Source organism: Triturus cristatus, chromosome 2_2, assembly GCF_964204655.1.
Source record: "Triturus cristatus chromosome 2_2, aTriCri1.1, whole genome shotgun sequence".
Taxonomy (NCBI): domain Eukaryota; kingdom Metazoa; phylum Chordata; class Amphibia; order Caudata; family Salamandridae; genus Triturus; species Triturus cristatus.
Genome location: NC_140582.1, coordinates 315,545,179 through 315,789,112, shown reverse-complemented (window position 1 = coordinate 315,789,112; position 243,934 = coordinate 315,545,179). Strand labels below are relative to the sequence as shown.

The window sequence follows — 243,934 nt, the reverse complement described above, 5'->3', positions numbered from 1 at the left end:
AGCAAACATGGGCCTCAATGGGATGGGCCATCGCAAAACGCAACATTGCTCAGAAATGGGGGGTGGGGACTGCCCCGTGTTTGCGAGATTGGGCTATTGATATGGACAGGGCAATGATTGCCGAAAAGGATGTGTTTAAACGTAGAGGGTGCCCGATGAAATGGGACCATAAGTGGGGAAAGTGAAACAAATATCGGGGTGATATATGTTTATCCCCTTCAATTGAACTGCAACGTGAAAGATGCTTATTGCTGGATGAGCCTGTGAGTGATGCGGTGACCATGTCCTAACACATGTAGTTGTTGGCCCAATTGCAAGAAGCCACCTGATATACGTGCTGTTTGTATGCCTCTGTCCCCTAGTACTTGCCGCCTACTGAACAGGCAAGACACTGTCATCCTGGTCCATCTTTGGGAAGAATATGGTACTTATCTCTGTACTGTAATATTGTCAATGTATTGTGGACCAGACTATTGTTTTATCATTGCCTTGTACTTTTTCTTTCTTTTTCTAATGAAAAGTGTTTAAAAAAATAAAAATTAAAAAAAATTACGCTGACTACACACAAATTGCTTTGTGTCTTGATAATAATGCTACTTTCCATCGATTTATGCAATGCATTTGGTACTGTATGGGAAGCAATTGTCTAAACCTTAATGCAGAAAGAAACTGTCTCCTAATGATTAATGGAAAATATGACCTCTGGAAAGACTCTTACTGGCCACACAAAATGGGTCCTCTCCCTTTCTCCTGTAGTAAAGAGCCTTGAGGGTCAAAACTGACAGCTCCTGGACCTTGTCCACCTAACTCTCTGCTGTGGTCTCAACATGTTTCTCCCATCTTAGAATTTAGAAAAGGATATTTCCTGTTTTAATGGAAGATGGCAGAAAAACAGTGATATGTGCTTTACTTGTGCTTTCCTTTCACTTTGGTAAAAAGACTTCAAATACTCAAAAATGCGTCAGCGACGTTGATCCTTAAGGCCCCCAGATTTTCGTCGGCTCGCCCTCTTCAATGACTGCATTGGCTCCACATCATGCAGAGGATCCATCTCAAATCTATCTGCACTTCATTTAAATCTGTTCAAGTTCCAGCTCTTAAGTCCATCCCTGATCACTTGACTAGACATATCCCAGGCACACTCTGCGCTCTTCATCTGACTTCCATTGATTGTCCCTAAGATCAGGAAAGCCGGGAGTGGAGGTCGCTTCTATTCATATGGTGCCTTGAAGCTCTGTAATCATCTGTCCCACTGCCTCCATATGGAATCTGATCTTCTATCTCTTAGATTCTGTTTTAAAGCTAGGCTCATTTAGCTTTCTGCACTTCACGGTTCAACACATATTGTTTTACTCACCAGTGAGCACCAAGAACCCTGTAGGTGAATGTGCACTCTACAAATACGATTAACATAACATAGCAACATGATGTACAACAGGAGGAGGACACAAGTAGTCTAATTAAGCTTGATTGGGAAGAGATAAAAATCACAATGGGATTGGTTTACTCACTGGATGTCATTTATTTCCTTTTGGTGGGTCAATTTTACAACAATAAGACCCCATTAAAGTGTCACCAAATGTGCTGGGTGTGGGCACTGTTTTGCGGCTGGAAAGGGGGCTCCCCTGCTTTCAGCCCCAGTCACCGATTTTCCACACCAGGTGACCAGCATGATTTGGTCCTTCCTCTCTTTCCTACACCATTAAGGTGCCATTGCAGAGAGGCCAGGTAAGCGTGTAGCACTGCCTTCTCAACAGTATCCCTGGGCTCACCCCCATCTACTCTCCCTCTCACTTTTGAGATGTTTAAAGGCTGGTTGAGATCCAGCCACCCACGTGTGCTGGGTCTCCGCAGACTTTGCTACTGCTGCAGGGTTACAGGAGAGGAGCAGTTAGACCTTACCTGCTGCTGAAAGTGCTTTAAATAAACAGGTACTGTGAGCTTCTGAGTGGCTGCACTTCTGCAATTTGAAGGGGAGAACACAAGCATTTCTCATCAGGGATGCCCAATACTTTTAATAGGAGGGTACCAAGACTTCAATTATATTACATTTCAATCACTCATGAATGAGGTGGCCATGTCTCCTCGCACCCTTTGTCTTAGTCCCACTCTGTAGTGCACAGATTGATATGAATATTTCTGAACACCAGATACCAGATGAGCTCTTGCACAGAACCCTTGAGCACCAAGAAAAGTTTAGTGCGAATAGTTGAAGTGTGAACACACTAACAGTGTGCAAAACTTGTGTAATTTGGTTTTGAGTAATTCAGTTTTATTTCGGGAAAATTAATTGACATTTTGAGTAATCACACAAAATGCCAATAAGGCATTTTAGCACGATGTTTTAGCAAATATCCATTCTCACACCCATTTTGGACTCAAGGATGCAATAAATGCTAAAACATAGCACCAAAAATACAAGTCCTGCGAATGACAGCTCCTCACGTTTGGCTGTTCCTGCTCTGTAATTTTGCTACAAAGTTAAGCGATGAAGCTCAATGGCGTAATTTCAGGAATTTGGCATTACAAACATAATGCAAAATTCCAAAAATGATGCTGGCTTAATTTCAATGTTATCCAAGCCTAGAAAACTCTTGGTTCACCTCTAGGTGCTCTCAGTAAGTAAACCAGGTCAGGGAAAGAAGCTTAGCAGCCACTGACAAAATAATGCCCTGTTCAACATAACATGTGGGGCTAAGAGCACCCCAGTGGACTCCACCAGCTCGACTTCAGGCCCACCTTATGGCAAGCCACAATTAGTGTGCAGGAAAATTCAGCAAATAGCTTTAATCGTAGCTTTTGAGCAAGGTCTAGCTGACTTCCTAAACAATAAAAAAATTAAAGAAGGAAGGAACTGTTTTTTAAAGTGGTTAGTACAGCTTGACTTTTGCAATAAAATTAATGAGGGGCGCTGTCCTGCCCAATTAACAAGGGGCCCCTTTCAAACGTGTGGCCCTAGGCCAAAGCCTACTTTGCACATGATTTAAAAAGGCTCTGGTGGGGTGCCATAGAGTGGAGTGTGATAGAATTGCATAGACGGTCGTAGAGTGCAGTGTCATAGAATGGACGGTCATTGAGTGGACTGTCATAGACTGAACTGGTGTTGAGTGAAGTGTGAACAGTGGAGGGGCTGAGACTGTTGTAGAGTGTTGTAGAGTGGAGTGTCATAGAGTGGAGAAGAGTGCCTAGACTGGAGTGGTATAAAGTGGAGTGGCACAGAGTGGAGTGGAGAGGAGTGCCGGGGAGTGGAGTTTTGTAGAGTGGAGTCTCATAGAGTGGAATGGAGTGCCATTGAATGGAGTGTCGTAGAGTGGCATAGAGTGGAGGGGAGCAGAGAGTCATAGAGTGGAGTGGCAGTTAGTGGAGTATGCATGGTGTGGTAGCGCTGTCAGGTTACGCTCCGCAGGATCCAGTCGCAGCAAGAAAGGGTCCACCTCCTGATATAACCAACACCGCAATTACACATGGTGTTCGAGTGATCAGGCGAGGGAAAGGAGAGGGAAGGTACAGCAGGGGAATAGAACCTGCAACAACAAAGAACAGAGCTGTAAACAGGGAAAATATAACATCTACTCTCAGTAATGTCTCACTAGATTTTTCCTATACCTGGCAATGAATATAGCAGTTTATATGATCCTTAGGAAACCACCAAATGTCACACAGATCAAGCATCAGACCAAGGGACCACAAAACAAACGCAAGTATGAGAAGTCCCGGAGGACACGTTAGTTAACTGAAGTATAGTCCCCACACTGCGCTCTTTAAAATTGGCCTGTACTCCAATGACAGGTCTTTGCCAGAATAGTAGTTCCAAGGAATCCAAAGCAACCTGTATTCCTCCACATACACGGTAATACGCGGTTGCTTCACCGCTGTAATCCGCTATGGGAAATGAGTAGAACACTCAGGTTCCAGCCGTAGCACAATTTCACCCTGCATGGCAATCCGCGGTTACCTCACCGCTGTATCCCACTACGTGATGTATTGAGTTCCGTCTTTTCAAAATAATGCTAAATGCCATCATACACGGCAATACGCGGTTGGCTAACCGTCGAATAAGTTCAGTTTTCCCCTAAATGACAACATGCCACAATACACGGCAATACGCAGTTCTCTCACCGCCGTATTCCACTATGGCAGAATAATCCAGCACTCAAATGAAACAAAGGTTAGCCTTCCCCGGCTCGGTGAACACTCCAAATGCGGTACTCACGCTTCTGCCAAACTTCGACTGCTATCTTCGTGACAAACATAGAGCACTACAGCCGCAGTTCACAGTCAGCGTCTTCCGCCATGACATTCTCTCCCCCAGCCGAGAAAGAGAAAAAGGACCAAATCAAATTACGCACACCTTCCTGTGTGTCCGCCGTAACTTATCCCCTTCCAGTATGCGGGCATCATGGGAATTGTAGTTCGGGGAACGATGTGGCAGGCGCTGCTCCGCTCGTTCCCTGACAAGCGCACTGCCATTAGAAAACAATTTTCCATTGGAATCACCATTACATTTGCACATACCGTTTTACTGATAAAACTATACAGTGCACAAAAGATAATGTGTGGAAATGGCATCCCCTAGTGTATTGATTTGTTTCGATCATATTAAAATATTTGTTTCCACCGACCACCACACTTCAGAATTACAAAACATTTGCTTAATTTGGGCTTTGGTACTTCTGATATTGTCTGAAATATTTGCACAGTTCTTTTACAGGCATTTAAATGTTGTTGTAGCTAGAAAAAAAGCTTTCCTGTCCAACTCTTGGTATTTAGCAAAATTGTCACATAAATCCTCTCACTTTAAAGTCAGTGATAGAAAAGTAAACACCAAACTTCCTTGGAAGACAGAGCCTGACATTTGACCTCTGTCTGAATGCACAGCAAATATGAGACGGTATTTAAAGTCCTGTTTACAGAAAATGAGCACTCATGGAAGAATATAAGGAGCAATTGTAAACAGGCTGTGCTCCACTGGAAAGACAAAGACCTGCTGGACAGCCTAAAACAAATAAAGCCAGCAAATAGACAGCTAGAAAATGTGAGTTTCAAACCTCAAAGCCAATGGTAACCAATAGATGGAATACATTCCCAGGAAAGATTTAGTGGTCTCCAAGAAGTCTTTTTACAACCAGAATGTTGCGCTTTCTGGTAGTCTTTTCAAAATAAAGCTAAATGCCAACATACACAGCAATACGCGGTTGACTCACTGCTGTATTCCGCTATGCGTCAAATAAGTTCAGTTTTCCCCTAAATATCACCAATCCACCATACACGGCAATATGCGGTTCCCTCACCGCCGTATTCCGCTATGGCAGAATAATCCAGCACTCGAATGAAACAAAGGTTAACCTTCCCTGGCTCGATGAACACTCCAAATGCGGTACTCAAGATTCTGCCAAACTTCTGCTGTCTTCGTACCAAACACAGAGCACTACAGCCGAAGTTCACAGTCAGCATCGTCCGCCATGACCTTCTCTCCCCCAGCCGAAAAAGAGAAGAAGGACCAAATCAAATTACGCACACCTACTTGGGTGTCCGCCGTAACTTATCCCCTTCCAGTATGCGGGCATCATGGGAACTGTAGTTCGGGGAACGATGTGGAAGGCTCTGCTACGCTCGTTCCCTGACAGTAGGCCCTCCCAGCTAGCACCTCCTAGGCCCAGGCTTAGATGGAAATCTCCTATGAAATGAGCGAACAGCTGCTGGAGCATGAACATTCTGCCATGGTTCCCAAGAGTCGTCTTCCGCAGCATAACCCTTCCAAGAGAGCAGATACCACAGCACACCTTTCCTTAGCTTGGAATCTCGAATACTCTTGACCTCATATTCAAGCCCACCATCACACAATACCGGCGGCGGAGTGCGCCGGCGTGCCAGCAGGGCAGGTTTCAAGAGATTACAGTGGAACACAGGGTGGATCCGAAGTGTACCAGGCAGTTTCAGCTTGTATGTTACGGGATTGACCTGTCTGATGATGGTGTAAGGGCCGATGTACCTAGGATGAAATATACTATGCAGCTTGAATCGTATATTCTTGGTGGACAGCCACACACGGTCCCCCACTTGGTACTGTGGTCCATCATTCCTGTGACGGTCTTCCAACCTCTTATAGGTCTGCTTGACCTGTACCAGATCTTCTCCGACCTTTTGGTGTACAGCATGTAACTTCCGTACTTGAGACAGCACCGTGGGCTGGTTAGTAACTTCCTCAGGAATGCTGACAGGCAGTATCCTGGCATCCTATCCAAAATTAGCACGAAAAGGTGATATACCGACAGAGCTATGCCAGGCATTGTTGTCAGCTAGTTCCGCCATCCATAACAGCTCCACCCATGATTCTTGGGCCTCCTTCGCATAGCACCTGAGGTACTTCTTTAGGGTCTGATTTAGTCGTTCTGTCTGCCCATCGGTCTGCGGGTGGAAACTCGTAGACAGTGTAGAGTCTATGTGCAAGGCCTTGCACCATATCTTCCAAAATCTAGCTATGAACTGAGGCTCTCTATCGGACACAATCACTTCAGGTACTCCATGTAGTCTGATGACACTACCTAGCAATAACTGTGCTGTCTGACCAGTCGTAGGGAGATTCGCACAAGGAATGAAATGTCCCATTTTTGTGAGGCCATCAACAACTACCAAAATGGCTGTACTCCCTTTCTCAAGAGGTAACCCTGTGACAAAATCCAGACTGATGTTTTGCCACGGAGCTTGCAGAGTGGGCATTGGCATTAGTTTCCCCTTTTTAGGTCTCGCTTGAGACAGCTCTTTAGCGCTGCTCTCGCGAGAGCTTTTGTAAATGGGGGATCTGGAAGTGCAAACGAGTGCTTTCAGGCCTCCAAATACAGTGCATGTGCGCCGGGCGCGCGCACCATTTGGCAGCCTGAAAGCACTCGTTTGCACTTCCAGATCCCCCACCATTTGGCAGCCTGCACACCATTGGATTTCACTTACGCGGCCGCTTTGATGTTTGATCGCGATCGCGATCACTTCCAGTTTTGCGGCCGCTTGTTTTGTCTTCCTTACATTTTCCCCTGCGATCACTTCGCGGTTAACTTCCTTGTTTAGACATGTGTTGTGTCGAAGGCAACTTCCACGCCTCGGCTGCGCTGTACTGTGTGAAACTTCACATCCCTGTGTTGCACGAACAGTAAGGAACAGGAGACAATTCTGAAGCGCCATAAAAGACACGTCACTGATGTTTTCTGCAACACGTGAACAGTGCTCCCTTACTGGTAAGATGGGTCAGCTCTCTACCCCTCCCTGGCCCCACTGCAGCTCTAGTCTAACTTCTTGTTAGCACTAAAGAAACCCAGATTTACCCATAAGGTTTATCGACATGTCTCAAACAATTACGGACAAGGTCCTGTGTTACATGCTGGACAAACTAACTAATTCATGTTTACCACTGGCTCCTCCCACGCAGCTGCCAGGTATACTCGTGCCATGTGTGACACGCTTGTGCAGCCATTCCTGGTTTTAGGCTAGAAGCACTTTGCTTTCTGGGACATGTCGTTTTGTTTTTGCATGTGGAGGTATGGTCATGTAGTTACATGAACGCTGAGAACCATGGTATACCAAGTCCCAGGACTGTCTGGAAGAGACTTGTGTGACATGAGGCCACGTGCAGCTCGGTTTCTACTTCTTGGCATTAGAATATATAAGACTGCAAATATAATAGGGCACAAAAGCGCCTCAGCCTCCGTTTATTTTCCCTACAGACTCCGTTATCTACAAGTTTAGGGCAACCTCGGTCTTTTTGCTCGATTTGACCTTAATTTTTAGTAAATTGTTGTTTTAAAAAATATATATATATTCTCACGCTTTATTCACTGTTGACACGCCCGTGTTCACTTCCATGGAAAAGCTTTTTCTTGCGTCAGTGAGGGGCTGTCCTTAAACAACAGATTCTAAAGTGTCTCCCCCTTTCTGCCTTGCATGACCTCTGGGTGTTGCAATTGTTACTACCCCTCCTGGAAAGACCTCCCTCTAGGCATCACATGTGAAGGATTTTGTTGAGTCTCTAAAATATATCTTGTGGGATTTTTGGCCCAAGAATTGTTAGCTGTGTTGCTCCCACTTCAACATTCATTATCGGGAGAAAGCCCCCCTCTCCCTTCCTTTCTATTACCACCCACCCCTACTTCGTCTTTTAGCCTTGTTGGAACTTGTGACTGGGGGGCGGTGGCAGGGGGCTGTGCATGGGGCTGGTAGCTGTATTTCGGCTACTTAGATCTGTAGCGCGCCTCAGGGAGCTTGGGGCTCGACAGCAATACCAGCTGGCTGTCCATGCCTGCTTCTTCCGTGCCATTTGCCTGCCGGCTTTCACTACCGTAGATCATCTTAGCTGAAAAGTAGTATTTGCATATTTTCTTGTAAAATGTTTGCACACTATGCACGCTTTTGGGGGATCTGTGGTGTACACTAACACAAGCTACGACCTACATACTCGCAGATCCGAAACGCAAAGGGCTTTAGTCTCTGCTGCTTAATATGTTCCGGATCTGCATGCTTTACCACCTGCCCCCTCCCCCCTGGAGCTTAAATGCTGCCAGAGATGTGAATTGCACTGCATCTGTGACTGACCCCCTCCCCGTCCCCCCCCCCGCTCCTGTGATATGCATTTCAAACAGTTTCACAACCATATGTCCCCTCCACTGGTCAGCACTATTGAATATTTGGGTGGCTTAAATAGATGATTCCTTTAGTCTGTATAGCACATTCTGCCAAAAGTGCAACCGCAGTACAGATGGTGGATGTTTACCAATTTGCCCAAGATCAATCTTTGGTCGGGTAGGGCAAGCTAGGATTCGAACTCAAGCTCTGGACATTTAGCTTTAGACCACATCTCTTGATTATCATACCTAGTCCCTTTCTGCCTCCTAAGGGGACTATTTATAAAGCTCTTGCTGAACCAAGGACGCCAACCTTGCATGACGTGTCTCTCCTCACCCTCCACGTGTCTCTCCTCACCCTCCACACGTGTCTCTCCTCACCCTCCACACGTGTCTCTCCTCACCCTCCACACGTGTCTCTCCTCACCCTCCACATGTCTCTCCTCACCCTCCACACGTGTCTCACCTCACCCTACACACGTGTCTCTCCTCACCCTCCACACGTGTCTCTGCTCACCCTCCACACGTGTCTCTGCTCACCCTCCACACGTGTCTCTGCTCACCCTCCACACGTCTCTCCTCACCCTCCACACGTCTCTCCTCACCCTCCACACGTCTCTCCTCACCCTCCACACGTCTCTCCTCACCCTACACACGTCTCTCCTCACCCTCCACACGTCTCTCTCCTCACCCTCCACCTCAACCTCCACATGTGTCTCTCCTCAACCTCCACACGTGTCTCTCCTCACCCTCCACGTGTCTCTCCTCACCCTCCACGTGTCTCTCCTCACCCTCCACGTGTCTCTCCTCACCCTCCACGTGTCTCTCCTCACCCTCCACGTGTCTCTCCTCACCCTCCACGTCTCTCCTCACCCTCCACGTCTCTCCTCACCCTCCACGTCTCTCCTCACCCTCCACGTGTCTCTCCTCACCCTCCACACGTGTCTCTCCTCACGTGTCTCTCCTCACCCTCCACGTCTCTCCTCACCCTCCACGTCTCTCCTCAACCTCCACACGTGTCTCTCCTCACCCTCCACATGTGTCTCCTCCTCACCCTCCACATGTGTCTCCTCCTCACCCTCCACATGTGTCTCCTCCTCACCCTCCACATGTGTCTCCTCCTCACCCTCCACAGGTGTCTCCTCCTCACGCTCCACATGTGTCTCCTCCTCACGCTCCACATGTGTGTCTCCTCACCCTCCACACGTGTCTCTCCTCACCCTCCACGTCTCTCCTCACCCTCCACGTGTCTCTGCTGCACGCCACACACTGCTGCACGCCACACACTGCTGCACGCCTCACATTGCTGCACGCCTCACACTGCTGCATGCCTCACACTGCTGCACGCCTCACACTGCTGCACGTCACACACTGCTGCATGCCGCTGCACGCCACACACTGCTGCACGCCTCACACTGCTGCACACCACACACTGCCACACACTGCTGCACGCCGCACACTGCTGCACGCCGCACACTGCTGCACGCCGCACACTGCTGCACGCCACACACTGCTGCACACCACACACTGCTACACGAAACATTGCTGCACGCCACACACTGCTGCACGGCACACACTGATGCAACCGGCACACTGCTGCACGCAGCACACTGCTGCACGCCGCACACTGCTGCACGCTGCTGCACGTCACAGTGCTGCATGCCTCACACTGCTACACGAAACACTGCTGCACGCCGCACACTGCTGCACGCCGCACACTGCTGCACGCCGCACACTGCTGCATGTCGCACACTGCTGCACACCTCACACTGCTGCACGCCGCTCACTGCTGCACGTCGAACACTGCTGCACTCCACACACTGCTTTTATGCGAGTTTATGCTACTGACATTGTAAATGACAATGCCTTTTATTTGTTTTAAAACCAAAACATAAATAAAAGGCATTGTAATTTTACAATGCCAATAGCTCAAACTCTTATAAATGCGAGACCTATTGCATTGCAAATGCTTGTTCCTGGTGTTTTTGTTTTTGCTCTAGCACATTCTTCACAACGAGCCACTCAAGACGAGACATCCTTACTTAAGGTGCTCCACCAGAAATGGCGTTGTGTCAGCTGAATGGTCTTACGTGATCCCGGATGTCCAGCCAACAGAGACACATGACACCACAGGAAGGCCTTCTTCTGCAGCTCTGGGGGGGGGAGATGCAGTTTATTTTTATAGAAAGGTAGCCCCTGCTTCACTGTGCGCTCAGTCTCATCCTTTGCCCATGCTTCCCACACTGAGCCTGATTTATGTAGTCGTACTTCTTCCAAGAAGTTCTCTACTCTGATAGCACATATGACCTTGGACGGTTCAATGATAGCCTCTGTGTCTTTGTTGTGTGTGGAATCTTCCATCGTTTCTTGTCTAGACAAAGAGTCAGCCTTGCGGTTCTCAACACCCGGCCTGAAGGTAATAACAAAGTCATATTCTGCGAAAAATAGCATCCATCTCATTTGTCGCTGAGAAAGATGTCGAGCAGACTTCATATATTGCAAATTCCCATGGTCCGTGTATACTGTGATAGGGTAACAGGCACCCCACAGATATTGCCTCCATTCCTGAAAAGCCTTTTTGATCGCCAGCAGCTCTTTCTCGGCGATCGTGTAGTTTCTTTCCGCAGGGTTCAACTTTTTAGACAAGTATGCCACTGGATGCAGCTGCCCCGTGCTCTGATTTCTTTGTGATAGTATGGCACCAATGGCCTCATCTGAGGCATCAGCCTCCACCACAAAAGGATTCTCCGGCCTAGGATGTGAGAGTACAGGAGCAGTGGTGAACGCTCTCTTCAAAAATGTAAAAGCTTCATCAGCCTCACTAGACCATTGGAAAGGAACACCTTTTCTCAGCAACCTTGAAATTGGGACTGCCACATGGGAAAAATGGAGGATGAACCTGCGATAATAGTTCGCAAATCCCAGGAAGCACTGCACATCCCTCACGTTTCTAGGTGTTGGCCATTCCTGCAGTGCCTGCACCTTTCTTTCTGCCATGTGTAACCCTTCCGGACAAAGCATAACTCTGAGAAATTCCACTTTTCCCACACCAAACTCGCACTTGCTCAGTTTACAGAATGAGCTATGAGCATGCAACTTGTTCAGCACCACGATGACTTGACTCGCATGCCCCTCAACTTTGTCGGAATAGGTGAGGATGTCGTCAATATACACCACAACACAAAGGTCCACATACTCTTTTAAGACATCGTTAAGGAAATACTGAAATGCCGACGGGGCGTTGCAGAGGCCGAACGGCATGTTCATATACCCAAATAATCCATAACTAGTCTTAAAAGCCGTTTTACACTCATCACCATCCAGGACACGCACCAAATGGTACGCACCCCCCCCCCAAGTCCAACCTAGTGTAGATCTTAGCCTCCCTCACCTGGTCAAGCAACACAGAAATGAGAGGTAAAGGATATCTGTTCCTCACTGTTATTTTTATTCAACACACTGTAATCCACACATGGCCTCAAATCACCATTTGCCTTAGCTATAAAAAAAAAGGTGCAGAGGCTGCCGGCGACCGTGCAGGTCTAATGAATCCGATCTCCAAGTAATGATCTAGATACTCTCGTAAGTGTTTGGTCTCTGGCACAGACACTGCGTACACTCTGCATGCAGGGATAGTTGCCCCCTCTACCAAATCTATTCTGCACTCATACTCCCTATGAGGGGGTAATTGTTCCCCTTGGTTTCACTAAAGACATCCCTGAACTGAGAGTACTCCAAAGGTACGACTGTCTCCTTCTCAGCTGCCATAGCCACAATGAAAGAATGCACCAAAGCCGCTGCTTGCATGCGTTTGATCAGAACTAAATGACTCTGGCATTCCTCTGAAAGGAACTGTATCGTTTTGGTTCTCCAATCTATGGTTGGATTATGGTGGCACAACCAAGGCATTCCCAGAATAACTTCATACTGTGGCGCCTCAATGATATTCAAGGACAATTCATTCCCATGTCTTCCATTCACCACAGTTAAAGTCAACAGGACTATCTCTGTTTGCTCAACAATTAACCCAGATTTCAGGGGTTTGGCATCCACGGCCAATACCTCTTCAGGGGTCTCCCTAGGTATCCTATGCAAATTAAGACTCGTTACTAAACGGCTGTCTATAAAGTTTCCAGTGGCCCCAGAATCTATCATGACCAAAACCTGATGGAACAGTTGGTTACACTCAAGGCTCATAGGGAGCACAATGTGGGACTCGGTGTCTTGCAAGTCCATGGTAGCTAAAGAGGGGAGTTTCCAACCTTTGTCTTCCTCACCTTCGCCATTTATACCCCTGTATGAAATGCAGGAATCGAGGTAGACACCGCCACCTTCTTATTCCGCAACCATGCACCTGAGGATTTGGGTTTAGAAGGACAGTCTCTAACATAGTGCCCCTTTTTTCCGCAGTACATGCATAATCCCTGCACTCTTCTGGTCTATCATTCTTCTCTTGACAATGGGGCTCTAATAGCTCTGATTTCCATGGGTTCTGTTACCATCTTTGTGTTTGTCGCTGTTCTGCGTGGTGTTTTGTCAGGTCTAAAATAACCTCAATCCCATTTTTTCCTCTCACCCCCTCTCTCGGACATTCTACCATCCAATCGCAATGTTAGATATATCATTTCTGTCCAAGTGGTGGGTTGAGGATCTATCTGAGCTATAACGTCTTTCATCTCTTCCCTCAAACCCTGATAAAACAAAGACATCATTTTTTCCTCTGGCCATGCTGTTTCTGCCACTAATCGGTTGAAATTAGTCAACTACGTTACTAAATCATTCCTCCCTTGCTTAAGGTCTAATAGTTCTCTATCAGCACTGAATGTAGTGGCCCTTCGGTCAAACACCCTCTCCAACTCTGCCCTGAACGCTGACCAATTAGATAATACTGCATCGTTATTCCTAACTAAAGGAACAGCCCAATTGGCTGTGTCCCCCACCGGACATGAAATTGCAAAAGCTACCCTAGAATGGTTATTGGGGAAGCAGGCGAGTTTGCATGAGAAATACAGCATTATCTGTGTCAGAAACACCTGTATTTTCATTGGGTCCCCAGCATATCTTTCAGGACTGGCTAACGGGATAGGAGGTGGCACAGTAACTTGTATCTGTGAAGCAAGAGGGGAAGCGTCAAAAGGATTCCTAGACAATTTGTCTACCTTATCTCTCAAAGCGGCTGTTTCCGCTTTAGAGGATGCCAATTTTTGCTGGACCATAACCAACGCCTGAAGGACATGATCCATGGTTGCCATTCCCTACAGCGCCTGGATCGGGCAGAGCAAAATACTTGGGTGCATAATTCTGTCAGGTTACGCTCCGCAGGATCCAGTCGCAGCAAGAAAGGGTCCACCTCCTGATATCACCAACACCCCAATTACACAGAGTGTTCGAGTGATCAGGCGAGGCACAGGAGAGGAAAGGTACAGCAGGGGAATAGAACCTGTAACAACAAAGAACAAAGCTGTAAACAGGGTAAATATAACATCTACTCCCAGTAATGTCTCACTAGATTTTTCCTATACCTGGCAATGAATATAGCAGTTTATATGATCCTTAGGAAACCACCAAACGTCACACAGATCAAGCATCAGACCAAGGTACCACAAAACAAACGCAAGTATGAGAAGCCCCGGAGGACACGTTAGTTACTGAAGTATAGTCCCCACACTACGCTGTTTAAAATTGTCTTGTACTCCAATGACAGGTCTTTGCCAGAATAGTAGTTCCAAGGAATCCAAAGCAAACTGTATTCCTCCACATACACGGTTATACGCGGTTGCACTCAGGTTCCAGTCGTAGCACAATTTCACCCTGCACAGCAATACGCGGTTACCTCACCGTCGTATCCCACTACGTGATGTATTGAGTTCCGTCTTTTCAAAATAAAGCTAAATGCCAACATACACGGGAATACGCGGTTGGCTCACTGCTGTATTCCGCTATGCGTCGAATAAGTTCAGTTTTCCCCTAAATGTCAACATGCCACAATACACGGCAATACGCGGTTCCCTCACCGCCGTATTCCACGATGGCAGAATAATCCAGCACTCGAATGAAACAAAGGTTAGCCTTCCCCGGCTCGGTGAACACTCCAATTGCGGTATTCACGCTTCTGACAAACTTCTACTGCTATCTTTGTGCCAAACATAGAGCACTACAGCCGCAGTTCACAGTCAGCGTCTTCCGCCATGACCTTCTCTCCGCCAGCCGAGAAAAAGGACCAAATCAAATTACGCACACCTTCCTGTGGCCGCCGTAACTTATCCCCTTCCAGTATGCGGGCATCATGGGAATTGTAGTTCGGGGAACGATGTGGCAGGCGCTGCTCCGCTCGTTCCCTGACAAGTGCACTGCCATTAGAAAACAATTTTTCATTGGAATGACCATTACATTTGCACATACCGTTTTACTGATAAAACTATGCAGTGCACAAATGATAATGTGTGGAAATGGCATCACCTAGTGTATTGATTTGTTTCGATCATTTCAAAATATTTGTTTCCACTGACCACCACACTTCAGAATTACAAAACATTTGCTTAATTTGGGCTTTGGTAATTCTGATATTGTCTGAAATATTTGCACAGTTCTTTTACAGGCATTTAAATGTTGTTGTAGCTAGAAAAAAAGCTTTCCTGTCCATCTCTCGGTATTCAGACAAATTGTCACATAAATCCTCTCACTTTAAAGTCAGTGATAGAAAAGTAAACACCAAACTTTCTTGGAAGACAGAGCCTGACATTTGACATCTGTCTGAATGCACAGCAAATATGAGACGGTAAGAAGATAATTTAAAGTCCTGTTTACAGAAAACAAGCACTCATGGAAGAATATAAGGAGCAATGGTAAACAGGCTGTGCTCCACAGGAAAGACAAAGACCTGCTGGACTGCCTAAAACAAATAAAGCCAGCAAATAGACAGCTAGAAAATGTGAGTTTCAAACATCAAAGCCAATGATAACCAATGGATAGAATACATTCCCAGGAAAGATTGTAGTGGTCTCCAAGAAGTCTTTTTGCAACCAAAAAGTTGCGCATTCTGGTAGGCTTAGACCTAAAATGATTAAACAACTATTTTTAATAGTCATTAAAAAGCCAACTTAATGGTGAAGTTGGATTTTAATGAATAGTAAACAAAAGTATATTTTAGAAAGGTACCTTTTCCCTGCTCAAAGCCTCTGCGGGCTAAATTGCATTAGCTCTTCAGCAGTGGCCCAGCCTGGAATTAGCCATGATGAATAGTATGAAAACTGATCCCAGAGCAGGGACAATTGCTTGAGTGTGGCGAGGTGTTTTTCTCTTCCCCTGCAGGAAGACCAGTGGGCTGTGCCCAGTAACTTAATTTACTTCGAAAGAGCAGCCCCTGTAACAGGCAAATGTTTGGAGCTGGAAATGCCCTCTCTGCAGGGTTCCCCCAAAGTTTTTGCCTTCCTCATCCTACTTTTGCTCAATTAATTGTTGTTGTCCTTAGGACTCTGTGCACCTTACCACTACTAGCCAGTGCTAAAGTGCTTGTGCTCTCTCCTTAAAACATGGTAGAATTGGCTTATACCCAATTGGCATATTTAACTTATTTTCAAAGGCTCTGGCCGTTCTGAAGCCCTTTCTCTTGGACAGAGAACAACAGGTTTACCCTGCCCTGTGGGGTGCCACAGGACTCTTCACTGAGCCCAACACTTTTCAACCTGTATGTTACCCCCCCCTCAGCTCACTCATAAGGTTCTTTGGATTCAAAACAGTGTTGTATGCCAACGACACGTAGATCGTGGCGTCCTTTTCTGGAAATCCCATGGACACTGCACTAAGATTCCAAGACTGTCTGCGCAAAGTCAGACACTGGATGTCCCAAAATGGCCTCAAGCTAAACGCAGGGGAAACGGAGGTGCTCCTATTTGGGCGTGACACCTCTTTCTGGCAACCAAGCTGGTGGCCTCAGAAAATGGGCGAAATTCCCACTCCTGTCTCCAAGGTTAAAAACCTCTGAGTTAATCTTGATTCCAAAGTATCCTTCGAGGGGCAAATCAATGCAATCACCTCTTTCTGTTTTTTTACTATCAAAACCATCAGAAAGATCCTTCCTTTCATCCCACTAGAGCTCTAGAAAGCGGTGGTAACAGCGCTCATACTGTCCAGGCTGGATTATTGTAGTGGACTGTTTCTAAACATGCATGCGTGCTTTCTCAATAAAATGCAGGTCCTGCAGAATGCAGCGGCTCGCCTGCAGCTTGACATCCTGAAACATCAATCAGTAGTACATGCCTTACCAACCTTACATTGGCTACCGGTTAAAAGAAGGATCGAATTCAAGGGCCTCTGCTTCACCTTTAAGGCACTTCATGGAATCAACCCTGACTTCCTGGCCAACAAGTTCAAGTGATATCTTCCAGAGAGGGAGCTTCGCTCTGCAACATCTGCAAATCTTGTAGTCCCCAGGACCATAACGGCATCTTGTGGGGGGAGGGGGAAAGCTTTGTTGCAGGCACAGCCAGATTGTGGAATTCACTCCCAATTTGACTGAAGACAGAAAGCAACCGCCTGGCATTCCATAAAACCTTTAAAACTTTGCTGTTGAACAACTAGCTGTCCTGTCTCCTCGCACTCCCTGCGCAGGCTCACACATCAGGATGAGCTGCCACGCCTAGACACCTCAGGGTATTAGCACGTGTTATAAATTTAAATTTCATTTCATTTTAAATCCATAGGAAAGGGGCATTACATGTGCCCAGGGACTTTAAATTAAATGCTACTAGTGAGCCTGCAGCACTGATTGTACCACCCACTTAAGTAGCTTGTTCAACATGTCTCAGGCTTGCCGTTAAAGAGCCTGTGTGTGCATTTTTGAACTGCCATGTCAACCTGGCAAGTTAAACCCCTAATTAGACTCAAACCTTCCTTTTTAATAGATGTACGTCTCCTCTAGGGTAGGCCCTAGACAGCCCAAAAGGCAGGGTGCAATGTATTAAAAAGCAGGACATGTACGTTTAAGTATTACATGTCCTGGTAGTGAAAAACTGTTACATTTGTTCACTATTGCACAGCCTATATATCCCATGTAATAACATTGGAATTATCGTATTACATTTTAAAAGCGTAATTCCCAAATGGGTAGATATAAGTGATTTGGTGTCTCTGGAATTCTAATTTAAAATCCCAATTGATGGTGAAGTTGGATTTTACATTACAGTTCTGAAAAGGCCCCTTTTAGAAAGTTAGTATTTTCTTGCCTTAGCCATTTGGTGCCGGCAGCCTGTTTCTGGCCACATGACTGGGTGTAGTTAGTAGTTGGACTTTGTCTATTCCATCTAGACAGCCACACACAATGGGGGCTTAGGTGTGACTGAGGGGGCTATACTGACAGGATGGGAGGGAGGAGCTGGACCCAGCCTCACTTGCACCTAAATAACCTGTATCCTGCCCCAACACAAAGGACTACCTGCCCCCTGTGGCTAGTCTGGAACCAGGGCAGGTACTCTGTGCACTTCAAAGAACTCGCTCCCCACTTCAAAGGTACAACTGGGTATAAGTACTGCTGCTGAAGGACTGCCACTCTGCTGGACTTCTGCTCTGGAAGAACTGCTATGCTGACCTGCTGTCTGCTGCCCTCCTTGCCTGGGAGAAAAGGAATGGACCCGCATCACTTGAACCCAGAACCCAGAGTGGCTCCAAGGGTTAGTTGGCTGGCCTCCTGATCTGAAGCCTTAAAGATATAATAGGCTTCCACCATCCTTGCATCAGCCCCTGAACTCTGCCAGCTGTGAGTCTACCCTGTCAAGTGATGCCACCCCGGTTCGGGATCCTTGGAAGTGGGCCTAAGGTGCTTGTAAGCAGAACCGACACATCTTCTCTGCTGAGCGATGTATCTCAAGCCAAACTGACACATCTCTTCTGCTAAGCGGCGCATCTTCAAGCAGAATCGAAACATCGCCACTGCTGCATGGATTTGCGTCAACGTAGAAGGTCTGCATTCCCCTCGCAGTCTTCAGAACTGACACACCGCTGCCAGCACCATGCATCTCCGAACCAGGTCCTTGCATCTCATCAACAGCAGCTCGGCGATGACCTTCGCATCGCAGCTCTTCGGAACTGAGGCATCGCCAGCTGCGCACAGCAGGCTCGAAACCCGGACTTTGCATCACAAGCTCCGTCGACAGGATCCTCGGCGACGATACAACAGGACCTCACCTGCAGCTCCCCCCATCTTGGACCAGACACGTTTTCTCAACTGCGTGACAGTTCTTTGCCGCGGATCCCTGCAGCACTCCATAACCAGGTTTTAAGGTACTTTGTTCAGTGGGCCTAACCTGGTCCCTGTAGTCTGCCTACACTCTATTGTGGTTGGTCTGAACGAACTTGTGATTTTGTCCCAGTTCTGCGTGACTAGATATCCCTTGTTGGTGCTTTGTGCTTTTTGGTGCCATTTTACCCTAAAAAAAATGTTATTCAATATCTCTTGTTTCCCTGATTGGATTTGTGCTGTTTTGGTCTTTTTTTTTTTTATTACAGTCTACTCTATTTTTCCAAACCTGGTGTGGGATATTCTTGTGTGGTGTTTTCACTGTTTTACTGTTTGAAGTGTTGTACAAGTACTTTATTCATTGCCTTCAAGTTAAGCATGACTGCTCCTTTCCAAGCTATTAGAGGTTGAGCACATATCATTTGGGGTTTATTTGTGCCTTACCCTGACTAGGATTGTGGTTGATGCTTAACCAGGGCTCACACCCCAATCAACTAGTAACCCAATTTCTAACATTTGGTGACACCTGTTCTACAAATCAGGCTGGCACCAAACCAAGCAATGAGAAAGCTACCCCCAGAACTGGTTTGGAGTGACCAGAGACAAGAAGACTGATCATTACCCTTGCCGTACCTCTGAGGGGGGCACACAGGCTCTGTACAAAGAGAAAAGGGTTTCTCCCATCTTAACCCCTTCCATGCTGCGCAGATTCCGCCGCTGTGCTGGCGGAATCTTGCGCGGGCGGGGTCATGACGGAATGGTTCCGTCATGAGCACAGCTCAACCGTGGGTCATGACGGAACCATTCCGTCATGAGCACCGAAGGGGTTAAATTTTGAGGATAAGGGGGCACTGTGGGGTTATTTACAGGCGGGCAAACGGGAACAGCTGAAATAGTGGGTAGGGTTACCCCTAGGAAATTTTACCATATTTCGTAGGGAGGAGTCAGGAGTCACCCACTAGCTGATGCCAGACATAAATGTGACACCTCCAGGCACCCTTTTTAGAACACCCTATGGATCTCTGGAAGAACAGAAGAAGGGTGAAACTGCTGTCTGTAAGTTGAGAGGAGCACTGATGGATAGGACCTGCTTCCCCTTGTATCCAAGACAAAAATGTGGATTCCAATGGTCTGTTGGATGATGCCTGTGTAGATACAGGGCCACAACAAGCTGCAAGGGGCCTTTTTTCCTGACATGCCCAGCTCACCAGTAACAATAAAACCTGACTTGTGACCTCTGCTTGAGTGAGTCTTGACTCCTGAGTGCTGTACCTCAGGTCTTGGAATCCTGGTCTGTGTCAAACTGGACTTGTCCTGCCACCTCTGGAAAGCTGGGACATAGAAACATTTTGGATTTCCAGACCTCTGGAGGACCGGGACAAACCACCCCAGTCCATTCACGCAAGGCACAGCCTCACTGGGCTGAAGAAAGGTTTCTCCCGCCTAGAGCTTCTCTGCAGTGGCAAATCTAGTTCAGCAGGGCCGCTATAGAAGGTATCTGGCCTCATGGAACCCATTGTCGGATACACCCTACCACCTTTTACCGCTGAAGTATTTTTACTTCAATTTCTCAGATTAGGTCACAAGATAAAACTCTTCTGTGACCATTGACTGTCGTTTGCACTTTGTGCTTTTTGGTACAATTTTCGCTTAAATCTTTAAAAATGCATATCTCTGGTACCCCTTAATGGATTTGTGATGTTTTTGTGTCATTTAATTTATTAAGTGTTACCCTATTTTTCTAATTCAGTTTGGTATTTTTATTGCTTGGTGTTTTATGATACTGCATCGCATAAATATTACACTCACTGCCCTTTAAGTTAAGCCTGTCTGCTCTGTGCCATTGCTACCAGGGTGTGTGGAGCTCAAGTTAATTTAATGATTTTGAGGGTAGACCCTGACTTGAGTTGTGAAACTTCCTTGAGGTGGGCAGTCGTCCACCCCAAATAATAATCAGATTTCTCACAATCATTGGTAAACTAGGCATTTTTAAAGGATTTCGTCTTGTACTTTCTGCTCTAGGTTTAGATGTAAAAAGACAAAAACACAGGATTGCATTGCTTTTTTAATTAGCATGGACACAAAAATATAGGATAGGTTGGTAAAATGCCAGTAAAGTGCATAGCTGCCAAGTTTCCCACATTCATGCTATGATATGCTAAAAGATTTGTAGAGCCCATGGCGCCCCAGAGGCATCCCATCACTAATTGGAGAGGTATGCACAGCAAAACAGCGATCGGGTAGGTTCAGGCAGCTAAAAAGTCACGGCTAGGAGAGCCAAGTTTTAATGGCTTTGCGAAAGCTCTGCTCAGGTTTTAATGGCTTTGCGAAAGCGCTGCTTGGAATCCAGACACCGAATGGCCAAGGGGAGAGAATTTCAGAGCTTTGTGACGTTAAAGCTAAAGGAGTGTCCTCCTTTTCTGTCTGTTCTAACTGTGGGGACAGTGACCAAGTGCAAGTTAGAGGAGCAAGTGCTCTGTTAGGAACATATTAGGTGACAAGCAGCTGATGGATGGGAGGGCCTTTCCCATGAAGAACTCTATGGGCAATGCACAGAGACTTCAATTCGATTCTTTTTGCAATGGGGAGCCAATGCAGCTCCCTCAGCCCCTTTCAGGCTGATTGAGACCTGGGAATGCTTAGGAGCGGCATGCAGCCGCATTTTGTACCACTTGAAGTGGTGGCCTGGGGGGAACCCAGGACTAGAGTTGCATTAGTCCAGGCGGAAAAAGAATTAAAACCTGAACTGCAACTTGCTTGAAGGTCTGGAGGAGGCGCAGCAGAATCTTGTGCAGCATCCGCAGCAGTCCAAAACAGCTAGCTAATATTTTGGTGGCCCGAGCTACCATTGTCAAGGAGTCATTAATCCACATGCCCAGAATTTTTATAATTGACTCATTCGCAATGGAGGACCCATGCGAGAAGGCCAGTCCAGATCGTACTGTGAGGGGGATGTGTTCCCGAGAATCATTAATTCGATTTTAGCTCCATTGAGCTTAAGGCGATATTGATTCATCCAGCTGGCTATCTGCTTCAGCAGAGTCCAAGATTAATTAAGGATGCATCAAAACAAGGCGTAAGTGAGAACACCAGAAGTGTGTCATCCCAACAGGAGCTACAATGTCCGCCAATGGTCGCAGATAGATGGTAAATAATGTGGGGCCGATTGGGGACCTACAGGTGACAAGCAAGGTATTTAATGCGCAGCCCTTGTAAAAAAAAAACTGAAATGTACGCCCCTTTAAAAAAGAGCTGACCCAGTCCAGGGCTCTTCCTGTGACACCAGATTTACCAACCCTACCCAGAAGTATAGAGTGGTCCACAGTGTCAAAGGCCGCACTGAGATCCAGGAGTATGACAGCCACAGTAGCCCGTAGATCTAGTCTCTTTTTTGCTTTTTTCACCATCCCTAGAAGGACGGTCTCGGTGCTCTGCCTAGGACAGAAGCCAGTTTTCCCACCATCCCTAGTTGGTCTCTAGAAAGCCAAAGAGGCATATATTTACATGTTTTCTGCCACTTGTCTTATAACTGGCAGTAGCGAAATAGGGTGGAAATTTCCCAGATAGGCGGGGTCGAGGATGAGTTTCTTCAAAATGGGTTTAACCATCGCATGCTTCCAGGGCCGAGGCACAGTCCCCGTGTCCAAACACAAGCTAATCATTTTGAGCAGAAAGGGGAAGATAATTCCCTGCTCAAGAGCAATAATCCTAAGGGTGCCGGGTCAATGGGGATCATGATTTAATGTTATTAGAAAGAGCAGTAAGCTCCTCCAATGAAAGGGGGGGATTGGACCAGGATAGAAGGACAATTGAGGGGGGTGGAATGATCGCTTCTACTGACTTTTTAAAGGATTTATAAATATCCAAAATGCTTGAGGTAAAGAAGAAGGCCAACAGATTACATCTATCAATTGAGGGTTCAGATAAAGGAGCATTGGAAGAAGAATGTAGGAACAATTTAGTTACTTTGAACATTTCTCTAGGGAGATTACAGGCCTCATTGATCCTGGTTTCAAAGTAGGACACCTGAGCAAGACAGATTTCCGAGTGGTAGAACCTAGCTTTCTCCCGATATATAATTTTCTTAGATTCCACATAATCCTTCCTCCAATCTCTCTCTGCATGGTAAGCTAGTTCAGTCCTGGTTGTTTTTCTTTTAATTCAGGCATTTCAGTCCTGTTTTATAATGGAATAAGCAATACTACAAGTCCCAGAATTGAAAGACGAAAGAAAAACCAGGACTGGGGAAGCACACCATGAATGGACCTGAGAAACTTGATAGGGTTGAAGGTTGTATGCATTTATTCAAACATGCACTGGTATTAAACTTACTGTGCAAGTTATGTGTTTGCCAATAACGCTATGTAAAATATTCATTATATACAAACAAGGACGCTTTATTTTCCTGTTTCTCTCTCTTGCTTTTCCTCATTGCCTTTTCTGTCATTCACTCTCTTATCTTTCTCACGTTTTGATGTTGTTTTTCCTCTTGTAGTTTTCTATTTCAATCCCTGCCATTGTTTCCATTCACTTTCCCTCCTATCTATTTCATTATTTGATTGTATTTCCTCCTGCAAATATTTTCCTTGTTTTCACTTTCTTTACATTAATTTAACTTTCCTTTATTTTAACTTTTATTCTTTGCATTAATCGCGCTTTCCTGCCTGTTTCTACTCGTGCAGGAATGACCAGCTGCAGTATTAGGCATCTGTCAGGTAATTTATAGCCTGAGGTGAGTTTGTTATGCCATTAAATCGTGTATTCCCGAACTCAGCCCGAGCTGACATCTGTCGTGACCGCCTGTGGGTTCTGCCTGATCCTGCCCGAACAGAGTTATTCTCCGAAATCAGGCGAAGAGCAGGGTCCGGGAATAAAGCGTTATCAAATATTACATCCACTACACCGTGACCGGCATAGAGACGGCTCAAGGCGCCGAGGGTCCTTCTCAGAAGCGTATCGGGAGGTGCGGCTGAGGGGAGGGTGGAGTCAGACCAGGAAGTAGTAAACGACTATATCTGCCTGACTGCCTGAGAGCCCAGCTGCTCCAACTGTAGAAGAGGGCTTTGTTTACAGCTTCCCGGAGATCTTCTGGAGAGCGAGTGACCGAACAGCAAACACCATGGCGGAACACCCAAAGAAGCAGCGCGCGGAAGGTAAGGGCGACGCGAATCCTCATAGGCTCTCACGATTTTATCATTGTCCCGCCCCTCCTCCCCCGTTCTTTCGATCATCCTGAGTATAGTACGTCTTGGAACTGCGCTCTCGGTTTAATTCGGTAGGGAAGTGCGTCCATTCTTGCTTTACTTGGAGACCAACAGCCTGGTATTCGTTGGCGCGCTTACTGTGCACTTCACTGCGTTCACGAGCATATCATGTGAAATCAAAAGTACGACATTCCATCTTCCAGACATCAAAGCAGCCAAGAGTATCTGGAAAGGGAGGTGAAGCGTTATACTCACTGGCCAGGGTCACACAATATTGTCAAGAAGTGACGCTGGGATTGCCTTTGCCCCGGTAGGCTACGACAGAGCTTGCAGGCTGCCTTTGGGTGAAGGGCACGTTTGAACATGTTTTTCAAGTTTGTTTTCCCTCCAGTCATACTTTGAGAAAACTTCCTTACTCCAATCGCACTCACTGTACACCAGTCAGATGAGCCAGATACTGCATGCCCATACTGAAATGCACACACCACTGTCTGACATCCACTTACGTTTGAAATTATATCCCACTTGTACTGTTTTCATTACCTGCACTTGATAGATTATAAAATGTAGCAGCATATTTATTTCATTAATATGTTTTATTATACAGTGCTGGCGGCTTAATGGCGCTATAACAACTATTTTCCAGCGAAGTAATTATCATTGTATCAACGTTGGATGAAATCTTATGACCATCTGGAATTTTGTATGCTGTTTTGTCTCTGGCGTGTATAGCACACAGTCTGTCATTATTAACCTGAAGAGGTGGGCGAGCCAACATATTAGAATGCAAAAGAGACACAGATGATGGACGGAATGCAGAGCAAATCTAACATTTACCCTATTCAATAGATCTGGGTTAAATCTATTGTTCTTTTGCTCACCATGCCACCCCAGTTTAGACTCAGTCATATGCAAATCAGTCTTGACTGTGTGGCTCATGGGAATTTTCCAGCCCGAACTGCCAAGCCAGGTCCTCTCTGGACTGGAAACAAGCATTCTGGGAGGGGCATCACCCCTCATCAGCCAGGCTATCTTGAATCCAGTGGCACAGTGAGCCCAGAAACCACATCTTGGGCATACCCGGCGCTCTTAGGTCATCAGCCAGGCTAGCTTGAATCCAGTGGCACAGTGAGCCCGGGACCCACGTCTGGGTAGGCGCACTTAGGGCGAGAAAACAAAAGACGCACAGATGGACGGAATGCAGAGAAAATCAAATATTCACCCCCCCGTCAATAGATCTGGGTTAAATCCAATGTTCTTTCGCTCACCATGCCACCCCAGTTTAGACCTAGCCATATGCAAATCAGCATAGCTGCCAAGGTTTCAGATTGCTATGTGTGACATCTTCATAATTTCTGTATAATTATGTGTGACATTGCAACGACTATGAGTGACACTTTCTTGCGAGCAAAATCAAGCAATGAGGATGAGGGAAACATAAATAGCAGAAATCCCACCCCTTCCCCCTCCTTTGGAATTCATATGGGCTTATTTTAAAACACTGAAAAGTGTGGTGTCATTACACATTCAATTTGGTGTCTTATTAATGTTTAATACAGGCAGAGGAATTTATTTGAATTGCACTGCTATGAGTATGTTTTTTTTGTACGATCAGAGCTGGAGTTAGAGATTTAAAAATACTTCAGTTGCTAAAGCTTGCTTTTATTTCCTCTGCAACTGTTATCAGAGGGTTAGCCTTTCAAAGACCCTCTCAATCACGAACGCCGTTCACCAAAAGGTGGTATCCTCCATTTGTGCCGATTACTGGTAACGTTGTAAATTAACATCATGCCAGAAGTCATAAATTATCAGACCTGAACATCTGGGAGCCCACAGACTTGAATGTAAAAGGGAGGCTCTGGGTTACACTCGGGCAGATGATTGCCAAGCGCAACATAGCACAACTCTGGGGGGCTGCGACACCACCAACAGTGAAGGGATGGAGGGAGGACATGGATTGGTGTATGGCAAGAGAGGAAACAATATACGTTGCCCGTGGATGCCCCAGGAAATGGATAGCAATCTGGACTAAGTGGAAGGTATACCGGGGAGGAGTGTGCAAACCCCCCCATTGTTCCCTCCCTTGACGAACACTTGACGATCTGACACCAATTGTATGTGATATTGTTGCAACTTTTGATAACATGAGATGAAACACCAATGCTTGTAACAACACTGTTCCCCGCAATATGCAATTGATTATCTGTATTACATGACCTTTTTGATGTTTAATAAACAGAATATATAAAAAAAAAAAAATTATCAGACCTGAGCAGCTAACAAGTGGTCTCTTCTTTCAGCACAGCACTAGAGGCAGTCAGATCTTTTGAGATCCTGCCTCAGCAGAGATGACTGTAAGAGCTGGTCTGCTCTCCCAGTGGTCGCCATGAGGACAGGCAGCAAACTGGCCACACACGGGAAGTAGCATTTCACTGCTGTCTGGCCGAGGGGTGAAGTATTATGGTAAAAACTAAGGTGTACTCACGGAGGAGTCACTGCCAGTCAACACTACGTACTCAGTACTCGCGGAGGCGGGATCACTGTCTGCACTCATTCACCTGAAACGCACTGACTTTACATTCTCAAATTTATATGTACTCACAGATAATCTGTGCATCGACCTCTTCACACCTGAGATTATAAGGCAAACGTGCACTCACACTCTTGCCATCGCTGCACATGTGAGATTACAAAGAAACCTGCAGTTAACCCACTCTGTAGCTAGAATGTGCACCCGCACATCTGGCAAAACGTGTACCACAATACACACACAGGATTATCTCTAAATGTGGACTCGCATACCTGTGAGCCTGCACTTTCACAAGTCGTCACCACAGCAGACACTAGCACGCAACCCCAGGGCATTTCATTTGGGCAAGGTTGCCTCAGGCTGAGGTACGCACGTAATGTCACAGGCTGCAGCCTCGACTCGAGCAAGGGCAGAACTTCAGGCCAGGAGTAACTGACCGGCAGGCAGCTGATAGCACGCTGCTGCTAAAAAGCAAATTAGTAGAGGATTAATAATACCCAGCTCACATTGTCTACAAAGTGACACTAGCGAGGCAAACTATTTTGTTAACGGGCCGGCTACTGCCTCCTCTGAATCCTTTCTTCTGCAATGTTGCACTGCACTCCCTAGGCAAACTGCATCATCATGGACCGTGCGCTGCCCCCATCTGGGCACGATCAGCATCAGCGGCCTCCAGCGGCCACCTCAGTCATGTCGGTGTGGGTTGGATCCGGCAGTCTCTGGGTCATCACTGATTTGAATTTACCGCCATGCGGCAGCGCGAACAGCACTGCCATGATTTGCCAGAGCCCTGCCAGCCAGCCTCCCACAATAACTGTAGCTGCCGGCAGCAGGACGTAACGTCCCACTGCACCTATGTCTGACTGTGTCACTCAACATGAGTCCGTAAATGATTGCCTCGCACTCCTGTGCAGGCAGCAGCCAGCGGCACTCAGACTCTCATACTGAGAGGACACCGCGCGAACCGACCGACACAGCAACTCCAGTTGAGTTCGACCCCGGCCCCGCCGCTTCTGACCAACCTCACTTGTGTTCCAGGACGTGAGGTCACATCCCCCCCCAACACAGCGCCACAGAGCCTGTAACGCAAGGACTCTGCTGAAGGCAGGCCCCGCCCGGGTCTCTGGGCAGCAGAGGGTATATTTGTAACATTGAAGCACGGCACTGAGAGATCTTTAACTCTTACTGAGCCAATGCTGGCAAGTGAAGTCTGCTGCGGCCCTGGCTGGGCGCATGGCACATAGGTGTCAGAGGCGCCGGCGCACGTGCTAGCATCTGGTGTAAGCAGCCACTTTCAGCGCTGTCAGCAGAGTGCGGTCAGTGGTAAAAATGCGTGACAATGCATTTCAGTGCGGTGATGTGGGAACACCACACTAAAATGCGTTAGCGTCATGCCTGATGCGTGATACTTGGCAGGCCTGAATCTGTCTTGACCCTGTGCCTCATGGGAACATATTAAAATGCAGCCGAGCCAAGGGGATCTAGGTTGGTTCTAAGAGACCGAGCAGAGTTATGTAAAAGTTTGTCATGCAAAATGATGCAACAAACATCATGTAATAATAATAAGGTAGTATCTTCGAAATTCAAAAAAGTGCATTTCATTAACATGCTAAGCGTTTCACCTTAGTACGTCTGATTGTATCACTTCATTGCAGGCATTCATTAAAATTAAAACTTTTTAAACACCAACGTATAAACATTCTTGACACCCCACCCCGATAATTACATTAGTGAAGTGTAACAGGCAGGTCAGTTGTCATGTGCTTCCTATCTGTGGCCTATATTCTTATTATATATGAAGCAACATCGTTTATTAAATCAAGCACAAGAGTTGTTTTTGTAGATGTCACATACGAATTCATGTATCTCAAGATATCCTCATAGACAGTTATGAAGATAAAGAAGGCATTGTGAAATAAACATTGGCCTAGGATAGCAAGCCAGAATTGATCGATCCCAGGTGATTTCACATTATGAAATTCAGCCACTAGATAGCTATCGCTTCCACTTTTTATTTTACATCAAACGTTAAAGTTTAACTTTCATTCTTGGCACAGAAGGTTAGAGCGTGGGCGGCCGTCAGAAGTCGCGTGAAATCTCTCCTCGTTTTGGGCTCCAGTGTCCAAGAGAACCCAGAGCTGGGTCAAAGCCAGGCACCTACTTTGAGCCTGCAATTTCTAACCCTCCTCTGTTAACTCGCAGACATTACCGACTGGATAACTTATTACCTTAGAACGGTCATTGTGAGGAATCAGTTTCTGCAATTGTATGATTTACCAGGCTTGCCAATATCTTTTTCCTCTTGTATTGGTTGTGTGATGATAATTTATTACAATATACACATACAGCAACCAAAAATGAGTGATCACATTTTAAAACGACAGTAGGTCTAGTTTTTAGGTCTCGACTGGACAGCATGTGTGCTGTCTCTTTGATACTCTTGTGTACAAAAAGGGGCTTGCAGCCCGCCCATTGCATACCGTTGGTTGACTGTATCGCCACTCTTCTTTGCTGCTTCGTCGTTGGCAAGCATGCACCAGTCATCATTTCCTTTTCTTTGCGCCGTGCATGGACCAAGCACAGATTGATCCATTTTAATTAGAGTGCATCCACTTTTCTGTATTGCTTCTCCCTGTCATCCTGCCCCGCCTGCACACATTAACACGCCGCACAATTCCACCCCTCACCATTCCACGCCGCACCTTTCCACACCTCACCAATCCACGCCTCACCAATCCACGCCTCACCAATCCACGCCTCACCATTCCACGCCTCACCATTCCACACGTCACAGTTTCACTCCATAAAATTCCACACCACACAATTCCACACCGCATGCACAGTTCCATTACACACCACAATTCCAAACGACACAATTCCACGTCTCACAATTGCATGCCATGCCACACAATTCCACTTCACGGCACATAATTCCGCCCCATTCCATGGCACATAATTACACTCCATTCAACATTCCGTTCCACTCCACATAATTGTTCTCTGTCACAGATCATTCTTTTACACTCCATGCCACTTAATTCCACTACATATAATTTCACTCCAGTCCATGCCACATTTTTCCACTCAACACAGTTCCATGCCACAGTATTCCATGCCACATCGTTTTACTACAATCCACATAATTTCATGACACACCACATAATTCCATGCCACATAATTTTAAACAATGGCACTCCATTGCTTCAAAAGTAAAGAAATAGACAATTCTTTACTTTTGAAGCAATCTCGGCACCCGACTTTAGCTTAAGATGTTTAAGCTAAAGCACGGGTGCTGCCATTACTACAGAGCAGTAATAAACAGAAACAAGCATTGGCATAGCCAATAGGTCTTGCTTTTGGGAACTTATAAGTATTTAGTTATGCAACTGTTGCATGGCTAAACACTTATAAGGTCCCAAAGGCGAGACCGCTTGTTATAGTCAGTGGAAGTGCTGAGTTCCTTGATTTTCACTGACTCTGCCCTGGAAACCTGCTACCTCATGGGGCATCAGGTCATACTGACAGTCCTCTACTGTAGTGCGGGTGTGGTAGCAGAACCCTGTACCCCAGTATTTAGGACTGTACCCCAATAACCATGTCACCCCAAAATCTTAAAAACATCACCATTTATCTCCGTAGGTTCCACTTCTAAATTGATCTTACGTGAAGAACACCCACCCAATGTCAGTTTAGCCGAGTAAGTCATAAAGACTATTCAATAATTTGAGGTTCTAGATCAGGAAAAAGTTAAAGGGTTTTATTACAAAAATCTAAAACAATTGAGCGATACAGAAAATTATGCCATGAAAGCTCAAAGGCAAAACTAAACAAAGCAGTAAAAAAATTGAAATCAGACAAAGTCTCAAATGGGCAACAAAATCAAACGAAATTGATCAGCATCTCCAGTAGAACGGGAACGTCTGCAAGGAAATTCTGTGTCGCCCCAAAATCTAATTCTTGCGTAGAAAATTAGTTAAAAGCATGGCATGATTCATGTAACATTTATTTTGACAAATACGAATACATCATGTCAATGGCATTATATGTTAGCACTGTCCCATTTTTTAAGACGGCAGGATGCTCACCTGTCATACAGTCTCCCAGAGCTATTTTGAATATAGCGTGCAGCATCTTCCAAAGTTATTCATGAACGGATGAAATTAACCCTCCCACAGAAACGCAGTGGAAGAAACCTTAATAGTTACACATTTTCTAGTGCACTAGGAGCTTCATTTAACTGGTATTTGTATTATTGTTAATCGGGAAAACACGTTACATCAGGTTTTGCAGAGCCCGTGGAGCGAGAGATACACACAGGAATCTGATGGGAGGTGGGGGGTGCATGACGTAAGACAGAGACGGAAACATCCATTTGAAATTATATGACATTTTTCTAAAATGTGGCATAACCAAAAGGTGACTTTATAATGACTTGCTTGTTAGACTCATGTTAGCAATGGCCCCCGGCAACATTCTTGCAGCTTCCTTGCATCTTTTTGTAACATATGCTCTCCCCTTTATGAGTGAGAGCCCAGGCCATACGTAAAGCTCTAGAGATGCGGCACATCACCAACAAGTGGAGTGTGTTGTCCAGTGTTACCAGAATGATAGACTGTGCCCAGGACAATGAAACGAAAAAAAAACAATTTACCAATTTAATCCGTTTCCTACTACAAAAGCATGTTAACTACAGGACAGATTAAGCTACATTATTAAACTTGGGAATACATCAACAACCACTTTGAAGGACTTTCCATTGTTACAGTTGTTGAAAAACTACAACTTAAAACTGGTTCCATCCGCTACAGATCTTTAAAGGGCCAAAGATTTTGCTAAATGAGTACACTAAACCCAAATCCTATGAAATGCTCCACCATTTTCTTTCGGCCAGCACCCTTTCTGAATAAGATACCTCAGAGGACACCGGAAGGCAGACAGTGGATGTCAGTAGGCCTGGGCACAATGGGCCCGTTTCACAAGGGCACTCTGACACAAAAGTCTAACTTTAGAACTTTTGGTATTGACAGAGGTCATTTACGAGTCGTATCTTTACGTCCACAGTCGTGCTGGAATCCCCGCACCCTGGCCGTACTCTCTGCACCCTGGCCGTACTCTCTGAACCCGGGCCATACTCTCCGTCTGGGCCAGTCATACCCTCCGGCACAGGCCGGATGAAGTGCAATCAATGGGCCGGAATACAATTTTTACAAAAAGAAACATTAGGAACGTGTGATAAATGGTAGAGGAGGTCATGAAAATCAGTTTGAGGCAGGGAAAAGGGTGTGGCCGAACACTACATCATATCCCAGAAAAGTTTGCTCCCTTGCATCAAAGTACATGCAGTCCATGATCTGTGCAAAGCCAGTGAGTCTGGTTCTCATGGTGTAAAGTATGCATACACAAGCATGCATAAATGCTGTGGTGGTGGTGGTGGTGATAGTAACAGCCGCGGTGGTAATGGTGGTAGTCAAAATGTAAGTGGCAATGCTGGTAATGGCAGTTGTGGTGTTAATGGTGGTGGACATAAAAAAAGCCTAGTTCAGTAAAAGAAATACAATACAAGGATTGACAAATTCAGTTGCGCTACCCGACCCTTTGGCTTTCCCATTGCTTTTTGATGATGCTGTTACGTAGCGGCAAAAAAAAAACCACTTGTTTGCTCATATGGAGTAGCATCAAACAAAATAAGGCTGCCGCTCTTTGATGACATGCGCATGCATCACCATGCAGTGCCATGTAATGCACAGGATGAGGTTGTCTATTTATTCTTTAACATTTTCTATTTCAATATGATGGGTGTTGGAAAACGAGGCAGCATCTGTGAGGCTTGCACAAATAACATGACTACATTTGTCATTCACTGGGAACCAAACACCCAATTGTAGCGCCTGACTCTCAGAGGATAGCGTTGCAGAGCAGTCTGAGGCTTACTCAAGGGAGGTGATGTGGGCTAGTAATCGCCATATGCAGGTGCACAAAAATGACACTCAATAATTGATTGTCCTGTCTGTACTTTGCTTTATAAAAGTAAGAGTACATTTATTAAACACACACACTACTCAATACCATGCACCAATTTACAAATGTACATAAGCTGTTGGAATTACTTTGTGACATTGCATCACATCTCCACCCCTCCCGCAGGGGGTGGGGGTCTAGTACCACCACTCCCATGTATGCACATCAACTTGCCCCCAATGCAGTTAGTTGAACATAACCTGGAGCGAGGGCCCTGCGCACTGGCACCATCCCAGTGGCGACCCACCCCATTACCTCAACAAGCATTAACAAGCATTTGCAATGCAATAGGTCTTGCATTGATGCGAGTTTGAGCTATTGACATTGTAAATATCAATGCCTTTTATTTAGGTTTTTAAAAAGAAAACAAAAATAAAAGGCATTATTATTTGCAAATGTCAATAGTTCAAACTCGCATCAATGCGAGAACTATGGCATTGCAATTGCTTGTTAACTTCTAGTCTTCAAGCCGGAAGTCAGGCGCTCTTGCCCAGCGCTGATATTTTTGCGGTGCCCAATTAAAGAAAAATTGAAACGGCAGCGACAACGAAGCCTAAATTGAACAGATCAGCACTAGATCAAAGAGCAATTTACCAAGCAGAAAAAAAACATTCAAAGCTGTGAGGCTTACTAGATGACAAAACTGGAATGTTGCAATTGATTTTGTCTAGTACAAATAACAAGAGCTCGACACCGCAGTTTCCAGCTCTGATGTATCCACTCCATTCCCGCTATTTTTGGCCTGGAATATAAGCCTCTTTAATTTTTTTCCCCAACAGCCGATTTTATTTGATGTTCAAACCTCTGTTATTGCTTCATTTGAAATATGGACGTGCACGCCAAGACTAACTGTCAAAACAGGAGCACGTCATACACACATATAATGTGACATCAGCGCATGCCTATGAAAATGAATAATGCAATAGCTGATTCCTTGTAATACAAATTTACATTCTTTATCATACGAATTGTCAAATATAAAACACCTGCACCAGAGGAATAAAACAAGTTATAAAACAATTGCTTGTGTTTTCGCTGAGGCTGCAGCTTAAGAACATATGCATTCTCACGAACATTGCAGTACAAAGTACACTTTCAGAATACATGTAAGAATATTGTGTATACTCTCCCAAATGTAATTCACATACTCACCAGAGAGGGCTGTCACGTTGGATAAACAGGCTCTGGCAGTTACCTCCAATCCTGTTGAACGTGCGCAGAACGGCTATGCATGATTGGGCAATGGACTGGCAGCATGTGCGTGCACTGCAAGCACACATGCTGCTTACGTAACTGCAGTGTACTGGGTCCCCGGCCCGTCAATCGAGTAGCGCGCGAAAGCGCTACCAATGACGGCCCTGGCAATTAAATTGGCCAGCCTCTGCAGTGCTCTTCTTCCAAAGCTGCGAAGACGCAGTCGATCTCTTCAGAGTCCCGTGTCGATGTGCACCGCAGAGATCGTGAAAATAAGTTAATGTGCCCTGCCTACTGTCGGAGTCATCCTGAACGGTGCATGCATGGGGCTTAAAGCGGGTGGTGCTTTTTGGTTAATTAATGAGCCATACATTTTTAAAGCCGCGATTTCAAGTTGGTCGGATGGGCCTTCTCCTTAAAATCCCACACTGTAGATAACGCCCACTCTGTTTTATTGCTTGGCTCGCAACTTGTTGTAAACAAGCTGTCTCCGTGGAGCCGACGGGGGGAAGGGAAAGTGAAAGTGCATGAGGTTGCTGAGAACGGAAGGGGACAGGCGATGTGCACATCGTGTGTGTGCACGTGCGTGTTCACGTGCGCGTACCCCGGCTCAAATCCGCCAAAAGCCTTGCGCATGCCCATCTCCTGTCCTACTTCCGAGGCAAGTCAGCAACAATAGATCTCGCTGGCAGACAGCAGCGCTTCGCGCTGCGTTCGCAGGCGAGACCTAAAAAGGGGTAACCCTGCCTTGGTGACACATGACCCTGACTGAGCATCTCCTACTGACAATAAAGTATGCACCTCTATATCTTAAGGGCTAGCAGTCTGGGGTCTTCACCTAAGCGCAGCAGCAAGAATCCATGTTTACGCACACTTTAGAATGACAGTACTCGTTACCTTAGTTGATCATTTGAATGCATTGCAATTACCGCCCCTAAAGGCATCACAGATGAAATCACGGGATTACGCATATACAGCCAGACACCCTAGCAGGACTGTCTGACAACATAACCCCACTTGGCTTATGACATCACCTTACACCAGCACATCGCATTAAACAAATGAACTTCAGTCCCTCTGAAAAAAATAACCATTAGTAAATGCATTTCGGTGCAGTTACACCACTTCACCTCCAGGGGATGCCCTTCTCCAGAGCAATACCAAAGGAAATGATGGACAGAGTGTTGAACATTGCAAGCACTCACCCCCAGTCAACTGATCTGGGTTTAATCCACCACCGTTCTTTAGCCCACTCTGCCACCCCAGTTCTGACATGGCAATATGCAAATCAGTCTGACCCTGTGCCTCATGGGAACAGTCCAGCCCGAACTGCCAAGCCATGTCTTCCCTGGACCGGAAACAAGCTTCCTAGGACCGGTTTCTGGCATTTCAGCCGTCTTCAGCCAGGCTTGCTTGAATCCAGTGGCAAAGTGAGCAAGGGACTCACATCTGAGCATACCCTGCCAACTTATGGCGAACAAAGCAATACCAAAGGAAATGATGGACGGAGTGTTGAACATTGCAAGCACTCCCCCCCCAGTCAACTGATCTGGGTTTAATCCACCACCGTTCTTTAGCCCACTCTGCCACCCCAGTTCTGACATGGCAATATGCAAATCAGTCTGACCCTGTGCCTCATGGGAACAGTCCAGCCCGAACTGCCAAGCCATGTCTTCCCTGGACCGGAAACAAGCTTCCTAGGACCGGTTTCTGGCATTTCAGCCGTCTTCAGCCAGGCTTGCTTGAATCCAGTGGCAAAGTGAGCAAGGGACTCACGTCTGAGCATACCCTGCCAACTTATGGCGAACAAAGCAATACCAAAGGAAATGATGGACGGAGTGTTGAACATTGCAAGCACTCACCCCCAGTCAACTGATCTGGGTTTAATCCACCACCGTTCTTTAGCCCACTCTGCCAACCCAGTTCTGACATGGCAATATGCAAATCAGTCTGACCCTGTGCCTCATGGGAACAGTCCAGCCCGAACTGCCAAGCCATGTCTTCCCTGGACCGGAAACAAGCTTCCTAGGACCGGTTTCTGGCATTTCAGCCGTCTTCAGCCAGGCTTGCTTGAATGGGGGTGAGTGCTTGCAATGTTCAACACTCCGTCCATCATTTCCTTTGGTTTTTGCGATGCCCTTCTCCAGACATCCCCAACTCAGCCCTTCACTCCATGATGCACTTCGTCGTACACCCTCAGCTGTAGAACATAAGTCCCAGCCCAGAAGGTGATAAATGCTGGCTGAGCCCTTGAGGGGTTATTATTTCAGATGCCCCAGGAAACTTATGGGGGGACTGTTCTCCTTTGTGCTGGGGGAGGCTGCAGTCCTCCTGCAGCCCCCAAGCACCTCGGGGAGTCCACACCCGGCCGCTCCTTTTTGTTTCTGGGGCCCGGTCCCACCCGGGCCCCTCGTGCCTCCTCGTCTTCATGTTCGGGGTCCCGGTCCCATCAAAGGTCGTGTACCTTCAGGGGGGCATATATCAGCCCCCAGGAGTCCGATCTCCTACATTTTCGTGTCCTCTTGCTCCTGGTGGCGCCCCCCAGCCACTGAGAGCACTCTCCTTCGCCCTCTGGGTCTCCAAGAGGGTGCCTTCTGCAGGGAACGGTCTTCACTGGCTCCCTGCGCAGAGGCCACTGCTCCTGCGCACCGGTCCTGGACTCTGCTTCTGGTGCTGTTAGGGTCCTGGGGGCAATCAGGGGGTCTCTCCTTCCAACTGCCCATTGCGCCAGGCTCCAGCACCTTCAGCCTCCGCCGACCACACCCCAGAGAGAGCTTCTCTTCCTGTGCAAGCACTTTTTAAAAGTTGAGTAGGGGGCTGGCAGGAAGTCCCTGTTGGTCCTATCAAACAGCGACACATCACTTTCCTGCCCCTGCTCCCTCCTTCTTGTCCAGCCTCTGGGTTTGTTCAAAATGGCGTTGTCCAGTGTCTCTGGCCACATGGCCTCTGAAACCCAACTCCTTCCCTCCTTGGTCCAGCCTGGTGCCTGGCACCCAGCGACAGCAGTTGATGGATTGGCCTGCAGCCCCACCCATCTTCTCTTCGTGGAGAGGAGGCCCTAGCTTGAGGAAGAAAGGTTATCAATCCATCCAGCTGAGGTCAGCCCTCAGCCTGGGTCTGGTCATGGCTGGCTCAGAGAAATATGACAGTTCTGGATGACCCAAAAGCAGTAGAAATATGACTTTGGACTCCGCAGAATACTTCTTTTCACATTTGCTACATTGGACTTAAGTGCGTGTCTGGAATCTGTAGGCCTAATTGAAGTTAATCTAGCCATGGGCCCCACACCCCCATAGGGGAATAATAAAGTGAAAATACAGTAAAACACACTGACTTTCCCTGGCATGTTTCTTCCATCCTGAGTTCACTGTGGGTGAGTCCCAACCTATGAGGCTCCCCCACAGTAAAAGCTCAACAATTAGGTGCTCAAACAGCGAAAAATCCGGGTGGCCCATAGTGTCAGAACCACCTTCTAACAATGGGCATTAAAAATTCTAAGAAAGAAAGGCTGATGGGGAATGGTGAGAGAAAGAACAGCTGAGTTGAATTGGAGGTGGAGCGGAGCAACATTGAATGTGCGTCTGCAGCGAGATGTAGCACACAGGGGAGACAGCAAGCAAACACATGCACTCCCAAAGAAGGATGAAATAAGAAAAAAGTAGTTCCTTGAATGTACAGTTGCACTCTCCTGACAGTAGGTTTCCTTTGCACATTGTGTTCCACTGAAGAAGTACCTATGGTGATTTTGGGGGAACTGCAGACCATGTACTCACAGTTAGGCAAGAAGTCGAAGTCCACATTGCAAGCACCTCTAGTTTTAAGACAGACCTGAAGAACACAATGTTATCTACCAAAGTCTTACGTGAAATAGCCCATACAATGATTGTTCTTACACGCGAGCTTTGTCTCAATGGAAGGATCATCCAGCAAAAATGCCCACAGTACAGCGGAGGGTTGCACACAAGAAGAGGAAGGACAGCCATTGAAAAAGAAGTATGCAAATGAGATTGGCAAGAAAGCCAACCATTGGTAAACAAATGGCTGACCCAAAGCCAATTGGCAAGTCTTCAACAACAGGCAGCTAAAAGCTATCAGTATGCAAGACCTTAAAAGGATTGTTGCCTGTTTACATTGCATGTATGAAATAAAGTATTAAATGATGTAAAGTTTTCCCTCATGCGTTACAATGCAAATACTCCATTAAAGGTGTATATTTCAAATAATTGGTATATATTTTAAAGAATTGGTAACAATATGGTTTGCAGGCAGCTGTGCTGTCAAGTTAGCACTAAAAATCATACGGGTAAGGTTTCTGCAAAAACAGCAGCTTCAGAAAATGTTGAAGTTGATATTTATTAGTTAAAATAATGAATAACTCAACAGTTAGAGCAACATAAAATAAATTACAGCACAGTTCCACATGTTATATTCTGGAGAGGCTTTTAATTTCATCCCCTTCCGTAATTTTATATCTCATGTATTCGATGATTAATAAACGGCCGCGTCCTGCCTTTAGCCACATGTAGGTTGCTCAGAACGGTTAGTGATGCTTTGGTGAAAACTGGGGCTTTAACCAAAAACTAGAAAAGCCCATCTCCTCAAAGGGGCACTTCATATCTCTTAACTATGGTCATTTTAATAAAAATGTGTATCCCTGTTAGTGCCAACTCTGCATCCTTATATATTGAAATTAAATTCTGGTCCACAATTTAACCCAAATGGCAAGTGACTTGTAGCAGGCATACATTGCCATCCTAATGCCCTTAACTAGAAATGCAGGGTGATGGCTGGTGCTTCGTTAGACAGGTTAAGCAGGCTTTTCAAAAAGCGGTTTTCAAATGTATACAAGGTATGTAGGTTCCTGTAGCCTCCCTTCTCCACTGGATACAAAATGCAGAAATTGTCTGGGCCCGTTATGCTCGCACGCCAGCTAATACAGATTACCAACTAAATCGCTTGCCAACTGCATAAGGACCTGTATGATTCAATTCATCCTGTAACTTCAGTTTCACTCCTTGTGTGTAGAACTATAGTTATGTATTTTCAAACATGGTCAATAATCATAACTTTTTTTTATAAGTTGAATATTAGCGTGTCTCCTGCCATTCTTGGAAAGAGACACTGTGTCATCCACATACAGGATCAGTGATGTTTTGCAGCTAATTTTATTTTTTGGGGGGGGGGGGCATCTAGGCTGAATAGTGGTCGTCAGTTACACTGTTGATAGAGAGACTGAGACTGAACTAGTAAGAGCCACAACACAGCCTTCAGAGAACAGAGAACAGCACTGTGTACAGCCTGTAGACCCAGTTGTGCAGATTCGGTAATCTTCCCCTGGACATAGGCTTGCCTGAAACTTGCACTCTCCAGACAGTAGGTTTCCTTTGCTCATTGTGCGCCACTGAAGAAGTAGCTATGATGATTTTGGGGGAACTGCAGACCATGTTCCCACATTTATGCAAGAAGGTGAAGTCCATATTGCGCACACCTCTAGTTTGAAGACAGACCGTAGAACAGAATGTTATCCAGCAGTCTTATGTGAAAGAGCCCATACAAGGTGTGCCGTAGAATGTGAGCTTTGTCTCATTCTTTACATCAACTAACAGGGCATTCACAGGTATACAGACTTTATCCCAACATGTTTGCCTAAACCTAATTCTTCCTTCAGGGGCCAAAAGAACAACCAACAAATCTAATGGGTGATGGTAAGATAGCTGCTTGAAATGCACTTGCCCATGGTAATGAAAAGGGCTTTGTAGGCAAAAATTCATTTCTTTATCTCTGTGCTAAAGGTGTAATTCATGCAAGTGTCAGCCATTTTGATTAAGGGTGTTGGTTTTGAGATGCAATTTCCCTCTTGGGCAGCAGTGAAATACATTTTATATCACTGTCAACCGGCAGGTGAAGAAATATTTGCAGACAATTGAAAAAAATGCCAATTGCAATCCTTTTTTACAGTAATAACAGTATGTGAGGTTGGTGAGACTAAGTGTATCCCAGTGAATGTTGATCTGACCGTGGGCCTAATGCAATGTTGAGTGGTAATGTAACATGTCTATATTCTGGGGACGAAAAAGCAGCTAGACACTACTCTGCAAAAGATGTAGTATAGCTGTGAAGCTTCTAATTGGTGAATGCTCCGAATTTAGCTCATCTTGAGGAAATCAGAGAATTTTCAATTGGCAGCAACCCTAATCAGACCACAGGAGTTTGTATAAAGCCAACAACTAACTTTGTTTATTGCTTGGAGCAAACTAGCTTCTTGCAATTGGTCCCAATAGTTATGTATAACCACCAGTTAGTGCAGTTCTTCAGAAATTCCTCTGTCACCCACCTGTCAGAAGGAACATGATATTACAATGTTTACAATTTCTCCCATACATTAAAGGCAATGCAAATGCACATTTCTGAAATGTGATGATAACTTTGCTCACAAATCCTTGTCTTCTCCAGCAGCTTGTCAATCTCAGGAATCTGAAGTTTCCATAATCAGTTAGACTGTTGTGTTTAGGTCCCCTTTCATTTATGTGTCTTCTTTTTGATAGAAAAATTGTCCATGTTTTACTTTCTGCAAGATGGAGACAGTGAAATACATTATTTTGCAGATCTACAGGTACAGAAGATATAAACTTGTGCAAAGCTGCTATTACACCCAGGTTTCCTAAGCTCTGTAAGCGCAGAAAATCTCTGCGAAGGAATTTTATGAAAAATTAATTCCCTGATGTGCCCTTACCTATAGTATTCGAAACCACTGTCAGGCAGTCGGTTGGGTTTGATTTCTCTTACTGGGACACCAGAGTAAGAAGGAAGGGGCTCGGCAACCTCTAGTGGTCTTTGTTTGAATGTTCTAGCTAATCTTACCTGACAGCAGTTAGGCCATATGTTGAGCGGGTGCCTTGTGATCCCTTCCTCATTCATGGTAGCGCTATTTGTGTTTTTGATCTTTTGACCATTTTCAGGACACCACTGCCTTTGTTTTTGAACAAACGTTTTACCAGAATTTGCTGTTAACGTAGTTGAGTTGTTTTTAGGAGTATACATTCACACCGAAAGACCAGCCATAAATGTCAGGGATCTGGAGATTAGGCAAAAGGTTTTAGCTTTAGATTGAAAATCTGTATGTTTTTGGTGCATATGAGGATGCATGGTTGCAATGTGCTGATCCCGTTGCATTGGTCATACTTATGTTTGTGCTTTCAGTTGGGTTTGCAGTCATGAGATTGCATATGGAACCGGCAGACTGACATGGGATCTGCTGCACCTTCTTTTCCACTGCCTCATTATTATTTTCATTAGAAGTTTCAGAAAAGATTGCCTGCGCTTTTTTGAAAGATGTAAATCTAAGGTTTTTGTGTCTCTGTCCCTTGGGGTGAAAGCATGGTTAATAGTGACCTGAATAGAATGAGCGGCCTCTAGCTACACTTGTTACTAGTCATTGGTATAAAGACCTGCACAGAAGATTGAAAAGGGGCTACTAGACCATCACAATCATCTGCTTCATTTGAAGGTGGCATATAATGCGACTTGGGTTGTGGAAATGGTTAGCAGTAGAAGGCCATTGATAGGAATTTATAAAGATCCTTACGTGTGAAATCAAATTTCTCATTAGCATGTATGGGTGGAGAGAGTCCCAGTTGTTTGGTTTCTTTGTTAACAAGGCCAAGGAGCCCATGGCAGTGTCCTGTACTATATATGATCGCAGTGCATTTTCCGTAAGATATTCATCACTACTCATGTCAATTTTGTATTTTTCTTTTCATTTCTTCAGCTTGGTGTTTGCAGTGCTTAATTTGAGCTGGTAGTTGAAGGTGGGGCCCACTGAAACTCATGCTTGGGGACCTGCACATATTTTTGTTCAATAGACTTTGATCCAGAGCAAGAGAGAGAAAAACATTAAAAGGAGAAAGTGGAGGAAGACAAAGCCAGAAAAATAGTGACTACGGTAGTAAGCAGGGATGAAGAACCCTTAGGAGCAAGATAAAGAGTCGAAGAGTGTATGGCGGTGAATGAAATTGGCTTGAGGTGGAATCCAGACTATGCAGCCTTAGTATTTAGCATCCTTCGATAGCGCTGGCCGTTGGGTTCTGAGTACAACTTTGGGCCCTGGAACTTATTATTTTACAAATTAAGCACTGACGTGATTGGTCTCTTTGTCTTGGGATGTTAGAGCACGCTACCTCTTATTGAACTCAAGGGGGTTTCTATGCACATTTATTACATGTGTATTGTCGTTTCTGGATAGATGGTCTTCATTTTTTACCTCCTGTGCCGGATGAAGTTGCCCATGAAAGCCTCCATATTTCAAAATTCACTTGGTTAGGCATTGCTGTATTTTTCTGAATGTACCCACCTCTTCTGCAACAAGACTTACAGTGATGCCTCAAATGAGAGGCCTTTTTTTAATACTGAATTCTCCTTGAGTGTTTTTTGTGTTTCTGTACATCCAATACAAACCATTGGAACTAAGTCTGTCAGAGAAAAATTACGTGAAACAGAACAAAAGATAAGGAAAATAGGCAGGTCAGAATATTAGCTACCGGGCTCCTTTTGCTTTCATGAACCTTGAAACCAATAAGGAGTAACCACTGAAAAAACCTTTCCTGGCAGCTGCAGTTTTTTGTGGCAGAAATGCTTTCCAAGCTTCCGCTTTGCAGTTGGTGCTCTTTGGCCTCTATTTGCTGCAGTATATACATATCAAGAGCACAATATACAGAGTAACCATAGTCATTGTATACACGAACTGGAAGTAGTACTTTTATGCAGAGCAATAAAGCTGTGTGCCAATGTAAATCAAAGGATTAGAATCCGGTGGTGGTAAACCCTTTCCAGCGCATATGTTGTGTAACCTTCACACAGAAAATTGACAGTTCCGCATGGAAAATCCAGATCTTGATTCACCGAGTCAAATCAAGATCTGTAGACTTTTACACGCACATATGTCACGATAGTAACCAGGAGGTTTAGATTTTTCCACTTTTGTATAAGACAACAAGGGTAGTGAAGGGGTAGTCCGTACAAGTGTGGGCTGTTCAAAGGGCGTCAACGCCCAGATAGTGTTCACCAACGAAAACAAGGCATCCCTTCTATATCCGCCACATCACGTCGTTTTCAGAATTTTAACAAATGTGCGTGCGGGGGGTGCTATTGAGGAATGAATGAAGTCACTTATAATTTGATGGATATAATCAAAATACAGTATGGTCTAATATGAGTATAGTTAATACATCGGTATAAAGGCAAGCAACTAATAAGTGCTCTCCATAGCAGAAGAGGTGACAGGAGTGCAGCAAAACAGGCAAGGCTATAACATATTCATTAGGCAGGGGAAAGGGGTATAAATGGAGATCCAGGATTATACAGTCATTTCGTTTTGACATAATTAGAGGAAGCTAGATGCTCACAGGTTGCTCTTCTGTAGGTTGGTGTCCCCTAAATTTTGACATAGTGAGTGTTTAAGGGATGTGATATCAGCATAGTGTATGTAACTCACACAGGCCCACTAAATGGGTATATAGGGATTTTAACAGTATTTTGCCAGTTGGGGAAGGATATTTTTTAGGTAGTAAGAGTAGGCTGGTAGGAAGAAGATGGCTGCCCTATCCATTTTTAGTAGACCTTGGATTGCCTAAACTCCCAGATAGATGTGGAGTTCTGGTTAATGGCAACTTGAAATAGCTCCCTAATTACCTGTGCTACTGCAGAGTGTTTCATTTGCTTGCAGTTCATTGTTAAATGTGAGAGGCGCCTTATGATCCTTGACAGTGCATCAGGTGCCTGAGATTAAGAGGCCCTGTTTATGTGGCCTAGGAAGTGTTCAATAAGGTCTAAGAAATGTTAGGAACTTGTCTTGAACTTGCAAGAAAGGAGTTCAATGTCCCGAACTACTGATCCTGAGCAGGCGTCTAGAGCAGCTCATTCTTAATCTTTTGAGTTCTGTGGACCCCTCTTGTTCAATACTGGAACCCGGGGACCCCCACTAAGTTATTGGATGACGGGGGTCCCAGCGAAGCATTTTTGATTATTTGAATTTCAAAACTATTCCGAAAAGCTAGAGAAACACGGATTCGTGAAATTAATACACAAATGATGACATTTTATATTTAATTCACAAAACAAATATGAAAAATGAACTTTTTAATGGGAAGGGTGGAACTTTTTAGGTCTCGCCTGACCCAGCGCATGCGCTGGTCTGGCGAGACTTATTGAGAGGGCTCCAAAAAGTGCTACCAGGCCAGCCTAGAGCTACAGTGCATGGGCGCGCGCGCGCCGCGCTTTACCGTGATTACTTTCACTTTCACAGCCGCTTTGCATAGCAAATAGGTCTCGCTTTTGATAAGTATTTAGTTATGCCACTGTTGCATGGCTAAACACTTATAAGGTCCCAAAGGAGAGATCTATTGGCTATGCCGATGCTTGTTTTAAATGCAATTGAGGCCACTCATGATAGATACTATATTGTGTTAGATGCATTTGCACTGCTCCCACAGTCGATCGGAGGACACTAACTTAATTTTTAGCCTCCAATTTCAAATTCCTACACATTTAAAGAATATTTTCAAAAATTTACATTTTGATTCTTTATATAGACTTTATTAATCTGTTAATATTATTTAATTTTCTAAGTGGTTGCGGACCTCGGAGAAGAGTTTGCGGACCCCCAGGGGTCCCCGGACCACAGGTGAAGAACTGCTGGTCTAGAAATTATCCAAATGAGTTTCATGGTCCAGTCTCCCTGTCCTTCTCTAATTTATTTTCGTTTTTGGCAGAGGGCTATCTTTCAAAGGCAATAAAATGTGTGTCTTTTGCAGCCTCACATCTTTCAAGGAACTGATGTCTGTGAGACAAATTGATTCCACTACAATTGAAATCTGAGCATTCGAAAAGACTTTTCTGTGTTTGGAGATGGGTCCGTAAAAGATGGATCTACCTGTCTGTTACTCATAGAAACTGACTACTTTCCAAAATCCCCTAGCACTTCATGGCTCCTTCATCTTTGTTACCACCATATTGCTTCCATGGGAAGGGTTGTCTGTGCCTCCACATCACCTCAAAAATAAGCATCTCTCCGACACGTAGATTTTGCTTCTTTTTCCTCCCCTAGTGATTTTTCGCAACACGCAGCCCAACTCTTCTTTTCACCCTGTCACACACGTATATTTATTCTTTATTTTTATGGTTATAAAGCTCGTTAAAATTATCCAACTAATTGGCAGTCATTTTGAAGCTTGGAATGGTGAAAGGCATGCAGTGGTTTGTCCTTGTGATCTTTGTTCTTACATATGTTACACTGGCTGGAGAAGGTGCGGCTGGTTGACAGACAAATATGCTGTGTTTGTAATGCAGACTGTAGGAACTGTTTTGTGGACAGGCACAGGGAAGGAATATGGGCGTGGCTTTCTCAGCAAACGACCTGCTGCGGTCTTCGCAGGGATGAGTCAGGCAAAGTTAAATCAAAGACACCTTGACACCGTTTTTTGTAATAACTGTATTTTTAGGTGTGGCATTAGCCATTACTTTTAGTTTAACTAGTGTGTGTGTGTATGCATGTATATATGTATGTATGTGTGTGTGTATATATATGTATATATATATATGTGTGTGTATGTATATATGCATATGTATGGATATGTGTGTGTATATGTATATATATATACACACACACATCTATACATATACATACATATATACATACATACACACACATATGTATATATATGTATATGCATATGTATCTATATATATATATATATATATATATTCACTTAAAAAACCATAGGTTTTACACATGTTATAGTTATGTGGATATTTCACTCGTAAAAAAACCAATGAAATTCTCCCGTTATAGTTAATTCAGATAACTATAACTCGCGCGCCCGCAATCCTCTGCTCATGACGTCACATATTACATCACTCATGACATGGTCAGTTGCATCACTCTTGACATCACTGATGACATCATCCTTGTGATAGAGTGGCGGTCGCGCGAGTTATAGTTATCTGAATTAACTATAACGGGGGAATTTCATTGGTTTTTTACGAGTGAAATATCCACCTAACTATAACATGTGTGAAACCTATGGTTTTTTAAGTGAATTTGCAAGGTTTATTAAATGCTAATTCCTAACTATAACGTGTGTGAAACCTATGGTTTTTTCAGTGAATTTGTACGGTTTTTTAAATGCTAAGTTATGTATGTATTATTATTTTTTTTATATATTTATTTTACAATTTCTTTTTTTTTTTAATGGTTTTTCACCGTGCGCGCACCCCCGCGATTTAAAAAAAAACAAAAATTTAAATGTTTTTTTCTGCCTTCGGGTTCCTTCAGGGACCCCCTGACAAAGGCTAGGGGGTCAGGAACTCTCTACCCTGCCCCCTTTTCACGTTCGCCACCTTCCTTTTCCACTCTCGCACTGAAAACAAACAAAATGGCGGCCGACACTTCCTGATTTCGAACGTTGACTGACATGTAACAATCAGAATTACGCTCGCGCATGTAAGGGTGCGCGCACATAGATATGTATGTGCTTTTAACTGCAATTTTCTCAGGAACTACTGAACAGATTGACTCCATATATGCAAAAGGCACATCCCTGACCTGAGGACTACCTCTCTGCCAAATTTCAAGTAATTCTGTTCAGCCGTTCGGGCTGTACCTTCGACTAAAGATCCTATGGGAAAATGCATTGGGAAAACGCGGTTTGGGACCCCCCTTTTTTCTCGGCCCCCGCTTGACTAATTCCCCGAGATTTTCAGGGTAGGAACTGAGTGAGCGCCCCATTAGTTTTGAAAATTTCGCGAAGATTCGTCAACCGGCGCCAAAGTTATTCAAAATAGAATTTTGAGATTTCCTATGGAAACACGGTCCTAACTATAACTATCATATGCATATGTATGTGCATATATGTATGTATGTATATATATGTGTATATATATATATATATATATATATATATATATATATATATATTTTTTTTTTTTTCAGGGCTTAATAACTTAAACAATTTTTATTTATAAAAAATGTTGGCATCATAACAACAATAATTAGAGTGGAAATTAACATTGTATAAAGTCATGAATGTTTAATGCCCCTCCTTTTCAGTCAAAATACCAATGAATTTATTTTTGGTTAAATGTTACAATGACTTGTAAATAGTATCTTTAAAATGGCCACTGTGTTGCAATATAAGCGCAGAGGCCCTTCTTTTATGTTTATGTATCTAAACATGGAAATCCTCTTTCTATATCCTTTAACATCTGTGTATTTAAGAGATTGATGGTAAATGGACTTTTGACATTGAGAAAGGTCGTCATGACCGAAACCGGTTTGTCAAGAATGGTGGAATAAAGCATTTGAAAAATCTTTTGGCTTGGAGTGCGTTACCGTCTTTGGGAAGCTAAAGAATTTGGTTTTGGATATATATATATATATATATATATATATATATATATATATATATATATATATGCCAAATGTCTTCTCCTGGGGAGAAATCAGGGTCGCACTCCAGTTTGGTCAATTTGTAGAGGTTTTATTTCAGTATACCATCAGCAATCGTGCCAGACACACAGGTCTCCAAACCAACGCGTTTCGGTAGTCTCACAATACCTTGATCACGGTTAATTTTGCACATCACGTGATTGGTTTTAAATAAAGAAAAAAACTTTCAAAGGAAATGCTGATTACCTCATTTCCTGTTCCCATCAGGACTCACTCCATTGACTTATGGGAGTTGTAGTCCGATAATGATTTTATGTCTAAACAAGTAGTTCAATGAAGTTAAAGAAACGTTCAAACAGAGTAGAATCAAACTCTTTCAGCAAGGCGGGATAGTGAAAACAAATCAACATTATCAGGTCGACCTTCACATATTGTCCATTATTATACATTTGATATGGGCTGCATCAGTTCCTGCAAACCTGCAGTGCAGTGGTCAATCCCAACAGGTTATTTTTCTTTATTTCTATTTTCTCCAGTGTTGAGTTTTAAAATGTTTTGGGTCAAACTACATCAGTCTTGTTGTGATCGACCTGTTTATCCCATTCGTGGGAAGTCTGTGATACCCTTTTACTCTCCTCCAGTGGAGTGTCTCACTCAATTTTCCAGGATAAGCAGTAGGTATTCATATTCATTTCAGTTACTGTGTTTTGGTGGTTTACTGATTAAATGTGTATGTAAAGTTCTTCCGACTGATTCAATCCATTAGGTGCCAATGTCCTGAAGTTCAGGATGTGACGTGATTCCCGTTGGCGTAGCATTTTCTCTCTGTTGCCACCGCGTGTCAAGGTGGGGATGGATTCTATCCCATGGAATTTCAATAATTTCCAATTACCATTGTGATGCGTGTCCATGTGTTTTGCCACTGCGTTGTTTTTGTCTCGATTTTTCGTTGCGCGAACATGTTCTAGGATTCTCTTTTTTAGTTCGCATATGGTGCTCCCCACATATTTTAGCTTGCATGGACATTCAATGATATAGATGGTGTATTGGCTTTTACAAGATATTAGATTTCGTATATGCCAAACTTTCCCACTGGCCATTGAGATTTCCGAAGTAGGTTGTGCAATTTGACATACCTTGCAATTGTGGCATTTGATGAATCCTTTAGTTTTCAGCCACGTTTCCTTTGGTTGTTTGGTTTGTAAATGACTATGTATGAGCCGATCCTTCAGGTTGGTCGCTCTTCGAAATGTTATTGTTGCTTGAGATCCCATTTTTTCACCAATTGTACCATCCATTTGTAAAATTTTCCAATTTTTCTGTATAATCTTGGCTACTTCCCTTGATTCCAAAGAGAAATCCATGATTAATCGGATGGGGTCTGTCTCGGATGGTTGTTCCAAATCTTTTTGTTTTAGGCACTCGTTTCTGGGGCTTGCGTTGGCTTTAGACCAGCATCGATTAATAATTTTTGCATTTTATTTCCTGGCTTTGAATCTTTGGATTGTCCCAGCACTGTGTTTTTTCCATTCAGTTTCTTCACTACAAATTCTTCTTAGCCGTAAGAATTCACCATACGGTATGCTTGATATTAGGGCGGGTTGATGGAAGCTTGTTGCTTCCAAAGTCGCATTGGTGGCTGTTGTCTTGCGATGAAGTGTTGTTTCCAGATGATCATTATTCACGTAAATTTCAGTATCCAGGAAAGTCGCCCTTTCTTTGCTGATTACATAGGTGAATTTCAATCCACTTGTGCTATTATTGAGTATGGAGAAATAATCCTCAAATTCAAGCGCCTCTTATCCGGATTTCGAACCACTACAGAGAAAAAATATATATATATATATATATTTATTTTTTTTACATTGAGGAAGGCGTGCAAGCCAAAAATCGTCTGTCCGAGTAGTCGTGTGGTGTAATAAATATTTAAAAAGTAATTTCTCTAGTGTGCGCCTCGATTTGTGACCTAGTGCAGTGGAGGTCACGTTTGTGAAATGTATGTATGTATGTATGTATGTATGTATATATATACATATATATATGTGTGTGATCCAGCGCAGACCCAATAACTTTGGACAGGGACGAACACTTAAATATTTCATTTACTTTGGCCCATACACATACACCCAAGTCCCTGTGGCGCTGGTGTCAAGTTTACACATTTCTTACCATTTCATATTCAATAACTGAAATTTTGGACAGATGATATTCTACACTATAAACCTTATTGCTCAAAGTTCCATCTTCTTGGTCAATGGACCAATTAGTTGAAAAATTCAAGGCAACATTTACTCAAATAATAATTGGACAAAAATAATCACAGACTCATTGTTTGCAATATTGTTAAATTGATCTTACTCAAAATGCATTAATCTTAGAAAAATACCTCATGAGAGAAAATACATTCTAATCTGTCAACAATCAATCTCGAGATAACATAAGTTGCATGGAGGGGATAGATGAAGAGACATCAGACATGAGCATAATCAAATCTCGATTTGAGAAAGATAGATGAAGAGACAAAAGAACATGGATTATAACTTTGAATGATCAAAGAATACCAACCCAAAGAATACGAACGAGGAAAACCACAACCCAGGCCTAGGTAGCAGCAGGGGACCCCCAAACAAAGAGTCAGGGATCAAAGACTCAAAGATCAGGATAAGGCTAGGACTGGAACAGCTAGGCCTCTCTGCTGCCCGATAATCAGCAGCACACCCTTTCTCTCCTTACACCTAATGCAGCAGCCGCATCTGCCGCCCTCGCTTCCAACCCCGCCCCTAAATCACCTATTCGTTATACCCTTACCATACAGAGTCCATCCAACTAAAGTTGCTAAATCACTCTTTCTAGCTACAGGATTGGTCAAAATGTGGGGCGGATGATCACCCTATCATTAAGTCGTGCTCCCTTTGACTACCCCATTATCCGGTTATTCGTAGCTACATATTCAGTTTGCATCCGTATTCTCTCATGAGGTAAATGTATCGAGTTAAGGACAATTTTTAATACAGTTAACAATTTGTGGATCTTCACACAGGGTTCACTGGATTTGGCTGTATGTCAAGCGTCATGTCCTTCACCTTGCCTTGCTCTTTCAGCTATATGTATGTATGTGTGTATATATATTCACAGAAAAAAACATAGTTTCAGGGACGTTATGGTTAGAAATTGGAATTTTAAAAAAATTAGCAAAAATACCCACAGGTTTCAGGGACGTTATAGTTAGTTGGACATTTCATTCGTACAAAACCAGAGAAATTCAGCCGTTATAGTTAGTTGAGCTAACTATAACTCGCGAAAGACACCCAGTAGCTTTCATTTGAATACATGTTGGTAACAGTTGACATTTCTTCCACTCTATCATTATGTAATCCTCACTGAAGTGACCCTAAATTAAATGGGGCTGCCTCTCAAAGAAACCTTTACCCCGTATTGGGTCATATTCATAACTTGAGTTCTGGAACATCCCATGAAACCAAGTACTGTTTGAAAACCTTATGTTTTCCATTCATGTCCCTGTGGGTTTTAATATTCCAGATTCTAAAGCATTCATTAAAAAACAAAAATCCAATAAGAAAAAGACAAAAAATGAACATCAAACTGATGGCAAAGAAACATAGTCACTCATGGTATCAAATTCAGTACATCAATCTACATTGATATCATTACTTCAGCAGAGGATGGAAAGTCTATTTGAAAATTCAATCACCTATATGGACAGCTAACTCATCATTATTAAGCCCCCATGGGAATTTGGTCCCTACTACTATAATGACGTGAGACTCAGTCTTCTTAACAGAGTCACTCTGTCATCTCAACATTAACCTGGCTCAACTCTGCTAATGGCAACAATCAGTAATAAATCAGGTTAACCATTATGTTTCTCATTAAAGTGACCAGCAGCAGGGTATGAACAATTATCATTCTAAGAATATCAGACCAATGCGGGCTAGTAAAAATGATGTTTGAGGATATGTATATCCTCAAACAAAAGCTTGTAAATATTTTAATAAAATGTTTTTTTCCCCTTCAAATGCTAGGTTTTTATTTATTGAATCATGGAGTTTGGTCATGAAATACCAGATTGTCCTTTCTTTCAAGTGATCATATGTTGCTCATTTATCACAGTCCCTGTCGAGATCGGTACTCCTATGCCAGTGGTAGCTATAAAATATCACAGATACCTATCAGATGCCATGGTGGGCCACAATATGCGAGAAATAGCATAATGCTAGTAAAAAGTTGCACACAGCATGGAAGGAGGGCCACCACGCGCCAGGCCTCCCATAATGCCTAGAATGCCCTCAGTTTGACAAGGAGGCCCTCCTTATTCGAAGGTCACTGAAATTAATAGAATGGTGCCAAATATGGGCAGCGAGAGCTGCCTCGTGCCAGAGCTGTCGTAATACATAGGACACCATGACAGAATGGGACCAAGACTAGGCCCCATGGAACCTTGAAAATTGTGGCCAACATCCACAGATCACAACAGTTAGACGATCACAGCCTTTCACAAAGCATTGCATTACCTTGATTCAGAGGGATAACTTTTTTATTTGGACAAACAAAAAATATAGTGTTATAGTAGGAAACAACATATCAGAATATCCTGCAGTAATTGTGTAACTTACCAGTAGCGGCTCCACCGCATTCAGGTTTTCAGAAAACATTTGTGATAACAAGCGCTGAAGAGGGTGCGCCCAGAGAGAATTCCTGAGGATTTAAATGCAATGACGTCACATGGGATGATCATTTCCAAATCAGCACTGGCTGTGCTTTAACTCCTGCATCCCCAATCTTAGCTAGGGGCAAACACATGTTAGCATCTATGAAAAACTGACATCTACTTGACTGTGATATGGACCACCTGCTCTTCCCGGTTACTGTCTATTAAAGGCAATGCAGGGTCTCCAAGTTTACCTTTTCTCCCTCAAAACTACAGTAGCCATGTTCAGTCCCAGGTCCCAACCGACACTTCACCCGGTGGGATGAGAGTACTTTCTGCTCATCCCCAAGTGCAGCCGCGCTTCACCCCGTCTGTTCTGTCTCAAGGGACTGTGGACAGTGAACCAGCTGCTGGCATCTAGCCCTTCTACCTGGCTGCTTACACTAGGATGAATCCAGGACTAATGCTCAAATCAGGGGCCAGTAAGAGCTGCCAAGAGTGAGTCTGGACACCTTCCATTCGGAAGCTTTCTTGGTCCCATTCCATGATCTGAAGCATTTGTCATGGTGCGTGGAACCTGCTGCAGAAACACTCCCTCATCTCAGTATACATACATGCTTTGCTTTAGAGTGCAAAAGTCAACCATGAGTAAACCAGGAGGTGGTTTGGCACAGGTAAATGAAATCATGCACTAGGAAGAGAACTCACTCAGGGATGCAAGTTATTTTTGTACACTGATCGTCCTTTCAAGGTTGTTATAAATAGGTATTTATGACATTCATTTTTGCGTGCATAGAGACATTTTACTTATGTACTTTGTCAGCACAAGCACACTGCAGCGTGCAGAATGCTTTGAGGCAGAAATAAGGGGCTAGATGGGGCCAGCTGATCTCTGCCTTTGGTTCCTATGATTAAAGAGAAGAAAAGGAAGGGTGAATGCTTCCCGTCTCTAGTCTTACCTAGCTGGTATCGAAGGAAGCTGGGCAAGGCAGGCATTGCCAAACACGGGCACCAAGGACGCCTGCAGACACTAGCACAGCAACAAAACAGAAACTGTAGATGGCTGGCAGGCGCAGACTGCAGAATCCAGCAGGTGAGTGAGAGAATGGGTGGGTCAGATCCTGGGCGACAGGCTGTGGGCTGAAGGTGGGCTGATGTCCTGTCCTGGTTTGAACAGCGATAGCCACCCGCTACCCTTAAAAGCATAGAGAGGCCTCTGTACTCCAGTGATGTCACTGCGCCCAGGCAGATTCTGATCTTGACTAGCAGCCCAAAGTGCGTTTTATGGGAAAAAGAGTGGGCTATTAGTGATCCGACCCTGTGAATGGTTATGAGGGTTGGCCAACTAGCCATCTCCATGATGGGAGAGTCTGTATTGGGCCTCACATCTGCCCAGCCAGTGGAAGAATGAATTGAGCTGCTCAGCAGCAGTGGCTCCCTGGCCATGCTGTTAAGACCCATCCTGTAGGAGAGCAGGGCAGGCACACTTCAACCTGAGTCTGCCCAGGCCGGATCATTGTCAATATTTGGTACATGACAGTTGGCCCATCTGACATTCAGTGGTGTCACAAGCATCATAAACTACTTTCCTGTGTGCGAACCCCGTTTTGCTTGACCTGCTCAGCCTTGGCCCTATTAACCCATGCTGATGGGGCTGCACAAAAACTTTAAATGGTGTCCTTTGGCTGGCTCCAGTTAGGTGCATTTCAACCATGGATCGAGTGGCCGTGCGGCCAATTTGACCCTACTAGAATAAACTAATGAGGCCCTCTTGCGTCAGGGTTGTCAGCAGCCCCCAATATACTATAGAAGGCCTCCTTATGCCAGGGCCACTACAATGCATAAATTGTTAATCGAATGCAGATGTAAACCACCTTAATGCCTAGAATTCTCACAAGATGCCAAGAAGGGCCACGTTATTCCAGGGTCTCAAAAATGTCTAGATACCCACATTTGAGAGGCACTTTATGCCATGACAACTATAATTCCTAAAGTAATGACAATGGATCAGGGCGAGCCCCCTCCTGTCAATGAAGCCTAAATCAGGGTGTGCGTTGGCTACCAGATGCCAGGTTGGGTTCCATCATTAAATTGGATTATCACACCTCTTGTTTACAGAATTTAAATATGGTTGAACTGTTGGATGAAGCGCTTTGTCAAAAAACATCTCAAAATGCGAAGGAAGTTGGAACTCCTTGGCTGACTTGCCATCTGATCCAGTTTTATCGGTGTCATATTATTGTTGATTGTTGCCTGCACGTCTCCACTTCCAGCTGTCGACAAATCTAAGGGGGTCCCGAGTGCAGCAGTAAGGTGGACCAGAGAAACAGCAGCACAATACCCTTCTTCATGCAAGCCCCGTGCGCGTACACATCAGTGTGACTGACATTGCTGAGCATGCACTATGTGACCAGTCACCATTCAACTTTTAGTATGCAACGCATTGCAGGCCCCACGCTTTCAGTCACACTGAGTTGGTGAGCATGGAGTCTAACAACCCTTGACTGGGAACTGGCAGCCGTTCATTTACGTATCTGCACATGTGGTGAGGCGAGTTGCCCAATGAGGCTTAGCGCATGTGTAAATAGGTGTATGTGCTGCAGGTCTGTACAGTTTGCCGCACTGCAATACTCCTTCGTCACGGGATGAACCCAAACAGTAAGACTGCCACCTTCACATCGAAGGCCAAGAACCTAATATGGGGAGTCCCCCAAGGATCATCCCTTAACCCTACCCTGTTCAACGTATACATGGCCCGCTCACCAACTTAGGTGCAATTTACAGTGTGAGTGTCTCTATGCTCACAACATTGACCTGTATCATGTTTATTTTTTCTCTGCTTCCCGGTTTACACAAATCTAAGTTCCCTTTAGGAGGCCTAGCAACAGGATGGAGGCTGATAAATTGTATAGTGTTAATTCTCGGACACTGGGTCTGCGGTCAGCCTATCAACTATTCTCGTTACAAAAGCAAAAGTTAAACTATACTTTACTCAGATACAAAAACGCCTACGGGAAAAGCTAAGTTTGATTTCACGGTGTGCAAAGGCAGATGAAGTACCCAAGTTTGTGGTAGTATGTGGTGTCCCTGTCTGGCCTCTGGAAGTGCACACTCCCTTTATCAAGTTGTTAGGGCTCTTGGTGTGTTGATGCACTTGGTGGTCTTCCTGAAGAAATAAGAGATTGTCAAGGTAGGAGCTGCTCCTCAAAGCAGGGTTGGTACCTGGAAAACCAGTGTGAGCCACAGTATGGAGGACTCTGGATCCTCCAGTACGGCGAACTGAGAAGGTGTAAAGCTGGTTAACAGCTAAACAGAGGCCTACAGCAATGATAACCCTTGAAGTGACTGTTATGCAATTTAGACATTTCACCTGGATGCTTGCTGTACAAAGGCAATACATAATTTTGCAAATCTCTGTTTACACAGGAAAACAGTGACTGCTAGGCACCCCCACACTTTTGTGGAGATCATAATGTCTGGGACAGCAGCAGTAGATCAGAGAGGAATACAATTTACATTTAAAAAAGAGCTTTGAGATCCTATGAAGGTGGGGAAGCCCCGCAAGATGCTGCCCTAGTGAAAGCCAGTACGCCTGATAATGAGCAGGAAAATGATCTGGTCGCTGCCTCGACAGCCAACCAGATGAATATATCTTCAGGGACGGTACAAGCAAAGAATCTAGCAGGTCCAGCACACGGACAGATCCAGAACCTTTCGCCCAGTGCACAGGTCTATGTACCAAAAAACATAGCAACAGTACAGGCTCTACCCTGGGAACACGTTCTCTGGGTACGAGGAGGCAAGAGTGCATCTTGGGCTGTGCCTGGATATTCACAAGAACAGAAATATGACTGACACTGGGCGTTTTCAAGAACTAAAGCAATGTAGGGTATGGTAGAAAAGATACCCATAACACAAAATAGGTTCATGGTGGAGAACATTGTAGTGTCTGTTTTATCTGACTCTGCTTTGCGCAAAAAAAAACAATGCAAACTATACTTTCTTTGAATATTTTCGCAGGCCAGCTCCAGTAAAACCTGTATGGAAAATGTTAGTATTTCATTGAAAGATTGAACCTGCTTATTGAAAAATTGACAGATTCATAGTGCTCCTAGCGCCCCCTTGCGTCCTGTTTATTCTTTTCATTTCCTTCTGTCAAGGAAGGATGGGTCATGCATGATCGGTGTCTCTGTAATAACATTGTAGTGTATGCTTGTTCCCAAAGCAATGTAAGGTTAGTTGCAATGCTGGCTTCATATTTAGAAAAATATGACACTTGCAAGAACTAGGAGCTCACTCTATGTACCGTATTGCTTTTTGAAGGCCGTTTTCTAGGTCTCGCCTACGCAGTGCGCAAGCGCTGCTTAGGAGTGACCACTTGGAATCACTCCAGACATTTTCGGAAACTCGTGCATGTACTGCACTGTTTCCAATGAGCACTCGTGCATGTACGGCGTTTAACTTGCGGGAGCGAGCAGCGGCGCCATCTGTTTGCAATTATCGCGCCCGCGCTTTGGAAACAGATGGCGCCGCTGCTTGCTCCCGAAAGGTAAACGCTGTACATGGACTGAGCCTCGAAGCCGCGCCTCTGTTCCCCACCATGAGCTTCAAAACGTAGAAGGCGCCAGCGACACGTCTGTCCACTCTGCCGATTTATTGCCCTCTTATCTCGCGCTAGCGGAGGATGCCTTGAGCTCGGCACTTGTTTTGCTTATTCAGCACTCACCTAGCTCCCCCCCCCACACCTATTCATGAAACCCTATTTATGGTGCTGTGTCACGGCAGGAAGTGTGTTGTCCTGGAGTGCGGCATACCACAGATGAGAGGGTGGCGGCATGCCAGAGGCCTGAGAGCCTTCAAACACCTGGTAAGTGTCAAGCCGTACGACACAAGACAACTGGTACTCTTTACCTCAAAGGGCTTTCTGAAGCATTGTATTTGCACGCTCGGTAACACAGATTTAAAATCTTACTGCCCTCATCTTTTCAACGCTAACAGTTTATAGAAAGCTGCACTCTGTGTGCTCTCCCTAGAGCTATTAGTGGGAGAGCTCAAAAACACGTTGCCAAGCCGATAGGTTGAAAATCAGACAAAGAGCTGTTTCATCTGAAGAAGGGCTTGAATGATGCAGAGTGTTGGGTACTTTCAGGCCAGGTATAGTCAGTTTGGGGAGAGAGGGTGGTATTTTAAAAAGAAAGGGAAACACTGTGCCGAACTGAAAATCAAAATCAGCCATGGGGCTGTATACAAACCAGCCCTACGAAGCAGGAGACTGTGCCTAGCATGGGAACATAGGGTAAGGATGGACCAAAGAGATGACATTGTTTGTGTCCCCAGATGTCCCATGCATCTCGGGGCACACGGTTTTAGAATAGATGTTTAATTGGCATCTCGATGTCACTGCCTATTGATCCTTATGTGAATACAATTCAAATTATATTAGATATGTAATAAGGCGCTCATTCTAAATTGATAAAATTGTACTGTACACGTGGACTCTACATCGACCCGTATTACACTTATGCGATCGCTAACTAATATATATGTTCCATGCACCCTCTTGGAGGTGTGATATAGTCAACCGATCCAGCGCAGTAGCAGCCACTGTGCAATTCGGGATGCGGGTACTGATCTATGTAGTATCATGCGATGCACTAGAAAGCAGTCTAGATACCATTGTGATAGGATTAATACATGCAAATGTTCTGAGTTATGCGAGATTGTTGTCTTCACAGACAATAGGCCTATTCATACCAATTCCACTAATTTATTACTGGAGACCGAGTACCCAGTGACAAGACAGCTGATATTTCCAAGATTTTATGGCGTGATTGTAAGATTCACTTCACATAAATACTAAGAGATTAGTAGTCACCAAAAAATGATCCAAAGGTCCACTTTTCTTTGACTTCAGGTTATCTATCTGACGGATGGCCTATGTCCTCTGAGACCTGTTCATTTTTTGCAGAGGGTTGAGACATCAACATTTCAGGGTTGTCCTTGAAAAACCTTCTGAACAAGGATTCAAGGATTTGAAATGGACCATGTTTCTGGACGACTGTTATGACATACCTGGCTTTACATGTGTATCTATATACACACAAAGCATCTCAACTATGCAAGACCATCGTGACCAGGTTTCCTGGCCAAGCGGGTCTACACATTCAGCTTGGCGACCACTACATAGTCCATAGACGAATGCAGCATCTGTCCCCATATACGTGCCTACATATTGTTTCCCATATCGTGCACCTATACAAACATGATTTAACAATATCTGGCCACCAACCATGGATCTATTCCACTGCAAGAGGAGTCTCCACATTACCTTGTTTTTTTCCTGACAGGCCCTGAAAAATCCGGTCAAAATATGCTGACCCTTTGACAGAGGAGTCTGCTACATAAACAAGCATTGGCATAGCCAATAAGTGTCACCTTTGGGACCTTATAAGTGTTTAGTTATCCAGCACAATATCCTTGGTGCAACAACATCAACTGTTGCATGGCTAAACACTTATAAGGTCCCAAAGGCGAGACCTATTGGCTATGCTAATGCTTGTTTGTATTTGTGCCTTGTCAAATTGGTGTTTTCAGTATAGTGTGCTGTGTGAGTTATGGCACGTGTTGTGTGCATTGGAAATATAACTGGTGAATTTCAGTGCTCTTGTCCTCTTGAGCCAGAACCATAACTCCGTTTCAATTGTGGTTTTCCAGTGAATTTCATTGTTTTTCTTTAATGATGTATGTAGTCTTAAACATCCACTACGCATGTCCTGTGGCTCTGTGCATGAGTGGATAATTTAAGGGCCTAGCTGTGTTTCAGCCCTGCGCCCTACCTGTGGCATGCCCCCAACCCCCACTGCACATGGCCATGTTAGGCCACCTATCCCTGCCGTGCATAGCCAATGCAGGTGAACTATGTCCACTGAATATGTCCTTTGGCTGAACTGTTCCTGTTGGAGAAGGATCAGGGCTGATTTGCTGGGCTGGCTAGATCTAATCTGAGGTGGCACCGTGGGCATTATAATGATGGACTGGGGTGTGGCCAGAGAATGGCTGAGATGAATTCAAGCATTCTGCCTATTACTTTTTTGTTTACTACATTGCAATGCTGTAAGTGTGACAGAGATACCTAGATGTGTTTCCTGTGCTCACTATGCCACTGAAACCAAGCAGCACCTGGCTGAAGTGGCACAAACAGGTCTTAGGTTGCTTGTGTTCTGGTTCAGAAAGGATCTGCCGTGGCAGATAATTGAATGAATGAAATGACACTTCTAAAGTGCACAGCTTGTCCCAAGAGTGTCCCGACGCTGCGCTTTCAGTTGACCGCGAGTGCAACCACATCAACTATACTTGATGAAAGAGCCGTGCCTTCAGTCATTTCTTAAACAGGTCAGAGGATGCTACTGAACGTAGTTCTAAAGGGAGTTTATTCCAGGTCACCGATCCAAGATAGGAGAGTCCTTCCACCCATTCTCGTGTGTGGAACCTTAATTATCCTTGCCAGGTGGCATTGGGCTGACCGTAGATTTGTGGAGGGGGCATAGAAGCTAAATCTAGCTCTAATATACCCTGCCTCAGAAAGGTGCAGTGCCCTATGGACTAGCGTTTTGAAGAGCATTCTCTTCTTTATCCGTAGCCAGTGTTGTGTACACAGGTGTGGCGATGCATGTGTTCTTGGGGGCTGGTTTAGTAGAATACAGGCTGCCTTGGTTTTGGACCACTTGTAGCTTGTTAACCAGATAGTCCGAAAGTCCCCAGTTTTGGGTATTTCCATAGTCCAGTCTCGAAGTTATGAGTGAATGGATCACTACCTTTCTTGCGGGCAGAGAAAGATAGTGTAAGCATTGTTTCAAAGTCCGCAAGAGCCCAAAGCATGTCCCGGCCACTGACATGATCTGTGGCTGGAGAGACAAAGCATAATCAAATGATGCCCAGAGTTTTGGGGGATTGGGACCAAAGAATAAGATCTCTGTTTTTTCTGCATTGCATTTAAATTGATATAAGGACATCCAATGAAAGACCGAGGAAAGACAGCTTAGACTGTTCCTATTGGAGTAGGACCTAGGCTGATTTGCATATGGCTAGGTCTAATCCTCTGAGGCGGCATGGTAGGAAAAATAATAGTGCACCTAATATTTATTACCTGGGAATGAGAATAATTCAAGCACTACACTCTTCAACACTTTTTTCTTTACCTGAATCTGAGTTGACGGTTTTGCCTGGGGTAAGTTTTGTGAGTGAAGCACAACACTTTCAAACATGTTCAAGCGTTACTTTTTTCTACACAACGGCACACAGAAATACATGCTTTGTGTGAAGATTTCATGTTAACCTATCCATGTGGTTGTTGGATAAGCTAACAAGATGGCCCTGTCCATTAAGTGGTTGCTGCTGACATTTTGTGTAAACCACAGTTCACGACTTTGAATCCGCCAAAGCCATTTCAGCCTTTTATCCCTCCAGCTTGATAAATTGAGTGTCATTCAGCTGAAATAGTAAAGCTTGATATTTACAACCTGTAGAAATGCAGAAGACTGAGCTGCCAAGCATTACATCAAAATCCAGTAATTTTGGTAACATGGTATGTATGCACGTGTTCTTTGTCATGTTGGGTGGCGTCATTGGCTCTGTTCTCATTCCTGTTGACTAAGGTTTGCTTTTGCATGGAATTTATTGATGTAACCCATCCTTGCTCTGATGCAGGCGACATAAACACCGATAAGCTTCCAGCTCTTGGAGAGTGTTGCCACGGGCGGGACTACCTAATAGGCTCTGAACACGCGACAGCCACCTGTGCTCAGAGGCTACAGGTGGAAACCAGTCCTTTGGGTCATGCGCTGCTCTTCTTACAAGTAGCTAGGCAGCTCAGAGCAGTGGTGTATGCCTCAGGCATCTCAACCCCAACACAAGCATGAAAAGCCCAAAGGCCTGGTTTCATCCCTTCCCCCGCACCCTCCATCCTCCTCAAAGTTCCTCGTTACTGAGCCCTGCAATACATGCAATCTTGTGTTAATCCATCTCTCCTCTGTCTTCCCTCCTCTGCATCGCTTCATCCCACGACCTCTTCAGTTCCTCGTTTTAGCAATCTTACATCCTCTGAGATTGTGCTCATTATAATGTTCTCAGTATTTGATGTAAGACATTACCTCTTCATTGTTCTTCTTATATTATAAAGCACCCATATACTTCACAGTGCGAGCGTGCTATGTAAATCCATTCAACACATTTAAAAAAAATTGATTAAGGCTTTGACTGAAGCCCTTTGTGTCACTCAGAATGTGCTGGTGAAGCAGAATGTAAGGAGAACCATCCTGCTGCCTGGAATACAGTAACGCCCTCTACCTAGATCTCCACTAGGGGCTGATTCCCAAAACAGAGGCTGATACAAATTTCCGGTGTCCACTTAACTCTCAGTCTCAGCTGGACTATTTTTACTGTGACCTTGTTGTCCTCCATTGACTACTACATGCAAAATTAATATTATTCACAGCTATCTGTCATCAAGCAGTTTATAACTTTGTTCCAGGGTTTCTGTAATTTTTTTTTATTTTTTTTTAAGATCTATCCCTACTAGTCCTCTTCATTAAGCCTTAGCGAGACTATAGAAGGTGCTAGCCATCTGTCCAGAAGCACTATTGAACCTGCCTTTTCTTACCCAGTCTCCAGGATTTGGAATATCTTTTACACTGCTCTTAGATGCCAGTACAATGTGTTGTTTTTACAATGGCCTCAACATTTGGCTGTTCAATTTTCAAATTTATTTTCCTGTCTCCTGGTAGATTCCTTGCTTCTAGAGCCAGGATACACCCCTGGGTCGCTGTTTACATTTTGCAAATCTCTTTTCATTCATGTGTTTACATAGTGCCAGCAGTTGGGTTATACGTTTAAAAAAAGGCACATATAAAAATTTCATTTAATATATTTGTGCTCTTAACAATTATTTTAAGCTGTTTTTGAGATGTTTACACGTAAGTGATCTGATTCTTTTTTTTTTTATCCATACAAGGGACGAAGGAGGGTGCACCAAACGTCCCTCAGATGCTTCGGGCCGTGCTATCCAAAGAGAGGAGGGTTAGGCCTCTCACACATGTTTTATGGCCTCTACCTGGGGCCTGTTCTTGCAAACACTTCTACCACAAGATAATTCTCATTTCACAATCCAACTCCGCCCCTGTGCTTTCCCTGTCTGTGAATTTTGCCCAGTGTTCCCGCTCGCTGCAATCCCCTCCCCCACCCATACAAGATGGAACCCATTCCCAACTCTCTGGAACCTCCACTTACTCTCGCATGATTACGTTTAAACACTCACAATCTAGAAGAGCCTGATAAGACCAGATCAATCCACTTGATCTTTACCTTCTCCATCCCTAGTTTTAGGTTAGGGTTTTAATATGTGAAGCCTCCTTTGGTTATTTTGTGGTTATGGCTCCTTTATGGTTGCTAATGTGCTCTAACAACTATCCACAACATATTCAAGACAAGTGTGATAGTCTGGCCTTGGAAAACTACCCTTATAATGCATACTTTAGTTATACTGTGTTCTTTTGAGTATACCGTGGAATTCCTGTAATATTGTACCACCATTACAGTATGTGATACAAAATGCCAATAAAGTTGTTTTTTTTTTTTAAAGGGAACGAAGGAGGGAGTTACGGGGGTCATTATTTTTTCTAATAATTCTAATACCAACTTTTCATATTATTGATTTCAGTTAATATTTACTTTCATTAACCGTGAGCTGCTTAGCCCAGACAGAAATTTATTTTATGTATAAGGATTATTATCTAAGGTCATGCTATAATTGTCTGTGTTTACATTGTAGGACCGGTTGAAACGGATAGTCAACGCGTTCCAGAATCCAAAGGTGCAGTATACAATTATTTGGGATGGTGGTGGTGGTGGTGGGGTTTGCAGGGGGGATGTGACAGTCCCTAAAGCGTGCATATAATTATTAATCAGAAATTCTAAATCAATTAATTTGACAAAAAGACTACCGGATCAAGTTCAAGCCCAACTGTCCTAAAAAACTTGATTGTATCAAATCACACCAATGTCATGTCTCCAAACAGCAATTCTTTGGCGTTCGTGCTCCCTCAGCCTTATTTCCCAATATTTTTTAAGTACTGGAAGGTGGTCTGTGTCACCACCACGTGACCTTCTTCAGTCAGCCTTTCGGATACCCACTCCCCCAAAAAGAGCTCTAACAAACTCCTCCAGGGGCTGACTCACTGCCAGATCTAAGTTCTTGTACTCTGTCCACGTTTTGCTGCTCCTCTTCAAGGATTTCCACGTAGACATCTTCCTGCTCCTCACATAACGGGAGCACTTCGTTTAAACTCGGTTTGTGCCTCCATTTTGAGCAGACTGGTTTCTTCTGTAGTTGGAGAGCGGGATTCGTGCTCTATTTTACCAACTTAGACATTGGTACATGGATGTGTGTCGTTGGAACTTTAAAGGAATGTGTTAGTTTGGGCCGGAAATGTTACTGCATTTGTTGGCAGGTCTAACGTAAACAACACAACATAAAACAAAAGCATACACAATGCAACACAACAATGGATATAAAACACAACCGTGTACATCACAGCAAACAGTCAAACCAGATCTCTACACAGCTATTGTGGTACAATACAACAACATCACATTGTGGCAATGAAGTACAAAGCCACAGCAGTGTAGTAAAAAAAAATCCAGAACACTTCACTATCGCAACAGAAAACCACACAACATATATGCACAAATGTTTTAGCACACATTTCCACCTCCAGAATCCAGTTTTCATAATACAGTGATAAAAGGTGTTAGAAGCATGCACTGCCTTAACTTACCAACAAAGACATGAAATAGGGCTAGAAATTAAATTTGTTCTTGTAGGATCATCTCCCCAGTGTACAATGATGATAGTACACAGTGCACAACTCCAGTCCTGATCTCTCAAGCTCCGCCAATGACGGATTCACAAACAGCCTCGAGCCATGTTTGGTTGGATAGCACTTCATTGCCTAAAACTGAACTGGTGAAAAACAAACCATTGCCTTGTCTCATGCTCCTCTCCTTCCATCATAATTTCCTGAGATAAAGAGCATTGTCTTACTGGTATTTTATATATTATCATGTAGTGTCGTGTATTGCCCTGATAGTCTTTTATGTATTATGAGTTACTTACCTCTCATTTTCTAAAACTTGATCATTTTTGTAGCTTTTCTCCAATTGATGATATGGTCTTGCTACCAAGTCTTAGGTCTAGTGGCATGTTGACGCTGCTGCATAAATCACTTTATAAGCAACAAAGTTGTATTTCCTACCTGTTCTGAAGGAGAAGTCATGCTTTTGATACAGATCGGACCTTAGAATTATGCTTACTTCCTGTACTTCTGAAAACACCAACATTTTACAACTTCCTTTTCCAGAAATATTGAGGTAAAGGGTTACTGAATACCAAAAACACACATGACCCTTTTTCAACATTTGTGCCATTTCATGCACTATAAAGCAGCTTCCATCTTAATTTTATTCAAAACCTGGGTAATTTGATTGTAGCCCAGCACTTATTCAATAGGTGCCGCTTCATCAAAGGTCTCTCACTGGTGTTTCAATTTATCCTCACATTTTAAATACATTTTAAATTTGTGGGCAGCTCCTTACACTCAACAACACACGCTTACATTTAAGCGTTATACAGTTTAATTATGTCACAAACAAATTGGTTCCTTTTATCATTAGCGCCTTATTTTTCACCCATCAGGCTGAAGCAATATCCATGTATCTGAAGTTAGAAAACAGTTCTTGTCATAAGAATGTTTTGATCTAGAAACAAATATGCGTTCATTCATTTTCAACATATCTCAACAGCTGTTGGTATATGAATAAATGTGGATTGTGGCCTATGTAACGGCTGATGAGATATGAAGAAACATGGTTTGTTTCATGTGATTTGGAGTAAAGCAGACAATAGGATTTAGTTAGAAATAAATAAACACTAACTTGTTTCTGCATCCTGAGAAATAGTCTGTAGAGGTCCAACTCTGACGGAACCTACCTTCAAGCAAACAGGGTAGCCCTGTCTCTGACCTGTCTAGCTGAGCGCCTTCCTGTTTCCTTGATCTCTCAAACCGTGCTCCATGCCTTGCTAAGTCCTTTACTGCACCATGTTACAATGGCCTCTCACATGCACTTGTTGACCACGTGACAGTTCTGCACATCAATGCACCAATGATAGTCTCTTCCTTGTAATTGGTTTTGGGCGTTCCCATCACCTAGAGTTCCCATTGGCTACAGTGCAAAGTAAATCGGTCTCTATGCTGATCTTGATTTTCAGAGATGGCTGTGGGGTGGGGCCCCTCCATTAGCAAAACAAAACCTGCACTCATTCAACCTTTGTTCATGTGCACGAAGAACATTGATCACACTCAGAGTCACTTATGGAGGCAGCCGCTCCCCCGTAGAAGGACTGTAACGTTGGAGTCGACCATCGCACTGCAGAACTCTCTACTCATCTTCAAAAGATGTCTCTTTCCAGTTTCTGTTCTCCATAACATTCCTCTTTCTCTAGCTGTCCAAGTTAGACACTCATTGTGCCCATGTTGTTAAAGTTGTCAGTCTTACTGTTTTTTGGCCTTCTGGTCCAGCGCGTGGTGATGGAGATTCAAGGAGCCCTGCCAGCATAAGGAATATAAAGTAAATACATAAGTGAGTGGCTGTTATGAGTGCATTCAAAAAGGGGGAGAAATCGGAGCCAAAAAACTATAGGCCTATCTCACTCCTGTACACTATGGCCAAACTAATGGGTCGGATCCTACTGAGTAGATTAGAAGAATGGGCTACAAACAACAATGTCCTGATCCCCACCCAGTATGGATTTAAGAAGGGGAACGGGCACCCAGGACCAATGTTTAAAGCTGAGCTTGCTTATTGCTAAGTACTCACAAGCTTTTGACTGTGTGGCTTATCATCATCTGTGGAGAATTATGAAGGACATGGGGTTCGATGAGGCCATTATTCTTTTTATCAGCTAACTATACTCTAGGGCAGCGGCTTGTGTCCACCATGGGAAGAAAGGAGAGTGCACCAGTTGGTTCCCTATTAACAGGGGTGTCCGCTAGGGGTGTGTACTCACCCGTTTCTTTTCTTTTACACACTAACGGGGTAGAGGCCCCCTTGTTAGATTCAACCCTGGACGTCCAAAAGATTAATAAAACCCACATTCCCATCCTGCTGTATGCGGATGATGCGGTTTTAATAGCGCTTCAGAAACTTTATTCATAAACCAGATTTGCATACCAATGATACAAAATCTTTCATGTTGGTGACTGGGCCGAAGGTGAAGGAAGCCCAATCTTTTTACATAGTGGGTCGGAGAGTGGCTCAGACAGACACATTCTCCTACCTAGGGATGACATTCGATAGTGCACTATCATGGTCCCATATGGTGAGAAACAGGGGCCTAATGTTAGAAAAAAGTATTGGCGCTCTACTCTCTTTTATTAAAGAGTTAGGTTTGAAACCCTTAGACATTGTAAAAAAGGTTTACTCAGCTAAGTCAACTGCAATAGCCACTCATGGAGCTGGTGTATGGGGACATACTACGCATGCAATACTGCAAACAGCGTAAGATATTTTCTAGAAGAATCTGGTGGGCCTCCCTAAAAGTAGTTTCAACTACAATTGGCATATCGAGCTGAATGTTCCTTATATGTCGCATCAGATATCCCTGGCCCCAATCCTTCCATGGCACTCCATATGGAGAAGGGATTCTGATCCAACCCAGCATTTCCTTGTGGACTGCCTTGCTCTGGAACATGCAAAAAAGATCTCATGGCTATCGTATGTGAAAAACAATCTGATCGCTCTAGGCCTTAACACCTCTTTTGAAACACCAAGGTCTTGCCAGAATATCTTAAAAAAAAAAAAAAAGTCATCAAGGAGCGTTTTTTAATTTAAACGGCAGAAAAAAGGAATCGACTCAACAGTTCCAAATATATGGTGCGAGCATACCATGAGGGACCGACACCAATTGAGGGGTAATCCGCACCATAGATTTGTACTGCTGAGGTTTAGATTAAACCTAATTCCCTGTATGTTGGGTTACCCATCGAGCATCTTTTCACTACAAGCTTTACGGCCCTGCCCCTGTGATGAGGTGTCCACCCAATCTGACACACACATTTTATTCTTCTGTAAGTTTTATCTGGATCAACATAAAAGATTTATTCTGCCAATTATGCACAACCATAATTTAAGACAATGTCGCCTTGATTTTTTGTTTTTAAAAACACTGCCAGATCACTTTGTTTGCTATTGTGTTGCATCATTTTTATGCCTTTCCTTAAAGACCAGAAGATTGTTTAACCCTCCAGAATGAATCATAGGTTCTCTAATAGTGTTTTTTATACTGTTTTTTATATTTTATCAAATTATTCATGAATGATGTATTTATTATTCAACTTTTATGATCTGTAAACAGTTCAAATAGAGAATTTTTGAGTTCTGACTTCATCATAAATATTGTTGTGGTTCACTGAGAGTGTTTATGAGGACCTTGAATTTGATAGCTGCAATAAAGATATAATTCATTTTACAACACATTAGATTGAATGTTAGGGGCTGTCATTCTGCTGTTTGATGTGCGTCGCCTCATAAATGCTGAATTTTGTAATGAAATGATTTGACGCATCAAAATGCAGCATTGTCATTTTCTCCAACACTTTTCTCTGAGGCAGATGGTGGCATTATTGAAACGGATGCAGTTGATGCTAGGTAAGAGGCACGTTTGATAAACTTTGTTAACAGTTCTTTTCCAAGCGATTTGGTTTTGTTGTAAATTGTGTAACTTCAAAACGAAAATTGGTTCAAAAACTAGAAAGGTCTCATTGTGGATTTATGTTCCACATCTGCGGTTCTCAACCTGGTGTACCTGACGCCTATTCAGTGGGACCGGAAGTGAAAATGAAATAATATTAGATGATTAATAAACTGTGTCTACATAAAAAAACAAAATTTAAAACTTAAAAAAAAGTTAATGTTAGGGGATTTGAAATTGGAGGCCAAAAATAAAGTTGGTAGCCTTATCTTGGAACACGGGAACAGCGCAAACATAGCAAATGTAATATAGTGTGAACAATTGGTGACCTTTTATAGAATCACTTGTATGTGCTGACAATAAGAGGAAATGCCTTTGGAGCAAAAAAGTGATATGCTAGAGTCTAGCATATTGCTTCACCTTTTAGAACTAAAACTACATTTTGAAAAGCTCCAAACTTCCCAATAAAACGCAATATTTCATATCTGTATTTGTTTGAGGTATACATATTTTTGTTTATTGTATTAAGGTTCAAATCTTAGAAATTAGTACAGCTTCCAGTAGTGATTCAAAGAGGGCCACTGAAGCCAAACGGTTAAAACCACTGTTCTACATTATTATCTCGAATCACCTCCTGCCCCCCTAAAAAATATGATTGATGTACGTTTTCATTAGGGCTGTGCTTGTGAAATAAACTGGTACACTCCAGTGGGTTTTCAGAGTGGCCAACAAAATGGATATGCAAATAATCCTCACTGATATACATTGTGTCTAAATCATCCTAAATATTATTATATCTTGAAAACTGGATTTAAGTATTCGGTGATTGGACACGCTCGGCCTGGTGTTGATGCTGTCTGGAATAGAACCAGTATGTACCAGGCAGCTCTGAGTTACACCAACCTGCCAGAGATGACAGTACCACAACAATGCTGACTTGAAAAGGTACCTTCCAAACTCCAGAGTTCCACAATTCATTTGTTCAATTTAATCAAGAGTAGGATGGAAGTATGCCCCCTATTTCAACATGGATTATTAAGAGCATGCTACTTAAATACTTACAGAGTTTTACACCCCCCCCCAACATGAAAAACAAAAGGCGTAAGTTAAGTAGTAAGAATTATAAAAACACCCCATTTCATAAATTGCATGTGGCGGTGTAGCAAGTTGCTGAAACAGAATAGGATTATAGAAGTTAGCCCTGCCTCATTGGTGGCCAATTTTACATCCGCAGTTGCTCCTCTGAACAGACACCACAATGTTTGCGCCACACATTTGAGCGGAGATCCATTGGCTATGCCAGTCCTTGCTGTCCATTTTTAAGTGCTTAGTTATTTAAGTGCCTAGTTTTATGTTTGGTGTTAAACCATCTGGTAAAAGTGGGTTCCTGGCAGGAAACTGAAGATTGTTTCTGCCGTCACTAGTGACACAACAGTGCGGCAATTAGTGCCCCTTGTCTACTGGGTGATAGGGCACCGCCAGCAGTCACGTGCCAAGACTGCCCACAGAGACCTGGAAAGCAGGCCATAGTCTTCGACAAAGCTATGGAAGAACAAACCCATTGTTTCACTTGAATAGTTCACAAAAATATTGATATATTTACATGAGAAGAAACGCATTGGGAAAATTAAGGGCTTTATGAATTGGACGGATGGCAAACTATTTCAAATGTGACAGATATGCTGTCCGCGGCATTAAAAATGCCATAGGATATTAGGATATAATGCTCGTATAATGCAGCGGGTGGGACATATTCCAGTTTTGCAATAGAGTATCCCCTCCACCCAGTCCTAAATAAGGCCCAAAGTACTTACTTGCCAGATTCTGGAGCTGGTAGTGAGTCTGTTTGGCACGGGCAACGATTTAGAACTAGAATGTGGTAATTATTGTATTTAAGTGAACACAAACCATGTCCATATATGCGGTTACATGAAATAGCTTACTGAGGCCTATTCTGGCGACCATAGTGGAAAGAGTACTCTAAATGAAGTCCAACCCTCCTGTGAATAAAATACTTCTCCTTTGCAGCTGGCTTATAATTTGTTCCTCGGGGCGGAAAGTAGAAGCAGGGCGGGATTACAGAAGGCAGCATGGCCACACTTTTAAAGTATGGTTAGTATCATTCTCAAGGAAAGAAATAACTTGTACCGCTCTAGACCTCCCACTTCCCAACACAGTCAACAAATAGACGTGGCATGTCAGGAAGAGGCGCTAGCAACACCGATGCTGATAGTACCATGTCCTGATGCTGGCGGTGCTCCTATAGATGGCCAGGAGGTAACGCCACTCTCATCAGGGTGGGGCATTTACTCATTATACATCAGACCCATATGTCTATGTAAATTGGAATTGAATTAATGTACATATGTTTGCATCTTTCATTTATTTTCCACCGAAGATGTGACCACTTCAATCCTACAGAAGAGTACAGAATGAACAATAAGAGGAGAGGGGTGGCATTGATCTTCAACCACGAGTGGTTCCATTGGTTCCTAACCATGCCGGAGAGACGCGGCACCAATGCTGACAGAGACAACCTCCGACAACGGTAAGGCTGTAAAAAAACAAAACCAAAGACCACAATGAAATCTGTTTGTATAGAGCACTTGCCATCATTGTAATCTGACTTTACATGACTGAAAACAAAAGTTCATATAACTGAACTCAGCCGTACTAATTTTATCACCCTCTTAAGGATGAGAGGCTGAGGTGGCCCACTAGAATTTATACATGTAAACTGGCAAGCACTTTTTTAGCATGCGCATTACCCCACTTAGATTTTTTAGCATCTAAAAGAAGGAGAACCAAAGAAACAATTGTTCGCTGTCTACACAGCATTTCCTTCCTTAATCAAGAATCTAGAAGTCGATTTAGGGCAAAGAATTCAGAAGTCAAGATTCAGAATAAAGCGCTGGTGGTGGGCAAAGTGTGCTGCAAGGCGCAGAGCTTGCTGTGCAGAAGTACACATGACTAGTTGCAGAATTGAAGTGAGGGAACGCGTGCCAAGCTCCTAGTTTATTGACAGGGTCACCTGACTGGTGACGTCTGACTGGGATGAGTGTGGATTTAGAGTCGAGCCATCCCTCTTTGAGAAGGAATGTAATGTTACATGTCCTTGTGGACACTATAGATGACACAGCTGAAAGTGGAGAGTGTGCAAGTTTTGTGAGTCACACACTATTGAATCTGCAAGTGATTTAACCCTGTAGTACTCTGCCGTCAAAGCAGCCCAAAAAGTAGGTCCTACCCTTGTGTTGAGAACGTCCCAGGACCAAGGAGGACAAGACTAGACAAGGGACCTTATCCCAGTAAAAAGTAGTCTCCACAATGGAGTTTCCCCATCCACTTTCGTTGTCAGTCTAGTAAGCTCTTTTTTTTTTTTCCTCTCTAAAATGAGGGAAATCGTCTACAGCCCCCAATATCAATACAGTGAGATGGAAATCAGTGACATAAAAACCCTGTCTCAGTATCCACTTTTGCAGTGGGCTGCTATTGAAGGCATGTGAAACAATCTGCAATATTCGGGTGTCAACTGCATTCTGGCGTAAATACCAACAAAATTAAGATCTAACCCGCATTGAGCGTGGCCTACCTGTTAATGTATTTTCAGCAAGGTTAATTTTGGAATTCCACCTAGTCTTCGTAGGAGTACATTGGCTCCACTGAATGTTTACATTACTGGGATGAGAACGTACTCATACCAGAGTCAGGGCCTATTTTCCAATTATCTGGTTAAGAAAGAGACCACTGCTTTGAAGCCAGGCTCTACCAAGGCAGCTAAATACTGAGGTTTGGGTGTCGGCCAGGTAAGACGGAGAAACGCAACATCCGGCACAAAAAATTACACCCCTCAAGGATGTAAGGCTGAATGTGTCAAGTTCGACCATCATAATTGATGGGGGGTGACAACTGGAGAGGGGTAGTTGACCAGCCCCTGGGTAGAGGGTTCAATTCCATCTTGCAAAACCTGTTGCATAGCTGAATAAAAAAACTACTTCCAACATGGCTGTCATTACCCAGCAGTCAATAGAAAAGGGAGGAAACATCACATCATGTTAATTTTTAGTTCAAGCCTAGACAGCCCTTGCCCTGTCTTGAAGTTCTGTGGTATGTACTTTGTGTGATCTTTGGAGCATTTCCCCAGGACGTCTGCTTCCCCTTTTGCTTAGGAACTACTTTTGTAGGTCTTGCCTACGCAGCGCACATGCGCTGCCTAGGAAAAAAGACCTTTAACAATCGCTTCACTTTTATAGGCAAAAACGTGAACGCGTTGCATTGCTTTCAATGGCAATGCGTGCACGTTTGGCGATTCCCTTGCGGGAGCGAGCAGCGGCGCCATATGTTAGCAATCGTGCCTCGCTGCTCGCTACCGCAAGGGAATCCGGCGCAGGCCCCCTCCTATTTCCCCTCCCCCTGCTGCCACGCGAGGCGTGCGCACTTGTTTTAATATATGGCAGAGGGTTAGCAAGCAACAAGGTATTTGTAGCACTTGTAACAGGGCAGTACCAGCTCTTGTTAGCAAGACTGCAGCACTTTCTGTAGTCGTGCACTTTCAGCAACCAAGAATTGTCACTTCGTCGGTTTGCAGCACTTTCAACAGTACAACAGCAGGACTTGCTTTTTGCATGAGCAGCACTGTTCACGGAGCAGCGCCAGCACTTCTCGGTGAAGCAGTTACTTCTCTTTTCAAGGGCCACTGGGTCCTGCTCTGAGTTTCCTGGGTCCTAAAAAGTCACGAAAACAGCCAGAGTCCTTGAGTCAAAATGTTTTCTTGGTCCAATGCAACATCAGGCAGTCGCACCAAAACACAGTATTTCGCAATTTTTGCTAAGGGCCTAATTCCAGAGGAAAATCTATATATATTTTCGAGGTGAAGTGTTTGCTTTCTGTCGAAGCGGTGTAATATCGTCAAATGTCTTTCTTTAGTGTTTAAATAAAAAATAAGCTTGTGTTGCAAAAATAAAGTCTGAAATGGAAAGTTAGGTAAACACTGTGTGTATTTTTTGGGGTGCGGTGTGATCCGGCTCCTCAGCCCTGGACCCCTCCGTTGGCATGCAGGCTGGCATGAACTCACCGCGAGTGCTGAGGAAAGGTGGTGGCTGCAAGAAACGCACTGCTACGGCTGCCTGAACTTTCCAGCCTCCGACAGAAAACACAGCACTGTCCTTGAGTCCTGGAGCCGCCTCTGCGCCTCACTCTTAACAATGACCACCTCCCTTAAACTTCCTGGGGACCCCTCGGGCTCCGGGTCCTCGTGTGAGCTGGGACAACCCACTACGCCTGCAAACTTACGGTGCTTGCCTCCCAGCTGGGCGGTTGTGGAAGAGACCAAAACAACAACACCAGGTGGATGACACAACACAAATAGCGCCAAACTCCGGAGTGCGCAGTGAGCGGTACTCGGCAGGCAGGTCCTTTTAAAGAGCCATATGGTTTGGTGCACAGTGGTGGCTGGAGAGTGCTGCAGATAGGAACTGTGTGTCTGCCCCTGCTGGCAGGCAGAGCACGCACACACACACACACACACACCACACACACACACCGGTGCCGCCCCGCTAGCACAGCAGCGTGCTCGTGCAGTGGGCGGAGTTGTGCTCGGACTGTCTGCACAAACACAAGACAGATGAAATTTTAAACAGTCATTGGCATAGCCAATAGGTCTCGCTTTTGGGACCTTATAAGTATTTAGTTATGCAGCAGAATATCCTTGGTGTAACAACACCAACTGTTGCATGGATAAACACTTATAAGGTCCCAAATGCGAGACCTATTGGCTATGCCAATGCTTGTTTTGTATAGCAACTAATTCTATTTAACTGTCTTGATAGAAAACGACCATTAAAGGTCAGTAAAATACCAGAATCGGTTTACCTAGGATAATGGGCTTCATAGCTAAAAACATAAAAGGTCCCAAAGGCGAGACTTATTGCATTGCAAATGCTTGCTTTTCTGTGTCCTGGCCCTAGCTGAAGGTAAGTCAAGTTTATATTTGTATTTGTTTTTTTATGAAATTTGGTATTTTAAACATTTATTTCTTGTTGAGGCTTGTTCTAGCAGCCTTTATTGTTGATCGGGGTCCGCGGCGCCCCGCTACAGTGGGCGGGACCGGTTACATCATGTTTTTCCAACAGAGGACTTGCTTCAGCTGTCCGAGGTTAGAATGTGAGGAAAACGCTCCCACAGTTTAACCGCGTTTGGGTGTCTGGCCTATGCAGGATCATCAAACCTTTTTTGGGGGGCATTAGGAATTAAAGTGACGACACCCAGCTAGTTTCTTAATGGAGGAGATTAATGATGACCCTCCAGGGCCTTCTGCTTCTCCTTCCATGGCATCTATACAGCTCATAATTGAGAGAGCTGTAGAGGCTGCTTTTAAGGCTAGGGAGGGAACTCCTTTTTCTAAGGTGCATTATATTCCGGAAATGGCGGGAGGTCTGTATATAGAGGGTGATAACGAGGAGGAGAGGAAAAATCATACCGGGAGCAAAGCTCTCTGATTTGTTTCAGCATTTAAGGGACAGTTATTCGTTAGCCTGTTACTGAATCGGTGGCAGGGGAAGAGGACTTTCACATTATATGCGTCCTTAGCCTGAGTCCTTTCCTATGCATGCTGCCATACGTTGTGTGTTGGAGCACGAATGGAGGGATGTTGATATGTCATCTTTCTCTAGTTTTTCTTGACAGATTTTACCCTGTGTCAAAATTACTTGAGGAATTTCTGGCGGTGGATAACTTAATGGCGGGCCTTTCCTCTCAAGGCAATATTTTGCCTTCTGAGGCACGAGACATTACCTCTCGGTGACTGGGGAGGATTCTGCCAGCTCCCTTGTTAGATTCACACTGTATACCATTGACTGGCCTACATCTTGTCAAGACTGGACTATGCCAATGTACTCTATTTAGGAGTCAACAAGACTGAAGTCCTGAGACTGCAGAGAGTCCAAAAAGCTGCGGCCAGAACTCTTCTGGGCCTCCCTAGAACCTGTTCCACCTCCAGTGCTATTCGTCAGCTACACTGGCTGCCTGTGGCCAACAGTGTGGAATTCATGGCCCACTGTATCACGTTTTAAATTCTGAACTTCTCCTCTCCTCTCATTCTGTCGAACTTGCTCTCATCCTATTTTCCCTCGTATCAACATCTTTCGATGGGACAACACCTGGCGGCTGTGCCCCGGATGAGGAGGGCTCGGGAGGGCGGGCAGGCGGGCGCTCTTTTCGTTTTTTGGCTGCCAAACTTTGGAACACTTTGTCAATATCCATCCGTGCCATGAATAACTACCTGGCTTTCCGTAAGGCTATCAAAACTGACCTTTTCCCTCCGCTTTAGTGTTTTTCTTCTCTCATCAGCCTCTATGTTTCTGCCTTCTCGCTGGGACGCCTCTTTGCTGGGGCAGCTGTGCGCTCTACAAACTGGCTAACTAACTGTGAGACCTCATTGTTGGTGATGTATGCAAGTCCATGTCCGCATAAGGAACTGATGTGACACCTTGATGGCTCACACATTTTGAATTCTGTGGAAGAAACAGCTGTGACACCCTGTGGGTCACACACATTTTTGGATTATGTAAGAATGCGTAAACATTCCTGTCGCAGGGCGAACCTTCACAGGCCCTAGTCCGGCCAAAACCTGGCTAAATTTGTGAACATTCCAGTGTCCAACAGACTAGGGTTACTACACTCCGAATGATCCTAGGCAACATGTTTTAATCCGGAGGAGACCCTATAAATTATTGTGGGTCGAAACGTCAACATCTTCTCCTCGGTTCAATATATCTATTATGATTAAAATACAAATGCAATGCTAGGCTATCTCTGAGTTTATGATTGTTGATTAAACCTTGGTGATACAGTGTCTTATATTTGTTGTATATGGTCATGGACTCACTAGAGGACTGTGTCATTTGCACTTTGTATATACATGTCACTTTTATAATTGCAGAGAATTTGGATAAATGCACATTTTGAATTAAACCCATGTCAGACTATTTTATTGTTTATCTTGAACTGAAAATAATTCTCTCAATAGTGTAAGCAATTACACTGATTGTGGGACTCCCGATTTACTCAACTGATTCCTACCCATTAAATGATGGCCACAGCACTTTGTATACATATCTAAGAGGTTACCCTGGTCACCGTGGGCTTAAAGGGTTGTCCTTGTAATACGGTACATGTTACTGAATCAGTGGCAGGGGAAGAGGACTTTACAGTATATGCGGCCTGAGACTGACTCCTTACCTATGGATGCTGCCATATGTGTTGTGTTGGAGCAAAAATGGAGGGATGTAGATAGGTCATCATTCCCTCGTTTTATTGGCCAGACCTTACTTTGAGGCAACATTTTCTGAGGAATGTCTGCCGGTGGATAACCTAATGGCGGGCCTTTCATCTAAACGCAATGTTGCGGTGGAAGATGCTTCCCCTGCTCAACAGAAGAGGGCTTGTGTAATACAGAATATGGAGAAGGCAACACCAGGGGAAGGAACAACAAAAGAACAAGATAGTCAACTCCACACCAATTGCTTGGGTATAACTTTAAACTATAGCTATGGGGGATAACTATGCTTATTTATTTGGTACAAATAGATTAATGAGTCAGACATTCTCAATAACTCATTTATTTTGAAAATATTAACAATTTTTTGATATTTTTTTATTTCTTTATAGTTTTGTGAAGACTCATCTTATCACAACATGCTTAATAAAAGACATGTCATCTTCCAATTCAATGCGTTAAAGGGAGATGTACAACTGAAAATTATTCAAATGCTAAACAGAAGAAAAAACATAACCCCACCCCCCTCACTCAGGTTAAAAAAGCACATCCATATGGATATCTGCCATACCACAAACTCCCTATCACATTCATACTCAAACATAAAAAACATTACATAATATCCCTCAGACTCGTGATATAAAATGTACATCAAAATGTCCCATGAATAACTCAGAACAATCACATTGCCCAACTCAGCATTACAATAAATATCTATATTCCTGTAAATATACTTATTCATGAGACATTCATGCAATTATAAATTTAACATATTCTCTTACAGTATAGATCCGGGATCAACATCCAGGTGGAAATTTGCATCGACGTACGTTTGAGTGAAGCTCTGATGCGAACCACTTTCTTCAGGGAGCTAGAAGAGGCCCAGAAAAGATGGCAGAAGACACAAAATGCAAGGGGAGGATACCAACCCAACCTTCCACCTGGAGAATCAGATCCCTGGTTTCCACTTTGGATAGAGGAAAGCTGACTTTTCCCCCTCTGTGAATTGTCTGAGGTCCTTAGTCTTCTGGAGGGCTTTGTGCAAAGTGTTGCCCTCATCTGAATTATCATCCACCTTTTGTCACCTCCCTGTATTGGCCCTGGATCCTTATAAGACAGGACTGGATCGCTCCTATGAACTTATTGGCTTCCCCCTAGTAGACGCGTCTTTCGTTGCTGCTCGGATTAGTCCAGCGAGGAGGACCTTTGTTCCCACCGCAGCCTTACCATTCTCCCCCTCTTGGGACAGACCTCACCTTCCCATGACTTTTATGGCTACTGCCATCTCTCCTGTGCATCTTCTAGGGCCCTGAGCTAAGGGTTTCGCAATAGAGCTTCATCGAAACGCACGTTGGGACAAATTTCGACCTGGATGTTCAGCGGCAATGCAAGTTCGGCACTGACATCTCAGAGCAGCAGTGGTGTCACTGCTGCTTCCATGCTAGTGTGCTTTCCCCTAATTATAGGCTATGTCTTATACAGCTCAAATTCCTACATAGGTTATATCTCACACACCTTCAGCTACACCGCATGGGCTTCATAGGGTACACTAGATGCCACAATGTGGGAAGGAGAGGGCTGAATTCCTACACCTGGCCTGGTTACGCCCATGTATAGCCAAATACTTGGTGCTCGGGTGAATGAAGATATAACGGCCACTGCAATACCACGGCTGGCCCTGGTGACTATCCTTGGATATGTAAAAGATTTCCCCGCTGGTGTCCGTAAACTGCATTGTCGCTGATACTGGGGAAGAGCCAGATTGCTATGCACTGGGGTCATTCTGCTGTGCCCACCATCCCGGGTTGGTTAGCTGATGTTGCCTTCTACCAAGAATGGCTGGAGGACTACTGGTCCCTTAAACCAGGGCCCAGCAAACTGAAGGATATATGGGCTTCTTTCGAACTATATGTAGCAACCAGACCTGATGATCAGGAAGTGGGGCAAAATATTGATGCAACGCTGTAATGGTGAACTTCACCTTAGTGCACCACACTGACTGAGAAGTGCGGGCCCACGTTTCCCACTGCGCCCAGATCAAGTACTAACGTGAGCCTCTTTACAAGAGACCTTGTGCTTGAGACTGTCCCCTATCAATGGAGCTTCATGTGTGCGTTCTGCACCTCAACTTAAGCAGGGCTTCTGAATTGTTGTGGTGCAATGGTGCCATGGGGGCATGAATGGGTGAGCACTGAGTGCATGGGAAGAGCTCAAGGTGCAAGGTAGAGTGCAGGATTTGTGGTGCAGCACAGGGTGCAGAGGGGCAGTGTATGGGTCAGTACAGGGTGCATAAGAGGGAATGGAGGGTTTAGAGAGTGGAGTGCAGTATACACACGGGGAGACAGTGCAAAAGGGGGACCTCTAGGTGCAAGGCGGAACGCTGGGTGCATGGGGAGTGGAGGATAGAATTCAAATAATCCTGGTGCAAGGAAAGTGGGGCAAATGTTGGGCAGGATTGTCATGATGAAAAGAAAGCCATTTTTCTGTTATACTTGCAGACCAGGTACAACACAGGCATCAGCAGTGAAAGCACCTAACACACAATGGGTGCCGCATGGTCATCTGCGGCACATGTTACCCTTACTTCACACAAAGAGCACCAAATTGACATCAGTAGTGCAAGCCACACAGAACAGATACAACAGTGCGTGTGAAGTAAGTGTCCCAACTCCACAAAGCAGTATGTAGCCACGCTCAACAAGACAGATCAGCATCCACCGCACTACTCCTATCCGTAGGCTGTAAGAGCAGGAGGACACCTACCGGGGCGGGTGCTGCAGAGGTCTTCCTGAGCCATCTCCACAAGAACCACTGTGGAGGTGACACAGGTAAAGACCAGGGCCTGGGCAGGAAGCGGCAGTGCTTGGGAGCACCGGCAAAGAAGAACCGAGAAACAACAGAAGGTGACACTCTTTTGAAGCAATAAGAAGATTGATGTCACTGAGCCCTCCTTCAATAGAAACTGTTCTCCAGCACTGTTCACATTTCCAATTTCCAATGTCGACCTGGATGTTCTGTTTCCGCAAACCTGCCATTGGCTCACTGGCACGATAGACTGAGGTAGACCCTCAATAATGAGGGAACATCTCTTTTGCATTTTTATTCGCGAGCATGGACACGATGCAGGGACTGGAGGGTTAGAAGGGCAAACAAAACATAGCCCTCTGTGGACGAACTAAACACAGTCATTGGGAGGGAGCTAGGCATAAGGGTTGTGGGGATCCCATCCCAGCATGGCGGTGTGCATTTACACAGAGACATTATAAGTCATGGGCAAAGTGGGCAATTCTCCAGGGCCCTCATCTTCCAAGGGGCACCCTGGTGAAGAGAGCGGGACAGTCAAAATTCCTGCTATAATAATGTTGCAAAGAAACAGCTTATTTTCCAATTTGACAGTCGAGAAAGTTTAACAGAAATGCAGGGCCACATTTCCTAAGGCTTTTGTCTGGGGCAAAAGACAATGCAGTGCAAACTCTTTTAAGGGTATTCACATTCCAGAGCAAAAGTTACTTTTTAGCTGCAAAAGTGCTGTTTTCTGAGCGCAACTTTGGTGAAGGGAGCATTAGTTGGATGTAATGTGGGTGGATTAGTGCAAGCAAACGTAGACTTAGCTAGACTGGGCTTTGCATCAAAATTCTTACGTCTTTGAAGCTTGCACTAACATTGCATGTGTGCTGCACTGTACAGCAAATACACAATGCGTGGAATATTCATGAATTTGTCTAAACATAGGATTTTGTATCTTAAGTGCTTGCTTCCCTCAGAAATCCTATTCTAGACAGCGCACACTCCTCCCTGCCACAGTGGAAAGGATGTGCGTGGTGCTAGGCATTCTATTTGTGTGCCAGTAAAGGGGTAGCGAGAAGCAGCGGGCCATTTCTATATAAATATGGCTCTGCACTACTTTCCCCTTGCACAGCTCAGCACAGCACCTTTGGGTGCGGTGTTGTTTTAGGAAATATTACATTTGATCCTTAGTGTGCATTCCTGACCTTCCCGGGCTTAACTCTCACACTCTTAGGAGGTTGGTCGCAATTAAATTGAAAATTAATCTGTGTTGTTTCTCTATCCTTGCGTCACCTCGTCTCTTCTACCTTAACCTTTTCTCTAGCTCTGCTTCTTTATGTACCTTCATTTTTTCTGTCTCAGCTCTCTCTCTCCCTCACCTTTGTTAATCTCGCCCCTCTCTCTCAATATGCCCAATGTGCCTCACACTACTTTATCTCTGTCTACCTCTCTCATGACCTTGCCACTTTCTCTATCACTCTACATCTGTCTCGATCACTCACGATCCCCTCTCAACCTGCACTTTTTCTCTACCTCATCCCTCTTTCTTTACCTCATTACACTTTTTCCATCTGATCTTCCTATATCTCTCCTTCATCTACTTCGTCTTGCACAACCTCATGTCTATCTTTACAACACATCTCTAGCTCTCTCGCTCAGCCGCGGCCCGTGAAGGTAAGATCGGTTGGGCCGGTTGAGGGGGTATTTCGACAGACAATGACGAGGGGAAATGAATTCTTTATTTAATTTTCGCTCCTCATTGTCCGTCAAGATCCCCCCTCACCTGGCCCCATCACTCTTACCTGCATGGGCTGCGGCTGCTCTCGCTCCATCTCTCTGCTACCTTACCTCTCTCAACGATTATACGATGTTACATTGCGGTGTTCACACCGCAATACCTTTACAGCGCAGGCATTACAACGCAAGTTATTACAATGACTTGCGGCTGGAGGGCGCTGGACTTAGGAATAGTATGTTTTACTATTCCAACTCCAGCCTATGTTACAGTAGGGAAAGTGTTGGAATAGTAAATCATACTATTCCTTAGCTTAGAGCGCCATCCAGCGCAAGTGATTGTAATGACTTGCGTTGTAAAGGTATTGCGGTGTGAAGACCGTGATGTAACCGATGTTTCCCCTCTCAACCCTTTCTCTACCTAACCACTCCTTTACTGCTCTATCACGTTTCTCTCTCTACCTCACATCTCCCACACTACCTCGCCCCTGTACACCCCATCACTTTTCCTCTTTCTACCTAACCTCTCATTTCCACACCTCTTCTTTCTTTCCTGTTACCTCTGTTCCCTTTCCCTCTCTGCTCTAAATATCTTGCTCATTTCTGTTTGCCTCTATTTTTCTACCTCTACCCCTTTTTTACCGAGCCATGGGGCATGGCACTCTGTTCCGCCCATCACTTATTCAGCCCAATCCCTTAGGGATCTTCAATATCCCGCATTTACGGCTCCCCCTACCGCCATCCGACGTACAACTGCCCTTGGCATCTCGCGCCATAACCAACTCTGCTTAGATGGACATCTACCCCCAGGTACGCCTAGCAGGAGCTCCACTTCAATCAGGGTACTCTACCTAAACACCCGCTCGCTAGTGAAACACTCCGAGGAAATTTTTATTCTCCTGTCTAACTCCAACCCCGACCTGCTCTTGCTTACGGAGACCTGGCTAACCTTCGAGGCTCTCCCTGATATCCTGGCAGCCCTCCCCCCTGATTACTACATTCTCCATACCGACCGCCCTGACGACCGGCCAGGGGGAGGGGTGGCAGCCATTATATCTAAACGTCTTACCTCTATCTCCTCTAATTCCCTTGTCTTACCGGGGGTTGAGAATTTACTTTTTAGTGTACAAACCGACACTGGCACCCTCACCTTTCTCCTATTATACCGACCTCCCCACTCTACGCCCTCCTTCCCCTTCATCCTGAGTGAACAACTATCCGCTTTATTAACAGTGCACTCTGACTTCGCCATTTTCGGTGACCTAAATTATTGGTTCAACAACCCCAATGCTGGCCCTCACGCCACTGAGCTCTTTGAGACTCTTGCGAACCTGAACCTCACTCAGCATGTCTCTCATCCTACCCATATCAAGGGCCATATTTTAGACCAGATTTGGTCCTGTAATCTGGCCCTGTCTTCACCAGCTATTCTCCCCTGTACCTGGTCTGACCACCACTTGGTGGATACTACCATCACAGTCACCGGCCAGACTTTCACTCCCCTAATGGCCGGGGGACAGTCACGAAAATGGAACACCTATGATGCCCAGGGCTTTCTTTCCGCCCTTATCGAAACTTGTCCCGATCCTCACCCTTCCAGCGACATCGATCATCTGGAACAGGAAATAGGTTCCTGGCTGGAGTCCGCCAGCGACCAGTTCGCCCCCCTGGTCACTTTCCCTTGTACCAGGCATCGGTACTCTCACAGGTGGTTCTCCGACGACCTTAAGACTCTGAAATTAAAAACTCGCCAGTCAGAACGCACTTGGAGGCGCGACTATTCTGACTCAGCCAGACAGGCCTACCTGGCTACACGTAATAACTATAAATCTGCTATTAGGTCAGCAAAAATGGAACACTTCTCCAATCGGATTGCTTCAGCTACAAATAAATCCAAGGAAGTGTTCAGAGTTCTAAACGAGCTAACCACTGATGAAAGATCTCTTCCAGCTCAGACCCCTACTCAGGCCACCTGTGATACTTTGAACTCCTTTTTTTTGGAAAAAGTCATCAAAATTAAAAAATCTATCCCTCCCCCCGCCCAGCTTCCTCCTCTGGACCCTTCCCTCAATAACACCTTGACCTTCACTTCCTTTCCTGTCTTAGACACGACCTCCTTAGCGGAACTTGCCACCTGTGTGAAATCGGGCTCCCCTAATGATTGCTGCCCTCCCTATGTTCTGCGTAGCATCTGCCTTAATCTGCCAGATAGCATCTTACACTTACTCAATAGATCACTCACCAGTGGCAGTGTCCCCACCTCTTTTAAGGAGGCCATCTTAGTGCCCCTTCTTAAGAAGCCGGGTGCTGACTCTGCCGAGCCATCGAACTATCGTCCCATCTCCCTCCTTCCCTATTTCTCTAAAATCTTGGAGGCCCATGTCACCCGCTGCCTATCAAACTTTGTTGAATCTTCCCAGTACCTCGAGCCTAACCAGGCGGGCTTCCGACCTGCCCACTCGACCGAGGCGGTCATTCTGGCAGTTCTTGATACTCTCAGGAGCAACGCTGACGTCGGGAATCCCCAAGCCCTCGTCCTTCTGGATCTGTCCGCCGCGTTCGACACGGTGGACCATAACATCCTTCTCCACCGTGTCGGGCAGGCTGGCATCCGAGGCCCTGCTCTCGAATGGGTCAGATCCTTCCTTACTGGAAGAACACAGGCAGTTCGCCTGGGCCCTTATACGGCCAAAAAATCTTCTACGCCCTGTGGAGTCCCCCAGGGCTCCTCCCTCTCTCCGCTTCTATTTAATTTGTATCTCCGGCCACTGATTCAATCCCTCCTCAAATGGGACATCACTATCTTCAATTATGCTGATGATTTGCAGCTCGTTTTCTCACTTAATTCCCCACTATCTATCAATACGTTCCACGCAGTAATGATCCATATACAACTCTGGATGGACCAAAATCAATTAAAATTAAACCCAGGAAAAACTGAGCTCCTTCTCCCCGGCCTAAGCCACACCCATTGGGGCCCTCAGTTCTGGCCGCCGGAGCTTGGTTCCCCTCCTACCCCAGCTAAAACAATAAAAAGTCTGGGTGTAATTATCGACGTTGAACTTTCCCTCAAAGCCCAAGTTGGAGCGGTAATTTCATCATGCATGCTCCAACTTCGGAGGATTCGTAAAGTCCGTCACCTTCTCCCCTCTGCGGCACTCACTCAATCTGTCACCTCACTTGTACTCTCTCGTCTTGATTTTTCCAACTCTATTTACCACGGTATCCCACTCTATCTGCTTAACCGCCTTCAGGTCGTACAAAATCAGGCAGCCCGCTTGATCCACGGATTACCTAGATGGCAATCCGCTAAACCCCTGCTTCACAGCCTCCATTGGCTCCCAATGAATCAAAGGGTCGCCTTTAAGGTGGCATGTCTCACCTTTAAATGTCTTCACTGCCCCAGTCCAGGGTTTCTCAACTCCCTCATCCGACCCTACCGCCCTACACGCAATCTTCGTTCTGCCCGCAATGACTTACTAATTATCCCTAAAAACAAAACCAAGAAATTTGGTGGTCGCCGCTTCTCTCATTTGGCCCCCACTTTTTGGAACTCCCTCCCTCTGTCTATCAAATCTTCCCTCTCTCTTCTTTCATTCAGAAAACTCTTAAAGACCCATCTCTTCCCACCCCTATGTTAGGTTGCTCTGTATTCCGTTTTCTCCTACCCTGTCTAGCAGCGCCAGGAAGCTTCGGCGTTAGTGCGCTTTACAAATGGCACCTAACATAACATAACATAACATATGTTAATAACTCCTCTGTTTGTCTCATACACCCAAACACATATATTTGTCTTGTCCTCCTTCTCCATTTCAACTCACTCTCCCACCTCAACTGTCTCTCTCAATATATTTCTTTATAGATCTTTCTCACTCACTTTTCACCTTATTCTACCGCACAACTGTCTAACTTTGTATACATGTCAACTCTTTCTTTGTTTCACCTATTTCTCGCTGTGTCCTCTTTTTCGCTCTACACCCCAATCCTCTTTCTTTCCTTCTGTCTGCTTTTCTCTCTTCCCCAACACTCTCTTTACCTGATCTGTTTTTTAGGTCTCGTCTGGCGTTGGCAGCGCGCATGTGCTGCTTCGCCATGCGAGAGCCTTTTGCGATCAATTCAGCCAAAGCTGAATGCACGCGCGTCCAAATGGACAAAGATGACTGCTCTCGCCATCCGCAAAGCTAAACATGCACGCAAAGGGACAAAAAATTGCACGCGCATGTGGATAGCCCAACGCCATCTTTGTGCACACGTGCGCATTTTTTTGTCCCTACGTGTGCATGGCGGCGTGCTTTCGCTTTCGTCGGCGCTGAGGAATTCCCCTCGGAGCGTGCAGCCACCGCTCGACCCCAGGAGCTGGCGCGAGGCTTACCGCGACCATTGCTTGTTTTTAGTGTAACCTTTGGTGTAATCTTGCATAAATATTCAAAAGAGTTCCTTTGAATGTGGTCTGCCTTTTGTGCATTTAGCCATTATGCTTCTTTATCGTGGAGCGTCCACACAGTGACCCTCGTAGTCTGTAACTGGGGGAAAAGTTCAAATGCAGCAAATGGTCTCCCCCTTTGGTTTATCGCGCCGTGGCACAAGTTTGTCGAGCTCTGCCCAGCCCCTGTACCCGTGCCAGCCCCTCCCTCGTCCCCGTGGTGCGGTGCTTGCTGCACGGCTGTGAGTGAGGTGCATGCCCGGGCTTGTTGTTAGGAGGCGGGGCTTGGAGCACCGTGCGTGCAGGACCAGGCCTCTGGAGGGTGAGAGCGCATGCAGTTTCGAAATTAGGATCTACTTTCCGTTACTTGTGGAGGGTTCAGAGGTGTCGTCACCTGCCTGTCACTGCTGCTGCCTGTGCTGGAGGTGCACGGAGGCAACAAAAACGAGGACTGTCGCTGATTTCTGGTGGAGCTGTAGGCGTCATTGACTGAGGTACGTGCTTGCTGCCTGTGCACAGGCTGTCGTGCATTAGTTGCCTGTCTTGGTTCTGCCTCTGCTGCCCGGTGAAGAGACGAGTGACTGCCTGCTCCCCTCATGTGCATGCTGAAACTGTGTTTGCCGTCTGTGCCGAGGTGCGCATCCTCTGCCTGTTATGGGGCTGTAATTTAAGGCACATGCGTGGTTATGTGCTTCCGTCTTTTATGGATGGTTGGGACTGTGAGGTGTTGGTTGTGCTGGGACTTAATTTCATGCCAGCCGTTAACGGGGATAAAGTCTGTGTTACCCCTCCGATGACGTTTGTGGTTGTCTGTAGTATAGGGTCTGCCTACCACGTCTCCTGCCTGCTTACGGCATGTCTGCCCAGTCCATTTTGCCTGTATCCCTGCCCTCGTCGGCCTCTGTAGATACGGTTTTAAAGAGGCTAAAGGGCGCCTGCTGGCTGCGCAGAGCTCAGAGGTGAGGCATTCATTCTGCTGCCTGCTGTGTTCATGCGAGGTGGCTACTGCTGTGTTTAAACTGCTAGAAAGGTCTTAGTGTGCGGCTTCCAACTGTTACTGACTGCAGTGCCCACGTTGAGATCAGTGTGTGTTTGCTGCTTCTCACTGCTGCTACTTCATGTGGCTGCGATAAGTGCCTGCTGCCTGTGCTCGCTTCGTGGCACTCATGGTGTTGTTGTATCTAGGCCATGTCTAATTCTGCCTCGGCTGCATGGGGCTGACTGCGGTGGGCTGTCTGTGCCTGCAACTGATAATGGCCTGGGAAGCTACTGCATAGGACTGACTTTGTTGTGCGGCTGCAGCCTGCAACTCATGTCGCCCTAGACTGGATTGACTGCGGTGTTTGTTCGCTGCCTGCAATTGATCTTGCCCTAGGAAGGAATGCAGAGGGCTGATGTGGTGCCTCTGCACCTGATGTTATCCTTGACTAAAGTTGACCGAGGTGTGCAACCCCTGCCTGCAACTGATGTCATAGACTGGGACTAACTGCAGTGTTTGCCTGCTGCCTTCAACTAAAGTTGACCTAGGCTGGTCTTCAAGTGACAGACTGCGGTGAGTGTCTGCTGTCTGCAACCTAAGTTGTCCTAGACTGGGACTGACCTCGATGTTGGCCTAGGGCCGGACTGCATGGGACTGACTGCGGTGAGTGCCTACTGCCTGTAACTGATGTTGTTCCAGACTGAGACTGCCTATGGTGTGTGCCTACTGCCTGTAACTGATGTTGTTCCAGACTGAGACTGCCTATGGTGTGTGTCTGCTGCCTGTAACTGATGTTTGGCTACGTTGGAACTGCCTTGGACTGACTGCAGAGTGTGTTTGCTGCTTGTAACTGATGTTGTCCTAGACTGGGTGCCTGGTACTGACTGTGGTGTGTGTCTGGTGCCTGCATCTGATGTTGGCCTAATTTGGTGCTGTCTGGGACTGGCTGCTGTATGTTTGCTGCTTACACCTGATGTTGACCAATATTGGAACTGCTGTGTTGTGTCTGCTGCCTGCAACTGATGTTGCCGTGGTTGGGATCTCGTAAGACTGACTGCGATGTATGTCTGCTGCTGGAACTGCTGGCTGTCTAGGCTGAGACTGCATGTGACTGAGTGCTGTGTGTGTGTCTGCAACGAATGTTGGCCTAGACTAGGACTGCTTAGGTCTGAGTGTGATGTGTATCTGCTACCTGCATTTGATTTTGGCCTAGGCTGGAACTGCACTTGACTGTAGATTGTGTCCCTGCTTGGACTGGGGCAGCATGGTACTTACTGTGGTGTATGGCTGGCTTAAATCAGTGTGCCTTGTTGAGAAGATACAGAATGGAAGTTTGGGTGAGTAGTTTGGCAGTAGTTAGCATACATTTACAAACATATATTCATAACTTAAACAGCAAATCTGAGAACCCAATATACTGACAGTGGCCCCTGGTATATTGACTCTAATAATCTTAAACTGAAAATAATTATTCATGTGCCATTTTTGGGTCAAACTGAAGAAGTAGACAACAAAGGTTTGACTGGTCCTGGCATGGCTGCCCAGCGCACTTGTTTAATCTGAAGGATGTGTACACCACTCTCTTGTGGACAAGTGAAACCAGCATTGGCATAGCCAATAGGTCTCGCCTTTGGGACCTTATAAGTGTTTAGCCATGCAACAGTTGCATAACTAAATACTTATAAGGTACCAAAAGCGAGACCTATTGGCTATGCCAAGCGGCCATGCAGCCGCGAAAGTGATCGCGATTAAACATCAAAGCGGCCGCGAAAGTGAAAGTAATCGTGGTCAAGCGCGGCGCGCGCGACCGCACACTTGTACTGTAGCTCTAGGCTGGCCTGGTAGCTCTTTTTGGAGCCCTCTCAATAAGTCTCGCCAGACCTGCGCATGCGCTGGGTCAGGCGAGACCTAAAAACCAGGTTAATTTATCCGCCTTTAATCTACCATGCTGTATCTCTGAACAATAAGGCAGACTTCAACCCCACTAGGATCAACTACACCGTTCCTTATTTTTAAGATGAAAATGCCCCATTAAAAACAAAAATAAGTAACCAGTTAAACAGCAACTTCATATGTTGCTAAGGATAAACTTTCCTCTATCTGCTGGGCTACCATTATTATCAAAACTGACATTTATAAGCCCTGAAGCGCTTACTATGTTCACCTCCATGGTCTCTCCCCCTTTGAAGCATCCTTATCTGGAGACTGGCGTTTGTTGACAGAATGTGAAAAGAATTCCAGTCCTGTACTTTAACATATATTATGCACATCTCACTGCCATTGAATATGCATTAGTTGTTCAATATGCACAAGCAGGTCAAAGCTTGCCAAACTATTTTGTCGCGGGACAGATAAGAAAAAAGCATTGAAAATGCAATAGGTCTCGTCTTTGACTAAGTTAAAGCCATTTGCTTTGCTAATGGTATTGTATAGCAAAGCAAATGGCTTTAACTTAACAAAAGGCGAGACCTATTGCATTTTTAATGCTTGTCTATACCTCTTGTCATTTTACTCTCTCTCTACCATCCGTTTTTCTTTGTTCATCTGTCTACATCGGCCTCTCACTAACTTTACCTCTTTCTAATTCACCTGTTTCTACATTACCCCTCTCTCTACTTAACCCTTAAGAATAGTTTACTCCTGTGCCTCTTCTTTTTTTCCTACTCTCTGCCTCTTTACAGCTCTCTAAAACCTTACCTATTCCCCTGCCTCTCTTTCTACCCTTATCTTCCTCTTGCTACCGCTCCTTATCTTTTGTTCTGTCTACTTCCCCTTTCTCTGTTTACTTTACTTGTATCCCTATCCCACATATCTTTCTACATCATCTCTATCTCTACCTTCTTCTTCCTCTACTTCATGTCTCTTGCTACTGTTCTCTTCAAGTCACTGTCTGTCCCTTGTATTCTGAGCAGTCTCATATCTTTTAGTAGGGTCCAGGTGACTGTCTAGCCAGAGACGGGCACACACATAAAGAGGAGCAAGGTAGTGGAAGAAAAATTCAGAGATAGTTATTAGATTTTAACTAATGGAAAGGTAAAAATCCTCAGCGCAGTGCTGGAGCAAGAACTCCAGTAGTTAAAGGGGAGATATTTATTGCAAATATTTGATAATTAAACCTACAGTTTCAAGCACTATGTGTACATATATCTTACTTTGTTATTATGCATCTAACAACCCACTCTTAGCATGTTTTACCTACAATGCGAGTTACAAGGTAATTGGACACTGAATTCCACGTAAAATGTTGTTCAAGCTTTCTTGTGGGACGTTTGGCCTGGCAGACACCAGGCAGCTTCAGCTAATGTCTGTCTTTTTTCATGCACCCTTTTTAGAAGGTTTCACATGTATTTAAAATTGTTCGACATCGCGAGGGCTGGAATGAGCCAAAAATGAGTCATAAATTCTAAGTTTCTCTCAACTGGGGACACAAAAATATATCTTACCCAGGACCCCACAAAACCTTAAGATGTCACTGTGTTGACATAAAGCTACATTACCGTACTTGGCAAGAATAGTTTGTAGGGATTGGGAAGGCAAGAGGACAGGAAGTGATTGCGGAAAGATACAATGCTTTGGTTTGCTTCAGTGCCCTCTATCATGGACCACTGCCTTATTTGTCCGTGTTACCACACCCCAACATAGAAGAGTTGGAGCTAAGAGGCCATACATAACCAGTGCTTTTTGCGAGGATATTTGCCTCCATAGCAAAAGGACATTTACCCACCCATCTTCCCCCTGCAGCGAGGAAACATTTGATGCTTGTACAGTCTGTGTGGCATCCAGTTGCTCTGCTAGCAGTCTAGAATCATCTTACCTTAGAACCGACACTGGAAATAAACAAAATGCTCCAGAACTTCACGCTTGCGTTGTGAGAGGATCCACAGGGTGCAAGCCACCACGGTTTGATGGAAAGAATCATTGAGGAGATGTTTTCCTTTTATTCTTCTTCTTCTTCTGTACAGTGGGCTTCTTCTGCAGGAATTACCGTTCGACAGGAAATGTTTGCATACGTTGCTTCTTAATGCCCCCTCCTCCTTCGCCCCTCCCTTGAATCCTTCTCCCGTCCGTCATTCTTAATGTCTCTGTCTTACTGTTAATTTCACCCGAGCGAAATGCAGTGAAGCAGTCAAAACTGAATATGGACGGTTAGAAAAGCAATTACTCACTCACTATAATCAGTCCTTTATCAGGTAGGAGGAAGCTTTTCCTGCTCAAACAGCACGGGTGTACAGAATAAATGCACGTCCTTTAGATGAGGAGAGATTTTTTAGCCTGTCCTTGCTGTGTACATGGTCAAAATAATTTACAATCTCATCAAAAGATGTTGTGTCAATATGTTATAGAAAGTTAGACACAGACAAGAATTTAGTATGAACTGCTGTTTCTAAAACTGGCCCAAAAACAAGATTCTGTGCACGTCTGCTCACATTTTTCTTTTTCTTGTAATTGAAATTCTCACCCAAAATCAATTTACCTTTGGCAGCACCCTCCCAGGATTGCTTTAAAGATTATTTTTTTTTAATTATCTTTTTATGAAGGGTTATACGATGGAGAGTATAATTTTGCTTTGCTAAACCCTAAGACATCTCCCGTTCCTTTTTTGAATTATCAGTACACCATGGTTCCATTTCACAGAAAAAGTGAGATACTTACTTCCTTGACTTTCATGAAATTCACAAATGTTTCCAGGAGAAAATCTGCAAAGTTGTGAAAGTAGCCGGTGCCTTGGAGTATTCCTAGAATCCTTTAGGGAATTTATAGTATGACAATGCCATAACAGTTTGCAAAGTACATGCATCTCTGTAGTCTAGTACTGACATTGCACTTTTTTCTCTTTTGCCCTCCCCCTCCCCCATTCCTACCCCAGGACATGGATTTCTGCTATTTCTATTCTTGACAGGAGTAAATATCTAGTTGAGCCCATGTTACGAATGGGCTGCGGAAAATGTTTGCCAGTATATAAAAACATGAAGTTTGTGCGTGTGCACAAACTTTCCAGGGATTTTGTGCCCTGGAAGTATGACTGTCTGCCCACTGGGCAAAATATACCTGCACATACAAATACATATTTTTATGCATATATAGCCATATTCTGAGGCTACCAATCATGGATTTACAATCGTAAATTCCTCCATTTGAGCACCTGAGTTAAGCACCAGCACGCTTTGTGAATTTTGGCTTTTGATTTCTCTGTCTGAAGCCAAGGTTCCTCCAATCGTTTTTAGGTCTTGTAAATTGGGATCTTACCAAATTGAGATTGCATCCATATACATATCCTAAAAGCATGTAACAGAGACCAGCTGCTGACCAGGCAAGCCCTAAAAATAAAGGGGGCAGAAAGAAAACCCAGTGTGGAAGAACATTTGGCAATTGGGGAGTTCTCATTGCTACCACATTTAAGGAAAGAAAATAGGGAGTTATAAAGAAGTACCCTCAGGAGATACACCCTGGTTAAATTACTTCAGTTGTCTTTTTGCACTGTGTGTTAAAATAGCTAATGGAAGATCAAAATAATTTAATATCGTGAGGAAGGTAGAAAGTTCAAGATAAGCCCACTGAAACATGTCGAACATTTATATTTCACAATCTACCTGCACGGAACAATCTTAGATGAAAAAGTAGCTCATAACTGTACTGTACCATAGTATGTGAGATGATTGTTTTTAAAGACTGATGAATGTGTCTGTTATTAATTCTTCTACGGTTATGTCTTATTGTGATCTGCATTTATGTTTCTTATTGTTAAAGTATATATAAAGAAGAAAAAACATTTTTAAAGCAATTTTATTAAAATATGAACTTTTTGTCACTCCTTGTCACTGTCTTTTTCTGGGAGGTGTTACCTCTTCCACCGTCAGCATTGTTGTAATAAAAGGTGTTGCACCGTACATGATGGAAGGGAGTGGACCTGTTTAGATTGTGGCATGCCCAGTGTACACGAGGCTGCTAAGGGAGGAGAAATCCTGTGGAGTTGTCTCCCAGCTGAGTTTCAGCAGCAGTGGAGCACTCTGCCAGACACCATTGGCTTTAGGTAATGGCTAGCAGCATGTCGTACGGTGGCACCCATAAGTTCATACTGATGGTATTCTGCTGCTTTTAGTACAGTAAGATATCTTGGATGTTACACTGCTGTAAGCTAATTTCCATTCCTTAAAAAGAACATTAAGTTACTGTTTAAAACCTTTCACAATCCTCTTGCCTGTTAAATAATGTTTGCTAGGGACATACAAAGATTGTCTAGTTTTAAATAATTGTAAATTCACATGTCTGTATTTTTCCTCCACAGACTTTCGGAACAGGGCTTCGAAGTGTCATGCTATGACAACCTCAAAGCTGAAGAGATGCATCAGAAAATTAAAGATGGTATGTCCTCTTTCCAACCCATCATACACTTCTGCAGTAAACACTTGGCGTGCTCATTGCACACACTTGCCCTGCTATCTTTGTTTTTATGACTACTTCTCTTCATATGCCACATATACAAACCTAGTTGTACTAATGTTACCTCTCACAGTCCCTCCCAAAAATGTCTGTGGTATGTACATTTAGATTTTAACGATTGCTTTATATACATTTCTCGATAATCTAACACCATATACTCACCTATGCCCATAAACACACACACACTGACTAGTTAAACCGCTGGGGTCAAAGTTTATGTTGTTTCTTATTGCAAGATCAGTTACCTGTCATACCTAACCAGTCCTTCACTGATCAAAAAGTTCTTTCCTCTGGTCAATGGACCATTAGTTGAACTAGTTGATGGTGAAATGACACAAATCAATTTTCTTGGTAATGAAAATAACCACAGACTCGGGGAAAGTTTTAAGGCTTTATCTGAATTAAATTTGTGTGAAACATTTCAAAGTACAGTACAGTCTCCGTTATCCAAAGGAAGGAAGATTCGATTAGTCAATTAATCAGACAATATCATAATTTGTAATGACGGGTCTGGATAGTAGAGGATAGAGAGAAAAGTACATCTGTACTTTCATGAAATTATAATTACCTAGGATGGTGTGAAAACCAACTCTCTGGCCAAGGAGCTGGGAAGGGTCCCCCGGGAAAGATCAGGCGACAAAAGCTTCAGGTTAGGATTCAGGATAGGATAGATGACCTATCTAACAGCGACGCTGGCATTGCACCCCTCTCTGACGGTAAACAGCCATTACAACGCGGTGTTTACCACGCGTTGCCATTACATCGCATGCGTTGCAACGCATGCGATGTTACAACACGTGGTAAAAATCACACATACCATTACATCGCATGCGCTTTTACAACGCATGCGATGTAGTGTGTAATGGCGGCGGCGGCTTTCCAAGTCGTTGTGATAAAACTGAGGCTGTTTCCTCACAACGACGTGCACCAAGCAGGAAGGAGGAAGCAGGAACCGGGAGCAGAGATGGCGACGCTGGAGAGGAGAGAGGTAAGGGGTTTGCGCTTGGGGTGGGGGTTACTTTTGTAGGGTGTAGGGTAGTGTAAAAGTAGTGTTGTAATGTTTGTGTTGTGTGGGTTTTTTATAACGTTTTAGTGTTTCTTTTTCTTTTAGTGTAGTTTTGTAGTGTTTGTTGAGTGTCGTGTATTAGGGTTTAGGGTAGTGTAGTAATGTTTATGTACTGTAGTGTTTTAGGTAGTGTTGTAGTGTTTGAGTAGTGTAGTATTTTAGGGGTTAGTGTAGTGTAGTGTTTTATGGTTTAGGGAAGTGTAGTAGTGTATGGGTAGTGTAGCGATTTAGGGTTTAGGGTAGTGTTGTAGAGTTTGTGTAGTGTAGTGTTTTAGGGGTTAGTGTAGTGTTTTAGGGTTTAGGGTAGTGTTGTAGTTGAGTGTTTTTGAGTTTAGGGTAGTGTAGTGTTTTAGGGTTTAGGGTAGTGTGGGAGTGTTTGTGTAGTGTTTTAGGGTTTAGGGTAGTGTTGCAGTGTTTGTGTAGTGTGTTAGGGTTTAGGGTAGTGTTGCAGTGTTTGTGTAGTGTAGTGTTTTAGGGATTAGGGTAGTGTAGTGTTTTAGGGTAGTGTAGTAGTAGTGTAGTGTTTTAGGGTAGTGTAGTAGGGTTTGTGTAGTGTAGTGTTTTAGGGTTTAGGATACTGTTGTAGAGTTTTAGAAGTGTAGTGTTTTAGGGTTTAGGGTAGTGTTGTAGTGTGTAGTGTTGTGTTTTAGTGTAGTGTTGTGGGGTCGTGCAGGGTAGTGTAGTGTTATTGTAGGGAGAGGACTGGGGGTGGGGGAGGGTTGTGTAGGAGTAGGGTAGGCACCTACCTTGCAAACTTTCACCACGAGTATAGCTTTACCACGCATGCCTTTGCGTTGTAATGGCATGCGTGGTAAAGGCATAGTTGTGGTGAAAATTTGCGTTGTAATGGCATGTCGTTGTCATTGACATTGCGTAGTAATACCCGCGATGTAATGACATACATTCTCTCTGACACTCTCTTCCTCCTCGAGATTCTTCTGCGATATTCTTCTATTTAATTTAGTCTTGGATGATGTTCTGCAATATTCTTCATCAGCCTTCGCTCGTCACCCCGACAGCATCCCGAGCTCAGCAGCGATCAGCAAATCTCCGTCTAACTAACTAAAGCTACCCCAGAATTATACCCTTCTATGCTCATGTACCACCCATTAATGTTTCAATACCATGAAACTTCTGACGCTGATTGGGCAGGCAAGGGGAAATGATCATCACACCATGCTTACTTTCTCAATTATTCTTTGACTTCTTTGTTCAATGATCCCACCCCTTAATTTTTATTCATATTTTTTTATTCCCACCCGCATTCGCATTAATTTAGAAACAATATTATAGACTTCGCAGGTTGACATCCATTTCTCAGGACATTGGGCTGGTTCCCAAGGTATGTATCGGTTTTGTCCTTGGACGGTGTTCAATTGTCGCACCAATTCCTTCAGCTCCCTTTTACTGTGCATGTGTAGCAGTCACATGGGTTATAGACTCCAACATTCCATAAGTGGCCCAAATTCGTACTACTAAGAGAATCAAAAAGAACACATATTAATTTAAAAATAAAATAGTTTCACTGTATACCACCTATCTCTACTCTAATCCCATTTTACTTATAAATGCTTTTCACGCATTAGTATTTAGTAAATAACTTGTTTTAGTTTCAGCAAAGCAGATGTTTAGCATGTGAGCTTTCAAGTGGCCATTTTAAGAGCAATTGCAGAAAGTTCCCTCCAAGCGATAGCTCGTCATACTGCATAGATGCAGTTGACGCATGCGCAATACAGATTCCCGCGTTAGCAGCCCTTTTAGTTTTCACTCGGGTTACTTATTAGTAAGAATCATAGGCAAGCTTCTTCTTTCTATTATATCGTGTGTGGTGCATATTAATTTTCACAATACCAGATTAATTCAAGGTAATGAGTTCTATGAGAGGATTGCTTCTGAACAAGTCTCTTTTCTACGAGTCCTTGCCCCATCAAAAAACACAAATCCCATATATGACGTGCAGATGGGTTCTGAGCATGAACTGAAGCAACAAAACATACCCTCTTTCTCAACTAAAACCAAAGAAACCCTTACTGAACTATTTGGGGACCTTGTGTTGTGAACTGAAATCAGAAATAGTTTATGTACGTTTAAAGGGTTAACATTTTCTCTTCTACATGTTACTTGCACCTTATTGAGCAAGGAGTGTGCCATCCGTGGTTCTGGTATGCCAAACCTTCAATGAAAAAAGACTGAGCTCCTACAAAAAGGACATTCGAGACTCCAAAGCATCATTCTTTCAAAAATCAACTCGAAACGGCAATTAATCGACCTAATAAAACTGTTCGAAATTGTCAAAAACTAAACAAACAAGGAAAGCAATGCCCCATCCTCTGACATCAAAATCATACCTAACTGCAAAACATTTGCCTCGACCTTTGCTGAGAAAACCATGCTTATCAACACTGAGATCCATAACGCTTTGAAACTCTTACTGTGTACAACCATCCTTTCCCCCTCACTCATGTTCAAGTAGAACGCCCGATAACCTCTGCCCCCAAACTTTAAAACTTTAAAAAAATACGTCCGGGTCCAGTTTCAGAGCCTTAAATGAAGGTGACATCCCAAAGCTTCAAACTTCTCCGAAATACTCCAGCCACTTCAACGATCCCCTTACCTCCAAACTCCTCAATGAGCCCAGACACCTCCTATCCCCCATATAGACTAGGATTATCAATGCTTCACTTACACGAAGCTCCATACCTGATTGCCTAAAAGGCAGACAGGCTACTCCTATCCTAAAAAAAACCCAGAGCCAACCAGTCTGACCCCACCATCTAGAGTCCTATCTCTAACATCCAAACTGTGGCCAAACTCCTAGAAAAATGTATGCACATACAGCTTCGCAATCACATGGAGCAGTTCCATCTCCTGGACTAATGCCAATCCGGTTTCAGGACCGGTCATAGCACCGAAACTGCCCTGGTCCACATTGTTGATGATGCTCTATGCTCACTCAGGCAGAATGAATATTGCTTACTAATCCTACTCGACCTATCAGCTGCATTCCACACTTTGAATCATTAAACTCTTTTGAACTTATTAGAACACAAGATGGGTCTCACCGCTATCATATTAAAATGGTTCTCTCTCCTTCACAATAGCTATCAACGTGTCCTAATCCATCACTCTCTTTCCGATCAGTTGCCAGTTACACTAGGTATCCCCAAGGTTTCATTCTCTCCCCAACACTGTTCAACCTATACATGGAGCCTTTGACCAAAATCCTCAAACTCTCTCACATCTTCTATCACATGTATTTAGATCATACTCAACTCTGCATGAAAATGATCTCTCCCGAGGACATCAGCACCCTTAATAACACCTTGACAAAAATGCAACATTGGCTGACCCGTAACCACCTCAAACTTAATGCCCTGAAAACATACCCTCTCTATGCAAAAGCACATCAGTGCTTCCACCAGAGGAGCTAACCTTCAACTAAATGAATTAAGGATACTAAAACATTTCCTTCCCATGGCAGATGTCAAAACAGTAGTTCAATCACTTGTGATATCCAAATTAGAGTATGGTAGTGCCACCATCATAGACTTTCCAAAACGCGAACTTGCTATGCTGAAGGCTACCTTCAACACGGCAGTAAGGCTCATCAATAGCTCCAAAAAAAAGAGATCATATCTCCCGTGTCCTCCATTCTCTGAAAAGGTTACCCTTTGAGGCCAGGATCCTTCTCAAAATTGCCTGCAAGACCCATAAAGCACGGCATCACAACACCCCTTCTTAACTGTCCCAGAAACTGACACTTTCTGGCAGAAACTGAACTTCTAGAAGCACAGAGTCCTTACAACTTAAGCTACAAAATTAAAACAAAATTAAAACCTACAATCAATATTTTTCTGGAATTGACCCTAAAATGTGGAACTCTCTTCCTCCGGAGACCAGATGCAACCACCCCTCCTCCTTCTTCTTCAGAAAAGAAGTAAAACTTCTACCAGCCAACTGATTTCTCTCACATTGAGGCCCTACCTCCCTCTCCTCAAGCGCGATGCCTACCTGCCCATGTGAGGTTCCATTTATCACCCATGCCCACATCTCCGAGATCTGTTCTATCTGTCTGTTGCCCAACCATCAACACACCGGCCAGGCGCCTATCAGAGTCTGCTTTACGGATGACTATATGTGCCTATTTCTGTTCTTCTTAATTTTTTTTACTTTATTATTAGCCACATGACCTACTCCACTTATATGTATATAGCATATCATTTATTGTTTAACATCATTTTGTTATTATTGTAAAGCGCTCTGTCACCCAAAAGGGTCTTGTTCTCGCTGTAAAAAAATCAAAGTGGTCTGCCCTGTAGTAGCAGAAGCCAATTTAAATCTACATATGTGCAGGGTGGGTTAAGTTATCATGTTTGGTCTGGAGGATCCATGCATAGGTAAACATACAGCTGTATGTTCTTAATCCTTAGCTTCAACTGCTGATCATTCTGATGCGGACTGCTTTCTGTGTGTTTTCCTGAGCCACGGTGAGAAGGACCACATCTATTCCTTTGATGCAAAAATCGAAATTCAGACTCTGATCAACATGTTCAAGGGAGACAAATGTCCGAGCCTGGTGGGAAAACCCAAAATATTTATAATACAGGTAAGGAAGTCAAAGTTTCTTAAACATAAGCGTAGCAAATGATTAGAAGCATGCATTTGTAACTAGACATACTGCACTGAACACAGTATAACTGCTGAAGAGCTATTGCTTTTTTTAAATTAAAACGTTATTAGAAAATAATAAAAAGGCAGGAGTCCACAGGAGTAAAAGAGGTGCACAGCTTTATAACAAGTACTTAATCTTTAAATTAAATTAGCACCTTAGTCAAGCAGTTCCCAAACATTTTGCCGAAACACTACAACGTTTCAGTTGAGTAGAGGTATAGTGATACATGACATTTTTTCCTCTTGTAGCCAGTGTGCCACACTTGATTAGCCTTGGCAATAATCCAATCTGTTTGATACCAGATATTATTCAGAAGCCGAAAATAGGCAGTGGCTAAAGGGTGATCATTTTTTTATTTGAATTCCACCCAACGTGTGACATTGAAAGTGACTTCTGACATCCTCACTGTGGCTCGCCGATTCTTTTTTTACCTCACCCATCCTTCTTCATCTTTTCTGACATGCCTTCATCTTTCCTGGGACTCATCTGTTCTTGCTAAAGCCCCCTTAGCCCTGATGAAATACTTTCCATCCTCTCTGAGTCTACTCGCATCCTAGCTGAGATTATACACATTTTTATTGTAACTCGCCCACCCTCGCGGAGACTCCATCAGTCTTACTAACAATCCCCATCCTCCCTGCAAGCTCCGCAATCCATGCTTAGACTCCCTTCATTTTGGCACCCACAGATTTGTGTGACTTGCCAAACCACATGCAGACTCACTTTAGTTCTCTTCATGGACACTCTTATCCTCAATGTAACTTCTCTATTTTTACTAAGACTCCCATTGTATTGAAACAATTGCGTCCATTCTCACTGAGACAACCCATAACCGTTCGGAGATGCCTTTCATTCTCGCTGAGCGGGGCGGGGGGTAGACCTGGAGAGAGAGTGCATACCCTAAAATGATAGTCTGTGGGTCGGCAAAATGTAAAAACGGTCCCCACGCTGTCAAATTTCTGCAATTAGTCTTGTAACTTATAAATGCTTCACTTATAGGTGGCCAGTCTGAACAATTCAATCGTCCATTAGGAGTCGGCAAGGTAGGGGTTTGCCAGTGTCAGAGGATTCATATTTCTGCCACGGCAATGCTATCAACATCCACCTCCTCCAAGGAGAGGTGGCATAGTCTACATCCAGTAGGTCATATAGGAAGGCTAGTTTCACTGATTCTGTTATGGTAAATAGGCTGGTAGGGTGCAACATACATCATAAATCCACTCAGTAGTTGCGGAGTCTAGCGCATGACCATGATATGTGATGGAGATTGCACTCCATTTGGGCGCATCTCCAGGACCTGTTGTTCGGGAGATCCTGGCTAGTTTTAATCAGTAGGATGACCAGTACCAATTATGTAGTATCTTAAAGCATGTACATTTCATTCTGGCATCCCTTAATGCGCAGTCATGCGTCACCATGAGTGCCATCCAGCCCTCATCATTATATTGTACTCAACCGGTCTTGCATGTATGTATAAACAGTTGATAAGAATCTATTAAAAGGTTGTGACCGCCCCCCTTCTCTCTTCCCTAATTCAACAATTAAGTCTGGACTGGGGATTCCCTCGTTGAAACCTGTGTCAGCCCTTTCGTCCCCTTAAGGCAGAGCCTGAGTTGCCAGGACCGTCAGGCTTGCGATGTAGGGTGAGGGTGGGTGAATTTCATACATAGTGCCTGGAAAGTCTTAATAGTCCTGTTGCTGTATATCACCCACTGTTCAGATGTCGCACTCCTCCCTGATTGAGTCTGTTGACTTTCTTCCATGTCGTCCACACCGCCGTCCGCCCAAGGGCTTTGATTTATAGAGAATGTTTATGTTGCGGGGGCACCCCCACCAGCGTACTCTCTATGTGGACCCACTCCGGCTGTTCACCTCCATCCACCATAAAATATTGCAGCTATAAGATCTAGTATGCTATGTAGTACAAGTACATATCTGGCAAGCTCAGTCTCCTGGCCCAAGTGACTGCATATAACCACGCAGGTTTGAGCCTTGACTTTCTCCCTGCCCAAACAAATTATTTAATTCGTTTGGTGACTTTTCGAAGTAGGTCCTTGGAGACCCGGAATGGGAGCATGCTGAACACGTAGTTAAACCGGAGAGCCGTGACCATTTTCACGCAATCTTCTCATACCCAGAGTGAGAACTTTAAGGTCGACCATCGGAGGAAGTCATTGTCAGTCTTCGACAACAATGGCAGTAAATTATCCATAGCCATATTGTCCAGAACATTATTGCCCATGATCCTCCAAGTATTTCACCTTGGTAGTCTTACATTTAAACCCGTATGCAGTGTTTGGTCAGGCAAGGGAGCAATTGGGGTTGGGGACAGCTTCGCTCTACCCCCAGTTAATCTTCTATCAAGAAATAGCAAAGAAGGCCTCTATTAAGGACAGAAGCACTGAGACTGATGTCTGAGGGTTGGAGACAGTGGGAAGAAGATCATCGGCATATAATAAGAGTTACTCTCTCCTGCCATCATGGTAATTCCCCTCATTTGCTCATGTTGTTGGATGGCAGTCGCTAGTGGTTATAACAGCAGGTGACATACAATCGGGGAAAGATGGCATCTCTGGCGTGTTTCAAAGTATATGAAAAAGGCCCAAGACAGGAATCCCCCACAGTGGATTTGCAGCACGGACTTTGGCCAGGAATCCCAGCCCCAGTACAGCATTCCCTAATTACGGAATAAGTATCACCACTCAACGAGGTCAAATACCTTCTCGGCGTCCAAGGAAGCAGTATCCTGTATTCCTCATCGTCCTTCCCCTGCCACAGCACATGTTCCAGTGTGCGCATGTGGTTCCTGGAAGACCGTCCTGGGGCAAAACCCATCTGTGAGTGATGTGTCAGGCTAGGCAGTACTTTTTATGCTTGGTTGCCAGGCCCTTGGTCGTGTAAGGAGTGAGATTCGGCGGTAGCTGGAACATTGGGTGGCATCCTTGTCAGCCTTCAGAAGCAGACCAGTAATGGCCTTATTGTACTTGTCTGGAAACCATTGCCTATACCCCGCCTTCTTAGAGACCGTACACAAGAGCCTCATCGGCAACTGTTTATTCTGTTTATAGAATTCCGTGGGGAATCCATCAGTGCCAGGTGTTTTGTTGTATGGCATGTCAAAGATAGCCGTGGCTATCTCGTCCTCCATAATGTCTCTGTCCAATAGCAGCCTGCCTGTATCAGAAAAGGTCAGCAGGTGCACCCCGTGCAGAAACTGCAATTATCCATCGGGATCATCAAAGACTTCGGCACTGTACAGGGTTTCTAAGAAACAGGCAAATGTGTCTGCTATCTTTGCAGGTTGTGTGACCAATTTGCCCCTCGAGTCACGGATTGCCAGTAAGCCTATATGCGCCTCCTGTTGGCAAAGCTGCACTGCCAGTAACCTGCCCACCTTGCTCTAATTAGCACTGCCGACCTTGTTTGTTTTTGTACCAAAACAACCTGTGGCTATTTTTTGTGGCTTTTGTTGTGCACTGTAAATTGCATTTATATTTCTAAAAAGGTCATGTTATTTTTTTGATAGTGCACTGGTAAGGACTATTGTATTAAACAAGTAACTGGTGTTTGGTGATTATCCCTGGCATTCAAAATTGATGCAATTAGGTCCGGTTGGCCAGGTTGAGGCTTTATGTATGATTGTTGTTTAGTGCGGGTTATAAATGTTTGGTGAATGGAGTATGTGAGCAGAAAGTAGGAACAATGGAATGAGTGTGGTTTTTTTGTATTTAATAATGGTATGGCTGGGTTTATTAAAATGTCTATTTGTGTCTCTTTTTGATAAAGTTTTGTGGCATATCGAATAAAAATAATTTTGAATTGAAAAGTAAAAATTGGTATAATAAATTTAAAATAGGCAAAATATGGCTTGATGGTGCGATAGATTTTTTCTATGCACTAGCGGAGTAAATGTTTCACGTATTATCAGTATTGGCAATTCTCTGTTATTTTGGTAAGCGGGAGAGGGCATAATCTGCTTTATTGGTGAAACGCATGTTCAGGTCCATTCGTGCTCTTTCGAGCCACCAGAGGGATTGAGGGGACAGTAGGTTTACATATTGTTGGATCGAGGGCTGGGCCTCTCGCTCCAGCATCTGTTTGTCAGTTAGTTCCTGTTTCCAGAAGCAACGTGCCTCATCAGGTGCCCTAAAGGGTTTGAACGGAGCATACCGTTTCTTCATTCTCAACTAGATATCGGCATAGGTGGGTGGTCAGCTTCTGCTTCCCCAGATACTGCTTATAAAAAGGCACTTTGAGGTCCCAGCGCTTCACTACTGGTGCAACCAGTGGCGGTTTCTCCCCGAGGGCATCGGGGCTCCGCCCTTGTTCCCAAAGCGCTCAATCATATTTTATTAATTTTTTTAAAAAACGTTGTTTTACTTCTAATTTTGTCTCCGGTGCCATTAATTTGAACACATGCATTGTCTGCCCGCCGCAGCGGCCGGCCACTCATCAATACCGGCGTCGTGACTTGAAGCGAGCAAAAGACACACAATCGATGGACGGAATGCAGAACAAATCAAAACATTCACCCCCAGTCAAGAGATCTGGGTTAAATCCATCATTCTTTTGCTCACCATACCACCCCAGTTTAGACCTGGCCATATGCAAATCAGTCTCGACCCTGTGCCTCATGTTTTTAGGTCTCGCCTGACCCAGCGCATGCGCTGGTCTGGCGAGACTTTTTGAGAGGGCTCCAAAAAGTGTTACCAGGCCAGCCTAGAGCTACAGTGCATGTGTGCGGGCGCGCGCGCCCCGCTTCACCGCAATTGCTTTCACTTTCGCGGCGCTTTGATGTTTGATTGCGATCATTTTTGCGGCCGCTTGTTTAAGAAATGCTAACAGCTCAGCAGCACACGTGCGTTGCTTTGAAATTGTCTTGCAATTTGCTGCTAGTCCAACAGAATCACGAGATTCGTTTGCCTTTTCTCTTCGTACAGTAACTAATCTGCCCTAGTTTTCCAAAAATAAATTCGCTGATACAGCCCAGCACCCGAGCTTGAATAAAAAAAATGGGTGCTCATACCGACAGTCATTCCCTCTCCTACACCCACCTGCGTTTCAGTATGGAGTGAAAATAAAATTGAAAATGAAAATAGCTCAGTGCATTGGGCCTTCCAGGAATATTTGTCTTCGACTGATTAAAAATAAAAATTCGTAAAGCAAGTGAGGCTGGTTAGACTGTTGCTGTACATTAAAAATGATTTAGCTTTTGACATTGTTGACTTTCTGCATTTCAGACTGGTCTGGCATGGTTTCATTGAGCGCTGCGTGTACCCTTGCAGGTAATAATAGTGATACATCCGAATCTGAGGTGGCCCTCAGCCTTTTAAACACCGAGGGTGGGATTGTAAAGCGCCTCGTGCGCATGCATTCAAAACCTTGTTAAAGTGGTTGGCAACTCTGTGCCTGTCTAGACCGTAGTTATTCGGAGCTGCCTACCTACAGCCTGAGTAACTGTGACCTGCTAAGTAAAGGCTTCTTCACAGTATGGAAAACAAGGCATCGACTAAACAGCAGGTCTGAGTGACAGCAGCAGCTTCTTCACCATACTGATGTGTAATATCACTTAAATGGCAGTGGTGTCAGAGCTCGTATATTCATTCGCTTCATATTCTTAACGAGTCAAGCACCCACTCCAGAGATCTGCCTGTAGCCTAGATGTCACTCATGCCTTCACTGTTCATGTGCTTTTAGTGACAAAACCTTGTTCAGATCTCCCTATTCAATCTATTCTGCGACGACCTGGGGATTGCACTTTGCTACCTTACTTGAGAGGGAAGCTTACTTTGCTACTGCTATGTTATGCATGTTTGTACCAAAGCAAGGCTTGCATTGCTGCTGCCCAATGTTTGTGTCCTGGGATCTGGAAAGCTTGTAATGCTGCCGCACCTGTACTGGTCTACTATAGGAGGGAAGGTTACATTTTTTCTACACACGGCAAATCTGTTTTATGAGGAAATGGTGCGTCAACTGCTGTTGCCCCATCATATGAAAAAGCGAAGGATATACGGGATTTACTGGCATAATCTATCCTGTGGGCCAGGGGCTGCCATAATATTTGATGTGAGATACTTAGCTTTCCAGAAATGTGAGCTGCAGCACCTGAAAGGGTTCATTTTTTTTCCTTTGTCGGTGTCTCTTCAATGTGTTGGCACCGTTGTGCCAAGCCCATCCTATGAAATTGGTGTGATTTAGGTGGTGGTGCAGCACCACTGTGATGTGGGCTTCCTTGAGTTACAGCACGGGATGCTGCCCTGCAAACTCCACTAGTGAGCAAATGTACCATTAGCGTGTACCAACACAAATGCTCTGGGTCTCCTGTCCTCTCCATATCCAAGCGTCTCATACTTGCTGTCTCCCCAGTTCACTTACACACTCTATTCCGCTTTCATCTTTCATCTTTCTTCCTCGCCCCACCTGAGTGTCTCTCCGCCTCTTTATAGTGACTCTTGACTCCCTGTCTCCCTCTTATTACAAAGCTGAACATGCGTGTGGCCCAGACGTATGTCTTGCCGGCTGTTAAGAACAAACCGCTTTTGAGAGAGTAGTGGTAGGGTGAGTGAGTAGGAATGTAGAGGGCACAGTGACCACTGGAAGCAAGCAGCTGCACCAGTCGTACATAACCAGTCAGAAGTAATGTTGCTTAAAACAACTCTGAGGTTGATTTTAATTCTCCAAAGGCAGTATAAATGAGCCGTTTTGGATCTTTGGGTTTTTAACTGTTGTGCTTCAGTGGTCCTCTGAACACAGTGTAGATGCATGTGGATTAGGGGTTGGTTTTGGAGGAGGCCACCAAAATGTATTAAGCATCCACACACTATATTTACAAACCTTCTAAATGTTCCCCATCCTGGGCCACAATTGCATAATAAGCTCACTGTCCCTGTCTGCGCCACACACACCTATCATGAATATACTTCCCCAGAGCAACTCTGAACTCTCAACTGCCCCGAGGGCAGCGCATTTAGTAACAGATAATAGGCTGCTTACAAGACTCTCCGTCTTCCACAGTGCAGGCAGCAGTGGCCTGCACTTTTGTCAGGAAATGTAGATTCCCCTGCAGGCGAGTCCAGGGAGTGGCTGCACCCACCTGCAAGGGGTTTTCTGAGGGATCTCTAGCCACCCCTCTCCAGAGGACTGACCTCAGGCAGAGCAGTAACAATTCACCAACGTTTTATGACCAATGGGCCTCATAAGGGCCTGTTTGCCTCTGCTCTGTTGTCTGTAACAGGATGCAAAGGCAAAGTGATTCCCTCATTTGCTTGCGGCCACGCTCCAGTGCAATTGACGGAACTCTCTCGCAAAATAGCTCTGGCACACATGTAGTGCCAGTACCATCAGCATTACAGAACAAGCATTAGCATAGCCAATAGGTCTCGCCTTTGGGACCTTATAAGTATTTAGTTATGCAGCACATATCCTTACACACAACAACATTAACTGTTGCATAGCTAAACATTTATAAGGTCCCAAAGGCGAGACCTATTGGCTATGCCAATGCTTGTTTTTTCTTCACCCAGGATAGCTTGATTCCAGTGACTTGAAGCGAAGCATCTCACGTGACGTGACTGACTCACTCACTTTGTGGGCCCAGAGAAGCCTAAGTGTTTGCCGGGCTGACAACCTCACAGCCCTGAAGGCTGTGATGTCATCAGCTCGGCAAAGACCTAGCTTCAGGGCCCAGTCTCCACCCCCTGATGGCGTGGAGGGAAAGTTAGCCCCGGGCGTTTTCAGTCCAAGTCCGGTATCGCTAACCCTCCACGTCAATCCGAGAGTGGAGACTGTCACCCAGCCCTTTCCCAACTCATTACAGGGTGTGGTGGGACCACCCTGTGACGAGTTGGGAAAGGGGTGTGGCAGGCGGGAAGCCGAGGATTCAGCTCTGCGCAGGCTCGACCTCACTCTGCTTCCCGCGCGTATCTGCACTGGTGGTGGAACTTTCTGGAAACGATTGCATCACATCAACTCTCCAGGCAGCTAGACGTTGGATATGGACTGCAGGGACGACTCTGACTCTAGTCAAGTGCCCCGAGACAGACCATCGACTCGACTGCAGGTTAGTAGGACAATATTATTTCCTCCATTGTCGCTTCCTCCTTGCTATAAGTGTGACCCAGAGAAGTGTGACCCAGATTGTCTTGTATAATTTGCTGCTGGGCTGGGAATGTTCACCCATGGGAGTGGGGATTCAGTACATCATCGCTCTGTTCTTGCTCGTAATTTACACGCACTCCAGCATGAATAGTGCTGCCTGTATGCCTGAAACGCGATGCACTTTTCCTGGTTGTGATCGATGGATTTTCACATAGACTCACTGTTACATCCTGCAAACTCTGCGCTCTCAAGGGTGTGCTAGTATGAGTGTGACGGGAAAGAAAAGTGAAAACCAGAGGGTGTCTGTATGATGCGCTCGGCCTGTGTGTGTACATGGATGTCTGTAGGTGTCCGCATGTGTGAATTTATGTGTGCTGTACTGTACACCTGTATGTGTGCCTGCAAAATGCACGCCAAATTCGGATTTATATGGCGCTGACATATCTGGGGTGCAACACTGATGGGAGAGGGGTAAAAACTGATTTAGGACAATAGTGTAACTGTAAACTGTCTCGGCTGCCTTGTGAAGGGCATGTGCTGGGCCTTTGTTTTTTCAGTGTTTCGGTGCATCGATTTCGGCCAACATGATGCCATCCCATTTTTAGGTCCCTCCGCCAGCCTGCCGGCAGAGGAGCGATGGATGATTTCATGGCTATGTGTTGATTGTAGATCGTTGATTGTAGTACTATGCAAAGCTGGAAACTGCAGTTAAATGCACAGAACAAAAAAATGGCACCTGATTGAAAAGGCGCTACAAGTACATTGAAGGAGTTGCTGCTATCTTGTTTTAAACAGGGCGAGTATGCTCAGGTGTCATACGGAGTGAATCGAGTTGCCGGGATTAAAGTACTTACTAAATAATTAACCCAGGGCTCTGTTCGGGTGCTGGCGATATTAGACACGTTTTTCTTTTTTCAATTAATTTAGTGCTGGATATCTAGACAAGTAAACCAGGCAAAATTTACTGAATAGCAATCTTGTGCCTCATGATTTCGGCCATGCCCCTAATTATGTTGGCCACGCACAATTAACAGGTTTGACACATCCTTTTTAGAGACCCCCCAGTTTTTTCATCCCACTTAAAGCCCTGCCCCTCCTCTGTTCTCTGAGGACATGGTCAAAGGACCCTTCACTCCCCTCACTGCGCCTCCAGTCCGGCTGCCGGCACTCTGCTTCCCTCGATGCACCTCAAATGCTGCGACCTGCATGCGCTCACTAAGGCATGATCACTTAGACTTGCTCTGTAAACAGTGCTCCGCTTTCTTTGATGCAACAAGACTCGCTCGTCATTGCAAATACCCGCTTGCCGTAAACTATATTTGTCAATATACAATAGTTATATTATATTATAATAGACAATAGTTTGAGGGGAAGCAGTGGCCTGTTGTTCGGGCTCGCTCGCTACGCTCGCCGCGGTGCGCTCCATCGCCAATTTTACACCTTACCACTTTCAAATGTCACCAGCCGCCACTGGGTGCAACATTCTCCAGTAGCACCAGAGAGTGGTCAGCTATACCCCCTCCCCCCCACCCCCCAATATTGTACAATCTCTCAAGGTCGACAGGGCAGGGTGATTAAAGAAGAAATAGTTAATTCATGAACAGGAACCTTGTACACCTGATACATAGGAATATTCACACTCCGTTGGATGGGTGAAATGCCACGGGTCAACCCATAGCCCGACGCGACATTCAAGAGTAATGTGTGATCTCCCACATCTGCCCTATAGTATCCTCCTGTTCTATTTATGTATGGGTCTAGGGCTAGCTTCCAGTCATCCCCCGCCACCAAATTAGTACATCTGAATTTGTCAAAGAGCCATGATAGCGAAGAGAAAAAGGTGGCCCTTTCCGCATTCTGGACGTAGACTAAGTCTATTAGTGTGGACCTCATAAAAATGATTTTCGTCCACCCATGTCTTGTGGACCATGTTGTGACCGATTTCTTAAATAGGATTGCGGTCCCCCCTTTTTCTTGGGATGTTTGGCAGACATCTGCGCCTCATCAGGTGTGTCTGCCCTGCCACTATAACTTGCGCCGATCACCCTACCCACCCAGTGCCTCTTTAATTTGTCAGTTTCCAGACATTAAAGGTGGGTTTCCTGCAAAAGGACAATGTCAGGAGATTTAGTCGCGATATAGGCCAGTACCTTCTTCTGTTTGATGAAACGTGTGAGGCCGTTCATATTAAGTGACAGTACTCTGAAACGTTTGGGTTCCTGGTGGGCCATCACTGTACTATAGGGTCTAGAATGAATTGTTCTATGACTGAAATATCTCTTTAGCAAGTGGAAGGGGGAAGAGCAGGGTAGCAGAAAGAAAGGAAGGGGGAGGTTGGGGAGGGAACAAGAGAAACAAGCATTTGCAATGCAATAGATCTCGCATTTACCAGAGTTTTGAGCTATTGGCATTGTAAATGCCAGCAGCTTACACTGTCGCAAATGCGAGACCTATTGCATTTCAAATATGTTTTTGTTGTCAATGCCCCCATGCAGCAATCTCACGTGCATGAAGGCCGTGCTGCTTTCTGTAAAAAAAAAAGCAATATTTAACAAAAAGTTTGCGGTAGCTATTAAAGTGAAACTGTGGCATGTAGGAGTTTGTCAAACAAATGCTTTTTCTTTTGTAAAAGCCCCCATGCCATGTTTCACTTTAATAGTGGCCACTTACCTTTCCTTAAACACTGCTTTTCTAAAGAAAGGGGCGCAGCCTTCATCCACATAAAAGTGCAGCATGGGGGCTTTGACAACAAAACAGATATTTGTTTCCACAACCTCTATGAAGCCGCCGATCTGTGGCAGTAAACGCTTTGAATAACAAATAGGTGCAGAATTTTAAAGCAGCAATACTCCTTGATGTACAGGGGACCCAGCAGCAGAGATGTGTGGGCACAGCCTTCTTTAAACTACTGCAGCATCGCCTTAGAGTCCTGATTCGTTACAGTGCTGCAGCACTTCTGGAAAGCTCCTGTTTCGGCCTCAATATGTCTTAAACAGGTCATGCATAGAGGCTCGGAGTTTTACCAATGTGAAACCCCTTCCTGCTGTACTGGTGAAAGGGTTACACTATGCAAAACCCCTTTCTACTGAATTTGACTTGAGGTCTGCATTAACAATCTCACTATCCGTTATAAGCATAAGAACAATTTGGTCTGCAGACTAGCACACCTATGCTTCAATCAAATGCCTGCAGAGAAGATCAATATGTGGGCTGTGCCACAGTCCCTCTCTCATTACCTCTGTTTACAGCGCATTTTTCTAGTGATTACATAAACCCTTGCACAGAGCTGCTCTACCAATCCAGGTCCTAAAAACCAATGAAATTAGAAAAAAACATTGTTCGTCAGACTGTTGCCTACTAAAATAATCTGTGGAAATCGGTGCTAGGCGATTCCGGACTACAGGCTATAACTCAGTCAAAGGACAATACATCCCAAAAGGCCTACTGGCTTTAACATATGCTTTTCACAATGAATAAATCAGTCTTGATTCATTGGCTTATCACCATAACCGACTGTTGCTTACAAGCAGTCTTTTAGCAGGAAGCACACAAATTCTGCTCAAACAAATACACTAAGAAGGAAGATTAGCATGTCTGCAGAGCCAAAGGCCCTCTGTGCAGTACTTTGTGAAGTTCTTTTTCTGTTGATTAAGTCAAGTAGAGCTACAGCCATACCGGTCAAGCGAGACGTAAAAAACATGTTTGGTGGAACTTTCCCTTTAAAGAATTGCACCACAAAACAGCCTCTGCTGCCCAGTAATGTGGTTGTGTATGAATCAAAGTTGACAAGTGGGTCGCTTTAATGGCTGCCTTAGGTGTTTTCTCATCTTCAGGTTCCTCTTTGCCCAAGGCAGACACTGTAGCTGGTGGTGGACATGAGGTCTAGTCGCTTGTACCTCACTGCTGACCTCTGCCTTTTAATGTTCTGCTGTTCACGCAGCTGGTCCTGCTGGGAAAGCAGCTGAGCAGGCTTTTCTGCATGTGCCACATACCTGTGCACCGTCTGACAAGCCCTGCTCCCAAGACCCATTAGCATTCATTCCATGGCCATATAAACAACTGCAAGTGGCATCTCGTAGGTTATGCAGCAACACTTTAGGAGATAAAGGAGTTGCCACCGCACTCTTTCACTGGACCCCTCCCGCACATAAAGGGACTGCTACTGGTGGGAAGGGGTTTTAAGACATGCTTATTTGTAAAGCGCATGGTCACTCAGACGGTATCTTAGTGCTGAATAACAGTTTTTTTTATGTTTCCCACGTCTGTGGTGCTCCTGGTATTGACCTCAGAAGGATGAAAGACTGAACCTGCCAGGATTTGAACCTGTGACCATGAGGTCAAATACAGGCCCCTACATTGGACGCATTAGTCCACTAAGCCACCAGACCAGGCGCCTTGTCTCAAGGCCACATTTGACAATATTTGTAAATGCAAGCCTTTGCAGTGCTGGGACCCAGGGTGACGCCTCTCAGTCTCGGGCAGAGAGAGTGGCGGCACCTCTGTAAAAGGGGTAGGGGGTGGAGAGGGATTGTGTTCTCCCACGTCCTCACCTGACTTGTGCCCTACCCTTGGCACAGCAGGCCAAAAAACTCCTCTAGTTTACTCCTTGGCCTGCTGCAGCACTGCAATGGTACAAACTGGGCGATTTTGTCAGAATGCAGGAGAGAGAGAAAAAAGATCTCTTTGCAAGAGTTTGAGCTGTTGGCATTGTAAATGAAAATGCTTTTTTTTTTAATCTTGCAAGTGGTGGGTAAACACGCACTTTGTACTAATAGTTGTTGCTTACGAGAACTGAGCCTGTTTTACTGCCAGCCTTGCTTCTTGTAAGCAATGAGTATAAGTACAAAGTCCGTGTTTACGTACCCATTGCAGGTGTTCAAAACAAATAATTAAAAGGCATTTTCATTTACTATGCCAATTGCTCAAACTGTCGCAAATGCGGGACCTATTGCATTGCAAATGCTTGTTCCCTTTTTTTTTTGCAGAGTTTTATATAGCGCGAACTTGACCCGATTCCAATCGGGTATCAGAGAGCTTTACATAGCACCAGCTACGTTACATGAGGACACACATTCATTTTATTTTTTTTGGTAGGCGCAGGAAGATTAAGTGATTTGCCCAGAATCACAGGTTGTTCGGCGTCATTACCGAGACTCGAACCCAGTTCCCCAGGTCCGAAGTTGAGCGCCCTAGCCGTTAGGCTAGGCTCACTGATTTCCTATTTGCCAATCCCTCCTTATTTTACGATTTCTTTTTTTTTTTGTCTCACTCCCGGGTAAATCTGTTTGTGAAATATAAGTCCCGGTTCCCCCCAAAAAGTGCTGGTGCCCACCACCAGTAACCACTGGCACAAATTAAGTGCTGGGTATGTTTGACTTCAGAGGCAAAGCCTGTGTAGTTTGATGAAATGCAGCAGGGAGCTGGCTCTGTTCGATATGTATTTCTTAAGTGCAGATACTCCTGTTTCTGCAGCGTTTCAGGAGTGAGGATGGCTGTTTGTTGGGTCATTCACTGTCTTGCATATTTTCACCAAACCAGCTGTTGTACTGTTTTAACATTTGTTTGTGCGGTATATTACTATGTCATGCAAGTGTAAGGCATTTTGTCCTAGTGTGCAGTGTGGAAGGGGTCATCCTTGTGCATGTTTTTAATTGTTCTGTTTTTTTCAAAGGGTGCAGTGGTTGGCGTGTCTAGCTGCCTGGATTACTTTTGATTCACTGAGTATAAAGATGTGGTTGCCACAAGTGCTGTGACACTGCCCAAACCGAATGCTCAGTATACATCATACTGGCAATTTGTACATGTTATGCTTTTATGGTGCTTTTCAGTGGGTTACTCCCTTGTTATTTAAGGACAACGGTCATGAGCACAATGACACTCATCTCCTTGTTCGAGAACTGATGACTTAATCAGGCGGACTTACCAGCCTCCCTAAACATCTGCCGAGGTCTACAATGCAGAGTTGTACCAGGTTTGGACAGTCACAAGTTCATATTGCTACCATGATAATGAATGACCGACTGACATCTGTGCCTGTGCATTATTTTTATTTCGTTTAGCAGTTAGTAAGTGTATTCTCTAAATCGTGGGCAAAAGAACAACAAAGAACGGCTGAAACACGCCTAAAAAATACCAGCTTGCAGTTAAAATGTCTAATCTGTATATTGCCAGCTGTGCATGGCAATGACGCCCTCGGAACAGACTACCAGCCCCAAATACATCATGGGCATTGTAGGGTAGGTGGAAACCCAGAGTCGTACCAGCTGAAACAACAGAACACGTGGTGAAGGGAGAATAATGACAGTAAGGTCTCTCATTTGTTGGAGTTTGAGTTACTGGCATTGTAAATGTCAATTTATTTTGTTTCAGTGGAGTGATTATTTAAAGAAAAATGCACACTATATATATCATATTATAAGCTTTTATAGCAACTCAACAGTAAAGTTATGGCTATGTTAAAATACAGGGGTGCGAATGGATGAATGGAAATACAAAAACAATCTTAAAATGCAAGATAGAATGTGTAGCAGGTGACAGGGACTACCTATCATTTAATAAAAATCCATGTAGAAAAAGCATCTACATAGAATGTGAAACCTGCGAACTTCAGGAAAGTGGCTGGCACCAACGTGGTGACAGACACATAGGGGTTCATGTTTCAGTATATATACATACAAATACACCATGAGATGGTGTCCCTTATGTTCTAATTTACCATTTTAAGATGGTTAGACACCCAGATTGGAGGGATAAATTAAAACAAAAACTGTAAAGAGCGTACCACTAAACATTTTCTTCTTTTCTGAACAAAGGAGCAGCCCCATATCAAATTTAAAATAAAGCAGGAGAAAGAATGAAGGGGGCAGAGGGAAGAGTAAGGTCACATTGCTGAGCGGCAGGAGTAGCGAAATAGGAGCTGACTTTGCTGCATGTAAAGAAAAAACCTAGTAAGTAGTGCCATTTAAAAACACAAATAAACGATAGAAGCTGTCTATGAGAGATACAAAAACAAAACCAACTTTTGACACAGAAAACAAACAATCTATAGGGAGAGGATGTGGTCTAAGGTTCAGAGCGGCCTTTGGAGCTGGGAACCAGGTCGGAGTCTCGGCATCCCCACAACATCCTGTGATTCTGGGCAAATCACTTAATCTCCCCGTGCCTACCAAAAATAAATGTATCTTTGTGTAACGTAAGTGGTGCTCATGTAAAACCTCTAAAACCTTCGAGTCAGGCGGGCAACTAGAGCCAAATTTCGGGGGGGGCTGAAAAAGATTTCGGGGGGGGCTGAAAAAGATTTCGGGGGGGGGCTAAGTCTTCCAGCCATAGGCAGAGTGGCTGTAAGAAGGGGTGAAAACACAACAAAAGCCTCATTAACGAGTAAATGGCCTTTTAAAGACCCGTGAAGTACTCTGGTACGGCTGCAATTAGACGGACGCCAGCCCGCGAGGCTGTCTCAGCCGGGCTGTCACATACGACGGGGGGGGGGGCTGAAGCCCGGTGAGCCCAATGGGTGTTGCGCGCCTGCTTCGAGTCGAGTTTGCCCTATATAAAACTGCAACAAAAAAATGTCACCTACCTGCAAACATTTCAGAACTGCGGAAATCTCGTTTTCCCCCTTTGCAAAACTCGGCGGGTGAAATCACTGTTTTTCACAACCCTTACTTTATGCAGGTCATGAAGCAAAAATGAGACTGAAAGACCACACACCTCTAGAGACTAATACCGTGCTGCAAGATGTCACTGGGGTCTAAAGGTTTGCTCGTAGCAGTTTCACTGATGCTGGCTTTGCTACAAACCATCTCCCGGAATTTATCTCCGAGTTACGTTAATCTTCACAAGAGCTCTCAGATCTCATCCTGCCTGTTTGTCCTATTTGGTTGCTGTTGCAGTGTTTGTTTCATGTTTCTTTATTTTGTGATTTGACTCCCATCACTAAAAAACTTGAAAATCGAGTTAAACTGTCTGTTACTGGTGAAGGTACTGTTTTAAAAAGATAAAGTTAGACTGGAGCTCTTGTGTAAACGTGCGGACTGATAAAGGGTGTAGACGCATTGATACAATGAAATGAGGTAACAGTAAAAATGGCAGTTTACAGCGCTTAGAAACCGCAAACCCTTAACACTGAGTTATTTTAAAACATGGCTTTTTGTCATTTATTGTGTAAGATATATATTTATCGGTCTGCCGGCGTAACCTCAGAGCACAATTACAGAATATCATGTTTAAACTCTAGGTCATTTAAATCTGATATATTTCTCAATATGGCTAAGTGGAATTACCGTTCACATCAATAGTGATTTGAAGGCCACAAGCATGGTCAACTTGTCCTTTCATCCTTCCGAGGTCGGCAAACAGACCTATTTAATCTGTTCATTGTGCTATACGGTATTTAAAGTGCTCTGAAACGGGTGAAGAGTGGAATGGAGCGCTGTAACAACGTTACTTTTATTGTTAATTAAACCACCGTTGCTTTCTCCAAAATGGCAATGTGTTCCCCAATATTTTGTTTTGCTCTCCCAAACAGGAATACATTTATGGCATAAAAACGAAAGCGACTCAGTAGCACCTTAATGATGGTTCCAAAACACGATTTTGACGCCCTTTCGGGCACCAAAAACTATTGACTTTGAAGAATCGACTATTAATTTCCATTCCCCTAACGGCGGCTGCTTTGAGTACCAGTGACTTTCATGGCTGAAGGGCGAGGACCTGCTGCCACCTCATGATATATTCCTGCACGTGCACTTCTGCACCACCCCTAGCGCTGAGAGGCAGCCTGAGCCCCCTGCTGCACGAGGCACTTCAAATATTATAACAAAACATTTTTTGTTCTCTCATCTAGCTATTATATTTTCGCGGCCTCTGTGTTAACACCAACCACGCCTCATCACCATTTCTTTGTGTATCCCTAAATCCGTATGAATCTGAACTGGCGCTCATGTAAAGCGCTTCAGTTCTCTCGGGCCGAGTTCGTGCTATATAAAACAGCGAAAAACTCCCCCAGCCTCCAACAAACGCATTAGCACTCGTATCCATCGGGCTCGCAATCCACACATACCCCACTCCCAAAAACGTGGGGTCCTCTGCCCTCCCCTCCCTCGAGAAATACCTCACAAAAACGTTGTGGAATATTCCTGCCCCAATTCCACCACCCTACACAGAAAATGGAGCAGTATCCTCTTGCCCTCATCATTTCCCATCTTGCACCCCCAAACTGGTTTAGGGTCCCCTGTCCCAACGCCTCCCATTTCTCTCTTTTACCAAAAGCTGTTGGATTTTCTGCCCATCACTCCTCAGAACAAAAGGTGCGGGGTCTTACTGTCACATTACCTCTACTGCCTCTGCCAAAAGCTGCACAGCCCCCCTGTGCTAACGGTTACACTCACAACTGCCAAACAAGTTTATATCAATAACTGTGATGGGAAAGCATGACAAGAGCATATATACCAAATAAAACCACAACACAAGTCTCCTTCAGCTCGTGTAAAAGCTGTTTCCAAACCAAGCCTGGTCTGCGTTCACTGCTCACAGTATTTCCACATAATCAAAGAATCGATATAATCAAATGATCAGTTATAACCAGAATGAGCTCGGGTAGCTTGCTACAACAGTACATCTTTATTACTAACCAACAGTTCCTGCTCCTCCCCGCCTCGGGTTTTATCACTCACACACGCAGCCTGTTGTCAATCTCTGGGCACACACTTTAAATATGAACAAGTGGCAGTGAAAGCGATCGCGAAAGTGAAAGTGATCGCTTTTGGAAAACATAGAAGCCCGCGGGTGGTGCGCGCGTGCGCCACAGTGAGCCATGTGGTTTCAATTATCGCGCCCGTGTCTGGGCACGATAATTGAAACCACATGGCCTGCGGTGCGCGCAATAGACACCAATAGGCCATGGGCGGAGCAATGTGCCCGCCTTTGGCCAATTGCGTGCTGTCTTTAATAAAAAGACGCACGCACTGGCCAATAGCGTGGTCCAAAAGGAAAAGCAAACGCACAAGCGTGTGCGATTCCTGGCTCGATTTTAAAACCCCGTACAAGAGGTCTCTCGCTGCACGAGCAGTGCTGCGCACTGCGACGCTAGGCGCGAGACCTAAAAAGAAAAGAGTTCTCCAAACAACCAAATAAAGAATGAAACGTGGGGAGACTGTACTTGGCCGGTGCGCATCTGCCTCTAATGGAAGTGAGGTATCGGCTGCCCGGACAATTTAGGAGGCAGCAAATAAGAGAGACACATGAGTGAACCTATAGCAAGCAGCAGGCGGAAATAACGTAGTTTTAGTATTTACAACAGGTCTTACAGACAGCGCGTGCGCACTGGCTAAGCTTGACCTAAAATGGGTTTGAGGGGAGAACAACGAAGTGGACTACTGGTTTTAATGGGATTGTGTACCAGATGTGCACCACTGGCAATAAAAGCACATTAGCCTTGCCAGGTCAGGTCCACAGTATATAGAGAATGAAAAGAAAGGAAGTAAGGATCAGTGTCACAAAAGGGATGGTGCGCGGGAGGGTGCTTTCTGGCTTTAAGGTGGGGTAGCTCAGTGGGATACAGGCGATGCAGTCTAGAATATAGAAAAACAGTAGAACAAGCAGACAAATACAATTAGGGCGGTTTGGACAATAAACCAGTGCAAATATACAAAGTGCAAATGGCAAATTACACCGGGTGATATCCTCCCAATTAACACCCAACAACTAACGACCACCCTCTGCAAACGTTGGTCGGGCGGGTTTGCCCTTGGCTGTGCCCCTTTCAATGCAGCCAGATAAATGTCAATAGTAACAGAGTGTGGCAACTCCTGGCGGCCCCCGCTGTGGCAAAGTGGGTCTCCTCACCGTAGTCCAGTGTTTGTGGGGAGGGGGACTCCACCAGTTTAAAGTGTCCCCGGGTCAAGACTAGAATTGCCAACTCCTACCGAACCACTCCCCCCTTCACAGCGGGAATCTTCAGCCCCTTCTGGCCCCCCAGCTTATCCCTGTTCACCCCCTCATTTCCCATGGATGGGTCTTACTAGCAACAGAGTGGCACTGAGTGCAAAGGGGAACCCATTCTCCCGGACACCTATGACTTTATAGGGGATTGGGATTTGTCTCTGATTTGTCTCTGTCTGGTCAACTGTTGAGGGGAGGTCTTTGCTGCCCCATCTTTCCCATTGCCTCAGTACAGACTCAAACCATTGGCATTCTGTTCCTGAGGGCTCACTGTCCTCCATGTGGATCAGTGGATCCTCTGCTCCTAGTGGGACCATGGAGGGTGGCTTGGCAGTGGGTGGGGGACTATGCCACATCCATGTCTCTGGTGTCCAAAATCTCTGTTCATTTCCACCCTAGTCGGGGTTGTTTCGGTCTCGTTTTCTATCCTTGCGTCCGGCAACTCAAACAATTTTGCCGCTCGATTCGATGTGCTCCTGTCGCAGCCTTTGGGCCTACTCTTTGTTTCATGCAGCTTGGTGCGAGAATGTGCTGCTAATGGAACAAAACAAAATTCCGATTCTGCCCCAGCTGCCACGCGAAGTACTTGAAAACCGACCTCCACCAGGTTTGCAATCTATATCTGTCTGCTGATCATCGTGAGGCCAACTTTGAGACATGTTGATCTTTTCAATCAAAGAGCACATTACTGGACTGTCGGGCAGGTCGCAGAGAAATGCAGCGCAAAGAAATCGAAGAAACACCAGGCCTCTTCGGTCAAGATGTTGAGCAGGAAGAACTTCCTGAGGCCTCTGCTGCTGCGGGGAGGCCTTTTCCATCCATGACTCCGAATCTAGCTCTACTTCCGATTCTGATCTCGACTCTGGACTCCAGATACATGATCTTACTTATGGCCAGTGGACCATGAGTACACCTGCCCCTGTTTCACCTCCCAAAAGATCTCCGGTTCACATAGATACGTCGACTTCTGAGCCACCACTGCCAAAAGACCATGGTAGGCAACAATCACCTGCTTTGGATGCCCTGTTCCCGGGCTCTGCACCGAACGCCAAGCTGAAACAAAGGGCGCCTGCACAGAGCGTAACAGACCCATCAACAAGCCGACCATCTGATTCTTCGGCTCCAAGTGAGTCGCTACCTCTGCCTTCAGTTCTGACCTCTTCGGATCCGAAAAACAAAACCAGCTTTGGCACCAAAAACATCGTCAGCCACTTCAAAGGTGCCTCCAGAACCCATCCTCCAGGTCATGCAAGAGCGGCTCGATGCGAAGCAGAAAAAGCTACGCATACAGCCTAAAACTGCCTGTATTTTTACCCAGCCTCAAGCTCCAACTTTCCTTTGAGGAGTCCATAGATGTCTCAGTGTCTCCTAAAAAGAAGGAGATTGCAACAAGCCCCTTACTTCCTCCTCTTCCACCTTCTCCGCCACCTTTACCACCTCCTCCACCCTCTTCTCCACCAGCACCTTCCCCATGATTCATACGGTGAACCAGATCATTTTACACCACAAGGTTCTCCACAGTCTCCCACTGGGATGATCACTGGGAGGGAAGGGATTAATATCCACAGCCCACAGATCCCTGGGATAATTATGATTGATCTACCAGATGATACTGACCCTGATCTATGCCTAGCTAGACCATCACCCCTGATGATTCTCCATCTTTTCAGGACCACATCACTGGGCCAGCAGATTATCATCAAGTTCCTCTGCATTAAAACTCTATTGAGGATGATTTTCTTTTCAAAAACGTATCTAATACCCATTGAGCATGACAATACCTGCCTATGCCTATGCTTAAAGGCATGCTTAGACATGCTGATGACATTTTAAAGAACCAGTGCATGTACGCATAATTACACCTAGGGTTGACAAAAAGTGTAAGCCTACACCATCAGACCCTATTTTCATCAAAAGTTAACTATCTCCAGACTCTTTAGTCGTACCAAAAACTCATAAAAGAGCTAATTCTCAATCCTCAGCAGAAGCTCCACCTCCTGATAAGGAATCTAAACTTATTGATGCTTCAGGAAGACGGGTAGCAGCTCAGTCCTCAAATCATTGGCGGATCGTGAACACTTAGGCCATATTAGCAATATATGACAGGGCATTCTGGGTTGAAATTGGGGGACTCCTCCAACATCTCCCTGAGGAATTAAAAAAAAAAGGGGTAATGAAATTGTAAATGAGGGAAAATGACTCTCTAATAATCCATTAAATGTGCCTCAGACTCATCCGACACAGCCACCAGAGGAGTCAACACTAGTGTTTTGTTGCGTAGACATACTTGGCTACATATCTTTTGTTTCAAACTAGAAGTGTAACAGACACTATCAAATTTACCTTTTGATAAAGTAAACCTATTTGGTCCCAAGGTGGACCAAGCATTGGAGAAAATGAAAAAGACACTTAGGTAGCTAAATTAGTAGGGTTGTTACAAACTCCTTCTTTTGGCATCCCTCCTACAAGCAAGGCACCAAAAAAACACCTGATGCCTCTACCTCATCGTACAGGCAACAGCAAACCTCCCCCTCTAGAGGCTACTACAGGGGTAATTACAGAAGAAATACTTCAAAAGGAAGTGGTAGGGGTGCCTCAACACACTCTGCCCTGCCACCTCCAAGTAGTGAGTTATTATCCTTCCCCCGACCACTTAACATCTGTCGGGGAATGACTACAATATTTCTTCTCTGCCTGGAAAACCATAACTTCAGATCAATGGGTGTTGGACATTATCCAACATGGTTATCGTCTGGAGCTCACATCCACACCTGTAAACATTCCACGTCGCAGACACAGTCTTTCCATAGAGCACCAAATTCTGCTCAAACAGAAGTGGAGGCTCCTCTACTCAAGGGAGCATTAGAGCATGGCCGTCTTCAATATCAAGGTACAGGAGTTTACTCCTTTTACTTCCTAAGTCCCAAAAAGGATGGATCGCTATGGCCTATATTAGATCTCAGGCCCTTAAATCATTACATCCTATCAGAACACTTCCACATGGTAACTCCTCAAGATATCATCCCACTGCTTCCAATAGGTGACTTTATGTCAGAGCTAGACTTAAAGGATGCATATTTCCACATTCCAATCCACCCAGCTCATTGCAAATACCTCAGATATGTTATAGCTGAAAAAGTTCAAAGTTCTTCCATTCGGAGTCACTACCGCACCAAGTGTGGTCACCACATGTCTAGCAGTGGTAGCAGCACATCTGCACAGACAAAACATTGATATCTTCCTTAGCTAGATGACTGGTTCATCAAAGCCAGTACTCCTCTTCTGTGTCAAAAACACACTCAAACTACTCTCCTTCTCCAACACCAACTGGGATTTACTGTCAGCATACAGAAATCACTACTTCAGTCCTTACAAAGTCAACCGTACCATACTCTGCACACAATTAGGGTTAGAATACCCAAATGTAACCAGAATTCAAAACATTCAAACACTGATTCAGCAGTTTCAACCCAACCAACACAACAGTCAAAACTCTTATCAGACTTTTAGGCATGATGGCATCTTGCATAGCCTTAGTACCACATGCTCGACAAAATATGAGCCCTCTGCAAGAATATCTGGCTTGCCAATGGTCTCAGTCACAGGGTCAGCTACAAGATCTAGTGTTGGTGGACAGCCACACTGATTGCTCTCTGTAGTTGTGGAAAATCTGTCAAAAGGGCGACCATTCCTCGACTCTGTTCCCCAGATCATTCTCACAGTGGATGCATCGCTTACGGGATGGGGTGCTCACCTTCAGGATCTCACAGTTCAGGGTCTCTGGGATACCAATCACCAGGGTCTCCCCATCACCTATCTCGAACTACAAGCTGGTCACCTGGCATTGAAAGCATTTATAATTCACCTCACAGGAAAGGTTGTCTTAGTCTGGATGGGCAACATCACAACCATGTACTATTTACAAAAAAGGGGGGGGGGGAGGGACATTCTCTACAGTTCTGATGCCTATCTCAGACTATTAAGCGTTGGGCAATACAAAACATCTCCCAGGGATGGACAACCACTTAGCCGACCTTTTCAGCAGGATGCAGCACCAAGTCCACGAGTAGGAACTCCACCCAAAAGTCCAGAAGCAGCGTCGCCGGGGCAGCGCTGAGGAGCTGTTGCTGAGACCGGGCCCTGCTGGATCTGGGCTTGGCACTTGGGAAGCCCTTAGAGTCCTGCCCGGGCTGCCACTGGTCCCGAAGACAGGGCGCATCCCCCAATGGCTGCCCACTTGAGTCATGCTCCCAGAAGCCTTGGGAGTGAAAAAACACTGCTGACTGATGTCAGAGAGCCCCTTTTGAGGCTCAGCCTCTTCAGCTGGTAAGGCGGCAGACCCCCAGCTCAATCGGGCATCATCGAATCAGGAGGCGGCAGTGGCCGCGGCCCGAAAGGGCCTGACACCCAGCACTTGGTGTAGAGAGAGCGGCTCAGCGGCCTCAGGGCATTTCTCCAGCACAATCCCTGGATCACGCAGATTGGGCCCAATGAAGAGAGAGGTAGGGGCGTAGACTAGTCGTGGTCCCCAGCGCTCACCAGTGGGAAGTGCCTGTGGCGGGGCGGTCAGCCACATTAGCAGATTGAAATGCTCTGCATGGGAGACCTCCCTGGTCCCTGCCCCCGCATTATGTGGACGCTGAGGATGGAGACAGCTTAGGGGGTCCTGGGTTGCCCTCAGAACCTGAGCAGGGGCCATCGGGAAACTGCTCATACCACCCCGCATCCTCCTGGGGGTGAAATCTGAGGAAGCCGGGGTGGATGGGCCTCCCAGAACACACCACAAACGATGTATACAGCGGGACTCTGCGGTTGCTGGCCCTAAAGTGCAGCACCTTGACTGATCTTGTACCTTCCTTCCCAGTGGCCTGTGTGGCTCATAAGAGAGCACTGAGTCAATGGTCCAGGCCCCTTCTCTTAAAATTGAGGCTGTCTCCATTGACGTCAACCTCCCGAGGACAGCCTTACGGAAGGTGGCTGACAAAGTCAGATCTGGGGAGGGCAACATAACCAGACTGCAGGGTGAAGTCGCCATCCTCAGAAGCCTGATGGCTCAGATCACTACTGTCACAGCAGACCTGGAGCGGCAGGTCAAAGATATAGAGGGACATTCCCGACGGAGTAATGTTTGAATCCTAGGATTTCCATTGAGAGGGGAAGGGTCATCAACAGAGCAATGTCTGGAGAACTGGGTGCGGACTGAACCTTAACTGAAGGGTCTATCTAAACAGTTTGTGGTGGAGACAGCACTTAAAGCTCTAGTGACGCCTCCGAGCGCCTCCTCGGACCATCATCTGTAAGATCTTAAATTACCGCGCTAGTGACTGTATCATCCGGGCAGCACGGGAGGGGGTGGTCCTCCTATTCGGCAATGCCAGGGAACCTTGCTAACCGCTCCTCCCCCACTGACTCTTTGCCAACCATTCCCACTACTCACAGTTTCTCAACCACTTTGGAGCACCTTTGAACCCATCACCCTGGCACTAGCCTTAGAAATGATGAGCAAGGTCAAGTCAGGCTCCCCCTCGGACTTCTCTCCACCACACATCATGGTGACACTTGCTAATACTTTGCTTCCTGGCATCACAGCAATGTTTAAGCTCTCTCTTGATACTACCACTATACCTCGGGTGTGGAAGACAGCGCACGTTATACCCATTTTAAGGAAATCCCTCTGAAACCCGCAAATTTTAGGTCTATATCTCTGCTCATCTCTGCTCCCATACCTCAGTAAAATTTTAGAAATTCTAGTTAGTCAACAACTCACCCGCTATTTGGAATCCAACACTCTTGGGCCCTTTGCAATTTGCTTTCAAAGCCTCACACAGTACCGAAACCGCACTAATGGGGATTCTAGACACCACAAGACTCTCCCTTGATGAGGGCTATCCAGCTATGATGGTGCTACTTGATCTTTCAGCTGCCTTTGACACCATCTCACACTCCTTCATGGTCCAAAGACTTTTTGAGATTGGTGTCGGAGGTAATGTCCTCTGCTAGCTACAGTTTCCTCATTAATCGCACTCAAATGATCAATCTAGGTCCCTTCAAATCTCGTGCTACGTCACTAGACAAAGGAGTCCCTCAGGTCTTTTCATTGAACCATGCGCTCTTTAACATCTATATTACACTACTGGCTCAAGTAGTAAAGTCCTGTGGCTTTGATGTCATCTCATATGCAGATGAATCACAATTGATAATTTCTATGGGCCCAAACCCTGAATCTACTAAACCCAAATTCAAGGAATGTATGAGAAAAATTGCTTCATGCGTTTCACAGAACTGCCTGCAACTCAGCAGTGATAAATTAGAGATTGTGCTATTTGGCAAGGCTCGCGACTACTGGTGGGATGACTGGTGGCCGTCCAAATTAGGCACACTGCCTCAACCCAAAAAGGTGGTAAAAAATCTTGCCATCCTGATTGATGGCAATCTCACAGTGCGGGAGCAGGTATGCGCCACATGCAGCACCTGTTTTGGTATAATACATCTTTTGAGAAGAGCGTTCCAGTAGTTGCTTCTCCACACAAGATAAAAACTCTCATGCAGGCTTTTTGCGGTTAGCCGCTTGGACTGCGGAAACACCCTAATGGTAGCAGCTAAAGAATCTCTCTTATCAAGACTGCAGGTGGCTCAGAAGGTTGTATGATACAACCATGTATGCCTAAACCTTGCATACCTAAACAACGTGGTCTAAACCACGACTGCATCTTTATCCCGCATGCTTTTACCACGCGTGCCTTTACAACTAATTTCATTGTAAAGGCATGATTGCGTGGTAAATTGCACACCCCAGCCCGCCTGCCATGCACCCTAAGACCCGATACCCCAGCCCTGCAATCCGCTCTGCCCCATCCCTTAAAACATCCTGAGCCCTAACACTCGGCCCCTGGCCAAAAAAATCCCCCACTCCAGCAACCCCCCCCCCCCCCCCCCCGACCGGAGCCCTGAAGCTGACCCCAGCTCTGAAAACTGCCACTTTCCCCCCACCCTGAGGCCTTAAACCCTGCGACCTGCCAAAAAACCACCCCGACCCAAGCCCCCTGCCCTAAGTTGTAAAACTGACCCCCACCCCTGAAAACTGCTCCCCGCCGTGAGTCCTAAAACCCTGCCTCCTGCCAAAAATCTACCCTGACCCACTACCCCCTACCCTGAGCCCTATAACCGACTCCCCCCCCCCCCCCCCTAAAAACTACTACCTCCCCCCAACCCAGCCCAAACCCCAGACTTACCAGGCCGTGTCCTGGAGCTTCCTCTCCAGATCATTCCTGCTCCTCTCCCCGCCCATCTGCACATCTAGACCGCTGACTGCCTTAACCATGCATATGTGTGGCAAATGCATAGGTGTGGTTAAGGCAGATGCGTGGTTTAAGCAAGCGTTGTTCCGCTTGCATGGAAACGGCAGGCATGGCGCAGCCCTCGTTGTAAAGACCGTTTCCCGGAATATTGCGGCTCGCCTTGCTCTCAAGCTTCCCCCTCGCACTTCCTCAGAAGCCATTTTCAGGTCCCTGCATTGACTTCCTATTGGGAAACGAGCTATTTTCAAGCTACTGTGCCAGGTTCACAGATCCCTATCGGGTAAAGGGCCGGCATACCTCCAAAACAAACTCTTCCCTTATCTGCCCACTAGAAATCTGAGATCCAAGGGTCAACTCTTGCTCCGCCCATGTAACATCCGCACAGCTAGACGCGGCGGCCGATCCTTTACTTATCTCGGCCCACTTCATTGGAACAAACTTCCCCTTCACATTCCCACGTGCACTGATTTTGTTTATTTAAAAAAAAAAAAACACTCAAAACCTGCCTCTTTAAACTGCTTTTTTCTTTCTTCCTCCTTCCTTTGGGTTTGCACTTTCAGCACTGAGTTACCCCTTTGGGGTGATTTGTCATGCTTTATTATATATTATTATTGTTATTTTATTTATTATATCCCTGTACTTGCCATCCAGGCCTTGCTCCTCTGGTTATGAAGGCAAGAACAGAGGTTCGCTCCCACCGAGCCTTGGCCCCTGTCCTATGGAACAAACTGCCTCTCTCTCTCTCAGAAAAACTCCGAACCATCTATGGTTTAGAAAATTGCTCAAGACTTGGCTCTTTTCCAACTAGCTTTCCGTCTCATCTTTTATTGGTTAGGTGTAAGTTTGTTCTTGTACCATTGGTCCGGGTTTACCACTGGGAGGCCCTGTTGGGATAGCTACGCACTCTACAAGTTCTTTTGACATGATACAACATTACAGCACTTTACATTGTAACAACCTTTACCCTGTAACCTAGGGTTTTTCAGTGACTTTCTGAGGTTTTTGTAATTCTATTTCCAAACTATAACTTCCCTGCAACATTTTTCTTTTTCAGTGAATTTCAGTTTTTTTAATGGTATTTCCTAACTATAATGTTACTGTAGCCTTTGTTTTTGCAGTGAATGTCTAAGTTTTTTTTTTACCTGTAAACTAATATTTAATTACCACACCATACGTTAATCCAACAGCAGCCTCACACAGCCAGCCTGTGTCCAGGCCCTGCAGCCAACGCCCACATGTAGCCAACTCCACACTGCATGGCGAGTGGCCGGGCCCTGCGGTCAACCTCCAGCATGCAGGCAAGCCCTGCAGCCAACCAGGTAGGGGAGCACGTGGCCCCCATTCCCTTGGCTGATTTCGGCCACGGGGACCCCATCCCCTGGGGTACCCTACATTTTTATAGAGGAGGAGGGGTTACGTGTCCCCACTCCCCGGGCCATGTTTGGCCACGGGCCACCATTTCTCGGGCCTGGACATATTATAAAGGGGAGGGAGCACAGAGCTCGGATAATTAAGCAAGGTCGCGTGGTCCCTCTCCCCAAGCTTATTTCAACCCCAGGGACCCCATCCCATGGGGCTCGGCAAATAAAGGGTGGGTGCCCTGGAACCCACCCAGAGCAGCCACTGCATCATTGTTGGAGGCTGCTGGGGCAGCCCCAATGTCCCCATGGCTCCAGCCAGCCCCTGCCTCCAGCGAGAGCCGGCATTGCTCCCGCCCAGACTGAGCAGCTAAAAATACTGCTTCCTGCGGGCGGGAGCAATTATTTCATCTGTTTCCCTGCGCACTTGAGTGCTGGAGGAGAAACATATGAAAAGTCTGCTTCCAGTGGGCAGGAGCATTTTTCATGCGCCCGACGCTTAGTGTTTGCTCTTGCTTGGCGGAAGCTGTAAAATTGCTCCCACCAATCAATAGCAAACATAGGTTTCCCAGCGTGCACCAGTGCGGGCAGGGAAACCGCTATGTCCCCGGGATGTGCACCACAGGACATAGCTGGAGTCTGTCCTGGGGGGATGGGGTCCTCAGGGCGATTAATTGCACCGCGAAGGGGGATCCACAGAGCTGAAATCATCCTAGGGAGGGGGCCACTTACCCCCCTCCCCCTTTTCCAGTTTGGACAGGCCCCAGGGATGGGCTACCCAGGGGCTGAAAGAGGCCCGAGAAGGGGGCCATCCCTCCCCCTCCATTTTCCATTGGCAGGTGGGGTCCCTGGGGCAGATTTTCTTTTTTTTCTTTTTTTTTTTTTCCCTGCAGATCCACTGCAAATTCTTTTTTTAAAATGTTTTGGTTCCCCGGTGGTGTACCTGTGGGACCCCACCAACAGGCCTAGGGGGCCAGGATATGCCTACACTGCCCCTTATCTTTTTTTAAAATATTTTTTCTTGGGAAGCGGGTAACCATGCTTGCTTTTTAAGAAAGATATCCTGGGGATCCACAGTAGTTTCGCAGGAAAATACACAAAAAAGCCTACCTTGCTCCCTTGTCTTTTTTTAAAATGTTTTTGATGATTGCCAACACTCCCTTGTTGAAGTGCTGACAGCCAATCAGATCTAATTTTGAGATCTATCAGATCCGTGGAGGATTCGCGTCTCAAGATATACATAAATCTTTTTTCTTTCATAAATCTCAAAACTACTGAACCGATTTACACCAAATTACAACAAGCATTGGCATAGCCAATAAGTCTCGCCTTTGGGACCTTATAAGTGTTTATCCATGCAACACTTGATGTTTTTGCACCAAGGATATTGTGTTGGATAGCTAAACACTTATAAGGTCCCAAAGGCAAGACCTATTGGCTATGCCAATGCTCGTTTTCAGTGATGTCATCATGGTCCAAGGTCACACAACTTTTTCCTGTCCTGTCCGCAGTTGTATGATGTCACTTCATGTGATATCATCACAGGTCCAAAGCATCATATTACTAACGCTACTCCAGACGTTTTTGTAAATTGACGTCCATCTTGGAATCCATCTTTGTTTCAAATCACATAGCCACAAAGGGCGAGTTATTTTGTAACTCTTCACCCATCACAGTGGTTTAAAGGACTCATGGAGTTTTATGTGCATTTTCCCATCTTACCATTTGATTTTTTTTTTAATTTAATCAAAAAAAAATAAAACAATGTAACTACACGTAACCAAAATACACACAGATAATGACAATGGCACTGAAATGCATTCGCTTTACCACTTAGAACAAACAAAGCAAAAACACAGTGAAAGCGTCATCCCCAATACTTATGAAAGCATTTCATTTGTTAGTTTTAGAAATTTATGTTAACCACTAGATGACACCAAATACCAAAAAACATCGCATTGCGTGCTGCTGTTATTAATTCAATACAGTACCATACTCCCATAATGGCCTGACTAATTGCAGAAGTATTATCAGAGCTTAGTTATTTACACATTTTCTTCACGAGCATCTTATATATATTAACTACTGAGAATGAACAAAACAAACTGGGAATAAGGTGGGTAGTCATCCTATAAGTGCCTGGACGTTTGTGTGTACTATGCTGTTTGTTACAAGCAGTTTTTTCCACCATTCTACTGATTTTGCCTAGCATGATCACATTTTCAGATATAAAAATCAAAGGTGAAGAAAAACAATCATAATGAAAGCACTTTCTGACTGTCGAAGGCGTGGACCCCCTGCCTCCTGAATTCCAATTGACGTGCACCATGGGCGGCATTCTCTCGCGATCACTATTGGGATCGTCCGCAAAATATGGGATAATCATAGTAACGTCAGATGTTTTAATTGCCCTGTCTTGTTCTGTGGGGTTATGTGCTGTGTTGTCGCGCCAGCATATGTTTGTTACTCCATTGCGGACATTTCAACAGGTTTAAAGTTCTTAATACTTTAAATTAACATTGGTGCACCAGAGAGCTAAACCATTTTTTATCACCCCCCCGACTGGAAGATAGAACGTTCCCTATAGACGTCTGATCGGAAATACACTGAACTGGATACAGTTAGATTAGATGACTTCTGGGAGGTCCCAAAAGCCCAGAACGTGGAAGTAAGCTACATCCATATAACTCTGCATATCTAACCTATTACAGAAGGGGGGACTCTTTTCCGTGATTAGCACAATTAGATGTGTCTTCATATTTAGTTTCATGGGACTTTGTAGATGTTTAGTGTTGTAGCATTTTCATAGTTTCCTATCCCTTGGTGCGACGTAGAAGCTTATTATGCGGCGAGTGGCATGCTACACTATAGGCGCGTACATAATTGTCAAAGTGTTGTGGTCCTATTTGTGTGGCTGAGTGGTGTTGTGTTTTAGTGGCCACAGAGGTGTGGCGCAACACCTAGCATTGAGATGGACCTGGAGGCGTGAGCGATAGGGGTGCAAATCGTAATAGGCTGGCGGCCATAACTTACTCTGTAGACACTATGTTCTATTTCATGGTTTCTATTCTGCTTTCAGTTTATATTCCATGGTAACCAATAGTTGGGTCATCCGCTCTATAAAGTCTTGTGAGTGTGGGAGGAGAACAGGGGACAGAGGCATGGGAAATAAGCACAGACGTATTGGGCGGTCTGCATAAAAGTAAAAGTAACGGCCGCAAAAGTGAAAGTGATCGCAATCGCGATCAAGCGCGGCGAGCGATGCGCTTAATGAGCATGATGAGGAAAGCCATATTGCGCCTGTGCTCGTAAGCGCGCGCCCGCGCACATGCACGCAAGCTGTAGGCCGACCATGGTAGCATTTTTTGAAGCCCTTACTAAAAGTCTCGCCAGACCAGCGCATGCGCTGAGTCAGGCGAGACCTAAAAAGGGCTTTTTCAGGACCAAGATCTAGCTTTATAAGAACAACATTTTAAGTGCTCAGTGACAAAGGCCTTCCAGAAATGCTCCACGGACCTCAGTCGCGTCTGGCATGGCGGGCGGGTGGGGTTGACTAAGGCCTGCCAGAAATGCTCCATGGACCTCAGTCGCGGCCGACATGACGGGCGGGTGGGGGTGGAAATGGGGTCGTCGCAGGGGGGATAGGGGGGAGGAAGGAGGAATCTAATAAAAAATAAAATAAAACTCACTGTTCCGCGCCGCCTCAGCTCCTGGCCGGGTCCCGACTCCCGCCGTCCTGCGTTTTACTGCAGCTCTCATCAGGAAAGCCACCCACAGGTAGCCTCTCTTCCCTCCACCAATCACAACGCTGCAATGGCAGCACTGTGATTGGTGCGGTGCAGGCGCACACTCCCCAGCCAGGCGCCTAATGGGAGGCCCTTTTCTCTATGTAGGTTGCATGCAGCCTACATAGAGAAAAGGGAGAGTACGCATGACTGCTTTGGTCGTCCCCAGGGCTGACCAAAGCAGTCAGGGCCCACAACAGTGGGCAAGCCACTCCCCCCCGCCCTCGAGCAGGACCGCCCACCCGCCCACAACCAGGCACTTCTGCTTTCTCACAGTGCGAGAAGCAGAAACATAAAATGGTAGTTTTACCATTTTATATTCCTGGTTCTTGCCTGAGAGAAAGCAGTGGGGCGACGCCACCTTGCTCCAATGGAGGAGCCGCCACTGTTGAACACACTGAGTGAGATCAGGATTCAGGGCAAGGATTTTGCCTGGCTTACTTCTTCTCTGGACAGTCGTTCTTTCCAAGTGATGTCCCCCATCATTCTCCTCCACAAAGCGCCAACTGGAGTTTGGGGTCCCTCAAGGTTTGTCTTTAAGCCCCACATTGTTTAACACATATGTTCGCCCTTTAGCGAACATTGTAGAATCATTTAGATTGTCTTTGGTGTCATATGCTGATGACACTCAATTATTTTTATTGTCGTCTCCTGCAGAGAGGGGCAACTCTCACTTCAGGAGCTGCATGACTGCTGGGGCGCAATGGATAAACTTGAATTGTCTGAGGCTAAATGCAAATAAAGCAGAGGTTTTAACCATGGGTAAATACTCTCTGGAGTGGGGACCTCTCTGGTGGCCTTATGTATTGGGACAACCTCCAGCTCTTGAACCAGCATTTAAGAATTTGGGAGTTTTGGTTGACAACAAGTTGTCCTTTGAACCACAGATCAAAGCAGTGATATTTTGCTGTTTTGGTTTGCTGAGAATCCTGAAGAAAAATTCTAGGCTTTTCCTCTCCATCAGTTCATGGGACGATTGTAAAGGCCTTAATTATTTCACGCCTGGGCTCCACTACTTATGTTAAGACGTGATTGCAGATCATTCAAAAGGTTTCTGCGAGGCTGTTAGGTCATCTGCAAAGAACACACTCAGTATCGACTCCACTTCGAAACCTGCATTGGCTCTGGATGCAGAAGTCAATTCGGTTTAAGGCTTTATGCGTGACTCATCGTATTCTTAATAACTTTGGCGTGCCTATTCTTACTTCGTTGCTCCAGCATTCTCACCCCATGAGATATTTAAAATCATTAGACTGCAATCTGGCTGTGATACTACGTTTTAATCTAGCCAGGCAGGGAAGAAGTTCTTTCCGTGATCCGGGTCCTGGCCTGTGGAATAAATGTCTGACCAGCCTGTGAAGCAATACCAATTATCTTAGTTTCAGGAACCATCTTAAGACCTGTCGGTTCTGAGTTTCTTGACCTTGTCTCTTCTTGCCATTTGCATTAGGTGCGCTGGGAAGCCCAAAAAGAGGGCAGCCATGCGTGATATAAGTCTGTGTAACCACATAACATGTGTACTATGGGCAGGGGTCGTATCCCCAATTGGCTTTGTAGACCGTATCTCATTTGTAGGTACCCCAAAACTGGTTAAAAGATAGCTTGAATTCAGACATAAGATCCGCAAATGATTAGAGGGTGTTTTCCATTATTAAATGGTCCAATGTTTTTTTCATTTAGCATCCCAGTCCTGCCATAGAAAGGGTGAACTGTCTATGGTTATCGCCATAGAAAGGCTTTGGAATGTAAAACGGTTTTCTCCAGGACATTGCGCATCAATAGCCATATATTGTGCATTCCAGCTAAAATCGGGTTGTTAGTCTGATGATGTTTTGTAGCCATCATAAAGAGTTGCGATTCCTTTTACACCATCATTTAGGGGCTGCTCAATTCTGGCCCATGCTGAAGTTTCCTTGGGAGGGTTTATATGATAGTTTACTTTGGAAAGATGATGTGCCTTATAGTATGCATATGTGTTAGCCGTAGGCCTCCAGAGGTAGCAGCAGCATACAAATTTTGTGAGGCAAGCCGAGGTGGTGTCTGATCACAGACAAATTTCCATACAGTGGAGTCAATCATGTTTAGGTTAGCAGCTGGGATTTTAAAGGGCATCTTCCAAAAACCTAGTTAAATCAGGATCCGCCACAATTTTGGTGGTTTGGACTCTACCCCAAAGGGAGAGTTGCAATGACATCCCCTGACTGAACTCTTTTTTTAGGTCTCGCCTGGCGTTGCAGCGCGCATGCGCTGCTCGCTCTGCTAGGGCTTCTTGGAATCAATACAGTTTTTTTGGTTGGTTTGCGTCATAAGTCATGGTAAATGGAGTGTGATGATTGTAAGTGAGGCTTGTAGCCCCTCCTGGTTACCACCCTGTCCACTTTTGGCCCTGCCCACCCAGACTGGATGGGTTACTCGTGGAGTTACACTGTCAGGAACTTAGAGTTAATCAGTTCTCTGAGAAAGAGTCCATGTAGGAAGTGTAGGGTCGTGGTAAAACCTTCTTGTGTAAATCTGTGGTATTGATTTGGAGGGACAAACACATTCCAAGATGGCCGCCAAGTGTCCCGTAGTATCTCTATATTTAGTTGACAGTAGGCACGAAGTCTCTCGAGACTCGAGAATTCAAGGCTCGTGCTTGCGCATTCCACTGCGCACTTCAGTTTGCCTCGGTGATCGGTGAAGAGAAGTTCGTTTTTGAGACACTCTTCAAAATAATTCCATAGGGAAGAGGGTAACCTTAGTTAATCCCCAGTTAGTACCAAGACTTTGGGAATAGCGATTCCCGTTTGCCCTAGTCTGGATTATTCCCCTGTTACACAGAGACTACCGAAGAAGCATTTGTGTGTGAATTCCTACGAAGAACTGAACTCGACGAAGCAGCATCAGTTCAGCGTCGAAGCCTTCTTGCTACCGCCCTCTGTAGAGCTCCGGTAGGCTTACCGTCGAGCGCCGGAGAGCGGGAACTCACATGAGCAAATGTACTGAATCTTCAGACAACAAGCAAGCAGATGCACACTCTTTAAGGCAACTCAGCCTTTTGCACACAAGCTTCATTTTCCCTGCCTTTCTAGCGTTCCTTCCAATTTCTGTCCTCCCTTTTCTTCCTCCCTTGTCCCCTTTGGCGCGTTTCCCCTCCTTGAAGCTGTGCACTGGAAATCGTCTGGAGTGACAAACTTTATCTACAGTGAAGTTTCCTTCAGTGAGAGAAAAGGACTCCTTCAAGAGTAGGAAAAGCTTTCACTCAGAAGAAATCATTACCAAAAACTGTGTAACTGTATAGAGTTAAATGAACTACTAGACAACACATATCAATAGGTAGGAATAAGTTCATGTTTAGTTAATTAGAGCAATAGGGGAGGTGGAAAGGTTAATTTTGGCATTGTCTCTTCTCTGTATATTAGGTTCCCTGAGCCAGAACTCATCTTGCTGACGCAACCATCAAATGAATAGAAGAGGAGCAAGTGCTCATGCTGAATCTGGAACTCAAGAAGTCCAGTTCAGCTTGAGTGTCTCTTTTCTGTTCCAATTCCCCTTTCCCCCTTCTCAGAGCAGTTGCTAAACGCAGTGTGTTCTGGAGAGTGGGCATTGGGAAAAAAGCTACGTTCTGCTCTGTGGAGATTTCGGCACCTTGACAGACACGCTCTCCTTTATAAGTCTGGAAGCACTCTTTCTTTCTCATTTTGAGCGCGGGCCGCCTTGGCCGCGCTTGTTTTAATGTGCCTTGCTTTTTTTTTCTCGTGCTTGTTCATTACTGTTGTCGTCAGTCAGGGCTTCTATTATTTAAACTACCGCCTCGGCAGCATTTGTTTTAATGTGCCTTTCTTTTTTTTCCCGAGTGGTTGTTCATTACTGTTGTCGCCAGTCAGGGCTTCTATTATTTAAACGGTGCGCAGTTCAGTGGTTTGCTTTCGTGCCTGGTGGGTGCCGTTTTATCACCGGCACTGCAAGAAAATCATAGCATCGAAGTCCCACACACTCCCCCTAACCTTCCCGACGGGACGATTCATGCTTGTCTCTCGGAAATGCGGATCAATTATTCATATTTCGGTGTACTAGCGTGTGCACACGCTGATCAGTGCGCGCTCAGCGGGGATTTGAGTAACAACTGTGCATTTGTTTAGTGTACACAGTCAATCAATCGAGTCTCAGAAGCTACAGAGGAGAGGCGGCCAGGCTAAAGATTGAAGTTTAGGATAGAGGGACATTGAGGGAGAGCTGTTGCCCATCAGTGTACGAGACAGCGTTGGGTGCGAGGGCAGCGCTCTCTGTGGTCTGAGTGCTGCAACATGGGAAGTTGCTTCTGAGCATGACTGAGGTTCCATGGCACAGCTGTTTGGGGGTCTCTGTACTTGGAGAGCAAGAGGCGCACACTTCGGGACTAAAGAGCATTATATCTTTACTTTTGTCCAACTTTGCAGGTCAGGATTGTCATGCTTCAAACCTCACACGCGAACCCCTTCCAATCAATGAGGCACATACGATTGTGTAGGTTGAACCAACCTGCTTGAAGAACCAACCCGGAAGTGGGATTTTAATGGTGGCTGCTAACCTTAAATAACAAGCATTTGCAATGCACTAGGTCTCACATTTACGTGAGTTTAAGCTATTGCCATTGTAAATGACAATGTATTTTATTTATGTTTTAAAAACCAATACCAAAATAAAAATCATAGCCATTTACAATGCCAATAGCTCAAACTTGCGTAACTGCGAGACCTATTGCATTGCAAATGCTTGTTTTTATTTTTTCTAATAAATTATTGTATACCCCGAGAAGAGTGAGAATTTATTTATGAGCTGTATCAATGAGGGTATTGGTATGCTCGGGTTTACCAACATCAAAAAGATGTCCTCTGCGTATAACATCAATGTAAATTCTCCAGCTGCCGTGGTCATTCCTGCCACTATTGTTGATGAACAGATGGCTAAGGCCAAGGGTTTTAAAGCCAGGAGAAAAATCAGTGGCGATAACGGACACCCCTGTCTCATGCACCTAGTTATCAGCATGGTTTCTTAGCTAAAGCCATTATAGTTATTATTATCATTAATTTACTTGTAAAGCGCACAATTGCCTAAAAGGGGCCCTGTGCAGAAAGGTTAGTATACAATCATTGGACCACCGTTAAATTTTTTTAATCACAGTCACATCATCATATCTTCATGAATAGATATGGTCACTCAACCCAGTCATACGCTTTTTCGCGCGACAAGAGTTAATACCTTTTCATCTTTTATTTGTATAATTTGACAAAGTAAATGCATTGAAGATTGATAACTGTTCTGGGAGGAGCACTGCTGATGAATCTGCCCTGATTTTGATGAATTAATAAAAAGGGTAACACTTTATTGAGTCTTGTAGCCAATATTTTGATAACTAATTTAAATTCTTGGCGAAGGAAGCACGTCTCTATGCCCACTCAGTAGATTCCTGACAAGAGTGGCATGTATGCATTTGTGTACTTTCATAAAAATTCAAATGGAAAGCTGTCCTCTCCAGGGGGTTACCTGTCGCCATTGCCTTTATCAACTTTTCCTCTTCTTCTTCTGTTAGTTCTAGATCCAGTTTTTCACTAAATTGTCTTTAAAGTGTCGGAATCTCTATTTTATTCATAAAGGTTTCTTCACCAGAGAACGCTTCTGGGCAGTTAGTGGTATACAAATTTGTGTAAAAACATACAAATTTATTTACGGCGGCTATAGAATGTGACAGTGTTGTACTAGCAGCGTTATCAATGTCTGGAATAATCGGGGTGTGTGTGGGTGTGCGCATTTTTTCTTTCTTTTTTTACGGTGATGGCTTTGTGTTTGAGGTGAATGGTGGCACCTTCATAAAATCGATTAATTACCTTTTATTTTTAAGTACAAAGAGCACATTTACTGTCCCATTAACAACATGCTGATGGCTGCTTTTACAAGGCATATGTTCATATCAATCAATTAAGATACTTATAAAGCGCACTACATACCCGTGAGGGTCTCAAGGTGCTCGGGGGGGGGGGGAGGGGGTGCTGCTACTGATTGAAGAGCCAGGTCTTGAGGAGTCTTCTGAAGGCCAGTAGGTCTTGTGTCTGCCGTAGGTTGGTGGGGAGGGTGTTCCAGGTCTTGGCGGCGAGGTGGGAGAAGGATCTGCCACTGGCGGTCGTTCTTCAGATGCGGGGGACTGGCGAGGGCGAGGTCGGCGGAGCAGAGCTGGCGGGCGGGGGTGTAGTAGCTGAGGCATCTGTTGAGGTATGCTGGGCCGGTGTTGTGGAGAGCTTTGTGTGCGTGGATGAGGAGCTTGAAGGTTATCCTCTGGTTGACGGGGAGCCAGTGCAGGTCTCTCAGGTAAGGTGTGATGTGGCTGTGGCGGGGGATGTCGAGGATCAGCATGCTGAGGCGTTCTCGATGCGTTGCAGTCGTCCCAGGAGCTTGGCCGACGTTCCTGCGTAGAGGGCGTTTCCGTAGTCCAGTCTGCTGGTGACGAGGGCCTGGGTGATTGTTCTTCGAGTTTCGGTGGGGATCCACTTAAAGATCCTGCGGAGCATTCGGAGGGTGTTGAAGCAGGATGAGGAGATGGCGTTGACCTGTTTAGTCATGGAGAGGGTGGAGTCGAGGATGACCCCTAGGTTGCGTGCGTGCGTGGTCGGTGGGTGTTGGGGTTGTTCCCAGTGCGGTCGGCCACCAGGAGTCATCCCAGGTCGAAGGGGTGTTTCCGAGGATGAGGACCTCCGTCTTGTCCGAGTTCAGCTTCAGTCGGCTGTTCCTCATCCATTCAGCAACGGCCTTCATGCCTTCATGGAGGTTGGTTTTGGCGGTGTGAGGGTCTTTGGTGAGAGGGAGGATCAGCTGAGTGTCGTCCGCGTAGGAGAAGGTGTTGAGGTTGTGCTGTCGGGCGACGTGGGCGAGGGGTGCCATGTAGATGTTGAACAGCGTCGGGCTGAGGGTGGAGCCCTGGGGTACGTCGCAGATGATCTCGGTGGCCCTGGAGCGGAAGGGGGGGAGGCGGACGCTCTGGGTTCTGCTGGAGAGGAAGGACGTGGTCCAATCCAGGGCCTTCTCTTGGATTCCGGCGGCATGGAGGCGCGTGCATAGTGTGTTGTGGCAGACCGTGTCGAAGGCAGCTGACAGGTCCAGGAGGATGAGGGCCGCTGTTTCTCCGTTGTCAAGCAGGGACCTGATGTCATCAGTGGCGGCAATGAGGGCGGTTTCGGTGCTGTGGTTGCTGCGGAACCCGGACTGGGATGGGTCCAGGATGCTGTTCTCCTCAAGGTAGCGGGTCATTTGTTTGTTGCGATTTTCTTGGTGACCTTCGCCGGGAGCAGGGAGATGGGTCGGAAGTTCTTGAGGTCCTTGGGGTCTGTCTTGGGTTTCTTGAGTAAGACGTTGATCTCGGTGTGCCTCCAGCTTTCCGGGAAGGCTGCTGTCTCGAAGGAGATGTTGATTACTTTCCGGAGATGGGGTGCGATGGCTGTGCATGCCTTGTTCTAGCGGTGATCCGGAGTGGATGGTGTTCATGATCTTGCTGGTGTCTTCGTCGTTGATGCTGGTCCAGGAGAGCAGGCGGTTGGTGTGGGTGGTGGTCGTGGGGGGCGGTGGTTGTCAGGCCGGTCGTGGCGTTGAAGCTGTCGTGGATGTCGGCGATCTTGCGGTGGCTGAAGGTGGCCAGCGAGTCGCAGAGGTCTTGCAAGGGTGGGATGTCGTTGGTGTTGGAGCTGGAGAGTTCTTTCACGATGTTGAAGAGCTCTTTGCTGTTGTGTGCGTTGTTATCTAGGCAGTCTTTGAATGAGGCCCTCTTGGCGGTTCTGATGAGTTGATGGTGCCTGCGTGTGGCGTTCTTGTGGGCTGCGTGGCTGTCCAGTGTTCGTTCATAGAGCCAGTTCTTCTCCAGTTTTCGGCATGTTCGTTTGGAGGCCTGGAGGTCTTCGGTGAACCAGGTGGCTTTCTTGCTGGTGTGGCTGTTGGAGGGTGTCTTGAGTGGAGCGAGGGTGTTGGCGCAGTTGTCGATCCATTGTCTGAGGTTGTGGGCGGCAGTGTTTGGGTCGGTGGAGTCGGCGGGTGGGTTTTGGGCGAGGGTGGTGGTTAGCTGATCTTCGGTGACTTTGCTCCAGCCGCGTCGAGGCATCTGTTGGGTGCGGTGGTGCGTGGTGGGCTTCCTGAAGGTGAAGTGGATGCAGTGGTGGTCGGTCCAGTGGGGTTCGGTGGTGTGGTTGAAGGTGACGTGGGGGCTTGTGGTGAAGATGGGGTCGAGCATGTGGCCGGTGGCGTGGTTGGGTGTTGTCACGAGCTGTCTGAGTCCAAGGTTGGCGAGCTTGTCGATCAGGGTGTTGGTGTTGTTGTTGTTCTCGAGGTGGAAGTTCAGGTCCCCGAGGAGGATGTAGTCCGTGGATACGAGGGCGTGTGTGTTGATGAAGTCGGCGATGGAGTCGCTGAACTGCGGTCGGGGTCCGGGGGGTCTATAGACGAGGGTTCCTCTGAGGGTGGTGTTGGGGTCGATTTGGAAGTGATGTGTTTGGCTGTGCTGAGGGTGTCTTCGGTGTTAGTCGAGACTCTGAGGGTGTTCCTGTGGACGATGGCGATTCCTCCTCCAACGCCGTTGGTACGGTCCCTGCGGGTGATCTTGTAGCCTTCTGGGATGGCTATGGCGATGTCGGGAGCAGAGGTGGGGTTCAGCCAGGTCTCCGTCAGGAAGGCGACGTCTGGGGAGGTAGAGTCGAGAAGGTCCCAGAGTTCGACGGCGTGTTTGCGGGTGGAGCGGGTGTTGAGAAGAATGCATCTGAGGTAGTTGGGTTCTTTGGTTGGTGGTTTGGTGGGCCGGATGCTGGTGAAGCTGCAGTTCCGGCAGGTGAAGGGTCCTTGGGTGCGCTTCGGGGTGGCCTGGTAGCAGGTGTGTTCTCGTCTGGGGTTGAGTGCGTGGAGGGTGCTGGCATCGTAGCGGAGTCGGGCGTTGTAGTGTACGCGGGGGCCAGGGGTTCTGGCGCGGTCCAGGCGCGGACGGGCGCAGACGGGCTTGCCTTAGGCGCGCCAACGGCGCGGCCGCACAGCGGCCGCCATAAGAAGGGGAGGTGGGTGGGAGGAGCAGCTGGGAGGGGGGAAGGACGAATGGGTGAGCGGGGGGGGCGGGGCCGCAGGGGACGCAGCGGCGGGGAAAGTGGCACAGAGTGGCAAGCTGGGAGAAACGGTCACAGAAGCGGAAAATACACTACAATAAGGGCGGTCACAGAAGCAAATGGGGCACAATACAAGATACAATACAGATGTAAGCCTGGAATGACGAGAGGGCGAGCGGGGGGGCGGGCCGCAGGGGAAGCAGCGTCAGGGAGAGTGTTAGTAGTACGCGGGAAGGACGTCACAAAATAAAGGCACAGAATACAATGGAAGACGGTCACAGGCAGACGGGGCACAATGCAAGTACAATACAGAGCAAGTCTAGAGCAGGGGGGGGTGGGGCCGCAGGGGAAGCAGCGGCGGGGAGAGTGGCAGTAGCACGCGGGAAAGACGGTCACAAAATACAGGCACAGAATACAATAGAAGACGGTCACAAGCAGAAGGGGCACAATGTAAGTACAATATAGAGCAAGTCTAGGGCAGGAAAGGAAACCTATGGCCTACCACTGCCCACCATGGATGAGGCGCAGGTGGTAGCCTGCGGGTGGAGGCGGGTCTCGATTTCCCTCAGCGGCAGCGGCAGCTAGGCAGATACACGGGCAGAGACACGGGCACAGTCAGGTGGGGCTGCGCAGCGTGGGGGGCGACCTCCCTGCAGACAGGGTCAAGGGTCACTTTTATGTGTTGTTTGAATGCAACTGAAACATTGTCCTACCTGTATTTTTCCTATGAGACTGATTTTATGAGATTGTTTTCTTTTTCCCTTGAGATTGTGTTTCCTATTAGAATGTTTTAGATTTTATTGTCTGGCCTTGAAATATCGTAACTGTTTCACCAGCCCCATGTTACCAAAAAGCAGCACTATAATAAAAAACATACATAGAAGGGCGTTCAGTCAGCTCCCAGCATCCCTAGGTCTTTTCAAGTATGAGTCACATTTTGCTTCCATCCACAACAATTTACAGCCTGGGACACTGTGTCAGACCTGTTCATCCACAACCTGTTTTGCCCTGTGAGTTTCCTCAGCACCTGCGCACAGCCACCTGAAAAGGAGTGTACTTCAGAGCCAGGGCTTGTGTGCCTGGTCTTCTGGGCCACTCCTTTATTTATACATTTTTTATATGTTTGCAGATTTTTCTCCAAAATTGCAAATGTTTGCAAATACATAAACAAAGAATTTCTGTCTTGCTGAGGCCAGGCCTATAGACTTTACCAGTGCTTGTTTCCAAAACCGATCTGTTGAAACTGTCTTGTTCAGCTACTACAGAGCAAGGGAATGCAACTTTGTGTGCTGACAAAGCCTTTGTTCCCTGCCCTCAGGCTTGCCGCGGGGAGAAGCATGACGAGCCAGTCATTGAGGGCGACGCAGTTGACAGCGGGATAGAGCCGCAGAATGAAATCCAAGTCGACGCAGCTGCCGTGTACACATTGCCAGCTGGAGCAGATTTTCTCATGTGTTACTCTGTGGCTGAAGGTACAAACACAATTTTACATGTATATATTAGCAGTTATATAGCACAAATCTAGCTATGGAGCAGCGGAACTCTGTGTATTACTTGTGAAAATGGGAAATGAGCTACAAGATTATGTACATCTGGTGGGGATTACGCAAATAAAAATCATACATTACATACATATATACACAAATGTAAAAGAACCTCTTAAAGACTTGGGGCCTGATGTTACAAACTTCCATTCACAAAAAGTGGTCCCAAATAGCGCACAAAATATTTGTGAAGGGAAGAGCGTTTTGCAAACTGACGTAAGTACTAATAGGTTGGTTCCAAATAACAGAGGACCTACCTCATCAATATTCAGGAGGTAGGTCGCAAATTGTGACTCACTATGATTTGGATGCAATCACAGAGATTGTCACCTGCTGGGGTCAGCAGATCACCAAGTCTGTGTTTGTATTTCAATAAAGTAAACTTTTTTTTAATGTGGCCTGCATTTAAAAAGAAACATTTTTTTTTTTTATGTGACAGTTTGGGAGTTTATCCCTGGGAATATTTAGATGGGACACCCTAAACATGTACTTCCAAATAGCGATTAGTTATACTTTTCTGAACCCATTTTGTAATTCTGTAACCTGTTACGAAGTGGCGATTTGGGTTTAGTACATTAAAAACAGGCCATTTTGCATAGGTAAACCCAATGATTTTGTGAATCTCAGGCTTTGCAACTAGAACATGGCTTTGTACATGTGGTATTTGATAAATATGCTTTCATTATATCAGCATGCACATGGTGCACAACAAAAGTTTTTAAACACTGCAATGTGCATTTTTCTACACTCGCTTTTCATGAACTAGGAGTGTCATAAAATTCCTGCTGAGATTATTACACCATCATTTAGGAAAAGTATACCTGCCAGGTGAGCAGCTCTTTCCATATAAGCAAGTATATCTTTGTACAGACAACCTGAATTTGGAAAGCAGGATTTACCATAAAGAAGGGGAGAAGCATATTTTAATGCTAATAGGTGAAAAAGTTAACAATTTGGGCCCTTCTTCAGGAAAAAGCTAAAGTGTTACATTTGTAGGTAATTAATTTCAGCAAGAGGGTGGTGGGGGCAGTGTTTAGCTGACCTCTGATAGAGGATGATGTCACAAATCTATTAATGAACTGTTCCTAACGTATTACACAACACTTTATTAGAGTAGGCTGCAGGGCGCAAATGAGGGACTGACCGAGTTTTTGGCTGAGGTACGGTTACCACGTCTTGAGGAAGTTCAGGGGGAGCTACTAGGGCAGGGAATCACGGAGGGAGAAATACGAAGTGCGATAAAACACATGGCGTGTAAAAAAAATGCAGGGGTAGACGGATTGCCTATAGAAGTTTACGCGGCATATGGGGACGTGTTGGTCCCAAAGCTCCGGGTGATCTATCATGAGGCCAGGGAGGTGGGATGTTTGCCGAGCTCTACCCGAGAGGCCATTATTATTCCGCTGTTGAAGCCAGGGAAAGACTCAGAGTCACTGGCGGCTTATCGCCCGTTGTCAATGTTGACGACGGACTATAAGGTTTTAAGTAGGATCCTTACGTCCCGGCTGCTGCCCCACATGACACACTTGGTTCATGGCGACCAGGCGGGCTTTATACCAAAGAGGACCACAGCCACCAATGTGAGGCGTCTTTTGCGTATCCTGGGAGAACGCCACGGTGAAACACCGGATGCAGCGGTTCTCTCGGTGGATATAGAGAAGGCGTTCGATAGTTTAGAATGGCCCTACCTGTCCCGAGCTCTTCAGGCATTTGGGCTTGGGAAATCCTTCATAGAGTGGACGGAGCTACTATATAGATCTGTGACAGCACGAGTACGCACAGGAGGGATGATATCCTCTGTTTGCCCGATTGGTCGGGGCACGCGACAGGGATGTCCGCTCCCGCCCTTGTTTGCCCTGGCCATTGAGCCTTTGGCAGCTCATGCCCGACTGGGGACCTATTATACAGGTTTGTATTTGAGGGGAGATGTTCAGTTTATTTCTTTGTATGCTGATGATTTATTGATGTTCCTAGGGAACATAGCGACAGAGTTAGAAGGTGCGAGACATTTGCTTCGGGTATTTGGAAACTTCTTGGGGTTGAAGGTGAATTGGGCAAAGACATGCCTTTTCCCCGTAGCCCCGGATACGAAGGACCCACCCCAGTCGCTAGGGAACCTAGATGTTTGCCTTATCTTGGCACTAACATTTATCTTACCCCATACGATTTATTGGAGGGCAATCTGGGCAGGGCCGTGCGCGGCCTCTGGGGTATTCTGGAGTGCTCTGCCCCTATCGGTGGCGGGGCGGGTGGCGCTCCTGAAGATGGTAGCGCTGCCACGTTTGCTATACTTTTTTCGGACCTTACCGATTTGGGTCCCGGGATCTGTATTCCGGCAGCTCCGATCCATGACTTGCGGATTCTTGTGGGGGTCTGGCAGGAGGCGAGTAGCACTGTCTACAATGATAAGGCCAAGAGCAGACGGGGGCATGGCAGTCCCAGATTTTGAGTGGTATTATCTAGCGGCGCAGCTGCAGTGGCTCACACAAGCGGTGGCAAGAGAGTTCCGGGGGCCGGATGGCCCAGAGGGCCGCTGGATACCGCGGTATATCCTATCCTTTATAGTTTTGCAAAAGAAGATGCGGCTTGAGCTACTAACGACTGAGGAGCGGACGATGAGGCTGTGCTGGAACCGAAGTCAGCGTAGGGCCGGTTTCACTCGTCCGTATGCCCTGGAGATACCACTGGGGATGTGTACTGCACTCCCTCATGGAGGGGATTGGACAGCGCTGGCAAACTGGGAGGCCCTGGGACTACAGGTGCTGGGGGATTTATATGAGAATGAGACCTTGTTGTCCTTCCAGAGCTTACAACATAGGTATGAGCTTCCAAGGGGGGATTACCTGTTGCATTCAGCGCTTGTTGCCGCAATCCAACGCTATTGGAGGACAGGTTTGTCGGAACCACGAACCTCCATGGCGGGCCAATATGTAGTGATGGCAGCGGGGACTTATAAAGCTATAACTTGTTTATACCGTCGAATGCTAACAGAGAACTTAGAGCCATTGAGTGTACTGCAGGGGAAATGGGAGGCGGAACTGGGTAGGGAGATCCCTGAGAGGACGTGGGCCCAACTGGTTGAGAGAGCATGGAAGTGCACGAGAAATGCCCGGTTTCAATTAATACAAGTTTATGTCCTGCACAGAGCTTATCTAACACCTGAGAAGCTCAATCGATATTATGAGGCGGCAGCCGCTCGGTGCCCGCGCTGTGACCTGGACGGAGCGGACTTCCTTCATATGATGTGGGGGTGCCCAAAGTTAGGGACATATTGGAAGGAAGTGTTAGACAACTTGAATACTATTACTGATAGGAAGGTGGAGCTGGACCCGGGTACTTGCCCGCTTCATTGGTTTCTGCACACTGCCAGAACAAAAGTGACTAGTAAATTTATAGATTTGGGGCTGGAATTGGCTAAATGGGAGCTAACTATGCACTGGAAATCACGCCAGGGTCCTAAGGTGGGGAGATGGAGGGCAGAATTGATTAAATGGGCAAAAAGCGAGGGCATACTTAGATTGAGGCAGGCTGCACGTGTGAATAGCGATAAAGCATACGAGAGCAAGGGCGTGGGAGGCCCTAGTGGAAGCACTTCAGTCACCGGACACAAACTCAGAGGAGGATATCCCTAGGGAGGAGATGGGGAGCCTTGGACTACGTGATTGAATAGATTGACGAACTGGCTCTGGGCTCAGTATGACAGTTATTGTGTAGGCCATTACCTCCCCCGGTGCAATACTACCCCAACTGTAACGAAGATACACAGGAGTTATTTTTGTTCTTTTCCTTTTTTTTTTTTCTTTCTTTCTTGCAACTGATTGTACTGTAAACACCTCACGGCGCACTGGTAGATAAGGAGGGAGGGGGGAGGGTGGGAAAGTTGGGAAGAGTAGCATGCATTATAACCCATTATTTGATTAATTGTATTATTGATGATACATCTGATGCTGCTGATTGTTAGTTTTTGTGTTTGATTTGGAAATATAATAAACGCATTTAAAACATTTTTTTAAAAATGATGTCACAAATCTATTGTACTAATGTACCTAATCACTCACTTTTATGTCACCCAAACTGGGGGTTCCGTAACCCAGTAGGTCGGCAAAATTGACTCTGCCGTTGGACACAAAACTTTTAAAGTAGACCACAACTGACAGACATGCACACAATATGGAGCTGAACGCCAAGTTGTAAAACTGATAACATGCTCATGCTTATACGGAATTCAAAGCCAATACGAAGTTTTCTATTGTCATGTGTTTGTTATTAAGAATCCCTTATACTACTCATTGCAGTGACGATTTAAAGCTTGTAATGCTTATGTGTTTGCTCATAGGTCAGTTGCACATAAAAGTGCTCACTTAAGATGTTGGTCTGGCGCTTGTTGATCTGTGTCTTTGCTGTATTTATGGTTGTGCTTACCTGTTATAAAGGTAAGAGTCAAAAGCAAGAAATTAGTTAACACGAAGATCGAGTGCTCTACAAAAATTGGACATTTACATAAAACAAATATTCAAACTGACACACCTCCCTCATAGTCCCAAGGCTGTGAGGCACGGTAGGATCTGGCCAGGGCCGTTTCTAGGTGTGTTGCCGCCCTAGGCGAGAATTGAAAAATGCTGCCTCCTTCCTTTTTTCTCCTAATTTGCTCAATTTTTTCTCAGTTTGATTTCAAATTACATTTTTTCCCCCCTTTTGCCGCCCTAGGCGGCTGCCTAGTCCTGCCTAATGGTAGAAACGGCCCTGGATCTGGCTAAGTGGTGTAGTCAAAGAGTTCTGGGTGGTTGTGATTTTTCCGGATAAACATTAGGGGGGGGCATTGGCGGGTGCAAAAGTATCCGTGCTGACACTCATTCTGTTCAATACCATCATCAATAACATTGCTGAGGGTTTAGCTGGGAAATCATTTATCTTTGACGTTGACACTATCTGTTTAAAAAGGTAATATTTACAGTGGAAAAATAAAAGATTTAAGAGAACTCTAATTATCAAATAAAGCAAGGGACCACACTAGATGCAACACAGAGAAGAGCTAAAGAGATGGGCTAAGGATTGCACCAGAAATCCTACTGGGGAAAGGCAGGATTTAAATTGTGTCTTCTGAAATAGAGAAAGGGACGGAAAGATAGGATAGAGGTCTCTAAATAGCCCAGGAGCATTAATACAGGACAGGCAATGAGCATATTTGAGCTGAGTATTCATTGCAGTGCGGTGGATCATGAGAGACAGTTTGTGGTGGATGCCTCAGGACTAAGACAGCTTCACAGAAGAAAATGGTAAGTATGACGCCTCCTTCCAGCAGGAGTAGAGCAGGCAACATTACTATCATATTTAGAAAAAGGCCTTGTGGAGCTACGAGGATTTGATAGTAAAGGAGGAAGTCAGTGATTGGAATGAAGTAGAGTTTCAAAGGAAATAGGCAGACTTTCCTATCGAACTGCACAGTGGTTATTTACTGAGGGATGGATAGACGTTTGTGTGGCACTGTGAAATGTTGCACTGCACCCTTGGACTTTTAGAAGCTAGTGCACTGGCCTACCCCCCCACTCCCTCGACTTACCTTTAACCAGTCCTTTGACTGATCACTGTCCTTGAAGGCCTAGCTCTAGCTCCTCTAGGCAACTACCTTGTTTCTTCAGTCTCTCTATTTCACTCACAGTCTTGCCTTGTTTCTCTCTGTACGACCTTTCTCACTCTTTCCTCTGCTGTCTTTTGCTTGCCACCTCTGTTCTTCACACTTCTCAATCACGCAGTGCCTCTATTTTGTCTGCTGTTACCCATTTTTCATTCACTTTTGTGCCTCTGTATTGTTTGCTTTTGTAATTTTCTTCCTGCTTTTGTACCCATGTTTTGTTAACTTTTGCTTGTTTCTCATTCCCTCGTTCCTCTGTTTTGTCTGCTTCTGCCCATTCTTGTGCTTTTGTTCCATCTGCTTTCACCCCTTGTGCCACTGTTTCTGCCCTATCTCGTTCTCCTGCTGTGTTCCTTCCTGTGCTCCCTTCTTGCCCTGTCTGCTGATCCTCCCTGCTCCTTACCTGCTACTTGTGCCCTCACTCTCTTCCTGCTCTCCTGCCAGCTGCCTTCTCCTCAGCCCCACCCCACACACTCCTCCCCACTCCCAGGAACTACTTAATGGTGGCCGCAGTGCGGAACGCTTAAGGAGTGCCAAAGGCAAGCCCATCTGCGCCTGTCCATGACTGGATCGTGCCAAGTGCCAGAAAATCTGATCCTCCCCTGACCCATCACTACCTGCACACCCTCTACCCCTGCTGCCACTCAACACTTCTGCTGCACCACACAACACATAGGAAGCCTTCACCTGCACCTCTTGCCGCTTCCCCTGCCCCACCCCACCCACAGCTCCAGCACCGACTAAGAACACATCAGCAACGTCCAACACCTTACCTACCCGAACACCAGCCCACAAACACTCACCCGTTCCCCACACACCAATATCATGCATGCTCCATAACACCTCACTCAGCAAACACACAACGGAGATCTGGAACCTGCTGGATGCAGCTGCTGTTCCAGACACCCTGTTCCTCATGGAAACAAGGCTGACCGCAGCATTGAGACATTGTCGCAACCATTCCCGCTGGATCATCAGTGAAGACCGCCAACACAGACCCAGAAGAGATGTCATCATCTTCAAGGACACCTTCAGTTGCAACACCTACGCAGAATGTGGAACCTACCGCTCGACACATCCTGGACCCTGTATTCACATTCTTTAACATCCCTGTCAACACGTCCACATTAGTTAACTGGACTGACCATGGCATGGTCAGTTTCACAATCAGCATCCATCATCTCAGAAGAATCTGCACAACAGGCCTACACTACACTGGAGCAAACTAGCTGAGGTTGATTGGACTTCTGCTCTCCACAAGAGCCAACCGGAGCATACGAGCCACCTAGCACATGTCATCGACAAGTTCAACAAATGGATCACCACCTGCGCCAACACCCTGGCCTTCCAGAAATGAAACTACGTAGCAAAAACAAGAACACAGGCCTGCTTGTACACCGATCTCAGAATGACCAAAAGACCCAGCAAACAACAAGAACAGGTGTGGAAAAAACAAGCCAGGGAGAAGTAGAAAAAGACATATTTAAATCCACCCTGAGACGGTTCCACCAGCGAGTCCGTAAAACCAAGAGGAAGACTCTGGCCAGACACATCAATTCCAGCTCCAACAGCAGCAGAGAAATCATCACCTATGTTCAAGGATTTCACTACACCCACAGCAGCTGCTAGCAACATCAACTCATCTCAAGAACTGTACTTTTCTGCAGCAAGATCACACCATATACAGCAACTTTGCCCCACAAGCGGATCCTTGAACCTTGCCGGAAGCCTCCTGGTGACAGACAAAGGCAACAAAATAACCTTAAAGAAAAGTATAAGTACAGAGGAAACAACAGCAGTCTTGAAGACCATACACTCTGAGGCCTCGCTGAATCCTTACCCCCATCACGTCATCAAAAAAGGATAAACCCCCATCAACAAGGCCCTCACACCCATCCTCAACTCCTCCATCAACACAGCCAACTTTCTAGAATCCTGGAAGCATGCTTCCTTCAACACCCTCCTGAGGAAGCCCTCCAGCTACTGACCAATATCCATTATTCTGTACCCAGCCAAGGTCCTGGAGAAAGCCATTATTAGACACCTCTTGGCCCACCTCGCCAACAACCAGCTTCTCAATGCCACCCAGTCAGGTTTCAGATCAAACCACAGCTCTGAGACCACCCTCGTTGCAGCTACATACGACCTCCAGATGATCCTAGTCAGAGGGGAAACTACAGCCCTCATCCTTTTAGACCTTTCTGCAGCATTCAACACCATCTCTCATCCCATTCTGAACAGACAACTCCATGACACGGGCATTCAAAAACACGTCCTCCAGTGGATCTGCACGTTTGTCACTGGAAGAACTCAAACCGTCATCATACTACCATATTCCTCAGAAGCACGGGAACTCATTTGCTGAGACCTACAGGGCTCTGTACTCCGTTCCACCCCCTACAACATATGCATGACACCGCTGGCAAACATCATTCAGGCTCACAATGTCATCATCCTTACCTACGCAGATGACACACAAATGATACTGTCCCTCTCGGACAAAACACCCAGCACCAGGAACAAGTTCACTGCATGCATGACCGAAGAAACCACTTGTATGAAGTCCAACTGTCTTTAGTTGAACACAGGCCAGACCGAAGTGGTGATTTTCAGGAGGGACGTTTTGTTGTGGGACTCCACTTACTAGTCAACTGATTTTGGACATGTTCCCATGCCTAGCACGCAAGTGAGCAACCTCAGCATAATTATTGATAGCAAACTGGACATGTCTGCGCCCATTAACGCAGTTGCACCGTCCTGTTTTCACACCCTGAAGATGCTGAAGAAGATTTTCAAGTGTCTACCGAACAGCTCCAAGGAAATGGTCACTCAAGCCCTCCTCACCAGCAGACTGGACTACAGGAACACCTTATACACAGGAATACCCAAAAAACTCACAAAAAGATTCCAGACCGTCCCAAGTCTATCAGGGTGACTAATCCTCAATGTCCCATGCCAGGCCCACATCACACCTCATCTAAGAGATCTCCACTGGTTCCCGATACAGACTTGCACATTTCAGACTTCTCACCCACATGTACAAAGAACTTCATAACGCAGGCCCTGCCTGCTTGTACAGCCAAGTGCAATTCTACCATCCCTCCTGGTACCGCCATTCTGCTGGATTCTCAGTAGCCCACACCCTATGCATACACAAAAGTAAATCAAGAGGTTGTGCCTCCTGACATATCGCTCCTAAAACCTGAACGGCCTCCCACAACACATCAGAGCCGCCTCCCCCTTCTTGGATTCCGCAAGAGGCTGCTTTTTTAAGTAATTACCCTTCCAAGGCCAACTTCACACACCTGATGCTGTGCCTGAATACTCCCATAGGAGATTGTGCCCTATACAAAAGTAAATTGAATCAATGCTTTGCGCCCCCATACAAGACATTAGTAAATAAACTCCCATTTATTTATTTGGTTATGAAGGTCAGTACACCCAGTAAAAGGATTCCTACAGCATAATCAAGGAATAATGCACATTATTTGCTTTGTAACTGGTACTGATTAAGCATTAGACCGCTTCCTCGCACCTCTTTGTAACCCTCTTATTCTGTGTTTCCCTCCAGGTTACTATTCCCATCGTGAAACCGTGTACGGTTCCTGGTACATTCAAGATCTATGCAGCACAATGAAACAATACGGCTCCTCCCTGGAAATGCTTGAACTACTGACCCTGGTGAACCGGAAGGTGTCTGCACGTCGAGTGGACGCGTGCAAAGACATCAATGCAATCGGAAAGAAGCAGGTGCCCTGCTTTGCGTCCATGCTCACTAAAAAGCTGTACCTGCGTCCAAAATAAAAGTTAGGTTGGGTGGTGCCTTGTTGTTACTTGTTGCCCTGTGTGACTTATGTGAAAAAGGGAAGAAATATTTTGTATGTTTTTATAGTTAACCGTTTTTTTCTGACTGATTTACTCTTACTCGACTGACTGAAAGGCATGATCATGTTATTTGGGACTTCTTGGTGCTAGGAACTGTTAACACGTGCGGGGAGTTAGTTAGGTGGTCAGTTTTGATAATCAGACTTATTTGACGTAATTGCCCTTTCACCAGGGCTGAAAACCTGAGATTTGCATGATATTTTACATTTTATATATAGAATTTTATAATGTTGGTCTTCCACTGAGCAGCTTGCAGTCATGTTTATTACTTCGTTTTTTAAAGCACATTTTCATGAAATGGCTCCTGCGCTTTTGAAATTTGGAATCTCTCAGGGAGCTATAAAACCCAGAATCTGAAAGGTGCATATCCACGTGGCATGAGCCACCGGAAAGGGAATATTTACTCTACTTCATTCCATGCAAACGTCCATGTGTGGAACAAATGTAGAAACTGAGTTTCTGTACTAATGGCAACGCACTGTACAGCCCCTTCAATGTCTGTGCTGACCACCTGGCGACAGGTCATTTTTCTATTGTTCCCTTTCAGGGAGATATGTGTAAATTGTTGTGTTATGGTGAAGTAATTAATTATGTGTCCTATAACTGACTCTATGTTAGCGATAAACTGAGGAGAAAGGGAAAAATTATGACATGTAGACTTTTTCTTGTCAAAAAATATGTTTCTGAAAGAAAAATAAAGTATTTTTAATTTTCCTTCTCAATTTCCATGTGTTTTTAGGACTGGTGCTATTTAAGACCTTTTGATTTTACCTAAATTCTATGTATATTATGCTTACAGTGTTTGTCAGCCAGCCTTCCATTGGTTTGTTATTGTGTTATTCACATTTTTCTTCCGCTCACTACAGCGACAGCCTGGTGCAGTGGTTAAGCCCACTTCCACTGTACTGAGGATGACAGCATTCTGCCCTTTTACAAGGAGCACATCAGCACACAAAATAGTCCCCTTTAGTGCCAGAGGCTACAATGGAAATGGGTGTTTTTTGAGGCAAAATAAGTTTCTTTTGATTTTAGCTACTATTTTTTTCAGATTGGCGCAGGCCAATAGCTTACTCAATATTATGGTTTTGTAAAACACAAGTTAAAACAAACAAACCTTAAAGCCAAAAGGGTGGCATCCAACTCCAGATGTTTTGGCTTTGCCGCTTCTTGTGTTGCATGTTGCAAATGTTTATAAATGTTATGAAAATTAAAACAATGGAGAAAAACCTTCAGTGGAGGTTTGCAAGTGAAGTAACCCCTCCGATTAGGTATACACACACCCTACAGCCCTAGTCGGAAAATCAGCTTTGTAGGAATGTTCACCTGAAATATTTATTTTGACTTTTCTCATGCCTAAATGATCATTTTTTAAAGATACTAACACTATATTTTTGTTTATTTATCACTTTATCGTCTTATTTTTTCAGATTATATATTTCCACTCTTGCCAGTAAAATTTAGCCATCCCAAGGGATTAAATAATGTTCCATGAAAACATACATGGACTCCTTTAGACATTAAACAAAAGCCTGCACCCTTAAAGAATTGAAGTGGACTCTTTTCCTGTCATAAGATGCACCCACAAATTCTAGTTTGGGTATACAGTGTGTTTAAAGATGTGCCTTGTATGCTTGTGTGTGCATCATCATAATGATGTGGTTAATAAGGAACTTACAGTTGAGAGATACAAGGATCATAGCACGGAAAGCCTGGTGCCCATGCTCTCTTAGCATGGCTGTATATTTGTAGTATTAAAGCCCATCAGTCAAAAACAGTCTTTCCTAGTTGTGAGAAACTGGCCTTTTATACCAAGCATTTCTGTGCCAAATGAAGATTCAGCTCCATAAACCCCTCATATGCAGAGTTGTTTAGAATATTCTTTCCTATCCACTAATAGTGATTTATTGCACACACAAGTCAAATTTCTCATATTTGTAATACAATCCTTCTTGCAGTCCCAAATCTGATTTTTTTTTTTGGAACATTCTTTTTATTGGCATTTAATAATTTAAGCGTACATACAACGTGTGTCGCATAGATAAATGTGATTCATAAGTATCAGAGTAGACCTTCATCAAAATAGGGAGTACATCAATATCTTATTCAGTATGGATGTGGTCTGTGTTGTAGTAGAGCGTTGCCAGTAAGAAAAACTGGGGGGAGAACTGAACTGGGATGTGCCATGGGGTTTTTAGTGTTTGGGCCAGGCGTATGCTATGGGTCCGTTATTGCCTACTCGACCGTGCAACTACTGCTCGCCTAGGAGGGAGCGGGTGTATGGATTAATGTGGGGGGCCGTTGAGTGTGATAGACGGACGAAGACGGACCCGGCTGGTCCAGAGGTGGCACAGGGAGTCGTGGAGGAGGATCCCCTGTCTCGGGAGCCTGCACAGCGGAAGGCTGTACCGTGTCGGGGGTCTGGGTGTCAGTGGCCGTGACTTCCGGGGTCTGGGATTGTCTGAATTGGTACAATAAAAGCGCCCATTCTAGGGAAATTGGGACTTTGCGGATACCTTTGGCTTCTTCCGCACAAATTACATCCTCCTCAGCAGCCGCCCATTTAAGAACCGCCCCCACCCATGCCGCCAGTGGGGGACCTGATGGGGCACGCCAGTGCATGGCTATACAGCGTTTGGCCAGCAAGTGGGCTAGGGATACAAAGCGCATTGGTATTTTGTATCGTTTCCTCCGTCCGAGTATGCCCAACGCGCAGCCCTCCCAGGTAGTCAGGTGGGTCAACCCGGTGAGCTCCCTGAGTGTCGAGTGGATAGATGACCAATAGGTCTGAATGCCCAGACAAGTCCAGAACATGTGGTGAAAGCCTGCGTCCCCCGCTGGGCAACGAGGGCAGAGGAAGGTCGTGTCGGGGTAAAAGCGTTGAAGGCGTGCTGGTGTTAGGTAGGCCCTGTGCAGGATGTGAAACTGTATGTTCTTAAACCGGGCGTTCCTGTATACTTTTTTGGGGAATTCTATCGCTCTTTCCCATTCACTATCATGAAATGGTCGTCCTGCTTCCTCCTCCCAGAGGGTCCGTAGGGGTCCCAAGAGCGGGGGTGTCAGTTCCCTAATCGATTTATATAACCATGTGGTATGATAGCGCCCCGGTCCCATTCGTAATATTTTGTGGAGAACTGGGTGTGTGGGGAGTTCCCCCAAGGTGAGGTCGGAGTATGGCCGGTAGTGGCTGAGAAGTTGGCGGTGACGCAAGAACTGGCCTGGGGGTAGGTCATAATCGTCCATAAGTTGCCGGTACGACCGATGCTGTCCTTCTTCGAACAGTATTTCTGCCTCGGTAAGGTCCCTTGACGTCCATTCCCGCAGCATTGCAGATGTAAAGAACCCCCCATGTCTGGGCCAGCCGACCAGCGGTAGCAATGGTGTGTATCGGGAGCATTCTAGTGCCATGCGATGTATACGCTGTACGCACTTCCGGGCTATGTCTAGTAGGTTTGCGTGGGGCGAGACCCCGGTATGAGTAGGCGGCGTAACTCTGGTATGGGTATGCGACCCGTGGCAGTACATGTTTCGAGTGTGCATCTGTCTGCCGTCCAAAAGGAGAGCCACTGGAGCTGAGATGCCAGGAAGTAGGTACGAATGATGGCGCGCCGAGCCCCCCCTGTGTCATGGGTAATTTCAGCTTTGCTAGCGCAATCCTGTGCCGTCCCTTACCCCATATGAGAGAACTGAGGAGTGTGTCTAAGTCCTTGAAGAAGGAACGGGGCGGGATTACTGGGAGGTTGGTGAAGTAATATAAAAGCCGCTGGACCAGTATCATCTTTGCTAGGGCAACCCGGCCTATCGGGGCCAACAGAAGGCTCCGCCAGAACCCAATGGAGGATCGTATCCCAGCGAGTGCCCTACAGTGGTTACCCTCGCAGATGTCGGCTGGGGAATGGTATAACCGAATCCCGAGGTATCAGGGACCCTCTGCCGCCCAGTGTATTTTCCGGCCACCGATCCATACATCCTGGGGAGAGACGCCTGGATGGAGGGGGTACACCATCGATTTGTCCCAGTTCACTTTCAAGCCCGAGGCCTCCGTGAATTCCGTCAGGGCGGTCTCTAGTATGGTGAGATCCGCTGTCACGTCTCGTATGTATATGAGGAGGTCGTCGGCGTACATGGACACGCAGTGCGTGACGTCCGCTAGTTTGCAGTCCCAAATCTGATAACATATAAACCCAGGTGTATATATATTTTTGGGTGTGTGTCTCAGTGTGTGTGTGTCTGTGTCTCAGTGTGTCTGTGTGTCTCAGTGTGTGTGTGTGTGTCTCAGTGTGTCATTCTCCAACGCCCTTGATTTGATCGCCAGCGTTCCTTTTCTGGGGTGGTGCGAGTTTTCTCCGGCAGGGCAGCTGGTCAATTTTACAGCACGTTACCTCTGACCTCAGAGGTTTTTGTAAAACGCACTCTCTCGGAATCTGTAATTTAAGTTGCTTTATTCCGTAGAAGCAGCCATAGCCATGCCCAACGCGTTTCGATTCGCAACTCGAACCTTGATCACGGGTAGTTTACAACAACCGGAAAAACAGGCATCTTTTATTTCTAATACATCAAGTATTTCCTGTGTATAAAGTCGCAAAGCATTCTGGTCTGCGTAGCGCAATATTTTTCTTTTTTTCTTTTCAATAAATATGTGTGACTTTTTAGAAAGAGTGATATAGTGCTCTAGTGCTATTTACAATCAATATTATTGTGTATGCGACGCAGTGCGGTGATGTAACGTTAATACAAAAAACCTTATTTCAGTTTTAATATTTTGGTCTGGCAAAACGAACTTGTTTGTTAGCAGCACTTAATCATCATAGTAACAATTTTTCTTCTAGAGGGCATTTTGACTTAAATAAGTAATTAAGTTACTATTGCGCCCGCTACATTCTTTTTGGTTTAAACCAATGAATACAATCAATCAGTAATAACTGCATTCATTTACCATCCTGTCTAGTTAGGGAGTCTGATTATAATGGCACAGTGCGTTTTTCATCCGGAGGCATCTACCAATGTTATATATACTTCAACATCATAGTCTCAAATTTTTCCCTCTCTAGTGAGCATTTTTACTTAGATCAGCAAAAGAAATGCCTGCTACACACTTGTTGGTTTGAACCAATAAATACAGTTAATCAGTGATAACTACATTAGTTTCCATCCTGTCTAGTAAGGAAATCTGATTTTGGCACAGTAAGGTTTTCATCTTAAAACTTCATCCAATGTTATATACAAGTATATTAGAGATGTACAAACAGTTCTTCGTCCTGATTCAGGCCTAGAGTTGTTAAAGTCCTGAATGAAACAATATGTTTAGATTCTTTCTTTCTGAGATGTTGCTCCCGGTTTCCCCCTCTCTCCAGATATGGCACTTGTTCAATCACATAAAATCTCAAAGATTCCCAATTGCTGTCATGCATCTTTTCTATGTGTTTAGCTATCGCATTCGAACGATCCTTATTCACAGTAGCTATAATGTGTTCCAGAATGCATTTTTTGATCTCGCATATTGTGCTGCCTACGTATTTTAACTTGCATGGCCATTCCACTATATACACAACATACTTTCTCTTGCAAGTAATATGCTGTTTGATTTTCCACTTTACACCTTTTTTGATATCCACTTCCTTTTTAGGTTCTGCGATTCTACAGGCTTTGCAACTTTTACACGGCCAGAATCCTTCAATTTCAGTCCATGGTTTAGTTTGTTTTATTTTGAAATGACAGTTGGTCAATTTGTCACCCAGATTTGGAGCTCTCCTATAGATAGTGTTTGGAAGGTTTCCTATTAAATCTGATATTGTCGGGTCCAATTTTAAAATGCCCAGATGTTTTTTGAGAATTCTGGTTAATTCACTTGTTTCTGCCGTGCAGGTTGTTATTAGTCTTATTTTTGCAGGGTCCTCAGTATTTAGTTGTTTCTGATTTTTGAGAATCTCAGTTCAATTTTTAGATTTTGCCTTTTGCAAGCTTTTTTCGACGACCTTAGTTGGGTAATTTCTCTTTTTGAATCTTGATTGCATTGCTTTGCTATGTTTTTCAAATTCCTTATCTGAGGAGCAATTCCTCCATAACCTTAAAAATTCCCCATAAGGTATATTCCATTTTTGGTTTATAGGGTAACTGTTTGCATGGAGAACTGCATTAGTAGCTGTTGTTTTCCGGTATAATGTGGTTTGTAAGGTGTTTCCTTCGACCTAGATTTCAGTATCCAGGAATGTTATCTTGCTTGAACTAATCTCATATGTAAACTGCAACTTAAATGACAGATTCCGAGAGAGTGCGTTTTTCAAAAAACCTCTGAGGTCAGAGGTAACGTGCTGTGATATCGATCTCTCTCTCTATATATATATATATATATATATATATATATATATATATATATAGTGCTGGATAGGAATTTGAGCATGCAGGAGCACATTAGTGCTTCTATCAAAGGAGCGAACTTCAAACTGAGCATCCTAAGAAAACTAAAACCTTTCCGTACCCCTGATGACCTCAAGTCCACAGTACAAGCTTTAGTCATCTCACATCTGGAATATGGCAGTGCAACACTCTGCGTTCTGCCTAAATACAGACTGGCCCCCCTCAGAGAATTCATTGAATGCAGCCGCCAGGCTCATCACAGGCTCCAAGAAGTACAACCACATCTCCCCGGATCTGAAAACTCAACTGGCTACCTTTTGAAGTAAGGATACACCTAAAACCTGCATGCATGACCCACAAGGCCCTTCACTTCAACACGCTTCTCTACCTCGCAAAAAACGTGAGCTGTCGGGTGGCGCCCGTACCTCCAGGAGCTCCAACACCCTCCTACTTAAACCAAAGAAATAAAAAAATTAAAATCCTACAACCGCTCCTTCTCAGGATATGCCCTAAGAATCTGGAAATCCCTTCCAACGGAAATGAGACTGATTCCATCTACATTGACTTTCAAAAAGGAAATGAAAGCGCTACTGATGAACACTTACCTATCCTGAAGTCCATGTGGGCCTAAGTCACCGCTTCTACCATCACACTGATGACTCACTCGCCTTCGCCTATTGACTATTTCCTTTGCACACATTAAGTTTGTTATGTTTTACTACTTAATTCCACAATGTAACGTGATTCAAGTTTTCTCAAACCTTTCTGTCTGTCTCCACCCCTCACATTGGGTGCAATCGCATCAATGACAAAGTATGTTAAGCCCGCCACATCACTGCCATGGCAGACTGAGAAATGCCGTGCTACCGGGTATGTTTTGTCAACGTGTTTGATGGCCCTTGAATGTTGAAGAATTCTCTTATGTACGGGAAGAATTGTACTGCCCACGTACTGGAGATTACACGGGCAGCTCAGTACGTAAACGGCAAACTCTGTTTTGCAATCAAACTGCCCTCTAATATTTTTCTCTATTCGAGAGCAGCCTGTTGTAAACTTTTTTGTATTTATGCCATGCTGGCAAGCTTTGCACTTCGAACATTTAATGAATCCATCTTGACGTTTTAACCATGATGTTTTAAGGGGCTGCTTCAAAGATTTGGGTGCCATATTGCTAACCAACATTTGCTTAAATGATTTCGCTCGTCTGAAGGTAATCAAAGGTTTCTTTGATACAATTTGACCCAAAATAGGGTCATTCCGTATCAAATGCCAATGTTTCAACAAAATACTGCAGACGTGCCCATGCTGTTTGTTGAATGAAGTTACCATTCTACACTCATTTGTGTCCTGTGGTTTATTCTGTCTACGTTTGCTCACTTCTGATGGTTCAAATAGAATTTCTTCTCTAGTTTTTTTCTTGACCTTATGGATAGCACTCTGAATGCACTCTTCCCCATATTCTCTTGATTTAAAACGGGAACGTAAGGTCTGGAGTTCTATTTCTCTAGTGGCAGCTTCACTACAATTACGTACTGTTCTTAAACATTCCCCATAGGGGATGCTTCTAATCAGGTTGCTAGGGTGAAAGCTTGTGGCATGCAACAACGTGTTTCCTGCTGTCGGTTTACGAAACATTTGAGTATGCAAATGACCATTCTTGACATAAACCGTGAGATCTAAAAAGTTCACTTCATTCTTACTCACAGTACTTGTAAACTTCAGATTGAGATTATTGATCTGGAGTTTTTTAACAAAATCAATGGCTGATGTTTCAGTTCCTCTCCATATAACAAACAAGTCGTCAATGAAGCGTCTCCAATGGAGGATGTTATTTTTCCATTCTTGCTGGTACCTCCGTCGGACCACCTGCTCCTCCCACCAGCCCATATGCAAATTCGCATAGCTGGGGGCGAAGCAGGTGCCCATCGCAGTGCCACAAAGTTGCTGAAACAGTTCCCCATTAAAAAGGAAAAAAATATTTTTCAGACAACATTCTACCATGGAGCATAACATTTGAGTATGAGCCCATAAAGAAATTGGTCTTGTCCCCAAAAAATGTTTAATGGCGTTAAGGCCGTCTTGATGTTTTATGCTTGTATAAAGCGTAGTAACATCAATAGTCATTAACAACATGTCATCTTCCCATGGATTATCGTAAATGTTTTTTAAAAAATCACCTGTATCTTGAATAAATGAAGGTAGCATCTTCACCATCGGGCATAGGAATGAATCAACAAATCTAGAAGTGTTTTCCAAGCCACTGCCAATGGCCAAAATGATTGGCCTCCCTGGAGGGTTAATCAGATCTTTGTGGACTTTTGGTATCAGATAAAAGACCGGAGTTACTGGATTTTTTATCTCTAAGTATCGAAATTCATCATGTGATAGCAAACCTGGATCATACCACTGTTGCAATTTGGTATTAAACATACAATTGCTGCTTAACATCAGGTCAGGTGTTACTCTTATTGTTGAGTTGTTTATAAGCTTCATCGAGATATTTCTGTTTACCCCATAAAACTATGTTCCCACCCTTATCAGCATTCTGAACAATACAGTCATTATTAGAGGACAGTTTCTTAATAAGATCCATACAACTTTTTTGTTGCTGTAACCACTTTTTATGTACAGACCCTGTGCATATCTCCAGATTCTTTAAATCATTGATTACCAGTTCATTAAATATGTCCACTGAATCCTTCGAGGTTGTGGGAATAAATCTTGAGCGAGGCCTAATACTCGTAGACACACTCTCCCCGATCACAACACCCTGTTCTAATGCGGTTTCCTCTACAAGGTGTGATGATATTTCTGCAGCATCTGAATAGTCGGTCTCTTGCTCATTGCCCATTTGTCCCAGTTCCAGTATTAAGTTCATATCGTTGACCTGTAGATTTCGTAGGTCCTTCTGTGTTGTAGTACCTGATTGGGCTACCGGTACTTTGTATTTTCCCTGGTTCATTGCGAAATGCTTCTTTAGTTTTAACATTCTGGTGTATTTGAATGTGTCAATTCTGGTGGACACATAATTGAATTCCGCAGGGGGACAAAATGATAGACCAAGCTGGAGTATTTTTTCTTCTTTGGTTGAAAGCGGAATTGATAAGTTGATGACCGCCATGGGACTTGCAGGCAGAGTTGTATCATTTACTTCTTCTTGTTCTTCCCGCCGCCAGTACCACTGTCTGGCCCTTTTGCGCCTTTGTTGCCTCTGCCTCTTCCCCTTCCGGGTCCTGCATAATTGGTTGCAGTTCTTGGACGGAGGTTGAACCTCCGTTCTTCTTGTAAAAAACCGAATTCATCCAGTACTGAGGGGATTTGATTGCTTGTAGGGCCACTAGGTCCTTCATCTGCCGATGTCTCAATCTCAGAGCTTAACAGACTGCCAAGTTCTGCCTGGGCGGCCCGTGTCGTTCTCATCCTGGGGTTCATTTTTTGTCTTCGGACATTCTCGAATTTCTTGGCAAATGTATAAATCTGTCCTCGTTTGTAATCGCCTTTATCTCGCATGAATTTAATTGCTTTTCTCTCTTTGATTGAGACCTTTAGCTTATGTAGGCGTTCTGTCATATCTTTTTTGAATTTATTTATCAATTCTTGATCCACTTCCTTCTCCAACATCTCCGTTATTTGCCCGATTTCTTCCATTATCTTGGTCCGGCGTATTTAATTAGAATTGGAAGCATTCTCCGTGAGGATTCTTTTTTTTTTTTTTCTTTTTTTTTTGGGGGAAAACTTTATTGTGCAAAAAGGCATCATTACAAATATGGGCCTACAACCACCAGGGCCGGCCGCTAGTATATGCATGTCAATTGCTTGACGTCACGAAGCAGCGACTGATCTCCAGAGGTTCAGCCGGTTTACAGGAGATATTCTCGGCAACTCAGAAGTTAGACAGGATACAAATATTTAAAATTTTGAATGAAAAGAACAAACAAAGAAACAACGAAACAAAACTCAAGGCGAGAAACAGTCTAGACGGTGTCGAGCGCCGATGGGGGGACCCCACCATACCAAGTAGAGAATAGGGAGGACAATAGAGATGGCCGGGGGGGGGGGAGGCAACGGGGAAGTAGAACAATCAGCAAAAAGGGATACAGTATTCCAGGAACCTCAGGATCAGGGGGACAGAGAAATGTCCGGAGTATCTACAAAAGGGGGCGTACAGATGTTACCTCGGTAGGTGTTCCACTGACCCCAAATTCTACCCCACGCCCCGGGCTTGCCCCGAACCAGATATACCGTCTTCTCTCTGAACATGCACCAGTCCATGTTCTCCTTCCACACTGACACGGTGGGAGGCCGTCGGGAACCTCAAAGCTGCGCAATATCCCGCTTTGCAATCATGTTCCCAAGTGCCGCCCACCGGGCCTGGGCGACGTTGTAGTCATTCGGCTCCCATACATTCAACAAACATCGACGAGCCTCAGTCAACAGAGCGACCCCAGTGACACACTCCATTACAGCATGCACACGGTGCCAATATGCCGCAACCTCGCGGCACTCCCAAAGGATATGAAGGAAGGTGGCGCTCATTCCACAGCCGCGCTTACACAACCCATCCGAAGAGAAACCCATCACAACCAAACGAGGACCCGTCACATAAACACGGTGAAGAATTTTGAGCTGGACGAGACGGAGACGGGCAGGAATGGCGACCTCTTTCGGGGACGACAGTGCGGACTGCCAGTCTTCGTCATCCAACTCCAACCCGTCCCCGGTGCAGGCCTCCCGAAGACGCACAAGGAGGTCCGCCCGATTGTTGATTAATTTCTTGTAAATCAAGGAAATCGTACTATCGGGCAGATGACCATCAAGTATACGGTCCTCGAGTGGTGAAGATACAGGGACTGTGGTACCGGCCTCGAAGACCGACAGCAAAGCGTGACGAACCTGTGCATATCTGAAGAATCTGTCCGACGCAAACAAGGGGGTCGCTCGTGTCAGGCGATCATTCCATCCCATAGCCACATTAGCATCCTTCCACACACGTACTGCAATCTTAGTGGGTCCCGTTAGGTTCCTCCCCGCCGTCCGAGAGTAGAGCGCTCTGTTGAAGTTGCCACCAGGCAACTGATATTTATCCATCTCGAAAGCCGGATTTGGACCGGGTGCATACGTAGCATGGTTGACAGCGGACAACTGGGAGGCCCAATAATACCTCCTGATGTCCGGGAGCGCAATGCCCCCGTCATACCAGGGGAGAGTCAGTTTTGCAAGAGCGATGCGTGCGCGACCGTCCCAAACAAGTCTCCTCTGTAAACCCTCCACCCTGGAAGTAGGCCGCCGGAATAATATCAAAGGAGTTCTGGAGTGCGTAGAGAAATCGGGGCAGGGACATCATTTTAAAAAGCGCCGCTCGACCGAGTGGGGACAACGGCAATCTACGCCACCGAGCCACATCCAACTTCAATCGCCGGAGAGGAGGAAGGAGATTATGCTCGTGGCGGACCGCCGGGTCCAACGATACGTAGACCCCCAAGTACTTGAAACCGGATTGCAAAATTTGAATGGGAAACCTATTCGGTAAGGGGGGAAGGCTACCGGAAATAACATACACACACGATTTAGACCAATTAATGATCAAACCGGAGTTTTTACCGAAAGAAGTGAGGACGTCAAATAGGACGTTAAGGGATTCACGCGGGGAGGTGAGGTACAAAAGAATATCGTCGGCGTACAACGAAACCCGGTCTTCAAAGCCAGGGGCCCACTGAATGCCCTTTATCGACGGTTCCCATCGGTTCCAGGCTGCAAGCGGTTCTAGAGCAAGGGCAAAGAGCAGGGGGGACAACGGACACCCCTGCCTAGTACCCCTCCCGAGAGCGAAGGGCTGGGACACCCTCCCATTGACAACAACCTGAGCAAGCGGATCCGTATATAAAAGTCTCACCCAACTAATAAATCCCGCACCGAAACCGAACTTCGCCAGAGTAGCCCAAAGATATGGCCATTCTATCGTATCAAAGGCCATCGTGGCGTCCAAGGAAGCCAAGATGGCCGGCTCGGAAAGAAACTCCGCCCTGGCGAGAACGCCATGTAAGCGCCGCAAGTTGAGAGCAGTGTTCCGGTGCGGAATGAAACCAGATTGATCCGGATGAATCAGGTCACAGATAACAGCGAGTAAGCGGTTAGCAAGGACCTTGGCGAGAATCTTTGGTTCAGCATTCAATAGGGAAATAGGCCTGTATGAGGCACAACGATCACGAGGCTTGCCCTCCTTAGGAATCACAACTATAGTGGCCAGACGCTGGTCACAAGGGAGGGAACCAAGCTCACGCGACTCCAGAAACATATCGCGGAGAAACGGTGCGACTTTATCCGGGCGCAATTTGTACAATTCAATAGGCAAGCCATTGGGGCCCATAGCCTTGCCAGAACGAAGGGAACGAATCGCGGTGGCAATCTCGTCGGCCGACAACGATGCCTCCATGCACTCTCGATCCTCGTCAGACAAGCAGGGCAGCGAAATGTCCCTTAACAAGAGACGAGAGTCATCCTCATCTCTATCGGACACCGGGGAGTAGACCACACGGAAATAGTCAGCAAAACACTCCACAATCTCGCCAGGGTCAGTCACATGCACACCGTCAGAATTCTGAAGCACAGGGACCACACGGTTCGCTCTCTCCTTCTTATCAAGCCATGCAATCAATTTACCCGCCTTATCCCCAACATCATACAGTCTACCTTGCTGTTCCCTATACATTGTCTTGGCAGCATCCGTAACAAGGGATTTATATTCAAACTGTTTCAAGCTAAGGGCGTGGAGCCTATCCTGGGTGACACCTAAGTCTAGATCAGCCTCCAACTCCAGTATTTCGGCCTCCAGCTTCACGACCTCCCCATTCCTGGCTGTCTTGGTCTCGACTATTAAAGATAGGGCCTGTCCACGAATAACAGTTTTGAAGGCTTCCCACAGGGACACTGAGGACACAACAGACCCCTCGTTCTCCAGGAAGTAATGGTTGAGCGACTTAATGAGGCTGTTGCGAGTCTCGGGGTTGCGCAGATTCCAAGGGTTAATAGGGGTGATCCGCCCCGCGGGTTGCGTCCCCGTGTCGAAAAGAAGCCACACAGGGGAGTGATCTGAAATGCTCCGGGCCAAGTGTCTAACCTCCCCAACGTGGGAGGACTGGGCCGCGGGCAGGAGGAAGTAATCAAGCCTGGAGAGACTCCCATGAGCCCCGGAGTGGAAGGTGTATTGACATTGCGTCGGATGCATTAACCTCCAGCAATCCACCAGACCAAAGGCGTCCAAAAACCCACCAAGCCATGATTGGAAAATGGGAAGGGCCCTGGGGGGGGGGTGGCGATCCAGGTAGCCGGATAGCACGGAATTGAAGCCCCCACCCATGAGGAGAAGACTATCGGGGAGTTCCAGCAACATACGACCAACATCAGAGAAAGTGGAGGTCTGGAGGCCTGGGGGAACATATATCGTGACTAAAGAAAGAGTCCTACCCTCCCACCTACCGGTTAGGGCGGCATAACGCCCTCTGTCGTCAAGGATGACATTAATAATCTCTAGTGGGAGGGAAGACCGGACCAGAATACCAACCCCTCTGGAACCAGTGGTGAACCCGGAGTGTGCAACCAATCGGTATCCCCACCTATTCATAGCATGACACACATTGCCTACCAAATGCGTCTCCTGCAGGAGTACCACATCAGGAGTCAAACGACGCAAATATTGCAGTACCACACCCCGTTTGATACGATCCCCCAATCCATTGACGTTCCAAGATATCAACCTCAACCCACTATTCCCCATCCCCACAAAAGTTGCACAGAGAGCAGGACACCTGAAGCAGAAAAAGAACCAATATGCCGCCTTGAGAAAAGAAAACACGAACACAAACACCCCCTCCCACCCCCCAATCAAAACCCGTTACAACTCCCCCCTCCCTGCACCCCTGCAGACTATAAAGCCACCCCAAAATGCAGTGTGCCTGTCGCCCTAACAATCCCATTCTACAAAAAGACCCCGGAGGAGGAGAGTGGCCCGTCTCCACCCGCCACCCGGACGCGAACTACTATAAGACAAAATATACAAAAGAAATAGAACCCAACTGAGCAATGTCCGATTGTCCAGGTTAGGGTCCGAAAGGTCACTTCTGTGTAGGCTCACCACCCTCGGCACCGCCAGGGTGCCCCGTTCGATCGCTCCGACCAGGCAGGGAATCCAACCAGTCACTCACATTGTCCGGTCGCTCGAAAAAGAAGGTCCGTTCCTCATATTCCACTCGAAGCCTGGTAGGGAAAAGCATAGCATACTTCAGTCCCAGGTCCCGGAGATGTCGCTTAACCCCCTGAAAGCCCATCCTCTGTCTCTGGACAAGTTGAGTGAAGTCCGGGAAAAAATTGACAGAGGAGTTTTCAAATTTCACCGGGCCGTGCACTCTCGAAGCCTGCAAAATCGCATCACGGTCCCTGAAATGAAAAAGTTTTGCGATGATAGGCCTCGGAGGAGCGCCAGGCTTGGGCTTACCGCCCGGGACACGATGTGCACGCTCCACAGCGAAAAACGTGCTCAGTCCAGAAGGGGCAAGATGGGTGAGGATTAGATCTTCGACCAGGAGGTCAACCGAACGAGTCTCGGGATTCTCCGGAACACCTATGACGCGAATGTTGTTGCGTCTTGCCCTGTTCTCAAAATCCTCCAGCTGATGGGACATCAGGTCGTTGGCCGATTTCAGAGTACCAAGGTCTGTCTGAAGTTCCGACACATCGGCCGTGAGGCTGGAAGTCTTCAAATCCAATGACTTCACCTTCTCGTTAGTCTTAGACAGGTCGGCCCTGATTAGAGTGACATCAATGGCGACCGTGTCAATTTTACGAGCCAGAGCCTCGTATTGCTGGCCGATGGTCTCCTTCATGCCGGTGATGGCGCCCATAATGTCCTGCAGGGACAAGTCAACAGGGGCAGAAGGGTCTTCTCTGGCTTTCTCCGGGGTACTGCTGGAGAGCCCGGGGGATCCTTTGGCTTGAGTGTAACGATCCATAACATTTGTCTGGAACGGTCCCCCACGAAGAGACGTCTTGGTCTTCCGCTTCTCGGGTTTACCCCTGCCCGTCATGTTGGAAGATGCACCCAGGAGGGGCCCGCAAGACCTGGTGAAAATGGCCGCCGGCAGGTCGGGCACTAACAGGCCAAGAAGTTGGCTCGTACGGTCCGGAGAAAGTCACGACTTGACCCAGTAGGCTACGATGAGGAGGCAGCGATGACACTAAATGTAGGCTGGATTGGTCCCCGGCCGAGCGAAACGGTCTCTCAATCAGACCATGCCAGGATCCGAAAACGAAACCGAAAGTGGGGGTACGGCCACCGATGAGGTCCCACTGCCGTTGTTGTTCAACTACGTCCCGGCTCCACAAATCACCAAGTCCCCGGCACGGCCTCCAGCTGGGCCTCAAAAGTTCAAAGTGCTATAATTCTGGTCGCCCAAGTCCGATTTAAATTCTGGAAAGAGTTATGGACTCAGTCGAGGTTCACCTTCGAGAGTCCGTCCAAGAAATCAGGATATCATCAGGATAAATTGCGAGGAGTGGCGAGGGTCCGGGGAGCCCTGTGCTCACGCGACCATCTTGGATGCGCGCTAAGCTCCTCCTCTCCGTGAGGATTCTTGGTTGTTATCAGCCCACTCTCGTAGCTTGTTGGGGTTAGGATCTTCATATGTGGGAGCTACTAGGATTCTTAAGCCTCTAGGGATTCTTTTAACCTCCAGATATCGTTGTAGGGACTTCGCTTCCCACCATTTTGAAAGTTCACTTCGTTTTAGCTTCTCCAATCGTTTTAGTCTGACTAGCACATCCGTTCGCCCGAACGACGCACCCGCTGTTCTGGAGTCTGCGGTGGCTGTATCCAAGTAACGTGGAGAAGGATATATATATATATATATATACATATATATATATATATATTATCTACTGGCGGTCGCCAGTAGATAGTTATAGTAAGGACCGTGTTTCCATAGGAAATCCGCAACATTCTATTTGGAATAACTTTGGCGCCGGTTGACGAATCCTCGCGAAATTTTCAAAATAGGTGGGGCGCTCCGCTCCTACCCTGAAAGTCTCAGGGGGATTCGTCAAGCGGGGGCTGAGAAAAAAGGGGGGTCCCAAAACGCGTTTTCCCCATGCAATTTTCCATAGGGACCTTTAGTTCAAGGTACAGCCCGAACGGCTGAACAGAATTACATGAAATTTGGTAGAGAGGTAGTCCTCATCTCAGGGATGTGCCTTTTGCATATATGGAGTCAATCTGTTCAGTAGTTCCTGAGAAAATTGCAGTTAAAAGCACATACATATCTATAGCCGCGCACCGTGCGAGCACCCTAACGTGCGCGAGCGTAATTCTGATTGGTGGTTACATGTTAGTCAACGTTCGAATCGGTCGAAATCAGGAAGTGTTGGCCGCCATTTTGTTTGTTTTCAGTGCGAGAGTGAAATAGGAAGGTGGCGAACGTGAAAAGGGGGCAGGGTAGAGAGTTCCTGACCCCCTAGCCTTTGTCAGGGGGTCCCTGAAGGACCCCGAAGGCAGAAATTTGTTTTTTAATGTTTTTTTTAAAAAATCGCGGGGGTGCGCGCACCGTGCGCGCACGGTGAAAAACCAAAAAAAAAATGTTTTTAATTTTTTTAATACGTAGTTTATTGTAAAATAAATATATATAAAAAATAATAATACATACATAACTTAGCATTTAAAAAAACGTACAAATTCACTGAAAAAAACATAGGTTTCACACACGTTATAGTTAGGAATTAGCATTTAAAAAACCTTGCAAATTCACTTAAAAAACCATAGGTTTCACACATGTTATAGTTAGGTGGATATTTCACTCGTAAAAAACCAATGAAATTCCCCCGTTATAGTTAGTTCAGATAACTATAACTCGTGCGGCCGCCACTCTATCACAAGGATGATGTCATCAGTGATGTCATGAGTGATGCCACTGACCATGTCATGAGTGATGTAATATGTGACGTCATCAGGAGTGGATTGCGGGAGCGCGAGTTATAGTTATCTGAACTAACTATAACGGGGGAATTTCATTGGTTTTTTACAAGTGAAATATCCACCTAACTATAACATGTGTGAAACCTATGGTTTTTAAGTGAATTTGCAAGGTTTTTTAAATGCTAATTCCTAACTATAACGTGTGTGAAACCTGTGGTTTTTTCAGTGAATATATATATATATATATATATATATTCGAAAACTCTCCAAATGTGCAATCACGCACACAAATAGGAACAGACAACTTGAATCGCCAATGCTCAAATTTCGTATTTATTTAATCGACGATATGTGCACAGCTCATGACGCGTTTCGGGCCACTCGGCCCTTGCTCACATGACCGCGTTACGTGCATAACGGTGAATTTAAAGGGAAACACCAACAATCACCGGACTGGAGAGATACGGCACTACTATAAAAACTGAAGAAATACTCACATGTGCTATTTTGTGTCGTTAATACAATTACATTTTAGAACCAGCCTAAGACATCATAAACAGCATAGTGCTAATTCATGCACTTAAAGTTACAAAAACATATGGACCGGAATAAAGTCTCATCAATTGAAAAAATACACAAATCATAGAGTTAGCATCGTAGTTGGTGACATGTAACTCTCTACATATAGGCAACTGGATTGTGGTTCAGAATAACAATAATAATAATAACCATAACTTATCATTAGTTGATTGGGCCACATTTTCAGCGCTAATTAAAGGTTACTCCCTATTGGGCCGGCCACAATTTGTCATGATATCCTGATATATATATATATATATATATATATATATATATATATATATATATAAAATATGTGTGTGTGTGTGTGTGTGTGTATATATATATATATATATGTGTGTGTGTAAATAAATGTCTGTGTATATATGTGTATATATATATGTGTGTATATATATGTTTTAATATATATGTTTGTGTTTATATATATATATATATGTCTGGATATGTGTGTGTGTGTATATATATATGTGTATGTATATATATGTGTGTGTGTGTATATATATATTCTGTAATGAAGCTTACTGAAACAATGTGATTTGCCGATAATCTTCTTTATTGTAGATCCTCATGTAATAACGTCCTATCCACAAGGCAAGCAAGGCTCCCAACGCTTGGCAAAAGAGCCTTTTGTCATAAACATTCCAGGGCACCTAAGAATTTTATAATGACAAGTCCGCTTACATGCAGCAGCATGTCAGACAAATACCACACACCTTCCCCGGAAACCTACAACAAGAACATATGAAAAGACAGTTCACATAGAAATATAACAATGTAAAAGAGCTAAAAGCATAAGGTTTATCTAAGATACAACAAAATCATGCAGGGCACCGGTAGCTTTACATATGTGGGAGCTTTTGCGTAAGGGAGGCTCAACCTTGGAGGGAACATCAAGAGCATCATGTTTAATGCAGTTACCAGAACGTATGGGGGCAATTCTACCCAAATTCCATATGCGCCCTTCATCAAGTTTCACTGCATTACGAAATAACTTCATCACCTTAAAAGGCGGGGAGAATTTTGCACCAACAGACTTCTGGGGAAAACATACTTTCACTCTATCTCCCACACATACCTTCGCGTCAGAGACAGCATGTCTAGTGTCAAAGTTGGCTTTTCTCTTGGCTGACTTAGGTTCCGGATTAACCTTCCATTCAGCGTCCCTGACACCTTCATTCACAGTACCTTTCTCCCTCATCCAAGATTGAAACATTTGAGTGTTAGGAGTGCGGCCCCTAAATAACTCGAAAGGGATCTTCCCTGTGGTCGAGTGAGGGGTCAAGCGATAAAACATCACTCTTTCCATTATACAAGACCTCCAGTCCTTACCCTGATCTTTAGCAAGTTGAATAGACTCTGTTAGCACCCGGTTGAACCTCTCTACCATTCCATTACACTCTGGATGATAGAGAGAACAACGTTTGTACTTGATCCCTTTTTGTTTTAAAAATTCTTCCATTTCTTTTGACACAAGTTGAACTTCGTTGTCTGTCAAAATGGATTCTGGGAGACCCTCTCTACAAAAACTTCCTCCAAGAACTTGGTATCGTCTCTAGTTTCAATGCTATGTGTCACTTTAACTTCAGGCCACCTTGAGTACATGTCGACCAACACTAAGACGTAAAACTGGCCCGCCTTATTAGTGATTGGCACCAAAAGATCTAAGGCCACATGCTGTCAAAACAAGGAATACGTGACTCAGACGCTGCCAGAACCAGCTGCTGGAACCAAAATGCAAGTCCCATACCGGTTTAAGCGGCACTACAATAAAAGACGAAGCTACCACAAGCTCTATTAGAGCGAACAATGAGTGATCCAACAGATATGTGACTGCCCTGTCAGCGCAACAGAACACCCGCTCGGTAATAGCGTCCTAGCCTTTTAAATCCCCAGCCCTGAGGAAGAGCTTCCTTGAAACCTCACGGACCCCGCACGAAGGTCGAAACGTGTCGGCACACCCACTATCCCCCCACTGAGGCCAAGAGCATTCTTGTCTAATTTTCGAAACCGGACTGAAAACTAGGTTATACAAACTGAGGTCAAAACCAAAGAAAGATGATTGCCCTCCCACACATAAAGAATATTTTGAGACTTGTTCTGACCTCCTAACTACCTGGACTGACAATTGATTAGTACTAAGGATAGCTAGGTTCCAATCATCGTGGTACATGTATCCAAAGTAGTAGGACACAACAAATTTGTATCATTGTCGCACATGTAAATATTGGTCACAATTTCTGGACTCTATAATTTGGTATTTCTTTGATCTCTGGTACTTTTTGCACTGTATATAAATGTTTGCATGTATTATACCCAAGTACAAGTATGTATAGGATGATATGATCATATAATTATGTGTATGTGATTTTAAAAAAAAGTCTAACAAAAAAATGAAGTAAATTACGTTTTGATGAATATACAAGATAGATTTTTTTGCATGAATCTTATTGCACATGTTATGAAAGGTTTTGCATGTCTTACCCCGTTTAAGTGGACTTAGAAATAATTCCAGCACAAATTGAGAGCAGATACAAAGGTAAAGAACATAGACCTTTGCAACAAAAATAATAAGTGTTTCATGGTCCGAGAGGTACCCTTTCTTTGCAATTCCAACACCTTGTGGGCGTCTCACGAATAACCATAGGCTGTACTCTCGTCTTGTAAGTCTTATCACAAGCAATACACTTAGTGCAGTCTCTTACCACACGCTCCACAAGAATATCAATCCCTGGCCACCAGAAGTGCAAACAAACCCTCACTTGGTTTTGGAGATACCTTGATGTCCCTGATGGGCTACATTGATTATTTTCATTCTAACTTGTGTGGGAGGAATGAGTCTAGTACCCCTCTAAATTAAACCCCCACTTACAGAGAGTTCATCACAAACGTTCCAGAACTTCCGGACACATTCACTCAGGGTCCTGATCCCAGGCCAACCTTCAGCAACCAATTTGCAAATTTCGTTCATGACTGCATCATCTTTCATGGCGTCCTTCCATTCTACTTCAGAAATCACACCTTCCACAATCTCGCACACCTTGTAGTCATCATCTTCCCAAGGATCTTCTTCACCAGCTAAGGGGCCCTCACTTTGTTTTGGGACTAAGCGAGAGAGACAGTCCGCGACTTAGCCTTTTGTCATAAACATTCCAGGGCACCGAAGAGTTCTATAATGACAAGTCAGCTGACATGCAGCAGCATGTCAGACAAATACCACATATTCAATGAAAAAACCATAGGTTTCAGGCACGTTATAGTTAGAAATTAGCATTTAAAAAACCTTAGACATTCACTGAAAAAAAACAGAGGTTAGTTGGACATTTCACTCGTCCAAACCAGTGAAATTCGGCCATTACAGTTAGTTCAGCTAACTATAACTCGCGCCCCTGCAATGCACTGCTGATGACGTCACATATTACATCATTCATGACATGGTCAGTGACATCACTGATAACATCACTGATGACATCTCAAATTACATCACTGATGACATCATCCAGTGACTGTGTGTTTCTATAAAGTTTAAATATGTTTTATATATATGCCAAGGTGTATTGAAGAATGAGTTGGTGTATAAGTGTCTGGATGGAGGATTTAGTAGGTGCGTGACTGCGTAAGTGAGTGATTAAATGTGTCTTACTGAATGCATGGGTTAGTGACTAAACTGTGTGAATGTCTGTATCAGTGTATCTGTTGTTGTGTAAGCTGCTGCATGGGTTGGTGAGTAGCTACATGAGTGTCTATCTGGGTTATTGATTGGTTGCCTAAGTATCTGTATGGGTGCCTGAGTGTTTTGTGTGGGTGGGTGGGTGGGTGGAGAGTGTGTGACTTTGTCATAGATGTGTGAGTGGGTGATTCACTGGGTGTATGGGTTCAAGAGTGTCTGTGAAGGGCTGTATGGGCGAGTGAGTGTGCGTATGGCTGTGTTGGTGAGTGAATGGTTGTCTCAGTAGTATGTGTGTGAGTAACTACATATGTGAAGGCAGTATATGTGAGTGTTGGAGTATACAATATTACTATATGTGAGAGTGAGTGATAGTGAGTATGGCTGTATGGATGAGTGTGCGATTGTGTCAGTGATTGTATGAGAGAGTGTTGTATCTGTATGAATAGGTGTGCTGTGTATAACTGTTTAGGTGAGTAAATGGGAGTGTGATTCTTTACATGACTGACTAAGTGTGTAAGTAACTGTATGGATGATTGGTGCTGTGAGAGTGTCTGTATAGGTGTATGAGTGCATATGATAGTGCTGTATTGATGAGTGACTGCATGTATGAGTGACTGTATGGGTAAATGAGTGGATGTGTGTGTAGACCAAGGAATCAGTGAGTGAGTATGTAGTAACTGGTGTTGGTGTGTCTATGGTATTTTATAGTGGGTGTATCAAAGATTATTTGGGTTTGAGGAGGTGCATCAGATTATCAAGTGGATGATGTCATCAGTGATGTCATCAATGATGTCATTTGGGATGTCATCAGTGATGTCACTGACCATGTAATGAATGATGTAGTATGTGACGTCATCAGCAGTGCATTGTGGGGGCACGAGTTATAGTTAGCTGAACTAACTATAACAGACACATTTCATTGGTTTTGTACGAGTGAAATGTCCAACCAACTATAACGTCCCTGAAACCTCTGTTTTTTTCAGTGAATTTCTAAGGTTTTTTTAAATGCTAATTTCTAACTATGCCAACAGAGGTAGGACATGTGAAGAAAGAGGCACAGAAAGAAGCAAGACAAATGCAGAAAGAGGCAAAAGAAGTCCAGAAAGACGAAGAAAAGTGCAGGAAGAGGCAAGAGATGTGCAGCAAGAACCAACAGAGGAGCAGAAAGTCCTCCTGTGCCCCCAACTTTTTGCTGACAGGTACTGGTGGTAACTGACTCTGACTAACCAGGCCTAGAGTCAGTGTTATGCTAATAGACACTTAGAATACAGTGAAAACACCTATATACACTCGGGAACACTATGCGTTGGGGTACCCCTGTGATTAGCATGCTCTCTGTAAGGCCCTGGTACCTAATAGGCAGGGGTATTAAAACTACATCTAAGTCAGAGGTGCAGAAAGATGCTTCTTTAAGTAGTAGTCACGTTTGCAGAGTTGTGGCAAAATGCGGTTAAAGGCTTGCAATTTGGTACTTCCCACATATCTTAATTTACAGGTACATTCTAAAACGTAAACCGCAAATTCTGTACGACATGTTAGCATTTTACTAATCTTCATTGGGTTTGGATCAAATGCTGTAGTTATCTCACTTATGTTTCTACCAAATTTGCAAGCTCTACAAGAGCTACACTTAAAAAAAACATTTTCTTAGACAGCCAATTAGATGTCTTTATAACCTCTGGACTGGATCTGACCAATGCATCCCTCATTGAGGGAGCACGTCTAAAGGTAATATTAGGTAATTCAGGCACCATTTGAGAAATAGTAAGATCAGTTTTTATAATGGGCCAGTTTTTATAAATGATCTTTCTAAGTTGTTTCTCTTGTTGGCTGTACGCTGTAATGAGTCTTATAGTGCTGTCTGGTTCAGTCGAGTTCCTGTCATTGTGTGTATTCATAGTTATTTCCTCCCCAGTAGTTGAAGTGTTAGCTTTATTCATGGCTACCATTAGGTCCTTTTCTTTGTAACCCCGATTTATAAATCTTTGGAACGCCTCCATTTGACACTTCTTAAGGTCATTATCTGAATTACAGATACGTTTGATCCTCAAGAATTCCCCATAGGGGATACTTCTAATCAAATGGTTAGGGTAAGAGCTACTGGCGTGTAGTACCGCATTGCCTGCAGTACTTTTTCTGTGTAATTTGGTGTGAATAAAATAGTCTTTGATGTAGATATCAACATCCAAGAACTGTATTTTCTCCTCACTAGCTTCCACTGTGAAACTTAGGTTCAAATCATTACTGTTGATAGTTTTAACAAAATCATAAGCTGTTTCTATAGAGCCCTCCCAGATGACGAATACGTCATCTATGAATCGCCACCACTGTTTCACATGTGTTTTAAACAGCTCTTTGTGAGTGGCCCTGAGGACATGCTCCTCCCACCAGCCAACGTGGAGACACGCGTAGCTGGGGGAAAAACATGCCCCCATCGCCACTCCGCGAAGCTGCTGAAACACCTCTTTATTAAAGATGAAGTAGTTATTGGTCAAGCAGATATTGATCATGTCTAGAATCATTTCATTGTGTTGATGGTATTCACTGGAACGTTTAGATAGAAAGTGTCTACTGGCCGTTATTCCATCAGTATGGCGTATACTAGTGTATATTGAACTTATATCCATGACCAACAGGATATATTCATATTTCCATTCTACAGATTGTATCTTGGATAGGAAATGGCCAGTGCCACGGATGTAGGAAGGTAATGTCTCTACATAGTCATGGAGAAAATAATTGACATATTTAGACATAGATTCTAATAGTCCCTTTTGTGCCGATATGATGGGCCTCCCTGGTACTGGAGTTATATTCTTGTGTACCTTAGGAATAAAGTAAAGTACTGGTGTGATGGGGTAATCATTTAAAAAAAAAATCAAATTCATTTTTACTTAATAGTCCCATTCTTCTCCATTTTGATAGTTCCTTAAATACCAGTATGGTCCGGTACGGCCTACCGCCCCCTCCTCCCCTGACTGAGACAAAAACCAATATGACCTTTGTTTGGAATAGGGGGTCGTTGACCCCCGATCGTATTTATTAACAAAACAGTTGTATTCACCCCAACCGGAGTGCGCATGCGCAGGGGACCCAGCTGACCCGGAAGTACTTACCCCAGGCAACCCCCATACGTTCAAGACTTACTCCATAAAGGGGCCATGCAGACAGCGCAGCTTACTTACGCCCACGTGCGGGGTGGCCAACCAGCCAATGGAAAGCGTAACCCCCCCCCTTTGTCCCCGCACCGTTCCAACCAACCGGTTGTAACTGCCCCTGGAGTCTGGTGAGAGCCACATGTCCCTCCCCTCTGGGCGCCCCACTTAATAAGGCGCCCCAAAAGATGAGTCAATTTAGTCTGTCCAACCTATGACCTTACCGCCCGCCCTGGAATACTGCCTTAAACACGACAAAAAAGGCATATACAACATATTAATAATTGACAACCTGTGGAAAAATTACATAAACCATACTTTTCCTTCAACAAACTCTTATATCAGGGATGGTGGGTGGGGAAAAAAGGATTAGAGTTCCTCCCGAGGGAGGAGGCACACGCGACGGGTGTGCTGCTGAGGGGAGCGAGAGATCGTTCTTTGCGCTCCCCCCGGCTTTAGAGGTTCCTGAGGGTCCACCACGCCCCGGAAGAGATCCAATCACTTCCGGGGCGCGGGGGAGCATCCAGTGACCCGGAAGCGATTACAATCGCTTCCGGGGCACGGCCCCTCTCGTAGGCGGGGCCAATGAGTGGGCATGATTCGGGGAGCACGGCCGACCACCATAATGGCGGCGGGGCCTATGCTGGCCCCGCCTTCCTCTATGGTCCGGTACGGCCTACCGCCCCCTCCTCCCCTGACTGAGACAAAAACCAATATAACCTTTGTTTGGAATAGGGGGTCGTTGACCCCCGATCGTATTTATTAACAAACAAAACAGTTATATTCAAATATACAATAACGCAGAAATGTCAAGACAGGATTCGGTACATTTGCTTCATTCCTAGCTTTAACAAAGTTCTAATACATAAATGTTCCTATCCTAGTCTAAACACATTGGTGATCACATTTCTGCGTATTCCTCTAGGCCTACGGCAAGGTCAAAACGCTGGCCCCTCCCCTTTTACCGAATTGTCCCGCGCACCCCAACCGGAGTGCGCATGCGCAGGGGGCCCAGCTGACCCGGAAGTACTTACCCCAGGCAACCCCCATACGTTCAAGACTTACTCCATAAAGGGGCCATGCAGACAGCGCAGCTTACTTACGCCCGCGTGCGGGGTGGCCAACCAGCCAATGGAAAGCGTAACCCCCCCTTTGTCCCCGCACCGTTCCAACCAACCGGTTGTAACTGCCCCTGGAGTCTGGTGAGAGCCACATGTCCCACCCTCTGGGCGCCCCACTTAATAAGGCGCCCCAAAAGATGAGTCAATTTAGTCTGTCCAACCTATGACCTTACCGCACAGGCCTGTATAGTAGACCGACTATCAGGCCCCCCCAAAAACCCAAGGTCATACTTACCAGTGAGCTCGCTCGAGCCATGCCAAGATGTTGCCCAAGAATATCTCATTACCCAAACGTGACAGGTGGACCCCATCCTGTACATAGCATACGTCCCCCCCTAATGCACCCATGGGCGATTACCTGCAGTCTGAGGGTTCTAAACAGTTTGTCTATCTTATTATTGATCCTCTGGGTCGAGTGATTAAGGGCCCTCACCGAAACCCCTCCCCGCCACTGAAGCCTCGGGATCATGTGAGACCACACAATAACCGTCTCAGGGCAGCGCCTGGCCAGCCATGCTGACTCTGACAGCACCGTTTCCAGTAGGACCCTCCTATTCAAGTGCACCAAATCGTTACCCCCCAGGTGTAGGATGATAGCATCGGGAGAAGTGTCCAAGGATGCCAGCATGTGACCTATGCGTTCTCTGAACCTGTTGAAACGCAGCCCCCCATGGCCAAAAAAGGAAACCCTGGCACCCAATTGTTCTGCGCGCGCTGCCCCATTACCTGCCCTGAAGAAACTCCCTAACCGAGAAACATATGAATGACCAAACACACACACATGACGTTCCCTCCTTGTATCCGGAGAAAGTACTGATGACTTGACTGCGTCCTGTTCTTGGCGGGGCGTCGCTGTCTCTCTTCCTGCGTGACAGGCCGAGGGAACTGGCGGTAAAATGAGAAAAAATAGTGCCATAAGTACTATTGCCGTAAAAAGTCATAGCATATCAACTCGCACATAGCGCCTAAAACAGTTGGAGGCCCACCGCCCAATCCTCCGCACATCCTCTTCTCCAAGCCCCCGCGCGACCGCCTCGGTGGCGGCTCCTATTCTGAAGGAATGAGTCCCGAAACTGCTGGGGTCCAGCCCCGCCCTACCTATTGCCTTATCTAGAACCCGTTTAAATTGGAACTTTGTCAGTGGATCCCCCCCCGCGTGCATTAGTAATGTCCCCCCCCTCACACGGTCTGTATGGCAGGAAAGCCTCCACATTAAAAACCGGGCAGCAGGGATTACCCGGTGCCCGTCTGAGAAACACCACTTGACCCTTTCCCTGCTGATCCGTTTTCGAGCGCCGGATAGTAACCTGCAATGCCCCGTTATGGAAATGAATGTCAACCAGCTGTAAGCCACCCCCCAGGTCCCTTTTGTTCTTAGCCACCAATTCCCCTATTCAAAAGGCCCCATAAAAAGCCAGAGTAAAGGCTGCCCTGAATAATAAGCATTCTGTGACATTGTCGCAAATCTGGTCTAGTGCCGCCATGACTGATGTCAAGGTAATCAAACCTATCGGGCGTCTAGTATCGGGTGCTGACCCCTGTAACCGCTGCCAACCCTTCAACGCCTTGCGCACTATGAATGCCTGAGTTGGATCCCGCCTGCCGCCCATCTGTGCAGAAAATGAAATGGCTGCCAAGTTTCTCATAGCCACCCCCACTGATTTCCCTTCGTCCCGCAGGGCCTGCAAGTAACAGCACACCCCGGCCGAATCAGCCCAATGTGTCCCACCCTGTTCTGTCAAGAAATTACAATATGCCCTAAACGCCCCTTCATATGCCTTTCTTGTTCCTGGCGCTAGGCTCGCTGCCACCAAGTCCAGTAAGTGAGGGCACCAATCTGCCAGAGCTGCTCGGGGAAAGGCGTTGGGCATGGTGCTGCTCCCGGGAGATGAGCTCTGAAAACCTGCATCTTGAAACGAGATAGAGCGTCAGCAGCGTGGTTCAATACCCTCGGGACATGTTTCGCCCTAAACTGCAGTTTCAACTGTAGGCATCTCAATACTATCTCCTTAATCAAACGCAGGATCATTTTACATTTTGCAGACTGTTTGTTGATGCATTCCACCACTGACATGTTATCAGACCAAAACACCACTACTTTGTTGCGCAATTGCTCCGGCCAGACCCACAAAGCCACCCAAATGGGGAATAGTTCCAAGAAACCAATGTTGGCAGTGAGACCATTGTCCGCCCACCATGCTGGCCAATGTTGTGCCACCCACTGAACGCCCAGAATGGCGCCAAACCCCTCACTGCCCGCGGAATCTGTCATTAAGCCCAACTCCACGGAAGAAGTGACCGGGCCGGGCCACAGCACAGAGCCATTGAAATCCCGCAGGAATGCCAACCAAATCCGCATGTCCTGCTTGACCTCACTGCTCAATCTGGTGTGGTGGTGCTTCTGTTTAAGGCCTGACATCGCCTGTGCAATGGACCTTGAAAAGGGGTGTGCCATTGGTATAATTCGTAGTGCAAAATTTAACTGCCCTACCATCTGTTGTAGCTGGTGCAGCGTTACCCTTTTAGCTTCCAGACATAGCCTCAGTGTCTCCCCAAACCTAGTCACTTTGTCAGCGGGAAGCTGTGAGCACCCCGCGACTGAGTCCAGTTCAATCCCTAAGCACTCTATAACCGGGGAGGGGTCCACGGTTTTACCTTGCGCAAGGGGTACCCCAAAACTCTTCATTAATGCACAGAACTGCTCCAGAGCCTGCCCACACCCCGCGCCCCCTGGTGGCCCCAGGAAGAGAAAGTCATCTTGGTAATGCAGCACATGCCTATGCCCTGTCACTTGTCTGAAAGCCCACTCTAAGAACGTACTAAACATTTCAAAGTAGGCGCACGGCACCGAACACCCCATTGGCATGCACATGTCCATAAAAAACTTGCCCTCGAACTGGAAGCCCAAGAGGTGAAAATCGCTCGGGTGGACGGGCAGGAGCCTGAAGGCAGATTCTATGTCAGATTTTGCCATCATTGCCACCGGCCCCAGTCCCCTCAACATTTCAATTGCCTGATCAATAGATGCATAACGCACAGAGCAGAAAACCTCATCAATGGAGTCATTCACCGACTGCCCCCTTGGCGCTGACAAATTGTGAATTAACCTAAACTCTCCTGGTTCTTTTTTCGGGACTACCCCCAGGGGGGAACAAACAAAATTGTGCACAGGAATTTTGTCAAAGGGCCCCGCCACTCTACCCAACCTACATTCCTTTTCAATCTTGGCTGCTGCCACCCCAGCGTTCTGGGTGACCGATACTTGATTCCTGCAGAACGAGGGACCCACAAAATCCGCCACGGGAATTCTAAACCTGTCTCTGAAACCCCCTATTAAGGTCCTTGCTGAGGTCGCGCACCCATATCTGTTTAACCAGGGTATCATGGCGTGGAGGAGGATGGGTGACCTAGCTCTGCTGGAAACCCCTTCCTTCTGGTTTTTTGGCCCCCCCTATCTTTCTGTTTTTTAAAGCACTTTGCCTCACCATGCCCTGAGTGGCCACAGAAACTGCACGCGTGCCTAAATCTGCATGTCCCCGGTGCCCTGACGCAGGAGCGCCTGTTGTAATCCCAGCAGCATCCCTTTTTTCCCGCCCCCCCGCCCTGAGCAGCTGGGGTGAACGCCCGAAAGGGCTGTGATTTAGGCGGGTCACTGGCAGCCTCAGTTGAAAGGCCGCCTACATGATCCAACCAGGATATCCCCTACACCTGATTCCACTTTAACATAGGATCAGATGCCCTGATGCGCCTACGTTTTTTGTCATACTCCAACCACCCTGAGCCCCCTTTCGTTGCCTGCGCCGTGCTGATCCTAGACATATAACAGGCCATCGCAGGCGCTTCCTCAGGAAAACGCTCGGTCATCACTGCCATGTAAATATTGTAGGCCAGCATCCAATGCCTGATGTTCTCCACAACCCTGTACTTTAACATTTCGTTCGCCCACTCACGCGCTGGCATATAATCCTTCTTCCTCTTCATCTCTTCCCTCTCAACCTCATCTATCAAGAGTGAAAAAATATAAATGTATGTCCCTTTCCAAATTCTCTCCTTAACCACCTGCGACAAGTGGCGTGAGAGAGATTCGTAAGACGTGCGTGCCTCGCCCATGCCCAACAGTGGCAACGTCTGTGGCTTACCATGCGAAGGTCCCGCGGTTTCCTTGGGGGGCCCGACCGCCGGTACGTCCTTAGGCTTGGCTAGATCGATAAGCTGCTTCGCCTTTTCCAAAGCGTCCGCCCCGACAACACCCGCAGCACTCACATTCAACCCCATGCCCCCAAGCCAGGGAAGCACGGCTGCTAAGCTGGAAACAAAATCGGGAGGAAGTGTTGGTACCCCCCCGGGTGCAGGGGGAACAGGTAACGAAAGGTTAGGCACTGGCACCGCTGGTGCAGGGATAGGATTCGCAGGTGCTCGCGGCGGGATAATGAGCGTCGCAGGGACCACGGGCACAGACCCACCTACTGGGTCTACAGGAGAAGGCTCGCCCCCCGGTGCGTTAGGAGACGCGGGTACGACAGGCAAAATTGGGGCCCCACCATTCCCTGGGACAACCTGCGGCCCTTTCTTTGCCCTACTCTTCTTCGGCAAGGGGGGAAAAGCCTCTCTTGGGGGTAAATCGGCCCTGCGTGACCTCCCGGATGGCCCCTCCTGCGCATCCAGCCTCTCTGCCAGCTGCGCCATGGTACTATCCATTTCCCCAATCTTCTTCATGAGCGCGTCCAAAACAGTTGCTATACCCGGGCGCCGCTCGCCACGCTTAGCCTTAGGGGGCATGACTACACTGTGACCTGTTCCAACCTTTACCGTTGTATTGATGGAGGAAACACGACTGGCCACAGCACCCACGCTACCGGAGCCTCACTACTGGCTAGCCCAGCAAGGCAGGTGAGCAACAGGCTCCAACCCGCTTGGCTCCAAGCTGCGCCGGGATGCAGGCCCGTGTCCGTGTCCTCAGGCACCCTCTGCGCAGATTCCCACGTCCTCGTGCACTGCCCCTGGTCTCAGCCGACACTCCAGATCAGTAGGCACCTTAGCAATGCTGGACTGGCCCCCGCGATCGGTGCTGCTAAAACAAAAGGTGAAAATTAATGTTCTGCCTTAACTTGCAGATGACCCCTGCAGGGATCTCCCTCCCTAACACGCAGCGCTGACGGCCGCGCTCTGCCACCGTAATAACCAGGGAAACCCAACAAAATGAAGACAATATCCGCCTGATGGCAGCACCAGCGCTGCTGAAACACCACCCCGCTAAAAATTAAAGGTTAATAAGCGCCCCTGCCACACGAAAAAACCGCAGGAGCAGGCCAACGGTAAAGTGTACCGACTTGAGAGACCGCTGAGCTACAGCCAAGCACCCACTCCTAACCGCGCCAGCGCGCTGATCATTTTTTAAAAAGGCAGCATTCACCTGCCCACACTCGAACCTGTAGCATCTGCACACTGACCCACCAGACCCACTTTTACCTTCATAAACCGGCACGCAGCGCTCCGCCCACCTACGATACCGAACTTCGTAAAACAAAGGAAAACCAATGGGATCCACGAAGGCGCTCTGTAACGATGTTCTCTGAAACGTAGGGAGACGCCCGATGGCAGGGACACACGCTGCCGCTCCGCTCACCGATGTTCCGGCGATCTAGTGAGAAACAAAGGGAAAAGGATCAAAAACCTCCCGAGGGAGGAAGCGCCCGACGCGACCTCCGCGTATGAAGCGCCGGGATCTCCGTCGTCAATTACAGAAAGCCTCCGCTTCCCCTTGCTCGTCAATTTCCCGAGCCCCACTGATTGCAAAAACCTGTAGAGGACGAAAGAGAAAAAAGGATTAGAGTTCCTCCCGAGGGAGGAGGCACACGCGACGGGTGTGCTGCCGAGGGGAGCGAGAGATCGTTCCTCGCGCTACCCCCGGCTTTAAAGTTTCTGAGGGTCCACCACGCCCCGGAAGTGATCCAATCACTTCCGGGGCGCGGGGGAGCATCCAGTGACCCGGAAGCGATTACAATCGCTTCCGGGGCACGGCCCCTCTCGTAGGCGGGGCCAATGAGTGGGCATGATTCGGGGGGCACGGCCGATCACCATAATGGCGGCGGGCCTATGCTGGCCCCGCCTTCCTCTTCCTTGATGTGTTTTAAATCATTGAATGTTGCTTTCCTATAACATTCCGAATCTCCTAGATGTTTTTGTGCTTCCTGCATGTAAAGCTCACGAGGCCACAGGACTATGTTGCCCCCTCTATCCTATTTGTTAGTCACAAAATTCTCATTTGTAATTTTCGCATCAGTGTAGAGTATTGCTTGTCCTCATATTTTCTTTGTTTGTGTTTTTTGCAATACTGTTCTATTGAGTTGTTTGAGGTCTTCTATGACACATTCACTAAAAATGTAAATTGCATCCTTAGGCATCATGGGTATAAATGATGAAGGTGGTCGAAAGGGGGTTGGACTGCTGAGATTACATCGCATACCCAACTCTAGCAGATCCTCTTGTGTAGAATTGGTTGCACCATTTTCTTCTTGAGCTAAAGCATGCAGGGAACGGAGTAAAGGAATGTCACAAACTTGGACCAATTCGTTCATTGCAGTGGTGGATTCAGATATATTCGCTCTTTCAGTCGCTTTGTTAAGTTTGAAATGTTTCAGTTTCCTAATGAATTTGAAAACGTCCACTCTTGTTTGAGGATAGTTGAAGTTGCTGCCCGGACAGAAAGATAAGCCTAATGATAAAAGTTGGAGTTCTGCAACAGTTAATTCAATGTTGGATAGATTGATAACCGTTTTATCTGGGGCCACTGCTTTACTTGCCGTTGTTACCATTTCTTGCCCCCTCTGCCTCTTCCTCTGCCTCTGGATTTTTCTCCTTTGTTTTCTCCTGATGTTGTTTTTTCGACGTTTGTCCTCACTGGATTGTGTGAGCGCAGAATGTGGTGGCGATCTTCTATGAGAAACCCCAACTCCTCTGATGGATTATAATCTGTGGGTAGTTTGGTCAAATAGTTATTTGAAACGCTGTCATCCGATTCATAATTACTGCTCACAGAGCTTATGTCTGAACTTGGCGGGTCGATGCTGTCCTGAACTGTGTCATTCGTGATTGTTACTTTATATATATGTGTGTATATATATGTATGTATATATATTTGTGTGTATATATATGTATGTATATATATTTATGTGTATATATATTTATGTGTATATATATGTATGTATATATATTTGTGTGTATATATATGTGTTTATATATATGTGTATATATGTATATATGTGTGTATATATATATATGTGTGTATATATATATATGTGTATATATATATATATATATATGTGTATATATATATATATATATATGTATGTATGTATATGTGTGTATATATATATATGTATATATATGTGTGTGTGTATATATATGTATACATATATATGTGTATATATATGTATATATATGTGTGTATATATATGTGTGTGTATGTGTGTATATATATGTGTGTGTATATGTGTATATATATGTGTGTGTATATATATATATGTGTGTGTATATATGTATATTCACTGAAAAAACCATAGGTTTCAGGGGTGTTATAGTTAGCTGGACTTTTCACTTGTACAAAACCATTGAAATTCCCCCGTTATAGTTAGTTCAGCTAACTATAACTTGCGCGCCCGCAATGCACTGCTGATGACGTCACATATTACATCACTCATGACATGGTCAGTGACATCACTCATGACATCACTGATGACATCTCAAATGACATCACTGATGACATCATCCAGTGAATGTCTGTTTTTCTAAAATTAAATATGTTTTATATATGTATATCTCAAGGTCGATGGAAGAATAAATGGGTATATAAGTGTCTAAATGGATGATTTGTTTTTGAAAAATTGATTGTGTAACTGACTGATTAAGTGTATCATAGTGAATACATGGCTTAGTGAGTAATGTTTAAATATGTAAATATCTGTATCAGTCTCTCACTTTGTGTATAAGTGGCTGCATGGGTTGGTGAGTAGCTACATGGGTGTCTATATAGGTTATTAGTTGGTTTTTTGAGTATCAGTCTGAGTGTCTGCATGGTTCGGTGGGGGGTATTACGTAGTGCTTAGGTGCATGAATGAGTGACTCACTGTTTGTATGTGTTGAAGACAGCATGTGTGCAGGACTGTATGGTTGGATGAGTGTGTGTATGGCTGTGTTAGTGAGTGAATGACTGTCTCAATAGTGTCTTTATGAGTAACTACATATGTTTTAAACTAGTATATGTGACTATTGGTGTATATAAGTGAGTGTATGTGAGAGTGAGAGATTGAAAGAGTTCCTGTATGAATAAGTATGTGTTTCTAAAAGGGATTGTTTAAAAGACTAAGTATGTGTAAGTTTCCGTAGAAGTAAGTGTGGTGGTGTGTGTATAACTGTATATGCAAGTAAATGTATGTTTGATTCTTTATTAGCATGAGTGACTATGTGTGTGAGTAACTCTATGGATGAGTGGCATTGTGTAACAGGATGTATAGGTGTATGAGTACATATGATGAGTGAGTACATGTATGAGTGACTGTATAGGACTGTTGGTGAATGAGTGGATGTGTATGTAGATCTTAGAATTACTGAAGAGGTTGTTGTAACTGGTATTGGTATGTCCATTGTTTTGAAAATTTTAGTCTCTATTTTTGAATGTGTGTATCAAAGGTTATATTAGGGTGAGAGGAGGTCTGCCACTCTATCACAAGGATGATGTCATCAGTGATGTCATCAGTGATGTCATTTGAGATGTCATCAATGATGTCATGAGTGATGTCACTGACCATGTCATGAGTGATGTAATATGTGACGTGCATTGCGGGCGCTCGAGTTATAGTTAGCTGAACTAACTATAACGGGGGAATTTCAATGGTTTTGTACAAGTGAAAAGTCCAGCTAACTATAACACCCCTGAAACCTATGTTTTTTTCAGTGAATTTCTGAGGTTTTTTAAATGCTAATTCCTAACTATAACGTGCCTGAAACCTATGGTTTTTTCTGTGAATTTCAAAGGTTTTTTAAATGCTAATTTCTAACTATGCCTACAGAGATAGGACATGTGAAGAAAGAAGAAAAAAGGCACAGAAAGAAAAAAAAGAAGTGCAGAAAGAAGCAACAGAAGTCCTCAAAGACGAAGAAAAGTGCAGGAAGAAGGATAACGTGCAGAAAGAACAAAAAGAAGAGCAGAAAGAATCCTTGTTGCAAAATCATCCTGTACCCTCAACTTTTTCAGACGGATACTGGTGGTAACTGAGTCTGACTAACCAGTCCTAGAGCCAGTGCTATGTTAAAAGACACTTAGAATACAGTGAAAACACCTACATACACTAGGGAACATTATGCCTTGGGGTCCCCCTGTGATTAGCATGACCTCCTCTGTAAGCCCCTAGTATATAATAGGGCAGGGGGATTAAAACTACCTCTTAAAACAGGCCACAGGGCGTTTTTGCACACGTTAACTCAAGCCCCGTCCCCTCCCTTCACCACTGTGTAAACACGCCCTGTGTCCGTTTTTAGTTGGGAGATTAAGTTCATTTGAATCCTGAGGCTCCCTAGGGTCCAACTAGCCCACTAGGTACCTCCAGTAAGTGCCACAGAGCTGCGTTGCAGAGAGGTGTAAAAAGTGGCACAGCCTGGACCACCTCCCTGCAATGCAGCTCAGTGGCGCTTACTGGACGCACTTGGTGGGCTAGTTAGCCCCCAGGGGCCCTCAGTATTGAAGGGAAATTATATCCCCAATTTAAAACGTGCCATAGTGCGTGTTTGCACACGTCACCTCAGGCCCCGTCCCCTCCCTTCACCACTGTGTAAACGCGCCCTGTGGCTGTTCTAAGTTGAGAGATTAAGTCCCCTTGAATCCTAAGGGTCCCTAGGGTCAAACTAGACCACTAGGTACCTCCAGTAAGCGCCACAGAGCTGCGTTGCAGAGAGGTGTAAAAAGGGGCTTGGCCTCAGATCACCTGTCTGCAGCGCAGCTCCCTGGCGCATACTGGAGATGCCTGTTGGGCTAGTTGGCCCTCAGGGACCCTCAGTATTGAAGAGGAATTAATTCCCCAACTTACAACTCGTCTGGGGGCGCGTTTGCAGAGTGCTGCAAGGGGGGGCGTGGCCTCCGGCACGATGCCAGTCTTTTATTTATTTTAATTTTATAAGAAGGGGGGCTGTGTGGTTCCCCTTCTTATTCTAATTTATTGGCCCTGATGACCCCATCCCCCAGGGCCTGTCTCCTAATTATATTTTTTTGACCCCAATCCCCAGGGCCGGCCACTGTTTTTTATTATTTTTAAAAAATATATATTTATAGACACACCTAGGACATGCTGGACAAACCGTACGTACCTATCACCATGACGATTTGAGTGATATTCATTAAAAGGCGACTATGCATACAATGAATCCACGTGGAATATATTTACACCACTAGTGAAGCTCTGACATGTCTGATGCCCTACCGTGCCTAATCCCGGTAGACACCCTTGTCGTTTATTTATACAAACATGGGTAGCTATTGACGGGCACATTTAATACACATGCACACCAAGCCATTCAAAGGGGATTCGACAAAAATTCGACCAAAACTATGTAAGAAACCCCCCTCACGGTTAATAAAACACTCATCCACTGCCGGATGTGTAATACTTTTTATTTTACTCTCTGGAAAGGGGACAAACATCACTTGAGAGTCACAGCGCGCTCCTGGCAGAGCCCAATGCTGTGTTACACCCACCATTGCCTGCCGAGTGCCACACACCTCTGTGTTGTATTCCACCAGCTAGTGCATATGCTATGACACTCTCTAGCCCATGTGCACTGTAACACCACCCCGTGAATATGTCATGCCACACTTGTCTTCGCACGGGTTATATTGCCCCATCTAACGTGCCTTCCTCGATGCCTATGTTATAACGCACAGTGCTATGCCATACATATTACAATCTGGGATCCATATCTTTGTCACAGTGTATATGCAATGTTACACTCCCCAGCACATATTTTATATTACAACTTTAGAGACTAGTTAGGTTACACAACACTGCCCTGTGCATATTACACTCCAAGGCGCACATCGCATAGCACGCGCTAGTGCCTGTGCTATCTCGTGCTCTCCAATGAATCTGTCATTGCGCACAATGTATTGCATATTATATTTCACGCCCGGTTCATCTTATATCACACTTTTTGGTGCATAGTTTATACCATACACTATATCTAATTTTCATTTTCAATCGTGCTCTCAGGACTATGTTCTATATAACACTGTGTTCACCTACCCTTTTCACGGGAATTACATTTTGCGATAGGGGTTGGAGGGTCAGGGGGTGTTTCTGCCAAGTGAGCCCGGAGTTACAGTCACAAACGTCCTCTTCTTCCTGAATAAAAGTGAGATTATGCTGCATACTTGTTCATATTTTAAGTAGTTCGCACAGACACACGTTTTAAAAACAATGAAGTTCCTAATACCTGCCTTCTCTGAACAGTTAGCTTGCTGCCCCATCCCCCTCCTCCCTATCCTCTGTTGTGTGAATCCATGGACTAGCCTCCTCCCTCCTGCCATGCATGGTCTAATGTGCTGCCACTGCCCTCAATTTAGTATGATGTACCAGTCCTCTCCTCCTGCCCTCCATTGCCCAATTCTATGCCCCATCATTGACCTCCTGCTTAAACTCTGTGCTTAGCTTGCTGCCCCTATTCTCCTTCCCCCTGCCCTCCGATGTCTTTGTGCATGCCCCTGCTCCATCCTTTTTGCCCACCATGTTCCATGGACCTGCCACTCCTATCTACTCTGAGTGTTCTGTTGAGCTGCCACTCCCCTCCCACCTGCCTAGCATTGTCAGATGACTGTAACCTGTCCCTGCCACCTCCACCCTGCCTGTCCACATGCCATGCCCCTATCCTCTTCCTCCTGTCCTACATGGTCCATTGTACTGCCACACCCTTCTGCCCTCCCTGGTCTGTTGTGCTGCAACTGCTCCTCCTGCCTGCCCCGTGCGGTCTGTTGTGAGGCCCCTTCCCCTGAACTTTCTTGCCTGTGCACAGGTCCTGACCCTCCCTTCTATCCTCCATCGTCCTTTGTGCATGCCCCTGCACCCTCCTTCTTGCCCATCATAGCCATTGTGCTGCCACTAACCCTCCCACTTGCCATGCATAGTCTTCTGTGCTGCCATGGCCCCTCCCACCTTCCCTGTGTGGTCAGTTAGCTGCCCCTGACCCCCTCCCACCTTCCCTCCATGGTCTGTGTGTATGAAATCACAGTCTCACTGTTGCTCTTCATGGTGTGTCTTGCTTCTAGTGCCCATCCTGCCTGACCTCCATGGCTATCTTGCTGCTCCTGCCCTGCCCCCTTGCCCCCAGCCCTCTGTTTACATGTGCAGACCCCTACTCCCTCCCTCCTGGCTTGTCTGTTCCATTGTAATGCCCCTGATCCGTCCCTCCTGCCCTTTATGGTCTGTTATGCTGCAGCTTTCGCTCCTGTCTGTCCATTATGGTCAGCTAGCTACCATTGCCTCTTTCCCCTCTGTTCTCTGTTGCCCATGTGCATGGTCCTGTCCCCTCCCTCTTGCTTTCTATGGATTGTTGTGCTGCACTCCCGTCCCGCATGCCCTGTGTGGTGTATTGTGCTGCTGCAAACCCTGATGCCTGCCCTGCAGGGTCAGTTTGGTGCACCTCTCCATGTCCCTCCTGTCCTCTGTTATCCAAGTCCATGTCCCTACCCCATTTCCTTCCATGATCCAATGTACCATACCTGCGAACATTTTGAACTTGGTAAGAGGGAGATTTTGAAAAAAAACTGGGGTATTGATTTTCCCCTTTGAGTTACATTGAAAAAGAGGAGATTGTAGACAGGAGACAGATCAAATAAAGCCCATTTGAGCTTAAAAACATTGGACGTTTCCTGGCTGAATCGGGTCTGTTGGCATGTATGGTTGTTATTATTATTATTATTAAAAATTTTTATAGAGCGCATAGTCACCCGGAGGTATCCCAGCGCTAAGAACCCTACCTCTACAGGTCAGAGAGCCGGGAAAGGAGGGGGGTAAGGGAGGGGAGGGGGGGGTAGGAGATCAGGGTTCCGGAAGAGCAAGTTGCTTTTAGGGAAAAAGGTGGGTTTTCAACCGCTTCCTGAAGCATAGGTAATGTGGTTCAATTCTCAGGTCGCGGGGGAGTGCATTCCAGAGGCGGGCGGTGTGGACTGAGAAACGTCTTCCGCCTGAACGTGCCTTCTTAAATCTGGGAGTGATGATGAGATTCTCCTTGTCAGAACGGAGGGATCTAGAGGATTTATAAGGTTTGATACATTTTCTGAGAATAGGGGGGCCTTGATTTTGTAGCAGTTTGTGGGCTAGGCACAGGGCCTTAAATTTGACCCGCTCCCTAATTGGGAGCCAGTGAAGGAGTTTTAGTGCTGGTTTGGCCGAGGCTCTGGCAGGAGTATTAGTGAGAATCCTTGCGGCGACATTCTGAATTCTCTGAAGCTTGTTCATTGTTGCTTCAGGGGCGCCCAAGTAGATCACATTGCTATAATCAAGCCTAGAAAGAATCAGGCCTTGAATTAGCAATTTTTGCGAGTTGGGGGGCAAGAGGGGCAGGATCTTCCTCAGTGATTTCAAGAGCCCGAAGCACGTCCCGGCTACTTTTTTTGCTTGCGTGGTGAACGAAAGGTCTGTATCGAGCCACACGCCTAAGCTTTTTACTTCTTGTTTAGGGTCAGGTGGGGGACCCAGACATCCTGGCCAGATGTTCGGGGAGAGAGTAGGTCCTTTCTGGCCAAGGAGGAGAACGTCAGTCTTTGCTCCGTTCAGTTTTAAGGCTGAACTGTTCATCCAGCGTTGAACCTGCGTAAGGCAGTTAGATAAATCTGCTGGTTGTTGGCTGGGATGGGATAATGACACAACTAATTGTGTGTCGTCAGCATAGCTGACGACGCTCACTCCAAACGGGGTGATAACCTCTTCCAATGGGGCCATGTAGATATTGAATAATGTGGGGCTCAGGGAGGAGCCCTGAGGCACGCCACATTGGAGGGGAGTTTCGGAGGAGCAGGTGTTGTTTTCCCAGACCTGGAAGGTGCGCTGGGCCAGAAAGGATGACAGCCAGGATAGGGCGGAGCCTTCCACACCGACTCTCTTGAGCCGCTTAATGAGAAGTTGGTGGTTGACGGTATCGAAGGCCGCACTCAGGTCGAGGAGGATCACTGCCACTGATCCTCCTTCGTCTAAGAGTGCTCTGGCCTCCTCTACCGCTGCCAGGAGGGCGATGTCCGTGCCCTGCCCCGGACGAAAACCTGTCTGTGAGCTTTTTAGTCTGTTGTTGTCCTCCAGGTTGTACTACCATTGCCTCTTCCTTCTGCCCACAATGGTCTATTACATTGCCACAGCCTCTCTTGCAAGTCCTGTATTGTTGGTTTGTTGCCCCTGCCCCCCTTTCCACTGCCCTCCATAGTCTGTTGTGCTGCCACGGCCCTTCCTGCCTGTTCAGTGTGGTTAAATTGTTGCCTTTGCACCCTCCTACCTGCCTTCAATTTTCAGAGTCCGTGCCCCTGGCCTCTGCCTCTCAACAGTATCCTAATGAACAACTAGATTGCTAACATTCTATATTTATTACAAAAGTGTGGAACGCCTGACGTCATCTTGATGTAATCAAAACTGTAATACCTAGAGCATTTCCTTTAGAAATTACATATATGAGAGGGTCTTATTGGCATCAAAATTATGGTTAGTGCTCTAAAAGACTAAAATAAGGACATATTTTCTGAGTTTTCAAATAGCGACAAAGCACTTTTAAATTATTTGTTATCTTTATGTTTTTTTATCCAGTTGACCACTTGATTAAATGTTGCACTTAGGGGAGAGGATGTGGTGTTACTTCCAGAACTGCAGACTTTGCAACCGGGGAACCAGGTTGGAGTTTCTGCTTCAGCTCGACATTCTGTGATTCTGGTCAAATCACTTAGGGACATATCAACAACAACCGGCGATAATTATCTCTAAGCGCACTTAGCGCTAGGATAATTATCGCCGGCTAGCGTGAATTTTTATCGCTGAGATAGCGTGCTATTAGCAACGCTTATCTCAATAGCGATAAAAATCCTCACGCTAACAGGCTAACGTGAGATTATCGCTGGAAACCCAGCGATAATCTCACGTTACCTTGTTGATAGGGACAGGCAAACTTAGCCATGATATCCTCCTTCCATAGGATATCATGGCTGAGTCAGACGTAAAAAAAGCAGCGTTAACCGCGGTTAGCACTGCTTTTTTTGTCTCTAACAGGGTTAGCGACATTCTTGATAATAGGAGAAATGTCGCTTAGCGACATTTCTCCTATTATTTTACTCTGGAACGCCCCCTTTGCATCTCATTAGAGATGCAAGGGGAAGCGTAGAGTAAAAGGGTGCTAACATGCAAATTTGCATGTTAGCACCCTGTTGTTGATAGGGCGCTAGTTTTATCCCTCCTTTTTTGGCTTTTAAAGCCAAAAAAGCAGAGATAAAGCCCTGGTTGATCTGCCCCTAAGTCTCCCCATGTCTACAACCAAAATGAATTTGTTCTTGTTTGATGTAACCAATGCTCATGTAAAGCAGTCCAATACCTGACAAGTCTGCACTATATAACACTGCAAAAACACAAAATAATAAGTGTTTTGCACACTTCTGTCATTGGGCTATATTTGGGCTACATCTGGGTGATTTTGGGCTACATTTGGGCTCTTTTGTCTCCGGTGGCCATCTTGGGAGATTTATTTGTTATGAAGTTTCCTAATTTCCTCATGTACTGCAGTCTCCTCAGTAGGAAATGCTTTCAGTTTTTTACTTTGATTCCATCATGAAGGTATTCAGATATGTCACACATTTGCCATAAATTCTAAAAGTTAGCACTCTAGTTGCTCATAAGATCACTGTAGTAAAACTACTGTTCACCATGGAAGTCTGCTCTTGGTATTAAAAGTGCATGTTTCAGTCTGCATGTCAGAATTTTTTGATGAAATAGAAGAGGATTTGAGAAGTCACTCAAAATGTGCCCTCATTTTCTTTCTTCAGCATTAATCATAATTTCTATGGCAAAATGAACCCCCTCATTGTGTTCCTTTTTAAATTAAATGTTTTAAGTGTTACCAGTTTATTCCAATCAAGATGGCTTCAGGTGTGCCATACTTTTGTCATAATGAAGACAGTAAGCGCTCTAGTTGTTTTTAAGAACACTCTGGGACATTCTGTCATTGGGCTATACTTGGGCTACATCTGGGTGATATTTGGGCTACATTTGGGCTCTTTTGTCTCTGGTGGCCATCTTGGGAGACTTATTTGTTATGAAGTTTCCTAATTTCCTCATTTACTGCAGTCTCCTCAGTAGGAAATACTTTCAGTTTTTTACTTTGATTCCATCAAGAAGGCATTCAGATGTGTCACACATTTGCCATAAATTCAGAATGTTAGCACTCTTTTTGCTCATTAGATCACTGTAGTAAAGCTACTGCTCACCAAGGAAAACTGCTGCTGGTATTGAAAGTGCATGTTTCAGTCTGCATGTCAGAATTTTTTAATGAAATAAAAGAGGATTTCAGAAGTCAAAATGTGCCCTAGCTTTTCTTTCTGCAGCACTAATCATACTTGTTATGGAAAAATGAACCCCCTCATTTTGTTCCTTTTTAAATTAAATGTTTTAAGAGTTACCACTTTAATCCAATCAAGATGGCTTCAGGTGTGCCACACGTTTATCATAAGTAGGACTGTTAGCGCTCTAGTTGTTCTTTGGAACACTCTGGGAAGCTGCAGTAGAACACAAAGGAATCAACTGACAGTCTCTGCCCTTGTTGGATGTACATGTTTTACTGAGAATGTCAGACTTCATTCTCACATGACTGAGAAAGATAATGTGAATTTACAGAAAATAAGCTCTCAGTTTAGCTTATAGATCACCTTCCAAACCTCTGTGGGAAAAGCATGAGAAAATATTTTTCTCTCAATCATGATATCCCAGCAGAAGGCTTTTTCACATGGTGAAATCACCTTAGAACATATCACAATTCCTAAAATGAGTATGGTACCATCAACAAATGATTTATTATGTAACTAAAGTCTTAAAACCTTCTATTAACTGCAATGCTTTTTAATGAGGTGCTATCATGTATATTGGTCTCAAGATGGCTGCCAACACTTCTTGGATGAAGTGCTGACAGCCAATCTAATCTCAGGATGAGATGTGTGGTTAGGCTCCGCCCACATATATATATGATTTTACTTTGGATTTTCTCAGGAACTACTGAACAGATTGACACCAGACCTGCAAAAGGCACTTCCCTGATCTACTACCTCTCTGCCAAATTTCAAGTAATTCTGTTCAGCCGTTCGGGCTGTACCTTGGACTAAAGGTCCCTATGGAAAATTGCATGGGGAAAACGCGTTTTGGGACCCCCCTGTTTTCTCAGCCCCCGCTTGACGAATCCCCCGAGACTTTCAGGGTAGGAGCAGAGCGGAGCGCCCCACCTATTTTGAAAATTTCGTGAGGATTCGTCAACCGGCGCCAAAGTTATTCCAAATAGAATGTTGCGGATTCCCTATGGAAACACGGTCCTAACTATAACTATCTACTGGCGACCGCCAGTAGATAATATGTGTGTGTATATATGTATATATATATGTGTGTGTATATGTGTGTATATATATGTATATATATGTGTGTGTATATATATGTGTGTGTATATATATGTAATTCACTTAAAAAACCATAGGTTTCACACATGTTATAGTTAGCTGGACATTTCCCTCGTAAAAAACCAATGAAATTCCCCCGTTATAGTAAGTGCAGGCAACTATAACTCACGCGACCGCAATCCTCTGCTGATGACGTCAGATATTACATCACTGATGACATATGTGTCTTTCTGAAAAATAAATATTTGTAATATATGTATAGCTAAAGATTAATGGAAGAAGACATGGGTAAATAAGTGTCTAAATACAGTGATGTAATATCTGACGTCATCAGCAGAGGATTGCGGTCGCGTGAGTTATAGTTGCCTGCACTAACTATAACCAGGGAATTTCATTGGTTTTTTACGAGGGAAATGTCCAGCTAACTATAACATGTGTGAAACCTATGGTTTTTTAAGTGAATTTGCAAGGTTTTTTAAATGCTAATTCGTAACTATAACGTGTGTGAAACCTATGGTTTTTTCAGTGAATATATAAACATATAAATATAATCTGCATATCTATATAAATATAAATTCATGCAAACATATACATATATGCATACATATGCATGGTATGTACATGAAAGTTTGAAAAACTCTAATACAAGCAAAGCTAAAAAGCCACCTAATTACAAACAGAATTGCTTTAACTTAAACGAGGGCGAGACCTATTGCATTTTCAATGCTTGTTTACTTTGATTCCATCAAGAAGGCATTCAGATGTGTCCCACATTTTTCATAAATTCTGAATGGTAGCACTCTAGTTGCTCATTAGATCACTGTAGTAAAGCTACTGCTCACCAGGGAAGTCTGCTGCTGGTATTGAAAGTGCATGTTTCAGTCTGCATGTCAGAATTTTTTAATGAAATAGAAGAGGATTTGATAAGTCACTCAAAATGTGCCCTAATTTTTCTTTTTTCTTCACTAATCATAATTTCTATGGCAAAATGAACCTCCTCATTGTGTTCCTTTTAAATTAAACTACTCACTCTCTTCTACTCACTTGCTACTACTTTCTACTACTCACTCTCTACTACTCACTTTCTACTACTCTCTACTACTCTACTACTCTCTACTACTCACTCTCTACTACTCACTCTCTACTACTCTCTACTACTCTCTACCACTCACTCTCTACTACTCTACTACTCACTCTCTACTACTCTCTACTACTCTCTCTCTACTACTCTCTCTCTCTACTACTCCCTCTCTACTACTCTCTCTACTACTCACTCTCTACTACTCACTCTCTACTACTCTCTACTACTCACTCTCAACTACTCACTCTACTACTCACTCTACTACTTACTCTACTACTCACTCTACTACTCTCTACCACTCACTCTCTACTACTCTTTCTCTCTACTACTCACTCTCTACTACTCACTCTACTACTCTCTACTACTCTCTACTACTCTCTCTGCTACTCACTTTCTACTACTCTCTACTACTCACTCTCTACTACTCACTCTCTACTACTCACTCTCTACTACTCACTCTCTACTACTTTACTACTCTCTCTACTACTCACTCTCTACTACTCATCCTCTACTACTCTCTACTACTCTCTCTTTACTACACACTCTCTACTACTTGCTCTCTACTACTCACTCTACTACACACTCTACTACTCACTTTCTACTACTCCCTACTACTCCCTACTACTCACTCTACTACTCACTCTCTACTACTCTCTACTACTCACTCTCTACTTCTCCACTACTCTCTACTAATCACTCTCTACTACTCACTCTGTACTACTCTCTACTACTCTCTCTACTACTCTCTACTACTCACTCTCTCTACTACTCTCTCTCTACTACTCACTCTCTACTACTCACTCTCTACTACTCACTCTCTACTACTCTCTCTCTACTACTCTCTACTACTCTGTACTACTCACTCTCTACTACTCTCTACTACTCACTCTCTACTACTCTCTACTACTCACTCTACTACTCATTCTCTACTACTCATTCTCTACTACTCATTCTCTACTACTCTCTCTCTGCTACTCAGTCTCCACTACTTACTCTCTACTACTCTCTACCTAATACTCACTCTCTACTACTCCCTCTACTACTCACTCTCTACTACTCTCTACTACACCCTCTACTACTCACTCTCTACTACTCTCTACTACTCTCTACTTCTCACTCACTACTACTCTCTACTACTCACTCTCTACTACTCACTACTACTCTCTCCTACTCACTCTCTGCTACTCTCTCTACTACTCTCTACTACTCTCTCTACTACTCTCTCTCTACTCTCTACTCTCTATTACTCATCCTCTACTCTCTACCTCTCTACCTTTCTCTACCTCTCTCTCTACTACTCTCTACCTCTACCTCTCTACCTCTACCTCTCTACCTCTACGTCTCTACCTCTACATCTCTACCTCTCTACCTCCCTCTACCTCTCTCTACACGCACACATATGCACATATATGCATTTATATATATGTATGTGTATATATATTTACATACATATATAATCTGCATATCTATATAAATACAAATATAAATGCATTCATACATATACAGATATGCATGTTATTTACATGAAATTTTGAAAAACACTAATAAAAGCAAAGCTAAAAAGCCACCTAATTACAAACAGAATTGCTTTAACTTAAACGAGGGCGAGACCTATTGCATTTTCAATGCTTGTTTACTTTGGTTCCATCAAGAATGCATTCAGATGTGACACATTTGCCATAAATTCTGAATGGTAGCACTCTAGTTCCTCATTAGATCACTGTAGTAAAGCTACTGCTCACCAGGGAAGTCTGCTGCTGGTATTCAAAGTGCATGTTTCAGTCTGCATGTCAGAACTTTTTAATGAAATAGAAGAGGATTTGAGAAGTCAAAATGTGCCCTAAGTTTTCTTTCTGCAGCACTAGTCATAATTCCTATGGCAAAATGAACCCCCTCATTTTGTTCCTTTGCAAATTAAATGTTTTAAATGTTACCACTTTATTCCAATCAAGATGGCTGCAGGTGTGCCATACCTTTGTCATAAGTAAGACTGTTAGCGCTCTAGTTGTTCTTTAAAACACTCTGGGATTTCTGTCATTGGGCTATACTTGGGCTACATCTCGGTGATATTTGTGCTACATTTGGGCTCTTTTGTCTCTGGTGGCCATCTTGGGAGACTTGTTATGAAGTTTACTAATTTCCTCATTTACTGCAGTCTCCTCAGTAGGCATACTGTCAGTTTTTTTTACTTGGATTCAATGAAGAAGGCATTCAGATGTGTCACACATTTGCCATAAATTCAGAATGTTCAGAATGTTAGCACTCTAGTTTCTCATTAGATCACTGCAGTAAAGCTACTGCTCACCAGGGAAGTCTGCTGCTGGTATTGAAAGTGCATGTTTCAGTCTGCATGTCAGAATTCTTTAATGAAATAGAAGAGGATTTGAGAAGTCACTCAAACTGTGCCCTAATTTTTCTTTCTGCAGCACTAATCATACATTCTATAGCAAAATGAACCCTCTCATTTTGTTCCTTTTTAAATTAAATGTTTTAAATGTTACCACTTTATTCCAATCAAGATGGCTTCAGGTGTGCCATACCTTTGTCATAAGTAAGACTGTTAGCGCTCTAGTTGTTCTTTGGAACACTCTGGGAAGCTGCAGTAGAACACAAAGGAATCAACTGACAGTCTCTGCCCTTGTTGGATGTACATGTTTTACTGAGAATGTCAGACTTTATTCTCACATGACTGAGAAAGATAATGTGAATTTACAGAAAATATGCTCTCAGTTTAGCTTATAGATCACCTTCCAAACCTCTGTGGGAAAAGCATGTGAAAATAGTTTTCTCTCAAACATGATTCATGATATCCCAGCAGAAGGCTTTTTCACATGGTAAAATCACCTTAGAACATACTACAATTCCTAAAATGAGTATGGTACCATCAACAAATGATTTATAATGTAACTAAAGTCTTAAAACCTTCTATTAACTGCAGTGCTTTTTAATGAGGTGCTATCATGTATATTGGTCCCAAGATGGCTGCCAACACTTCTTGGATGAAGTGCTGACAGCCAATCAGATCTCACAATGAGATGTGTGGTTAGGCTCCGCCCAGATATGTATATGATTTTACTTTTGATTTTCTCAGGAACTACTGAACGGATTTACACCATATATGCAAAAGGCACATGCCTGACCTGAGGACTACCTCTTTGCCAAATTTCAAGTAATTCTGTTCAGCCGTTCTGGCTGTAGCTGTGTCTAAAGGTCTTATGGAAAAATGCATGTGGAAAACGCGTTTTGGGACCCCCCTTTTTTCTCGGCCCCCGCTTGACGAATCACCCCGAGACTTTCAGGGGAGGAGTTGAACGGAGCGCCCCATTAGTTTTGAAAATTTCGCGAGGAATCGTCAACCGGCGCCAAAGTTATTCAAAATAGAATTTTGAGATTTCCTATGGAAACTAGGTTGTAACTATAACTATCTACTGGCGACCGCCAGTAGATAATATATATATGTGTGTGTGTATATATATGTATATATATATGTGTGTGTATATATGTATATATATGTGTGTGTATATATGTGTGTGTGTATATATGTGTGTGTGTATATATGTGTGTGTGTGTATATATATATATATGTGTGTGTATATATGTATATATATATGTGTGTGTATATATATGTATATATATATGTGTGTGTGTATATGTATATATATATGTGTGTGTGTATATGTATATATATATTCACTGAAAAAACCATAGGTTTCACACATGTTATAGTTAGCTGTACATTTCACTCGTAAAAAACCAATGAAATTCCCCCGTTATAGTTAGTGCAGGCAACTATAACTCACGCGACCGCAATCCTCTGCTGATGATGTCAGATATTACATCACTGATGTCATATGTGTGTTTATAAAAAATAAATATTTGTAATATATGTATAGCTAAAGATACAGTATTCGCATCAACAGAGGATTGCGGTCGCGTGAGTTATAGTTGCCTGCACTAACTATAACGGGGGAATTTCATTGGTTTTTTACGAGTGAAATGTACAGCTAACTATAACATGTGTGAAACCTATGGTTTTTTCAGTGAATTTGCAAGGTTTTTTAAATGCTAATTCCTAACTATAACGTGTGTAAAACCCATGGTTTTTTCAGTGAATTTGTACGGTTTTTTAAATGCAAATTTTTTTTTGAGATTTCTTGTAAACTTATGTATAAAATAATATATGTACTATATCCATTATAGAAAGGTTTTTTTTTTTTTTTGCATTTTTTTCCGTGCGCGTACGGTAAGCTGACGGTATGCGCTCCGTACGTCATAAGTACGGTGCGCGTACGTAATAGGATACGCGTACTGTAAGCTGACGCTACGCGCTCCGCACGTCATAAGTACAGCGCGCTTACGTGATATGTGCGTGACGTACGCGTACACGCGGAAGCAACGTCACGGTTACGCAGGGGCGTGTAATGCGCATGCGCGAGTGCATCTTACGTACGCGCTCCGTAAGCGCTCCGTAAGCATCACGTTTGCGCATGCGTACTTGTTTACGAGCGCGTACCGTAAGCTTACGGAGCGCGCACGGTAGGTCATGTGATCCACAAAGAACACTTTTCATTGGTTTAAATTACTTTCACTTCCAGAAACTTCCCACACCACACCCATTCCCCTCATTACTGCTTGAAAGAACACTTTTCATTGGTTGAAACTACTTTCAGTTCCAGAAACTTCCCACACCACACCCATTCCCCTCATTACTGCTTGTGATTCTCTAGGAGCAGGAGCTGAATTGTCTTTGGGATACAATGGCAGAACAGCAGACCTCTTCTGAGAGTGAGGCTAGCAGCACCACCATCATCCAGAGAAGGAGGAAACAGAAGAATTCTTTTATATGGGAGTATTTTACTTTTCCAGAGGGGGAGAAAAAGGTCAATGCTCCACTGGTCACTTGCACACTTTGTGTGAAATCCTAGGAAAAAGTATTCCTTTGGAAATCACTCTATGATGAGACACCTTAGGGATAGACATCCCAGGACCTTTGCTCGACATACTGGAGAAAACTCTTCAGTAAGTCACCAGAGCCCAGCCTCAGAAGCTCAGCCGAGTACATCATCGGCAGCTCAGCTGAGCCCTTCCTCTGAGGTGGGAGCATCACCTTCTTCTGCTCCTCTGGACGTTAACCCTCGATTTGGGAGGGTTGTAATGAGGTGTATAACGTGTTGTGGTCTTATTGTTTTTGGGGAGACCAGTGTTCCCCTTATTAACAATAAGATAGACCAGCACGTTTGTAGACGCTCATAATATTCCCATTCTTTCTTTCCTCCATCCCTCCATGAACCCAACGGCTCTTTTAAGAGCCAACCTTACCTCACAATTTTTTTATTTTTTTTTAAGCTTTCCTTTTTGACATTTTTTTTTACCGTGCGCGCACGGTACGCGTAATTACGTGAATTTCGCGGAATTTCTCCGTTTACGCAGTGCGCGTACGCTGCGCGCATTCGGCGATTTAAAAAAAAAAAAATTTAATTAATTTTTTGCCCTTTGGGGTCCTTCTAAGACCCCCTGACAAAGGCTAGGGGGTCAGGAACTGTCCAGCCTGCCCCCTTTTCACGTTATCCACCTTTGTTTTACACCCCCTCAGACTGTGAGAGACAAAATGGCGGCCGACACTTACTGATTTCGACCGATTCGAATGTTTACTAAGATCTAACAACCAATCAGAATCGCGCTCGCGCACGGCACCGTGCGCGTACGGTAAGCTTACGGTAAGCGCACGGAGCGCGCCCACAGATATATATATTGATTTAAATTCTATTTTCTCAGGACCTACTGAACAGATTTACACCAGACCTACAAAAGGCACTTCCTTGACCTGAGGACTACCTCTCTGCCAAATTTCAAGTAATTCTGTTCAGCCGTTCGGGCTGTAGCTATGTCTAAAGGTCCTATGGAAAAATGCATGGGGAAAACGCGTTTTGGGACCCCCCTTTTTTCTCAGCCCCCGCTTGACGAATCCCCCCGAGATTTTCAGGGTAGGAGCGGAGCGTAGCGCCCCATTAGTTTTGAAAATTTCGCGAGGATTCGTCGACCGGCGCCAAAGTTATTCCAAATAGAATGTTGCGGATTTCCTATGGAAACAGGGTCCTAACTATAACTATCTACTGGCGACCACCAGTAGATAATATGTGTGTGTATATATATGTATATATATGTGTGTGTGTATATATGTATATATGTGTGTGTGTATATATGTGTGTATATATATATGTATATATATATTCACTGAAAAAACCATAGGTTTCACACATGTTATAGTTAGCTGGACATTTTACTGATAAAAAACCAATGAAATTCCCCCGTTATAGTTAGTGCAGGCAACTATAACTCACGCGACCGCAATCCTCTGCTGATGCTAATACTGTATTTAGACACTTATTTGCCCATGTCTTCTTCCATTAAATTTTAGCTATACATATATTACAAATATTTTTTTTTCATAAAGACACATATGTCATCAGCAGAGGATTGCGGTCGCGTGAGTTATAGTTGCCTGCACTAACTATAACGGGGGAATTTCATTGGTTTTTTATCAGTAAAATGTCCAGCTAACTATAACATGTGTGAAACCTATGGTTTTTTCAGTGAATTTGCAAGGTTTTTTAAATGCTAATTCCTAACTATAACGTGTGTGAAACCTATGGTTTTTTCAGTGAATTTGTACGGTTTTTTAAATGCTAAGTTACTTTACGCCATTCGTGGCGTGCGCGCCCACTTAACGCAGTTCGTTCCGTGCGCGCACGGTGCGCTTCGCGCACCGTGCGCGCACAGTGAGCACGCGGTGCGCTTCGCGCACCGCGCGCCCACTTTACGCAGTTAGTGCCGTGGATGGGCCATGTACGCACGATGCGCTTCGCGCACCGTGCGCACATGGAGGACATATTATGCGCTTCGCTGTGAAAGGTAAGCTTTTACATTTTCTAGAATGTTGATATGCCATGCACAAATAGTGCCCTTCGGGCACCATTTGCACACGGGGTGGCGCCCACTTAACGCAGTTCGCAGTTGCGCAGTTGCGCGCACAGTTGCGCAGTTGCGCGCACAGTGAGGAAGCGGTGCGCTTCGCGCACCGCGCACCCACTTTACGCAGTTAGTGCCGTGGATGTCCCATGTAAGCGCGATGCGCTTCGCCCACCGTGCGCACATGCAGGACATATTAGGCGCTTCGCTGTGAAATGTAAGCTTTTAAATTTTCGTATAACAGTGATATGCCATGCACACATGGTGCTCTGCGGGCACCATTTGCACACGGGGTGGGGAGAGTGGGGAAATTTTTATTTTTTATTTTTGTTTTTTCCCGTACGCGTAAGCGTAATCGGCAAATTTTCGTAAAAAAAATAAATTGAATTTTTGCCCTTGGGGTAATTGTGTGGACCCATTACTCAAGGCTAGGTGGTAAGGAGCTGTCTAAACAGTCCCTTAACATGTTTTTTGCCTTTGTTTTTCCTCTCCGCTTAAGAGTGCGAGAGAGAAAATGGCGGCCGCCGCTTCCTGGTTTCGGACGATTCGAATGTTTACTAAGATCTAACAGCCAATCAGAATCGCGCTCGCGCACGTCACCGTACGCGTACGGTAAGCGCACCGTAAGCGCACCGTAAGCTGGCTCAGATATATATATTGATTTAAAGGCTATTTTCTCAGAATCTACTGAACAGATTTACACCAAACCTACAAAAGGCACTTCCTTGACCTGTAGACTACCTCTCTGCCAAATTTCAAGGAAGTCTGTTCAGCCGTTCGGGCTGTAGCTGTGTCTAAAGGTCCTATGGAAAAATGCATGGGAAAAACGCGTTTTGGGACCCCCTTTTATCTCAGCCCCCGCTTGACGAATCCCCCCGAGACTTTCAGGGTAGGAGCGGAGCGTAGCGCCCCATTAGTTTTGACAATTTCGCGAGGATTCGTCGACCGGCGCCAAAGTTATTCAAAATAGAATGTTGCGGTTTTCCTATGGAAACAGGGTCCTAACTATAACTACCTACTGGCGACCGCCAGTAGGTAATATATATATGTGTGTGTGTGTATATATATGTATATATGTGTGTGTATATATATGTATATTTATATGTGTGTGTGTATATATATATGTATATATATATATGTGTGTGTATATATATGTGTATATTACCTACTGGCTCCCCACCCCGTGTGCAAAAGGTGCCCGTAGTGCACCTTTTGTGCATGGCTTATTATATTTAATCAAAACATATATTTTACCTGTCACAACGATGCTCCTCATATGTCCTCCATGTGCGCACGGTGCGCGAAGCGCATCGTGCGTTCATGGACCATCTAGCGTAATGTGGGCACGCGGTGCGCGAAGCGCACCGCGTGCTCACTGTGCGCGCACGGTGCGCGCATGGAACGAACTGCGTTAAGTGGGCGCGCACGCCACAAATGGCGTAAAGTAACTTAGCATTTAAAAAACCGTACAAATTCACTGAAAAAACCATAGGTTTCACACATGTTATAGTTAGCTGGACATTTTACTGATAAAAAACCAATGAAATTCCCCCGTTATAGTTACTGTAGGCAACTATAACTCACGCGACCGTAATCCTCTGCTGATGACATATGTGTCTTTATGAAAAAAAAATATTTGTAATATATGTATAGCTAAAATTTAATGGAAGAAGACATGGGCAAATAAGTGTCTAAATACAGTATTAGCATCAGCAGAGGATTACGGTCGCGTGAGTTATAGTTGCCTACAGTAACTATAACGGGGGAATTTCATTGGTTTTTTATCAGTAAAATGTCCAGCTAACTATAACATGTGTGAAACCTATGGTTTTTTCAGTGAACATATGTATATATGTGTGTGTGTATATATGTATATATATGTGTGTGTGTATATATATATATATAGATATATATATATTCACTAAAAAAACATAGGTTTCACACAACTTATAGTTAGAAATTAGCATTTAAAAAACCTTGCAAATTCACTTAAAAAACCATAGGTTTCACACACGTTATAGTTAGGAATTAGCATTTAAAAAACCTTGCAAATTCACTGAAAAAACCATAGGTTTCACACATGTTATAGTTAGCTAACTATAACTCGCGCGACCGCAATCCACTGCTGATGACATCGCATATTACATCACTGTATTCACTAAGATACTGTTAATAAGTCAGTTATACAATTAATTTTACAAAAAAAACCATCCATTTAGACACTTATTTACCCATTTATTCTTCCATTAACCTTTAGATATACATATATAAAAAATATTTATTTTTCAGAAAGACACATATTCACTGGATGATGTCATCAGTGATGTCATTTGAGATGTCATCAGTGATGTCATGAGTGATGTCACTGACCATGTCATGAGTGATGTAATATGTGACGTCATCAGCAGTGGATTGCGGTCGCGCGAGTTATAGTTAGCTGAACTAACTATAACGGGGGAATTTCAATGGTTTTTTACGAGTGAAATGTCCAGCTAACTATAACATGTGTGAAACCTATGGTTTTTTCAGTGAATTTGCAAGGTTTTTTAAATGCTAATTCCTAACTATAACGTGTGTGAAACCTATGGTTTTTTAAGTGAATTTGCAAGGTTTTTTGAATGCTAATTTCTAACTATAACGTGTGTGAAACCTATGTTTTTTTTAGTGAATTTGTAAGGTTTTTTAAATGCTAATTTATGTATGTATTATTATATTTTTTATATATTTATTTTACAATAAACTACCTATCTATATAGTTATAGATTGACTGTATCCTGTAATATGGAATGGCTCAGCTCTTTTTTTTTTTATTTGGATAAAGTTGAACAGCATAGTTAATATCTTCGATAAACTTATAAATAGTTTAAAATGTTTTTTTTTTAAGGGTTTTTCACCTGCGCGCAGGGTGCGCGCACCTCGCGATTTAAAAAAAAATAAAAAATGTTTTTTTCACCGTTCGGGGTCCTTCAGGGACCCCCTGACAAAGGCTAGGGGGTCAGGAACTCTCTACCCTGCCCCCTTTTCACGTTCTCCACCTTTCTTTTTCACTGTGACACACAAAATGGCATCTGACACTTCCTGATTTCGACCGATTCGAATGTTGACTGACATCTAACCACCAATCAGAATTCGCTCGCGCACATTTGGTGCGCGCACGGTGCGCGCATATAGATATTTATGTACTTTTAACTGCAATTTTCTCAGGAACTACTGAACAGATTGACACCATATATGCAAAAGGCACATGCCTGACCTGAGGACTACCTCTTTGCCAAATTTCAAGTAATTCTGTTCAGCCGTTCGGGCTGTTCCTTCGACTAAAGGTCCTATGGAAAAATGCATGGGGAAAACGTGTTTTGGGACTCCCCTTTTTTCTCAGCCCCCGCTTGACGAATCACCCCGAGACTTTCAGGGTAGGAGCTGAGCGGAGCGCCCCATTAGTTCTGAAAATTTCGCGAGGATTCGTCAACCGGCGCCAAAGTTATTCAAAATAGAATTTTCAGATTTCCAATGGGAACTCGGTCCTAACTATAACTATCTACTGGCGACCGCCAGTAGATAATATATGTGTGTATATATATATATGTCCTCGCCGGGGTGGTGACCGTGAGTCATTGCTCAGACAATTGGAGACGAAGTACATACTTGAGCTGGACTCCAAAACTCCCAACGGTCTGAACTCCAGCGAAGACCTGTTTACCTGTCTGTGAGACTTCTTAGCACCCTGGTTATAGTTTGACAGCTTTCGATATGCAATAGGGTTTACAGACTGATTGATGCATGTTTGTCTCCCTATTTGGTTTCAGCGAAGTTGATGCTGGCTGACCTTTCATATGTATAGCAAGTCACAGCCTAGGAGCACGTCTTAATTTTAGCTACTTTTGTATATATTTATCACTCATCTCTGCACAATCGATTCACTCAACACGTGACTCATTTTCAGGCAGATTAGATATTAACGATGGAAGGTTTTCCGGGCTCGGGAACCTATACGATGCATTTTTCATATCATGTGGCCTTTTAAGCACAATAGTTGTAGATGTTGTAATATTGTATATTTTGCACTATTCTTGTCTGCCTTTGCACTTTAATATGATGACTTCTTAATGACGTTACCTCACTATGAGGAGTATACTTCTTGCACATGCCTACATTTTGCACATGCTATAATTTGCACATTGCCTTGATTTGCACAGTTTATTTTAGCTTTACAGATAGTAAGGTACGATCAGCGCACAGTTTACTGAAATTATTCAGTATTTCATACTAGAATGCGGATAGTGCATTATCAAAGGATATTTATTCCAATAATGTTCTGTCAATTGCAGTACTTTGCACTTGTATAAACTTGCACTATGCAGCAACTTGCACAGTCACTTTATCTAGACAGATGTGGTGGCATGATCAATCCATAGCGCCAATGGCAATTATGCAGTTTTATCTACTCAAATGTAGGTGGCATGGTGCTATAGTCACTTATATTTTCAATATCTTGCAATGTCTGGCACGATTTGTTTTTATGCAAATGTTGACTAATTTACACTATTAATCTGGAAAATTTATGTCACATTTACAAAAGTCTGAGCTCAGGTTAATGTGTTGTTTGGCCACTTACCAATATGTATAATTGCATTTGCGGTAGTATTTTTTCTATGTCTATTGGCCTGTCTGTCACGTGTTGCCTGCACTTGCACTTTAAATTTTCTGGCTTCCGCCCTAAGCGTCATGTGATCAAGGCCTCCGTGTTGAGGCCGAAATGCGTTATGGTGGTACGAGGTGCACAAATGGAATAAAAATTTCACCTTGAACTATATTTCTCTGGGTCCGTGGTCGTCTTTCCCTGTGGATTTGAATTTGAAGACGAAGTTCCTTGCATATATATATATATGTATATATATGTATATATTTGTGTATATATATGTATATATATATATGTGTGTGTGTGTGTATATGTATAGATATATATATATATATATGTGTGTATATATATATATATATATTCACTGAAAAAAACATAGGTTTCAGAGAAAGTTATAGTTAGCTGGACATTTCACTTGTACAAAACCTGTGAAATTCCCCCCGTTATAGTTAGTTCAGCTAACTATAACTCGTGCCCCCGCAATGCACTACTGATGACGTCACATATTACATCACTGATGACATGGTCAGTGACATCACTGATGCCATCTCAAATGACATCACTGATGTTTAATAGGCAATACAGATCAGGTGAGTCTGCAAAATCAAAGTGCAATCTGGGACCGGTAGTTCTTCATAATAAAACCCAAGTGGGCTCGGTGGCAGCCATCTAGCAAAATAGTCCATAATCACGGGTGTGTCCTGATGTTAGCCCTCGTTCAAATCTTGTGCCAAAAGATCCAAACCGCTAAATCAGCCATCAGCAGTGGAACCGCTCCGCCACAGAATTGAGCAGCTCCACACATATATACACATACATATATATACATACACATATATACACACACATATATATACACATATATACACACACCTATATATATACACATTACCTACTGGCGGTCACCAGTAGGTAGTTATAGTTAGGACCTATTATCCATAGGAAAATCGTAACATTCTATTCCCAATAACTTTGGCGCCGGTTGACGAGTCTTCGCAAAACTAATGGCCCGTTCTGGTCAGACACGGCTACAGCCCGAACTGCTGAACGAAAGTACACTAAAATTTGCAAAAAGGTAGCCCTTGGTTCAGAAAGCACCCTTTTTTTTTTTTTTTAAATAGTGTAAATCCGTTCAGTAGTTCCTGAGAAATTAAAAAAAAATCATATTCCCATAGGAAACTTTAGGCACAGTTATAGCAAAACCTGCTGAACGGAATTACACCAAATTTGGCAGGCTCAGAAAGCGACCTTTTTAAAAATGGTGTAAATCCGTTCAGTAGTTTTGGAGAAATTAAGAAATAAAGATAATGATATCTAGAGGCACGGAGGATCCGCGCACCCCCCTGATCACGAGCTTCATTCTAATTGGCTGTCACCACTCCAAACCAGGAAGTGTTGACAGCCGTCTTGTGCTTCAGTAGAACCAAGGCACAAGAAAAGAGAAAAACAAATGCGCAAAACACAAAAAGGGGGCAGGGTAGAAACACCCTGACCCCCTAGGCCCCCTGGCGAGTTGTAAGTTGGGGAATTAATTCCCCTTGAATACTGAGGGTCCCTGGGGGCCAACTAGCCTACCAGGTACCTCCAGTATGCGCCAGGGAGCTGCGTTGCAGAGAGGTGTTCAGAGGTCACGCCCCTTTTTACACCTCTCTGCAACACAGCTCTATGGCGCTTACTGGAGGTACCTGGTGAGCTAGTTGGATCCCAGGAACCATCAGGATTCAAGGGGACTTTATCCCCCAACTCAAAACGTGCCACGGGGTGCGTTTTTGCTCAGTGGTGAAGGGAGGGGGCGGGGCCTGAGGTGACATGTGCAAACACACCCTCTGGCGCATTTTAAGTTGGGGAATTAATTCCTCTTCAATCCTGAGGGTCCCTGGGGGCCAACTAGCCCACCACTTACCTCCAGTAAGCGCCACTGCGCTGCGTTGCAGAGAGGTGGCCCAGGCCATGCCCCTTTTTACAACATCCTGTAACATAGCTCTGTGGCGCTTACTGGAGATACCTAGTGGGCTAGTTGGACCCTAGCGACCCTCAGGATTCAAGGGGTCTTAATATCCCAACTTAAAACGGCCACAGGGCGTGTTTACACAGTTATGTTATTCGGGATTTATTAAGCGCACGGGCACCCAGAGGTTTCATGGCGCTGAAATGAGGAGAGAGTGAGAGGCAGTAACCTATCTCAAAGCTTGCTTGAATAACCAAGTCTTCAAGGCTCCCCGAAACTCCATGAGATTGGTGCAATTCCTGAGCGACAGGGGGAAAGAATTCCACACCTTTGGGGCAAGGAAAGCAAATCGACTCCCACCTTGACGCTTCAGTTTGAAGGAGGGTACAGTAAGGAGGGACTGATGAGCAGAGCGAAGATTACGGACCGGCTCATGTTTGCATATTAAGTTGTTAATGAACATGGGGCTTTTCCCGTGAAGAGCCTTGAAGGCCAAGCAACCTACTTTGAATATTACCCGTTGGGCTATGGGAAGCCAGTGAAGAGTAACCAACAATGGTTTCGCCGAGCTTCTGCCGCGGGTCTTGAAGATTAATCTGTCCGCTTGATTTTGCACTATCTGCAGGCGTTTCAGCAAGAACAAGGGGAGGCCTAAATAAATAGAATTAGAAAAGTCTAATCGGGACAGAACCAAAGCGAGTACCACGTGAATGAGGGCAGAGTGAGTAAGTAGATGAGCAATTTTTCTGATTTTGCGCAAATGATGGAAACTGGACGAGATCACCGCTCCTACCTGGCTATTCAGGGAGAGGTCAGAGTTAATGGTAATCCCGAGGCTTTTCACCAAAGAAGAGGGAGAAGGAGGGGATCCCATAGTTGGCGGCCAAAAATGAGGGCCCCAACTAATCGAACTTCTACCCGGGAGTACCAACTCGGTCTTCCCAGGATTGAGTTTTTGATGATTCGACCCCATCCACCTCTGGATATGTAACATAGTTGCCTGAAATTCCACGGCGGAGTCAGTAGAGTCAAGTGGGAAAATTAGCTGCAGGTCGTCAGCATAGTTATAAATCGTAACCCTCCTGCCTTTTAAGGAATGTAGGAGGGGTTTAAGGCATAGATTATAGTAGTGGTGAAGGGAGGGGACGGGGCCTGAGGTGACGTGTGCAAACACGTCCTGTGGTGCGTTTTCAGTTGGGGAAATAATTCCCCTTCAATCTTGAGGGCCCCTGGGGGCCAACTAGCCCACCAGGTGCTTCCAGTAAGCGCCACTGCGCAGTGTTGCAGAGAGGTGGTCCAGGCCGTGCACCTTTTTACACCTCTCTGCAACGCAGCTCTGTGGCACTTACTGGAGATACCTGGTGCGCTAGTTGGACCCAAGGGACACTCAGGATTCAAGGGGACGTTATCCCCCAAATTAAAATGGCCACAGGGCGTGTTTGCACACGTCACCTAAGGCCCCCCCCTCCCTTCACCAGTGTGCAAACGTGCCCTATGGCACGTTTTAAGAGGTAGTTTGAATCCCCCTGCCCTATTATGTACTAGGGTCTTACAGAGGAGGTCATGGTAATCACAGGGGTACCCCAACGCATCGTGTTCCCTAGTGTATGTAGGTGTTTTCACTGTATTCTAAGTGTCTTTTAGCATAGCACTGGCTCTAGGCCTGGTTAGTCAGATTCAATTATCACCAGATCCCGTCTGAAAAAGTTGTGGGCCCAGGAGGACTTTCTGCTCCTCTGTTGGTTCTTTCTGCACATCTCTTCTTCTTCCTGCAGTTTTCTTCATCTTTGTGGACTTCTGTTGCTTCTTTCTGCATCGGCCGTAATACACAAAGTCCACAAGTTACCCAAGGCACAAGATTTGAACGAGGGCTAACATCAAGACACACCCGTGATTATGGACTATTTTGCTAGATGGCTGCCAGCGAGCCCACTTGGGTTTTATTATGAAGGACTACCGGTCCCAGATTGCACTTTGATTTTGCAGACTCACCTGATCTGTATTGCCTATTAAAGATGGGAGAAATACTGGTGTTCTTGTTGATGGTGGTCATTTGGGGAGCAGAGAGCCTTTGAGGAAGGGCGTATGCCCGAAACGCGTCCGGCTCTGCGGACGCCGGTTGTGCCTGGTTCTCCCTCTTTCTGGAGAGTGCTGATTAGCGAGTGCGCCCCGCCTTGGATAACTTGTGGGCTTTATATATATATATATATATGTGTGTATATATAAATGTATGTGTGTGTGTGTGTGTATATATATATATATTTATATGTCAGCCAAAAGTCCTGGAACAATCCAATGGGATCCAAAAAAAAGCAGGTACGGACCACTTCGTGGAAAATAATTTCTTTTTATTGATGGTGCAGATTAAAGTGCATAGTGTGTTGAGATTTCAAGCAAGTGCTCAGCTCAGCCTGACGCGTTTCGACTGCCCACGGCAGTCTTGATCACATGACGCGCAGGACCAATCAATGACTTTATATAAGCTGAACAATTACATAACCGCTTAGACAATTGCCAACACAGTTTACTAATGAACATAAACATGGGACTGCGATTTAAACTATACAGATATTACTCTGGAACTCAATATATTTGCCAAACTTTGTTAAATGCAAAAAGGTTTTCACCTTGATATGCATAAGACATGTAATTATAATCATCCAATTGGAACATAGTGTTCTTATTTTAATAACATTCCACAATAAATATAGAATTCTATTATCAATAATTGTAAACCAAATAATTTTTCAATGAGAACATAGTGTTCATTTGTCTTACAATTCACAACTGATCAATTTCTCTTAAATAGAAACCATTATAACTCCTGTCAATATTTATATCAGTAGGTATAATGCATTTTTAGTTGGCATCTAATAATTGACATATTTGCCCATGTATAATTATATATGTACAATACATCTTTAAAACACCAGTTCCTTAAAAAATATATTTGGCATACTAAGCGGTAATTATAAAGACTAGTGCAAAATAGTGCAAAACCCATTACTAATAATAAAGTGCATAAAAAAGTAAACTTATATATCTAAAGATTTGATAAATGTAAAATACATAGCAGCTTGTAGTTGACGTTTCCAAGTTTTTCCATGTTTCAATACTCTAAAGTGCAATGTTCATGCAGATACACGCAACATTTTCTCCAAAACCATTCTTATTGATGGCATCTAATAAAATGAGGAAGTCAAGAATATTTTCAAATTAGAATTTAAACACATATCTAAAGATGTTAAAACTACTAAATAGTCATATAAAGTGCATAAGTTTGTAAACATCAATAATTGATCAATAATTAGCAGACACGAACCACACATAATTGCACAACTTTAAAAAGATGTCTAAAATGAATAAAATCTGGGAGGTTAAAACCAACAATAAAATCCAATAAACCCAAACAAAGTCTAGGAACCTAGACAGAAAATGTTAAAATTAAGGATAAAACATCAGTTCAAAAGCAAACCAGGAACTCATTAATTCCTCAACTTCCTTGAATTAAAATAATTCATTATAAAAAGTTATGCAAATCCTCATTGTTGTTGAGCCCATTTGGCATCTTAGTATCTAATAACATAATAAATTCAGACTCCACTTGTCTCAATCTTTTCTCCCTATTTCCACCTCTGATGTTTTTCGATATTGCACTGATGACATAATAACTGAGGTCATTGAGGTTATTCTTGTGTACCAATTTTAAATGTCTCGCTACAGGATATGTAGGATCGGAATTCACCACGGCTCTAAGATGTTGAAGGATCCTATTAAAGACTTGCAACTTCGTACTGCCCACATATGATAAATGGCAAGTGCATTCTAAAACATAGATTGCATACTCAGTTCTGCAAGTCAGGTGTCCTTTTATTTTGACTGGATCAAGACTAAATGCTGTGACATATTCTGAGACATTTTTTCCGAACTTACAAGCGCGACAAGAATTGCACTTAAAAAAGCCATTTCTGGCCATTAAGCAAGTATTGGAAGTCACCACCTCTGGACTGTTTTTGACTAAAGCATCCCTCATTGAGGGTGCCCGTCTAAATGTCAATAGGGGAAGTTCTGGCAGAATTTGAGACATGGTAATATCTGTCCTAACTATTGGCCAATTTTTATATAAAATTCTACGAATCTGTCTTTCTTGTCTGCAATAGTTAGTTATCAATCTGACGTTACTTATTGATTCTGAGATAGTAGAGTCAATATCATTACTACTTAGCCTTGTCAGTTCTTGGGCCTCAGGAGCAATGTGTTGATAAGCAACCAGAGCTGTGCTATTTGCCTGGTCTCGAGCTGTATACAGATCAGAGGCCTTATAACCCCTCCTTAAAAATCTTTCAAATGTCTCATTTTGACAGGTTTTCAAATCTTCCTCATGGCTGCAAATCCGTTTAGTTCTTAAAAATTCCCCATAGGGGATACTGCGAATCAGATGGCGAGGATGAGAACTCTTAGCATGTAGTACAGAGTTCCCGGCTGTTACTTTTCTGTGCATTCTAGTGTGTAGTGTGTCCTCTTTAATAAAGATTTCAACATCCAAAAATTGTACTGCAATATTGCTTATATCTGAAGTAAACCTAAGATTCAATATGTTTTTATTAATTTCTTCTACAAAGATGTTAGCTGACTCTCTGGTTCCTTTCCAAATTAAAAAAACATCATCGATAAATCTCCACCAATGGAGCACATGCTGTTCAAACATAATTTTGTGGGTGGCCATCAAAACATGCTCCTCCCACCAGCCCACATGTAAACATGCGTAACTGGGGGAGAAGCATGCTCCCATGGCCACACCGCGCAGCTGTTGAAATACTTCCTTATTGAAAAGAAAATAATTGTTGGTTAAACAAGTGGCAATCATTTTTATAATCATTTTGTTATGCTCATACATATGTATACTTCTTTTGTCCAAATAATAACGAACTGCATTTATACCATCACTATGGTTGATGCTAGTATACAATGAACAAATGTCCATCACTATTAAATGACAATCACTTTCCCATTTGACATTTTTTAATTTAGTTAGAAAATGTCCAGTATCCCTTATGTATGAAGGCAAGCTTTCCACAAATTCATGTAAAAAAAAATCTATATATTTGGACATGGCTTCCAGTAAACTTTTTTGTGCAGATATAATTGGTCTGCCTGGAACTGGTGTCATATTGTTGTGTACTTTAGGGATAAAGTATAAAAAGGGAGTCATAGGGTGGTCATTTTTCAAAAAATTATATTCATTTTTAGTCAATAAGTCCACTCGTTTCCACTGCAAAAGTTCAGCAAATATATTGTCTTTTATTTGACATAATTCCTGAAAGCTGGCTTTCTTATAACAGCTGGCATCATTCAAATGACGCCCTGCTTCCTCCATATAAAGGGGTCTAGGCCATAGAACAATATTGCCGCCCTTGTCCGCTTTATTTATAATGACTTCCGTATGCTTTTGTAGCTTATGAATAAGTTTAAAATATTGCAATTCAGAGTAGTTCTTGCGTCTTTTCTGTTTGAGAACATTGCAATTCAATTTTTTAAGATCTTCAATTATACAGTCACTGAAAACATCAATCGCGTCTCTAGGCATCATGGGAATAAATGTAGACGGAGGCTTGAATGGACTGATCGCTGGAATATTGCATATGATACCTGCTTCATTAAGATCTTCCTGTGTAGTGTGTGTGTGTGTATATGTGTGTGTGTGTGTGTATATATATGTGTGTGTGTGTAAATATATATATATATATATATATATATATATTACCTACTGGCGGTCGCCAGTAGGTAGTTATAGTTAGGACCCTGTTTCCATAGGAAATCCGCAACATTCTATTTTGAATAACTTTGGCGCCGGTCGACGAATCCTCACGAATTTCTCAAAATAGGTGGGGCGCTACGCTCCGCTCCTACCCTGAAAGTCTCGGGGGGATTCGTCAAGCGGGGGCTGAGATAAAAGGGGGGTCCCAAAACGCGTTTTTCCCATGCATTTTTCCATAGGACCTTTAGACAGGGCTACAGCCCGAACGGCTGAACAGAATTACTAGAAATTTGGCAGAGAGGTAGTCCTCAGGTCAAGGAAGTGCCTTTTGTAGGTTTGGTGTAAATCTGTTCAGTAGATTCTGAGAAAATAGCCTTTAAATCAATATATATATCTGAGCCAGCTTACGGTACGCTTACCGTAAGCTTACCGTACGCGTACGGTGGCGTGTGCGAGCGCGATTCTGATTGGCTGTTAGATCTTAGTAAACATTCGAATCGGCCGAAACCAGGAAGCGGCGGCCGCCATTTTGTGTATTTCACTCCGTTAAAAAAGAGTGATATCTTGAAAAGGGGGCAAGGGAGAGAGTTACAGACCCCCTAACATTTGTAAGGGGGTCAAAGAAGGACAGAAAAGTACAAAGAAAACATTTATTGATTTTTTAAAAAATCACGGGGTACGCGTACGGTAAGCTTACGGTAAGCGTACGGTAAAAAAAAAAAAAAAAAAAGAAATGAAATTCAGATTTAAGTGTTTAGATATTAGGGGGCTCTAAAAAGAGCCGTTGTGTTTATTAAGTGATTTTTTAGTGGTACCTACAAGTAAGTACCGATGCAGAGTCTAAGGTTCAAGAGGAAGACTCTGTTCCCTTCATCATTGAAGTGCACACCATCTCCTCTATAAATGTCTTGCATGTCGTAACGCAAGTTGTTGTGGTAAATGGAACCCATACCATAGTCACGGAGGAAAGCAGAAACAGATTTGTTGACGTGCTTTCTTGCTTTGTCAATCTGCGGACAGAAATGATTGGACCAGTTCCATTTTTGCCTTTGGCATATGTTAGAAAACACAAAGGCAGTTTTAGGGAAAAGTGAAAACAGTTGTGCAAAGGTGTCCTTCATAAGCATTTCCAGACCTACCCCAGTCAAAGTGCCTAGGTCATTGCCACCGCAGTGCACTATTATGAGGTCAGGGTGTTGGTTTTGCATGAAGGATTTCACCAATGGCATCAATTGGTGCCACTTTAACCCTCTCTGACCAATCCATTTAATGTCTACATTTGGCAAAGCAAGGTCTCTCACCATACCTGTTTTCTCTGCAAACTTTTCACTCCAGAAGACATAGCTGTGTCCTACAATCCACACTGTGAACATCTTCAAAGGAGATCTGGATGCACTCAGGAGGTGTCTTTCAGTAGAATGGTAAAAAGAAATGAAAGACAGTTTGGAAATGGAGGCATACATAGTTTTTTTTTAAAAAAAGAACTGATTGGCTGTTTCATACCATTCTACACTAAAAACTAGGCTGTATGTGTAAATTTATAGAAGCATGTTTTGTATTGGTACCAAAGAACAGTACTATGGATTTGCTGTTAGGTTTGAAAAGTCAAGCACTCTTGCTCTGTGCAATTGAAACATTGTTTGGCGAACTTCTGACCTAACTCCACACAGCAGTGTTCCATGAGCTGTTGCTATGGTAGCAGGCAGAAGTCAAGTTGGGGGAAGGGTACTAGGCAGAAGTCAAGTTGGGGGAAGGGTACTTTTGGAAAAGGGTTGGTTTTCAACCAATAGAAATGTGTGATTACATTTGAAAAAAAGGGGGAAGCACTGAGATTTGAAACTTACATGTATATGTGTGGAAAAATAGAGGGAAACTTTGCCATTCTCTGGTTCTGCTGAGAGGAGAGAGGTGTAGAGAACAGAGATCCTTGCTCTGATAATCTGCTGTTTGAGTGCCACATTTCTTTCACAACTAACTAATTTTAAAGGTGAGGAGATGTATATGGTAAATTAAGAAATGAATAATAGAAATGCAATTCTTTTTGTTGAAGTTGCGTTTATTATTTTCTGTTTTGAGATAAAATATTGTGATTATACTTCTGAAACAAACATATCAGACGGTATTTTAAAGAAATAAGTATTGATATTAGATGATATTTTTTTAGAATATTATGCATTTCTATAATGTTAAGTTTAAGTAAAAAGAGATTCTGGGCTTTTTTAATACAATCTTTGAGATTGTTATTTTTTTTTGCCCGCTGTAAAATGATGAATGCAATTGCTTTCACAATTTATAGTGAAATGCAATATATTCTGAAAACAGCAAAAATAAGGCAAAAATATTTTTTGATAAATATGTAAATATGTGTACTGTATTATAAAATGTTTTAAAAATATTAATACTTTTTTCTTTTTTTTCAGATTGATATAGAAAATTTTCGAAAACTAGAACCATTTTTAAAGCAATTTTTTTAAAAAACAAATGAATAAATATTTTTTTGAGTGGGTATGGTAAGTCAATAATAATAATTGTAGTCTCTCAAAGACCTTGTAATGTGATAACTGATTTTTAGTGTTTTTAAAAAAAAAAAAAAAAATACGCGCACCGTACGCGTACGGTAAAAAAAAAAATAAAAAAAGTTTTTAAAAACATATATAAAAAAAAGATGAAAGATAAGGTTGGCTCTTAAAAGAGCCGTTGTGTTCATGCAGGGACAGAGGAAAGAAAGATTGGGAAAATTAGTCTCTGCGACAAGTGTGCTGATCTATTTTGAGGTTCACTAGGGAAACACTGGTCTCCCTATGACAAATTAGATCATGACAAGAGGCGCATCGAATATCAACCCTCAGAAATCGAGGGTTAATTTCCAGAGGGCCAGCAAAAGGAGATGCTCCCCCCACAGATGAAGGGCTCACCTGACCTGCAGAAGAAGGACTCAGCCCTGCAGATGATGGTCCAGGCTGAGCTGCTGTGGATGTGCTTGGTTGACTTACTGAAGGGTTACCTCCAGTAAGTCGAGCATGTGTCCTTTTGTGTACATCCTTGAGGTGCCTCATCATGGTATGATTCCCAAAGGAATACTTCCTGTCAGGATTACCTCTTGAAAGTACACGCTGACACAGCTTGCAAGTCACTAAGGGTGCATTTACCTTTTGCTGGCCTTCAGGAAAAGTAAAATAATCCCATACATAAGAGGTCTTTTGTTTCCTCGCTCTCTGCCTCAAGGTAGTGCTGCTAGTGCTAGCCTCACTCTCAGAAGGGCTCTGCTGTTCTGCCATCGTATCACAAAGACAACCCAGCTCCTTCTCCTAAGGGATCACAAGCAGAAATGAGGGGAATGGGTGTGGTGTAGGAGAGTTCTAGAACTGAAAGTAGTTTCAACCAATCAAAAGTTGTGTTTCATGATCACATGACCTACCGTACGCTTACGGTACGCTTACGGTACGCTTACGGCAAAAGTACGCATGCGCGTAAAAAAGACACGCGCTTGCGCGCATGCGCATAACAGTCACTACCCGACACTTCCGCGTAACGTGCGCGTGTAGCGTACACGCGTACGCGTCCCACGCGGAGTACGCGCGGCTACGCAAATTGTGTAACTATACGCAAACAGCGTAGATAAATTACGGACATTGCGTAAACCGTACGCTTACCGTAAGCTTACGGTACGCGTACTAAAAAAAAAATAAAAAAAAAAGGAAAAAATGTATTGCTAATAAATTTTACCTGTTTATTTTATAAAATATTTTTTAAAAAACATATTATAGAATTTTAAAAATTTAACCATAGTCTTAAAAAAAGGATAGAAAATTAAAAAAAATATATGTTTAAAAAATAGAAGAAAATAAAAAAATTAGCATTTAAAAAACCTTGCAAATTCACTGAAAAAACCATGGGTTTCACACACGTTATAGTTAGGAATTAGCATTTAAAAAACCTTGCAAATTCACTGAAAAAACCATGGGTTTCACACACGTTATAGTTAGGAATTAGCATTTAAAAAACCTTAGAAATTCAATGAAAAAACCAAAGGTTTCACACATGTTATAGTTAGCTGGACATTTCACTCGTAAAAAACCAATGAAATTCCCCCGTTATAGTTAGTTCAGCTAACTATAACACGCGCGCCCGCAATGCACTGCTGATGACGTCACATATTACATCACTCATGACATGGTCAGTGACATCACTCATGACATCACTGATGACATCTCAAATGACATCACTGATGACATCACTGATGACATCATCCTTGTGATAGAGTGGCAGACCACCTCTGCCCCTAATATAACCTTTGATACACACATTCAAAAATAGAAATTAAAATTTTAAAAACAATGGACATACCAATACCAGTTACAACAACCTATTCAGTAATTCTAAGATCCACATACACATCCACTCATTCACCAACAGTCCTGTACAGTCAATCATACATGTACTCACTCATCATATGTACTCATACACGTATACATCCTGTTACACAATGCCACTCATCCATAGAGGTACTCACACACATAGTCACTCATGCTAATAAAGAATCAAACATACATTTACTTGCATATACAGTTATACACACACCGCCACACTTACTTCTACAGAAACTTACACATACTTAGTCTTTTAAACAATCACTTATAGAAACACATACTTATTCATACAGGAACTCTTCCAATCTCTCACTCTCACATATACTCGCTTATATACACCAATTGTCACATATACTAGTTTAAAACATATGTAGTTACTCATAGAGACACTATTGAGACAGTCATTCACTCACTAACACACCCATGCACACACTCATTCACCCATAGAGTCCTGCACACATGCTGTCTTCAACACATACAAAGAGTGAGTCACTCATTCATGCACCTATGCACTACGTAATACCCCCCACCGAACCATACAGACATCAGACACTGATACTCAAAAAAACAACTAATAACCTATATAGACACCCATGTAGCTACTCACCAACCCATGCAGCCACTTATACACAAAGTGAGAGACTGATACAGATATTTACATATTTAAACATTACTCACTAAGCCATGTATTCACTAAGATACACTTAATCAGTCAGTTATACAATCAATTTTTCAAAAACAATTCATCCATTTAGACACTTATATACCCATTTATTCTTCCATCGACCTTGAGATATACATATATAAAACATATGTAATTTTCTGAAAAACACACATTCTCTGAATGATGTCATCAGTGATGTCATTTGAGATGTCATCAGTGATGTCATGAGTGATGTCACTGACCATGTCATGAGTGATGTAATATGTGACGTCATCAGCAGTGCATTGCGGGCGCGCGAGTTATAGTTAGCTGAACTAACTATAACGGGGGAATTTCATTGGTTTTTTACGAGTGAAATGTCCAGCTAACTATAACATGTGTGAAACCTTTGGTTTTTTCATTGAATTTCTAAGGTTTTTTAAATGCTAATTCCTAACTATAACGTGTGTGAAACCCATGGTTTTTTCAGTGAATATATATATAGATGAGTGGCACATTACCACCGGTTGGCTCCAGGTGACTCAGTCTTTCTGATCCATCATCATACTCCAGAAAGCCTGGTGCTACAGGCCTCCTCCAGCAGAATCTACTCAAACCTCTTCCCTATAACCATGCCAGATATGGAGGCATTCGGGAAGAGAATGTTATCTTTTGCCAGCCTTACCGCCAGATCTGTTGTCAGCTGTTTGCTTGGAGGCTTCTTCCATGCTTTATGGGACTCTGGTTGAAAGTTTGCCATCAGTTCAGGAAGAATCCTGTGCAAATTTAGCACAGACCATTCAGGATGTTCAGGTTGTAGCTAAATAAGTCATCTGCTGTGGACTAGACACAACTGGCTGCATAGGCAGGGCAGTGGTGCTGCAACACCATGAGTGGATGAGATCTACAGGATTTTCATATGTTGTCCAAGCATCGCTTATGGATAAGCTCCTTGACGGGTCATTTTGCTTTGGTGAGAAAGTTGACTTCACCCTGAGTGCTTTAGAGAAAATAGAGCAACTGCATGCCACCTCTGCTAGGTACTACCTATAACAATTTTGAGGCAGTGCTAGGGGATTTGCATTCAGACAACACCATGGTCCCCCACAGCAGAGGTAAGTAGCCCAGCAGGCAACATCCAGACCAGCAGGGGCCGCAAACTTCCCAGTTCACAGAACATCGGCATACAGCAAGATGCTCTCAAGTGGAACGCCTTCTTCCTTACAGAATGCACACAGAGTATCCGGCTGCCTCCCTTCACCTCCGCACCGAAGGACATCATATGTGGCATACCCCAAGTATCGGCACTCAGCCCCACCTTATTCAACACCTACATGACCTACTTTGCAGATGTCATCAGATTTCACGGCCTCAACATAATCTCGTGACACTCAACATATACTCTCGCTCACCGAGGACCCCACCAATGCCAAAGCACCATGACCAATGTAGCCAACTAGATGAGAGACAACTGCCTCAGACTGAACTCTGACAAGACAAGTACTGATCTTCGGGAATAATACATCCACCTAGGACCACAGCTGGTGGCCAGCTAAACTTGGACCAACTCCAAAACCTACAGACCATGCATGCAGCCTAGGAATCATTCTCAACAGCCAACTGACCATAAAACAAGTCCACGCAGTCGCCTCCTCCTGCGTCCTCAGAATCTTCAGGTGGATCCCAATCAACACCAGAAAGACCACAACTCAGGCCCTCGTCACCAGCTACCTCGACTATGCCAACAGTCTATATGCTGACATCTGCACCCAGCTCATCAGAAGACTCCAGACCATACAGAGCGCGGCAGCCAGACTCATCTTGGACTGTCCCAAACAGTCACACATCACCCTCAACCTTAAAAACCTGCACTGACTACCCATTCAGAAGAAATGCCAGTTCAAGATCCTCAGGCATGCCTACAAAGCCCTCCACAATCACGGACAATCCTACATCAACCATCCAGACAGCGCACTCTTCCTAACTCACCCTCGCCCACAGCCCATGCATCTGTCGCAGCCACAGCGGGGGCCGTTCCTTCTCCTAAATCGCTGCCAAGTCCTGGAGCGGGCTGCCCACCACCTCCGAATAGCATTCTCCCTGGCAGATGTCAGAAAAGAGACACAGGACCTGGCTTTTTGATGGAGACATGCATCTTTAGTGCCCAGATACCCTTAGGGGTGACAGTGCAGCACTTTACAAATGTTGATTGATTGAGTTCCCCCATCCCTTTCCTTACAGCAGCCTCAATGCTGCTATATTTTGTCCTTCGCAGCACATGACCATCCTGTGGGAGACAGAATTACTCATTTGCTCCATGGATGTAATGCAATAATGTCTGACAAATAGGCCCTTCATCAGAGTGATTCTCTGAGCTCCACTTGCCTGTTTTTGTGCAGGAAGTACAGGCTCTTTTAGAAAAACAATAGAGAGTGTTTCAGCTTTGGAAATCTGAACTGGGTGTTATTTCTGCTCTCTGCCCTGGATCCGGGTGACTGGATGGTGACACTGGACTTGTAGAACACTTATTTCCACGTCCCTATCTTGCAGACTCACAGGCGTACCTGCCGTTTAAGGTGGACCACGAGCACTTTCAGTTTGCCGTACTCCCTTTTGACCTCAACAAGTGCCCCGTGGATGTTAAGGAAGGTGATTGAGATTGTAGTGGTAGCAGCGTAGCTCTGGAAGACAGGAATACCAGTCTTCCCCTCCTCGATGACAGACTGCTGAAGGCAGGCTCACCAGAATCCTGCATAGACAACCTCCAGATGAAGGCCAATCTCCTTATATCTTTGGGGTTCACAATCAATGTGCTGTCGTCACACCTGACACCTTCACAGAGGCTCCCGTCATCAGATCCATCCTAAGGGATCCATCCTGTATGCGACTTCTGCAGGGGGATCTGAAGTCTGTGGGCTCAGCATTCCATCTTAGTGTCAGAAGAGACTGCAAAAGACCTTTAAAGGTGGCTGCTCGACCACTATGGAAGAGGTAGCAAACTCTCAACCTCACACTGAGCTGATGGTGGTAACAGATGTGTCACTTCTAGGTTGAGGAGGTCATCTGGGGAAGGTAGAGTTTATAGGCCTCTACTTTCTGGTGAAGACACACCTCCATATCAACCTGAAGGAGCTGTGGGGCATTCCCTTGATGTTAAAGGCATTAGTGCTCTACTTCAAGGGGAGGCTGATTCCTGTTATCACAGACAACATTACCATCCCTGTGGTACCGCAACAAGCAGGGCAATGTCAGGTACCAGGCCCGGTGCCAGGAGGCTCTTTCATCTCTTGAATTGGATGCATCACAAGGGCATTTCCCTGATTGTGAGGCACCTGGCAGGATCTTTAAATGCCAGAGCGGACAAACTGAGCCGACGACGCTGAAAGAACAATGAATGCCAGCTGCATCTGGAGGTAACACAGGACGTCTTCCATCACTGGGGTGATCCCTAGCTAGATCTGTTCGCCACTGCTGAGAATGTGCAGTGTCAACATTTTTGTGCGGCTGGAATTCCCAAGACTTCTCTTGCTGCAATACATTCCACCTAGAGGGGTGCACTGGACTTTTGTACACTTTCTGCCTTCGGGCCCGGTCATTCCTAATCTTCTGATCGGGCCCAAGTCTTCCAAGTGGCTCTGCTTTGGGCCAGAAGAGTGTGATACCTGGAACATTTGAATATAAACATCTGCCCTCAAATCAAGCTGCTGCTTTGGGAGGATCTTCTGTCACAGCAGCAGGCAGAGTCTTGCATAATGAATACCTCGATGCATGGAGATTGAGCGGCGGCAGTTGATTGCTTTTGATGTCCCTCCTCAGGTAGTGGATGTTGTCCTGGCAGCCAGGCATCCTTCCACCAAATCCATGGGCAGCTCTTTCAGTAATGCAGAAGGGGCTGCACAAGCACCTGCGTCCACTTCTGTAATACCACAGTGCCTTGTGGGCACAAAAAGCGGGTGAATACTCCTGCTGCACCCTGGGGCACAATGCATGATATAATGGCCCATGGTCAGTAATAAATGTTCTTTCTGACCTGCAGTATACCGATCCACTGTGTTCTCTTTCTTTCTATCAAATGACCAAGGTATTTTTTAGAAGCATATTTATAGGATGATTCATTTATGGAGTTTTTATGCCCTGCATATTCAATCACTCGTACATTTGCAGATGGCAAGCAACTACGAGGCGAGGGGGGGACATGAAGCTTTGCACGTTAGTATTAACATTTGTTTAATATTCTGAGTAATTTTGTGTCCCATTTCCTGACTATGAAGTGATTATGTACTACGAGGGTTAAGTTTGAGTTTAGTCTTTTTCTTCTGAAAATAGACATTTCCCACATCACCGCTCCACAATTCAGGCATTCCTGCTTGTAACTGAGAATCTGCTCTGGTATTAACTAAACAAGACTAGTCTGCCATATCCCTGCAAACGCCTGGATCTCCCATTTCTCAAACGTTTTTGCCCTAAATTACCCACCAACTGACATCTGTAAAACCTCAGACCCTCCTCTTTCCAACCCACGTGGTGCGAGTCCATTGAATTTCTGCCATTATCAAGACCATTTTAAAATCCTCAGCAGGGAAAGCTTCCAGCCCATACCGAGTCCCTATTTATCTTTTTAGGCACAACCCTACCTTTTGGGTCCCTTTACTAATGAATGTATTCCGTGCCGGAATCAAGGGTGCCCCTATTAATTCATGGAGGGAGTCCATTATTATGCCCATTTTTTAAAAATGAGATAGAAATCTCTAGGCCTGTTATTGCCCTATCTTGCTGTTGGACACACCTGTTAAGATACTAGGTCACGCAATCCTTGACAAATGATGGACCGAGGCAAACTCCTTTTTCTCAGACATGCAGTATGGCTTCCAGCCAAGACTCTGCACGGTTAAACAATCTCCTAAACTTACTTTTGATAAAGAATAAATATGTCAACACCAGGAGAGGTTCTCTGCACATGGCATTCATGGACCTCTCATGTGCCTTTGATTTAGTAAACAGGGGGGAAGCTTTGGGACCTGTGGGAGAAGATAGGAATTAAAGCATCCCTTGTAGACCTGCTCAAGCAGGTGCACTGGGATTCTACCATCAAAGTGCTCTGAGACCAAAACGGAGATTGTACAGAATCTATCTGGTCAACCCGAGGTGAGAGGCAGGGATGGATTTTAGCTCCCTTTTTATTTTATACTAACACTCTTGACTCAGTACTCATAAAGGCAGGAAATGATCTACCCCAGGTTGGGTGTCGTTTAGTCCCTGTTCCTCTACGCTGACGACATGGTTTTAATGGCATGTACGGCAAATGGCCTTCAGACCCTGCTAAATTCTTTTCATGGGCAATCTCGATTTATACCTGAACAACCAAAAATCTTACATTACGACTAGTGGCCCTAAAAACACCCATACCGGAAAATTCACAATAGGGGGCATCTCAATAGCCAAGGTCCCCAATTTTATTTACCTAGGTTTATTATTTAATGCTAACTTAAAGTGGGATAACTTATTTATCCAACGGGCACAGAACTTTGCAGCGCCTGTGAGGCAGTTTTTGGATTTGCTGGGAAGCTAGGCCCTTAGCTGATTAAAGAGTTGACATTCTATAAAAGTAAAAGCCTCTCAATATGGACATACGGGGCAGCAGTCTGGGGTTATGCCCACCTAAGAAATTTGCAATCCCTAAAAAATAGATTCTTGTGCACACTGATAGCCAGTCTCAAAACCACTGCAAATTACATCATGCACAAAGAACTGGGTGTCCACTATTTTGAGGACCACATGATGATTGCACCCCTGCTCTTGTGGACAAAAATATGGTCCTCTGCTGAAACTGGTTTCTTCCATTTGGTTTTAGAAGACTGAATCAGGCTAGATAACATGGCCTCGAATCCCTGGCTTGCGAACGTCAGTCAAATCTTTTTAGATATTGCAAGGCCAGACCTTTTCAACTCACCCCTTGGTATTGATGCCAACACCAAGAGGATAGTAAAGTCTTCTTTTTGTAAGACCCACAATGGTGTTAGAACAGCCAGAACACGAGTCATAAACACCGTCCTCCGATATGCGCCGATCTCAACTACCGACTTGGTGGAACCATATTTATTATGGATCGCACACTCTGAAAATAGATTCTACCTTACACGCTTGGGAGCATGCACTGTGCACTTATTAGTCACTTTCCATTAATAGGTTGCTAGTCTAACTCTCTGCCTTGATGCCCATGTGATTCCCTCTCACTACAATCAATGACACATTTTATTCTTTTTTAACTGTACAGCATCCAGAGAAGTTGCTTTTTGGGCCCCATTGTGCGTTCCCAAGGAATTCTATCTTACAAAGAAGGCCTACAATTATTACAGCACTTAGACACAGAACTCATCTGTCACTCAGTGATCAGTTACATTCGCTGGGCTATAAAGATCAGGAAGAAATATGCGTTGTCTTAATTCTCTCTTTAGGTACTTGACGTGTTACAATCCCAATTCAAGATAAAAGCTCCACCCTTTCCTTACAACAGTGCGGACCCTTTTATGAGGTGTTTGTTATCAAGCTAATGATAAGGAAGCCCTCCGGTTCGCACTGTTCCTGTATTTTATAGCGATGCTCTAAACCTGCGACCTGCGTAACATTATATATTACAATAATTTGCATATATTTAATGAAAATACAATTACAACTTTTACCCATCTTTGATGTACTTGTTTTTAACATGCTAGTATGTTAATGTTTCTTTTTATGTGCTTTTATGGTCAATGTTTGTCCGAATAAAGTATTTTGAATGACTAACTAAACAAGCATTGGCAAAGCCAATAGGTCTAGCCTTTGCAAGAGCTACTGGCTTTGCCTATGTCTGTTAGCAATGTTGTACACCAGTGTGGCTGCTGTTCAGCATGGCTCAAAGTTAATAGTTTTGTGTAAAGTGGAGTGGTGTAGAGTTGTAGCGGAATGGTGTACAGTGGCATAGAGTAGAGTGGTTTAGAGTGGAGTGGCATAGAGTGGAGTGACATAGAGTAGAGGGGAGTAGCATAGATTTGAGCAGCATGGTGTTGCGTTATGTTATTGGGACTTCTAAAGTGCAACAAGAACCCAGAAGTGTCTTGGCAATAGTTTACCAGGCATTGAATGACACAGAGGTAAGGAATTTTGAAGGCTAAGGACAGTTAAATGGCCAGGTCTTCAGCAGTTTCCGAAAAGGCCATTATGTTGGCGGCATTTTTAATGCACAGCGGAAGTGCATTCCAGAATTCCCAGGCACACAACAAGAAACCCCTTCTGCCCCAAGCTACCCGCTTGAATCTAGAAACAACTAGGAGTATGGCATGTGTAGAGCGAAAGTCCTGTCTGGGTTGTACCATCTGAGGTTGTGTTGTAAAAATTCAGGGCCGGAGCCCTGAAGAGCTTTGTAAACAATACAAAGATGACTTGAAAGTGATCCTCTGCCTAACCGGAAGCCAATGTAATTTCCTGATAGACTTGGATACCGAGTAGTATTTTGGGATCTTTAAGAGGAGGCTAGATGCGGCATTCTGCATAATTTGCAATTTATTTGGGATGTTTTGGTGAGCATTAAGAAAAAGGCTATTACTGTAATCTAGTTTTGCCATCACTTATGACTAGATCCAGAAGGAGGATTGGGCAAGGAGGATTGGGCACCAAACAGAATCTCTTCACTTTTGTCAGAATTCAATTTTAAGCAGTTCCTGCCCATGCAACTGTTAACCGCCGGCATGCAGTCGCAGAATTTTAATCCTGCTCCTGGCTTGTTGTTAGATAAGAAGCTGACAATTTGAGTGTCGTCTGCATAGAAGGCTAAGGAGAATCCAAAACATTTATAAGATTTCCACAAAAATACCAGTAGTGATTTTCTTGGACAGCACAGGTCAAAGTCCCAAAATTATCTTTTTGTTTGGCGCCAACTCCTAGAGCTCACAGAACTCATTTTCAGGAAATGTTTACTTTATTTGTAGGAGGGCAGCAATGTATTCTAACCACTTTCCATTGTTCTTAGCTGTTATCACACTTTTGAGTCTTAGATCATGCAAAGTCTTCCCTTTTCAATCAATCATCACAGGTTGGCATGTATTTGATGAAAATTGCCTTTTTATTCCAAAGCCAATTTTCAGATCACATTTAAGCAAGCCCAACCAATGCATTTCATACCTTATAGGGACTTCATCAGGGCAATTCTGAAGCTGTTCTTTCTTCAATCCTATGTTTCAATTTCCTTTGTTCTTCCTTTATACATTGCTAACTCGTTCTGCAAGCCTGGTGCTCCTCCCACGCTCACATGCACCTACACACTGTTGCGTCTCAGACTCAAAAGAGTGATTATAGCTACGAACAATGGAAGGTGGTTATAATATATTGCTGTCCTCCTACAAATGAATTGAAAGCTTGTATAAGCTCAGCCAAAGAACTCACATAAAGGTCTAAAAGTGTCGGACTAAATGATGACCTCTGAGGGACCCCACATGGGAGCGAGTAAGAACGAGAGACAAGCTCATCGATCTGCACCGACTGCTCACATCCAGAAAGAAAAGATGTCAACAGATCCCAAACTGAGCTACAAATACCTATTTTAGTTAGTCGATCCAGAATCATTCGGTGACTGACTATGTCAAAGGCCACCGAGTGATCAAGCAGGATGAGGGATGCACCCCCTCCATGATGGAGCGCCTGCCTGATCTCCTCTATAGCCCAGACAAGGGCAGTCTCCGTTCTGTGCCCGCTACGGAAATCAAATTGAGTAGCATCCAAGAGGTTGTTAAGGTGGATGAACTCTGTGAGTTGGATGTTCATGATTTTTTCCATGTTGTTAACGGGCAAAGGTAGACACGAAATAGGCTGGCAGTTGTGTGGGTCTTTAGGACCCAAGGAGGCTTTTTTTAACAAGGGAAGCACAGAAGCTTTTTTCCATGTAGCTGGGAATATGTTGGTCTGAAACCTGTGATAGAAAGTAGTTGTACGATGAGATGTGATGTCTTCTGCCACTAGCTTGGCTACTCTGGGGGGGCATGGGTCAGCAGGGAAGCTGGAAGATATAGATCTCAGTAGATTGGTAACCATTTATAAAGAAGGTGTGGTGAATTTATTAAAGCAATTCTCTTTGTCCTGGAACGAGGAAAGACTGTCACTGCAGGTAGGGGAGGTGGAAGATGTAAATTTCTTAAATATTGACTCTACCTTTTGCATAAAAAAGGTGGTCATAGAGTTGCAAAAGGAGTGAGTGCTAGGGCAAGAATTTTTTAGCGAATCCTTAGACAACATTGTGACAGTTTGGAATAATTATTTGTTGGTATTTTTGGCTTCTTCTATCTTACTGGTGAACAAAATTACCTTTTTGTTGGCGATTAGAGTCTTATAACCTTCTAGACATAGTTAAGTCTAATTGGTCGCACACTGCTCCACCTACCAAGCGTGTTACCCCAATGAAAAATGGTCCCTGAGGTCAGCGTCGGCGAGTACGCCTATGCCCGTGTAATGCATGCAAGTATGAGTAGCGTTAGCCATCCCTGGACACGTGTTTCGAGGTAGTTGCCTCTCGTCAGCAGGGAGTAGGAAAGTGTGTAGGGTTGCTGTGTAAGCTGCTAAAATCGTTATCAGGTCAAGTACCTCTCGTAGCGCGCAGGTGCGTAACCATGAGCCCGTCGGCTCCACCGGCTCAAGGGAGCCTAAAATAAAGTTAAGTCTAATTGGTCGCACACTGCTCCACCTACCAAGCGTGTTACCCCAATGAAAAATGGTCCCTGAGGTCAGCGTCGGCGAGTACGCCTATGCCCGTGTAATGCATGCAAGTATGAGTAGCGTTAGCCATCCCTGGACACGTGTTTCGAGGTAGTTGCCTCTCGTCAGCAGGGAGTAGGAAAGTGTGTAGGGTTGCTGTGTAAGCTGCTAAAATCGTTATCAGGTCAAGTACCTCTCGTAGCGCGCAGGTGCGTAACCATGAGCCCGTCGGCTCCACCGGCTCAAGGGAGCCTGAAATAAAGTTAAGTCTAATAGGTCGCACACTGCTCCACCTACCAAGCGTGTTACCCCAATGAAAAATGGTCCCTGAGGTCAGCGTCGGCGAGTACGCCTATGCCCGTGTAATGCATGCAAGTATGAGTAGCGTTAGCCATCCCTGGACACGTGTTTCGAGGTCTTTGCCTCTCGTCAGCAGGGAGTAGGAAAGTGTGTAGGGTTGCTGTGTAAGCTGCTAAAATCGTTATCAGGTCAAGTACCTCTCGTAGCGCGCAGGTGCGTAACCATGAGCCCGTCGGCTCCACCGGCTCAAGGGAGCCTGAAATAAAGTTAAGTCTAATTGGTCGCACACTGCTCCACCTACCAAGCGTGTTACCCCAATGAAAAATGGTCCCTGAGGTCAGCGTCGGTGAGTACGCCTATGCCCGTGTAATGCATGCAAGTATGAGTAGCGTTAGCCATCCCTGGACACGTGTTTCGAGGTAGTTGCCTCTCGTCAGCAGGGAGTAGGAAAGGGTGTAGGGTTGCTGTGTAAGCTGCTAAAATCGTTATCAGGTCAAGTACCTCTCGTAGCGCGCAGGTGCGTAACCATGAGCCCGTCGGCTCCACCGGCTCAAGGGAGCCTGAAATAAAGTTAAGTCTAATTGGTTGCACACTGCTCCACCTACCAAGCGTGTTACCCCAATGAAAAATGGTCCCTGAGGTCAGCGTCGGCGAGTACGCCTATGCCCGTGTAATGCATGCAAGTATGAGTAGCGTTAGCCATCCCTGGACACGTGTTTCGAGGTAGTTGCCTCTCGTCAGCAGGGAGTAGGAAAGTGTGTAGGGTTGCTGTGTAAGCTGCTAAAATCGTTATCAGGTCAAGTACCTCTCGTAGCGCGCAGGTGCGTAACCATGAGCCCGTCGGCTCCACCGGCTCAAGGGAGCCTACAATAAAGTTAAGTCTAATTGGTCGCACACTGCTCCACCTACCAAGCGTGTTACCCCAATGAAAAATGGTCCCTGAGGTCAGCGTCGGCGAGTACGCCTATGCCCGTGTAATGCATGCAAGTATGAGTAGCGTTAGCCATCCCTGGACACGTGTTTCGAGGTAGTTGCCTCTCGTCAGCAGGGAGTAGGAAAGTGTGTAGGGTTGCTGTGTAAGCTGCTAAAATCGTTATCAGGTCAAGTACCTCTCGTAGCGCGCAGGTGCGTAACCATGAGCCCGTCGGCTCCACCGGCTCAAGGGAGCCTGAAATAAAGTTAAGTCTAATTGGTCGCACACTGCTCCACCTACCAAGCGTGTTACCCCAATGAAAAATGGTCCCTGAGGTCAGCGTCGGCGAGTACGCCTATGCCCGTGTAATGCATGCAAGTATGAGTAGCGTTAGCCATCCCTGGACACGTGTTTCGAGGTAGTTGCCTCTCGTCAGCAGGGAGTAGGAAAGTGTGTAGGGTTGCTGTGTAAGCTGCTAAAATCGTTATCAGGTCAAGTACCTCTCGTAGCGCGCAGGTGCGTAACCATGAGCCCGTCGGCTCCACCGGCTCAAGGGAGCCTGAAATAAAGTTAAGTCTAATTGGTCGCACACTGCTCCACCTACCAAGCGTGTTACCCCAATGAAAAATGGTCCCTGAGGTCAGCGTCGGCGAGTACGCCTATGCCCGTGTAATGCATGCAAGTATGAGTGGCGTTAGCCATCCCTGGACACGTGTTTCGAGGTAGTTGCCTCTCGTCAGCAGGGAGTAGGAAAGTGTGTAGGGTTGCTGTGTAAGCTGCTAAAATCGTTAGCAGGTCAAGTACCTCTCGTAGTGCGCGCCACTACATTATCCAGAGTTCTATGGGGCTATTTGCTAGTATGACGAGCAGTGTGCGACCTACTCCGTATTTATATTTAAAGCTCATTCGAGCGACTTTGGGCTGACGAGCCTGGGTTCTGCACCTGCGTGCCGCGAGAGGTACTATACCTTCAATATTTTTGGCAGTCTACTTGGCACCCCACACACTTACCTGCTCCCTGCTGACGAGAGGCAATTACCTCGAAACACGTGTCCAGGGATGGCATTATTTTTTACACTCGTGGCATAGGCGTACTCACCGCTGCCACTACATTATCCAGAGTTCTATGGGGCTATTTGCTAGTATGACGAGCAGTGTGCGACCTACTCCGTATTTATATTTAAAGCTCATTCGAGCGACTTTGGGCTGACGACTCTGGGTTCCGCACCTGCGCGCCGCGAGAGGTACTGTACCTTCAATATTTTTGGCAGTCTACTTGGCACCCCACACACTTACCTGCTCCCTGCTGACGAGAGGCAATTACCTCGAAACACGTGTCCAGGGATTGCATTATTTTTTACACTCGGGGCATAGGCGTACTCACCGCTGCCACTACATTATCCAGAGTTCTATGGGGCTATTTGCTAGTATGACGAGCAGTGTGCGACCTACTCCGTATTTATGTTTAAAGCTCATTCGAGCGACTTTGGGCTGACGAGCCTGGGTTCCGCACCTGCGCGCCGCGAGAGGTACTATACCTTCAATATTTTTGGCAGTCTACTTGGCACATGACAGAGAAGCAATCACAGAAAATAAAGAGAAGTACTAACCATTGTAGGTGGGAAAATCTATAGAGATCTTAATACTGCCCTCACACACTCGAAAGTGTCATGCTTCATCATAGGGCCGCATCATACACCCAGGTGCAGACCAACACCTTGGGTGGAGCGCAGTTTTTTTAGAGGAAAAAAAGGTGGTATATGATGAAGTAGAGTGGTGAGGGTACAGTATAAATGACAAATAGACAGAATAAACACGGAAGTGAGATTCTGACAGAAAGGAAACGAATAGTCTCCTAAAGGAAGGGACCAAAGAAAAGTGCAGAGAAAAGTAAGTATAAAACTGTCTCGAGGTTAACCCTCAATTTTTATTCCTGTTCACCTCGGGCAGAGTTAAAATAAATGAAATGGGGTATCAAGGGCAGGTAATTACCTCGAAACATGTGTCCAGGGATGGCATTATTTTTTACACTCGTGGCATAGGCGTACTCACCGCTGCCACTACATTATCCAGAGTTCTATGGGGCTATTTGCTAGTATGACGAGCAGTGTGCGACCTACTCCGTATTTATAACCTTCTAGACATAGCTTGTATTTGTATTTTTCCCTTATTTTTTGTAGTTGTACCTCCATCTCATTTGTTGTATGTGACAGCTTTGTTTGAGCGCTCTAAGCTCGGGCATAAACCATGGGGCTGATGAGTTGTTATGTTAGGACATCAACTTTTTTGCTCGGGCGCAGCGATTGTCTGTGGTGTCTAGCCATTCTTTATATTGAGAGATATCTGTGTCAGGATCAGAGGAAAGTGTGACTGTCAGGTTGTTAAGGGCTTTGGAAAAGAGATCTGCTTGAATGTTGTGCCAGGCACTAGCAATGGTAGTGATGGGTTTAGTTTTGATGTTGAGACAGGGAGTTTAAAAGCAAGGTCAAAGAAGATTGTGTGGTGGTCTGACTAGACTAACTGGAGTGTTTTTATGTAGCTTAAAGAGTTGTTGTTTGTAATGATCCCATCAATAGTGTGACCCGCCTGGTGGGTGGAACCTACAACAATTTAGGAAAGTCAAAGCCAATCTAAGGTCTGAAGGAGAGCTAAGGTGTCTATGTCCTGGTGCGCCTCTAAGTGGAAATTGAAGTCCCCTAAAACTGTGAAATCTTAGGACAAGATGTGTTCCTCAAGGAGGCACCGGATATCTTGTGTAAAGGCTTGTCTTGGGCCGGGTGCATGGTAGATTAGCAAACCCTTGAAAGTTTGAGTGTTAGATACTTCTATAGTAAAGTGGCAGCTTCACAGAGAAGTGAAAGTGCGGGTTGCCAGTTGACCACTAGTTCAGCTCTGTGAACTATAGCAATGCCCAGCCACCTCCATTTAAGTGCCCGGTCTTGTCTGGCAATGGAAAAGCCATTAGATAATGCTGCTAATAGGTATGGGTTGCATGGGGGGTCCCCCAAGTTTCCGTTATGAACACCATGGCAGGTTTATAGGTATCCATAAACAGAAAGAATTTGGCGCTATGTTTAACTAATGACTTAGAGTTGATAAGCGTGCAAGGTAAAGTACAAGAAGGAACAGTTACCTCCAAATGTTTCCTACTTGTTTGTGCCTGGTTTATGGCTCTGTGTTATGCAAGGACAAAACGGGGAGCATAGCCACTAGTACACGTGAGCCACAGGTCAGACAAATGTGCCGCGTGTTTGACATAAGGGAGCTACAGTCTAATGTAAGACAATTAGGGGCATATTTACAAACCCCGATCGCCACAGGAACGTCACTTTTAATGACGTTCCTGTGGGGATAGGGGCTTCACCTTATTTACGAGGCTGTGTTAAGCCACGTAACATGGCTTAATGCCACCTTGTAAATAAGGCACCCTTTCACACTGTACTTAGCATGAAAGTGGTGAGCAATGCCACCTTGTATAATAAGTTACATTGAATTGGACCCTTCAGAAAGAAGTAAAAATTACTCTTTTACTCCCCTTTTCCTTTCTTTGATTGACCTTTAGTTTGTGGTTCTCCAGGTGTTTTTTCAGTGTTTAAATGTTTACACTGGTGAGGGTCATTTCCCTTTCGGTGGGGTTTTATCAGTTATTATAGGTTTAAACTTAAAATAGGATAGCCTACGTATAATCAATCACTTATACAGTCAGTCATGCACCCACTAAATCATGCATACAGACACGCATACACCCACTCATTCTTCAATACACCTAATTGCTAAAGGTCATGAAGAAATCGCAGGAAGACTAACAAAACAGGAAGAGATAATCAAGTCAAGAAAAGTATTCAAGTTTGCAAGGGGCAAGGTCAATTATGAGACAGGGCACATTTTTACCTTTGCTAGAAAGTATGATACATCAAAAATGCACAAACTGAATAAGTCTATCCTCACCACTCAGGGAGACCAAAGTAATATCCAAGTGGCAGAGTCAGCATCTGTATCTGACTTAAGCTCGGCCCTGGAAAGTGGCACTGACTCCGAAGATAGACATGACCATCCTATGCACTGAGAGACAATTGCAAGAAATTTCACCCTCGCTGAAGAATTGGATTTTTAAGGTTGGATCGACGACAAACACTACGCCCACGGATACCCAAAAAGCAAGGCAAAGAAGAAACCAAAAGAGAAGGGAAAGAAGAAAATGCAGGCAATCAAAAGCCAAACAATAGAAGATAGAACAACTGGAGGCGGAGATGAATAGTAACACCAATACTGAAATTAACCTCGCTGACACCATTCTCAGCAAAGCCGTAATACACCTCCTCTCTCTAGGTCTCACATTTTGCCCGGAACGTAGTTTTAAGTACAGCAGGACTCGCAGTTGCTATGCAAAAAAGGCATAGATACAGCTACATTGGTCACTAGTCCATTCAAACCCCAATCTACGTCCTATGATGCCAAGAGATGCCATTGAAACTTTTAATGATGTTGTCGTTGATGATCTAAAAGAATTACACTATAAAAGTATGCACAACCGATTTAGACACCACAACAAGCATTACTTTGCCTTGATCAAACGACTTTAAAAAAACAATCAGATTGTGATCAACAAATCCGAAAAAGGGGGTAATGTATTATGGCCCAGAGTATAATACCTTGAAGAAGCACAAAGACATTTGATTGATACTTCATGCTACAAGATATCGAACACCCAGGAAGTCAACAGAAAAAGAAATAAATAAAAAAAGAGACTTTATGACTTTAAAAGGGAAGGACTGCTCACCAAAGATGAATTCCTCTTTCTCTACAATGAGACACCTCGGCATGTAATATCCTTTGTAAATATATGTCTAAGTATGTTGATTATTTTTTGCAGGAGTTTGTCATACAATTATCATCATACCTCCGTGGCATTAGTGATTTCCTGACTAAGATCAACAACATCCTGTGCTCTGAGAATTATATCCTACTGTCTATGGATATTACCTACCTGTATACAAGCATCAAACACCATGATGAGTTAAGAGCCTGCAAACAGTACTTGAAAGAAAGACCCATACACTGCTACCGTCATAATGAGCTTATCCTGTTCATGATAGGATGGTGTCTCAATAACAATTTCTTTATGTTTGACAGGGCCATTTTCCAGCAACTGAGGGGTGTTGCTATGGGGGCCTGCTTCTCTCCAAGCTATGCATGCCTGCATGTGGGCTGGTGGGAGGAGCAGGTCCTGAGGGGAACACACCGTGCATCTTGGAGTGCACACATTATTTCATGGCTTCGTTATATAGATGATGTTTTTGTTATTTGGAATGGCACCAAAGAGAGTGCACTTGAGTTCTTTGCTGCTATTAATAAGAATTAATTGAATCTTGAGTTCAATGCCAATATCAGCAACACCTCCATTGAAATTCTTAATGTTACCATCTATATTGAGAATGGGTCTATGCACTCCAAATTACACCACAAACCTACAACTGGGAACTCCACACTACATGCCACGAGTTTTCATCCCAGGCATCTCATAGCTAGCATTTCATACAGTGAAATGCTCCTGCTCCGTAGGATTTGTAGTTCTGAGAGAGACTTGAAAGAATGTCAGGAAGAAGCACACTGTAGATTTATTGCAAGGGGTACTCTGACATATCCACCACGAGAGCCAAAACTCTAGCTAATGCTATACCTAGAGAGACACTGTTAATAGGAAAACACTGTAATGAACCCAATGACATTCCTACCAACTCTGACACTAGTGTCACTGGGATGGTAGACACTCGCCTTATCATTACTTACAGCAAGGAAGAACGTGCAATCAGATTTATAGTCAACAGGCAATGGCGCATCATTCTGACTGACCCCGTCCTGGGTACTCTTGTCGCCAAACAACCTACTATCACCTATCGTCGGGCTTTCTCGATGAGGGATGCTCTTGTCAAGAGCAGTCCTGAAGTCATCACCAAAACCAACTGGCTCACTGACATTAAGGGGTTCCATAAATTAAACACCTGTAGGGCTTGCCGGTCCGGTATCAACACAACCGGGTCGCTGCTGAGTTCCGCACTGAACCCATCATGTTAACCAACAGATACACATGAAGAACTGAATATGCAGTATACGTACTACAGTGCAGTTGTGGCCTCAGATACATTGGTAGTACCAAACTCCAAGTCCACATAAGGATCCTACAACATCTGAGAGCGATAGTTAATAATGACCCCACATACCCTGTAGGTAGACTCTTCAAAGATTGAGAAGAAACTCAGGCAGCTGGAAACACGCTATATTTTGGAGCTCGATACTAAGACACCCTTAGGTTCTGGTACATCAGGGAGGATTTATATAATTATCTGTGATCCATACTGCTGGCTCTCATTTTTCCTGCTATGTCTACTGTTATTTATGACCACCTCTTTCTTCTGTTTTTCTATCATTCTATCTTTCTGTGCCTTCGCTTTCTCTGTCTGCATTCAAGCATGTATCAGTATATTTACATCATTATCTTTGTATTGCCTTGGACCGATCAATACCACTATGTATGTCTCTGACTGTGGGTTTGAATAGGCACTATTATGTACATTATGTCACTGTTCCGGCTGGGATAGATGGACATCTGTGTATGATCCTTGGTATCGCTAACCAGAGATCTACAGTAAGTAAATTCTGTTTGTCTACCGTAATTTAGTCTTTGTTGACATATTTCTTTATATATTTGGCTTTTTCTTCACTTGAGCACTATATGTATACATTGCACTTGCACTACACTATGCGTCATCCATTTTGAATGATGTATCTATTTTTAAACTTACATCACGCCCGAAGTTGTTTAGTCACCATATACAAACATCCCGAGTGCTGCCTGGATAGTCCTCTAGCTTTTGTAGATGTTATTCAGTTTCACCATCAGGTATTTCACTGAGCTCCCCACGTATTAGGGTCATTTTGGCTTAGATGGTTTTTGTGCGCTGTTAACATATCTGTCGGGATTCCTCTCCCATCGGCCATTGGAGGGCGTATTGTCTTTTCTTTCCCGCGTGTTCCGAGGAACAGCATTTATTTGGGTATAGCGATACTTGCTCCCATTGATCTCAGTATTCAATACTGCTTAAATGCATTATTCAGATATACATTGTCAGCTGTAGTTTTAGTAATTCGGCTGTCAGATACACTGCCTCTTTTATATATCGCTACCTCGCCCTCTCCTTGTCCAGTCTATCTTCCTTGTCTATCGATCTACCTGTCGGTCATACCACATGTGACTGCTTGGGGCTTGCACGTAAGTTACTCCGCTGTGAATACCTATGAAAGTAATGTAAAGAAATACAAAATAACATGTAAAATAATTGTAAAGCAACAAAACATGTAAAATAATCGTAAAGCAACTTACCTGCCTATATATGATGCTACCTGCATGTAGCCCGTTATGTGATCAAGGCCACAGGTCGGCGGCCGAAACGTGTCATTTGCACCATGTAACATTGGAATAAATCTACTGCATTTGGTGTCTGTGCCCTTGGAATAAATCTACTGCATTTGGTGTCTGTGCCCGTGTGATTTGTCTTTGCTGGTAACACTCGGGATCTTCTGGTGATATATATATAGAACATTCTTAAACTTTTTAGAAACACTCACAATCACTGGTTAATATCATGAGGGTTGTCATTTGTGATGTCATCAGTGATGTCACTGACCATGTCAACAGTGATGTAATATGTGACTTCATCAGCAGTTCATTGAAGGGCCATGAGATATAGTTAGTTCAGCTAACTAAAACAGCTGAATTTCACAGGTCAATTAAAATGTCAGCCTAACTATAACATTTCTGTAACCTGTGGGTTTTACAGTGAATTTCGAATGTTTTTTAAATGCTAATTCCTAACTATAACAACCCTGTAATTTTTTTTTTCTGTGACTTTCTATTTTTTTAAATTCCATTTCCTAACTATAACGTCTCTGTTACCTTTGTTTTTTAATGAATTTCTAATGTTTTTTAAATTCTATTTCCTAACTATAACGTCCCTGTAACCTCTGTTTTTTAGTGAATTTCTAATGTTTTTTTAACCAGCAGTCACGTTTGCAGAGTGGTGGAGAAAGGGTGCTGGGCCTCCAACCAGCTCTCAGGAATTCCGCTGCGTAGGACTTACGTGAGGTACCAGGAGGGCTTCTTGGCCCCAAGGTCCCTTAGGAGTAAAGTGAACTTCAACCCCCAACCAGTATTTTGCCAGGAGGCATGTTTGCAGAGTGGTGGAGAAAGGGGGGCATGGCCTCCGAAGACCTCTTAGCAATCCCACTGTGTGGGACTTACTGGAGGTAACAGGAGGGGTAGTAGGCTCCCAAGGACATCCTTGGTCGCCAACTATCCCTCCTCATACCTCTAGTAAGTCCACCGCAGGATAGCTGAGTTCTGATAGGTCACACCCCCTTTCTCCACCACTCTGCAATCGTGCCTCCTGGCGCTCTCTTGGTTGGGGGATGAAGTAACCTTTACTGCTGAGGGTCCTAAGGGGCCAACTAGCCCACCTGTTTCCTCCAGTAAGCCCCACTCAGTGGGATTGCTGAGAAGTGGTCGCAGGCCACGCTCCTTTCTCCACCACACTGCAAGTGTGCCTCCTGGCGCACTGCTATTTCTGGGATGAAGTCCCCTTGCCTCTTGAGGTGCCCTGGGGTCCAAATAGGCCTCCTGTTGCCTCCTTTAAGCCCCACACAGCTTTTTACGAGGGGGGGGGCTATGTGGCCTCCCCTTCCCTTTACCCTTTTGGGCCCCGGGGACCCCTTCACCCAGGGCCTGACCCATATTTCATTTTTAATTTTTTTAAAGAAATAAAATAGGTTGGGGCCACGTGGCCTCCCTCCCAAGGCTGATTTCAACCCCGGGGACCCCATCCCCGGGGCAAGACCTTTTCCTGTTTAATTTATTCTTACAAATAAAGGAAGGGGGCCATGTGCCCCCCTTTTTGTCTGGACCCCCATCCCCCAGGGCCTGCCCTGTATTTATTATTTTTTAAATTTAGGAGGGTGGCCGCATGCCCCCCCAGAGGCCAATTTCTGCCCCTGGGACCCCATCCCCCAGGGCCAGGCCTTAACTTTTTTTTAAATGGGTGGAGGGGCCTGCGCGGCCCCTCTACCCGTGCCGATATTGCCCTGAGGACCCCATCCCCCGGGCATGGCCACATGGTTGGAGACCGCCGGATGTCTTAAGGCCCCTGTGGTCCCTGCCAGCTCCCGGTATTGTTTTTGGGCAGAGGGAGCTGTAAACATGTCCAAAAGCAATTCTGTTCCGCTTCATGCAATCGAGAGCATTATGCTGCTGATGCAAGTGCCGGGCTTCTGTGCTGCTGGGAAGTCTGTGTGGGGGAAGGAATACAGCCCACGTGGCCTCATTTCCCGGATGCTCCAGTCGGGAGCAAGAATAGCAGTTGACCCCGCTCCCAGGGCTTGTGCTTCATCAGGGAAGGCAAAGTTCTGGGGGGGCATTGGTGGCTCTTAGTGGCTGGGAAGGTGGGTGCAGAGCCTCTCTCAATGTGGCAGGGCTCCGTCCACCACTCTTCCCTGCAACGTGGAAGGCAGGCTCGGCTGAAAGACGCCTCAGTAGGTAGGCAGCACTTTGGGGCAAGGATGTGTGTACCTCCCTGGGTGGCAACAAAGCTTTACTCAGATCCTCCTCTGTGCACTGGAAACAGCTTCCCTCATCTGAAGGGCAGTCCTCCCTCCTCTTAGTGCGGGGACAGACGAAGTCAGAGAGATCGGCTGATGGACGCCTCAGTAGATAGGGAGCATTTTGAGGCAAGGATGTGTGTCGCTCAGCATGGGGCGATGCTTTGTGGGCTGTGAGTGGGCTGGCAGCCGAGAGGCTCGTAATTTCTCTGTGCTTTCGAATAGTCAGGAGCACCTAATACTAACTCGGTGCCCCACGCTTGTCTGGCCAAAGCAGCTCAGTTAATTGCAGGGGCCGTGTTGCTTACTGGATGAAGCAATGGGATGATCCACTGATGTCTCACCTGCAGGGCTGCTCTGCAGCATAGGAGGCTGACCGGTCTGTATTTACAGCCACTGTGGCAGCAGGGGCTGCACTCCCCTCCTGTAGCAGCTGTGGTTTCTCTCTTTCCTTTGGGGGAACCATGGAGTAGCACACGGTTGATAATACCGGTGCTTCCCTCACACTTGGGCAGGCTCAGTCTCAACTTGCTGCAGGGGGAGCCGTTCCCTTGGGTACATGAGCCGCTTTGCTGAAAAGGCAGTCCCTTCGCCCACGCGGGCTTTTCAGAAGCACTCCTTGGGGCTGTCACTACAGTGGGTGGCAGCGGGGGCAGGAACATGTGGGTGGCTGCAGAGGCCTTACCACTGGACACCAAAGTACTTCCTGGGTTCCGTCTTCTTCCTGCTTCAACCTTCCATAGTCGTGCTGGCAGTAGGGGCCTTAAACTGAGGCCACACTTCCCCTCACGATGAAGCACCGAACAGTTAGCTCACGTGGGGATCGACCTCCTCATCGCCATTGTGGTGTCGTGTGCGCTAGGCCCACATGCTGACAAATAAGGCACATGGACACAGTGACTATGGTACTGGAACTGGCCCAGGGCATGTGCACCAAGCCCCTTTCATAAACAGCTTACACCTGTGATGGGTGGCTGTAAAGTGTGGAGATACAGCACAAGACTGAACACTAGAACGTGTCTAGCAGGACACTACACCCAGGGCTGCGGGGGCCGTGTGGCCCCCTTGCTTTACATTACATCAGCCCCAGGGAGGTGACGGATCCCGGGGCTGCGTGGGGGGGGCTGGAGACCCCCCCACATGTTGTAATCTCATCCCAGAGAGGTGGTGGTCCCCGAGGCAGCGGAGGATGCGTGGCCCCTGCATTATAATGTATTAGCCGTGGGGATGTGGTGGTCCCTGGAGCTGCGTGTGGGGGGCTGGAGCCCCCCACGCACTCTATTATAAGTATAGCCCTGGGTAGGTGGCAGTCCCTGGGGCTGCATTGGCCCACATTGCCCCGGCATTATTAATTCAATTACCCCCGGGACCCGGCCCACCCGGGGGCCTAATTAAAGTGCAGGAGACCAGGCTTTTTTTTTGGTGGGATTCACAGATCCACCGCGATTCCCACCGAAAATTAAAAAAATCCTTTTTTTTGGCCCTGGGGGTCCTTAGTGCTCTAAGATGTATTTCCCGTTATGTGGCAATTGCGAACATGGTTTGTTATGACAATACATTTTATTATTATATATAGCTATTGTAAGAAAGTGCCCTCTTTTTGCATGGTTGCCCTCACTTTTTGCTAAACTGCTGATGTACTTTGACTGAGTGTGCCCTGGGCTTCTGACAAACAATTTCCCAGTGCCTATGTTCTTTCCCTGAAAATGTATTGAAAACAAAACCCAATTGGCACTCTCTGGTCACAGGTCATCCCCTTGTAAATGGTACCACAGGTACCAAGGGCACTGTGGCCAGGGAAGGCCTCTAAGGGCTGCAGCACATCGGGCATCTTAGAGATGCCCCCTGACAAACAACCTAACACTAGTGTCCAGGCTGAGTGGCTGCTCACCAGCTGGCACCATCAGACATGTTTATGGACCCCAGGGTCGAAAGCCTTCTGCTTTCAGGGGTCTGAAACAATGCACATCCTGGGATGAGGTGCCAAGCCTCCTCCCCTAGGATGGGCAGGGTCCACGACGGGGAAGCTTCGCGCCTTTAGGAGCTTCCCCAGGCCTTCTGCTGCTTCCAGCAACTGGCCCCCACTGGTTCTGCCTCCCACTTTGGAAAACCAAGTGAGGAAGGGAAGGGTGCGCACCTTTGCCAACCCCAGGTGGGGGAGGCGTGGTGAAGCACAAATCTCAGTCCCCGCCATCTTGCAGATGGGGGGACCCAGTCAACCAGAGTGAGGCATATGCCCCCCTCCCACTGGAGGGGGGCACAATAGAGGGTGTAGCCACCCCAAGGAAGGGACCCATTGGTCCCAACCTTTAGCCACCCCAAGGAAGGGACCCATTGGTCCCAACCTTTACTTACCTGTAACATCTCTAAATCTAGGATTTAGGGGCACCCCTGATCCTTGCCTTCTCAGACAAGAACCGACCTAGAAGAAAACAAGAAGAAGGACCGACGAGCCGTGCTGAAGCTAAAAAGAGGAGGACCCCCACTGCCTTGGCCCCAGCCCAACCGCCATGTCCCCACCTCCAACCTGCAGAAAAATCTCGGTGTGTCCTGCAGCCGGCAACCTCAAGAACCCCGAGGACCGGCACATACAACACCACCATAATTGCTAGTGGATAGTGCCCCTGCTCTGCCAGACCTCCGAGATCCTGCCCAACGTCCCCCTCCGCGCTGGTAACGAGATCCAGGGTGCGGGAGGAGCTGCGGCCTGTAAATTTGCAGCCTTGACTTGAAGACGACGCTGATGTGCACAACCCGCAATCCCATTAACTGGCGACGGCGCGGAGATTGCTGCCGCGAGACCCGTGGGCAGTGCAGCAGTGAGTGACTGGGGCTTGGGGGGTTCTGTGTAGCATCGCCTGCAGCCCGGCGGCCATATCGGGCCACGGCACCGTTCGCCTTCCATAATTGGCATCGGGGAATCGGCGCAGTGGGTCTACGCTTTGGCTGTCCCACCGCTTCTCTGGAGCTGTCTGCTGTTGTTCCCAGCATGGGGGCCTTCTGATTGCCGGCGTGCCTCTCCCCGCCGCGGGCATTGCAAGGTTGTCGGTGGCTGGGCTGGGCTACGTGGAGGGGGTGACAAGGGGTCGAGGGCGCACCATAACTCCTGGCCGAAGTGCCATTGGATGCCCAGGCCCCCCACTGGCTTGACGCATGGGAATGTGGTATAGCTCTGGCGCCACGTCTGGAGCTCCTCACTGAAGGGCATTTCTTTCTACACTGCACTCCATGAGGGGCCCTACCCCTATTACAGAACAGCCCTCGGCCCCTTTATTTATCAAAGGATAGACAGTGAATGCTGGTCCATCGGGAACATTGGAGCTGCAACATATATGCTGTGCTGCTGGCTACATAGGGGAAACCATGCAGGTGATCTGGCCAACATAATTTCTCTGGGCCCCATACAGCGTGGCTGGGGGTGCAGATCATACAGCAGTGACCCTCGATTCTTCCGGTTTTATTGACCCCCCCCTGAGAGATCGGAAGCTGCCATATCTGGGGCCTGATCCTGCCGACATTTGGACTTGGCTGCGCTGTTTGCTGTGCGAGTGACACCAACTTTGACTACAACTAAGGACAAGCCGTCAGGCGCGGGGGAGTGCCAGAGTACCATGGACAAATACACCGGCGCTGCGGCCCAAGCCCCTGGGTCAGGCAACCAGGCGACGTCTGTTCCAGATAATGCCACCATTCTCACTGCAATAACACAGTCTAGGGACGCGCTGGAGGCCAAGACCTGAGCGGATGGCTCCGATGTCATTCTCCTGCGGCAAGATCTTCGAAATGCAGTTCAACGCATTACTGATGCAGAATCCAGGATTTCTACAGTGGAAGACTCGGTATCCACCCTCCCCCAAAAAATATCCTCTTTGGAGACTACCACTAGGGGTCTGGTATCACGCCCTGAAGATGCAGAGGGGCGCGCTCAGAGAAATAAGCTCAGCTTCGTGGGGTTCCCTGGAGGCTGCGAGGGTAATGATGTGGAGGGCCTATTGGTCAAGTGGTTGACAGACTGGCTTCACCCTGGGGTCATGGCCCCTTGCTTCATTGTCGTGCAAGCTCTCCGAGCTTTACTGCAGAAACCACCTATCATCGCCAGGCTTTTGAACTATAAAGACAGGGATGTTATTTTACAGCAGGCCCGACTTAAAGAGCCCCTCCACTATGACACACACTCGATCCTGATATTTCCGGACTAGGTGAGGCTAGTCAGCGTCAACAATCCTTTACCGAGGCTAAAGCCAGACTGCGGTTCCTTAAGATTCAATACTCCCTGCTGTTCCCGTCAAGACTGCGGGAGTCCTACAAGTTGCAGACACACTTCTTTGAATCACTTGAAGAAGTCTTCAACTGGACAGAAGAGGTTGTCAGGCTCAAGCCCCACCTCACCCAGGGTGGACTCATGCTCGTCGTCGGGCGTTCCGAAACAGAAGATCTACATGGTCAACAAGCAGCGCCGCAGATCGCGCTCCAAGAGACGCTGTAAGACCCGCAGCAAATCCCGCATCCGCTCTACAGAAGGCACTGTATGATGGAGGGTGGCCTTGGCACATTCACTGTGTGAACTTTCATTTTCATGCCAATGGCGCTACATCCTGGGCGACTTTTAGTGGCGTCTTCCTTTGACTTTGAAGACATTTGTATGTACAAGGGACGTTCTTTGGGGATCCATTGGTGGAAGGTAGTTCCTGAACCCCGTTGGGATCGGGTCGCCTATCTAACCATGATAGACGC

The 243,934-nt window shown here is 45.0% G+C and overlaps 1 protein-coding gene across 1 annotated transcript; it reads left to right on the top strand.

The window, feature by feature from the left end:
* The first annotated feature begins 23,678 nt into the window (after positions 1-23,678).
* On the top strand, positions 23,679-150,426 carry LOC146862181 (caspase-6-like). The gene is made up of 8 exons (XM_085641370.1): positions 23,679-23,996; positions 62,725-62,766; positions 67,622-67,658; positions 70,100-70,249; positions 92,186-92,262; positions 97,837-98,012; positions 139,962-140,115; positions 149,391-150,426. Exons 1-8 carry the CDS (start codon positions 23,963-23,965, stop codon positions 149,621-149,623), a joined length of 903 nt encoding a protein of 300 aa, XP_085497496.1. The 5' UTR covers positions 23,679-23,962; the 3' UTR covers positions 149,624-150,426.
* Positions 150,427-243,934: the final 93,508 nt, after the last annotated feature.

What these genes read in the sequence shown, in the direction of transcription:
- LOC146862181 (XM_085641370.1), top strand. Translation starts at nt 23,963, where the DNA reads ATGGCGGAACACCCAAAGAAGCAGCGCGCGGAAG. An exon ending in AAAGAAGCAGCGCGCGGAAG is followed by an intron (nt 23,997 to 62,724) that starts GTAAGGGCGACG and finishes TTTACATTGTAG; the next exon opens with GACCGGTTGAAACGGATAGT. An exon ending in CCAAAATATTTATAATACAG is followed by an intron (nt 98,013 to 139,961) that starts GTAAGGAAGTCA and finishes CCCTGCCCTCAG; the next exon opens with GCTTGCCGCGGGGAGAAGCA.